The 273,627-nt window shown below is 52.5% G+C and overlaps 15 protein-coding genes, 5 long non-coding RNA genes and 2 other non-coding genes across 84 annotated transcripts; 8 read left to right on the top strand and 14 right to left on the bottom strand.

Moving 5' to 3' along the window:
• Positions 1-9,269: 9,269 nt before the first annotated feature.
• CD27 (CD27 molecule) lies at positions 9,270-16,005 on the top strand. The gene is made up of 6 exons (XM_008259724.4): positions 9,270-9,710; positions 9,884-10,015; positions 14,596-14,775; positions 14,968-15,057; positions 15,236-15,355; positions 15,562-16,005. Exons 1-6 carry the CDS (start codon positions 9,293-9,295, stop codon positions 15,684-15,686), a joined length of 1,065 nt encoding a protein of 354 aa, XP_008257946.3. The 5' UTR covers positions 9,270-9,292; the 3' UTR covers positions 15,687-16,005.
• A 174-nt stretch (positions 16,006-16,179) lies between these two features.
• On the top strand, positions 16,180-24,040 carry TAPBPL (TAP binding protein like). 3 transcript variants are annotated; one of them, XM_008259729.4, is made up of 7 exons: positions 16,180-16,645; positions 17,393-17,614; positions 17,732-18,004; positions 20,476-20,814; positions 21,349-21,651; positions 22,753-22,836; positions 22,967-23,339. In XM_008259729.4, the coding sequence occupies exons 1-7, from the start codon at positions 16,582-16,584 to the stop codon at positions 23,008-23,010; spliced, it is 1,329 nt and encodes a 442-aa protein (XP_008257951.3). In that variant the 5' UTR covers positions 16,180-16,581; the 3' UTR covers positions 23,011-23,339. The 3 variants fall into 3 exon arrangements, with proteins under 3 accessions (XP_008257951.3, XP_017198892.3, XP_008257950.3); XM_017343403.3 differs by lacking the exon at positions 22,967-23,339 and adding an exon at positions 23,806-24,040 and having other exon boundaries at positions 16,272-16,645; XM_008259728.4 differs by having other exon boundaries at positions 16,601-16,780.
• VAMP1 (vesicle associated membrane protein 1) lies at positions 23,975-31,207 on the bottom strand. The gene is made up of 5 exons (XM_008259725.4): positions 31,059-31,207; positions 28,289-28,415; positions 27,942-28,100; positions 26,443-26,494; positions 23,975-26,046 (listed from the first exon to the last, which is right to left on the bottom strand). Coding segments are annotated over exons 1-5 (357 nt in total). The 5' UTR covers positions 31,061-31,207; the 3' UTR covers positions 23,975-26,029.
• Positions 31,208-31,366: 159 nt separating this feature from the next.
• On the top strand, positions 31,367-35,732 carry LOC108177003 (uncharacterized). 2 transcript variants are annotated; one of them, XR_001793718.3, is made up of 3 exons: positions 31,367-31,763; positions 32,003-32,136; positions 33,928-35,732. It is a non-coding gene; the product is annotated as an uncharacterized lncRNA (long non-coding RNA). The 2 variants fall into 2 exon arrangements; XR_011378979.1 differs by lacking the exon at positions 33,928-35,732 and adding an exon at positions 33,538-33,896 and having other exon boundaries at positions 31,386-31,763.
• A 15,246-nt stretch (positions 35,733-50,978) lies between these two features.
• Positions 50,979-52,362, bottom strand: MRPL51 (mitochondrial ribosomal protein L51). Its single transcript, XM_002712868.5, has 3 exons — positions 52,115-52,362; positions 51,931-52,041; positions 50,979-51,302 (listed from the first exon to the last, which is right to left on the bottom strand). The coding sequence occupies exons 1-3, from the start codon at positions 52,182-52,184 to the stop codon at positions 51,106-51,108; spliced, it is 378 nt and encodes a 125-aa protein (XP_002712914.3). The 5' UTR covers positions 52,185-52,362; the 3' UTR covers positions 50,979-51,105.
• Positions 52,363-52,519: 157 nt separating this feature from the next.
• NCAPD2 (non-SMC condensin I complex subunit D2) lies at positions 52,520-80,257 on the top strand. Its single transcript, XM_002712870.5, has 32 exons — positions 52,520-53,239; positions 55,020-55,169; positions 59,883-59,958; positions 60,220-60,278; positions 60,760-60,941; positions 61,232-61,374; positions 62,253-62,380; positions 62,451-62,574; positions 62,756-62,903; positions 66,291-66,488; positions 66,786-66,920; positions 67,016-67,103; positions 67,184-67,364; positions 71,034-71,158; positions 71,502-71,732; positions 72,008-72,182; positions 72,446-72,530; positions 74,465-74,598; positions 74,882-75,014; positions 75,110-75,194; positions 75,276-75,443; positions 75,680-75,852; positions 76,490-76,601; positions 76,683-76,806; positions 76,887-77,042; positions 77,723-77,900; positions 77,985-78,079; positions 78,457-78,537; positions 78,646-78,829; positions 79,387-79,513; positions 79,607-79,750; positions 79,942-80,257. Exons 2-32 carry the CDS (start codon positions 55,043-55,045, stop codon positions 80,025-80,027), a joined length of 4,185 nt encoding a protein of 1,394 aa, XP_002712916.3. The 5' UTR covers positions 52,520-53,239; positions 55,020-55,042; the 3' UTR covers positions 80,028-80,257.
• On the top strand, positions 60,353-60,683 carry LOC127492229 (small nucleolar RNA U85). The gene has a single exon (XR_007921388.2). It is a non-coding gene; the product is annotated as a small nucleolar RNA U85 (small nucleolar RNA).
• Positions 77,328-81,721, bottom strand: LOC138843858 (uncharacterized). The gene is made up of 2 exons (XR_011378978.1): positions 81,594-81,721; positions 77,328-80,227 (listed from the first exon to the last, which is right to left on the bottom strand). It is a non-coding gene; the product is annotated as an uncharacterized lncRNA (long non-coding RNA).
• Positions 81,722-82,738: 1,017 nt separating this feature from the next.
• On the top strand, positions 82,739-86,821 carry GAPDH (glyceraldehyde-3-phosphate dehydrogenase; the record flags this gene model as incomplete). Its single annotated transcript, NM_001082253.1, is given in 10 exon segments — positions 82,739-82,778; positions 83,030-83,069; positions 84,969-85,068; positions 85,151-85,257; positions 85,366-85,456; positions 85,548-85,663; positions 85,762-86,074; positions 86,173-86,256; positions 86,345-86,442; positions 86,556-86,821. Coding segments are annotated over 9 exon segments (1,002 nt in total).
• A 571-nt stretch (positions 86,822-87,392) lies between these two features.
• On the bottom strand, positions 87,393-106,189 carry IFFO1 (intermediate filament family orphan 1). Of its 3 annotated transcripts, XM_051850193.2 has the most exons (10): positions 105,371-106,189; positions 102,156-102,216; positions 101,917-102,012; positions 96,997-97,137; positions 96,733-96,741; positions 96,007-96,188; positions 95,772-95,892; positions 95,429-95,524; positions 88,736-88,866; positions 87,393-88,243 (listed from the first exon to the last, which is right to left on the bottom strand). In XM_051850193.2, exons 1-10 carry the CDS (start codon positions 106,141-106,143, stop codon positions 88,138-88,140), a joined length of 1,716 nt encoding a protein of 571 aa, XP_051706153.1. In that variant the 5' UTR covers positions 106,144-106,189; the 3' UTR covers positions 87,393-88,137. The 3 variants fall into 3 exon arrangements, with proteins under 3 accessions (XP_051706153.1, XP_051706149.1, XP_051706150.1); XM_051850189.2 differs by lacking the exon at positions 96,733-96,741 and having other exon boundaries at positions 96,007-96,164; XM_051850190.2 differs by lacking the exon at positions 96,733-96,741 and having other exon boundaries at positions 95,429-95,521; positions 96,007-96,164; positions 105,371-106,188.
• A 488-nt stretch (positions 106,190-106,677) lies between these two features.
• Positions 106,678-116,712, bottom strand: NOP2 (NOP2 nucleolar protein). 6 transcript variants are annotated; one of them, XM_008259733.3, is made up of 16 exons: positions 116,567-116,712; positions 116,223-116,332; positions 114,750-114,795; positions 114,494-114,582; positions 114,123-114,367; positions 112,592-112,644; positions 112,349-112,500; positions 112,040-112,239; positions 111,830-111,919; positions 111,310-111,397; positions 111,094-111,234; positions 110,433-110,572; positions 110,193-110,282; positions 109,943-110,065; positions 109,610-109,838; positions 106,678-107,449 (listed from the first exon to the last, which is right to left on the bottom strand). In XM_008259733.3, exons 2-16 carry the CDS (start codon positions 116,326-116,328, stop codon positions 106,800-106,802), a joined length of 2,442 nt encoding a protein of 813 aa, XP_008257955.3. In that variant the 5' UTR covers positions 116,329-116,332; positions 116,567-116,712; the 3' UTR covers positions 106,678-106,799. The 6 variants fall into 6 exon arrangements, with proteins under 6 accessions (XP_008257955.3, XP_002712919.3, XP_051706147.2 ...); XM_002712873.4 differs by having other exon boundaries at positions 114,123-114,355; positions 116,567-116,688; XM_051850187.2 differs by having other exon boundaries at positions 116,520-116,637.
• Positions 116,713-117,687: 975 nt separating this feature from the next.
• On the bottom strand, positions 117,688-151,022 carry CHD4 (chromodomain helicase DNA binding protein 4). Of its 17 annotated transcripts, none has more exons than XM_051850176.2 (40): positions 150,737-151,022; positions 149,712-149,892; positions 146,292-146,413; positions 145,894-146,109; positions 145,578-145,696; positions 145,210-145,451; positions 144,854-144,981; positions 144,474-144,609; positions 144,164-144,342; positions 143,725-143,964; positions 142,864-143,067; positions 142,533-142,738; positions 141,423-141,554; positions 141,246-141,342; positions 140,386-140,577; positions 139,749-139,949; positions 139,428-139,565; positions 139,055-139,176; positions 138,779-138,952; positions 138,306-138,447; positions 138,084-138,215; positions 137,855-137,972; positions 133,536-133,660; positions 133,012-133,249; positions 132,700-132,875; positions 128,567-128,747; positions 128,396-128,482; positions 128,221-128,309; positions 127,988-128,121; positions 127,505-127,649; positions 127,227-127,392; positions 126,872-126,969; positions 126,656-126,785; positions 126,145-126,216; positions 125,741-125,878; positions 125,387-125,495; positions 125,144-125,276; positions 119,689-119,887; positions 118,423-118,586; positions 117,688-118,301 (listed from the first exon to the last, which is right to left on the bottom strand). In XM_051850176.2, exons 2-40 carry the CDS (start codon positions 149,809-149,811, stop codon positions 118,284-118,286), a joined length of 5,742 nt encoding a protein of 1,913 aa, XP_051706136.1. In that variant the 5' UTR covers positions 149,812-149,892; positions 150,737-151,022; the 3' UTR covers positions 117,688-118,283. The 17 variants fall into 17 exon arrangements, with proteins under 17 accessions (XP_051706136.1, XP_051706137.1, XP_051706138.1 ...); XM_051850177.2 differs by having other exon boundaries at positions 119,692-119,887; XM_051850178.2 differs by having other exon boundaries at positions 128,567-128,744.
• Positions 127,056-127,191, bottom strand: LOC127492220 (small Cajal body-specific RNA 11). Its single transcript, XR_007921379.1, has one exon. It is a non-coding gene; the product is annotated as a small Cajal body-specific RNA 11 (non-coding RNA).
• A 2,093-nt stretch (positions 151,023-153,115) lies between the features above and the next one.
• On the bottom strand, positions 153,116-157,119 carry LOC138843857 (uncharacterized). Its single transcript, XR_011378977.1, has 2 exons — positions 157,049-157,119; positions 153,116-156,497 (listed from the first exon to the last, which is right to left on the bottom strand). It is a non-coding gene; the product is annotated as an uncharacterized lncRNA (long non-coding RNA).
• Positions 157,120-159,247: 2,128 nt separating this feature from the next.
• Positions 159,248-177,840, bottom strand: LPAR5 (lysophosphatidic acid receptor 5). 4 transcript variants are annotated; one of them, XM_051850173.2, is made up of 2 exons: positions 177,708-177,840; positions 159,248-162,792 (listed from the first exon to the last, which is right to left on the bottom strand). In XM_051850173.2, exon 2 carries the CDS (start codon positions 162,575-162,577, stop codon positions 161,468-161,470), a length of 1,110 nt encoding a protein of 369 aa, XP_051706133.1. In that variant the 5' UTR covers positions 162,578-162,792; positions 177,708-177,840; the 3' UTR covers positions 159,248-161,467. The 4 variants fall into 4 exon arrangements, with proteins under 4 accessions (XP_051706133.1, XP_051706131.1, XP_008257957.1 ...); XM_051850171.2 differs by having other exon boundaries at positions 177,665-177,801; XM_008259735.4 differs by having other exon boundaries at positions 177,535-177,790.
• Positions 177,678-182,463, top strand: LOC127492053 (uncharacterized). The gene is made up of 3 exons (XR_011378975.1): positions 177,678-177,813; positions 179,147-179,196; positions 182,241-182,463. It is a non-coding gene; the product is annotated as an uncharacterized lncRNA (long non-coding RNA).
• Positions 178,641-189,738, bottom strand: ACRBP (acrosin binding protein). Its single transcript, XM_002712881.5, has 10 exons — positions 189,578-189,738; positions 189,073-189,291; positions 188,777-188,871; positions 187,847-187,964; positions 184,407-184,860; positions 183,795-183,927; positions 180,607-180,786; positions 180,352-180,519; positions 179,463-179,546; positions 178,641-179,010 (listed from the first exon to the last, which is right to left on the bottom strand). The coding sequence occupies exons 1-10, from the start codon at positions 189,618-189,620 to the stop codon at positions 178,888-178,890; spliced, it is 1,617 nt and encodes a 538-aa protein (XP_002712927.3). The 5' UTR covers positions 189,621-189,738; the 3' UTR covers positions 178,641-178,887.
• An 813-nt stretch (positions 189,739-190,551) lies between these two features.
• ING4 (inhibitor of growth family member 4) lies at positions 190,552-202,236 on the bottom strand. 4 transcript variants are annotated; one of them, XM_002712887.5, is made up of 8 exons: positions 202,129-202,236; positions 194,718-194,789; positions 192,564-192,730; positions 192,271-192,385; positions 191,996-192,101; positions 191,586-191,733; positions 191,276-191,337; positions 190,552-191,168 (listed from the first exon to the last, which is right to left on the bottom strand). In XM_002712887.5, exons 1-8 carry the CDS (start codon positions 202,163-202,165, stop codon positions 191,129-191,131), a joined length of 747 nt encoding a protein of 248 aa, XP_002712933.1. In that variant the 5' UTR covers positions 202,166-202,236; the 3' UTR covers positions 190,552-191,128. The 4 variants fall into 4 exon arrangements, with proteins under 4 accessions (XP_002712933.1, XP_008257961.1, XP_069905439.1 ...); XM_008259739.4 differs by having other exon boundaries at positions 192,280-192,385; XM_070049338.1 differs by having other exon boundaries at positions 192,280-192,385; positions 202,041-202,190.
• Positions 202,237-202,498: 262 nt separating this feature from the next.
• LOC138843856 (uncharacterized) lies at positions 202,499-203,352 on the bottom strand. The gene is made up of 2 exons (XR_011378976.1): positions 203,261-203,352; positions 202,499-202,613 (listed from the first exon to the last, which is right to left on the bottom strand). It is a non-coding gene; the product is annotated as an uncharacterized lncRNA (long non-coding RNA).
• A 1,035-nt stretch (positions 203,353-204,387) lies between these two features.
• On the bottom strand, positions 204,388-230,453 carry ZNF384 (zinc finger protein 384). Of its 24 annotated transcripts, none has more exons than XM_051850158.2 (12): positions 230,226-230,389; positions 229,023-229,085; positions 217,531-217,601; positions 217,040-217,277; positions 216,762-216,809; positions 216,229-216,562; positions 215,282-215,374; positions 211,338-211,562; positions 210,464-210,646; positions 208,872-208,950; positions 206,273-206,431; positions 204,388-205,725 (listed from the first exon to the last, which is right to left on the bottom strand). In XM_051850158.2, exons 3-12 carry the CDS (start codon positions 217,594-217,596, stop codon positions 205,318-205,320), a joined length of 1,833 nt encoding a protein of 610 aa, XP_051706118.1. In that variant the 5' UTR covers positions 217,597-217,601; positions 229,023-229,085; positions 230,226-230,389; the 3' UTR covers positions 204,388-205,317. The 24 variants fall into 24 exon arrangements, with proteins under 24 accessions (XP_051706118.1, XP_008257964.2, XP_051706120.1 ...); XM_008259742.4 differs by lacking the exon at positions 230,226-230,389 and adding an exon at positions 229,960-230,210; XM_051850160.2 differs by lacking the exon at positions 230,226-230,389 and adding an exon at positions 229,858-229,879.
• A 5,831-nt stretch (positions 230,454-236,284) lies between these two features.
• Positions 236,285-242,411, bottom strand: PIANP (PILR alpha associated neural protein). 4 transcript variants are annotated; one of them, XM_008259750.3, is made up of 6 exons: positions 242,189-242,411; positions 240,313-240,372; positions 239,560-240,071; positions 238,825-238,906; positions 237,857-238,078; positions 236,285-236,616 (listed from the first exon to the last, which is right to left on the bottom strand). In XM_008259750.3, exons 2-6 carry the CDS (start codon positions 240,327-240,329, stop codon positions 236,586-236,588), a joined length of 864 nt encoding a protein of 287 aa, XP_008257972.1. In that variant the 5' UTR covers positions 240,330-240,372; positions 242,189-242,411; the 3' UTR covers positions 236,285-236,585. The 4 variants fall into 4 exon arrangements, with proteins under 4 accessions (XP_008257972.1, XP_002712939.1, XP_008257974.1 ...); XM_002712893.4 differs by having other exon boundaries at positions 236,285-237,542; positions 242,189-242,408; XM_008259752.4 differs by lacking the exon at positions 242,189-242,411 and adding an exon at positions 241,805-241,937.
• A 14,722-nt stretch (positions 242,412-257,133) lies between these two features.
• On the top strand, positions 257,134-263,093 carry COPS7A (COP9 signalosome subunit 7A). Of its 5 annotated transcripts, none has more exons than XM_002712894.5 (8): positions 257,134-257,501; positions 257,958-258,161; positions 259,671-259,746; positions 259,982-260,070; positions 260,900-261,102; positions 261,671-261,776; positions 261,928-262,079; positions 262,245-263,093. In XM_002712894.5, exons 2-8 carry the CDS (start codon positions 258,000-258,002, stop codon positions 262,282-262,284), a joined length of 828 nt encoding a protein of 275 aa, XP_002712940.1. In that variant the 5' UTR covers positions 257,134-257,501; positions 257,958-257,999; the 3' UTR covers positions 262,285-263,093. The 5 variants fall into 5 exon arrangements, with proteins under 5 accessions (XP_002712940.1, XP_008257976.1, XP_008257978.1 ...); XM_008259754.4 differs by having other exon boundaries at positions 257,363-257,599; XM_008259756.4 differs by having other exon boundaries at positions 257,371-257,528.
• Positions 263,094-273,627: the final 10,534 nt, after the last annotated feature.

The raw sequence follows: 273,627 nt of genomic DNA, 5'->3' as shown, positions 1-273,627 counted from the left end.
CCAGGATAAGTACCTGGCTCCTGCCATCGGATCAGGGTGGTGCGCCAGCCGCAGCGCACTGGCCACGGCGGCCATTGGAGGGTGAACCAACGGCAAAAGGAAGACCTTTCTCTCTGTCTCTTTCTCTCACTGTCCACTCTGCCTGTCAAAAAACAAAAACAAATAGGGGCTGGCACTGTGGCGCAGTATGCTAAGCCTCCACCTGCAGTGCTGGCCTCCCATATGGGCACCAGTTCAAGTCCCGGCTGCTCCACTTCTTATCCTGCTCTCTACTATGGCCTGGGAAAGCTGTAGAAGATGGCCCAAGTGCTTGGGTCCCTGCACCCACATGGGAGACTTGGAAGAAGTTCCTGGCTCCTGGCTTCGGATCAGTTCAGCTCTGGCCATTGCAGTCATTTGGGGACTGAGCCAGCGGATGGAAGACCTCTCTCCCTCTCTCTGTCTCTCCCTTTCTCTGTAACTCTACCTCTCAAATAAATAAATAAATCTTCTTAAAAAATAGACAATCTCCCAGGAAAATAAACTACCAAAACTGACTCCAGCAGAAACTGAAAACCTGCATTAAGTCAACAGTGAAACACTTAACAGTTCAAACACACAAGCAACTTCTACCAAGCCTTCAAGGAACAAGATTGTATTTTATACACTCTATACATAAGGAAAGAAAAGGTCAAAGGAAGGCAAATAGACAGTGTAACAGAAACCAAAGAAGAAGCACCTCCTAAGCAGGGAGGGAGCCACATCTGTTCAAGTCCGCTTCCTGGCAAACAGAGAAGGGGTGGTCCTTGCTGGCACACCTTCCTCCAGAGTTGCAAGCCCCTCCCCCTCCAGCCGGAGTGACCACCAGGGCACTTCAAGGTCTGGTGCCTTTTTTCTCTCTTCATTTTGCTCTTTTTCCCTTTTGGAAGCCAAAAATTAAAGACAGGACTTTTTTTTTTTTTTTTTTTTTAAGAAAATGTGCACATCCAGGGAAAGTTAGAAAGTTATATTTGTGCCCAAGGAAAGACTCAGAAAAAAGACCTAAAAAAATCTTCAGTTTATACTTCAGGCCGATGTGTGGCACAAACAACCTACAACAATTCACACACACACACACACACACACACGCACACAGGGGCCAGCATTGTGGCAAAGGGCTAAGCCACCAGCTGTGATGCCTGCATCCCATATTGGAGGGCTGGTTTGAGCCCCAGCTGCTCTGCTTCTGATCTGGCTTCCTGTTAATGTGTCTGGGTAAGCAGTGGAAGACGGCCCAGGTGGGAGACACAGATGGAGTTCCAGGCTCCTGGCCCAGTGCGAGCCATTGCAGCTATTTGAAGAGTGAACCAGCAGTTGGAAGATCTGTCATTCTGCCTTGCAGATAAATAAAACAAATCTTGTAAGCAAATAAATAAGGGCAGACGTTGTAGCATAGGGGGTAAAGCTGCTGCCTGTGGTGCCAGCATCCTATATGGGCGCTGGTTCGAGTGCTGACTGCTCCACTTCCAATCCAGTGCTCTGCTATGGCCTGGGAAAGCAGTGGAAGATGGCTCAGGTCCTTGGGCCCCTGCACCTATGTGGGAGACTGGGAAGAAGCTCCTGGATCCTGGCTTTGGATTGGCGCAGCTCCAGCCATTGCGGCCATCTAGGGAGTGAACCAGCGGATGGAAGATTCTCTCTCTCTCTCTCTTGTCTCTGCCTCCCTGTCACTCTGACTTTCAAATAAACAAATACATATTTTTAAATAAATAAATAAATAAATAAAAACAACAAGCAAAAATAGCAACATTGGTGAAGCAGGAGAATCTGCTTCCCAGAGTTACTGGTAGATTTATATATCCAGTTTTTTGAAACAAGAAATAAAAGGAAATACAAACGAATGCCCACTCCAAGGGAAAAATTAATCAGCAGAAACTGTCCCTGAAAAAGACCTGCTGGCACATGTACTAGACAGAAACCTTAAAATAACTGTATTAAAGATGCTGAAAGAACAAAGGGAGATGTGAAGAAAGTTAAGAAAATTAAAATCCATCAATCGATGCCTGGATAAAGAAAATGTGGTGGCTGGCGCCGCGGCTCACTAGGCTAATCCTCCACCTAGCGGCGCCGGCACACCGGGTTCTAGTCCCAGTCGGGGCGCTGGATTCTGTCCCGGTTGCCCCTCTTCCAGGCCAGCTCTCTGCTGTGGCCCGGGAAGGCAGTGGAGGATGGCCCAGGTGCTTGGGCCCTGCACCCCATGGGAGACCAGGATAAGCACCTGGCTCCTGGCTCCTGGCTCCTGGCTCCTGGCTCCTGGCTCCTGGCTCCTGCCATTGGATCAGCGCACTGCGCCAGCCGCAGCGTGGCGGCCGTGGCGGCCATTGGAGGGTGAACCAATGGCAAAGGAAGACCTTTCTCTCTGTCTCTCTCTCTCATAATCCACTCTGCCTGTCAAAAAAAAAAAATGTGGTATATGTGCCCCGTGGAATACTACTCAGCTGTAAAAAAGAATCAAATCCTGTCTTTTGCAACAAAATGGATGCAACTGGAAACCATTATGCTTAGTGGAATAAGCCAGTCCCAAAAAGCAAATCTCATGTTTTCCTTGATCTGTGATAACTAATATACAGAATACCAAAAATGTAATGTATATGAGCAATATTGACATTTTTGAGGTCTGATTGTTGTTTATTGCCTTTTCTTATACTCTTCTACTTACTACTTGGATACTTTATTTAGTGGAGAGTTAAGCTTGTGGTTATAAAATAAGCTGAAAGAATGTCATTGTAAAAATTAAAAGAAAAAAATGGAAGGAAGAGGGAGGGTGGGAGCAGGGCACGAGGGAGGGCAGGGTGGGAAGTATCATTACGTTCTTAAATCTGTATATATGAAATATGTGACATTTATTCACCTCATATAAATAAAAACTTTTTAAAGAAAATTACATACTCATATGAACAAAATGGAAAATCTATAAAGAGATAGAAAACCTGAAAAGAAACTTTTTTTAAAAGATTTTATTTATTTATTTGACAGGTAGAGTTATAGACAGTGAGAGAGAGACAGAGAGAAAGGTCTTCCTTCCGTTAGTTCACCCCCTAAATGGCCGCAACAGCCGGCGCTGCGCGGATCTGAAGCCAAGAGCCAGGTGCTTCTTCCTGGTCTCCCATGTGGGTGCAGGGACCCAAGCACTTGGGCCATCTTCCACTGCTATTCCAGGCCATAGCAAAGAGCTGGATTGGAAGAGGAGCAGCTGGGACTAGAACCGGTGCCCACAGGGGATGCTAGAGCCGCAGGCAGAGGATTAACCTACTGCTCCATGGCGCCAGCTGCCTGAAAAGAAACTTTAAAATTGAAAAGTACAATAACTGGAATGCAAATTTTACTATAGAGATTCAGAGGCAAATTTCAACTGGCAGAAGAAAGAATCTGAACTTGAAGACAGAACAATGGAAATTATTGACGCTGAGCAACAAAAGTAAAAAAAAAAAAAAAAAAGATTGAAGAAAAGTGAACAGAACCCAAGGAGCTTGTGGTATACTCTCAAGTGGAATAATATATGCATTGTGGAAGTCCCAAAACAAGAGTGAAGAGGGCAGAGAGAACATGTGAAGTGGGGCTAGCACTGTGGTGTATCAGGTTAAGCCTCCGCCTGCAGCACCGTCTTCTCATATGGGCACTGGTTCCAGTCCCAGTTGCTCCACTTCTGGTCAGCTCCCTGCTAATGGTCCTGAAAATCAGTGGAAGATGGTCTAAGTGCTTGGGCCCCATACCTATATGGGAGACTTGGATGAAGCTCGTGGCCCCTGGCTTCGGCCTGATCCAGCCCTGGCTGTTGTGGCTATTTGGGGAGTGAACCAGCGGATAGAGGATCTCTCTTCTTTCCCTGTCACTCTGCCTTTCAAATAAATAGAATAAGCTTTTAAGGAGAAAATAATGGCTAAAAACTTCCCAAATGCAATGAGAGACAGGAATATACACATCTAAGAAATTCAATGAATTCCAAGTAAGATGAACTCAAAGAGGTACCACACCGAGACACATTAGTCAAACCTTTGAAAGCCAAGCCAGAAAGAAGGATATTGAAAGCAGCAAGAGAGAAGTGACTCATTATGCACAAAGGAGTCTTAATAAGATTACCTGCAGATTCCTCCTAAGAAATTTGGGAGCCACAGACAATGTGCCAATATATTCAAAGTGCTAAAAGAAAAAGCTGCCAACCAAGATCCTTTATCCAGCAAAACTTCAAAAGGACAGAAGAAATGAAGACATTTCCAGATAAACCGAATCTGAGGGAGTTCATTGTCATTAGACTTGCCCTGCAAGAAATGTTCAAGGCGGGAGCCAGCCTGTGGCATAGTGGGTTAGGATGCCTGTGACACAGGCATCTCATATGAGTGCTTGGCTTGAGTCTTGGCTGTTCCACTTCCGATCTAGCTTCCTGCAAACGTGCCTGGGAAGGCAGCAGATGATGGCCCAAGCGCTTGGGCCAAGCCTGGCCCATCCCCACTTATTGCAGTCATTTGAAGAGTGAACTAGTGAATGGAATGTCTCTCTCTGTCTCTCCCTGTCTGTCCAACTCTGCCTTTCAAGTCATAAAGAAATAAATCTTAAAAGAAATAACGAACGAACAAACTGCCCAGGGAGTCCTTCAAGCTGAAATGAAAGGATACTTGGTAGTAACTTGAAGCCATGTGGAGAAAGAAAAGATCTTAACCATGGTAAGTACATGAGCAATACTTACAATAAAAGCTAATACTGTGTAATAATGATCCATAATTCCACTTTTTGTTTTCTACATGCTTGAAGGGAGTCTAAAAGGTAGTGGCAGTAGAGCGTCAATTTGTAACTCCATTCTTCGTTTTCACATGGCAGTGATGCATTAGAAGACGTATTTGTTTCTGAGCACACAATAAGTACAGAAGTGGTTTCGTGGCATCAGCAACTGCAAGGGGAGGGGGGTGAGCTGTAAAGGAGCAGAGTTTTGTCTGTAATTGAAGTTTAGCTGGGTTAATTCAAATTAGAGGGGCCGGCACTGTGGTACAGTGGAGTAATCCTCTGCCTGCGGCGCCAGTATCCCATATGGGCACTGGTTCTGGTCCCGGCTGCTCCTCTTCCGATCCAGCTCTCCACTATGGCTTAGGAAACCAGTGAAAGATGGCCCAGGTCCTTGACCCTTGCACCCGCGTGGGAGACCCGGAGGAAGCTTCTGGTTCCAGGCTTCGGATCAGCTCAACTCTGGCCATTGTGGCCATCTGAGGAGTGAACCGGCGGATGGAAGACCTCTCTCTCTATATGTCAAATAAAAAAAATTTAAAAAGTAAGAGGTGGGCATTTGCTTTGAATTATAATTTGCATGCAATAAAACACAGATTTTTTTTAAAAGTTATTTATTTGAAAGGCAGAGTGATAGGGAGAGAGGGAGAGAAAAATCTTTCATTTGCTGGTTCACTCTTTTTTTTTTTTTTCTTTGACAGGCAGAGTGGACAGTGAGAGAGAGAGACATAGAGAAAGGTCTTCCTTTGCCGTTGGTTCACCCTCCAATGGACGGAGCTGCACCAATCCGAAGCCAGGAGCCAGGAGCTTCTTCCAGGTCTCCCATCCAGGTGCAGGGGCCCAAGCACTTGGGCCATCTTATACTGCTTTCCCGGACCATAGCAGAGAGCTGGATTGGAAGAGGAGCAGCTGGGAATAGAACTGCCATCCATATGGGATGCCCACACCGAGGGCAAAGGATTAACCTACTGAGCCACAGCACCAGCTTAGAGACAAATAAAAAGGCAAACACAATGTAACAAAACTTACAGGAGTTAGGCAAAAATAGCACGGAGTGGAAAATTGTACAGCTATAAACACATGAAAAACCAAAAAAGGGGGTGGCATTGTGGCCAACAAGCAGGTTAAGCTGCTACTTGGGACACCCACATCCCATAACAGAGTGTCAGTTCAAGCCCAGCTACTCTGCTTCTGACCCAATTTCCTGCTGACATATCCTGAAAGGGAGCAGATAATGGCCCAAGTGCTTGGGTCAGAGTGCAGGTGTTCTGGCACAGAGGGTTGAGCCACTGCCTGCAATGCCCGCATCCTCTATGAGTGCTGGTTGTAATCCCAGCTGCTCCACTTCTGATCCAGTTCCCTACTAACGTGCCTGGGAAAGCAGTGGAAGATAGCCTATGTACTTGGACCCCTGCCACCCACCAGGGAGACCTGAATGGAGTTCCAGGCTCCCGGCTTTGACCTGGCCCAGCCCTGGTCGTTATGGCCATTTGGGAAGTGAACCAGCAGATGCGCGCTCTCTCTCTTTCTCCCTCTCTCTCTGCAACTCTGCCTTTCAAATAGATAAATCATTAAAAAAAAAAAAAAAAAGTTCCTGGGCCCCTGCCACCCATGTTGGAGACTCTGATGGAATTCCTGGCTCCTGGCTTTGGCCTGGCCCAGCCCCAGCTATTGCAGGCATTTGGGGGAGCAAACAAGCAAATGGAAGTTCTCTCTGTTCTCTGTCTTTCTGCCTTTCAAATAAAAATGAAAATAAATAATAAATAAATAAATAGTCTTCATAACATTGCATTTGTCAGTGATTTATTGGCACTGGCAACAAAAAAATAAATAGATGAATTGGACTTAACAAATATTTTGGGCCATCTGCTATTTTCCCAGGCCATTAGCAGGGAACTGGGTTGGAAGTGGGGCAGCCAGGACATGAACTGGCACCCATATGGGATATAGGCATTGCAGATGGTGGATTTACCCACTATGCCATGGTGCCAGGCCCCATTCACAATTTTTAATATTTATTTTATTTGAAAGGCAGAGTTACAGAGAGAGATGGGAGAGAGGGAGGAGAGAGAGAGAGAGAGAGAGAGAAAGAGAGAGAGAAATCTTTCATCTGTTGGTTCACCGCCTAAATAGTCATAAGAGCCAGGGCTGGGCCAGACAAAAGCCAGGAGCCAGAAGCTACTTCTAGGTCTCCCACATACACTCAGGGGCCCAAGCACTTGGGCCATCTGCTGCTTTCCCAGGCCATTAGCAGGGAGCTGGATCAGAAGAACTGCTAAGACTCAAACTGGCACCCATATGGGATACTGGCTTAACCCACTACCCCACAGCATCAGCCCAATTCACAAATATTTTTAAATTTTGTGCATCAAAAGATGACATAAAGAGAGTGAAAGGACAATCCATGGAATGGGAGAAAACACTTGCAAATCACATATTGGTAAGAGATTCATATCCTACATATGCCTAGAGATTCATATCCATATGCCTACAGAACTCCTAAATTCAGCAACAAAAAACCTGATTCAAAAATGAGCAAAATGTTGAACAGACATTCTTCCAAAGAAGACACACAAAGGGCAAGCGTTGGGGCACAGACTTCGGGGTATCCCGCATCCCACACGGGAGCACTGGCGGGAGTCCTGGCTACTTTGTGCATCCTGCTGATGTCCCCGGGAGACAGACCAAGAAGTTGGTGCCCTGCCACCCACGTGGGAGACCCGGATGGAGTGCTGTCTCCTGGTTTTGGCCGTTGCTGCCTTGAGGCTTACCAGTGGAGATATTTGCCATTCCCTGGGAATGGGGCAGGACTGCTAGTGACAGGAAAGTCCTCAGCCCCCAAAGCTAAGGCTCCCAGTGGTGGGGATTCCGGCCTTTCTAGTCGCACGTACTCATGGCTCCCCACTTGAGCGGACCCCCTGGAGGAGGAGCTGTTGAGGGGGCCGGGGGAGGGCAGGAGGGTGGAAAAAATGAAGAGAAAGGAAACTGAAGAGTGTATGGAGTGAGGGCAGATCTAACAGGTGCGACCACGGGGTGTGACAACTGTAGGAGCAGCGTGCAGATAACCACAAAGCCCCTAAATGAAACCCGCTCTGGAGAAATAAGCCGCCCTGATGTCAGTCGCTGGGGAAGCAGAGGGCCCACATGGCCCCAGCACTGTCTCCGTGACCCCCACCTCAGTCTTAATGGGAGAGCTATGGAAATGAGAGAGTCCCCACACAGGAAGCCACCTTCAATCCCACCTGCCAGAGGCCAGGAGGCTCTCCAGGACCCCAGGGACTGGCCCACGTGGAGGAGGGGAGAAGGGGAGGACAAGAAAGGTACCAGGGTGAGGAGGGAGGGTGCAGGAGCAGAGAAGGAAGGCCTGATGGCCAGCAGGCAGCCGGAAGACTCAAGGAGAGAACATGTGATGTCCTGGAACAGAGCGTGACGGACCAGAGACAGACGCGGGTCCACCATGTCCTTTGTTGCTTGTTTTTTGTTTGTTTGTTTGTTTGTTTTAGATTTACTTATATATTTGAAAGTTGGAGTTAGAGAGAGGGAGATACAAGAGACAAAGAGGGAGATCTCCCCTTTGCTGGTTCACTCACCAAATGGCCACAACAGCCAGGGCTGGGCCAGGCAGAAGCCAGGAGCCAGGAGTTTCTTCCAGGTCTCCCACATGGGTGGCAGATACTCAAGCAGTTGGGTCATCTTCTGCTGCTTTCCCAGGCACTTTAGCAGGAAGCTGGATCAGAAGTGGAGCAGCCAGGACATGAACCAGTGCCCATATGTGATGCTGGTATCGTAGGCAGTGGCTTTACCCAATTTGCCACAGCACCAGCCCCTCACCATGTCCCTTGTTTGTGATTCTAAACAATTTGAAGGCTCACTCTTTTAGTCATAAAATTGGACTTCGTCTGATACAGGGCTACTGCTACTCATTTTTTATCCCGCTCATGTAAATATGCAGTAGTTTGACTACAGAAACATGTCCCCTAGCCCTGTAGGGATGTTTTGTGCTGTAGTTTCTTTACAAATTCGAAAAATTCTAAATTCCAAAATGTATGTGACCCCCCAAGAGTTTCTGATTAAAGTCCGTGAACCTGACAGGGGGCATCTGCTCATGTCGCACACTGGAAAACCTGGGTTCCATCCCCGGGTCTCGCTCCCGACTCCAGTTTCCGGATAATGCAGACCCTGGGAGGCAGTGGTCATGGCAGTGGCGATGGGGAGATCTGGACTGAGTACCTGGTTCCAGCCTCAGCCCAGCTCTAACCCTTGCAGGCACTGGGGGAGTGAACCAGTGGATGAAAGCTCTCCCTGTGTCTGTGTCTCTCTCCTTCTCTCTCAGATAAGCAACTTTGAAATTATTTTTCAAAAGTGTGTGGCCCTGTCCTCAACCCTGGTGCCCCTTCCTTCTTTCCATTGTTTTTCTCTGTGCAGTAGAAGGGGAGAGGGAGGACAGGCAGATCGGTTTGTGATCTGTGAACAAGTGGGTGACAGCTAAGGCATGAGTAACAGAGGTGGGAGACTGTGTACATCTGACATCCTCTTTGGGTAAAAGCAGCAGGCGTGGATGGGTCAAATGCTTCCCCAGTCTCGGAGACAGAAACAAGCAAGCAGAGACCAAGGCGCTGTGGGAGAGCAGCACTCCCCTGCATGCGGAAAAGGGGAAGGGGGTGGAGGTTGCTGCTACAAGAAAAAAAAAACAGCCACAGCAGAGCTTCAACTGCCGCCAAAGGTGGGGGCAACTGGGAGAGGAGTTACAGCCGCTGCCCAGGAGGTGCAAAGGGGCCCCCCGCTCCGGAGAGGCGGGCGGTCAGCACCCTGCGCACAAGGAGCCCCCTGGGCAGGAGCCATGACATGGCCACCTCCCTGCTGGCTGTGCATCCTGGGGGCCCTGGCGGGCCTCTCGGCTACCTCAGCCACCAAGAGCTGTCCAAGGAGGCACTACTGGGCTCAGGGCGAACGGTGCTGCCGGATGTGTGACCCAGGTGAGAGGGGGCCAAGGCAGGGGCCGGAGCGCTAGGAGTGAGGACCAGGTGGAAAGTAGAGAGAGGGGCTCCGGGCAGCCAAGCCAAGCAAGGAGCGGGAGCCCAGGCACTGCCTTGGAGAGGGTGGAGGTGCTGCCTATGCTGGGCCTTGACCTTGGACCCCCGGCTCTCAGGGACATTCTTGGTGAAGGACTGTGATGAGCACGGAGAGGCTGCCCAGTGTGAACCGTGTGTCCCCGGGGTCTCCTTCTCTCCGGACCACCACAGCCGGCACCACTGTGAGAGCTGTCGGCACTGCAACTCTGGTGAGACGGGCGAGGGTGTGTGTGTGTGTGTGTGTGTGTGTGTGTGGTGGGCGGACACAGGGGGAGCATGTGTGTGAGCAGGCCTGGGGGAACTGAGTGTGGATGGGGAGTTGGAGCTTCAGCCCACTTCAAGGCTCGCAGGAAGTGAGCGAGGTTAAGACAAGGGGCACGCTGGGCAGGCCCTGTATCAGTGTGGGAAGATAGCCAGCATTTCAGGGAGAGAGGGAAGAAAAATCTAAGGCACTGGTGAGAATGGGACTATGGACAGGGTCAAGACAGTCATGAGGGGCAGCGGCTCTCAAAGCCCAGATTTCAGACACGCAGCCCCAACCAATGACCTGGCTGTGTCCCCAGAGTGCACAGGTGTAGGCTGCATGTTTGGAACTTGGAATAGCTCTTCTTAAGGAAATAACACAATGAACCAGTAGATAACAACCTTTTTTTTTTTTTTTCAACAAAAAACAATTGGAGAAAATGAGTATTAGGTGGACTGTGTTTTTCTGATTTTTTTTTTAAGATTTATTTATTTAAAAGGCAAAGTGTCATAGAAACACAGAAAGGCAGAGACAGAGAGAAAGATTTTCCATCTGCCTGTTCACTCCCCCAAATGGTCCCAACAGCCAGGTCTGGGCCAGGCTGAAGCCAGGAATCAAGAATTCCACGAGGTTGGCCAGCGCCGCGGCTCACTAGGCTAATCCTCCACCTTGCGGCGCCGGCACACCGGGTTCTAGTCCCGGTAGGGGCGCCGGATTCTGTCCCGGTTGCCCTTCTTCCAGGCCAGCTCTCTGCTATGGCCTGGGAGTGCAGTGGAGGATGGCCCAAGTGCTTGGGCCCTGCACCCCATGGGAGACCAGGAGAAGCACCTGGCTCCTGCCATCGGATCAGCGCGGTGCGCCAGTCGCGGCAGCCATTGGAGGGTGAACCAATGGCAAAGGAAGACCTTTCTCTCTGTCTCTCTCTCTCACTGTCCACTCTGCCTGTCAAAAAGAAAAAAAAAAAAAGAATTCCATGAGGGTCTCCCCCATGGGTGGCAGGGGCCCAAGCACATGGGCCATTCTCTTCCACTGCCTTCCCAGGTGCATTAGCAGGAAGCAGGTGGGGAAGCAGAGCAGGCACCCCATCCAATATGGGACGCAGGCATCACAAGCGGTGGCGTAACCTCCTGCATCACAAGGCTGGCTCCTGATTTATTTTTTAATTCCATCTTTTTTTAAAATCAAGAAGTATAATATTTGCAGCTGTGCTTAGGAATGCATTGTTATTTCTCCAACTTAGCTGGAATTTCAGAGACCATGTGAACCCTAGAATCGCAGGCTTTGGAGTAGGCCCTGGGCACAAATGGCCTCCTGCACGGCCCTCCCCAGGCTACTTAACTGTCACAACAAAACTATTCTGGCCTATGCAATGGGCTCAGTCTCTCTAGGGCCTTTAATGCTGCAGTCTTGGGGGGCAGGGGAATAACCCACCATTACAAATCCATCAAACAGTAACATCTTCAATGCACAAAAATTACCCCTCAATCTACTCCAAATTCGATGCTTTTCTCTTAGCGGCAGCCTCAGCGGGGTTGGAATTTTTGAGTCACAGCCTCCCCCACCCACTCTGCAGGCCCCCACAGAAGGCCTCTTCCCAGTCCTGGGCAAGTCCTCACTCCCCTCACCAAGGGCTAGACCAGCTCAACCCAAAGTACAGGCAGCCTCTGGCTGCAGAAGGACACCCCCCCCCCCCCCCCCGGCCCCGGGGATGCAGCCCGAGGAGTGATCAGGGGGCTGCGTGAGTGTGGCCCTCTCTGGACCTCAGTATTTGCATCTGTAAGGCGAGGAAGTAACTGAAATTTGCCTGGAATTTTGTGCACGGGTTTATATGGTAGATAGAACCTTCAGGTCTCTGAATACTAACCACTTGACAATAATGGAACTTTACCCGTTTGTAGTTTGTAACCCTAGGCCCTGCTTTATTTTTTTTTTAAAGATTTTTATTTATTTTCATTTGAAAGGAAGAGACACAGAGACAGAAACAAAGATCTCCCATCTGCTTATTCACCCCCCCACAAATGCCCATAACAGCCAGGGCTGGGCCATGCTGAAGACAAGAGAGCCTACAACTCAGTCTGAGTCTCCTACATGGGTGGCAGAGACCCAAGTTCCTGAGCCATCATCTGCTGCCTCCAGGGTGTGCACTAGGAATTGGAAGCAGGGCTAGAACACGACCCCAGGCACTCTGACATGGGATGCAGATGTCCCAAGGGTATCCGAGCCAGTGTGCCAAACAGCTGCCCCTCCTGGCCCCTTCTTTGACTTCTCTTTCCCCTTTAGTAGATACCCTTATATTCACCCTGCCCCTACAAGCACCATTCCCTTCTCCCGTCACTGTCCCAGGCTTCTCTCACTCTTCCCTTGTGGATCCTTGTCCAGGCTGGCTCACAATTCCTGCTAAGCCACAGGGAAACCAAATTCTAGTAAGCAACTCAGATCTGGAATGCAGAAACTAGAGGACCAGGGGCGTAACTAGGAGAAGAATGAGTTTGCCTGCTCTCCCCATTCTGACCAAAGGCACAAGCAAAAGGAAACTGCTAGAGCTGCATTCTGGGCCCCTTTCACAGGTCAGGGCCCCAAGGACATGCTGCTCTAACACTCCACCAGGCCTCCATCTGGTGCTGCCACCTCCTCTCCACCCAGTGGCCAGCCCAGCCCAGCCCAGCTCGGGGCACCTAAAGCCCCCTCTCCTAGTGTAATTAACTAGCAGCCACAGCACCTGGCCCTACACTTAGGTTAAACATAGTTTAAAGGCACAGAGTGACTATAATCATGCAACTCTCTAGTAAAGTTTTGGTGTTGTTTTTAAGATTTATTTAGTTGACAGAGTTAGAGGGAAGAAAAGGGAGAGAGAGAGAGCAAGAGAGAGAGATCTTTCATCTGCTGGTTCATTCTCCAGATGGCAACAGTGGCCTGGGATGGGCCAGGCCAAAGCCAGGAGCTTTGTCTGGGTCTTCCATGTGGGTGGCAGGGGCTCAAACACTTGGGCCATCTTTCACTGCTTTCCCAGGCTACAAGCAGGGAGCTGGATTGGAAGTGGAGCAGCCAGGATATGAACCAGTGCACATGGGGGATGCTGGCATCACAGGTGGCTTTACCCACTACACCACAATGCCAGCCCCTCTATAAAGTTATAAACATCAGAGGTCACTGCAGCACTATTCCTAATTGCTAGAAACTGGAAACCACCCAAATTAGTAGTAGAGTGGATGAATACATTGTGGTATGTTCCTGTAATAGAACACTAGTCAGCAATCAGAATGGATCATCTGCAATTACAGACGGTCAACAGCACGGATGGGATTCACAAAGGGTTGAGTCGAAGAAGCCAGATGGACAGGAGAACATACTGCACGATTCCATCTACGTAATGCAAAAACAGGCAGAAGGCATTTGAGGTGCTAGGAGGTCAGCAGGGTGGCTGCTCTTGGGGGCTGGTGCACCGCTGGCCATTTTCTCTCTTGATCTGATACTGGCTATACCTGTGAGTCCAATTTATACCAATCCTTTTTTATTTATTTATTTATTTATTTATTTGAAAGGCAGAACTACAGAGACAGAGGCAAAGACAGAGAGAGAATCTTCTATCTGCTGGTTCACTCCCCAAATGGCTGCAATGGCCATGGCTGGGCCAGGCTGAAGCCAGGAGCTAGGAGCTCCCTTCAGGTCTCCCATATAGGTGCAGGGGCCCAAGCATCCAAGCCATCTCGCACTGCTTTCCCAGGCCACCAGCAGGGAGCTGGATAGGAAGTGGAGCAGCAAGGATCCAGTGCCCATCTGGGATGCTAGCAGCATGGCTGGTGGTTTACCCCACTATGCCACAACGCTGGCCCCACAATTTATACCAATTCTTTTAAAGATTTATTTATTTTATTTATTTGAAAAGCAGTATTACACAGAAAGACAAGGAGAGACAGAGAGTGAGGGAGATCTACCATTCACTGGCTCACTCCCTTAATGGTTGCAACGATCAGAGCTGTGCTGATCTGAAGCCAGGAGCAAGGAGCTTCCTCTGGGTCTCCCATGTGGGTGACATGGGCCCAAGCACTTGGGTCATCTTCCATTGCCTTCCCAGGCACATTAACAGGGAGCTGGATAGGAAGTAGAGCAGCTGGGACTCAAACCGGTGTCCACATGGGATGCTGGCACGGCAGGTAGCAGCTTAACCCACTATGCCACAACGCCAGCACCTGTACTAATTCTTAAGCTTTACACTTATGAACTGTGTACCTCTTAAATGTATATTATACTTCAATCAAGTTATTAAATGATCAGCGAGTACCAGAGAAAATTATATAAACTCTTCCTACTTTGCATAGTTTATTTCTGAACCCAAGAAATTTCGGAAAATTCCAGCTTTCTTCTTTAATAACAATAATGGCAAAGGCATGAGGTGACAGTGAGGGAGAGGCAGGCCTTTGTGTGTGTGTGGGGGGGGGTGTTGCTAGAGGTGGGCTGGGGGCGGGGGGGGGGGCAAGTGAACAGACCTCACTGGTCTCAGAAGGCCCAAGTGTCCTGTGTCCCTTTGTCCCTCCTCTTCCCCAGGTCTTCTCATCCGTAACTGCACCATCACCAGCAATGCCAAGTGCACCTGCCCCAGTGGCTGGCACTGCAGGGACGAAGAGTGTACCGAGTGTGACCCTCCTCCACGCCCCTTGGTGACCGCTCCTCCTTCTCAGGACCCAGGCCCACACCCACAGCCCACCCACTTACCTTATGTCAAAAGTAAGTTCTAGGCAACTCTCTGTCTGGTCATCAGAGGTAGGGATGATACTTCCCATCACAGCACCCTCCTGTGACTAAGCTCCCTGGCTAGCCTGCTTCTGCCTTCCCATCTCATCCAGCACCCTGGCCTCCAAGCCAGCGTCCCCTCCAGAGTGCCCTGCGCTGCTCCTCATTCTGCCTCTGCTTTCCCAGAGTGGCCAGCGGCCAGGACACACAGGCCTGCGCAGACCCCGGCTGACTTGAGACAGCTGCCTGCCCCAGTTCTCCCTACCCACTGGCCACGTGAGTGTCTCCGCCACCCCCAGTCCCACAGCCAGGAAGCTCCTGGAAGCAAGGAGTGGGGAAAGCAGTCTAGAGATTAGGAAGTCCAAGGGAGGCATGAGGGAGAGGAGAGGGAGGCAGGGCAGACAGGAGCGCTGGGCTCTCCCTCTAAGGCCTTGCATGGCCCTGCCTGTCACAGCCCAGAAGACCCTGTGCAGCTCCGACTGCATCCGCATCACTGTGATCTTCTCCGGAATGTTTCTTGTTTTCACCTTGGGTGGAGCCCTGTTCCTCCATCAACAAAGAAAATATGGATCAAGTAAGAGTCCTGTCCCCCAGCCCAGCCCAGCTGCCCTGGAAGCTCCCTGGCTCCAAGGATGGTTCCTCCTCCCTCTGCTCTGGTGGCTGGCACTCCCCACCCCCACACCCGGCAGCCATCCCATCCCCTAAGCTCACCCTCCTTCCCTGGTCCCCTTCTCCCTTCACTCCCTGCTGCCCAAGCCTCCTCTGATTCTCTTTCTGCAGACAAAGGAGAAAGCGCTGCGGTGCCCGCAGAGCCTGGTCCTTACAGCTGCCCCAGGGAGGAGGAAGGCAGCGCCATCCCCATCCAAGAGGCTTACCGGAAGCCCGAACCTACTTCCTACCCCTGAGCCTGCGCTGGGGCCGGGGTGGGGGGACGAGACGGGGGCGGTGGGGTCATCGCTGCAAGAAAGCCCCCACCTCCATCCACCCCACCGGTCAACCAGAGCGCGCAAGACCTGGCAGCCCCAGTGTTGGGACCACCCTGTCATCAGGACCCTTTCCCGTGTCCAGGCTTGACCTTTTTGAGACCGGCAGTGACAAGGACAGGAGCCCTGGGTGCGCCCTGGCCCAGCCTGCTTTGCCCCTGCGCTGCAAAACCCAGTCCTAGCCTGGAAAGCTGCATGTGCTGTATCGCTGACGTGCAAAATAAAGTGAGGGACTGCCGCACTCTGCGCTCCAGCTTTCTCTCTGGAATTCCAGTCCCAGCTAGCAGCCACTCCCGGGGCCTGAGGGAGGAGCCTTCTCCGTGCTGAAGATCTGGCCGTTGCCAGCAGATTGGGGGGCGGGGGCAGGGCAGGTGTGGCGCCAACTGAAAATGACGACTTAAAAAAAAAAAAAAATGACGACTGGTGCTCAGGCTACCGAGGACCCCACTTCTGGTTCCACCCCACGCCCACCTCCGCTCCGTTCCCACGGTTATATCTCCATTTACTTGGGGGTAGCGGGGAGCCAAAGGGCTCGGTGAAGTCAAGCCTTGCAATCACCTGGGGAACTGGGGGAGTAGGCATGGAGAGAAGAAGGGAGAGAGACTGGCGGCTGCTACAAATGGCTTCACTCACTGGCCACGGCAGTCCCAGTGCCACCTCCTCTAATCGAAAGTGAAAGAGGAGTCGGAGGAGAAGCGCCGGGCAGGCTGGCCAGCACCAGGTGTTTGGGGAGCTTCCTCCGCGGAGCCCCGGCCCTGCCCGCGGGTGGGATCGTGGGGAAGGGCAGAGGGCGAGGAGGGGCCTGCGAGCCGTCTCCATGCGCGCGGAGGCGGCGCGCTGTCTGCTGCTCTGCTTGGCTCTGTGCGGCGCAGCGGAAGCCGGTGAGTCGGAGGAAGACGCTAAGCTGAGGGAGCTTGGGTAGCCACCGTCCCAGGGGCCAGAAATGCAAAGGGGCCGGGGATGGCTTCTGATCCCCGATCAAGCCCAAAGGGGAGAGAGGCTCAGTGACTGGCAAAGTAAGGAACCAACCCGAGTGTGGGGAGAGGGGCCGACAGCTCTGCCGGGAGTAGGCTGCGGTAGGGGGGTCGCTCTGTGGAGGTGCTGGGGGAGCCAGGGAGCTGGCCTGGCAGCTGACACCTCCGGGAGCAGAGATCTCTTGGGCGGTGACCCGGCGATGGGGGAGGGCCGGCTACCTGTCATGGCAGCGGCAGCAGTGGACCGGCCAGGACATCTGAGAAGATGGCTGTCAGTGCCCTTGCCCCAGCCAACCACCAGGGACCTCTCCCTCGGCAGTGTTTGCTCAGTTACTTGCTTTACTGAGAACTCTGCAGGCTGAAGAGACAGTCTTTGATTCAGTAGTTGGAAACAGGAATAAAAGCGTCCGCCATTCCGAGCAAGGCAAATCCTAGGACCCCGCCTAATTCACACCAAGAAGTAGTCACCAGGAACAGCAAGCTAGTTTTGGGGACGACAGGAGGGACTGAGGGGGCCCCTGGAAGGCAGCCAACCTTCCTAGGTGACTGCAGGAGTCAGAGGCAGGGGGCGGAAAGCAGGTGCGGGGTAACCTGGGCAGGACAAAGCCCCCCCCACCCCCACCCCCACCCCGGCTGTGGCTGTGTTCCCTGCAGAGCCCGGTGCAGCAGAAGGGCAGTGGCGGGCTGTGGATGTGGTCCTCAGTTGCTTCCTGGCAGTGGAAGACAGGCACCGTGGAGCTTTTGCAGGCACTGCCAACAGGGAGAAGGCCTTGCTCGTGCTGAGGCAGGTGCCGGTGCTGGATGACGGCTCCCTGGAAGGCTTCACCGACTTCACTGTGGCCCAAGATGACCCCCCTGTTATCTTCGAGGCCTCGGGTAAAAGCCTCCCTCCCCCCGGAACAGCCCAGTTCCAACTGCACCCACCCACACCGCTTCCACGGGCTCAGGTGTTCTCAATCCAACTTGACCTCTGTGTGCACCCTTCTCCCCCAGTGGACCAGGTGCAGATTCCCCAGGCCGGGGACTTGCTCCACGCCGACTGCAGTGGCAGGGACCTGACCTGTGAGATCTCCCACTATCACCTCCAGGCCAGACAGGAGGCCAGTGTTGAGAAAGCAGCGTGGTTCATCAGTAACGTGCAGGTGTCTGGAGGGGGACCTAGCGTCTCCATGGTGATGAAGGCTCTCAGAGACGCTGAGAATGGGGCTGCCCTGCACCCCACGCTGAAACTGCCGCTGAGCTCCCAGGGAACTGTGCGGACCACAGGTGAGAAAATGAAAAGCAAGCAGCAAAAAGGAAGTTCTTTTTCTTTCTTTTTTATTTTTAATAATGGCAAGATAGAGGAGGAAAGGAACAGGCCGCCTCCATCCACATCAGTCATTTCAGGGTAAACCCTGGCCCTTGGTCCCTTCACCCTAAAAAACCCCCAAGGCCAGAAGAGCCCTGCTGGACTGCAGGCACAAAAGCTGCCTGTGCATTATCTCCCAGCGCAGACAGTGAGGGGCTACTCTGGTCACGTACATCTAGGGGCACAGGAAACTGATGACATGACACACAGGCTTCTTCAGGGTCCGCCTACTCCAAGGGAGACAACCAGGGCCAGAGCTGATTAGGGCTCCTCCTCTCCTCAGGAAGCCCCAGAACACTCAGAGCTTCCTGGGATCCATCTAAATATATGCCGCCATATCAGAAAAGGGTCCTCACATCCGTCCAGTGTCTGTCACAGTCCTAGAATGGTTAGGGATTTTTCAGCCCTTATAATACAGGTAAAAGGGAGCAAGGGCTTAGCTTAGCAGTTAAGATACCCACACCCCATGGCTGGAGTACTGAGTTCAGTTCTCAGCTCCTGCACCCAATTCTAATTTCCTATCAATGGGCGATGGCTCAAGTTTTTGTTTTCCTGCCGGGTTCCTACCTATGTGGGAAACCTAGCTGTGTTTTTATTGTTGTTGTTGTTTTAAAGATTTATTTATTTATTTGAAAGTCAGGGTTAGAGAGAGGAGAGACAGAGAGAGAGAGGTCTTCCATCCACTGGTTCACTCCCCAATTGGCCACAATGGACGGAGCTGCACCAATCCTAAGCCAGGAGCCAGGAGCTTCTTCCAGGTCTCCCATCCAGGTGCAGGGGCCCAAGGACTTGGGCCATCTTCAACTGCTTTCCCAGTCATAGCAGAGAGCTGGATGGGAAGTGGAGGAGCACCCATATGGGATGCCGGCACTGCAGGCAGCCGCTTTACCCGCTATGCCACAGCGCCGACCCTGGAAACCTAGGTTTTGTTCCCAGTTCCTGCCTCCAGCTCCAGTACCAGCCTAGCCCTGGACGTTGTGGGCATTTGGAGAGTGAACCAACGGCTGGGAGCTCTCTACCCCTCCCCCCAAAAAAACCCTTTTAAGGTAAAGAACAAAATGAACACCTGTAAACCCTTCACTTTGATTCAACTGTTAGCATTTTGCCAAATTATCTCTTCCCTTCCCTGAACTGAGATGAGCTTGCAGATAGCACGGCTTCCCCTGAAATGCTCCATGAACAGCGTGTGTTAGTCTAGAGGCAAGGGCAGCACAATTCCTCCTAAATCACAAATCATGATCCTGCAGAAGCGAACCAAGGTGGGGGCGTGGTCTCCTGACTGCACAAAGCCAGGGGTGCAGTGTATAAAGAACTGAGCCGTGCTAAAGACTTTAAAACTGACATAGCATGACTCTCAGATATCAAGTCCAAACTCAACCTTCTCCAACTGTCCCAGGAACGTTCTTTCCAGTTTCTTTTTCTCCTTTTCTAACTCCAAGATTCAGAGAAGGCTCGTGCACTGCACTCAGCTGCCTTGTCCCTTGTCTTTGATCTGAAACTGCCTTTCCCGGACAGTTTGGAAGAGTCCTGGCCAGCTGTCTTGCACGGTCGCCCCCACTTGGATTTGTCTGATTGCTCTGCCCATGACCAACAGTTTGGCTCAGTGCTGCTCCCGGGTGCATGTGGACTCAGACCCACTTAGTCTGCACAGCAGCCGGACTCCAGCAGCTGAGCAAGGCAGCGCCAGGTGCCCGCTAAAGGGCACGGAGCCAGCGAGTGGAACAGCCAGGGTCCCAACGCGCTCTCTCTGCTCCTCCAGTTCTTCCCTGGAGGAAGTAACCCACCATTTTGCATGTGTGGTTTTCTAGTGACAGATCCATATCTCTCATCAGACTGTCCAAGGTGTAAGCGACTCTAAAACAGTTAAGAGTGCCATGTGTGCCATGCGGCCTGTCCAGAGGGCTACTTCACTTTCCTTTCTGAAGATGTATTTATTTACTTGAAAGGCAGAGCAGCAGAGAGAGAGGGAGAAATAGAGATAGGTCTTCCATCTGCTGGTTCACTCTCCAGATGGCCTCAAACCCAGGCTGAAGTCAGGAGCCTGGTACTCCATCTGGGTCTCCTCACACAGGTGGCAGGGGCCTAAGCACTTGGGCCACCTTCCACTGCTTTCCTAGGTGCATTAGCAGGGAGCTGGATTGGAAGCAGAGCAGCTGGGACTCGACTTGGAGCTCACATGTGATGCTGGCGTCACAGGCAGCAGCTTAACCCACTCTTACACAACGCTGGCCCCCAGAGGCCTATTTCTTTGGGGTTTCTTTTGAGAAATTAGTTCAACCAGACACATTGTCCAGGGAGGAAGAAGAGGCAGGTATAAGCCCACAGCTCAGAGACTAAGTAACTTGAGAAAGCAGCAGCCCACCCATTACCCCTCTCTTTCTCTCTGCAGTGGAGTTCCAGGCGACAACAAGGACCCAATCCTTGAATGCCTTGCTGGGGTCCTCGGTCTCCCTGCACTGCAGCTTTTCCATGGCAGCAGGCTTGGACCTCATCAGCGTAGAGTGGCGGCAACAGCATAAGGGCAGTGGCCAGCAGGTGTACATCTGGACCACAGGAAAGGGGCAGGCCAAGCGAGATGGTGCTACCCTGGAGCCGGAGCAGCTACACGTGGCCAGGAATGCCTCCCTCACCCTTCCCGGGCTCACTGTAAAGGATGAGGGGGTCCACATTTGCCAGATCACCACCTCACTGTACCAAGTTCAACAAAACATCCAGCTTAACATCCAAGGTGAGGCCAGGGCTCAGTCATCCTGGGGAGATGGGCAGGGAGATCCCTACAGGGAATGTTTCCCAGGCTGGGATCTAAACAGACTGCACTCCTACAACCCAAATGCCATCACCTGAGACACACAGACGGTGGCATCAGATAAGGTGCCCGGCTCATAATCTTGCTGCCTTGCCCTAACTGGCCCTCTCCAGTCACCCCGGGCACCCTAAGGAGGACCAGTAGCAAACCCAGGACAGGTGATGGGAGTGGTTCTGACCAGGAGTATCTTGTCACTGATACTCTTTAATAAAAACTGCTGCTCCATTGTGGTAAGAAGCCAACACTCGGCTCTACCGTTTACTGTTCCTGAAAATGTACCCCACTGACAACCTGCATCCAGGTGGACTCTCCCCTCCCCACCCCCCGGCCCACTGCTGAGGAGGGAACTTCAGTCTCTACTCCCCCCTCTCGCTCTCAGTGGATACAGAGGACTTTCAGCCCCCCTGCGTCCCCAGTCAGGCCCCTCTGGAATCTGATTCCTCCTTCTTTCTCCAGCTTCCCCCAAAGTACGACTGAGCTTGGCCAACACAGCCGTGCCACCCACCCTCATCTGCAGCATTGCTGGCTATTACCCTCTGAATGTGGCAGTGACGTGGACCCGAGAGGAGCCAGCCGGAGCCGCAGTCCAAGTCTCCGGTGCCTCCTTCTCCAGCCTTAGGCAGAGCCCGGCTGGCACCTATACCATCTCCTCCTCCCTCACAGCAGACCCCGGCCCTGCAGGCGCCACTTATACCTGCCAGGTCACCCACATCTCCCTGGAGGAGCCCCTCGTGGCCAGCACCTGGGTGGCCCCAGCAGGTACCGGAAATGTCCCCCTTTCCCCTCCTCCGTACTTGGGCGGGCTGGGGGCGTCCCTAGCCCTCGCGTGCCCTGGCCTTGTTCTGCTGCTCGCACACTTCGGTCAGCCCCAGTTTCTTCACGCTCCTGCCTCTGCTCTCGGCTTTCTCTTTCCCAGGGCTGCAGCTGCCACAGCTTCCCCCACCCTGCAGCCTCCAGGGTACCCGGGAACAGGCTTAGGGCTGGGGGTCAAGGTTGAGTGATGCCTGTTCCTGCTCTCTGGAGGCTCCGTCCAGCAGGAGAGACAGGCAGGCAGGGAAGATGGCCAGGAGGAGCCATTGGAGTTGATATTTTAGCTTCAGGGGGAAGGGAACATTCTAGGTGGGAAGAACAGCACACGTAAGGCCAACTTACAAAACAGCCTGAAGAGAAGCTGGGAGCCGCAAACAGTTCAGCACTGCCGCGGTCAAAGGGAAACAGGGGAAGGGGAAGTGGCTCTGGAGCTTCGGGGTAATGACGTTTACCGAGCATGTACCCGGATCAGGCACTGCCCTGAGCACTTACGTGTCTGACCTCACGCACTGCAACTCCCACCTGACAGGACTGAGCGGGCCCTGGCAGAAGACGTGCAATCTGCCCCAGGTCACCTACCGAGAGGGGGGAAAAGGCAAATGTGACAGGCAGGCGACCTGCTGCGCTCACAGGCTCGCCTGTCTCCGAGCAGGAACCGCATCCTGAAAGCCACAGAACGCTGCCGAGACCTTCATACGGGAAGGGATGGGAAAGAATCTGTGCCCCGACCGCAAACGCCTGGGAGCCCCGGGCATTCCCTGGCTGCTCGCTAGACTGTGCGCGTCCCTCAAACGGGGGTTTTGTCCTGGCCTCTGTCACTGCCCAGTGGCTTACAAAATCTCAGTAACTAATCTAACCTAAATCTCTCCTGCAAAGCAGTTTTTAGAAGTGCATGCTGAGGTGGGCAGAGGTGGAAGCGGCTGTGTGAAGTAACACACGCACGCCTGGCAACCCTGGACCAGGACCAGGGCCAGGGCCAGGGCCAGGGCCGCTGTGGCTCTTCCTGCTGCGGGGAGCTGGGGGCGATGCTCACGCTGCTCTCGCCTACAGGGGAGACAACGGCCTCTGGATTCGTCTTTGCCAGCAGCCTCTTCCTTCTCGCACTGTTGTTCCTGGGGTTTCAGAGATGGCAGGGTAAGAGCCCGGATGCCCTCGGCCCTGGTCCCCCACCCATCTCGCCCGCACACCGACCCACACTACTCAGTCCCCACCCAGGCCCCGGATGGAGCCCAGGAGACCGATCTTGTTCCCTGTTTCCTCCTAGCCACCTCAGCAAGAGCTGCCAAGGCCCCGAGGCATTCTGAGTAGCATCCGCCTGTGTCAGGAAGAAGAAAGGACTCTCGGCCAAGCTGCAGAGCTGAGACTGGTGGGCAGGCAGCGCCAGGCTCCGTGCAGGCCTCTGCCTTCCCGCACTGTGTGCGCTGGGCTGATGCACCAAGGGAGAGAATGGGAAGAGGGGAGGGGACTACAGGAAGGCTGCAGGTCTGGATGGAGGCTAACGCCAAGGCGCTGGCTCTAAGGGGAGTGACAGGAAGGAATCTGGACAGCAGCAAGTGAGGGAGAAGGAGCCAAGGTCGGGCATCACCCTCAGCCTCTCCACTCGTCCCAATAAAAGCCTGTGCATCCCCGGAGGCAAAGCTGGGCCACTTCCTTGTCTTCCTACACCAGGTCACAGCCGAGCCCCATCCCCAGTCCTGGCTGCTCCAGCTGGCCCAGTGCTCAAGGCGTGACACAGAGGCCCTCACAGGCACCACTTGGGCTCCACCTCAGCGGCTCTGTGGGTGCCGCTCCTTCACAGAGCTGCAGAAACAGCAAGATTCCCATCAGCTGCTCGCTCACTCCGCCTCGGGGGCGGAATCCTCCTTCCATTCATTCCTAAAACACGCCCGGTCCATACAGGAACTCAGCACCAGACAGCTCTACGGGCAGATGATGGGGGCAAGGGGTGTTCGCTGGTGGCCTCTTCGGGGCCCATCCCCTGTGACAGGACAGGCAGTCCCGGGACCCAGAAAGGAGGTGGGTGGAGGGGCCCAAGAACCCCTGCGGTTGTTTGCCAGCGTGGGCCCACTCAGCTTCCTGTCATCACTTCCTCTCCTGACCGAGCACCTGCGAGAGCTGGGCTGCTTCAGGTACAAACAGTGGAGACCACTTCCCGTGCGACCCAGATCTCTCATCCCCGTGAAGACTGCAGGGCAAACACACACCGGCCCTGCTGGTCTAATGTAACACCAGAGTACTAGAAAGAAATGACACTCCCCAGACAACCAGCGAGTCAGTTTAACGGTAGGAATCTGTATTTTTTGCCTTTGCTGAGAATACATGAAATCGGTAAATGCCACATGCCTTTGGTGGAAGTACAACTGTATTACTCTATACAAGTATGAGGTTAGGGTTAGGAAAAAAGACAGAGAGGCGATGACAGACACACGGTGGACACCCCACATCATCTCATGGCAAACTGGAGAAGGGGATGTGGGAAGCTCAGCTTCACTTGACGGCCAAGTCCCGGGTTCAGTTGCATATTTGCTCATGCACATGGGCGGTGGGGAGGACAGGGGACAGCAAAGACACAGAAGAGGGTCTGGGAGGGGTGAGAAAGAAAGTAGAAGGGCTAACAGCCCTCCAAAAACCAAGACAGCTACAGCTGGTAAGCCTCACAGGGACAGAAACCCGGGAAAGGTGTCCCATGAGAGGGCGGGGGGGGGGCGGGCAAGAGGGCAGATTTGCTCCAGGCGTGGGGCAGAGCGTGGATAGTGGTGGTTCTTCTCCAGCGGTGACCCCTGCCTGAGGCAAGGAGGAGCCCAGAGGAGAGCGGAGGCCTTCGAGGGGCCCGCTGGGAGGGTACACTGACCGCTGTCTTCCAGCTCTTCAGTCCCGCCCTGGGGCAGGACGAAGGGACCGTGGGAAGTCGGGGCAGAAGGAAAGGAAGGATGGTTTTGCACCGTGAAATGCTGCAGCGTGGAACGTGGGCCTCCAGGCTGGGCCCGGCACAGCCCCAGCCTCCCCCTGCGCGTGGATGGGAGGACGGAGGGAAAGCGGGCCATGGGGACCCCACTTGTGTTCCCAGCTGGCACTCCTCCCCCACCTGGGTTTCCTGAAGCTTAGCCCCTCTTCCCATGGTGACCGACTGGCTCGCACCCTCGGGATCCGCTCTCTGTACACACAAACCAATCGTGGAGGAAAAGAAAGGGGGACAAATTCCGGGTGGGAATGGGTGCTTCCGAAGGGGGACAGAGAAGCACCCCACGACAGGACAGCCACACGCAAGCACACCTGCCCAACTGCTCTGTGTCCTCGAGGCCAGCCAGGCCCCAGGAGGGACCTTTTGCCCGCCCCTCCCTTGAGCAAGGACACTGGGGTGGTGTGGAGGAGAGGCTTCAGGGGGTCCTGGGAGCCCCCCTTCTAACAGCCTCACACTTCTTCATGCACCTGACCTTCCTTAGGGAGAGGCAACAAGCTCGCTGTTTTCAGCGCAGGCCCCTGAATCACTGCTTCTCTGTATCTAACAGGCTTTCCCATTCTCTTTGCCACTAATTAAAATTAATTAAGAGTCTCCAGCTTCAATTAGATGAAATCATTTGGTGGTGCCATAAACAGTATAGAATGCCGCAGAAAATGGGAAGAAGAGAGAGCTCCTTCCAGTTAGCGGCAATGGGACTGCTCCGGGATGGAAGTCGGAGTCCCGGTATTTTCATGATCACGAAGTGTTCCTCAGGCCAACAGAGAACAAAGCAAAAGGCTGTAAGATCCCCAGAGATTTAGAAACTCCTGAACTCACAGATCAGGACTAACTGCAAAACCCAGGGTATTGCATGAGACTACGGCAGACTCTAGATCAATCGCCAGCACCCCCTTCAGGCCTGGGACAGCAGAAAAGCTGCAGGTGACCAGGGCAGCGGCAGAGCAAGCTGCCGTCTTTCTAACTCTCCAGGGCCTCCTCCAGCGGCCTGGCCTGTCTGGGAGACGCTACAGGCACCAATGACCTCCCCTCCCCTGCCTCTTGGCAACTGCCTGCGCACTTCTCCTCAGCCTTCCTAGGGCCTTCCAACCCTTCTTTGGCTCTCGGGGAACTGGAGTACACAGAAAGGGGGCAGGGAGGAGGCACCAGCTGTTGCCTTTCAGGTGGTGACGTCAAGACTGCGCCACGAGCAGCATTTCCAGTGTGCAGGGACACGGAGCAAATGGACGCAGCACAGAGGAGTGGGTGGTGGAGAAGCCTGGGCCGGGATGGAGGGAGGCAGATGGGGGCGTTGTTGAAGAGAGCAGACAGAGGGAGAAGGACGTGAGTCTGGGTGACAATGGAGGACAGGGCAGGGGTGGCACATTCTCAAGTAAAAAAGTAGACTGCACACAGGAATCAGGAAGTCCCAGACGGAAGAGAGAGAGAGACAGGAGAAAACAAGAGGGCAAGTTACATCAAGTCACCACACATTCAGGTCTTTCAGGTGCAGGTGCCCCATGCCCGTACTGACCCTCTGACCCCAGCCAGCCCCACTTCCTCAGAACAGGAGGGACCTCCTCCCTGCCAAACCTTGCAAGAAGCAGGCCTGTCCATCGAGGAAGCCCCTTGGCTCCGCCCTTCTGCCCTCCCGAACCAGGCGATGATCCCCCAGCAGCGGTCTCCATACCTCAGTCAGAGCAGCCCCACTCCCCAGGCAGGCAGGCAGGCAGGCAGGGCTGGGAGGAGACTCCGGGACCTTCCCACCTCTTCACCCCACGAGCAACCTCAGCGATACTTACTTACAATAACTACCACGATGATGGCACAGATAGCTCCCAGCATGATCATCATCTGAGGAGACAGGGGGGAAAACTGAGCCCCTGGACTTGAGGAAAAGAACCAGGGCCAGAGACACTGCAGCAGAACCTCCTCCGCTCTTTTTAAGTTTCTACTGATTTATTTAAGAGGTAGAGTTACGGAGAGGGAGAGACAAAGACAAAGCTCTTCCTCCACTGGTTCACTCCCCAAATGGCCACAATGGCCGGAGCTGTGCCGATCCGAAGCCAGGAGCCTCTTCCGGGTCTCCCACGTGGGTACAGGGGCCCGAAGACTTGGGCCACTGCTTTCCCAGGCCACAGCAGAGAGCTGGATCGGAAGAGTAGCAGCCAGGACTAGAATCGGTGCCCATATGGGATGCCAACACTGCAGGTGGAGGCTTAGCCTACTCTGCCACAGCACTGGCCAAACCTCCTCCATTCTTGGGACAGCAGAAGCAGCTACCCACCACCCAGGAGGCTGCAAGGCCTCTCAGGCAGGCCCAAACCCTCTGCTTCCCAGAGAATCACGATCCCAGCACCACATCTGCAGCTCAAAAAACCATTTTTTAGGGGCTGGTATTGTGGTATAGTGGGTAAAGCTATCACCTGAGATACCGGCATCCTATAAGGGTGCTATTTCACATCCCAGCTGCTCCACTTCCAATCCAGCTCCCTGCTAATAGCCTGAAAAAAGCAGTGGAAGACGGCTTAAATGTCTAGGCCCCTGCTACCCACGAAGGAGATCTGGATGAAGCTTCTGGCTTCAGCATGACCCAACCCTGGCCACTGCAGTCATTTGGGGAGTGAACAGAGGATGGAAGATCTCTCTATGTTTCTCTGTGTGTGTGTGTAACTCTGCCTTTCAAATAAATAAATCTTCAAAAAATTTTTTGACATTAGTTGTACATACTAATAGAATACAGTGTGATCATTTGATATGTTTACAATATATAATGATCAAATCAGGATAGTGTTTCCTTCTCTTTAAACATGTATCATTTCTTTGTGTTAAGAACTCCTCTATTTCTTTATAGAATATGCTGTTGTGAACTATAGTCACCCTACAGTGCTATAGAACGCTAGAACTCACTCCTCCTAGCTTTTCATAAACTGTAGCTGGCTCCTTTTTGCTCAGTTCCTATTGCCTGGGGGCTTTGAATGGAGTTCCAGAGGTACAGACTTCAGATCTTTAGTCAATGGGTTCATATGAGGTTCATTTGACTCCTTTGAGGAAAAGCCCCTAGCCATTCCTGCGCCCCCTCCCGGGTGTTTCTCCCATTACCCGGGTAGAACTCTCTAGCGCGCCCTGGTGGCCGAGCTGGGGTAATGCAGCTCGAGTGGGCAGCGGCTGGGATTTCCTCCCAAGAGTGCAGGGCAGCGATCCTGAGCCATCAGAGGGCAGAAATCCGGAAGCTGAGAGTTTTCTTGCCTGTGACAAGTGGAGCCCAGGAAAAGAAGGGGGAGAAGACAAAAAAATTCACCTTGCAGTTTTTCCACCAATACTTCCTCTTTAGCTTGGCAGCACTGCTCTCAAACTGGGATGCACCTGCCTGCAAGGCGTCGGCTCGGTCATCCAGCTCGGAGAGCTTCTGGTCCCTCTCCAGGACCTTGTCCACGTTCACACGCATGATGTCCACCACCTGGGGGAGGCGCACAAACAAGGCTGCTAAACGCCCCACTAGAGACGCGGAAAAGAACGATGTCACCAGTCTGGCCCTGAGCAACTCTGAGGGGCGCTTCGCCTCCCAGAGCCTCTAGCTACCAGCAATACTCTTTAAAAAAAAAATGCTTCTGTGCTTTGGAAACCGAGAAACAGCTGTCCACCCACCTCCTCCACTTGCGCCTGCGTTTGCTGTAGTCGTCTGTTACTGGTCATGTTGGGAGGAGGGCCAGGGGGACCCCCACCTGGGGCAGCCCCTTCTGTCCCTTCGGCGGGTGGCTGGGCTGGAGCCGACCTGTGGAGAGAAGAGGGCAAAGTCGTATTCACCCCATGCCGCCAGGCAGCTGTGACTGGGGTGTGTGCAAAGGCAAGGGCTGCTAGCTCCCTGGCAATCCAAGCTGGGAGACCGGCACAGGGGCAAGAAGCAAACGATGAACATCCTGTCGCAATACCTACATGGGGCTTGGGGACACCTAGGGTGGCATCAAGAGATCTCACTTGGGGCTATCCTGTGACCCAAACCCAAACCTCTCCTCTGGCACAAGAGCTATGAGAAAAAGGTATCGGCCTCGGACTAAATGACATCTCCCTGGCAGTCAGAAGTCTTTCAAGTGATGGGACCTGGAAAACCCAGTCTAGAACAGCAGAAATTCACAGAAAACACTAAATCATCAGACAAGCCTATGGACTGAACTCCAGAGCTTGAATACAGAAGGGAAGAGTGAGCCGGCAGACTTGGCTTACGGGGATCCAGCTATTGGTTGCTTCACACACAGTTAGCACAGCAGGGCTGCCATAAGAACAACTTGGAGAACCACCAAAGGCAAAGTCTGTGTAGGAGGAGTGAGTCAGGACTGTTTGCTTGCTTTGTTTTTGGCAGAGATGATGGGGGTTTCACTTAGAATCTGGGGCCCAAAGTAATTGCATTAGTTATGGAAACTGTTCCAAGAGGTAAGACAGGAAGCAAAAAATGCTAGAAATAGTCCTCAGTGTACAGGCATCGTGGACATTCTGTCCTCTCTTTTTCTAGTTTTGGCAGAGTCTCAGAAGACTCACCTAGTTCCTGATGTCCCAAAGAGAAATCTTGTTTACACTGACAGCCACATGGAGACTGTTCTTTTTCAGCACCACTCAGGCCAAGGGACCCCTTAAGCTTCAAAGACAATGATCTAGTGTAGGCTCTTCAAGTGAAACTCCCCTCCACGGCCCAAACTCAACTCCTAAAGATTTCCCAGAAACTAACCTAAGGCGTGATTTTTTTCCCTGCCAAGGAGGAACCCACGGGCAGCAGGGGAGACCTCTCAAAGTTGATAGAGAACAGAAATTACAAAAAGAACCCTTCAAGCCAAAGCAGAACCTCACAAAACACACAAGAGTACTCCAAAAACTTTGTGAAAATCAGAGCTAAAAGTTTATTTTGGTGCGGGGGGGTGGGGGAACCCATGCATACTTTTGCCATAATTTGCATTATTTCCATGAACTTGCTAAAGTACCCTTATATTTTGTAGTCCAAGAGTAAATTCGCAAGGGATTAAATCACACAGCCATCAAAAAGCAAATTCCTGGGGTAATCACAAAGTATCAGCAAAGTATCTCTAGACTGAAGTTTCTCTCCTTCACTAAGCGAATTCTTCCAGTCTAATAACATGAACAACAACCCTCAGAGAGGCTACACTACACATCAGGCCTGACTCATCCCCCATTTAAAGAATCACATTTTCTTCCAAGGCACAAGGAAGCAAAGACACAGAGCCGGTGTGCCAGAGGCTCTTGTTCGCCTACTGAGCTGGCTAAGCAATCTAGTTCTGAACTGAAGGCAGGGAATTCAATGAGTAGGGAGCAGCCGATCCTGGAAGCAATCCAGGATGGTGGCACCAATGACAAGATTAAGGTCAGAGACCTCGTGATGCCCCGCTAACCACCACTCTCTCTCCATCTCCTCCCATCCATCCCACATGGATGCTATCTGGAACCATCAGCCGAGAAGGCTCCCCCTCTCCAAGTGAAAACCACCGGAATCCTAAGGTTTGCCCAAGATACACAGAATAGCAACTCTGCTAAAGCCACAAAAATCAAAGAGAAAAGGTGAGATGGTTAGACAAGCATTTGGGTAGCTCATTTCACTTGCGACTCGTGGGGAGTTGGAAAAACAGCAGGGAAATATCCAGGGATTAAGCAGTAATGAGAAAGAAAATTTCCTCTTAGACACAGGGTGGTCCTGCCGGGGAAGTGCTTCATTTGCGTGGTTCTCCCTCAGGACTCTGGGAGAGGGGTGAGGCTGAAGATGGTTGGAGACTAGACTGTGTGTGTTGGGAGGAAGGGGGCCATGCTCAGCCCCTCCCTGTTTCTCCCGAATACTTGACTAGCACTCTACGACAGGAAAACACCTCCTAAACGGATGGCCTTGGAACAGACGTTGCGTGGGCTCACACGCCACTGCCCCTTGAGTCCCCGGGCTGCCCACTTGGAGTTTCTGGAGTTTGTTGCTCACTGCTACCACGGCGGCACACATCACACACCTTGGGTGAGATTCATACGCAAAACCCAGAGATGGCAGAGCAACCCAAGGTACCCACGGGCAAGTGCACCTGACCACAGCAAAGAGCCTTGGAGGTCCCAACGTGGCTGTCTCCAGCCCCCGTATCGCCCTCTCCCCGGGCTACCCTAGGCGGAGGCTCCATGAAGACGAGAGGAGAGGGTGCAACGAATATGGGACCCCTGCGCCCCTGCCGCGCCGACGCGGTGCTAGCTGCGCCTGGTGCGGGCGTGGGGTGCTGCCCCCCTCCCCGGGGATGGCCCGGTCTGGGGGCGGCGCGCGGTGGTGGTTCCCCGCGTCGCCGCAGCTGCTGCAATGCGCCATTTTCCGTCCCGCAGAGTCCGGCGCTGGGGGCGAGAGTCAGCAAGGAGGCGTCGAGCCCCCACATGGGAGACAACTCACATTTTTCTGACGGAGGGAGGTTGGGTCCGTCCCCTCTGCCGAGGCTGCGACGAGACACGGGGCGGTGGGACGCTGCGGCCGGAGCGGACGGAACCACCGAGCTCCGCCTGCCGCTGACCACCCGGAGCTCTAGCCGCGGTGGAACTTACTGCAGCTGCCGCGCCAGCCGCATCTTTATTAGCGCCGGCCACGCCCCCGGGCTACATGGACAACCCAGTGGCCCAATCCACGCCCAGGAAAGTCGTTGGACCCAGGAGCGAAGGCGGGACTAAGTCCTAGCCTGCCCCGCCCCTGTAAGTTTGCCAATCACAGCTCTCCTCTCATCTCGGCTCGGAAAGGATGCGGCGGCGGTGAGGCTCGTACCTGTCCAGCTAAGCGACGGGGCGAGGTGGAAATGCTGGCCCTGCCGGTCCGCGACAGTTTGAAGGAGGCCTGTTTGGGGCCTCTCAACCAGTGGCCGAGCGGCTCCTGCAGTCTCTGGAGTACTAGCAGAGGCGGTGTTTTGGCGGGAGGAGTGGGCTTCAAAAAGCATTGTCCTTTATTTCAGTGTGTTCATGAACGATCTGAAGCCCGTGCATATGTGCCTACGCTGTGGCCCAGACCTGGCCGCTGCTCCACCCCGCCTCTGAGAAGTTGCTCTGACGGTTTCAGGATCCACAGGATCCCTCGTGTTTCAAGAATGCTCTCCCTTCCACGTCGCCAGAGGTAAAACACCTTTACTTTATGTCCAAGAAAAAACGATGCAATGAAACATTTGCAGTGCTTTCTGACCGTGCAGAATCTCTAGTTTACATTTATTGGAAGTGTAGAGATTTTCCTCACATTTCACGCTCCCGCATAGACAAAACGGAAAATAGAAAATAATTATATTAAAGCAGTATCCCTAAAACTTCACATTCAGAGACTGATTCTTAGTGATTTTTTTTTTTTTTACTCATTTTTAGGTGCCCGTGAACTTCCACACAAAGCGCATGCCTCAAAAGCTGTGGTGATACAGCCTTCCCCAAGTCTTCTTCCTTTTCTGGAATTTTCTTCCAAGCCTGAAACCCATTTTGCAAGTTTTGATTTAAATGAGCAGGTATGACAAATAATGTGTGACTGCTGACTAATAGCTACAGTGAAACATCCCAACCTAGGAGATATTAAAATGAAAAAAAAAAGTGCCTCCTAGAATCAATAAGATATATTATCTGCTTAAAGTATAGCCCTCCCCCATATCCATCGTTTAAGGAACTACCAGAGTGATCTATCCATATGCCATAACTCTGCTTAAAACCTTTGAAACAGGGACAGGTGTTTGGCAGAACTCGCATTCCATACCAGAATCCCCGGGTTCAAGTCCCTGGATTTCCTTCCGATCCAGCTTTCTGCTAATGTGCATGCTGGGAGACAGCAGGGTGATGACTCAAGGACTTGGGTCCCTGACACCCATGTGGAAGACCCAAATGCAGTTCCTGGTGCCTAGTTCCATTTGGCCCAGCCCTGGCTGTTGAACACATTTGTGGAGTGAACCGGCAGATAGACAGTCTCTCTGTGTCTGCCTGTATCTGTTTCTCTCTGTGTCTGTCTCACTGCCTTGCAAATAAGTAATTTTTTTAAAAAACCCTCAAAGGAATGTTCTTAGAAACAATGTACTGATCCCCTCCTCCTTCTGAAACTACATCAAAATGACAATTTGTGAAAACCGAAAACAATTTATAAGCCATTAAAGACAATGTGAAAATGAGCAAGAGCGAGCCTTGTGGCTCAGCAGGTTAAGCCACACTTTACAACCCCGCCATCCCATATTAGAGTGCCAGTTTGAGTCCCGGCTGTTCCACTTTTGATCCAGCTCCCTGCTTTGTGCAGGGAGATCATGGCTCAACAGCCAGGGCTGGGTCCAGTTGAAGCCAGGATCCTGGAACTCCCTCTGGATCTCCCATATGGGTGGCAGGGGCCCAAACACTTAAGCCATCTTCTTACTGTCTCCCATGACACCTTAGCAGGAAGCTGCATCAGAGGCAGAGTAGCTGACGCTGGCACCCAGGCACTTATATGAGATGTAGACATCCCAAGACAGAGCTTAACCCACTGCACTACAATGCCTACCTGTACCTCTTAATTTTTTATCTTTGAATAATTATACATTTACAGGAGGTATCAAAAAAAAAAAAAAAAAAACACAAGAGGGTTCCCTTGCAGCCCTTCACCCTCTCCCAGTGGTAACACCTTGTATAACTCCAGTATGCATTAAAACAAGAAAATTGACATTGATGCAATCCAGAGTTTATTTCTTATTTTGCAAGCTTTACAAACATTTGTGTATACGTTTGCATAATTTTATGCTATTTTTATCACACTTGTAGATTTGTGCAACCACTACTACAGGATGTAGAATTATTATGTTACCACAAGGCTCCCTTGTGCTGTTGTGTTATAGCTACCTCACCCCATCCCTAACCCTTGACTACACTAATTCGTCTTTTGTTGTTGTTCTAAGATTTACTTATTTATGGAGCTGGCACTGTAGCATAGCGGGTAAAGCTGCTGCCTGCAGTGCTGGCATCCCATGTGGGTGCCAGTTCGAGTCCTGGCTGCTACACTTCTGATCCAGCTCTCTGCTATGGCCTGGGAAAGCAGTGGAAGATGGCCCAAGTCCTTGGGCCCCCACTGCCACAAGGGAAGACCCGGAGGAAGCTCCTGGCTCCTGGCTTTGGATCGGTGCAGCTCTGGCTGTTGCGGCCAATTGGGGAATGAACCAGCAGATGGAAGACTTCTCTCTCTCTGCCTCTCCTTTCTCTGTGTAACTCTGCCTTTCAAATAAATAAACAAATCTTAAAAAAAAAAAAAAAAAAAAAAGCCAGAAGCTTCTTCTGTGTCTCCCATGCAGGTGCAGAGGTCCAAGCACTTAGGCCATCTTCCACTGCTTTCCCTGGTCATTAGCAGAGAGCTGGATTGGAAGAGGAGCAGCTAGCACTCGAACCCATGCCCATGTGGGATGCCAGCATTGCAGGCAGAGGCCTAGCCTGCTACGCCACAGCACCAGCCCCTAGCTATATATCTTCTTTGATGAAATGTCTGTTTATGTCTTTTGCTCATTTTCTGATTGTATTGCTTACATTATTTTACTATCAAATTTTGAGAGCTCTTTACATATTCTATATATAAATGAATTTTGACCAGTATGTAATTTCTCTTGGTCTGGCATTTGTCTTTTAATCTTCTTAATGTGGTCTTTTGTAGAGTGAAGGTTTTAATTTTGATAAGGTCCAATTTAATTTGATTACAAAGTTTAGTTCAGGAACCTTTCCTCTCCCTCTGTGGATGTCCAATTGCTCCAGGACCATTTGTTGAAAAGGCAGTCCTCCATGGAACTGGTTTTTTTTTTTTTTACTTTGTCAACAATCAGCTGGACATGTTGGTGTGGGTCTTCTCCATTTCTGTGTTTTCTCTTCAGTTCAATGTGTTTATCCTTCTCCCAGTACCACGCTGTCTTGGGTATTGTGGTGAAATAATAAGCCTTAACATCAGATAGAGTTTATTCCTCCCACTTTATTCTTTTTCAAAATCTTTCTAGGCCCTTTGCCTAAAAGGGCATTTTAAAATATGTATGATGAGCTGATAAGAAAGTAAGACGATCTAAGACCAAAAACTAAGTGAAAACTGGAACTCAGAGAGGTGGCTCCAGAGCCTCACACGCTGCTGCTAAGGTGTCGCAAAGTGCAGGTCTTACCCAAAATTAGAAATCCAGTAGAAGGCGCTTGGCATAAAGCCGAAACCCCAAAGAACTAAAGAATTGCATCCTCATGTAGGAGTAGACTGACAGACCCGCTGTGCTGTGGTGGATTAAGCTGCCACTTACGATGATGTGGCTTCCCATATCAGAGTGCCAGTTCAAGTCCCTGCTGCTCCACTTCTGATCCAGCTCCCTGCTAATGTACTTGGGAAAGCAGCAGAGGATGGTCCAGATACTTGGGCCCCTGCCACCTATGGAAGACACCAGGATGGAGTTCCTGGCCCCAGCTGTTGCAGTGATTTGAGGAGTGAACCAGAAGATAGAACATCTCTTTATCTCTCTCACTCTGTGTATGTGTGTCACCCTGCCTTTTGAATAAATAAATCCACTCATGGTGGATTAAAAATATGCTAGCACTTAAACTGCCCTGTGAGACTGTTCAGATAATTGTCTGGAACCTCGTGCCAACTGGAGCTATTTTATTTTTCTCTTTTAAATATTTTCAGATATTTATAACCATTATATATGGTTTTCCTACATGAATTCCTTATTGATCCTAAAAACAAAACAGGGAGAATTTAAGTGGTTTTGAGTGGACGGTACCTCCGAGTACCTGGCAGAAGAACTGCAAATCCTCTCTGGATGAACTCATCTTCAATGTAGGCCTTGGGGAATTTCCACAGATACAGTTCCAAGAAAAGCAAATTGTGGTCGAAAATTGAAAACAAGTAAGAAACAAGGTACCAAGAATAAAAACCAGTCACAGTAGAGACAGGAAAAAAGAAAGAAAATTAGAAAATACTTCAATGTCTGACTAATAGAGAACCTCAAAGCAGAAAACAGGATATGTGACACAGAGTGTGTGTGTGTGTGAGTATAAAAGAAACACAAGAATATTTTCCTGAATTGAATAAGCCTTTCCAGATTAAATAGTGTATATTTGTCCAGCACAGTAAAAATAATAATAAAAAAACAAGACCCATCTTTGCGAAATATCAGAATGCTACAGGAGATCCTAAAATCTTTCGAAAAGAGAATAAAAATGGAACAGAAATCATAATGTGTCTCAATACAAGATTGGGAGACAGTGGACAATGGTCTGATTCCTTTAAAATTCCATGAAAAACACATTATTAACCTAGAATTCTATTATAGCCAAATTATCAGCAGAAGATGATAGAATAAAGACATATGTCAGAATGTAGTGAGTTGGGGCTGGCGCTGTGGTGCAGTAGGTTAATCCTCCGCCTGCAGCACCGGCATCCCATACGGACGCCGATTCTAGTCCCAGCCCCTCCTCTTCCATTCCAGCTCTCTGCTATGCCCTGGGAAAGCAGTAAAAGATGGCCCAAGTGCTTGGGCCCCTGCACCCATGTGGGAGACTGGGAAGAAGCACCCGGCTCCTGGCTTCAGATTGGCACAGCTCCGGCCATTGCAGCCACAGCTCCGGCCATTGCAGCCATCTGGGGAATGAACCAACAGAAGGAAGACCTTTCTCTCTGTCTCTTCCTCTCACTGTCTGTAACTCTACCTCTCAAATAAATAAATAAATAAATCTTTTAAAAAAAAAGTGTGACCTCCCTTCATAAGTGAGCCACTGCAGCGTGAACTCTGGGAAATAGGAAAGAGAAAGGCAGTAAATCTAGGAGGGGGGATGCCAAGTGCACACACAACTGGTGAAAGAAAATACTTGGAATGGAGAAAACCTATCCTGACTGACTCCTGAGATGGAAAACCCTGCAAGGCAGTCTCCAGGGAAAGAAAATGATAAAGTGCTTGACATGTTGAAGCATTTGAAAAATATATGAACATGTACTTTACAGATCTGATGGGGCCTATGGAAAAATTAGAAGTAGATACATAAAAAAAAAAAAAAAGAAAATGAGGCAACTAGTAAATTAAGGAAAGCAAAAAGTTTGGATATGAAATAGAAGTTACTTCACATCTATGTCATCTTTTTTTTAGTGTTTACTTGTTTTTTGTCTACTTAAAGTCAGAGTGACAGATACCTAGACTTTCCATCCGTTGGTTCATTACCCAAATTCCCACAACAGCCAGGAACCCAGGTCTCCCACATGGGTGGCAGGGACCCAAGTACTTAGGTTATCGCCTATTACCTCCCAGGATGCATCAGCAGGAAGCAAGCTTGGAAGTGGAGTAGCCAAGACTCGAACCTGCAATCTAACATGGAATGCAGGCATCCCGAGTACATCACAATGACTGTCCCTGTCAACTGGTTTTCAACAAGGGTGACAAGACCATCCAATGGGGAAAGGATAGTCTTCAACAGAAGTGGGGCTAACTGAATGCATGTTAAGGAATGAATTTTTTTCACACACATACAAGCATTAACTTAAATGTTAAGAGCTACCACTATAAAACTTTTTTAAAAGAATTGATTTCTTTATTTGAAAGGCAGAGTTACAGACAGAGAGGGAAAGACAGAGAAAGATCTTCCATCTGCTGGTTCATTCCCCAAGTGGCTGCAATCCCTGGAGCTGGGCCCATCTGAAGCCAGGAGCCAGGAGCTTCTTCTGGGTCTCCTTCATGAGTACAGGAGCCCAAAGACTTGAGCCATCTTCTGCTGCTTTCCCAGACACATTTGCAGGGAGCTGGATCGGAAATGGAGCAGCCAGGATTTCATCCAGTGCTCATATGGGATGCCAGTGCCAAAGGCGACAACTTTACCTGCTATAACCATAGTGCTGGCCCCTATAAAATTTTTTTTCAAATATAGGTGTATATCTTTGCGACCTTGGATTAGGCAATGGTTTCTTAGATATGACAATAAAAACATAAGCAACAACAACAACAACAACAAAATAGAACTTCATCAAAATTAAAACTTTTGGGCCGGTGCCGCGATTCACTTGGCTAATCCTCCACCTGCGGCGCTGGCACCCCAGGTTCTAGTCCCGATTGGGGCACCAAATTCTGTCCCGGTTGCTCCTCTTCCAGTCCAGCTCTCTGCTGTGGCCAGGGAGTGCAGTGGAGGATGGCCCAAGTGCTTGGGCCCTGCACCCGCATGGGAGACCAGGAGGAGGCACCTGGCTCCTGCCTTCGGATTGGTGCAGTGCGCTGGCCGTGGTGGCCATTTCGGGGGTGAACCAATGGAAGACCTTTCTTTCTGTCTCTCTCACTGTCTAACTCTGCCTGTCGGGGGAAAAACAAACAAACAACAACAACAAAACAAAACAAAAAACAAAAAACCACACTTTTGTGCTTCCAGGCTGGTGCTGTGGCACAGCAAGTTAAGCCCCCACCTACCTGCAATGTCAGCATCCCAGAAAAGCTCAGGCTGCTCCACTTCGGATCCAGTTCCCTGTTAAGGTGCCTGGGGAAAACAGCAGAATATGGTCCTTGTGCTTGGGTCCCTGCCACCCACCTGGGAGATCCAGAAGAAGCACCTGGCTCCTCACTTCTGCCTTGCCCAGCGCTGGCCATTGAGGCCATCTGAGGAGAGAACCAGAGCTGGATGATCTCGCTCTCTCTCTTTCTCCCTCTGTATCTCCTTTCGCTATACTCTGACTTTCAAAATAAATAAATAAATCTTTAAAGATAAATAAACTTTGGGGCCGGCGCTGTGGCTCACTTGGTTAATCCTCCGCCTGCGGCGCTGGCATCCTATATGGGCGCCGGGTTCTAGTCCCGGTTGCTCCTCTTCCAGGCCAGCTCTCTGCTGTGGCCTGGAAGGGCAGTGGAGGATGGCCCAAGTGCTTGGGGCCGGGAGGAAGCACCTGGCTCCTGGCTTCGGATTGGTGCAGTGCCGGCCGTGGCAGCTATTTGGGGGTGAACCAACAGAAGGAAGACCTTTTTGTCTCTCTCTCTCTCTCTCTCTCTATCTAACTCTGTCAAATAAATAATTTAAAAAATAAATAAAAATAAATAAACTTCTGTGTTTTGAGGGACATGATCAAGAAAATGAAAGAAAAAAACAAAAACAAAAAACACAGCCTACAGGAGTGGGAGTTGTGGCACAGTGGACTGAGTCTCTGGAACATCTGCATCCCAGAGCAGAGGTTGAGTCCCAGCTACTCTGTGTTTCCAAACCAGCTTGTGGCTAGTGTGCTTGGAGGCGGCGGGTGATAGCTCAAATACTTGCGTTCCTGCTGCCCATGTGGAAGATCTGGATGGAGTTCCTGGCTCCTGGCTTTGACCTGGCCCAACCCCAGCTGTTGCCGGCATTTGGGGAGTGAATCAGTGGATAGAAGATCTCTCTATGTCTATTCATCTCTGTCACCCTGCCTTTCAAATAAATAAATACATTTTTAAAAACACGTACATAATGGGAAAACTATGGACAAGTCAGATATCTGATAAGGTACGTGTGTCTGAAATATATAAGGAGCTCTTATGACCCGGTGCTGTGGTGCAGCAAGTTAAGCTGCTGTCTGCGGGGCTAGCATCCCATGTGGGCACCAGTTTGAATTCTGGCTGCTTCATTTCCAATTCAGCGCTCTGCTAATATGCCTGGGAAAGCAGCAGAAGATGGCCCAAGTCTTTGGGCCCCTGCACCATGTGGGAGATCCAGAAGAAACTCCTGGCTCCTGGCTCCTGGCTCCTGGTTTCAGATCTGCCCACCTCTGGCCATTGCAACCATTTGGGGAGTGAACCCGTGGATGGGAGATCTCTCAAGCTCTCTACTGCTTGAGATAATCATATTCCATATTGGAACGCTTGGGTTCAACCCTGCTCTGCTTTTTTTTTCTTTTAAAGATTTATTCATTTATTTGAAATCCAGGATTATAGGGAGAGGTGGGGTGGGGGGGAAATCTTTCATCCTCTGGTTCACTCCCCAAATGGCTGCAATAGCCAGAGGTGGGCCGATCCAAAGCCAGGAGCTAGGAGCTTCTTCTGGGTCTCCCATGTGGGTGCAGGGGCCCAAGCACTTGGGCCAATCTCCACTGCTTTCCCAGGTGTATCAGCAGAGAACTAGATCAGAAGTGGAGCAGCCGGGACTTGAACCATCGCCCATATGGGATGCCAGCACTGGCCCCAACTAGCTTCACTTCTAATTCCACCTTCTTGCTAACATACACCCTGAGAGGCAGCTGATGATGGCTCAAGTACTTGAATTCCTGCCACCCACATGGGAGACCTGAATTGAATTCTGACTTGATTTGACCTCCTCCTGGCCCAGCTCCAGCTGTTGAAGTCATTTGAGGAGTGAATCAGAGGATGGAAGATTTCTCTTTGGCTGTCTCTGTCCCTTTTTCTGTCAAATGAAATGACAATAAATAGTTTTTTAAAAGATAATGTGAATTTTCCATGAACTTTTAAAAAAAAGATTTATTTATTTGAAAGGCAGAGTTAAACAGAGAGAGGAGAGGCAAAGGCAGAGAGAGGTCTTCCATCTGCTGGTTCACTCTCCAATTGGCCGCAACGACTGTAGCTGCGCAATCTGAAGCCAGGAGCCAGGAGCCAGGAGCTTCCTCTTGGTCTTCCATGCGGATACAGGGGCCCAAGGGTTTCGGCCATCTTCTACTGCTTTTCCTAGGTCACAGCAGAGAGCTGGATAGGAAGTGGAGCAGCCTGGTCTTGAACTAGCACCCATATGGGATGCCGGCACTGCAGGCAGCAGCTTTACCTGCTGTGCCACAGCGCTGGCCCCAAATTTTCCATGAAAGTTTTGAAGACTTCATGTATATACCCAAGAGAAATAAAAACATATGTACACATAAAACCTTGTACAATAATACTCATAGCAGTGTTATTTGAAAAAGCCAAAAAATGAAAACAACTCAAATGTCCGTCAACTACTAAATGGTTAAATTCAATATGGTATAACCATACAATGGAATATTATTTGACAATAAAAAGGAATGAAGCGCTAATGGAATGCCACAGTATAGGTGAACCCTGAAAGTGCTGTGCTAAGTGAAAGAAGCTAGAACAGGTGCTGATGCTATGCTGCGGCAAGATAAGCTTCGACTTGGAACACCTGTATCCCATACTGGAGGGCTGGTTTGATTCCCAGCTGCTCTGCTGCCTTTCCAACTCCCTGCCAATATGCTTGGGAAAGCAGTGGAAGATAGCCCAAGTATTTGGGCCCCTGCTACCCATGTGTGGTACCAGAATAAGCTTCTGGCTCCAGCTTTGGTCTGGCCCAGTCCTGGTTGTTGTGGTTGTTTGGAGAGTGAACCAGTGGATGGAAGATCTCTCCCTCTCTCTCTCTATCACGGCACTTCAAATAAATAAATCAAAAAAAGAAGCCAGAGGCTGGCGCTTTGGCGCAACAGGTTAATGCCCTGGCTTGAAACATTGGCATATCATATGGTCACCAGTTCAAGACCCGGTTGCTCCACTTCTAATCCAGCTCTCTACAATGGCCTGGGAAAGCAGTAGAAGATGGCCCAAGTCCTTGGGCCCCTGCACCCTCGTTGGGGACTCGGAAGAAGCTCCTGGCTCCTGGCTTCGGATCAGTGCAGTTCCAGCCATTGCAGCCAATTTGGGAATGAACCATCAGATGGAAGACTTTCTCTCTCTCTCTCTCTCTCTCTCTCTCTGTCTCTCCTTCTCTTCACTCTATGTAACTCTGACTTTCAAATAAATAAGTAAATTAAAAAAAAAGAAGCCAGTCACAAGGATCACATATTGCAATTCCATTTATAAATTATATCCAGAATAGGCAAGCATCTATAGAGACACAAAATGGACTAGTATTGCCTAGAACTAATTGCCTAGAATCTTGTAAATGGTTTTTAGTGTATTTACGAAATTGTGCAGTCAACCCACTGATTCCAGAAAATTTTCTTTTCAGAAAGATAATTCCAGAACACTTAAAGATTTTTATTTTTTGCCCAAAAAGGTTGTATTTATTTATGGTGTGTAAGTGATATTTTGAAATATGTATACATTGAGGTATGACTAAATTGAGCTAATTACTATATACAAGTATATATTTTAAATTTTAAAAAATTTTTATTTGAGAGGCAGAGTTGTGAGAGAGAGAATCTTCCATCTGCTGGTTCACTCCCTAAATGGCTTCAAAGATCAGGGCTGGGCCAGGCCGAAGTAAGGAGCCCAGGGACTTGGGTCATCCCCCGCTGCTTTGCCAGGCGAATTAGCAGGGAGCAGGATCGGAAGTGGAGCAGCCAGGTCTTGAACCAGAGCCCGTATGAGATGCTGGCATTGCAAACAATGATTTAACCTGCTATGCCACAATGCCGACCTCAAAAATTATATTATTACCTTCACATGCTTTTCATTTTCTTGTTTGTGGTGAGAATCCTTAAATTCAACTCAGCTATTTTTTCAAGTGTATAATACATCCTAACTAACTGTAGTCACCATGTTGTACAAAAAATTGCTCTACGGACTCCCCTTAACCGAAACTTTGTATTCTTTAACCAGCTTCTCCCAACACCTCCTGTCCCAGAACTTTTTCTTTACTCTAAAAAGAAACCCCATACGTGTTAGAAGCCACTCTCTGCAATGGAGGATGGCCCAAGTGGGAAACGTGTATTGAGTTTCCAGCTCCTGCCATTGTGGGCATTTGGAGGAGTGAACCAATGGATATGAACTGTTTCTGAGTGTCTGCCTTTCAAATAAAAAAATTTAATCTTTTTTGTTAAAGCTTTATTTATTTGGGAGGTAGAGTTACAAACAGAGAGAGGGAGAGACAGAGAGAGAGGTCTTCCATCCACTGATTCCTTCGCCAAATGGCAACAAAGGTCAGAGCTGTGCCAATTTGAAGCCAGAAGCCAGGAGTTTCTTCCAGGTCTCCCATGTGGATGCAGGGGCCCAAGCACTTGGGCCATCTTCCACTGATTTCCCAGGCCATAAGTAGAGAGCTGGATCAGAAGAGGAGCAGCCAAGACACGAACCAGTGCCCATATGGGATGCTGGTGCCACAGGTGGAGGCCTAGCCTACTACACCACAGCTGGCCTGTTTTTTTAATCTTAAAGAAAGAGGGCAGGTATTATGGCACAGCAGGTTAAGCCCATGCTTGGGATACCTGCATCCCATATTGGAGTGTGGATTCAAGTCTGACACCTCTGCTTCTGATCCAGCTTCCTGTTAATGCAACCTGGAAGGCAGCAGATTATGGCTCATGTATGTGGGTGGGAGACCTGGATGGAATTCTAGGCTCCTGGATTTGGCCTGCTTTAGCCCTGGCTGTTGCTGACATTTGGGAAGTGAACCAACAGATGGAAGAGTTGCCTTTCAAATAAATAAAAAATAAATAAGCAATTAAAAAAGACAACTCAGTGAACACCTCCTCTGGGAAGTCTCCAACCTGCTTCTGCTCTTCCAGGATGGGATAAGGGTTCCTCCTCTCTACTCTTATGCATGAAATAACCCATTATCACTGTGGTTTTTTTTGTCTCTATCTCCTGACCTGGGTGGAATTCTTTACATGCAGGAGCTGTAACTTTTTAATCCTTATATCCCTAGTACCTAGCGTACTATCTAGTAACTAATGGCCTTCAAATGAATGACTTCTACAGATATTTAGAAGGAGCCTGTAAAAAGCCAGTATACAAAGAGATCAGTTATTAGACTACTGCAGTAATCAAATATGCACAAGATAGTCCCCGCCTTTAATGGTGACAAGGCCTAGATAATGCAGAAGACTGACACAGACACATTAAACCAAGCAAATACCTGTCTTTAAAAATATTATTAATGAGGATGGCACTGTGGCATAGCAGGTGAAGCTGCCGCCTGCAGTGATGGCATCCCATATGGGCTCCGGTTCGAGTCCTGGCTGCTCCACTTCTGATCCAGCTCTCTGCTATGGCCTGGGAAAGCAGTGAGAGATGGGCCAAGTCCTTGGGCTCCTGCACCTGTGTGGGAGACCCAGAAGAAGCACCTGGCTTCTCGCTTTGGATTGGCACAGCTCTGGCCACTGTGGCCAATTGGGGAGTGAACCAGCGGAGGGAAGACCTCTCTCTCTCTCTCCCTCTCTCTCTCTCGCTTTCTCTCTCTGCCTCTCCTCTCTCTGTAACTCTGCCTTTCAAATAAATAAATAAATGTTTAAAAATATTATTAATTCGGAGGCTCAGATAAATCAAGGAAGAGGAACCTGAAAACACTTCAGTCTCTCTCCTTTCCCCATCTTCTAAAACAGTGGTACTCAACCCTAGCTCAATTAGGATCTCTTGGGGCAGCTTTCAAAAATGTGGCTGTCTGGGACCCTAACTCAGAGATTGATTTCATTTTTTATTTGACAGGCAGAGAGACAGAGACAGACAGGGAACGCCCATCCTGGGTTCACTGCCCCAATGCCAGAGACAGTTGTGTTTGAACCAGGCAGAAGCTGTAAGTGAAGAACACAATCCAGGTCCTCCTGTGAGGCACAGGGACCCAGTTACTTGATTGATTTTGTCTGGTTGCGTTGGCAGGCATTTGGATGGATCCTAGGGTTTTTGTTTTGTTTTTTTCTTCTGAAGCAAGCTCTGAGAATTCTAAGTCAGGATTGAGCAGCTGTTGTATATAGGAAAATTTCATTCTGGCTGTCATTCATTACTCCTAGTTATTTGGCACTAGATTTGCTATTCAATCTTATGTCCAATTGGAGAACGCCTACCTGCTGTGACTTTTGAACCATTAATTCCTAATTCCTACCTTTGTTCACATGTCTTTGTACCCTTGACATGGCTGACCCATCCCCCTCCTCATTCTCCTTACCCATCTGAATTAGTTTTTGTTTTTTTTTTTTTTTTTTTTTTTTTTTTTTTTGTTGTTGTTTTTTTTACAGGCAGAGTTAGACAGTGAGAGATAGAGAGACAGAGAGAAAGGTCTTCCTTTTCCGTTGGTTCACCTCCCAAATGGCCGCTGTGGCTGGCATGCTGTGCTGATCCGAAGCCAGGAACCAGGTACTGAAATGTTTTCAGGTCCCTCTACCTTGATTTATCTGAGCCTCTGAATTAATAATATATTTTTAAAGATTTATTTATTTATTTATTTATTTGAAAGGCAGAGTTACAGAGAGAGGAGAGGCAGAGACAGAGAGAGAGACAGAGACAGAGAGAGAGACAGAGAGAGACAGAGGTCTTCCATCCGCTGGTTCACTCCCCAATTGGCCGCAATGGCCAGAGCTGTGCCAATCCGAAGCCAGGAGCCAGGTGTTTCTTCTGGGTCTCCCACACAGGTACAGGGGCCAAGCACTTGGGCCATCCTCCACTGCACTTCCAGGCCACAGCAGAGAGCTGGACTGGAAGAGGAGCAACCAGGACAGAATCTGGCGCCCCGACCGGAACTAGAACCCAGGATGCTGGCGCCGCAGGCGGAGGATTAGCCAAGTGAGCTGTGGTGCCGGCCTGAATTAGCCCTTCTTGAAATCTCCTCCCCACGTTAATATCCATACTTAACACTCATTTTCCATTTTTTTTTTTTTTTAAGAAAGATTTACTTAATTGAAGGGCAGAGTTGAGATAATCTTCCATCTGCTGGTTCACTCCCTAGATGTCCGCAGTAGCTGGGGCAGGGCCAGGCCAAAGCTGGAAGCCTGTAACTTCATCTGAGTCTCCCATATGGGTGCAGGAACCCAAATATTTGGGCCATCTTCTGCTGCTTTCCCAGGCACATTAGCAGGGAGCTAGATTGGAAGTGGAACTAGAACCAGTGCTCATATGGGATGCCAATGTTGCAGGTGGTGACCTAATCCACCGCACTACAATTCCAGTCCCAATTTCTCATTTCTCTACCAGATGAAATTTTATAAGGCCTGGTTCTAATACTATCTCTTTGACAAAATAACTTTTCTGACTGCCTCCCCGCCCCCACCAAAAAAAAAAATACAACCTCTCATAGAAGACTTTTTTTTTTTTTTTAGAGATTTTTTTTTTTTTTTTTTGACAGGCAGAGTGGACAGTGAGAGAGAGAGACAGAGAGAGAAAGGTCTTCCTTTGCCGTTGGTTCACCCTCCAATGGCCGCCGCTGCAGCCGGCGCACCACGCTGATCCGATGGCAGGAGCCAGGATCCAGGTGCTTTTTCCTGGTCTCCCATGGGGTGCAGGGCCCAAGCACCTGGGCCATCCTCCACTGCACTCCCTGGCCATAGCAGAGAGCTGGCCTGGAAGAGGGGCAACCGGGACAGAATCCGGCGCCCCGACCGGGACTAGAACCCGGTGTGCCGGCGCCACAAGGCAGAGGATTAGCCTATTGAGCCACGGCGCCGGCCAGAAGACTTTTTTTTTTTAAGATTTATTTATTTATTTGAAAGTCAGGGTTACTGAGTTAGAGGAGAGGCAGAGGCAGAGAGAAAGAAATCTTCCATCCTCTGGTTCACTCCCCAAATGGCCCCAATGGCCAGAACTGGGCCAGGCTGCAACCAGAAGCCAGGAGCTTCATCTGGGTCTTCCATGTGGGTGCAGGGGCCCAAGGACTTGAATTATCTTCTGTTGCTTTCCCAGGCACCTTAGCAAGGAGCTGGATTGGAATTGGAGCAGCCAGGTCTCAAACTGACACCCATATAGCATGCTGGTGCTGCAGGCAGTAGCTTTTAACTGCTATGCCACAATGCCAGCCCCTCTCATAGAACTCTATAATTTTCCTATGCAGCTATATTCAAATGTATGTTTTGTTTACCTATACTTTTTAAAAAAAAAGAATTTATTTATTTATTTGAAAGGCAGAGTTAGAGAGAGGCAGAGGCAGAAAAGGAGAGGACTTCCATCTGTTGGTTCACTCCCCAAATGGCCACAATAGCCAGGGCTGGGCCAGTCTGAAGCCAGGAGCCAGGAGCTTCTTCTGGATCTCCCATACAGATGTAGGGACCCAAGGCCTTGGGCTACCTTCCACTGCTTTCCCAGGTCATAGCAGAGAGCTGGATCAGAAGTGGAGCAGCTGGGACTCAAACTGGTGCCCATATGGGATGCTGGCACTGCAGGTGGAGGCTTTACCCACTATGCCACAGCACCGGCCCCACCTTTACATTTCTTAAGTAGAATGAAGGCTACTTGGAGGCAAGAACAAACCCTACCTTGGTGATTTATGTTCCTCCAAATATCCTTGTACAATGCTTTTTTTTTTTAATATTTTTTAATTTAATTTATGTTATTTTATTTATTTGACAGGTAGAGTTATAGACAGTGAGAGAGAGAAACAGAGAGAAAGGTCTTCCTCCCATTGGTTCACTCCGCAAATGGCCGCTATGGCCAGTGCTGCACAGATCCGAAGCCAAGAGCCAGGTGCTTCCTCCTGGTCTCCCACACGGGTGCAGGGACCCAAGCACTTGGGGCATCCTCCACTGCCTTCTTGGGCCACAGCAGAGAGCGGGACTGGAAGAGGAGCAGCCGGGACTAGAACCAGCGCCCATATGGGATGCTGGTGCCGCAGGCAGAGGATCAACCAAGGGAGCCATGGCACTGGCCCCTGTACAATGCTTATTAAAGGAAAATGTTTTATCCTATTTCCTACCAGAAATAAGATTGTTTTGTCCTTGAAAACAAGAGCTTTGGTATCTTAACAGCATATTTTATACATGGTGTCGAATAACTTTGTTCTTCACTTAGGTTCTACTAAAACATGTAGACATATTCTTCAGAGCACCTTCACTTCAGTCTGAAATATTTCTCTAGTTTAGTAGCACCAAGTCATGTCAAGTATCACAGCCACCTGCACATCACACCGACTTTCTTTTTTTTTTTTTTTTTTTGACAGGCAGAGTGGACAGTGAGAGAGAGAGACAGAGAGAAAGGTCTTCCTTTGCCGTTGGTTCACCCTCCAATGGCCGCCGCGGCCGGCGTGCTGCGGCCGGCGCACCGCGCCGATCAGATGGCAGGAGCCAGGTGCTTCTCCTGGTCTCCCATGGGGTGCAGGGCCCACGCACTTGGGCCATCCTCCACTGCACTCCCTGGCCACAGCAGAGGGCTGGCCTGGAAGAGGGGCAACCGGGACAGAATCCGGCGCCCCGACCGGGACTAGAACCCGGTGTGCCGGCGCCGCAAGGCGGAGGATTAGCCTAGTGAGCCGCGGCGCCGGCCCACACCGACTTTCTCTTCTCTACATAGCTCCTCTCCAGCCACCCCGTGAAAACTCACTCATACACAGCAGGATCATAATAGGCTTTCATTTACCTCTATACCCACCAATCCACTTGTCGTTTAGCAAGTACTTACTAACCAAACCTTTTACTGAGCCTACCAGATGATAAAATCCCAACAAACCATCAGACATTGCCATGGTAGACTGCAAATAGAAGTCTGCCAGGGGCCGGCGCCGCGGCTCACTAGGCTAATCCTCCGCCTTGCAGCGCCGGCACACCGGGTTCTAGTCCCGGTCGGGGCGCCGGATTCTGTCCCGGTTGCCCCCCTTCCAGGCCAGCTCTCTGCTGTGGCCAGGGAGTGCAGTGGAGGATGGCCCAGGTGCTTGGGCCCTGCACCCCATGGGAGACCAGGATAAGTACCTGGCTCCTGCCATCGGATCAGCGCGGTGCGCCGGCCGCAGCGCGCCGACCGCAGCGGCCATTGGAGGGTGAACCAATGGCAAAGGAAGACCTTTCTCTCTGTCTCTCTCTCTCACTGTCCACTCTGCCTGTAAAAAAAAAAAAAAAAAAGTCTGCCAGCACTGTCTCACATCCCTCTTATTGCGTGCTGTTTCTTTAATAAAAAATAAAAATAAATAGGGGCTGGCACTGTGGCATAGTGGGTAAAGCCGCTGCCTGCAGTGCTGGGGTGCCAGTTGGAGTCCTGGCTGATCCACTTTCGATCCAGCTCTCTGCTATGGACTGGGAAAGCAGTAGAAGATGACCAACGTCCTTGGGCCCCTGCATCCATGTGGGAGACTCAGAAGCTCCTGGCTCCTAGCTTCAGCCTGGCTCAGCCTTGGCCATTGTGGCCATTTGGGGAGGGAACCAGTGGATGGAAGATCTCTGTTTCTCCTCTGTAACTCTGCCTATCAAATAAATACACAAAATCTTTTTAAAAAATTACCCAAAATACATAGATACTCAAGAGTCAGCTCAGCCTACTGATCACCATCTTCAGAGGTTGGGACGAGGACCCAGAAATGTTACACTAGGGGGCCGATCTCATGGCACAACAGTTTGAGCTGCTACAAGTGATGCTGATAAATGATGAGCACAGTTCAAGTCCTGGCTGCTCCACTTCCGATCCAGCTCCCCACTGTCTGGAAAAGCAACAGCACGTGGTCCAAGTCCTTGGGCCTCTGCCACCTACATGGGAGACCCAGATGAGTTCCAGAATTCTGGCTTTGGTTTGACCCAGCCCCAAACATTGCAGCCATTTGGGGAGTGAACCAGCAGATAAAAGCTCGCTGTCAAGTCTGCTTTTCAAATAAGTAAATAAATCTTTTTTGTTGTTGTTGATTTATTTACTTATTTGAAAGTCGGAGTTAAAGAGAGGAAGAAACAGAGATCTTCCATCTTGGGTTCACACCCCAAATGGTCACAACCATCAGAGCTGTGCTAGGCCAAAGTTAGAAGCCAGGAGCTTCATTCAGTTTTCCTATGCGGGTACAGGGGCCCAAGGACTTGGGCTGTCTTCTGCTGCTTTCCTAGCCACATTAGCAGGGAGTTGGATCAGGAGCAAAGCAGTCAGGACTTGAACCAGTGTCCATACGGGATGCTGGCACTGCAGACAGTGGCTTAACCCTGGCGCCACAGCGCCAGCCCCAAAATAAATCTTTTTTAAAAATGTTGGGGCTGTGGCAGTGTGTTAAGCCTACGCCTGCAGCGCTGGCGTCCCACACGGGCGCCGTCTCAAGTAATGGCTGCTTCTCTTCTGATCCAGCTTTCTGCTATGGCCTGGGAAAGCAGTAGATCACCCAACAGGTGCTGTAGTGCAGTGGGTTAATCCTCCACCTGTGGCGCTAGCATCCCATATGAGCGTCAGTTTGAGTCCCGGCTGCTCCACTTCCAATCAAGCTCTCTGCTGTGGCCTGAGAAAGCAGTGGAAGATGGCCCAAGTCCTTAGGCCCCTGCACTCGCATGGGAGACCTGGAAGAAGCTCCTGGCTTCTGGCTTTGGATTGGCGCAGCTCTGGCTCTTGTGGCCATTTGGGGAGTGAACCAGTGGATGGAAGACCTCTCTCTCTCCCTCTCTCAAATAAATAAAATCTTTAAAAAAAAAAAGTTGTTAGATTTATTTTATTTGAAAGTCAGAGTTACACAGAGAGAGGAGAGGCAGAGAGAGAGAGTTCCTCCATCTGCTGGTTCACTCCCCAATTGGCCACAATGACCGGAGTTGCACCGATCTGAAACCCGGAGCCAGGAGCTTCCCCTGGGTCTCCCACGCAGCAGGTGCAGGGGCCCAAGGACTTGGCCCATCTTCTACTGCTTATCAGGCCATAGCAGAGAGTCAGATCGGAAGTGGAGCAGCTGGGTCTCAAACCAGCACCCATATGGGATGCTGGCGCTCCAGGCCAGGGCGTTAACCCACTGTGCCACAACACCAGCCCCGAACAAAAAAAATGTTAAGCTTTCTAGATGATTCTGATGACCAGTCAAGCTTAGGAAATGCCATCTATTTCATTTATACAGTAATTACTGCATGTTAAGTGGAAAGGTTATCTTACACCTCCCACCTCAATAGTTCCTAGACAGAGAAAATACCCAATATTTCTTGATGAAACTATAAATAAAATTCCATTTTTCTATTATATTTCATCCCAGTGGTGAAACTTTAGAAGTACTTTCAATATGATAGCATTATGGGGCAATTAAAAATTGCCACTTTGGGCCGGCGCCGCGGCTCACTACGCTAATCCTCCGCCTAGCGGCGCCGGCACACCGGGTTCTAGTCCCGGTCGGGGCGCCGGATTCTGTCCCGGTTGCCCCCCTTCCAGGCCAGCTCTCTGCTGTGGCCAGGGAGTGCAGTGGAGGATGGCCCAGGTGCTTGGGCCCTGCACCCCATGGGAGACCAGGAAAAGCACCTGGCTCCTGCCATCGGATCAGCGCAGTGCGCCGGCCGCAGCGCGCCGACCGCGGCAGCCATTGGAGGGTGAACCAACGGCAAAGGAAGACCTTTCTCTCTGTCTCTCTCTCTCACTGTCCACTCTGCCTGTCAAAAAAAAAAAAAAAAAAAAAAAAAAATTGCCACTTTGATACACAAAAGGCCAAATGTCAAAAACTGCCACCAATGAAGTATTCTCACCAGTTTTTTCCTTAAGAGGCCACTGATACAGCTAGATTTGAAGGGGCAAGCGGTGAAGTCTAAATCTAACACCCTAAGATTGGAGACAAATCAAACTTGAAGTCTACGTGAATGAGTAGAAGCAGCATCCACAAGAAATCAGTGTTTGAATATCAAATTCCAAAGATATCCCATTTTATTACAGAGCACACACAAAGCCCTTTATAGGGAAAAGTACTGTTCTTCTCCAAGATGACTTAAGTGCCTCTTCTGCAGTTTCCAGCTTTCTCTCCTACCGGTACTTCCCATGTCGGTTAAAGTGTTTGTAGAGATAACGGATGCGTTTGTTAAGATTGTGCAAGTCATCAATGAACATTCGATTTCCAACCATTCTTTTCTTTCGGATACAACGCTGCAATTCATTTCCCTTCCAGCCTCGAAGCCATCTGGGGCCCCTGATCAGTTCTTTTGGGTGCTTTTCAAAGTTTCCTGGGCAATGTGAAAGAATATATGAATTAGTTTCAAGACAAGAGAACCCCGCCCAGACCAGCTAAGCCTTCAACCCACAGTTGTATCTTCCTGAGCAGTGCCTACAAGGGTCCTTCAAAAAGTTGATGGAAAAATGAAATTAAATATACTTTCATGCAAAAAAAAAAACATTGAAATACACAGGGGGTCTTTAAAAACATAATAGAAAATTCATATTATTTAAAAAGTATGCATGGATTTCAACATTTTCCACACTCAAACTTATCCTTTAATTCTGTTTGTCAATTAATGTTTCGAAGCCCCCAAGATGCATTACAGTATGGTATTAAGAGCCAGACTGCTTAGAGTTCAAATTCTAATACTACTATTAACTAGTTTTGGAGAAATTACTTAATCTCCTAGCTCCTCGGTTTCTTCACCTGTAAAGTGAAAAGGTCGTTATAAAGATAAAGGTTAAATGAGTTAATACACACAAGGCATTCAGAAAGGTGGTGAACACCCATGAAAACAGGCACATAAACGTTTGCTCTTACTACTGGGCCCCGTACCATTCCCTACACATTAAAGTAGCAGTTGTTACAGCCTAGTCAACCATTCTGAAATGCGGTGCCACGGAGCCAAGTCTTACCGAGGATCCCGATGTTGTCATACACTCCGAACATGGCCCTCTTCTCGTTCCAACGATCCACTATTTTCGGGGGCGGGAGCGTGAGCCTCACACGGGACAATTCAGGCACACCTAGGGATGGAAAGAGAGAATGAATCTAAGCCGACTACTAAGAAGCCGTTCTGGAGGCATCTCAGCCACTTACCCAGAGAGAAGCTTCTACAGGCCAGGGGCACCCAGCCCCACAGCGTCCTCCAAGAGAGGGCCCCTGCCATTGCTCTGGTCCCTCGCCCTTAGCGACACACCAAACGAGCCCAAAAACGAGAACCAGGCGACTGCTACCGGCAAAGGTCTCACGAAGACACTCGGATGGGGGCAGCCATTTTGGACCTTACCCAGAGAGCTCTGCGAGCAGGGCCCGCCTCTGTCCCGCCTTCCCCAGCCAGAGGCCCCGCCCCTCCAGTTCCGGACAGCGGCGATCTTAACAATTCGCGCCTCCCTTGTACTTCCGGTCTGCTCCCCGGAAGTTTCGATGCGCCAAGCAGCTGAGGGAAGTACCGAGTCGCTCTCTAGGGCATCCCAAAACTGGCATTTCAAAATTCACTTTCCTGCTCTGTTGGAGGTTCCTCAACTATGAGGGAGATGAAGGATCAGAACCCGGGATCCGGAACTTGACAGTGTCAAACCAAGCCTGTGCCTCACCACAGTCTTGCGCTGCAGCTGTTTTCATTAACGCCATTTTACAGGGGGGAAAAATTGAGTTTCAGAGAGTAAGTGACTCTGGATGTCACAGCGGAGATGGCGGAACGTGGATTACGGCCCCAGCCTGGACTTGCCTCCAGTCCAGGGAGTGACTGACAGTGTCACTGTTGCAGGGGCAGCACCATTGCCCAGCAAAGGGACGCGACCACTGTGGCAGGCGCTGCTAGGGCCTCCACAGCAAAAGGGGCAACGCAGGACCCGGTCGCGGCGAGCGCGAAGGTGGTGAGGTGGCGGCCCGGCTGCGGCGGTGAGCAGGAGCTGGACTCTAGGTCCCGCCCCCGAGGGCGGGGCCGCCGGGCAGCCCCTGCGCTGTGATTGGCTGGCCCTTCCAGGGAGCATCGCGATTGGGCGCCTTGCAGCCGTTGAGTTTTGAACTCCGTTTTTGTGGCTTTGCCCGCGCGGTGCTTGACTCAGAGGCGGGTGTTTGTCGCAGCCCGCCGAGGATTGCCTGATCGCGCTGCCAACTTGAACACTGCCTCGCTGATTGGCGCGCATCGTGCACTCGTGTTTTTTCCTGCCATTTCAGCCCGACTGCGGGAGCCCAAGGATCGGCGAGTGAAGTCCTCAGGTGATGCGTGGTGTACAGGGAGCGGGGAGCAAAAGCCTGGGAAACTCGGGTGCTGTGTTCAGCAGTAGACAGTAGGCAGGGGGATCTAGTACGCACATCCGTGGGGTGCGATTTGAGAGAAACAGACACAGATCCGCGACGAAATGTGTGCAATTTGGGCAAATAGCTATGTCCTTTTTTTTTAAGATTTTTTTTTTAAATTTATTTATTCGAGAGGCAGAGTTACAGAAAGAGAGAGGGAAAGACAGAAAGGTCTTCCATCTAATGGTTCACTCCCCGAATGGCTGCAACAGCTGGAGCTGAGCTGATCCGAAGCCAGGAACTCAGGGCTTCCTCTGAGTCTCCCACGTGGGTGCAGGGGCCCAAGCACTTGGGCCATCTTCCACTGCATTCCCAGAACAGAAGCAGAGAGCAGAGAGCCGGATCGGAAGAGGAGCAGCCAGCATTTGAACGGGTGCCCCTATGGGATGCCGGTGCCTTGGTGCCTCGGCGCCAGCCCCTAGCTATGCCTTTCTCAACCTCAATATCCTCATTTGTAACCTGGGTTGTATAATTATCGTGTGCATGGGATTAAGATTAAGAGAATTGGATCAAATATGCACATTCAAATAGTTTAACAGAACCTGGTGCAGAGTGAACAGATAGTAAATGTTAATGCTCTCTCCTTCTGAAGCTAGGAAACCCACTAGTCCGTGCTTGGCCACTGTTCTGGCCCCAGGTGAGACAATCTTTCTATCCTTAAGGAATCTGGCACATAAAAGTGGAGATAATACTAACTGTACATGTTGACATACCACTTTACAGTTCTTTAAACTCTTTCATAACCCATTTTGATTCTGGAAGCAACTTTGTGAAATAATCAGAAATTAGGAAACCTGTTTTGGGGCAGGCAGTGTGGTGCAATAGGCTAATCCTCCACCTGCGGTGCTGGCATCCCATATGGGCACAGGTTCTAGTCCGTGCTGCCCCTCTTCATATCCAGCTCTCTGCTATGGCCTGGGAAAGCAGTAGAAGATGGCCCAAGTCCTTGGGCCCCTGCACCCACATGGGAGACCCGGAGGAAGCTCCTGGCTTTGGATCAGCTCAGCTCTGGCTGTTGCAGCCATCTGGGGAGTGAACCAGTGGATGGAAGACCTTTATCTCTGTCTCTCCCTTTCACAGTCCGTACCCTACCTCAAATAAATAAATCTTTAAAAAAAAAAAAAAAAGGAAACCTGTTTTACGGATGAGGCCCAAGTTAAGTAACATGATCAAGTGCAGTTACAATTAGAATTAAATTCTTGTCCAGGGTTGACCTCACATCCTCTTAAGATAATGTTATCAGGGGCCGGCGCCGCGGCTCACTAGGCTAATCCTCCGCCTAGCGGCGCCGGCACACCAGGTTCTAGTCCCGGTCGGGGCGCCGGATTCTGTCCCGGTTGCCCCCCTTCCAGGCTAGCTCTCTGCTGTGGCCAGGGAGTGCAGTGGAGGATGGCCCAGGTGCTTGGGCCCTGCACCCCATGGGAGACCAGGAAAAGCACCTGGCTCCTGGCTCCTGCCATCTGATCGGCGCGGTGCGCCGGCAGCGGCGGCCATTGGAGGGTGAACCAACGGCAAAGGAAGACCTTTCTCTCTGTCTCTCTCTCTCACTGTCCACTCTGCCTGTCAAAAAAAAGATAATGTTATCAGTTTGTTGTGAGGCTAAAAGCCATTATTTATTGGAGGTGGGAAAATAATAGAATCAGATAAAAAGGCAAACCTTAGATACAGGCCCTGATCCCTTAACCTGTTTGGTTTTCAGCTCTGTGAGCCGGTGAGTGAAGGATGTCTCCCCAGCTGTTTGAGTTCCATCTGCCCTTATCCCCAGAGGAGCTGTTGAAAAGTGGAGGGGTGAATCAGTATGTTGTGCAAGAGGTACTGTCCGTCAGACACCTTCCGCTGCAGCTCAGAGGTAAGACTCCACACCTGCTGTTGGGCCTCCCACTTCAGAACAGCATCCCATGTACTGTAGTTACCATTCCTGGTGCAGTAGACCCTGGAGCTTCCTGATGGCAAGGCACCTGGCTTTCCTAGTCTCTGCCGTTTTCTCCCTAGCATTGCTTGGAGTGCATGACCCAAAGAGTGCCTAAGCCCATTAACTGCCTTCTCTGGATTATTCAGTAAACAGTCTTGTACATGGTGACTCTTTGGGAGAAAATTATTTTAGATCTTACCTTTTTATATACTAAAATAAACCCTGGTGGGTTTTAAAAGGTACAAGAAAAGAGAGCTTTCTCATGTCTGAAACCTGGCCTGAACTGTTTTATGTGAATGGTTTTTAGAGTCTGGATACCTTGTTTCCAAGATGTGCAATAATGGAAAATACATATGCCTAAAACTGCAACACAATAGAAAAATGCTGGGAGGAATGCAAAAGATATGCAAAAGACATTTTAGGTGATTTTGTCATTGTGTGTCTATGGTAGTGTTTACTCACACAGACCTCAATGGTGTAGCCTACCACACACCTAGGCTATATGGTGGGGGGATGGGGAGGGCATGGTACATAGCCTATTGATCCTAGGGCCACCACGCATAAAACAATACAAGATTAAATCAAGTCCAAGAGAAAATGACTAAATCAAGAGACTTGATAATGCTGGCCTAATGTGTTACTATTACTATTACTAATGTGCATACTATTTATAGTAGATTTTTTAATAAGTAGGAATATAACCTAAAATAAGTATACAAAATACTTATGTATAGAAAATACATAAACCAGTAACATAATTGTTTATTATCAAGTACTATATACTACATCTAATTGTATGTGCTATACTTTTTTTTTTAAGCTTTTAATTATTGGCCAGCACCGTGTCTCAATAGGCTAATCCTCCGCCTGCAGCGCCGGCACCCTGGGTTCTAGTCCCGGTCGGGGCGCTGGATTCTGTCCTGGTTGCTCCTCTTCCAGTCCAGCTCTCTGCTGTGGCCCTGGAGTGCAGTGGAGGATGGCCCAAGTCCTTGGGCCCTGCAGCCGCATGGGAGACCAGGAGAAGCACCTGGCTCCTGGCTTTGGATCAGTACGGTGCCCCGGCAACAGCGGCCATTGGGGGTTGAACCAACGAAAAAAAGGAGGACCTTTCTCTCTGTCTCTCTCTCACTGTTCACTCTGCCTGTCCAAAAAAAAAAAAGATTTTAATTATTTATTTGAGAGGTAGAGTTACAGACAGTGAAAGAGAGAGAGAGACAGAGAGAAACGTCTTCCTTCCGTTGGTTCACTCCCCAAATGTCCACAATAGCCAGAGCTGCACCAATCCGAAGCCAGGAGCCAGGTGCTTCTTCCTGGTCTCCCATGTGGGTGCAATATGGGGTGTATGTGTCATACACACTGTCTTAACAATTGCCTGCCTATATGTGCTATACTTTTTTCTTTCAAAGATTTTATTTATTTGAGAGGTAGAGTTACAGACAGAGAGGGAGAGACAGAGAGAAAGGTCTTCCATTCACTGGTTCATTCCCCAGATGGCTGCAACAGCCGGAGCTGGGCTAATCCAAAGTCAGGGGCTTCTTCCAGGTCTCCCACATGGGTGCAGAGGCCCAAGCACCTGGGCCATCTTCTGCTTTCCCAGGCCATAACAGAGAACTGGGTGGGAAGAGGCAGCTGGGACACAAACTGGCACCCATATGGGATGCTGGCTCCTGGAGGCAGAGGCTTAATTAGCCCACTATCACAGTGCCAGCCCCCAAATGCCGTACTTTTAGATGACTGACAGAAAGTAAGTTTGTTTACCAGCATTACCACAAACACAGGAGTGATGGCTTGCATTATGATATTACTACAGCTACATCATTAGACATATGGGCCAGCATTGACCAAAATGTCATTTATTGTTAGGTGGTGTGTGACTGTATGTACCCATATGTTATCCACAAATCTATAAATAACCTAAATGAATTGCACATTACTAACAAGACCCCACGATGCCACTGTACTTGTTGGAGATAATCTTGTATTAGGTTGATTTGGAGAGGTTACACAGAGTAAAAACTGTGGCCCCAGACTGCCCAGATTTAAGGCCAGGCTCTAGTGCTCTGACCTTGAACAAGTTACCACTCTGTGCCCCAGTTTTCCCATCTGTAGAGATAGGAATAGTAAGCTACTTTACTGTCTCCTATGATAAAGGGGCTGGTTAGTGTGCAGCTTGAGTGTGACTCCAGCCCGTCTCCTCTTGACCTTTATGTCATGGTTCCCAGAGAAAGCTGCTTGATCTGTTGTCTGAAAGTGGAAAAGGAGATTTTCTATTTTTGTGCTTTTTCTTCTTTTGTTTAAAATACTACCAGAAGTTCCTGACAGCCTTAGCCAGAATTGAATCATGTGCCTATGTTGCTAATTATGGGTAAGGGAAATGGAATTACGGATGGGTTACATTGATCAGGCATTACCTTGGAATCTCGCTTGGCCTGAACATGTCACCATTTGATAAACAAGGAAGAAGATAGAGTGTGGAGGTTGACTGATGGGTGGCCAAACAATAACATCCCTATTATGTAGATATGTGTATCACCAATAGTGGGTGCTGCACACTATAGCAAGTTATTCCTCAGTTATTACAATGCATTATTTTTTAAAAGATTTATTTATTTTTTACTTGAGAGTTAGAATTACACATAGGGAGGAAAGGCAGAGAGAGAGAGGTCTTCCATCTGATGGTTTACTCCCCAGTTGGCCACAACAACCAGAACTGTGCCATTCCGGAGCAAGGAGCTTCTTCTGGGTCTCCCACGTGAACACAGAGGCCCAAGGACCCGGGCCATCTTCCACTGCTATCCCAGGCCATAGCAGAGAGCTGGATTCGAAGAGGAGCAGCCAGGACTAGAACCGGTGCCCACGTGGGATGCCAGCACTTCAGGCCAGGGCGTTGACCCACTGTGCCACAGCACCGGCCCCACAATGCATTATTTTTCAAGTGGATGGTCATTATAATCCTTTTTAGAACAACTACATTGTTTTGGTTTTGCTGTTTAGAATCCTCAATACAATTTCTGCTATAAATATACAAGATCAAATGATTTAAGGTATTCACCAACTATTTACTGATCATGTTTTGGGCCAAGCAGTCTTCTAAACACTGGCAATACAACAGTAAACAAAACACAAAATGACAGAGTTCTTTCTCTCAAGGCTCTCAGCAGGAAATAAATGTGAGGTGTGTTGGATGGTTGTAAAGACCAAGGAGACAAATAAAGCAAGATAAAGAGTGTGCCAGTGTAGAGACTGTCGTTTTATGTTGTATGAACACAGAACGGTTGCTCATAAGTGACCTTTTTTCTTAAAGATTTATTTATTTGGGCCGGTGCCGCGGCTCAATAGGCTAATCCTCCGCCTGCGGCGCCGGCGCATCGGGTTCTAGTCCCGGTCGGGGCGCCAGATTCTGTCCCGGTTGCTCCTCTTCCAGTCCAGCTCTCTGCTGTGGCCAGGGAGTGCAGTGGAGGATGGCCCAAGTCCTTGGGCCCTGCATCCCATGGGAGACCAGGAGAAGCACCTGGCTCCTGGCTTCAGATCAGCGCAGTGCACCAGCTGCAGCGCGCCGGCCATTGTGGGGTGAACCAATGGCAAAGGAAGACCTTTCTCTCTGTCTCTCTCTCTCACTGTCCACAAAAATTTTTATTTATTTATTTGAAAGAGTCACAAAAAGAGAGGAAAAGACAGATATTCTGTTCACTGGTTCACTTTCCAAATGATCCCAAAGGCTGGAGCTGGTCTAGGCTAAAGCCAGGCACCTGGGACTACCTGAGTTTCCCATGTGGATGACAGGCTCAAGCATTTGGGCCATCTTTTGCTGCTTTCCCAGGCACGCTAGCAAGGAGCTGAATCAGAAATAGAGCAGCGGGGACTCTAACCTGTGCTCATGTGGTATGATGGCATCACAGGCAGCAGCTTATTTATTTGAAAGGCAGAGTTACAGAGAGGCAGAGAGAGAGATCTTCCATCCGCTGGTTCACTCCCCAAATGGCCACAATGGCTGGAACTGGGCCAATCTGAAACCAGGAGCCAGGAGCTTCTTCTGGGTCTCCCATGCAGGTGCAAGGGCCCAAGGACTTGGGCCATCCTCCACTGCTTTTCCCAGGCCATAGCAGAGAGCTGGATTGGAAATGGAGCTGCCAGATCTCAAACCAGTGCCCATATGGGATGCTGGCACTCTAGGCGGTGGTTTTACCCGCCATACCACAGCACTGGCCCCAAAGTTAATGTTTTGATTTGGAATAAATATTTGCACTACAGTTATATAGGATTTAACAATATTTAGGTGAAAGGTACAGGAACTGTACTGTTACACCACTTTTTCGTAATTTCAAAATAAAAAGTTAATTTAAAAAGTTCTCAGTTTGCTATAACTTGGACAAGTCACATAAGAACTATGAAGACGTAGTTTCTTTTCCCATGAGATAGGCATGAGTGTCTGCTGGATCTAGCTTAGATGTGTAGTGAAACTCAACTGGGGTTTTAATTGTAAAACATATATATCATTATAATTATTGCAGGTTTCAAGGAAAAGTTTTCCATCTGTCTTTTGTGATTCTAGCCATTAAAGCAATAAACCTGGTTTTCTGCCATGAATAGAATTTACCAAAAAGGTCTCTTTTCCCTTCCAAATTGACCAGTTTCTTTGATCCTTTGTAGCATTTCAGGCTGCCTTCCGAGCTCAGGGGCCCCTGGCTATCCTGCAGCACTTTGATACCATCTACAGCATTTTACAGTAAGTGAAACACCCAGCGGCACATGGTGGCTATTGCCCTGACCTCGCATGCTAGTCCTGAAACTCCAGATTCTAAGTGCACGGATAAATGGTCATAGGTGCACATCTCTACTGATCAGCATTTGCCCAATTTGCTGCTGTATGTATTCCGTTGAGCAGTTTCCCATGTTTGTCAAATGTAGGATTCCTCAGGTTCGATCTGAACTACTACAATGGCTCTGCAGGTTCCTGTCTCACCCTCGCACTTTGTTTCCCTTGTAGTCACTTTCGAAGTATAGACGCTGGCCTCAAGGAAGATACTCTGGAATTCCTGATGAAAGGTGTTTATGGGTCAGAGAGTAGGGGGCGGAAGGTTCCTGTGGTTTGTGTGTTTATTATTTCTTCCATTTTGTCAGCCACATGATGATATCAAGGCTGTTGTGATTCAGTTGGTCTGGCTAAGCCCTGGGACCTTTGACATCTTAAGGTCTGTAATCTTGGTGGGCGATACAGAGTAGTGTGCGTTCGCTGTAAGGGCAGACCAACACAAACTACTGTTTCCTACTTTTGAGCTGCCTCTCTTGAATAGAGGTCAATCTTCCAGTTGCCAGGGAGAATTGGGTAACTGGAGTGAGAGAGCAGGAACAGAGCACGTTCGGGTTGTCAGGAGTCAGAGGTCCCAAAGGACTTAGCTTATAGCATGGCCACTGAGAGATGAAACACAGATCTTTGGTAATCTGATGGCTGCAAGTGCTGGATTTCGTGAAGTTGGAATACATGAAGAAAGCGAATGAAACCGACTCCCGGATTCTCCCCTCACAGTGGTGTCGCGCCACTCCCAGGAGCTTCCAGCCATCTTGGATGATGCAACCTTGAGTATATCAGATAGAAATGCCCATCTAAATGCGCTGAAGATGAACTGCTATGTTCTCATACGCCTCCTGGAATCTTTCGAGACCATGGCCAGCCAGACAAACCACATGGACCTGGACCTTGGTGGGAAGGTAATTTGGAGTCCTGGCTCACTTCCTATGAGGTCTAGGGGGATAGGGGAATTGAGAGTAAAGAAGAGAATCCAATGATTCTGAAAATACTTTTGCCCTCTTAGGATTTAGGAAAAGGTACTCAAAAGTATCCTCACATTTCCTTCCCTGATAAGTAGTACCTGTGATCCTTCTCCTATGTTACCTTCTACCTTATCTTGATACTGGATAGTTTGGGCACTCAGACCAGCAGAGTTTGGCCCTCTGTTTCTTTATTTTTTTTCCTAAGTGTGTATTTATGCTCCTTTTAGGGTAAGAAAGCCCGGACCAAGGCAACGCATGGTTTTGATTGGGAGGAAGAGAGACAACCAATTCTTCAGCTTTTAACGCAGCTACTCCAATTAGATATTCGTCACCTGTGGAACCACTCAATCATTGAAGAGGAGTTTGTCAGGTAGGAGTTAGGAGGGCTACAGCTAAGCCAGAGCCATGAGGGCTCTGCTGCCAGAAATGCCTCTCAAATACTTCACTGTACGCCTCGGTTCTGCCTGTAATACATGCTAGTACAATCGCAGCATGGGACTATTGGAAAGTAGATAACAGAGTGTTAGAGACAAATGTGAATCTCTCATCTCTCATGCCCATTTATTCATGAGATGGTATTTACAGAGAATCTCCTCGGTGTGTGCCTGCCATTGTTATTGGCTCTGTAAACAGATGTTCTTGTCCCCCGACCCTGGAGTTTATAGTACACAATAGAAGACAAATTTTAAAACAAGTAAGAAATATATATATGTATGTTTTATGGTTTATTGCTATGAAACAAAGAAGAGCGAGATGGGTAATTTGATGGCAGAGTGTTGTGATTTTATTATTTTTTTAAAAGATTTATTTATTTGTGGGACTGATATGGTGTAGCCAGTAAAGCCTCCAGCTGTTGCACCTACATCCCATACGGGTGCCAGTTCATGCCCCGGCTGCTCCATCTCCAATCTGCTGCTTTCCCAGGCCATTAGCAGGGAGCTGCATCAGAAGCAGAGTGGCTGGGACTTAGCCTGGCTGGATAGGAAGTAAAGCAGCCAGGACATGAACGAGTGCTCATAGGGGACGCCAGCATTGCAGGTGGCAGCTTTACCTACTGTTCTACAGTGCTGGTGATCTTGAAGGCAGGAACGTACCCAGCTGGGATCAGCAAAGCAACTTGATACAGAAGGCGCTTGGAGGGTGAAAATGAGCAGACTCCAACTTTGGGGGCTTTAGTCATTGAACAGAGGCCCTGATAGGAATGAATCCAGACAGCTGATCTGCTTGTCTATTTTCTGCATTTCTCAGTTTGGTTACTGGCTGTTGCTATCGCCTTCTGGAGAACCCCACCATCAATCACCAGAAGAACCGGCCCACACGGGAAGCCATAACACACCTGCTTGGTGTGGCCCTGACACGTTATAACCACATGCTCAGTAAGTTATCCCTCCACCTGCTCTACCTTTTGCATTTTGCCCACCATTTCTCATGCGCGTACATCCACAGGTGCCACTGTGAAGATCATTCAGATGCTGCAGCACTTTGAACACCTGGCACCTGTGCTGGTGGCGGCTGTGAGTCTATGGGCGACAGATTATGGAATGAAGAGCATAGTGGGAGAGATTGTAAGGTGATTCTTCCTTTCTCAAGTTCCTAATTCCCATTTTCCTCAAGGAGGGATAAAGAAAGATAGGAATTACATTCCTGCAGCAGTAGATTCCATCAGACATTAGACACGATTCTTACCTTCCCTTACTGGGAGCTGAATCTCTGAGCTGCCTTGCTGCAGCTGTGTTTCCTTCGTTTCGTAGAGAGATTGGACAGAAATGTCCCCAGGAGCTGAGCCGGGATCCTTCAGGGGCAAAGGGCTTTGCAGCCTTCCTGACAGAACTTGCAGAACGTGTCCCAGCTATCCTGATGTCCAGCATGTGCATTCTGCTCGATCATCTGGACGGAGAGGTAGGTAGACTGCTTGGAAGTGCTGAGGTTCTCTTGGACACATTAAGTCCGTTATTGAAAGGCTATTTCCTTTTTATATTATTTTAACTTTTTAATTTTATTTGGAAGGCAGAGAGAGTTTAATCTCCCATCTATTAGTTCACTCCCCAAATGCCCACAATAGCCAGGCTTGAGCTGGGGGCCAAGAACTTCATGTGGGCCTCATGGTTCCCATGAGTGACAAGGACCCAAGTACGTGGCCCATCACCTGCTACTTTCCAGGGTGTGCACTAGCAGGAATCTAGAATTGGGGGCTGTGCCAGGACTTGAACCCAGACACTCTGATATGGGATGCAGGTATTCCAAGCAGTGCCTCAACCTCTGTGTCAGATACCTGCCCCAGCTATTTCTTAACAGGATGAGAAAACTTTCATAGGAAGCAACGTTGTTCAGGCTTATCACTAGGGCAGTGAAACAGTTCCAGTTTATTGAACAAGGGATCCTTTATTAATCTTATTTCAGTGTTGTGCTGGGTTTATCCAGGTCTAGCGGGTGAAATAACAGTTCCACAGCTTCAGTCTGTTGAAAGTGACTCGGCTTTGATTCTGAGTGCCCTCCTTCCCTCTTCCTACCATCTGGTTTGCCCTGCTTTTGCCAAACCTGGTCCTTTCTCCAATCAACCCTTGTCATCTCTCATTCTCTCATCCCTGAATGCTGACCTGTCTGCTTCCCTAACTGATGCTGGGCACTCCTAGGCGAATGTCAAGGAGAAAAGACAATCCCCCGTTTATCTAATTCACTTTAACTTTGTAGTCCATGTTCTCTATCTCTTGGCTTGGCAAGAACCCTCTACTCCATTCTCCACCAGATGTTGTCAGGGACTTGACTTGCTTGATGCTCTGGAGCTGTTTTCTGCTGGTTTTTTTTTTTTTTTTTTTTAAGCTTTACTTATTATTTATTTAGAAGGTAGTGCAACAGAGAGAGAAAGAGAAGTCTTACATCTGCTGGTTCATTTCCCCAAATGACCACAACAGCTAGGTCTGGGCCAGGCCAAAGCCAGGAACCAGGAGCTCCATCCAGGTCTCCGATATGGATGGCAGGGGCCCAAGGACTTGGGCCATCATCTTTTACATTCCCAGTCACATTAGCAGGGAGCTGGATCAGAAGCAGAGCAGGGGCCGGCACTGTGGCGTAGCAGATAAAGCCCCGCCACCTGTGAGCTGGCATCCCACATGGGCGCCGGTTCGAGTCCGGGCTGCTCCACTTCTGATCCAGCTCTCTGCTATGGCCTGGGAAAGCAATAGAAGATGGTCCAAGTCCTTGGGCCCCTGCACCTGTGTGGGAGACCTGGAGAAGGCTCCTGGCTCCTGGCTTCTGGCTTCAGATCAGTGCAGCTCTGGTCATTGCAGCCAACAGGGGAATGAACCAGCGGATGGAGGACTTTCTCTCTCTCTCTCTCTCTCTCTCTCTGCCTCTCCTCCTCTCTCTGTGTAACTCAGACTTTCAAATAAATAATAAATCTTTAAAAAAAAAAAAAAAAGAAGAAGAAGAAGCAGCAGCAGAATGGCTGGACTTGACCTGGCACTCCCATATGTGATACCAGCATTGCAGCCAGTGGCTTAACCTGCCACACCACAATGCTGGCTCTTGATTTCTGCTTTTCTTTGTCTCAGTTTCCATCAGTAAAGTGTAGGAGGAAAGAGGATATTATCGCTTCTCGGCCTTTTGGCTAAAATCAAGTGTGGAAAGAGGATATTTATAAGTAAGAATTAAAGACGGCCAGGTTGTGACACAGCAACGGAAGCTATTGGCTGCGATGCTGGCATTCATATCGGAGCACCAATTCTAGTCCTGACTGCTCCACTTCCAATCCAGCTCCTTGCTGATGTGCCTGGGAAGGCAGCGGAAGATGGCCCAAATACTCGGACCCCTGTCTCCCTATAGGAGACAAAAGATGGAGGACTTGACTTCAGCCTGGCCCCAGCCCTGACCATTGTAGCCATTTGGGAAGTGAACCAGCAGATAGAAGATCTCTTTCTTTCCCTCTCACTCTCTCACTTTCTCTAACTCTGCCTTTCAAGTAAAATAAATAATAAATCTTTAAAAAACAAAAAAAAGAATTTAAGGCTTTAAGACCTCAGGTGGGGGCAAGCAGGCATTTGGCTTAGCAGTTAAGACACTGCCTGAAACGCCCACTTCCCACATTGGTGTACCTTGTTTGAGTCCTCACTCTGTCCTGAGTTCACCTTCTTACTGATGATCACCCTGGCAAGGCAGCAGGTGATGGCTCAAGTATTTTGGTCCCTGCTACCCACACGGGAGACCTGGATTGAGTTTCTAGCTCCTGGCTTTAGCCTAGCCCAGCCTCAGCTGTTGTGGGTATTTAGGGATTAAATCAGCAGATGACAGATCTGTTTGGAGAGGGAGAGACACAGAGAGAGGTCTTCCTTCCATTAGTTCACTCCCCAGATGGTGGCAACAGCCGGAGCTGTGCCGATCCAAAGCCAGAAGCCAGGAGCTTCTTTCAGGTCTCCCATGCGTGTGCAGGGGCCCAAGGACTTAGGCTATCTTCTACTGCTTTCCAAGGCCATAGCAGAGAGCTGGATTGGAAAAGGGGTAGCCAGGATTAGAACCAGCGCCCATATGGGATGCTGGCACCACATGCGGAGGATTAACCCACTGAGCCACGGCGCCGGCCCTGCTCTCTGCCTTTCAAAAAATTAAATAAATTTATAAAAGGACCTCATTGAAATATAGTAGTAAATGCTTCTCAAATGCATCTTGGTGGATGAATGCTATTTCATGTTCAGTTACCACCATGCTTACCTAGGTGAGCCTTTTGGGAACTTGGTTTGAGCTCTTGTTTTGTCCCTGTGTTCTCCTCTGAGCTGACAAGTCTCTGGGATTCAGCTGTGATCTTGGGCATGATTACCTAGGCCGTTGACCAAAAAAGTCATAGCTGAGCACAAGCAAGCTTAACCTTGACTAAAGGTGGCACCATAGCATTATGGGTAAAGCTCCTGCCTGCGGCACCAGCATCCAATACAGGTGCTGGTTCAATTCCCAGCTGCTCCACTTCTGATCCAGCTCCCTGCCAATGGCCTGGGAAAGCAGTGGAAGACATTCCAAGTGCTTGGACCCCTGTACCCATATGGGAGACCCAGAAGAAGGGCCTGGCTCGTGGCTTTGGACCAGCTCAACTCCAGCCTTTGTGATCATTTGGAAAGTGAACCAGCAGATGGAAGATCTCACTGTCTGTCTGTCTCTCTCTGTTAACTCTGCCCTTCAAATAAATAAGTAAATCTTAAAAAAAAAAAAAGGCCTTGCCTCTTCTTTGTGTCTGGATGGGCGCAAGAGTTTCAGGAAATGAGTACAGAGGTTCATACCTACTTGATTTCTCACCCCTAGAATTACGTGATGCGCAATGCTGTGCTAGCAGCCATGGCAGAGATGGTACTGCAGGTCCTGAATGGCGATCAGCTGGAGGAAGCAGCCCGAGAAACCAGAGACCAGTTCTTGGATACCTTGCAAGCCCACGGCCATGACGTCAACTCCTTTGTGCGGAGCCGGGTTTTGCAGTTGTTCACCCGTATCGTTCAGCAGAAGGTGAGCATGCTTCTGTGTGAGATATACAGCCAAAGATAACGTCTCCCCAAAGGAAGAGCCTAGAGTTCATTTACTACCAGCAGTAAGTCTTCCTCTACTAAGAATAAGGATGCCTGGCTCCATTTAAGGACTGTAATGTGTCTTACCCACCACAGAGAGAATTCTGCACCTATTTTACGTCCCACATAAAGCTTCTTTACAATGAACAAGTAGTTGGTTCAGGGTACACTCCCAGGTCACCTTGGACAGCGTGGATGCTGAGATGGAAACTGATCCTATTCTGCCTTCCTCCTGTAGGCTCTGCCCCTGACCCGGTTCCAGGCTGTGGTGGCCTTAGCAGTGGGACGTCTGGCAGACAAGTCAGTGCTGGTGTGCAAAAATGCCATCCAGCTGCTGGCCAGTTTTCTGGCCAATAATCCCTTTTCCTGCAAGGTAAGTAGACTTGGTCTCTCTAAAAGAGAAAGAATTTAACTAGAAGGATGAAACTGGGTCACTTAGTGACTCTGATGTTCATTTTACCTTGACAGCTTAGTGATACTGACCTTGCTGGACCACTGCAGAAGGAGACCCAGAAATTACAAGAGATGAGAGCCCAGAGGCAAGCTGCAGCTGCCTGTGAGTATTACCGACTAGCAGTCCTCACCCCCACAGCCGGCAGCTCCGGTGAGAGGGACTTACGTGAGACTGTCATGCAGCTGCAGAACTCGACCCCGCGGAGGAGTGGGAAGCCATGCTGCCGGAGCTGAAGTCCACGCTGCAGCAGCTTCTGCAGCCTCCCCAGGAGGAAGAGGAGATTCCTGAGCAAATCGCTAGTACTGAGACTGCTGAAGACGTGGAGAGACGCATCCGTCAGCTGCTTGCCAAAGCCAGCTACAAGTATGTGGAAGAATCAGTATTCTGTGTTTAGGCGTAGAGGTAGCCTTTGAGAATCTTACACAAGATTTCTTTAACATGAACTGTACTTAAGGTATACTGCAATCGGGTGTTAGTAGGTGTTTGTATATAGTGATGGTCTGATCAAGGCATTGGCATGCTTTGCTACTTCCATAAAGGTTTTAAAAGACTACTCAGACAACTAAATATATTTTATTGTAATTAAACATCAGTCCCCTTCATTTGAAGAAGTCCTGTAGATAGAATTCTATTTGTGTAATCTTGAGTAACTTGCTTAACTTTCTGTATCTTACTTTTGCTATCTATAAAAGTAAAGACATCCATTAACTCATCTCTAATGACTTCCTAATTTTGAACTCTGGGCCAACAAATATCGAACTTGCTTAATATAACTACCTTGGTCTTCAAATCAGCCTTGTATGAGCCCTGGTCTTAGAGAAAGGATCCCTCCCAGAGTTCGTGTGCCTGGAACTTCAAAGCAGTTTAGCGAGCCCTTAGTGAGAGCTGTCCTTAACCCTTAGCCACAGTTGCTTCCCTGATTCTTACCAAATTAGGCTGTTGTAGGGGGAGGCTGGTTTACCTTCTGGCTCTACTATCTCTCCAGTGTCTCCGAATTTTGCCAGAGTATGAGCACTGTAGTTTTAGAACTGCTGCTTTCTTCTTCCTCCAAGCATTCTAGTCTTTTCTCCTATCAACTGGCAGATTTCTTCTCATGTTAAAAATGTTCAGGACCTACATTGTGGCACAGTGGGTTAGGCTGCCATCTGCAGTGCAGGCATCCCATGTGGCCACCTGTTGGTGTCCCGGCTGCTCTACTTCCAGTCCAGCTCCCTGCTAATGCACCTGGGAAAGCAGTGGAAGATGGCCCAAGTGCCGGGGCCCCTGTCACCCATGTGGGAGACTGGGATGAAGCTCCTGGCCTGTTGTAGTCACCTGGGTAGTGAGCCAACAGATGGAAGATCTCTTTCTCTCTCTGTCTCCCCCTCTGTTTCTCTTTGTTAACTCTTTCAAAATAAATAAATAAAAAGAGATTGCACCCCCTCCTTCAGAAATGCTTACCAATAGATGCTGGGATAAGATCTTAATGACTAAAATTTGTGGTCTAACAGCCAGCAGCTTTTCTTCTGCTTGTTGTATAATTTGCTTTAAGTTTGTGTAACTTTGGGCAGCTGATGTTATCAGATTGTCTTGCCCATTTTGCAGACAAGGAAACAGATTGGGTTAGTTGGCTCGCCTGTCACACGCACAGCTAGTAAATAGTAGAACTTGACCTAAGGCTTTAGATTATGAAAGCAGAGTTGTTTTGCTTCCAGCTACTATGTTTTAAACATATTACAACAAAACTTTTTTTTTTTTTTTTTTTTTTTTCTGAAAGACAGCTCTCATCTGCTGGTTCACTCCCCAAATGGCCACAACAGCCCTGGCTTGTCCAATCAGAGCCAGGAGCCAAGAAATCAATCCAGGTCTCCCACATGGGTGGCACAGATCCACCTCTACGGAGTCATTTCTGCTGCCTCCCAGAATATGCATCAGCACCAGCAGGAAGCTAGAATTCAGGAGGCGCTCCAGGGCAGAATGTCAGCACTATGCCAAATACCTGCCCCAAGAGCAACATTTATTGAGAATTATCCTAAAGGTAGCACACAGATAGCCAATCAAACCTATGTTCTTTTTCCCCTTTCTGCACAAGTAATAGAATTCTCTATCCATCGTCCTGGCACCTTGCTTTTTTCAATTAAATTTTTTTAAGATTTTTTTTTTTTTTTTTTTTTTTGAAAGGCAGAGTTGTGGAGAAAGGGGGAGAGAGAGAGAGAGAGAGAGAGAGATTGATTGATTGATTCCATCTACTGGTTCACTCTCCAGATGACTGCAACAGCCAGGACTGGATCATTCCAAAACCAGGAACCTGAAACTCCATCTAGGTCTCCCACATGGGTGCAGGGGCCATCTTCTGTTGCTTTTCCCAGGCTATTAGTAGGGAGCTGGATCGGAAGAGGAGCAACCAGGACTCAAACTGGCTCCCATATAGGATGCCAGCTTTGCAGGTAGCAGCTTAACCTGCTGTGCCACAGTGCGACCCCTCAATCATGTATATATACACAGATAGCTTCCTTGGTTTTTTTATGGCTACATAGAATCCCATTGTGTGAATTTACAGTCATTAGGCAACTATTAAATTTTATTTTTTTCTTAATTTCTTTTTAAGATTTATTCATTTATTTGAAAGAGTTACAGAGGGGCCGGTGCTGTGGTGCACTAGGTTAATCCTCCGCCTGCGGTGCCAGCATCCCATATGGGCGCTGGTTCTAGTCCCAGTTGCTTCTCTTCCAGTCCAGCTCTCTGCTGTGGCTTGGGAAAGCAGTGGAGGATGGCCCAGATGCTTGGGCCCCTGCACCTGCATGGGAAACCAGGAAGAAGCACCTGGCTCCTGGCTTTGGATTGGCGCAGCTCTGTCCGTTGCGGCCATTTGCAGAGTGAACCAACTGAAGGAAGACCTTTCTCTCTGTTTCTCTCTCACTGTCTGTAATTCTACCTGTCCAAAAAAAAAAAAAAAAAAAAAAAAGCCTTGAAAAGAGAGAGAGGAGAGACAGAGATCTTCCATCCACTGGTTGACTTCCCAAATGGTTGCAATGGCCAAGATTGGGCCAGAATGAAGCCAGGAGCCAGGAGCTTCCTCTGGGTCTCCCACATGGGTACAAGGGCCCAGGCACTTGGGCCATCTTCCACTGCTTCCCAGGCACATTAGCAGGGAGCTGGATAAAAAGCGGAGCAGCCAGGACTCGAACTCGTGCCAATGTAGGAAGTTGGTACTACAAAAGGCATCCTAACCCACTATACCACAACACTGGCCCTTTTTCTTAACTTTCAGTTAGCCAAGTTTTTAAATGGGTAATTTTATGGTTTTAAAACTAGGGGCCAGCACTGTGGCATAGTGGGTAAAGCTGCTGCCTGTATCACTGGCATCCTATATGGGCGCCGGTTCAAGTCCCGGCTACTCTACTTCCACCTGGGGAGTAAACCAGCAGATGAAAGACCTCTCTCTCTCTCTCTGCCTCTGCCTCTGTAACTCTGCCTTTCAAATAAATAAATAAATCTTAAAAAAAAACTTGTAAAAGCTGGAGCTGGTGTCTAGCCAGGCAGTTGAGACTCTTGCATCCCGCATCAAAGTTCCCAGGTTTAGTTCCTGCCTCCAGCTCCTGCCTCCAACTTCATGCCAGACATTGAAGGCCTCGATCAAGTGTTTTCGTTTATTTGTTTGTTTCAATTTGAGAAAGAGAAAGAATACTCCCATCCACTGGTTCACTCACCCAGTGGCCTGCGTCTGCCAGGGTTGGGCTGATCGGGAGCCAGGCACCCAATCCAGGTCTCCACATGCAGTGACAGTACTTGGGCCATCACCTGCCTCTCAGGATCTGCACTGACAGGAAGTGGAGTCAACCCAGGCACTCTGACATGGGACAAGGGCATCTTCAGGGAGTGTGTGGGTCCCGCCCCTTCGTGTGTCCTGCTCAGCTGTGTAAGCGTGAGGAGTGTTCCTTTTCTTTGGGCATAGGTCCGGGGACTTGATGGAATCATGAGAGGCTCCCTTGCAGAAGGCTGCAGTGACCCTGTGGTGGGGGCCAAGTTGGTGACAGGCTGGCATCCTTTCAGACAGGCCATCATTCTCACCCGCGAAGCCACAGGCCACTTCCCCGAGTCCAAGCCCTTCAGTCATGTAGACCCAGAGGATTCGGAGGAGACCAGGTTCCTGAATGTCTTAGCGACCATCTTCAAAGGTAATCCCTTCTTCAAACAACATCTGTACTCGTGTTTATGGAGCATTTACTTTATACGCCGGACGCTGGCCAGGCTGACAGAACCTGGTCGGAAAGAGGCCAGGAGGCAGTTGGCAGTGCTTTTGCTCTGAATGGAAGCAGCCCCGGGACCTAAGACTGATAATCACAGGGTAGCTCTCCAGACTCCAGAGGTCCTTGGAGGGTCTTTTTTGAGAAATATTTTAGAGTAGGTTCTAATTTTGTACCTTCACATTGTGGAAGAAAATATTGAGGGATCTTGATAGCTATTGGATTCCCCCATTACCCTTGAACAAAAACCACGCTGTCCTTGTGTAACTCCCAGGCCCAGCAGTTGCCACGCAGAAGAATCCCCAGGCAGAGAACACAGGCCCGGAGCAGCCTGTCAGTACGGACAAGACCAGCGCGTCAGAGCTGGAGGAGGCCCGGGGCAGCGATGACCTGGTGAAGCAGGAGATGCTGGTGCAGTACCTGCAGGATGCCTACAACTTCTCTCGCAAAATTACAGAGGCCATCGGCATCATTAGCAAGATGATGTATGAAAACACAACCACAGGTATGCTGGAGCCACTTTCTATGGGGACTGGGTCCTGGGGTTGGAGCCCTGGTCTTGTCCACATTTTAATGATGATCTGACTGCTTATTTAGAAAGCGAGGACACTTCTGTTTGCTTTGTAAAGCCCCTTGTTGATTATATATTGTAACACACAGAGTTCTTCACAATGAGGTGTTGCAGGAAGCCAGCCTTCTCAGGCAAATGACATATTCTTTCTTTAGGTATTAGGAGCGTTTTGCCAAGTAGATGGGTGACATTTGTGTCTGTCCTCTCAGTGGTACAGGAGGTGATTGAATTTTTTGTGATGGTGTTCCAATTTGGGGTACCCCAGGCCCTGTTTGGGGTGCGCCGCATGCTGCCTCTCATCTGGTCTAAGGAGCCTGGTGTCCGGGAAGCTGTGCTTAACGCCTACCGCCAGCTCTACCTCAACACCAAAGGGGACTCGGCCAGGTGCGTGGAGGACTTTCACCTCTGCTGACTGCGCGAGCCCAGCTTCTCATAGGCCCTTCTAGTCTCTAAGGGAACGGGGAGGGCATTCCTGCAGAGGAGGTGCCAGTCCACAGGCGGGTCCACACTGGGGTCAGACTGGGCAGCGTGTCCAGTGACGCCCAGCCTGAGCAGTGATTTGATGCGATGGTGGGAGAGCCCCGACAACCTGTTGGCCAGCCTCAGCCAGTCCATCTTTACGCCCGCATCTCTTCTGTTCCCCTCAGAGCCAAGGCCCAGGCTTTGATTCAGAACCTCTCCTTGCTGCTAGTGGATGCCTCAGTTGGGACCATGCAGTGTCTCGAGGAAATCGTAAGTCTTCTCACGGTTTATGCAGCAGGTGTTAGTGAGGAGCGCCTGGTCAGCCCTGCAGGGGCTGAAGCTGCTCGTTTCCATAGCCCAGCCTTAAAGGAGACGGCGTCCAGCGGGCGACAGGAAACAGAGCACATTCTTACAGCAGTGCAGCAGGTGGACAAGTGCCAGAATTGGGTAGCACAAGTGATGAGTGACGATGATAATTAGACAACAGCAACACCGCTTGCCTGGCATGTAGATGCCAGGCACTGTTGTGGTTTTCTAAAGTAGATTTTAGAATGTTTATTTTTGTGAAAGGCAGAGAGACAGTGGACAAAGCCCAGCTGGTGTCTTCAGCATCGCACCAGACAGACAGCCCAGGCACTGTTGTGAGCACTTGGCTCATATTAACTTGCTTAACTCTCCCAACTACCCCATGAGGTCCTGCTGGCTGAAGTGTGACCCCAGAGTCAGGCAGAACTCGACAACCTTCAGCTTCTGTGCTGTCCTCAGGAGTGCAGAGCGGGAGGGAGAAGGCTGGGGGTGGCGTGGCCACGGGAAGTCTCCTGCAGGTGGAAGGACCTCTGTGGGGGAAGACAGGAGGAAGAACGCTGCAAACAGAACCTAAGCAAGAGCCCTTACTTACTGTAAGCTCAAGGAAAACGCTTTGTTTGCGGCTCAAAATTCTTAGGCAGAAGAGACGATAAAGTTCAGAATGTGAGTTGGAGCTGAACTGTGAGGTCCCTGGATCCCCTCAGGAGTCCAGGATTTCGACTTTGTTAGCCCGCGGTCCCAGCACTTTCACAAGGCCAACTTGCTCTGGAGCGTTTGTGCTGTGGGGACGGAAGTGGAGGAGGTGCTGGCTCGCACAGTGTCCTTGGAGGAGCACTACCACCTGCCACCTTTCCTCCTCAATGGGGTGAGGCAGGAGCCTGGGAGGGAGCTCATGGGCTGGCTCCTAGTCAGGAGCCCCTACGACAGGGCAAGGGGAGCTATTTCAGATCCGTGAGCAGCGGGCGTGTGGCGGGGAGAAACGTGTCTGCAATAGCATCCCGGCTGCTCCGAGAAGCTGAGGACAGGGCAGGAAGGGGGCTGCCGTAGCCGTGCGGTGGCAGGGGCAGGAGGGATCGCTGCAGAGTTGGACTTAAAAGAAGACAGATCCTCAGCGCGGTGCGCCGGCCGCAGCGCGCCGGCCGCGGCGGCCATTGGAGGGTGAACCAACAGCAAAGGAAGACCTTTCTCTCTGTCTCTCTCTCTCACTGTCCACTCTGCCTGTCAAAAAAAAAAAAAAAAAAAAAAAAAGAAGACAGATCCTAAAGGCAAAATAGGAATAAGTATCTGATTCCTGAAAAATGAGGTGACTGGGGTAGGCATTGTTTGCAGCAGGTTAGGCTGTGCCTCAGATACCTGCGTCCCATGTTGGAACGCCAGGAGTGCGATCCTGCCTCCACTTCCAGTCCAGCTTTCTGCTAATGTGCACCCTGGAAGCAGCAGTGTTTGGCCCGCTCCAGCCCTAGCTGTTGCAGGCATCTGGGGATTGAACCAGTAGACTTAAAAAAAAAATCAGGTGACTGAGATTGTAAGCATATGTAACTAGCAGAGTGTTGGTACTGTTGGTAACATGTAAAGGCAAAAAAGGATGTTGGCTTCATTTTAGACAGTTTGAGCTTGTAGTAACAGCAGAAAAACCTAGAAATCTCTAGAATGTAGTCAGGACCCACCTGGAATGCATAACAGTCAGTTTTGATGTGTCACTTGAATAAACAGTTTTCAAAGTACAAGAGTAAAAATGTAGAGACCGGAAGTACCTCCTCCTCAGGCCTCCTTGCTCTCCCCTTATCCTAAGTATTGCTTGCCCCCACTTCAGGTCATTAGCGGCATCCTCAGAGACATGGAGCGAGAAAAGGGAATTGTGAGGTTTTGGCCTGAATCTTTTCTCTTTTCTCTTCCAGCTTCGTGAGTTCGTGCAGAAGGACGAGCTGAAGCCAGCGGTGATCCAGCTGCTATGGGAGCGGGCCACCGAGAAGGTCCCCTGCTCGTCCCTGGAGCGCTGCTGCTCTGTCATGCTGCTCGGCATGCTGGCACGGTGAGGCCCAGCCCGCAGGCAGTCGGGCAGACCTGGAGGAGGCTTCTGAGGAAGCTCTCTGCCTGCAGTGACGGCAGGCAGGCTGGCGAGCCCTGCTCCCTGAACGGGAAAGCAAACAAGGAGGGGGCGGCCCCCTGCCTGCTGGGAACAGTGGCATTCAGTAGAGCAAAAGGGACCCCAGGGCTGCCCTGTGTTGGGGGCTGGCATGTACTTCCATCAGCCTTGTGTCCCCCACATAGCCCTGTCCAGGGCTGCCTTTAACTCTGTGGTTTCCTTCCCCCAGAGGAAAGCCAGAAATTGTGGGAAGCAATTTGGACACGCTGGTGAGCCTCGGGCTGGAGGAGAAGGCCCCGCAGGACTACAGGCTGGCCCAGCAGGTGTGCCATGCCATTGCCAACATCTCTGACAGGAGGAAGGTAAGCAGGGGTGGCGGTGTCCAGGGGGAGCAGAGCCGAGGTCTCCCACTGGCCCTCTGCACGCAGCCACTTTGTATCTCTCTTGCTTCCCTCAGCCTTCTCTGGGCAAGCGTCAGCCTCCCTTCCGGCTGCCTCAGGAACACAGGTTATTTGAGCGACTGCAGGACTTGGTCACGAAAGGTGGGCCAGCAAGAAGGGTGCTGGGCAGAACTGGGCCCCTTGTCTGCAGCGCACTGAACAGCTTTCCCCTCCTCTCTGCAGGCTTTGTGCACCCAGACCCACTCTGGATCCCATTCAAAGAGGTGGCCGTGGCCCTCATTTACCAACTGGCTGAGGGCCCCGAGGTGATCTGTGCCCGGATCTTGCAGGGCTGTGCGAAGCAGGCCCTGGAGAAGCTGGAGGAGAAGAGCCCATCCCAGGAGGGCCAGAGTAAGTGAGCAGAGGCACGGAGGGCCCAGCAGGGGGCAGCCAGCTTCTGCTGTTCTTGCGGGGCCAGAAGCCACTGCCACCAGAGCCCACACTGGCAGAAGCTGGGCCAGTCCCCTCCACCCCCAGCCCCACGCCCACACCCACCCCCCCACCTCTTCTTCACGGGTTTGAGCAAGCAGACAATCAGTAAAGACCAGGTTCAGGCTTGAGGGGACTTGGTTATGTCTTTGCTCCAGAGGAGGCCGTCCCAATGCTCCCCACTTTCCTGTTGATGAATCTGCTGTCCCTGGCGGGGGACGTGGCTCTGCAGCAGCTGGTGCACTTGGAACAGGCAGTGAGCGGAGAGCTCTGTCGGCGGCGAGTTCTCCGGGAAGAACAGGAGCACAAGACCAAGGAGCCAAAGGAGAAGGTGAGCGAAGCGTGGGCAGCTGGGCTTACTCCCGAGGCATGCATTTCCCCGTGGCTTCTCGCGGCTCAGGACAGGACAGGACAGGACAGGACGTTTCCTGCGGGGGAGCTGTGCGTCCCTCCAGTGGAGGGATGCTCGGTCTCTGTTGCTACTGTCCCGGGAAAGTCAGTGTGCACAAAGCGGGAACAGTCTCAGGGTGTTAGAGACCCCCGTGTAAGGGGGTCTGACGGCAGCAGCGTTTGTTGGAACATGCTCACACCCGGCCCCCTTCCCTGCCCGTGCTGCCGGCCTGGCACCTGATGGAACCACTCGTCCTCCCTCAGAGCCAGCTGTCTTGCAGACAGGTATGACAGAGCCTTGGGACCTTGAGCCCTTGCCTGGCATGGTCCTTCTGTTGGCCATTTGCAGCACATTCTTTTGTGAGGCTGAATTAAGAGAAGTAGAAACACGGTGGCAACCTGAAAACAAATATAGGGGACCTAGCTCTTTGCCTGTTTGATTCGAGTCCTTTCTCTTCACACAAGTCTGAATGGTTTGGCAGAACTCGCCTCAGCTCAGATGTGCTCACGCAAAGTGGAGTATCAGGCTGAACGCAAAAATGTTGTTTGTGACCCCCCTGTTTGTGACCCGCTTTCAGAACACGGGCTCTGAGACCGCCATGGAGGAGGAGCTGGGACTGGCCGGGGCTACCGCCGACGACACGGAGGCAGAGCTCGTCCGCAGCATCTGCGAGATGGAACTCTTGGACGGTGAGGGAGTAGCCGGGTGGGCACAGCCCCCGCCCACCAGGGAGGTAACCTGCCCTGAACCTCGAGCTGTGCTCCCGACAGGCAAACAAGTGCTGGCTGCCTTCGTCCCGCTGCTGCTCAAAGTCTGCAACAACCCTGGCCTCTACAGCAACCCAGACCTCGCTGCGGCTGCTTCGCTCGCTCTCGGCAAGTTCTGCATGATCAGGTAGATCGTGGGCCGGCCCCGCCTTCTCAAGGGGGACCGAGAGGACAGGGCTTCCCTGATGGCCCTCTCCTCGCCCCTAGTGCCACTTTCTGTGACACCCAGCTGCGTCTTCTGTTCACCATGCTGGAGAAGTCCTCCCTCCCCACGGTGCGGTCTAATCTCATGGTTGCTACCGGGGACCTGGCCATCCGCTTCCCCAACCTGGTGGACCCCTGGACCCCGCACCTCTATGCTCGGTAAGGATCCCTGACGCCGCCCCAGCGGCCTCCGAGCTCTGGCAGTCTGGAGCTGGCGTGGGAATCGCTAAGACTCTCCCCCTAGACTAGCATTACCTTGAACATCTGCTTGCTACTTGACCCTAAAGGGATTTTTTTTAATTTATTTTTTATTTAGTAAATATAAATTTCCAAAGTATAGTTAATGGATTACAATGGCTTCCCCCCCATAATTTCCCTCCCACTCACACCCCTCCCATCTCCTGCTCCCTCTCCCATTCCATTCACATCAAGATTCATTTTCAATTATATACAGAAGATCGATTTAGTATATATTACGTAAAGATTTCATCAGTTTGCACCCACACAGAAACACAAAGTGTAAAATACTGTTTCAGTACTAGTTATAGCATTACTTCACATTGGACAACACATTAAGGACAGATCCCACATGAGAAGTAAGTACACAGTGACTCCTGTTGTTGACTTAACAATTTGACACTCTTGTTTATGGCGTCAGTAATCTCCCTAGCCTAAAGGGATTATTAAAGCTCCTGTCTGGCTTTCAACTCTAGGCAGCTTTCTAAGTGCTTCTAGAATGGCGTGCTGTGAGGTAACAGATGCCTGCCAGGGCCTCCCCTACCAGTATTACAGGGTAACCCAGAGGGCTGGGCTCCAGTGACTTGAGCTTTCATTCCTAGTCTCCGGGACCCAGCTCCCCAAGTGCGCAAGACAGCAGGGCTGGTGATGACCCACCTGATCCTAAAGGACATGGTGAAGGTGAAGGGGCAGGTGAGCGAGATGGCTGTGCTGCTCATCGACCCCGAGCCTCAGATCGCCGCCCTGGCCAAGAACTTCTTCAATGAGCTTTCACATAAGGTACGCGGCCGCGAGGCGGCCTGGGCTCACTGCACGGGGAGTATGTGGGTCACTGCACCTCTTCAGCGCGACTCTCCCTCACAGGGCAACGCTGTCTACAACCTGCTCCCGGACATCATCAGCCGCCTGTCAGACCCCGAGGCTGGGGTGGAGGAGGAGCCTTTCCGCACCATCATGAAGTAGGTTCCCGGCTGGGCACCTTCCTCACGTAGAGCACGGCCCGCTGCCTGCTCTGTAGCTGCGGCAGCTGCACAGCCTTCAGCACTCGCTTGACCTCTCTGTGCCCTCTGGGGATCAGGGCGTTCTGGAGAATGCACTAAGACAGTTGCTCAGGTGGAGGGAGGTGGCTGGCGGACTTCCTGTGCACCTGCATTTCCGCAGGGGTGGGCGCGCCCGTCTGATACAGGGTGAGGGTGAGAGGAGCAGTGAGGCGGGCCGGGGTCACAGCCCAGTCGCTGCCCTAGAGGGGCAAGGGTGTGAGCGGGAAAGTGGTGCTGGGCGGGGCCCAGGGTTGGTCTTGGCTGGCATCGCACACCCTCCCCTCCCCTTCCCGCAGGCAGCTGCTCTCCTACATCACCAAGGACAAGCAGACCGAGAGCTTGGTGGAGAAGCTGTGCCAGCGCTTCCGCACCGCCCGGTACACAGAGGCGCCCTGTGGCATCCCCGGGGCCGCAAGGGGCAGCAGGGGAGGGCAGAGTCGTCACCCCTGGTCTCACTCTCCCCACACGGCCCTTCCCACGTGCAGAACCGAGCGGCAGCACCGGGACCTGGCCTACTGCGTGGCACAGCTGCCCCTCACGGAGCGAGGCCTCCGCAAGATGCTGGACAGCTTTGACTGCTTTGGAGACAAACTGTCAGATGAGTCGGTCTTCAGCGCCTTCTTGTCGGTCGTGGGCAAGCTGCGGCGCGGGGCCAAGCCCGAGAGCAAGGTGCGCGGGCCGGGCGCCACTGTCCCAGTGCTGCTTCGCGGGGTCCGCTCCCCCAGCCGCGGCGGAGGCTCTGTGGTGCCCGACTGCTGCACCTGTCAGTTCCCAGAGCGGCCTCACGCCCCATCGTCCTGTCTCGGGTTCCTGCTTCTTTTCTCTTAAAGACAGCTTTTGTTTTTGAAAGCAGTTTTGTATTGAAAGCAAAATTGAGCCAGAGTATAGAAATGCCGTGTACCCGTGCCCAGCTCCCCGCCTCACCGCCCCGTTACGGCTAGAACCTGTGTGGGTACGCAGCCCCCAGGCCATCATTGCACCGCGGCGCACTCCACGTGACACGTGCCCTCACGACCGCGTCACAGAGGACCGAGCCTGCCTGTCCTCCCTGTCCCAGCGTGTCCAGGGCTCTGCTTTTCACAGCGGGATCCCGTTGGGGTCCTGCAGTGTGCGGGTAGCCCTCGGAGGACCTTTCCCACTCAGTATTGGGCAGTGAAGTTCCTACCATGTCTCTCATGGCCCCGTAACTGTCTCCAGGCCTGCTCCTAATCTCCTTTTCCCTCCAGGCCATGATAGATGAATTTGAGCAGAAGCTTCGGGCCTGTCACACCAGAGGCTTGGATGGAGTAGAGGAGCTTGAGATGGGCCAAGGGGGTAGCCAGAGAGCCCCGTCAGCCAAGAAGCCGGCCCCAGGTATGGTGGGCAGCCCGGGTGCCACCGCTGGGACCGCCCCTCAGGACGCGGTGCCCGGTCCCCTGTCTGAACCCGGCTCCTTGCCCCTTCCAGCCCCCAGGCACCAGGCAGCCTCAGACAGTGACTTCGCCACGCCCATGGCCCGCCGGCCCACCCGTCGCCAGCCACACACCCAGCAGCGAGCTTTCAAAAAGAAACCCAAAATCGTCTTCTCCAGCGACGAGTCCAGCGAGGACGGTAGGGCGCTCTGTGTGGCCCTGGGGGCGGCTGGTCCTGCGCCCGCTGAGTGCAGATCCACCGGACCGCCAGCCTCCCCCGGCGGTGGGGCTTGAGTTCCGTAGCATGGTCCGAAGCTTCCATCTGTTCTCGGACTTATTTTTTCATGTCTGTGACTCAGCGTTTTCTTCCTCCTCTGATTCTCCCTCTAGAGCTGTCAGCAGAGATGACGGAAGAAGAGACACCCAAGAAGACAACCCCCCTCCGCCGAGCCAGCACCCGCAGGCGCAGGTCCTAGGGCGTCGCCTGCCTGTCCCCTCCCTGCTGTGCAGGGATCTTAGGAGATGGCCGGACCTCAGCCCACGCCCCTGGAAAGTACTCTCCTGCCTCCTTGTGTTTTTAACGCTGAAGCAGCCTTCAGGGCACAAACGTTTCTCTTCAACTCGCCTTGCTGGCCTCAGTCCCGCTGCCTGCACTACTTGTTGACTCCCCGTTTCCCTGTGAATAAATGTGGTTTTTATACTTTTAGATGCTTTTCCTCGACTTGTCTTTGGTTCTTTTCCACATCAGACTGAAGCAGCAGATAGAGGCCCACAGTGCAGAGAAGCCGAGGCCCAGGGCCTATCTCGCTCTCAGACGAGTTTCGTGCTCCCTCAGGCCTCACCTCTCCCTTCCCAGCATCCTCACCGCTGCACACGTGACAGGATGGCCGTCACGGAGACCTGGTGTCCAGGCCTCCTCAGATCAGAGCTTCCCAAGCTGCAGTCTGCCCGGTCCCGCGGGCGAAGGCCAGGGATGTTGCTAAACATCCTACCTTGCGCAGCGAGGGGACAGCCCTCCCAACAATTATTTGGCCCCAAATGTCAATAGTGCTGAGGTTGAGAAACCCTGTTCTAGACCAAGGGTTGGCGTCCCCTGTCTGCCCTACCCACCCACCCACCTTGTGATCCTGCTCCCCTCGCTGAAGCCTGGCCAGGCCCATGGAAGAACAGCTCTGGGAGACAGAGTCTGTCCCCCAAGGACTCCTCGCCCCCATTAAGGGACTGCAGCAGGTGCAGCGCAGCCCATGCAGGCTGCTGCCGCTGTGCTGCCCTCAAGCCTGTGCACCCTTCAGGTTCCCCAAATCTCTGCTGAGTCACCTGTGCCGGGAGGCAGTGAGCAGCAGTCGTGACCATCCTAGTGTCTCTGCTGTCATGACAACAGCACACCATGTCAGTCACGCTCCCGCTGTTGCTGGCAGAGTACAGTAAGGAAAAGCCGCAAGCAGAGGCCAAGAGGCACATGGTAGCTCGGAATCCCGAAGGCCTTGGCGGGAAAGGGTTAATGCTCCCGGGGAGCCACGGCTGGACAGGGAGGCTGAGTGGCTGAGTCCTGGAAGGCCTCTGCTCCCCCCACTGCACTGCAGCGCTGCCACCCCTCACCATCAGCACGCTGCATTGCATTCGCATTGCGGCACCTCCCAGCCCTCTCGCCCGCCTCCTGCTGCTCTCCAACAGCCTGGGCACCGGCCCTGCAGACAGCTGCCAGACGTGGACACAGCCTTGGCTCTAGGGCCCAAGGAGGGAGGGCACTCCCAGAAAGGCCAGGCCGTGGGGCCGAGTGGGGTGCAGGACTTCGTGCTCTCTTCCTTTTAAGCAAAGGTTATCACCAGGCCGCAGGCTAAACTTAGCCGCAAGCTTTTAGGCTAGAAGGGCAGGGGGCGGGTGTCAGGTTCCGCTGGGCTAGCAAAGAGGCCCCAGGATCTCCCCTTCCCCTGCACCTGCTGAAGGCAATGTCCACTCCACCCCACCCACCCCTGCTAACCCAGCGCTCAGCCCTTCCTCCATCCTCAGCCCACCAGCCTGGCCCCGCCCAGGCTCTTCACCTGGCTAGAGGGGAACGGATCCCCTCCTCTGCCTCGCAGACGGGGATATTCCCACTTCGTGCTGAGATCTCTGCTCCACCTTCCCTCCTCTGCTGGACTCGCCCTGCCCCCAACATCCCCTGCACACAGCCACCCTGGCTCCTGGGCCTGGCGGCACGTCCCTGGATGGGGAGGGACTTCCGCTCTCACGTCCCGCTCTCCGCCCTGGGCTGGAGGGGCTGAGAGGGGCACATTCTCCCAGCCCGGGCGGCGCAGCCCTCAGGTTCCAAGAGCAACTTTACCCAGCCCCCACCCTCAGTGATGCCGTCCTCCCCCGGGGCCCCCGGCCCCGGCCTGGCGGGGCCCAGCGGGTGCACACAGGGCCTGGTTTGTCTGCTCCAATTATCAGATGTCCAGGCTGCCCAGGCTTGCAGGACATCGTGACCTTCCGTGCAGAAACCGCCCCCACCCCCCCGCAAGCCTCCTTCCTCTCCAGGCCCCCGCTGCCCAGTGCCCAGGCCAGGCCCCTCGCCCAGTGAGGCCGGCAGCCAGGAGGTGGGGAAGGGGGAGTGGGGGCTGGGACGGGCCCGCGGGAGCCCCAGGCCCCTCCGGGGCCAGTTCCTCAGCTGTGTCACTACCAAAAAACCTGGAGAAGTTCCTCAGCTTGCCCGCCTCCCAGCCTTTGAAAGAATAGGGGAAGGGGGTGGCGCGTGCTGTCCCCAGGCGACCGGGCTCAGGCTCCGACTCCCCATGCCAGCCGCTCCCGGGTCGTCCGTGCGGCCCCTTGGCGCGGCCTGGGCTCCTGGACGTCTCTGGTTCCCACCAGGATCCCCATCCCCGAGTCTATAGTGGCTTGCGTGCCCATAGTCCCGTCCCGGGAACCTTTAGCCATCACTGCCCCCGCGGGCCACCTCGGTCCCCTCCCCCTCTCAGGCCTGGGCCCACATGCCTGGTGCGTGCACTGGGGAACAAGGCGGGCCCGCAAAAAGAAAAACGAGGAGGCCCGGCTACTCGCGGGTTTACGGGCGCACGTAGCTCAGGCCTCCTCGCCCTTGGGCTGGGACTGGGCGAGCAGCACGGGAGGCGGGGCGCACGTCACCCACGCCCCGCCGCCCCCAGTCCCTATAAATTGAGGCTGCGGGTTCCTCCGGTGCTCTCTGCTCCGCCCCGTTCGACAGGCAGCCGCTTCTTCTCGTGCAGTGCTAGGTGACCAAGGCAGAGGCCGTGGGGGCTTGGGGGCCGGCGGGAGGAGGGGGCGTGCTGGCCGGGGCTTGGGCAGCCCCGAGGCGGTGCTGGGCCCCCAGAGCGGAGCCGCCGGGCGGGGTCCCGCATTGCAGGGGCGAGCAGAGTACGTGCCGTGCCCTGGGGTGGGAATGGAGGCCGGGGGGAGGGGCGCCGAGGGCTCTGGCCGCTGGGCTTTGCCGACTGCCCTGATGCTCACTCTGCTGTCCCCACAGCGCGTCCCCGAGACACGATGGTGAAGGTCGGAGTGAACGGGTGAGTGAGCAGGGGCTGGGCCCGGGCGGGACTGGGGTCTCCGCAGTGGCGTGGGGAGGCGGGGTGGGGTGGCCGTACCCCGCAAGGAGAGCTCAAGGTCAGCGCCCGGACGCCTCCGAGGGCCTCGTGTCCCTCACCCCTCAGCCGTGGCGCCTCCTGTGACTCCGCCCCTGCGGAGCCGAGCGTCCCCATCCCTCGCTGTGGCTCCATCCCCCTAATCCCCTGGCCCCGCGCCCCTTTCTCTGCTTTCGCGCCCTGCAGGGTCACGTGCCCGCGGGCGCCCCTCCCCCACGGGCTCCGCGGCGCGGGGGTGCGCGGGGCCTGCTGCGTGCACAGCCCGCTGCGAGGCTGGGTGTGCGGGCGCTCGGCCGCCATGTTGCAACCGGGAAGGAAATGAATGAAGCACCGTTAGGAAAGCTGCGTTCTCGCTTCCTCCCCGCCCTGGCGGTGCGATGACTAACCCTCCCGCCCCTGCCCTGGCAGGGCGGGGCGCCCTCGTCCGGGACGCCGCGCTGCGGCCGGGACGCTGGACCTCAGAATCCTAGCCCTGGTCCAGCCCGACGCCCCCCCCGCCGCCGCCATGATGCTCTTTCTAGATCATTCATCCTCAGCTGAATCCGAGTGGGTGTGTGGAGGGCCCGCCGTGCGCCCTCGCCCCAGCAGCAGTGGTAGCTGTGGCTCAGCGCCAGGTTTGGGGGAGCTGAGTCATGGGTGATGAGAAAAGAAATTTTCCACGGCAAAATGGCTCCTGCAGCAGCCACACCTGGCCCTCCTGTGCGCTCACCTCACAGCTGTCTGCAGCCCAGCCCAGCCTAGCGCTGACCCCGCCCCAAGGGCCAGCCTGTAAAGGTCACCGGGGGGATTGGGTGTCCGAGGGCCCAGGAAGCCTGCCCTGCTCCGCCGTCTGCCTTCCAGAAACCAGATCCTGGCTCCACCCCACTCGGGTTAAATTTAGCTGCCTGACCTTTGCTGCGGCGGGGGGCCTCCCTCCAGCCCCCCAGTAACTGCCCCCCCTCGGGTTTCTGGATGGGGAGCTCAGGTAGATTAGCAGGAGAGGGCTGTGGCATTAGGGCCATCTCCCCAGCTCTCTGGAGGAGGGGCCTGCAGAGGGGGTGGGCTTAGCCTGGCCTGCGCCTCTCTGACCTTTACTCCTGCCCTTTGAGCTTGGTGATGCTGAGTGTACAGCTCTTCCCAGGAGCCAGCATAGATAGCGCAGAGGGGTGATGGCTGCCATGTGCCAAGCTCATGCCCAGCCAATGGGTGGCAGTGGCTCCTGGAAAGACTTGGGTGGGGACCAGGGTAAGGTTGGGGCAAGTCTTCGAGCCTGATCTTAACCTCTTGGATGGAAAAGGAGATTCCATTTCACCGAGTGAAGCCAGGCCAGCCTGGCAGGGTGTCTTAAAGGCAACAAGATTAGGCCCCTTGGGGCTCTGGGGCTGGGGAAATCTTAGACAAGCAGCCCTCTGTACCCAGGGGTTCTGCATCCATGGGTTTAGCCAACTGTGGATGGAAAATATTCCTGAGGTTATGAAATTCCAGAACATTCTAAAAAAATCAGTTTACCTCCCACTGAGTCCGGCAGCAAATCCACGCAGATGAAATGACGTGGAAGCATCCGTAGGTAGCATCCGTCACCCAGATGTGGTTCGAAGTCTGCAGGGGGGCGTGCGGAGGAGATGCCTGCCGCTGGCTGCCACAGCACTTTCTACAGGAGGAAGCCGAGTATTTGGGTTTTGTGTCCAGGGGAAGGGCCTGGAGCCACATCCCCTTCAGATAGCGAGGGAACCGGGCTCTGCTCCCTGGAAGGGTTCGGTGGCCTAAGGACTGCATGCATGCATGCGTGCGTGCGTGCCTGCGAGGACACTCTGCTCATTCTTCCTTGCCTCTTGTCTCCCTCAGATTTGGCCGCATTGGGCGCCTGGTCACCAGGGCTGCTTTTAACTCTGGCAAAGTGGATGTTGTCGCCATCAATGATCCATTCATTGACCTCCACTACATGGTGAGTGCTGCCCCCTGGCGCTGGTAGGAGGAACAGCCTGGCTGAAGGCAGCCCCCTTGAGGGCCCTCGCTTGCTCCCCCAGGTCTACATGTTCCAGTATGATTCCACCCACGGCAAGTTCCACGGCACGGTCAAGGCTGAGAACGGGAAGCTGGTCATCAACGGGAAGGCCATCACCATCTTCCAGGAGTGAGTGCGCAAGACGGACCAGCTTTGGGGCGGTGACTAGGACTGGGGGCCGCCTTGGACATGGGGCACGTCACATCTCTGAGCTCTGTCCTTCCTCCCCCCCCCCAGGCGAGATCCCGCCAACATCAAGTGGGGTGATGCTGGTGCCCAGTACGTGGTGGAATCCACTGGCGTCTTCACCACCATGGAGAAGGCCGGGGTGAGTGGGCTGGGGACGGGGGCCCTGACCCTGGGATGTGGGGGAGGAGGCAGGCAGCTGAGCGAGCTTACAACCAACTCCTCTGCTGCAGGCTCATTTGAAGGGCGGAGCCAAAAGGGTCATCATCTCAGCCCCCTCCGCCGATGCCCCCATGTTTGTGATGGGCGTGAACCACGAGAAGTATGACAACTCTCTCAAGATTGTCAGGTGAGGCTGGCGGGAGGCGGGCGGAGGTGAGAGGCTGAACCCCCGGAGGGGGGGACTGGCCTTGCCCTGACTTACACCCTCCCTCTCTCATGTTGCAGCAACGCATCCTGCACCACCAACTGCTTAGCCCCCCTGGCCAAGGTCATCCACGACCACTTCGGCATTGTGGAGGGGCTCATGACCACGGTGCACGCCATCACTGCCACCCAGAAGACCGTGGACGGGCCCTCTGGGAAGCTGTGGCGTGACGGCCGCGGGGCCGCCCAGAACATCATCCCTGCCTCCACTGGCGCTGCCAAGGCCGTGGGCAAGGTCATCCCCGAGCTGAACGGGAAACTCACTGGCATGGCCTTCCGTGTGCCCACCCCCAACGTGTCGGTCGTGGACCTGACCTGCCGCCTGGAGAAAGCTGTATGTCTGGGTCGGGTGCTGGTGGTGGGCTGGTAGGCCGGCTGCTACAGCGGTGCTCACGCGGAGCTTGGCTGTCTGACCTGTTCTTACCTTCCTAGGCTAAGTATGACGACATCAAGAAGGTGGTGAAGCAGGCATCCGAGGGCCCCCTGAAGGGCATCCTGGGCTACACCGAGGACCAGGTACTGATAGGACGGAGGACAGGGCCTGGGGCCGGTGTGGCCCCGCTCATGAGGGCGGGGTTCCCACACTTAGCCCTCTCCTCCCCAGGTCGTCTCCTGCGACTTCAACAGTGACACCCACTCCTCTACCTTCGATGCTGGGGCTGGCATTGCCCTCAATGACCACTTTGTGAAGCTCATTTCCTGGTATGTGGCTGGGGCAGGGGACAGGACAAGGCTTAAGAAGTCAGTTGGGTTCTGGTGTCCCCCGGTGGCCTTCTCAGAAAATAACCCTTAACAATTCCCTGATCACCTTCTAGGTATGACAACGAATTTGGCTACAGCAACAGGGTGGTGGACCTCATGGTCCACATGGCCTCCAAGGAGTAAGAGCCCTCAAACCACCGGCCCCAGCGAGAGCACCAGAGGAGGACGAGAGGCCCTCAGCCGCTGGGGAGTCCCTGCCCCCACTCAGTCCCCACCACGCTGAGAATCTGCCCCTCTTCACAGTTTCCATCCCAGACCCCCTGGAGGAGGGGAGGGGCTTAGGGAGCCCTACCTTGTCATGAAACCATCAATAAAGTCTTCTGCACCCAGACAACTCTCTTGTTCTGTCCCAGGGCAAAGGGGAGGGTGCTGGGTGGACAGGGCTGAAGGCTGGTTTCAGGTACCCAAGAGGGATCTGGCACACCCACGGGACCGGCCCTAGGCAGCCCCCCTCTGAGGCTCTGTGTGCTGCAAGAACTGCAGCGGGTCACTTGTGCTTGGCTGAACATGGGAAGTCACGGCTGTGACCTTGGCCTCTGATGCGCAGCACACGTGGCAGTGTGCAGGCCGAGCTGTGACTTCACCTGGGCTGCTCAGGTCTTTGGAGATTTGATGAGGCAGATGGCACAGGCCCCTAGCACTTGCCCAATGCACTAAGCACTGTAGAACCTGAAGGAAGGCTGGTGGCCACCCCTGGTAGGTCAGAGGGAGGTGGCAGGGACACCATCTTCAGGTGAGGTGTGGGTTTAGCTGGCAGGAGCCACTTGCAGGCTCTTACTCTGAGCAAGTTCCTGTAACCTGTGCCTTGTACCTTTACAAAAGGACGAAGCAGCACGCAGCGCGGTGGGGGCTGTAGTGAACAGAAAGTGCTTGAAACTGTGACACAGTGCTCAATAAATACTGCCAGCTTCATTATTATTAACGACTCCATTCAGCTCCGCACAGCCACCTGCACTGAGTGAGTCCTCTGTACTGTCTCCAGGAAAGTCAGCCTGTCAGTCTTGGGGTAGGCCACGCCCCCCGGAGGCGGCTCATCCTGGGCGGAGACCCTGAGCGCTCACGCACACACGTGCACAGCCGGAAGCCGTGCCTGGGAGAAGCTTCACTGCCTCCTGGATGCTGCTGTACCCAGTCCCCCGCATGGCAGGGAGGGCGTCCCTTTAGTGCTCGGCGCCAACACGAGGGGAGGGGCCGACACCCACAGCTGACAACGCGGGCCGGAACGGGCCAGAGCACCAAGGCAGGCCTAGGTGTGGCCCACGCCGTGATGGAACCCCAAGCTGAATCCACTTCATACCAGTGCCCGGGCCAGAGCGAGCTGGCTGGAACCCCAGGCGTGGAGGCCAGGGCCCACGTTCACATGCCTCACACAGCGGACACAGGAAGGGGCTGTGCTTGCTCCAGCAGATCAGCGATGGGCGAGTAGCAGACACCCACGTGGGAGGGCAGTGGGCCCAACCGTGGGGGGAGGGGTTGGCTGGGGAGGGCCGGGCCCAGCCTTGCTCCAAACAGTCCAGTAGCCCGGGAAGGCCCAGGCAGGATCACTCCGTCCCCAGGGGCCAGGGACACATCCCTCTGTGCGCCCCCACCCTCTGCCTCGGTGGGCTGCAGGAGTGCCGAGAGGGAGGGCGGCCCCTATCTCATGGAGCTGTCGGATGAGACGTCGCGATCCGAGTCCTCAGTCTCGCTTGGCGGTGGCGGCGGGTCGCTAAGCGGGACCGCAGTGAAAGCAGGAGACTTTCTAGAAAAAAACACCCACCGTCACCAGGGGAAGGCCCAGGTCCCCAGGGGCAGGCGACCCTCGTCCCCGGGCTCATCCTCTGGCAGCTGAGTGACACTCTGGCAAGGGCAGGCAGCAGGTGGGGTGAAGGAGGGGAGGGTGGGAGCAGAGTTCTCCCCCACGCCACCCTGTCTGTATCCTGGGGGCAGGGCCCAAGTGCAGCCCCTGGGGCCGGGCCTGGTTTGCATTTTCCTGACTTTTTGCTTTTCTAAATCTGCTTTGTTAGTAACTGTAACTTCCACGGGGTCAAACGCATGAATCGAGGTTCCAACTTTTAGATAAAAACCAGCCCTCACATCCCCTCTGCTCCTTGCTAGTTTGTCAGATGCTCCCACCAGGGCAAGCATAGAGCTGGTGGGGGGGGGGGGGAGTGCCTGGGCACCCTCACATCAAGTGCCACCACCACTGCTGGCCATGGGGCTACCCACCCCCCCACTCCAGGGAGGCCCTTACCGGTCCCCCGACTGCGTGATGAGCCGGCGGCAGGTCTCCATCTGCACGTCCAGGCCCCGCTTCATGCTGCACATCTCCATGTACTCGTGCAGGTGTCGGTTCATGTCGTTCTTGGCCGTGGCTAGCTCCAGCTGCGACAGAGCGGGGCAGGGCCACAGGGGTTAGCAGGCCCAGGGCCGGCAGTGCCCGGCTCCCCGTGCCAGAAGGCTGGCACGCCAGGAGCAGCAGCTGGGCCACAGCCAAGGCACCCAATACATTCTCCTCTCAACCGGTCTCCCTCTCAACCGGTCTCCCAGAGTCTGCCTACAGGGCAAAGCTAAGGTGTCTGTGTGAGCTGCATTCCTCAAGAACCTGATAAGGGGAAGAGGAGGAAGACAGGAGGGAGCCGCCACCACTCTCCACTGCCCCAGGCCACCTCTGGGAGCCAACAGGACTCCCTGCACGCAGGAGGCAACCTGAGCGTGCAGCGCATGGGGCTCGCTCCTCACCATATTCTCTTCCTTACTTATCGTCCAGACGCTAAGAGGACCACCGCCATGCTGAACATCCGGCTGATTAGGAGATGTATCCCGGGTGGCAGCTGTGGCGAAACAGGCAAGCCGCCACCTGGGACACCTGCATCCTCCCTAAGTCGGAGTATGAGCTCCAAATCCTGGCTACTGTGCTTCCGACGCAGCTCCCTGCTAACACGCCTGGGAAAGCGTAGTACCTGGGCCCCTGCCACAGGCGCGGGAGAGCCGGGTGGAACTCCTGGTTCCTCCTGTGGCCTGGCCCAGCCCCAGCTGTCACAAGCGTCTGGGGAATGAACCAGGGGATGGAAGATCTTGTCACTCTGCCATTAAAATAAATAAATCTTTTGAAACAAAAATAAGATGTATCTCAACTTCAGAAATGTTCTATGTAGAAAATGTGGGGCTAGGGGGCTGCTGTTGTGGTGTAGCAGGAAAAGCTGCTACCCGCGGCTCCCGCATCCCATCTGTGCACTGGTTCAAGTCCCGGCAGCTCCACTTCCGATCCAGCTCCCTGCTAATATGCCTGGGAAAGTAGAGAAAGATGGCCCAAATGCTTGGGTCCCTGCACCCATACGGGAGACCCAGAGGCAGCTCCTGGCTCCTGGCTTTGGCCTGGCCCAGCCACGGTCATTGCAGCCATGTGAGGGAGTGAACCAGGGGATGGAAGGTCTCTTTGTCTCTCCCTCTCTCTCTCTAACTCTGACTTTAAATCTTTAAAAAAGAAAGAAAACGTGGGGCTCATCGGGATAGGCAGGCTCCCTCCCAGAGCCTGATTCTGCGGCAGAGGCTCCGGGCAGGGAGGCGGCGGCTGCGGTGGGAAAGCTCTGGGCCGGCAACAATCTGCAGCCTCTGTTTTGGGTACAAAGGACAGGGGCCAGGACTGGAAGAGAAGCAAACCGCCTGGAAGTGATTTGCTCAACGGCTTGAGAGCAAAGAGAAAGGGGAGGAAGCCGCCCGTGAGCAATCGGCAGAGGGCAGAAGAAGCCACCCGAGTAATGTGCGCTGGCCGGCGAGGGTGGGAACGTGGGAAAGGAGCGGACGGGTCCCAGGGCCACACAAAAGGGGCGGCCAGCACGGCGGCATGGGCATGCGGGTGCGGCGGGGGCTCTCCTGGAGTGGCAGGCCACCCTCAGCTGGGACTGCAGCCGCAGGCCTGGGGCCACGAGCAGAGCAGGAGGTGCTGACCGTTCAAGCCAAGGAGAAAACACCGACGCCACCCGCCCGTCCCCCAGCCTCTCCACTTAGGAAGTCAGCGTGGAGGGCGTGCGTTTGGGAACTGGAGGTCCGGGGCACAGGGAAGAAGGAAACAAGCCAAGCACTTGTACCCAAAGGCTAAGCACCGCCACCAGCAGTCTCTACGTATTTCTACGCCCCTTCTCCCACCGCTCCTGAGTTCTGATTTGTGTGGAACACTTGTACATTTCCACGGCTCCGGGGCAATACTTCCACACACGGAAACTGAGCAAAATGATCAGAGCGTCCTCATCCTCTCCTGTGTCTGCGGCCTGAGCTCCAGCTCTTTATCCAGAAGTGCAGTCTCCCCGCTGGGCTGCGGAACCGACTGCGCCTGGGTGCGTGCCCCCCTGCACCCACACACTTAAAGCACAGGCAAGGCAAGGACAAGACCGGAAGTTAGGTGCTGAATCCTTGAATCCTCAACAGCCTCTCCGGAAAATTGCAGCATCTGTGCGAGCAGAGGACTGTGGGTGGGGATGAGAAGGTGGGAGGGAGCAACTGGGCTCCACCATCCACTGACGGGAAAGGCCTATGGCCATGTCAGCAACCCTGAGAGATCAAGGTCACAGAGACCCAGCACCTCGGCTGCGCTGGACGGACCACCACAGGCAACACTGCCGCCGAGGCCACCAAGCCAGCTCCCCTAACACTTCCAGGTTTCATTCTGCAGAGAGGAGCGGAGAGACGCACGACTCAGAACACGGCCCAAAAGGCACACCTCCATCTAGAATGTTCTGTCCTTCCTATCAGGGAGTATGTCAGAGCAGGCACTTCCGGTCCAGGGCAAGAGCCCAGCAGAGACAGCAGCCCCATGTCCCCATGTCATTTCAGTGTGGCACTGGAGGGGGGCCCAGGTCAGCTAAGGGGGCGGGGGACATGGGGAGACACAGGCATAAACACAGGCATGGGGACCAGTCCTAGGAGCACCAATCTGGCTGTGCCTTTAAAACTTAGCGTTTGTCTGTGCAGGCAAAGAAAACCCAGGAGCAGGGCCATCTGGTACGTGTCGGGAGAATGAGGAAGTGGGAAAACAGTTTTGCAACTTCCTTCTCAAAGTGCAGGCGGTGTGAGAGCACTGAGCGCAGGCGAGCAGTGTGGGCTGACGAGAGGCCGGGGAGGCGCACAGTGGTGCCTGCGGTGGCTCCTGGGGAACAACCCAACCCTCCACCCAGGGCAACCTCTGTCCTGGCAGCCCCCGAAGGCCTGCAGGTCAAGCTAAAGCACCAGCTGCACCTGCCCCCTCTCAAGGGCTCCCCCAGGCTCGAGAATAAGAATGGAGACTCCTCCACAACCTCCTAGGCTGAGCTGAGTGCTACAGCCCTGACAGTGCTAACGAATGCTGGCCGCAGCCAGCGCGGTGGCGCAGCAGGTTAAGCTGCTGCCAGGGATGCCGGCATGCCCTAACAGAGCACCAGTTCAAGTTCCACTTCCACTCCAGGGCCCTGCGAATGTGCCTGGGAGAGCAGGGGAAGATGGTCCAGGTACTTTGTCACCCACAGGGGAGACGCTGATGGACTTTTTGACTCCTGGCTTTATGGCCCATCCCTGGCTACTGCAGCCATTTAGGGAGTGAACCAGTAGATCTCTGTCTCTCCCTCTCTCTCTGACACTACGCCTTCCAAATGAGTAAGTCTTTAACAACAACAATGGCCACTAGGGTATACTTATAAGCCAGTCTCAGCCCTACATGAGGACCCTTCTAAAAGTGCAGGAAAAAATGAGATTAAAAGTATATGGGGGGGCCCGGCGCCATGGCTCACTAGGCTAACCCTCCGCCTAGCAGCGCCGGCACACCGGGTTCTAGTCCCGGTCGGGGGGCCAGATTCTGTCCCGGTTGCCCCTCTTCCAAGCCAGCTCTCTGCTGTGGCCAGGGAGTGCAGTGCAGGATGGCCCAAGTACTTGGGCCCTGTACCCCATGGGAGACCAGGATAAGTACCTGGCTCCTGCCATCGGCCGCAGCAGCCATTGGAGGGTGAACCAACGGCAAAAGGAAGACCTTTCTCTCTGTCTCTCTCTCTCACTGTCCACTCTGCCTGTCCAAAAAAAAAAAAAAAAAAAAAAAAAAGTGTATGGTGGTGGGCACTGTGGCGCAGAAGGTTATGCCACCGCTGGGGATGCCCACATGCCATATCAGAACACCTTGCTCTGAGTCCTGGCTCCTCTGCTTCCAATTCTGCTTCCTGTTAATATATCCTGGGAGGTGCCAGCAGCTGCCTCATATACTTGGGACTTGCCACTCTGCGGGAGACCTGGATGTAGCTCTAGGCTCCCGGCTTCAGTTGTGGGCATTTGGGGAGTGCACCAGCTGATGGAAGAGATCCCTCTCTCTCTCTCTCCCTCTCTCTCTCTCTGTCACTCTGCCTTTCAAGTAGATGAAAATAAGTAGACTTCTTAAAATTTACTTATTTACTTGAAAGTCAGAGTTATAGAGAGGGAGAGGAAGAGAGAGATGAGAGAGAGACAGAGAGAGAAGTCTTCCATCTGCTGGTTCACTCCCCAAATGGCTGCCATGGCCAGGGCTGGGCCAGGATGAAGCCAGGAGCCAGGAGCTTCATGCAGGTCTCCCATGTGGGTGCAGGAGCCCAAGGACTTGGGTCATCTTCTGCTTTCCCAGGCGCAACAGCAGGGAGCTGGATCAGAAGTGGAACGGCCAGGACTTGAATCAATGCCCATACAGGATGCCAGCACTGCAGGCAGCAGCTCTACCCACTATACCACAGCACTGGCCCAGTAAACATTTTTTAAAAGATTAAGTCTATGGATTTGATGCCTTCTTCTGGCTTCTGACTCCAGCTTCCTGCTAATGCAGACCCCAGCAGGCAGCGATGGCTCAAGTAATGGGTTTCTGCCATTCCCATGGGAGACTTCATGGAGTTCCCAACTTCCAGTGCCAGCCTTGGCCAGAACCAGCCCACACAGACATTGGGGGACTGAATGAGAGGAGAGGAGAAGGGAGGGGAGGGGAGGGGAGGGGAGGGGAGGGGAGGGGAGGGGAGGGGAGGAGATCTTCCATCCGCTGGTTCACTCCCCAAATGCCCATTGCAGGAGAGGAGAGGAGGGGAGAGGAGGGGAGGGGAGGGGAGGGGAGGGGAGGGGAAGGGAGAGAAAGGGGAGGGAAAGGGGAGGGAAGGGAAAGGGGAGGGAAAGGGGAGGGGAGGGGAGGGAAGGGGAGGGAAGGGGAGGGAGAGAAAGAGAAAAAAAGAAAAAGGAAGGAAGGAAGGAAGGAAGGAAGGAAGGAAGGAAGGAAGGAAGGAAGGAAGGAAGGAAGGAAGGAGATAAGTTTATTTTGGTTCAGAAAATCTGAGGGCTGTGCATTGGCTTAGTGGTCCCGAAGCCAGTCCAGATGCCCACACCCCACCCTGAGTGCCCAGCTTCCTGCTAATACTCATCCTGGAGGCGGCAGCGATGGCTCCAGGTTAACTGGGTTCCTGCCACCCAGCCTGGGTTGAGTTCCGGGTCTTGGCTCTGCCCTCAGCCAGCCCCAGTCGTCACAGACATCTGGGGAGTGAACGAGCAGACATGTGCTCTCTCTCTCTCTCCCCCAACCCCACTGCCTTTCGTATAAGTAAATAAAAATAAGCTTATTTTAGCACAAACAAAATGTGAGGGGGTGGCATCTGGCTTAGCAGTTGCCAGCTAGGACAGATGCGTCCTACACTGGAGTGCCTGGGTTCGAGTCCTGGCTCCGGACCCCAGCTTCCTGCCAATGCAGGCCTGGGGAGGCAGCAGCGATTGCTCAGTATGTGGGTTCCTGCCGCCCACTTGGGAGACCTGGTTTGGGTTTCTAGCTCCCAATTTCATCCTGTCCCAGACCCAGCAATTGTAGACATCTGGGAAGTGAACCAGTAGATGACAGCTCTGTGTGTGTGGAGGGGGGTCCCTCTCTGTCTCTGTTTCTTTGCCTCTTAAATAAAATACGATATATTTTTTAAAAGTTTATTTGAAATGTACTCATAGGGGCCAGCACTGCAGCACAGTAGGTTAAGCCTCCACCTGCGGCACTGGCATCCCATATGGGTGCCAGTTCAAGTCCTGGTTGCTCCTCTTCTGATCCAGCTCTTTGCTAATGGCCTGGGAAAGCAGTAGAAGATGGCCCAAGTGCTTGGACCCCTGCACCTGCATGGGAGACATGGAAGAAGCTCCTGGCTCCTGGCTTCAGATTGGCCCAGCTCCAACCATTGCGGCCATTTGGGGAACAGATAGAAGACCTCTCTGTCTCTTCCTCTCATTGTCTGTAATTCTACCTCTCAAATAAAAAAAATCTTTTCATAGTTTCTTTATAATAGATTTTTCATGAACTTTTTAAAACAATTGTATTTGAAAGGCAGAATGACAGAGAGCAAAATCTTCCATCTGCTGGTTCAGGTTCACTCCCCAAGTGGCCCTAACAGCTGGAGTTGGGCCAGGCTGAAGCTAGAAGCCTGGAATTCCACCCAGGTCTCCCACACGGTGGCAGGGGCCCGAGCACTTTCACCACCTGCCGCTGTGGTGCACTTCCCAGGTGCATTAGCAGGGCGCTAGATCAGAAGTGGAGCGGCCATGACCTGAATCTGTGCTCTGATATGGGATGTGGACCCACTGGGCCCTCGAGAACTTTTTGAAGTTCCTTATACCTATGTTTTCAAAATTTTCTGCACCAAAATAAACTTATCTTTGGATTCCGTTTTCCACGAGCTTTTGGAGGTCTCCCCGTGTGTGTACTACCTCATTTGCTGTTCAAAGGAGCCCTCTGGGGCAGGTGTTACTAAGCTCCCTGTCTTAGACATCATAAACTGGCCACAGAGAGAACAAGGAGCTTGTTCGAGTTAGACCTGTCCGTCTCCGGAGGTCCTGAGAGCCCTCCCGGGGTACCACAGCTGAGACCACCCCCACCCTCAAGAGAAGGAAAGGCCCGGGCCACCGGGGCCCCCGCTCTGGGGCTGAGCCGCCCAGTGTGCACCCTCACCTCTATCTGGTCAATGGTTTCCTGGTATTCTTTCTCCCGGGTTTTGAACAGAGACTCCGTGTCCTTGATCACCTTCTCCAAGCTGTCTTCCTGCTGCTGGTGGGCCACGGGGAGGGGAGGGTGGGGGGGACAGGGCCAAGGTGCAGAGAGAGAGAGAACATCGGGTTAAGGGCAGCTGCAGAGAGTGGAGGAGGAGGAAAAAGAAAGAGGGAAGAAGCAGGGAGAGGCTGATGACTACACGGGGGACAGAGCGGGGAGGCAGGGAGGCAGGGAGGCGGGGAGGCGGGGAGGCAGGGAGGGGGAGGGCGGGCGCTGAGGGGCCCCGGGCCGGGAGGGGCGTTACCTCTCCCTGGGCCTCTGCCGCTGCCATGGCATAGCCTGAGAAATCCTCCCAGAGCAGCAGAGTCTCCTCGGTCTCCTCCCAAGTCAGGCTGTCACAGTCGTCCTCAAAATCACACTCCCTCCTAGAGACAGGGAGCCCACGGGTCAGGGGCTGCGGGGGCGCCGGCCTCGGGCTGCGTGGGCTGGGGGCGCTGGGGCGCTGGGGCGCTGGGGCGCTGGGGCGGCCCGGCACTCACAGCTGGTTGAGCATGCGCTGCATCTCCTCGTTGATGCTGAGGGCCGTGCTCTCCTCCTCGTCCCCAGCGGGCTGGCGGGGCCCGTCACTCTCCGACAGGGAGGGGTCCTCCTCCACAGCGGCCTTGCGCTCCCGCTTCCGCCCCCCCATGGATGGGACCTTAATGGGAGACAAGTGCAGAGACTACAGAGACGAGGCCGGGTGCGTGAGGAGCGAGGGCGGGCGGGGAGGCCGGGGCGAGAAGCGGGGACCAGCGGGGAGGGCAGAGAGAAAAGACACAGTTATGAGGGCAGCAAGAGAAACACGCAGGTCACCGAGAGACAGGCGGACAGACACGGAGCGGGCAGGGCTGCAGGCTGAGCAGGAAGACAAAGGAGAGAGAGAGAGAGAGAGAAAATAGAGCAGTAAGATAAGAGGAGCAATGGCTCGTTAGGGTCACGTCAGATGTGTAGGATGGCCAAGGAGGAATTTGGTTTTCTAGAAGAAAGTCTGTCTGGTGAGAGGAGACTCAATGGCACAGAGCTCTGGGCTGCGAGGAGGATGAGGCTACGGCGTGACAGAGCAGACCTCGCGTCACATCCAGATCTGGAAAGCCGGGGAGGGGGAGACAGAACGGGGGCCGAGAGCCAGGACACGGAGTGCAGAAGAGACCTGCGCTGAGGGCAGACCCGACGGCCAGAGGGCCTGGGACTGGGACACGAACAAGCGTGCGTGAGGTCAGACTAACCAGCTGCCTCTGTGAGGACGGCACGAGAGAAGATGAAGGAAGAGAGGAGAGAAGCAGACAGAGGAGAGAGAGGGAGACGGCGTTAGCTTCCAAACGCTCTCCTGCGGCTGGCGCTGGCCCCCCAGCCTAGTCCCACAGAGGGTCCCAGGGACCAGAATAAGGGCCCCCCAAAGAAGGGGGCAGGGCCCGTGCCCCTCGGGGCCAGTGTGGGGGAGTCTCTCGCCCCGCCCCACCCCCCCCAGCCAGGGGCAGCGGGGTCCTCACCTGGAACATGTGGATCATGTCCTCGCAGTTGCGCTGCTGAGCCACGTCACAGAGCTTGGCGGTGATGTCGATGCGGCGGCAGATGTCCATGTCCACCTTCATGGCCTTCTCCTGGATCTTGGTGTCCAGCTCCGACAGGTTCTGTGCGGGAAATGGGAACAGGACTCCAGACTGGGACTCGTACAGCTGTGGCAAGATCCAAGATCTCCAGCCTTCCCGCACGTCACTGTCAGCTCCACCAGGAAGCCCCCAACTCCCTGGGCAGAATGCATCCCTCTTCCTAGCATCCCCCCCCATGGCACTGCACCTGCTATAGCGGTGCTGTTGTCTGACTGGCTCCCTGGCCAGGAGGGGGCCCTGGAGGATGTGGCCTGGTGCCTGGGACCTACAGGGGCTGCCTGGGGCCAACAGCAGACCCCACCCTCCTGGAACTGAGGGTGAGGCGCGACTACCGGGAACCCTACAAGCAGGTGCCATACGGGAATAGTAATCACGGCAGCTTACACTCAGTACTAAACACAAGAGGACTTCACAGCATTTAAAAGGAAAATTTGTTTTGGTGCAGGAAATTTTTGAAACCCATGCATACCAGGGGTCTTCAAAGAGTTTATGGGGGGACAGGCACCTGGCACACCAGTTAAGTTGCCACTCAGGGATGCCCGCATCCTATATTGTAGTATCTCTGCCTCAGATTCCAGCCTCCTGCTAATGCACACCCTGGAAGGCAGCAGGTGATGGCTCAAGTACCTGGGCCCTGCTGCCCTTGTGGGAGACCAGGGTGGAGTTCTAGGCTCCTGGCTTCTGCCTGGCCCAGCCCTGGCTGTTGCAGACATTTGGGGACTGAACCTGTAGATGGAAGGAAGATCTCTCCCTGTCTCTTCTGTCTCTATACCTTTCAAAGAAAATGAAAATAATAAAAACTAAAACAAGAGATTATGGAAACTATACATGTTTTTAATGGCATCCTCCATCTTTTTTTTTTTTTTTTTTTTAAAGATCTATTCAGGGCCCTTCAGCAGATAAAGCCGCTGGGGCACTGGCACCCATATAAGTGCTGATTCACGTCCCAGCTGCTCTATTTCTGATCCAGCTTCCTGCACCCATGTGGGAGACCCATTCCTGGTCATTGCAGCCATTTGGGAAGTGAAACAGCAGACGGAGGATCTCCCTCCCCCTCTCTTGCTTCCTTCCTCCCTCCTTCCCTCTCTCTTTGTAACCCTGCCTTTCAAATAAATCTTGAAAAAAAAAAAAAAAAAAAAAAGGTTGATCAAGGCCTAGGGCTGGTCCAAGCCAAAGCCAGGAGCCTGAGTCCCACCTGGGGGTCTCATGTGGGTGGCAGAGGCCCCAAGTATTGGGGCCGTCCTCCACTGCCTTCCCATTCACTTCCCAGCAGCCAGGATTCAAACCAGCACTCAGATTTGGGTGTTGGGTTGCAGGCAGCTGCTGAGTTTGCTGGACCACAATGCCAGGCCCCATCTTGGTTTTTGGGTTTCTTAAAAATCTATTTAGAGGGGCCAGCACTGTGGCGTACTGGATGCCACCACTTGCAGTGCCAGCATCCCATTAGGGCAACGGTTCAAATCATGCCTGCTCCACTTCCGATCCAGCTCTCTGCTATGGCCTGGGAAAGCAGCACAGAATGGCACAAGTCCTTGAGCCCCTGCACCCACCTGGGAAACCTGTAAGAAGCTCCTGGCTCCTGGCTTCAGATTAGTGCAGCTCCAGCCCTTGCTGCCAACTGGGGAGTGAACCAGCGGATGGAAGACCTCTCTCTCTCTCTCTCTCTCTCTGTAACTTTAACTCTTTCAAATAACTAAATAAATCTAAAAAAAAAAAAAAAAAAAAAAAAAACCTGTTGTGGCACAGCAGGCTAAGTCATCACCTGTGATGCCAGCATCCCATATGGGCACTGGTTCATGTCCCAACTGTTCTACTTCTGATCCAGCTGCCTGCTAATACACCTGGGAAAGTAGCAAGAGGATGGCCCAAGCCCTTGGGCTCCGCATCCATGAGGGAGATCTGGAAGAAGCTCCTGGCTCCAGGCTTACATCTGGCCCAGACCTGGTTGTTGCAGCCATTTTAGGAATGAACCAGCAGATAGAAGATTTCTCTCTTCTCTGCTCTTCTCTGTCTTTCCCTTTCTCTAACTGGCAGAGTGGACAGTGGACAGTGAGAGAGAGAGACAGAGAGAAAGGTCTTTCTTTTCCATTGGTTCACCCCCCAGTGGCCGCTGTGGCTGGCACGCTGCGCCGATCCGAAGCCAGGAGCCAGGTGCTTCTCCTGGTCTCCCATGGGGTGCAGGGCCCACGCACTTGGGCTATCCTCCACTGCACTCCCGGGCCACAGTAGAGAGCTGGACTGGAAGAGGAGCAACCGGGACAGAATCCGGCGCCCCAGCCGGGACTAGAACCCAGTGTGCTGGCGCCGCAGGTGGAGGATTAGCCTATTGAGCCGCGGCGCCAGCCTCTAACTGGATCTTTCAAATAAATAAAGCTATTTATTTATGGTGGTGTAGTAAGCTAACCCTCTGCCTATGGTGCTGGTGTCTCAGCTGTTACTCTTCCAGTCCAGCTCTCTGCTATGGCCTGGGAAAGTGGTGGAGGATGGCCCAAGTGCTTGGGCCCCTGCACTCACATGAGAGACCCAGAAGAAGCTCCTGGCTCCTGGCTTCAGATTGGCCCAGTTCTGGCTGTTGTAGACATTTGGGGAGTGAACCAGAGGATGGAAGTCCTTTCTCTCCGTCTCTCCCTCTCTCTGTCTATAACTTTACCTCTCAAATAAATAAATCCATTTATATTTACTTGAAAAGCAGACAGACCAAGGGAGAGGCAGACTAAAACCCATTGGTTCACTCCCAAACACCTGCAACAGCTGGAGTTGGGCCAGGCCAAAGCTGAGAGCTAGAAACTCAATCCACAGGGCTGGCACTGGCGTAGTGGGTAAAGCCACCGCCTGCAGTGCCAGCATCCCACATGGGTGCTGGTTCAAGTCCCGGCTGCTCCATTACCAATCCAGCTCTCCGCTATGGCCTGGGAAAACAGTAAAAGATGGCCCAAGTCTTTGGGCCCCTGCACCCATGTGGGAGACCCGGAAGAAGCTCCTGGCTCCTGGCTTCGGATTGGTGCAGCTCTGGTTGTTGCAGCCAATTGTGGAGTGAACTAGTGGATCTCTCTCTCCGCCTCTTAAATAAATAAATAGGAAGATAGGAAGATAGGAAGATAGGAAGGAAGGAAGGAAGGAAGGAAGGAAGGAAGGAAGGAAGGAAGGAAGGAAGGAAGGAAGGAAGGAAGGAAGGAAGGAAGGAAGGGAGTCAATCCAGTTCTTCCATGTGGATGGTAGGGACTCAACTACTTGAGCCATCACCTGCTGCCTCCCAGGGTGCACATCAGCAGGAAGCTGAAATCGGAAGCAAATCTGGGACTGGGACCTATCACACTCCAATACGGCATGTGGATATCCTAAGCAGTGTTCTAACCACCAGGGCACACCTGCCTTTAAATACCTCTTTTAATTTGATTTTCCATGCATTTTAAAAACATTTATTTTATTTATTTGAAAGGTAGAGTTACAGAGAAGGGGGGGAGTCTTCCATCTGCTGATTGACTCCCCAAATGGCCACAATGGCCAGGATGGGCCAGAGTGAAGCCAGGAGCCAGGAGCTCCATCTGGGTCTCCAATGTGGGTACAGGGGCCTAAGCACTTGTACCATCCTCTGCTACTTTCCCAGGCACATTAGCAGGGAACTGGATCAGAAGAGGAGCAGTGGGGACTCCAACTGGTGCCCGTATGGGGTGCTGGCACTGCAGGTAGAGGCTTAACCTGCTATGCCACAGTGCGTGTACCTCCATGATTTTTTTTTTAAGATGTATTTATTTATTTGAAAGGCAGACTTATAGAAAGACAGAGAAAGGTAGAGAAGGAGATATCTTCCATCTTCTGGTTCATCCCCCAAATGGCTACCATGGCCAGGGCCCAGCCAGACAGAAGCCAGAACTCCATGGTCTCCCATGTGGGTGCAGGGGCCCAAGCACTTGGACCATCTTCTGCTGCTTTCTCAGATACATCAGCAGGAAGAGGAGTGGCTGGGACTCGAACTGGTGTTCATATGGGATGCTAGTATTGAAGGCTGTGGTTAACCCACTGTACCCCAATGCCGACCTCTCTGTGAATGATCTGAAGGATGCTTGTGCTCGCCAGGCCCTGCCCTGGATACAGAAAACATTCACGTAATTCTCCCAAGTGCAGGTCTTTTTGCCCCCGGCCAAGGCTGAGGTTCCAGCAGCAGATGAATATTCCCAAGCACTGGATTCGCCCAAGGCCACACTCCAAGCTGCAGCGCCTGGACATGAACCTGGCTGCCGGCTCTGAAGCTGCGCTCTTACTAGGGCTGAACAGCCCCAGTAACATGCAGGCCACACTGCCCATGTGACCCAGCACCAGGCCTTACTCCTTCTTCAGCTCTTGCCTGGCAGCCAGTAAGAGGGAAGGAGTGGAGGGCGGCACTGTGGCCCAGTGGGTTAGTCCCGGCCTGCGGCACTGGCATCCCACATGGGTGCCAGTTGGAGTCCCAGCTGCTCCTCTTCTGATGCAGCTCCCTGCTCATGTGCCTGGGAAAGCACCGGAGGATGGCCCAAGTGCTTGGGTCCCTGCTCCCACATGGGAGACCTAGAGGAGGATCCTGGCTCCTGCCTACCGACTGGCTCAGCTCCGGCCATTGCAGCTATTTGGAGAGTGAACCAGTGGATGGGAGACCTCTCTCTCTGTGTCTCTACCTCTCTGTAACTCTTTCAAGTAAATAAAATAAATAAATAAATCTTTAAAAACAAGAAAGGGCGGGGCTGAGCACAGGCCCACAGCGCAGCGCTCTAGGAAGGGCTGCCCGCCTGGCGCCAGCAGGGTCGGCAGAGGTGCCGCACTCACATTGCTCATGAGCCCCTTGAAGACCACCAGCTCCGCTTTCAGCTGCTCCACTTTCATGGCCAGCTCCTCTTGGCACGCGTCAGCCTCCTGGGCTTCCTATGAGCGGGGAAGACCACGACATCAGTGGCCACGTGGGCAGAAGCTTACGATGACAAGGAGGCACAAGGAGCCGGCACTGGGGCCAAAGGCCCGTGGGGGGACCCCGAGGGGAGCACAGGCAACAGGCCAGCCGCCCTCACCTCCTGGAGCTCGGTCACTCGGTCTTGCAGCTGCATGCGCACCGTGTACTCTTCTTCCCACCTGACACACAAGGCAAGGAGGGGAGAGAACTCAGGCACTGAGGCCTCCCTGGCCTGCAGTTCCCGGGTCAGGCTCAGCCCCCAGGCGGGGGCCAGCAGCAGCTGTTGGCTGCTTACCAGCTGCCTGCCCGGAACTCCGGGCCACGCCCCAGGACTATATTTAAGAGCAGCTGCTGCTGCTCTAGGCCCTGGCACCCCAGCTCCCCCAGCTGTCTGGCCAGCCTCGACACCCACCACCTGCCCACACCAGACTGCCAGGCCCGCCCGGCCCAGTCTCCCACCTTCAGTGGCACAGATCCGGTCTCCCGCCTCCTGCCCGCACCAGAACAGAGCTTGTCTAGCCCGCTGCCCTGTCTCCCGTGGGACCATTTAACCCTGCAAAGCATCTGCAGGACACACACCATATCAACAGGGCTGTCAGGAGCCTGGGAGGGAGGAGATGCTCAGAGTCCTGTTCCCCCCCCCCCAGTTCCCCCCAAGCCCCCTCTACAGGAGCCGCAGAGAGGAGGCAGGGCCGGCCCAGGGGCCTCAACTCCCCAGCAGCCTGAAAGCAGTAGACAGCAGGAGGCGGACGGAGAGAAATGCCCAAACCCAGGGGGAAAGGGAGATGAGAGCGGCTGCAGTCCCCACGACTCAGAACGCAGACACTAAGGGGGCCACACGTGGGCTCAAGGCACTGGCAGCCACGGGGCAGGGCCCAGGGCCCAGTGGGAAGGGGAGGCGGGAACGACACCACTGTCACCCCAGGACCTATTCACCTGTCACGCTCAGACCCCCCTCGCTGCCTCATCAGAACGGGGGCTGCACCGAGACAGAAAGCTGGTTAGCAAGCAGCGAGGAGGACAGCCAAGAAATCAAAACCAAGAGTGCGCTCCCAGAGCCGGGATTCCGTCTCTTCATGCCCCTCCCTCCGTGGCCCTCTCCAGGCCGGCCCTCCTCGTGCCCTCCTGTGCAGCTCACCCGCAGCCGCACTGCAGTGTTCCTAATAATAACTCCTCGGCAGCACCTCACGCCCCTCCCGGGCAGGCAGGGCCTCCACCCTGGGCGCCTTGGCTCCCGCCTCCTTCCCTGCCGGCCGCCACATGTCCCTCTCCTCTGGCTCTGCATTATCTTTTCTGGGTCTTGCTTTCTTTATCTACAACATAAAAGATTGGGATGTGGTACCCTCCTGTCCCTGGAGTCCCCAGGTCCCTTGGAAAAAGCCAGCAAGACTGCCGAGGGGACATTACCCCTCGTACATCAGGGGAGGCACCAAGTACTGCGTGACAGCGAGATGAACACATTCCGTGAGATTCAGGCTAATGAAAGCTCACAGGGTAAAAACTGAATCACCCGCAAGCTCGCTGGGATTCGATCTGCCCGGGAGCCGGACTTTCTTCCCCCAAGTGGGTTTGTTGTAATCTCCACTTAAATACGGTCTCTCAGGGCTCCCCTGACACGGGCAGACTTGGAGCAATTTCCATGCATCCTGCAGCTACCAAACATCTCTCCTCCAAAGAAATTCTATCCTTGAGTTGAAGAGAGAAGGCAGGGGCCGTTCCTGTACGGGAAAAACTGAGGCCTGGGGGGTGGGGTCACCCGAGGCAGAAGGGCTAAAAATGGAAGCCAGGAGGCCTCAGCTCCTTCCCAGTTTAGTACTCAAGCTATGCGAGGCCTTTCAGGCTAAAGACAGGAGCTACAGTGTTGCTATAAGGAGACCAGAATGAGGGCAGGGGATCTGGGGTGGAAGACCAAGTAAGTGCCAGCAGCACGTACCACATGGTTCTAGCTATGGGCCCTCTGCACGGCAACCCGCTGCAGAGCAATGAGCTAATCAGTCCCCTGGGAATAACTGTTTGCTGCCCTGGACAGCTGCACCAAGGACAAATACTCTTTCAGCTTAAAAAAAAAAAAAATGCCCTGAGAAGAGCAGTTGTTCCTGTGGTTGTGGATGTATTCCAGAACCATCATGTTCCACGGCTGACTGCATTAATTAACCCCCCCCCGGGGGGGGGGCAGGGACAGGGTTCCGGGTGGCACCTGATGGATGGTTTTCGGACAACTGAGACTTATAATGTGGCCTATGATTAAGGAAGCCAGCACGAAGCCTGGACTCAGCCCCAGGAAGCCTGCTGATCTGCGACTTGCCCGGGTCTGGCAGATTATAGATCCCCAAAGGGCGCCCCTCCCCCAGACTCAGCAATAACTTCCCAGAATGGTCAGCTAATCAGCAAAACCACCCACTGCTAACTCAGGCACCAACCCAAAACGGGTTGGGTTGGGTTGCATCCCCAAACTGCAGAGGCAGTTCCCCGGCCTGTCCACAAGGGGTCAGAGTAGCTGGCTTGAGGCTGGAGGCCCCCAAAACCAAAGCTGCCTGTCATCCCCTTCCTCCTCCACCTTGCCCGCATCCCTCAGTCTGCAGGGCCTGGCTCTGCTGCTGCTCCCGTGCTATGGGCCTGGTTACCAGCCACCCAGGGACTCCACATGGTGCCGGGCCACCACTCTGGCCCCTCGTGTCACCAGGTTGGCTCGGCCCCAAGCCAAAGTACAGTCATAGGGTGTGTCCATATTCTCAACTTCTTCCTACCCAGTTGCTTGCTCGTTCCATGCTCACTTCCTCCGCCTTTGGTGCTATATTTACACTTGCCCGGATTCCCCAAGGGCCCTATGATACCCACCCCTCGCCCTAGGAAATCCCCTTCACTCCTCTTTTTCTTGCTCTTTTGACTTACGGCAAGCAGCAAGGGTTTCCTACGGAGGCAGAAGGGGGTCCCTGGCTCCCGGGGGGGACATTCCTTTGGAGAACCCTGGGACTGCTGAGCGCATCCCCTCCCTCACCACCCTCTTCTGATCTCCCTAAAGTCAACCTCCCAAATTAAAGCTTTGGTAGTGTGTGGTGCTTACAGCCCCAAACCACAATACCCCGGATGCAGTATCTCTCGTCTCACGAAACCCCACAGTGGATAAACAGTCCTCCCAACACTGCAGCCCTGGTGAGATGGGGAGACATGCCAGAAGCAAGCATGCACTCCCCAGCGGTCTGTCCCTGGGCCCATCTATTTCCACCTCCTCCTTACACAGCATCAACTTCACCCCTGCTCAGGAACCCGCGCCAAGCCAGCCCCTTGCATGGAGCCGCCACGGAGCCCTGTCCCCACCCTCCCGGCCCCTACCTCCGCTTGTACTCGTCTCGCTCCCGCTTCACTTTAGCCAGCACGTTGTAGAGCGCTCGGATCTCGGGGGTGATGGTGTCGATCTGGACGCCCACCCCGTCGGGGTGCACCCACGACAGGCCAGGCCCTTGCACCAGCGTGGGCTCCAGTCCCGGGCCGAGCCGGCGGGCGTGCGAGAAGGACCAGATGGTGCCGGGCATGAAGCGGGCAGACGAGGAGTAGGCGGCCGAGGCGGAGGTGGCGGGCGCCGCGGGGGACGCCGCGGGGCCGGCCGGCGAGCGCGCGGGCGAGCCCAGCACCCGCGCCGCCGGGGAGCAGACGGCGGCCGGCCGCGCGCTCAGGGGTAGCCCCAGCGGCCGGATGGGGCTGACGAAGCCGGTCTGCACGGCCTGGTCGCGGCGAGCCAGGCCCCTCCGGCCCTGCTTACCCTCCTCCAGAGCCTGCTGCAGCTGCTTCTCCAGCAGCCGGTTCCGGCGCTCCAGCTCGTGCACCTTGGCCAGGAAGCAGCGGAAGCGGAGGTTCAGGGTCTTGAGCACGTTGATGTTGGAGCCCAGGTCGTTGCGGAGCGCCATGGCTGCGGGGGGCGCCGGGCCCGGGCCCGGGCCCGGGCCTGGCGGCGAGAAGGCCGCGGGGCCGGCGGGAGCGAGCGGCGCGGCGGGCAAGTCCCCTCCCCCGGAGAAGTGGTCGCCCCCCAGGGGTTCCCCCAGCGGCCCGGCCAGGCCCTGCTGCTCCTGCTGTAGGAGGAAGAGGTTGGGCCCGAATAACGGATTCATGGCTGCGCCTTCTGCTGGGAGACAGAGCCCGGTGCCAGAGCCGGGATGGAGGGCGAGCGAGAAGAGCCAATGAGGAGGCCGGGGAACGCGGCCGGCCAATCAGGCTGCCGGCGGCGGGGCAGAGGTCAGGGAGGCGGGCAGACAGGAAGCCAATGAAAAGCCTTCACAGGACACGGGGCTCTGGACCCTTCCGGGTCTGAGGCCGAGCCGGAGCGCCAGACCCCAGCTCCGCAGCTGCCTGGAACCCAGCCAGGGTGGCCTGAACCGCAGGACCGCCAGTATCCCACGGGTCCCTGTGGCAGGAGGCCCCTTCCCCCACTGCCTGCCTCTCCCCGCCCTTGCTCGCACTCCACGGTTCTTCCCTGGAGGGGCCAAGGACTGACGGGGCCTGAAGCTGACCCGATTTCTCGGGGGGGGGGGGGGGGGCGGGGACCCAGCTGTTCCTTTTTACAGGTTCCCACTCCCGCCCACCCTCCTCTACCCTTCAAACAGCAAAGGCAGTACCCAGTCCCCGGAAGAAACACAGTAGCCAGAGGCTGTGAAATGCATATAATTTCATGAGCGTGCGCAGTGGGGACGCCATCCTCGCAGAGGAAAAAGTTCCAGCCCCGTGCCCACAGCAGCGAGTCAGCCCAGTGTGGTTCGCGGGCATCTGTCTAGGCCAGCAGGGGCTGGCTGTGGCCCCTGGACCGAGATCTCTTCCTCTTTGCAGGTGGGGGCCGGTTGGCAGTGAGGGAAGGTGCGGTGGGAACCGGAGGCCCTTCAGCAGTGCCATTCTGAGTCTGGACGGCAGCCTTCTTCAAAGACTGCTCTTGCAAATGCTGCTTGAGCCTCTTGGCCCCTCTGGCCTTCCCAAGGGGCTGAGCGCCATCCTTGGGCTTGGAGAAGGTGGGCACGGCAGGTGTTTCTGTGTCCGTGCCCTTGGGAGGGGCGTTCTGCTTCAGGGTGGCGCCCTTCTTGGGGGTCTGCCGTTTACGTGCCGGTCGCTTGGGCTGCCCTCTCACCTCTGGCTCCCTGATCCCGTCAGCCTTCTCAGCTGGCTGACGGTTCTCCTTGAGCTTGGGGGAGGCCTGGGCCTTTGTGCCCGAAGGTGCAGCGGCCAGTTCTGCGCCTGCCCTTTTGGCGACGCCGTTGAGCTTCTGGAAAGAGGCCTTCTTGGGATGTTGCCGCTTCTGCGCCTGCTGCTTTGCCTTTGCAGCCCCTGCAGCCTTCGGGGCCGGCTGGCTGCTGCTCTCAGACCTGGGGGTGGCCTGACCCTTCAAGTCAGACAAGCCTAGGCCTGCAGGCGTGGTTGTGGCAGAATCTCCTGTGGTTAAAATCAAACAGATGGTTTGAGAAAACAGGCCACAGCGCTGAAAGATCACGATCACAGTGGAAGAAATAAGTAGAAGTTATGTATGAAAACCGGGAACTGCCGCCTCGCAGCCAAGTACTCCACACAATTAGGACAGTGCCCCAAGAGATTACCTAGATTCACGGAACTTACCATCACCTGGCCTCCTACGCAAGTGCTCTTTAAACCTGGTGTTAAGAAAAGGAATTGGTGCCATACTGTGGCACAGCAGGTTAGGCTGTCACCGGCAACACCAGCATCCCAAGTGAACACCAGTTTGAATGCCAGCTGCTCCACTTCCAATCCCACTCCCTGCTGCTGAGCCTGGGAAGACTGAGGAGGATGGGCCCAAGGGTTTGGGCTGACTGACATCCATGTGGGAGACCCCGGACCAAGCTCCTGCCTTTGGCTTGGCCCAGTCCCTGCCATTGCAGCCATCAGGGAGTTGAACCAGCAGATGGAAGATGTGTCTCATCTTCTAATTTTGCTTTTCAAATAAATTTTTTTTTTTTTTTTTACAGATAGAGTGGACAGTGAGAGAGAGAGACAGAGAGAGAAAGGTCTTCCTTTTGCCATTGGTTCACCCTCCAATGGCCGCCGCTGCAGCCGGCGCACCACGCTGATCCGATGGCAGGAGCCAGGATCCAGGTGCTTTTCCTGGTCTCCCATGGGGTGCAGGGCCCAAGCACCTGGGCCATCCTCCACTGCACTCCCTGGCCATAGCAGAGAGCTGGCCTGGAAGAGGGGCAACCGGGACAGAATCCGGCGCCCCAACCGGGACTAGAACCCAGTGTGCCGGTGCCGCAAGGCAGAAGATTAGCCTAGTGAGCCGCGGCGCCGGCTAATAAATGTTTTTAAAAGGGAGAAGGCTGGCCGGCGCCGCGGCTCACTAGGCTAATCTTCTGCCTTGCGGCACCGGCACACCGGGGTCTAGTCCCGGTCGGGGCGCCAGATTATGGCCACGGCGGCCATTGGAGGGTGAACCAATGGCAAAGGAAGACCTGTCTCTCTCTCACTGTCCACTCTGCCTGTCAAAAATTTTAAAAAAGGGGGAGAAGGTGGGGGAGGGGGAGAGGTAAATCACTGCCCATCTTTGGGTGGAAAGATTTTGAGGAAGCTGCGCCCCCTTGAGGACCGTAGATAGCAAGACACCCTTTTAGCAGGTGACTCCTAGGGGCTCCACAACAAACCGGAAGCACTGTTAAGTCAGACAACTCTTCATAGGGATTTTGATGAAATCCAGAAAAACAAAGGGGCACACCCACAATAACTAGAAACAAACTAGTAAGACACCAATGAAAACTGACATATTAAATATATACTTAAGTTATAGCAAATTTTGCAATTAAGATCCAGCTCTCTGCTATGGCCTGGGAAAGCAGCGAAGGATGACCCAAGTGCTTGGGCCCCTGAACCCATGTGGGAGAGCAGAAGAAGCTCCTGGCTTAGGATCGGCCCAGCTCCAGCAGTTGCAGCCATGTGGGGACTGAACCAGTGGATGGAAGACCTTTCTCCCTGTGTCTGTAACTCTACATCTCAAATAAATAAATAAAAATCTTAAAAATAAAAGGCTTTTTGCTCTGTGTTAACATTCAGATCTGACTTTTGTAAGGAGCATGATGTGAACAGGAAAACATCCACTCAAATGATGCAGTCTGGATTCAGAGCTGCTCTTCCTAGGGTTCTAGCCCAGCATGCAGCGCTCTCGCAAGCCTGTTTCTGAAGCCCCAGCCTGCCCCCCTTGAAAGCAGGGTCAGGCTCCTCAAGATGGCGGACCGCGCCATCAGCAATTAGTGAGATGGGCTTGGAGAGCGGCCGAGAGTTCTGCAGAGCCCTGTGCCAGCCAGTGCTGAGGCCGCTGGACCAGCAGAGGTGAATTACAGTAAGTCAGCACTGGGCCAAGAAGCGAGAGAAACCACAGCCTGCATTTGGATGCACTTAGCGCTGAAAGACTGCAGCTGCCTGGCAGAAGAGGGAACGGTCCCTTCCGAGCAGACCTCGAACCTGCTCAGGTGGGGCCTGGGCCGGAGCTGGGGTGAAGGAGCCTCTCCTAGAGTGCAGAGGATGGATGAGGAAGCTTAGCTGCTGCCCTCGCCTCCAACCCCACCGCAAAGCCTCTCGAAAGGCACTTACCTGGCTGGGGCTGGGGGACAGAGTTGGAAAATTTCTTGAACTTGGCAATAAAGAAGCCATCCATGTTGTGGGTGTGAGGGTAGAAGCGCCGGGTAGAACGCAGACTAGGATGGAAGCGCCTTTCCCGAAAGCGGGTAAAACCCTCCTGGCCAAAGTCTAGGCCTGTGGGCACCAGCCGCACGTTCCTCTTCTTCAGGGCGTAGTCTACCACCCACTCGTTCTCTTCCACCTGGGTATGTGGCGAGGACGAGACAAACGGAAAAAGCAGAGTTGAAGCTGAAGGGAGCTCTCAGGGCAAACGGCCTCCCCCGCTCACCTGCGGCAGTGCCTCACCATGACAGAACAGGTGCAGTAGACGAGGTAGCCGCCTGTCTTGGAGGCGGCGTTGACAGAATCGATAGCACTCAGCAGCAACTCCTTCTGAAGGTGGGCACAGCGTAGGATGTCCTTCTCGTCCTGTCCCAGAGACGGGGCCCCGCACGTCACGATTTCAAAAGGCAGCCTCGGGCGGGCAGGTGGGCCCCTGCCTCCCCGAGTGCTCCTCCACCTCCCGCCAACTGCCAGACCCAGCCACCCAGCTCACCTTGTTTGTCTTCACGGCCGGGTCTTTGGAGATGACCCCAGTGCCACTGCAGGGAGCGTCCAGCAGTACTCGGTCAAAACCCCCCACCACCTGGGGAAAGGGATAGGCCAGTCAGATGTTTTCTGCAACCTGCAATGCGCAGGAATTGCCTATGGGCAAATCTACCTGTTCTGGTATCAGGAAACAGGGAGGTAGCTAGAAGAGCCTCAGCAGAGACACGGGGTGGGGGCGGGGTCCCACCTTGGGGAAATGACGCCCATCGTGGTGGCTGATGATGGTGTTGGTGACTCCCAGCCGGTGCAGGTTGCCCACAACACTCTTGAGCCGCTCGGCGTTGGCATCATTGGCAAGGATCACACCCGTGTTCTTCATCAGTTGGGCTACAGACAGGAGTTCCACGGTGCTGAGCAGTCAGCACCCCCACACCCATCCTCCACCCCAGTCTCAGCCCTTCAGCCTGCTCCCCTCTGCCCACTGTGGAGGCGTGGCCTGACTGCCCCGGCCCTGGCGACCAGCAAGCCTCCCAGTGCGGTTTTCCCATTACGACTAAACATCCCTCTTGCCTCACAGACTCAAAGACTTCCCTGAGTGCTGACAACTCGTACAATGAGGACGAGTGCTTACTAAGGGCTGGGCTTGTCAGTTCGCCATCTTAATGCTCACAACCCAAGTATAACACAACAGCCAACCCGAGCGCAGCTACGCCCACCCCGCGTGTGGATGACGCGAGCCCACCAGAGGCCTGCCCGAGGTCAGACGGGTTGCGAGGGGCACTGGTTGACTCTCCTGTGCTCACCGCCGGGCTGGCTGCCCGTACACTGTGCTCTGGGACTCAGGCACCCGACCCCGCCTCTGGACAGCAGCGAGCCAGAGGCATCCCAGCCCCGCCTGCCCCTCGTACCTATGTAGCTGGTCTTCCCTCCTGGCGCACAACACATGTCGAGGATCCGCTCGTGTTCCTGGGGGGCGAGGGCCATGACAGGTAACATGCTGGAGGCCCCCTGAAGCATGTAGTGCCCTGCCAGGTACTCGGGGGTAGCACCTGTGGAGGGAGACCGTCCTGGGACAAGCTGGGACAAGGATGCGGGCAGAAGGGCGCAGGACAGGGAACACTTACCAATGGGCACTGAAGAATCATACACCACCAGCCCAGTCTTTGACCACTTGCCCAAGGGGTCCAGGTTAACCCCACGATTGATCAGCGCCTAGGGGCAGGAAGGACAGTAAGGAGAACAGGACTCACAAACATGGTCCTGGCGGCAGGTCCAGGGCACCCCTGCTCCCGGAGCACTCACTCCACAGAACTGGGCAGCCTGCCCCCCTCTCACTGTAACTTTCAAATAAATAAATCTTAAAAAACAAACAAACAAAAAAAAACACACATTTGTGTATGTGAATCTTCCGGGCAGGAATCAGTCTCCCCAGCTTCTCACTGACCTTCCTCCAATTCCCCTGGGAGGCACAGGCCTGCACCATCTCAGGAAGCAGAGGTTGGAGGGACAAGCCTCCCGGGATCGTGCCTAACCAAGACTGGCTCTGTCCTGAGACCCAACCTGTCCCACGGGACTGGGGGACCCTTGAACTAGCAGAAATCGGTCCTTCCCTGGAACAAGCAAACCTCAAAATCTCTCCCTCACCTGGGCCAGGTCTCGGCGGCGGGTTTTCAAGGTGTTGGTCCGGAGGGTGACGGGCCGAGGCACCTCATTGGCCTCTAAGAACTCCACCAGCTGGAGAGGCAAGAGAGCAGGGACAGTCAGGGTGGCCAGGTGGGGCTGACGCCCTCCTCACTCGGGGCGAGGCCGGGAGAAAATGACAGCGGCAGAGGCGCTGGCCGAGCAGCCCAGTACCTCAGACAGAGGGAAGAGGTCCATGAGCTTGCTAAGCAGAAAGTCCCCGTACGAGTAGTAAGTGGCCAGGTCCTTCCGAAGCCGGCTCAGGTACTCTGCCCGAGACCGACCTTCCTCCCGCTGGGCCCCAAAATCACGCAGTACGCCCACAATGTCCTGGATGCGCTTGTGAATTCGCTGCAGGTCTGGGGCCTGGGCATGTGGGCCCATTAAGGAACTGCTCCGTTGAGTCCTTGCCTGGGGTAACCCCCTCCCAATCACCCCCATCCCTCCACCCCCCCCCCCCCCCCCCCCGCCCTGGAAGGATATCCTGCTCCATCTGCCCATCAGGGGGCAGCACAAAGGGCTCTTCCTCATCCACATTGATCTGCAGGCTGGAGTCAGCTTCCTGCTCCTTCGTCGGACCTGATGCAGTGGCCATTTCTTCCTCTTCATCAGAATCTTCCTCACTCCACTGGCCCCTAGACGCAGGTCCAGGAACAGTGACTCACAGAGCCACACCGACATCTCCTCCCTCCTCATAACCTCCATCCCGAAGGCTTCCAAACTCACCCTGCAGCTTCCTGGGCCTTCTGCTTCCGAGCCATTTTTTCAATGGGCAGCAACTGAATAGAGAAAGTGGCTTGGGATGCCAGCCTGCCCTCCTGTCATCCCGCCCAGCACTTTTCCCTAAATGCAAACGTAACACTTGCTGGTAGAAGGAAACACCAGGGAACACTGGCACATGGGCCATCACTGTTAGAGCCCGGTGATGGATCAAGAGGGTGCACTACGTGTTCTGTCTGCTTTTGTGTGTTTCCTTTGTCCTTTCAGAAGCATCTGACACACAAACTCATGGAACCAACCACGCCCCTGGGAGCTGTTTTGCCTTATTTCCTTGCAGACTATGTATACTACTCTTTCATATACCTCAAATCGCACGCACCTGCACATTTTGTTTCTTGCTATCTTAAGCTACCAATTAGCTCACAAGCGTTTTCACAGACATTAATGGCCAACGTTATTCAGCATATGCCTGACTATCTCGGAAGTTCTCAGAATCTGGGGCACTGGATCCACGTGATGCCTGTGCACCTGATAACAGTACCTCCAGTTAACGGGGGTGTGGAAAGGAGAACAAAGGGGGATTTTCTCTTTTTAGTCCACACAACCCGCTATGGTTTTAACTTCTCTAACAACACACTCATGCTACCTGTGTAATAAGTAAATGCTTACATTAATTAAATAAACCCTTGCCTACATTTTGAGACATGTTTTCTTAGGGACCAATGCTGTGGCACAGTGGGTTAAGCCATCACCTGCAATCTGCGTGGGCACCCGTAGAGTCCTGGCTGCTTTACTTCCTACCCAGCTCTCTGCTATGGCCTGGGAAAGCAGAGGAAGATGGCCCAGCTGTTTGGGCCCTTGCACCCACGTGGGAGACCCAGATGAAGCTCGTGGCCATCTGGGAAGTGAACCAGTAGATGGTAGATCGATCTCTCTCCCTCTCTGCCTTTACCTCTTTGTAACTCTGCCTTTCAAATAAACAAACACACACATATTTTATGGAAACGTGGAGCAGCTATGTCCCCACCAGTGGGGCAGACGGGCGTCCAACCTCTAGGGGCGCTGTGGCCCAGCACGGTCAGCTGCCCCTTGTGCTGCTGGCAGCCCGTTTCAGAGCACCAGTTTGCATCCCAGCTGCTCCACTTCCAATCCAGCTCCCTGCTAATACACCTGGGAAGGCACTGGAGGATGGCCCAAGGGCTTGGGCCTCTGTACCCACATGGGAAACCCAGACAGAGTCCCAGGCTCCTGGCTTTGGCCTGGACCAGGCCTGGCTATTGCAGCCATTTGGGGAATGAACCAGCAAACAGAAGATCAATCTTTCTGTCTCCCCATCACACTCCCCCATGCTCTTTCAAATAAATCAATCTTTAAAAAAAAGAAAAAATTTGCAAGTGCACTGAGTGAGGAGGGAAAGCGGCAGGGAAACAGAGATGGAACAATCCCCTTCCTCAGTCAGGCGTACGCAGCCACAAGGGTCTACAAAGGAACTGAAAGGCAAGGATCCTTTACGAACACCCAGGGAGGCAACTCTCACCTCTTCATCTTCATCCTCTCCCTCGGAGCCGGAGTCGGCCCCGTAGTCGTCTATGACATCAGCATCACTGTCCTCTGAGTCCCAGAGGCCCCCCTGGTTCTCCACACCATCCTCTTCAGACTCTTCCTCCTCCTCTTCCTCATCGCTGCTGTGGGCTGGAGCTGGCCGCTTCTTGCCCCGAGCAGTGTCAAATGAAGGGGGGGCTCCCTTCTTAGCAGGAGTCTGCACGGCTCCTGCAGAGACCCCTGAGAGTTTGAAAGAACCTAAGACTCAGCCGCCTGCCCCACACCCCTGGGGCCTGCACTCGCTGCCCTTCGGAAATGCTCAGTGAGTTCCCTGGAACCCAGCCCCCACCTCCTGTGTTCACTGACCTTTGGGGAGCTTTCCGGGCAAGGACTTGGCCCCAGGAGGCTTATTTGTCTTGGGAGTTTCAGCAGAGCTCAACCTCCTCTTGGCTGCCCTGGAAAAACACAGCAGTGAGGTAGAAGGGACACACCTCCGGGCTCTGCCACATCCCCCAGGCGGAAACGCAGGAGTCCACGGTCAGCACTCTCCATTGACCCATCCCACCAGGCTTAAGACGAGCAGGACCCATTCAATCTTGGCAAATCTGGACCCCACACTTACCTCTTTCGGGCACGACTGGATAGTCTCTTGGAATTTTCGTCATCAGCTGAAATAAAAGAAGAGGCAGAAGAGATTATAGGAGAAGTGAAAACGAGAATTGGGAGCAGAAATAAAAGTGGGAAGAGAATTAGTATAGCCCTTAAAAACGAAGAGGTTGTTAACTTTTTTTTAGAAAGAATTTACTGTTTGAAAGGTGGAGTTACAGAGATTAAGAGAAAGAGACAATGTGCACGCAATTTTCTATCCACTGGTTCACTCCCCAAATGGCCACAATGGCCAGGGCTGGCCCAGACCAAAGCCAGGAGCTAGGACCTCCATCCAGGTTTCTCCGGTGAGTTACAGGGGCCCAAGCCTTTGGGCCACCTTCCACTGCTTTCTTAGGCACATTAGCAGGGAGCCGGACCGGAAGTGGAGCAGTTGGGTCTTGAAGTGGGATGCGCCGGTACAGCAAGCAGCAGCATCACCCACTGAGCCATAACAGCCCGGAGACTGAAGCTCTCACCACAGCTCCTCACTAGGGACTGAGCCCGGCACAGCTGCACTGCAGGCTGAGACGCTTGCACCCCACACTGGAGAGTCGGGGTTCAAGTCCTTGCTCTGCCCCCATCTAGGCTTCCTGCTAATGACACATCTAGAAGGCAGCAGGTCTCTGTCACCCATGTAGGAGACCTTGATTAAGTTCCTGGCTTCCAGCTTTGGCCTTAGCTGCAGCCACTGCAAGAATTTGGGGTGGGGGGTAAACCAGTAGGCAGAAGCAAGATCTCTCTCTGCTTCTCAAATATCTTTAAAAAGATGTAAGGAGACTGTTCAACAACTAAATCCAAAGTGGGCCTCCCCGCAGGCTTCAAGGAACAGCCTCATCACCAGTCTGACCACATGGATTCTCAAGTTTTCTTCCGCCCTTTCTTTCCCAAGTTCAATGCACTTCACTACTGCTGTTTTTCATGCATTCTCCAAGAAATAAAAGGTTTAAACATCACCCCAGTCATTTCATAACTGCAGGTGAGTCACTTAAAACTCTCAACATCCATCGCCTTCCCGGTGCCTCTCTTCCAGGACTTAGGAGGATGAAGCCCAGAGTTGCGCAGAGCACCTGGGACTTGCTAACAAGTCAATAAATCGCATCTTTCAGCCAATGCCCGACACCCGCTCCCCAGGCAGTCTCCCCCCCCACCTTCCTTTCTCAGCTCCATCCCTCCCACGGGGCAGCTCCGACTGGCCCGCCCCTTCCCCAACTTCCACTTGCTAATAGGTAACCTGCTTTCCAAAACCCAGATTCACGACAACTGTCACAACCCCTCGCTCGGCTACCCGAGTCCCCTCGCGTTCCACGCGCCCACGACAGCCTTTCGCTAGCACTCACCTCCCCGTCACTCACACACAGAGGGATCCACGGACGCTAAAACGGGGAAGCGGTTAACACGCAGAACGGCGAACAGACTAGACTGGGGGTTGGGGGGCCCACGCCCTTACCTGCAGGCAAGAAACGGAGGAGCTCCGTCTCCGCACCCTTCTGCTTTCGGGCCTTTCGGCCCGGCCCGCGCTTCGCCTTCTTTGTAGGGTCCAACTTGCGCCCCATGGTGCTGGAAAGAAGAGAAACGGGGAGGAGGTGGCGCTGCGAATATTGCAACGCGGATACGGGTTTCTATCCCGCTGGGAAACGTACCCCCGGCAGCCCGCTCGAGGCCGGCTAAGCCGCCCTGGCGTCCCGAGGGCCGGGGCCCGCGCTCCTCTCCCCACGCCCCGGTCCCGGTCCCGGTCGGCGGGCACCTGTTGCCTTCCGCCTCCCTCCAGGGCCACCCGCAGCCTCCGCTCACCCGAAAGCGGGCTCAGCGCGAGCACGGCGCTCCACGTGCACCCGGGGAACCCTCGCAGGCCTCGGTGCGCGGAAACGGCCCGCGCAGGCGCACGGGAAGCACCGCCCGCGGCCCCGCCTCTTCCGGTCCCTCCGGGCCCGGCCGCGCCGCCGGCTGAGGGCTGCCGGAGATGGAGGTACAACTGTTCTCGGCGTGCCTGACCGTCCCTCGCGGCCAGCTTCAGTCGGAAACGCTGGTGCGCGAATGCCGTCCCATGCTCTCGACTCCGGCACAACGGGTGCCCCAGGTCCCGCCTCCAGATAGTGAAATTCCCTGCCGCCTCTCCCGCATTCCCAAGCCTGTGGCTAGGAAACCCGCTTCCTGGGTGGCCCGAGCCCTGATCGCCCCGTCAGTCCACCCGACCCAGTGCCCATCCGGAGGGCGAGGGAGGCATCTTGCATCCTCGTCTCACACAGCTCAATCTCTGGGCTGCTATTATGGCTCATTGGGTCAAGCTGCAGCCTGTGCGCCGGCATCCCATGAGTTCCACTGCAAACCAGCACCGAGGTGCTGCTCAAACGTTCGGAACGGCTCCCCGCAAGCGCCTCGCCGGTTTTTGCTCGCCGCCCTACGAGGCGGCTGGTTTTTTTTTTTTTTTTTTTGACAGAGTGGACAGTGAGAGAGAGAGAAAGGTCTTCCTTTGCCGTTGGTTCACCCTCCAATGGCCGCCGCGGCCAGTGCGCTGCGGCCGGCGCACCGCGCTGATCCGATGGCAGGAGCCAGGTACTTATCCTGGTCTCCCATGGGGTGCAGGGCCCAAGCACTTGGGCCATCCTCCACTGCACTCCCGGGCCACAGCAGAGAGCTGGCCTGGAAGAGGGGCAACCGGGACAGAATCAGGCGCCCCGACCGGCAGTCTGAAGCCCGAAGTGGACTTCGGCGCAGCCACAGCGCCACCAGGCGGCGGTGCCGGGGACTGCGCGTCCGGAGGCACCCCGGGACGGTGCTGGGGGCTCCGGTCTCTTCTGGGAGGGGATGGGGGGATGGCTCGAAGCAGCCCTTAAATATCCGATGAGTTTCAGGGGGGCTCCTGCCTTTCACCTTCACCCAGCTGCGCCTACACCCACACTGAACCAGAGGACTAAAATACAAGGAAACTTTTATTTTCAATTTTGATCAAGAAATTTGTTGCGGTTTTTTATGCTTTTGGTTCTTTTTCCTTTTTTTTTTTTTCCACTTTATTTCACTCTAGCCGCACAGTGGCTGGAGCCGCTGGGTTCCTGGTATTAAAAAGATGCCAACAGAGGTAGCTGTGTCTCACCCAGGGGCCCGGCCCACTCTTGAATACCCCAAAAAGGAGAAAACACAAAATAAACCAGCAAAATAAAACCAAAAGGAGGAAGAAATTCAGATCATTTTCTTCAAGCCCGGCAGGAACCCACAACAGTTTGTGTGTAACAGACGTTACAGTGGGGGAAGCCAGGGTCCAGAAGGCCAGCCCGCCAGCTCCCTGCAGATGGCGCCGGCGCTACTGCTGCTGCTGCCCGAATCTCCAGCAGGAAGGGCACCACTGCCCCGCACTCCCTCCCCTCCCCAGTGCACGGGGGCTGTTCCTTTACAACATGGAAGATGGGCAGGAGGAAGGCGAGGGTCTCTCGGGCCCCCGGGGGAGAAGCCGGGACAAGAGGAAGTGAGGAAGGTCACTGCTCAGCGGTGGAGGTGGTGTCAGGCTGGCTCTTCATTGCTGCTGGGCTACCTGGAGGAGACAAGACAGGGGGTCAGAACTTCACAGGCCACAGGGACCCAGCCTGACAGCAAAGTTACAGCTTCAGAACGGGTCTGTGGGAAGCGCTGGCGTGGAGAACCAATGATCCCACCTGCTGTGGCGGAGGCTCCGGTGCCCGGTTGGCCAGGCGGCTGAGAATGTTACGCTCTGACATCTGTAACCTCACAGCCACAGGAGGAATCCGGGCAATGGTCGCTGGGAGTCGAGTCACATCGGCTTTCATGTCACTGAGCAGCTCTTCCAGCTGTTTGAGAACTGCAGAGGGAAAACGGGTTGAGCTGTGCTGGGCAAGAAAGATGCTCTGGGGCCGGTGCTATGATGGGGCAGGTCAAGTCGCCACCCACGACGCTGGCATCCCACATGGGCACCGGTTCAAGTCCCTGCTGCCCCACTTCCGATCCAGCTCCCTGCTAATGCGCCTGGGAAAGCAGCAGAGGCCAGCCCAGCATGGGAGACCTGGATGAATCTCTTGGGTCCTGGCTTCAGCCTTGGCTTTTGCAGCCATTTGGGAGATGGAAGATCTCTGTCTCTCCCTCTAAACTCTGCATTTCAAATAAATAATTTTTTAAAAAAAATGACCTCCCTGGCCGGTGCCACAGCTCACTAGGCTAATCCTCTGCCTGCGGTGCCGGCACACCGGGTTCTAGTGCCGGTTGGGGAGCCGGTTCTGTCCCAGTTGCTCCTCTTCCAGGCCAGCTCTCTGCTGTGGCCCAGGAAGGCAGTGGAGGATGGCCCGAGTGCTTAGGCCCTGCACCTGCATGGGTCCAGGAGAAGCACCTGGCTCCTGGCTTCAGATCAGCACAGTGCTGGCTGCAGAGGCCATTTGGGGGGTGAACCAAGGAAAGGAAGACCTTTCTCTGTCCTTCTAACTCTGCCTGTCAAAAAAAAAAAAAAAAAAAAAAAATCTCCCTTAGTGGACTAGCCCTCACACCCCCTGCTCGCGACTGTCTGCACTTCCTCCACTCGAGAGGAGTTTATTCCTGCTGTTTGCCTTCTGGATCTGTCCCCCACTTCCTTTATGACAGCTGCCTTTTCCTCACTTCACCCTCCACCTCCTCATGCTGTTTTACTTTAAATAGAAGCGAAGTTGGAAAGGGTCTAGAATCTGCAGCGATCTGAAGATGACATCCTAAGGTTCCCAAGTGACACTGGGTGTCTCTGTGCCACTCTGCACCTCAAGAACCTGAATGCACTAAGAGGCCAGCAGTGGCCGTCCTTGACTGCCTCTCAGACCTCAGCTTCCCAAGGAGGATGGCAAAGATCCTCGGTACGACCTGTGCTCCCAAAGGGCTCTGAAAAAGGCTTCCACACGCTCTGGGTCAAGGCTGAATGAGCAGGAGGCAGGGGAGCCACTGGCTACCTTTGTGCAGGACTGCATTGGCTGGCTTGTTTCCTGCCATGGACTCCTTGGACAAGTGCTGATGACTTTCCGCTAAACACTCCACTTCCGCAAAGCGAGTGTTCAGGGCCATGGAAGGGTGAGAAGGGTCCTCTGACATGTTCAGGTAGGCAGCTCGGCGTAGCTGTTCCTCAATCACCAAGGCTTGTTCCAAGAGCTGGACAGGGGATAAAGAGACAGAGTTGGAATGACACTTACTTTGCTCATTGTTAATGGACCCCCCAGCTCACCGCTTCCTGCAGGTAATGAGAACTTAGGAAGAACGTCATGGCTGGCTCCCCAACACCACTCCTCACACCCCAGCAGTTCAACATTGCACTGCCGCCTTCCTCCTGTTTGGAAGGACATGCTTTTAAAACCTTTACCTGTTGGGTTCTCTCTTAGACAAAAAGATTAAAAACACAGAGCTATTAATAATTCATGTTTGTTTTGAGGTTCCATGCACATTTTTTTACATAACTGATATCATACTAAATACATATCCACGTTATATTTTCAGAGTAAGCACCCAACTCCCTTTTACATTAACAACTCTTCAAAAACACACATAATGGTTACATGGTCATCCATCCTATGGATACACCTGTATCATTTAGGGTTTTTTACTTTATAAAAATATTTTTGGTTATCTCCATCTCAATACCATTCCTTCCACCCCCAAAAGGCAAACCTCCTGTAGATTTACTGTGACTTTTGCATGTGCTTTTGAAGATTGGGTGTTGTTTCATATGCACATATCTGATGATGTTTTTATGGGTATAAAATGCTTTTTAATATTTTCCTAATATTTTTAAAGGTCCCTTTGTGGTGTTAAGTGACATGCATTTTGTTGCCTCTGCTAACGTTCTATGATGTCAAGCCACATTTTACCTATCCACTTTCCCAATGTCAAACATTTAAACTGCCTCCAGGCAACCCCTCTCCCCCATCATACTGCAATGATACTCTTCCACCTGTTGCCTGATGGAGCCACGGGCAAGGTTCTTTAAAATATATTCCAGAGGCCAGCACTGTGGTACAGCCCACCATTTAAAATGCTGACACCTGCTCCACTTCGATCTAGCCCCCTGCTAAACAGCCAGGAAGGCAGCTCAAGTGCCTGGGCCCCTGCCACTACGTGGGAGACCTGGATGGAGTTTCTGGCTCCGGGTTTCAGCCTGACTCAGCTCCAATGCTTGTGGCCATTTGAGGAGCAAACCAGCAAATAGAAACTATCTCTCCCCTACCACCCACTACCTTTCAAATAAATAATTTTTCAAAATAAACAGGCAGAATATTGGTTCTTAACTTATGAGAATTATCTTAGAGTCAGTCTATGAGAAGCCAAGAAAAAGTATGGTATGAGAATGGGTTTTTGTTTCTTCCACAAGATCTGACTCTCTCTCTCCTTCTCTTTCTGTAACTCTGTCTTTCAAACAAATAAATCAGTCTTTAAAAAAATAAGGGGAGGCCGGCGCTGTGTTGCAGCAGGTTAACATCCTGGCCTGAAGCGTAGGCATCCCATAAGGGCGCTGGTTCGAGACCCGGCTGCTCCACTTCTGATCCAGCTCTCTGCTGTGGCCTGGGAAAGCAGTAGAAGATGGCTCAAATGCTTGGCCCTCCACACTCGTGTGAGAGACCTGGAAAAAGCTCCTGCTCCTGCTTTGGATTGGCGCAGCTCTGGCCGTTGCAGTCAACTCTCTCTCTGCCTCTCTCTCCCTCTCTGCGTCTCCTCTCTCTGCTTCTCCTCTCTGTGTAACTCTGACTTTCAAATAAATAAATAAATCTTTAGTCCCGGTTGGGGTGCCAGATTCTGTCCCGGTTGCTCCTCTTCCAGTCCAGCTCTCTGCTGTGGCCCAGGAAGGCAGTGGAGGATGGCTCAAGTGCTTGGGCCCTGCACCCGCATGGGAGACCTGGAGGAAGCTCCAGGCTCCTGGCTTCAGATCGGCACAGCTCCAGCCGTTGTGACCAACTGGGGAGTGAACCAGAGGATGGAAGGCCTCTCTCTCTTTCTGCTTCTCCTTCTCTAACTGACTTTAAAATAAATAAATCAATCTTAGAAAAATAAATAAGAAGCTGGCACTGTGATGTAGCGAGTAAAGCCACCGCCTGCAGTGCTGGCATCCCATACATGTGCAGGTTCGAGTCCTGGCTGCTCCACCTTTAATCCACTTCCCTGATAGCTTTGGAAAGCAGTGGAAGATGGACCAAGTCCCTGTACCCCGACACCCACATGGGAGACCTGGATGAAGCTCCTGGCTCCAGGCCTCAGTCTGGCTAAGCCCTGGCCATTGCAGCCATCTGGGGAATAAACCAGCAGATGCAAGACCTCTGTCTCTCCTTCTCTCTCTGTAACTCCGCCTTTCAAATAAATAAGTAAATCTAAGGGAGAAAAGAGATGCAGCTCCACTGGGGCCTAGTCATTCGCCCCAACAGTCTCCTTCACCAGCTGCCTCTTTATGCCCTAACCAGTGAGCATATTTCAGGTTCAGCCTTTGGCCCAAAGCTCTTCTGTTAGAACAGTCTCCCACAGTCTCTCCTCTGCCAGCGCCAGCCAGCACCTCTATGCAGCTGCTTCTCAAGCATGCATCTGGAGCACGGATGACTGGCCCCACTCACAGATGGTGCGGGAGCCAGTGGGAGACTACTGACTTGTAAGAAACACTGAACGATTTGTCTAAAACTGAACTTATCATTCTCTTCAAACCACTCCCTCTCCTCTAAAATGGCCATTTAGGGGCTGGCACTGTGGCATAGAGGGTAAAGCCACTACTTGCAGCACTGGCATCCCATATATGCACCAGTTAGCATCCTGGCTACTCCACTTCTAATCCAGCTCCTTGCTATTGTGGCTGGGAAAGCAGCAAAATATGGCCCAAGTACTTGGCCCTCTGCACCCACATGAGACCTGACAAAGTTCCTGCTCCTGGCTCTGGCCTGGGTCAGCACTGGCTGTTGTGGCCACTTGGGGAGTGAACCAGCGGATGAAGATCTCTCTTTCTGTGCTTCTCTATAACTCTGCCTTTTGAATAAATAAATCTTTTTTAAAAATAATAAAATAAAAATAAATTGATCATTTAACTTTCTGACTCAGGTTCAAAACACCAGTTATTTTTGGAGTCTCACTCCTTTGTACCTCAAATCCACGAAATCAGGAGTTGACAAACTATAGCTTGGGAGCCAAATCTGCCCCACTGTCAGTTTTGTAGGGCTCAAGAGATGACTCTGGGTTGCATATCTTTAAATGGTGGGAAGAAAGATGATTCCATGCCTTGTGAAAATTACATGAGGGCTGGCGTTGTGCAGTGGGTCACGGTGCTGCTTGTAGACATTAGCCGGCCATATGGGAGTTCTGGTTCCTACCTCGGCTGCTCCACTTCTGATCCAGCTCCCTGCTAATGTGCCTGGGAAAGCAGTGGAGGACGGCTCAAGTGCTTGGGTCCTGCCATCATGTGGGAGACCTGGATGGAGTTCTAGGCTCTTGGCTTTGGCCTGGCCCAGCCCCACCTGCTGCAGCCATTTGGGGAGTCAAAACAGCAGTTGAAAGATCTGACTTCCCCTCTTCTCTCTCTGTCACTCTGCCTTTCAAATAAATAAATAAATCTTTATAGAAAAAAAATTACATGAAATTCAAATTTTAGTGTCCATATACAAACTTTTACTGGGACACACTCGTACTGATTTGTCTGTGAAAATCACCCATAGCTAGTCACACAACGAGAGTTGAGTATTTGCAGTTTTAATTGTACATCCCACAAAACCTGGAAATATTTAGTATCTAGGCCTATTAATAGCAAAGTTTGCTAATCCATACAGTAAATCATTCAGTCTTATAAATTCTTCAGTGCTTTGTTTCCTGTAACCTTATCGTTTCATTCATTTCCCTACAACCAGCACAACAGCCCAGGCCCTTAACACCTCGTGAGTTCATCATCTCACGACCGCATTTCCACTTCCCTGGGTCCTACCAAAACTCAGCCCACCAATGGCTCAACCTCCAATGGCTGCCCATTAACTACAGGGCAAAGGCCAAGCTCTCATCTGCTGCCAACAACCTACCTACTGATTCCTAGCCCTTCCCCCTCTCTTTCCAACAACCTACCTCCCACTGTTAACATAAATGTTTTCTACAGCGCAGCTGGGCTATCCACTACTCACGAACACCTAAGCTTCCTGTCTCCACAGCTCTGTCCAAACTCATCCCTTTGCTTCCAACAGCCACCCATTTCTACCTAACAATCTCCAGCCCATTCCTCAAAACCCAATGGCAACACCAAAATCTCCATAAGCCCATTTGTGTACTCCCTCCCTGCTTCTCCAGTCCCTCAGGGGACCTTCTTAGAGCACTGAGCAGTAGCCCCCCTGAAACACAGGAAGGCAATCACTCAACCACACATTTGCTTCCCCTGGAAACCGAGAGCCCCCTGAGAAAAGGCACCTGCCCTATCTGTCTCTGTACCCCTGTACCAATCATTGTTTGGCACATAACCTCTGAGGGGACGCTGGTGTGTATTTTTTATTTCCCCAATTAAACTCACACTCAGCTTAAGAGACATGTGTCTTGTCCTCATGACACTCCATTTCTCTGCACATACAATGCCCTCAATAAACATCCGGATTCCCAAGTGAGGCTCCCTTCAGTGGCCATAGGCCTTGAGGTTCTGAAAATGGAGCTTAGGGCTGGTGGTGTGGTGTGGCGGGTAAGTGCAGTGCCAGCATCCCATATGGGCACTGGTTTGAGTTCCGGTTGCTCCACTTCTTAACCAGCTCCCTGCTAATGCGCCTGGGAAAGCAGTGGAAGATGGCCCAAGTGCTTGAGCCCCTGCACCCACACAGGAGACCAAGAAGAAGCTCCTGGCTTCAGACTGGTCCAGCTCCGGCCATTGTGGCCATTTGGGGAGTGAACCAGTGGATGGAAGATCTCTCTCTTTCTCTCTTTCCCTCTGTAACCCTTTCAAATAAATAAATAAATCTTTAAAAAAAAGGAAGGGAGAAAGATGGAGCTCTACTTTCACATTTCCACTTCACACCTAGTCCTCTGCTTTATCCACACAGTAGGCACTCCTTGACCCAGAAAAAAAGGGCCATAGCCCCCGACAGCCCTACCTCTTCAGAGATGAAATTCAACACCACCTCTGTATCTCTCCCAAACACTGCAGCGTGCAGGGCTCCCATGACAACCCCCTGCACTAGTCTGCATCACTCACGGACACACGGTCATCTACAGCTCTTTTGCAGTTGGCAGTCAAGTCTGTGCATCTCCCACTTGATATTTAAGGTACTTGGGAGCAAAGCCTTTCATGGGATACAGAAAACTATTGCTCAGTAAATACTGTTGAGTGTGGCTGAATGAACCAACTCTCTTCCCTCACCGACCATTCTTCATGTTAAAGTTCTGTCCCTTAAATGCCACACTCCTCCCCATCCTGCTCACCTTGAACCTTCGAGCTAGGAACTTATTCTTGATTTCTAAGAAATTGCCACGATTCATTTCACCCTTGAAAGGCTCATTGAGGATGGCATAGCGTGGGTCATTCTGGATGTCCTGCCACCGGGCATAGCCATGGCTATTAGCAAAGTGCTCAGGAAAAACAAAACAAGGAAACTCAGAGCCTCATACTAAGGGACCTTCAGAACCCTTCACCAAAACCTCAGTGCACACTCAGGCAAAGGATACTTGATGATGCCAGCCAGTAGCCAGTAGTCATGCCGCCGATGCCAGATCTCATAGGTCTTCTTGGTGACAGTGGCTGCCCGCTCCTCATTCTGCCAAAGGGAGTGCAACTCTGAGGAGGAATTTAGGGGAGGTGGGAGAGCAGGAAAAGACGAACACCTGTGAGAAGTCAGCCCTCTGTGTACTGCTGCCCTCCCCCTGGGTACCACCCCAGTAGACTTTGCTTCTGGCTAACAAAGAACCCGGAGGGGGCACGATCAGCCTGGCATCCCTCCCGGAGGACAGGTCCAGTTTCTGACACCAGCCCCCACGGCACCTCTGATCCCTCTGACCCCAGCAGGCTCTGCATTTCCGTACCAGTAAAACCACCATCCGCAATATTGAACATGAAGCGCTGCTTAATATTTTTCTTCTGCTTCTCATCATTCAGTTCCTTAGGGGTCTCTCCATTCTGAAGCATCACTTCCTTTTTCTCTTCTTCTTCCTTCTTCTCTTCTACAGGAGATGCGGAAGGAAACCATCAGCTCCGCACTACAGACTACAAGACACTCAGCCCCCTCCACCCTCCTCCTCACAGGTGTCTCTGCAGACCCAGAAAAGGTACCAGCAGCTCCCTGACAATCAAATGCAGGGACGGAGAGAGAGCCTCTTACTTGGGGATAAAAACAGCCACGTAGCTGTGGAAGGGCAGACAGGGGAAAATAAACTCGCTGCCTCTGGTTTTAGAGTCCTTCTGCCCCACCATCAGTTTGCGCACTCACCTTTGTCCTCCACCACAATAGGGGTCAGATCTATTGCTGCCTTCTCCTCCACCTTCTCCACATCAGCAACCCCTGAAGGAGCAGACACAGAGATCCACATGAATGAGGAGCGCTCCCCTCTGTTCCACACTACTATCCAACCACACCTCAATCTCTGGCATGAAGGTCATGAAACAGGGCCAATGCTATGGCATAGGAGGTTAGTGCTGCGGCACCAGCACGCCCTATCAGTGCCAGTTCAAGTCCCGGCTGCTCCACTTCCCATCCAGCTCCCGCTATGGCCTGGGAAAGCAGTGGAAGATGGCCCAACTCCTTGGGCCCTTGCACATGGGAAAGACCCGGAAGAAGCTCCAGCTCCCGGCTTCGGATCGGCCCAATTCTGGCCCATATGGCCATTTGGGGAGTGAATCATAGGATGAAAGACCTCTCTCTCTCTCTCTCTGTCTCTCTGTAACTCTGCCTTTCAAATAAATAAATAAATCTTAAAAAAAAGAAAAGAAAATGGGGTTACCTTTGGGCTCCATCTCCATAGGCTCCTCTGTTCTCTCCTTCACCTCTGCCTTTTCTACTTTCTCCTCTCCCTCAGGAGGTTCACCAACGACCTTCTCATCCTCTGAGGCAGGGGCAGAGGGCTGTGCACACTTCAAAAGAAACAGAGACAGAAGATGAAGCAGACAGGCTAGCGTCTATCCACCTGTAGCATGGCACCGGCCACCCCGCCTCTCACCTCCATGGGGGCCTCGGGGGCTGCAGGTTTAACCTCCTTTTCACCTTCTGTGCTCTCTTCTTCTTTGACGCTATTTTCCTCTATCTTTATCCCATCCTCTGCAGACCAACAGGAGACAATCAATTAGGAAGGAAGTCATAGATCAGAGAGGTGGCCACGCCTTCCCCCATCTGTCTCATCTTAAATTGTCCTCTCGTGCCTTTAAGAACCAGCCCCATTCTTAGGACGGCCTCCTAAACTGAGAGGGAGAGTACTGTGTGTCCCGCCGGACTCCCCTGTGAGAACTGGGCACAGGCGAGGAGAGGCACAGGCCAGGACAGAGACAGGGACAAAGCGACACGACAGGCAGACTTACCAGCAGGTGGGGCAGGTGCAGGAGTATTGGGTTGTGTGTCCCCAGGAGTAGAGGGTGTAGGAGTCTTTGGGGAGGGCGACCCAGGCTGGGACATTTTCTTGTTTTCCTCTACTTCAGCCAGTTCGGGCATGCTCCAGCGCCCATTAACATGTTCAAATTCCTGAACCTGTGACCACAGGACAAGACACTGAAGACCCAAGTCCAGCCCTAGGCTCCTCTCCTGCTGGCCCCCAGTTTCCCTTGAAACCTTTACTAATGGAGAGAAGTTCGACGCTCACCTTCTTGCGAATCAAGGACATCACACCGATTCTAGTGAGGACATGCTGACGGGACAGGCCTTCTCGGGGCACACCATCGGCAAAGGTCTCAGCCCCATCTGCTCCCGGCTCGCACAAATGCCGCATAAATAGAGAGACATAGGCCCTGTAGCAATGCAGAGAAACGAGTTAAACAGGGAGTGCAGCAACTCCTAGATCAGACCTTTGCCAACCAGTTAGGCCTTGACAGGCAATGACCCGGCTCCCCCTTGAAGTAAAGCCCACCAACACGGGGAGGGGGGCTGGTCTGCAGGCTCTGTATAGCCCCCCAGGTTCTCTTCCAGGAAAGCTACAAAAACCAGGAACTCCCATTACAAACAGCTTCACCTGCCAACGTCAGCAAAGCAAAGAGCCTGTTTCCCTGGACAGCCCAGACCAGTACCATGCAAAGACCCAACAGTAGAAGTCCTTGCTCTAGACTGGTTGTCCTGGCCTTCAACTCACTTGAACTCTTTCTCTGACTTGCCTCGCAGATCTCTCACGAGCCACTGGGTGGTAAAAGCATCCTGAGGTGGCATCCCATAGCGCATAATTGCATTAAGAAAGGCTTTTCGCTGACGAGCATTAAAACCAAGTACCTGGGGGGAAAGGAAATCCAGGTGAATGGGAGCAGGTCTCACTTCATGGAAGACACAATACCAGCACTTGGCACCCCAATAGAATTGTACAGCACTTACTTCAATATTCCCCCCAACTCGGGCCAACAGAGGAGGCAATGGCTTATCTTTATCGTTCCGCAGGCCCTTGCGACTGGGCCTGCGGGGAGCTGCAAGAACAAAGGGGTGTGTGAGTGACACTGGTGGGACAGCACATAAAGCACTACTGAGCCAACTAGCAAAGCACAGCCCTCACCTTCTGAGCGTTCATCAAAGTCTTCATCACCTTCCTCTGAGGCCACCGAGTAATCGGACTGGTTGTCGGACTGGTCGTCCTGCCAATCTGGAGGGAGAGAGGGCAGATGAGCGGGGCCCACTGCTCTAGTGGAACGGCCCATGGGTGGGGGGCGGGGCCGGCCACACACACCTCGGTCCTCCTGGGAGCCATCATTGTAGTTGACCTGTTTACGGATTCTTTTTCCTTTGCCCAGATTTCGGGCTAGATCTTCTTGCTGCTGCTCATAATGGTGCCGCAGCAATTTCTCCCAGTAGTCAGGATCCACACTTTCTTCCTGTTTTATGATTTCCCGTTCTACCTCCTCTTCCTCCTGGGACAGAGGGTGGGCCAGGACTCAGGGGTGCTGAATTCAGCACCACCAGCTACCCCTGGCCCTCACGGTTCCCATTCTGCTAGCTCCTTTTCACAACTGGCCTCTCGAGTACTTGGCATGCCTGCTGGGACCTAAGAACTTAGAACAGATTAAATGGACAGCACACGGCGCCTCATAATTACGTGGAGTAGGAGTCAACACACTGAAGAAGCACACGTGTCACAGCTGTGATCTCAAGAGAGGGAGGAAGGGACAGTGTGCTTTCTTCCAGCCCTTTCCACTGAGACGCATAGAGTTGGGAGGCACAAGAGGAAGGAAAGAAAGGTTAGCAAGGCAGAGCGGGGAGGCTTCTGTAATACTGCAAAAGAGCTTCAGAGAGAAAACTAAAGGGCCACAAGCCCTGCGCTCTTCATAAACTTCACAGAAGTTTACCAACTATCTGCAAAAACAAAACAACAAGATTATATATATCCTCTCATGCTTCTCGGAAAGTCTTATAGAAGTTGTAATTTTCAGACATTTCATGATCGCTGATTAACTCCTAATCTTTTATACTAGAATTAAGCTAGTGCTAATAGCATAATATTAAAAACAAACCAGGTGGTCCATCATTATGCAACTAACTGAAACCCAAAATACAAATTTATCCAAAATCCAAAACTTGATTCTCGAGAAGATTCAGATCTCAGAGCATTTCAGACTTCTGACTTTCCAATCAGGCAGGCTCAGCTGCGAAGTCCACACAAATATTCCAAGATCTGAGAGCTCCAGCATCTGGAACACTTCTGGTCCCGAGCATTTCAGGGAAGTAACACTGTCCTTCCAAACAAGGACATAATATTCAGCGAGAAATAAGGGGGAGGCGGGTCTTTATGTTCTGATTCCTGTTTATCTCCAAGATCCACTAAGTATACAAAAGCAAGGTGAAAACATTACATACCATGAATTACTTTTGTGCTTAAAAGTAAACAAGGTGTTTGTGTGCATACAGATGTGTGCATATGTGTACATATGGTATGAACATGTGCATGTATAATTTGTAGGCACATAAAATATTTTTGGCGAGACAGGTAAGAAGCTGAACATCAGCTTCCCCTCCCCCCAGAGAAGGAAAGTAGGCAGGCAGAGCACAGAGTGAGATACTTTTGTGTCTTCTGAAACTGAGCCATGTGACCACCTTGTATCTGTTGAGATTTAAACCATATGAATTACTACTTATTCAAACAATAAAACTGAAAACTATTTTCAAAGTACACGGCAGCTGTGGTCACTACCCCGACAATAACTTGTACTCTCGTGCAGTCACGAGCAGAGATGACCAAGTGGGCACTCGCTGTCCCAGTCAAGCATGCCCAGGTGCACGCACTGCTGCGGAAAGGCACGCAGGGCGATTCTGATTGAGTGCCGCTGGTCTAGAGAGCTACATCAGGCTTTTCAGCCACAGGCACACATAAACTGAGGTTAGTAGCATCACCTTCAAGAGCAAAGACAACAGTTATAAATGAGAAAAACACAAGAATGTTTCTGGGTCCAAAGGATGAGAAAAGATGTCAGAGATAACCAAATACCTCTTTCTGCCAATTCAAAGAACCCCAAGTTCAATGGTTTAACGGAGACCAGAGGAGAAAGCAAACTTTATTTTTCAATAAATATTTTAAATATTTATTTATTTGAGAGGCAAAGGGAGAGACAGAGGGAGAGAGAAGAGATTAGCCATCTGCTGGTTCACTCACCAGTGCCCACAACCAGACCAGGCTGAAACCAGGAGCCAAGATCTCCATATGGGTCTCCCACACCAGTGGTCAGGACACAAGTACTTGGATCATCTTCTGCTGCCTCCCAGCACATTAAAAGGAGCTGAATCAGAAACAGTGCAGCCAGGACTCAGCTGGCACTCTGCTGTGGGATGGCGGTATTGCAAGGGGCCGCTTATCCTGCTGCACCACAACGGCAGCCCCTCATTCTTCACTGTAATACTCTATCATTTATGGAGGGAAAAGATCACCACCTGTGCATTGTTTCTTGGTTTTTACTAAAAAAGACCAAGAAATGGAAAAGAAGTTTAAAAAAAAAAAAAAGAGAGAGATTCTACTCTTTCAAACAAATAAGGGGAGCGGTAGTGTCTGAGGCACTGGGTAGGGAAGCTTGGGCACCCAGGCACAGTATCACAGCACCTGGTTTGAGTGCTGGCTCCTCCGCTTCACATGCAGCTTCCTGCTAATCCAGTCCCTGGGAGGCAGCAGGTGACAGCTCAACACATCAAGATCTCCCCCAACGGGGGAGATGTGGATTGAGTGATGGGCTCCTGGCTTCAGACAGGTCCAACCCTGACTGTTGCAGACATTTGGGAATGATGAGGGCTCTGTCTGTCTGTCTCTGTCTCTCTGCCTTTCAGATAAACAAACACTGGAGAACACTGCGGCAGAGCAGGTTAACGCATCACCTATGATGCCAGCATCCCATATAGGAGTGCTGGTTTCAATCTCTCTTGCTCTGCTTTCAATCCAGGTTGCCTGTAATGTGCCTAAAAAGGCAGCGGAAGATGGCAGCAGTGCTTGGACCCTGCCACCCATGTGAGAGACCAAGATGAGATTCCTGGCATCTGGCTTTTACTTGGCCCAGATCTGGCTGTTGCAGCCATTTGGGGAATAAATTAGCTAAGGAAGATCTCTGTCTCCCTCTGTCATGCTGGGGACCAGCAGGTTCATCTGCTGCGCGTGACACCAGCATCCTTTATCAGAGCACCACAGCACCAGTTTAAGTCCTGGCTGCTCTGCTTCCAATCCAGCTTCCTGCTAATGAACCTGGAAAAGCAGCAGCAGATGGCCCAAGTATCTGAGCCCCTGCCACCCACGCGGGAGACCCAAGACGGAGTTCCTGGCTCCGGACCCAGCAAATGCAACCATTTGGGGAATGAACCAGTGGACAGAAGCTCTGTCTCTCCCTCTCTTTCAAATAAACAACTCTTTAAAAACTAGCAAATCAAAATAAAATAAAAAACCCACAATAAGATATTACCTAGGTATATATCTTACCTCTTCCTTTTGTTCCAAAGAGACTTGAGGTAGTATTTGAAACACTTTTTTTAAAAAAACAGAGTAATAGAATGCTTAAGAAAAAATGAAATTCTGGGGTTGGCACTGTGGCACAGTAGGTTAAGCCTCTGCCTGAAGTGTCAGCATCCCATATGGGCACCGGTTCTAGTCCTGGCTGCTCCTCTTCTGATCCAGCTCTCTACTTTGCCCTGGGAAAGCAGAGATGGCCCAACTGCTTGGGCCCCTGTACCCAAGTGGGAGACACAGAAGAACCTCCTGGCTCTAGCTCCTGATGGGCCCAACTCCAGCCATTGCTGTCATTTGGGGAGTGAACCAGTGAACGCAAATCGGTCTCTAACTCTGCCTCTCAAATAAATAAAATCTTAAAAAAAAAAAAAAAAATGAGATTCTGGAGAAGAGCCAATGTAACTGTTCTGAGTGTGAAATCTGGCTGTCAATTTCCTGAGAGCCAAGCCACAGATACTGCTGCAGCACACCTGTCCCCACCCCAAGGCACAAATGATGCATTTCCAGGCCCAACCCAGGACGTGGCTGCGCAGCCCCTCGTTCCTGAGTGGTGCCTGACACCAGCGCCCTCAGAAGCGCTGGCAGCACCTCCTGCCACCAACCACAGCACGCGGTGGGCTCTCCCAGCTGGCTCTCCCAGATGCTGAGAACCTCGCTTTTGCACACGGGCTGACACCATGCTCCACCTCACAGACGTTCTTGAGCTACTTCACTTCACTGATACAAAACTTCCTTTAACATAAAGTCTCTGTTTTCAAAGGAAAAGGTATACCAATTCACACGTGAATTTGCATGTAGGTATTTTCCTCATCTCGAGTACCGTCCTGGACTCAGTCCAACTTCCAGACCAGTCACCAAGCCCGGCACTGCCCTGGACTCGTACTCACCCCCATCTCTTCTTCCCGCACCACATACTGGGCCACTTTGAATGAGCTCAGATATTCATTCATGCCCTGCAACTCTGTGTCTTCCGTCTCATCCTGGTTGCGGTCCAGCAGTCGCTCAATGGCCTTATCATCATAGTGGATAACACTGCTATCTTCTCCTTCTTTGTTGTCTCCTCCTGTAAGAATCAGGGCCGTAACCCCCAAGTCAGCTTCAGCAGCTGCCGTGGAAAAAGCAGGTCCCATGGGAGACCCTCGGCATCAGACACTCCCATCCCTTAGAGGCTGAAATTCAAGTTCGTCTGACCAGCTCACCTCCATCTGTGGCTTCGTCCTTAAACAGTTCCTCAGTGCCAAATTTGAGGATATCATCAAGCTCCTGCTTGGACATGGATCCAGTCTTGGAGCCCAGCCCAGGCCGCACCACAAGATGCGTCAGCATCATCTTCTTCTTTGCCACCTGCGTGATGCGCTCCTCCACTGACGCTCGGGTCACAAATCGGTAGATCATCACCTTCTTATTTTGTCCAATGCGGTGCGCGCGGCTGAAAGCCTGGAGATGAGCAGGAAACAAAGCCAGAGACCTATTTTCCTGCTGCCACATTTGCCTTCATGTGAAACTTCCTTTCACACTCCTGCCCCCAGACACTGCCCTCTATTATCATGTTGCCCAAAATAGGGCCATAGCTAACCCAAGTCTCTAGCTCACAGTAGCGTAAATGACATAAAAAGAATCTGGTATTTCTCACTTAAACAACTAATTCCAGCTGTGGAGTCCTCACAAAGAATCCAGCATTTCCAGCAAGTTAATGCATGCCACTGCTGTGGCCTCTGCTCACCTGGATATCATTATGAGGGTTCCAGTCAGAGTCATAGATGATAACTGTGTCTGCAGTGGCCAGGTTGATTCCAAGGCCCCCGGCTCGAGTGGAAAGCAAGAAGCAGAACTGCTGAGCACCCGGTGCTAAAAAAAAGAACAACAACAACAACAAAAGGATGAGAAACGTGTCCAAATTTCAATTAATGAAAGTAGAAGGAAGTCAGAAACACAAAACTTCATTAGTCAAATACCACAGGAACAATGGTTGCAAGCAAGGTCCACCAGTGGACACTGAAATCCATGTGCAAGTTCAAGAAACTGAGTATAAGCATAGTCTCTACCATCTCAAGACACTTATCACTTGCAACGGAAAGAAGAGGAACTTGTTAAACAGCACCTTAACCAACTGTCATCCAATAATGAGACGTAAGAACATGGTGTCCATCCCCCAAACACAGCATCACTTTCGCAGCCCTCTTGCCTTAATCTAATCAAGAGAAGCCATCAGACAAAACCAAATTAGAGATATTCTACAAAACAAGTGACCAGCATTCACAAGCATTACATCAGGTTGTTGCATAAAGGTTAAGGTGCTGCTCTGGGCTGCCCACATCCCTTCTCAGACTGCCTGGGTTCAAGTCTTGGCTCTGCTCCAGCTCCCAGCGTCCTGCTAATGCACACCCTGGAAGTAACCGATGACAGCTCAAGCGGCTGCATCTCTGCCACCCATGTGGAAAACCTGGACCGAGTTCCTGCCTCCTGGCTTTGCCATGGCCCACCCCAGGATGTTACAGGCATCGGAGTCAGAGTCCAGCTTTCTCTTTGCCCCTCAAATAAATCAATCAAATTTTTTAGATTTAGGAGCTCGCATTTGGCCTAGGTTAAGGCACCAGTTGGGACTTCTGCATCACATTCTGTAGTGTCTGCATGCAAGTCCCAGCTCTCCAGCTTTCTCATCATGCACCTGAACTACAGTTCACTCACTTTCTGACAAATAAAAAAATATACTTTTTAATTCACAGAAAAGCATCTAGAGGCTGGTATTGCAGCATAGTGGGTAAAGCCGCAAACTGCGAAACTGGCATCCCCTGCCACCCACCTGACTCTCCCTAACTCTGACTTTCAAATAAATAAATCTTAAAAAAAAAAAGAAGAAGAAGAAAGAACGGCCGGCACTGTGGCACAGCAGGTTAAAGCCCTGGCCTGAAGCACCAGCATCCCAAATGGGTGCCAGTTCTAGTCCCAGCTGCTCCTCTTCCAATCCAACTCTCTGCTATGGCCTGGGAAAGCAGCAGAAGATGGCCCAAGTCCTTGGGCCCCTGCACCCACTTGGGAGACCCGGAAGAAGCTCCTGGCTCCTGGCTTTGGATCAGCACAGCTCCAGCCGTTGCAGCCATCTGGGGAGTGAACCCGCGGATGAAAGACCTCTCTCTCTGTGTCTACCTCTCTCTGTAACTCTTTCAAATAAATAAAATAAATCTTAAAAGAAAAAAAGAATGAATGAATGAATGAATATCTAGCACTGGCATTGGCACTGTGGTGCAATAGTTTAAGCTGCCATCTACAACATCGGCATCCCATATGGGCTCCAGTTTGAGTCTCAGCTATTCCACTTCCAGTCTAGCTCCCTACTAATGTACCTGGGTAAGCAGCACAAGATGGCCCAAATGTTTGGGCCCTTGCTACTCACATGGGAGACTCAGTTGCATTTCCAGGTTCTGCCTTTGACCTGGCCCAGCCCTGGCCACTGTGGCCACTTGGGGAGTAAGCCAGTGGATGGAAGATCAGTATCTTTCTCACTCTCTCACTCTCGCTCTCGCACTCTCACTCTTGCTCTGCCATCCCCCCCTTTTCAAATGGAAGGGAGGGAGAGGTGGAGGGAGGGAGGGAAAGGGAGAACAAAAAAGAAAAAAAGTATCAGAATCCTAAAACAAAGGAGAAAAATCAAGAACATCACAGGAGGAGGCATAATAACTCAATGCAATGTAGGATCTGGGACTGGATGATCCTGGAAAAGAAAAAGAACATTAAGGGAAAAAGTGATAACATGCACTTATTTTAGTTTAAAATGTAATTCCAAAATTAACTTCCTGTGTCCATAATTGTATTTTTGCTATACAAGGAATCTTCAAAAAGTACACAAAAATTTGTTTTATGGAAATAAGCATTTAGCCTAACATTTGTTAAAAAGTCCACATCCCTGAGCCAGTGCTGTAGCTTAGTAGGTTAAGCATCCACTTGTGGCGCCAGCATCCCATACAGGCACCAGTTGGAGCCCCAGCTGCTCTACTTCCAATCCAACTTCCTGCTGATGGCCTGGGAAAACAGTGGAAGATGGCCCAGGTACTTGGGCCCCTGCACCCATGTGGGTAGACCCAGAGGAAGCTCCTGGATCCTGGCTTCAGATCGGCCCATCTCCAGCCATTATGGCCATTTGGGGAATGAACCAGTGGGTAGAAGACCTCCCTCTCTGTCTCTCCCTCTCTCTAACTCTGTTTCTCAAGTAAATAAATTAAAAAGTTTATTTAAAAAAAAAAAAAAAAAGTCCACATCCCCCAGAGTACCTAGGGTCAATAACCACCTTTTTTTTTTTTTTTTTTTTTTTTTTTGACAGGCAGAGTTATACAGTGAGAGAGAGACAGACCAAGAGAACGGTCTTCCTTTTTCTGTTGGTTCATCCCCCAAGCGGCTGCTACGGCCAGCGCGCTGCACCGATCCGGAGCCAGGAGCCAGGTGCTTTCTCCTGGTCTCCCATGCGGGTGCAGGGCCCAAGGACTTGGGCCATCCTCCACTGCACTTCTGGGCCACAGCAGAGAGCTGGACTGGAAGAGGAGCAACCAGGACAGAATCTGGCACCCCAACTAGGACTAGAACCCAGGGTGCCAGCACCATAGGCGGAGGATTAGTCTAGTAAGCTGTGGCGCCGGCCAACCACTTCTGATTCCTGACTCCAGCTTCCTACTAAAGCAGATCCTGGGAGACAGCAGGTGATGGCTAAAGTAATTGGGTTCCTGCTACCCACATGGGAGATCTGGTCCCAATTCCAGGCTTTCACCTTGGCTTACCACTAGATGTCATGGGCATTTGGGAAGTGAACCAAGATAGAATCACTCTCCTGCCTTTCGAATAATATTTTAAATGGGTATTATGAAAAAACTATGCATAGATTTAAATTTTTGTATCAATAAACTTACCTATTAATTTCATTTTCCATAAACTTTTTTTTTTAAAGATTCATTTTAATTTATTTGAAAGACAGAGTCACAGAGAAAGGTAGAGACACAGAGAGGTCTTCCATCCACTAGGTTAGCCCCAAATGGCCACAACAGCCAGAGCTGAGTGGATCCGAAGCCAGGAGCTCATTCTGGATCTCCCACATGGGTGCAGGGGCCCAAGGACTTGAGCCATCCTCTGCTGCTTTCCAAGGCACATTAAGCAGGGAGCTGGACTATAAGTGGAGCAGTCAGGGCTCAAACTGGCGCCCAAATGGGAAGCTGGTGCTACAGGCAGCAGCTTTAACCTACCGTGCCACAGGGCTGGCCCCTTCTTTTGCTTTTTAAAAGAATTATTTATTTGAAAGCCAGAGTGACAGAGAAGAAGACAGAGAGAAAGACCTTCCATCCATAGCTCACGCATTCAAATGCTTGCAACAGCTAGCACTGGGCCAAGGCTGAAGCCAGGAACTCCATGGAGCCTACCACCCCTAAGTAGCAGGAACCCAAGCACCTGGGTCATCATCCGCTGCCTCCCAGGCCCATCAACAGGAAGCTGAAGCAGAAGTGAAGAGTAACCAGGACTGGAATTTGCACTCCAGTACTGGATGTGGGCATCCCAAGCAGTGGTTTAGCCTACTGCACCATAATGCCCACCCCTCCACAAACTCTTTTAAGTAGACACATATAAGTTATTACTAATGGAAGACGGAAGGGTATAACGAACTCTTTGTACTGCTTTTACAACTTTTAAGTACAACATGACTTCAAAATAAAGTTTAAAAAAGTAAGCAGCATCATCTACCTAGACAGGTGAGTCTGCCACTAACTTGTTACTTGAGCTTGAAAAAGTCATGATCCTTCTCAACCTTCAGATACAGTGAGGGACAGATAAAATGCTCTCTTCTTTCTAGCAGAAAGAACAAAGGCTTGACAGGAAAAAAAAAAAAATCTCCCAGGAATAGTCTACCTCATTCCTCCAACTGAGACATTCAACAACTTTACTCATCCACCTCAACTGACAAAGACCCAGAAGTAAGAGTAGGAAGAAACACAGGAGTACAAGTAATCGGTGCACAGACAGAAGGGGATGAGGATGCCTGAAGTCACACCACCCCTCTCTTACCATTGAAGCGGTCAATGGCCTCCTGACGCATGTTCCCAGTGATTCCACCATCAATCCGTTCGTATTTGTAACCTTCATGTTCCAAGAAATCCTCTAACAGGTCCAGCATCTTGGTCATCTGTTAAATGAGCAGTTTATGGAGGAGTCGGACGTCATCCTTCTCCTCGTGTCCCTGACAGCTGTGTGAACAGCGCTGTTGTCCAAGCTCCCGGCCTGGCCCACGTAATACCTGAGAGAAGATGAGGACACGATGTCCGCCCTCCTTGAGGTTCTTAAGCATCTTCTGCAGCAGCAGCAATTTCCCAGATGCTCTGATGAGGGCACTGCCGTCGTACATGCCATTGGGCATCTTAGGGGCTTCCTGCGGACAGAAGCAGAGAAAACCCTGAGAGAAGCCCACCCGGAGGATTTCCAATGCGGGAAGGACCAGGAGGCGGCACCAACAACCTACCATGGCAGCCACAGGGAAGAGGTACGGGTGGTTGCAGCACTTTTTAAGATCCATTACCACATTCAGCAGAGAGACCTGGTTGCCACCACCGCGAGCATTGAGTGCTTCAAAGTTTCGAGTGAGGATGTACTTGTAGTATTTCCTACATGGCGAGACAGACAGGTCAGCTGCGAGGGCATTCAGATGCCTGATCACGCAGTCTCCAGACTGAGATCCTCCAACGTGTCTCACTCTGGGGTTAGAAAACCTAACAAGCACCACGACCCGCACCGTCATTTAAATAAGGGAAGGCATAACTCAGAAAGAACTGTGTGCCCAGGTTCCCTGGCGTCAGGTTGCTTTAGGCCTGGCTTGCTCCTGTCACCGGATGCCAGGAAGCTGAGTGGGGGCAGGAGGAAGAAACACCGCAGACTGGCAGATGCCTAACTGTACTCGCAAAATGGACTCAGTGCCTCCTGTCCCTTCCAACTCACTTCTGCATAGGACTCAGCTCCACACGCACAATCAGTTCTGTCTTGGATGGCATATTCTTGAACACGTCAGCTTTGAGCCGCCGCAACATGTGAGGCCCCAGCATGTCATGAAGTTTTTTAATCTGGTCCTCTTTGGCAATGTCCGCAAACTCCTCCAAGAAACCCTCCAAGTTGCTGCAGAAAGAAAGGAGAGAAACTGTTGGAGAAGGAGAAAGACAGGACACCAGAACCACCAGAGTGAGAAGAATTTCAGTCTGCTGACGGAGACGCACTTACTGGAACCTCTCGGGGGTGAGGAAGTTGAGCAGATGAAACAGCTCTTCCAGGTTGTTCTGCAGCGGAGTTCCCGTCAGCAATAGCTTGTGCTGCAGTGAGTAACCATTCAAGACCCGGAAGAACTGGGGGAGCAGATGGAGAGAGGTGCGATTCAGTGATATCTCTGCAAAATTCCAGGCTGTTCCACTGCCCAACAGTCAGGCCTCCCACTCCGTCATCCTTTGCAAAGGCCTGGCCACCAACGGCTGTCACATGTGAGGAAGGCAGAGGAAGACAAAGGCAGACAGACAGCATTCTCCCTTTTCCTCTTCTGAAAGGGTTCCCTTAATGAGCAGGTGGCGCTAGGAGACACAGACCCTCTCTAACCTCTCACCTTAGACTGATTGTTCTTCAGCCGATGGGCTTCGTCCACAATGAGGCAGGCCCAGTCAATAGAACCCAAAATAGCCATGTCGATGGTGATCAACTCATAGGATGTCAGCAGCACATGGAATTTCACAGATGCCTCTTTCTGTGTGCGAAAGTAACCTGGTCACTACTGGGCAGCTCCAGTGTAACCACAGCCAGGGAACTGGCACGGCTCTCCCCTCCCAGGCTTATCCTCTTGCCTCACCCAAGGACTAGGTCACAAGCAGACAAACTAAGCCCAAAGCAGCAACTCTCCATGGAGGGCAGCCCCCTCCCACTGAGATACCTTCATGCGAGAGGCCTTCTTGCCGCCACGGATGGCATTGTCTTCAAAGGAGAACTCATTCTCCCGGATGATGGCACGGCTGTCCTTGTCACCCACGTAGGTTACCACATACATATCTGGAGCCCACATTTCAAACTCTCGCTCCCAGTTGATGATGGTAGAAAGAGGAGCACTCACTAGGAAGGGGCCTTTGGAGTGACCCTTTGAAGAAGAGAAGCAGAGTCACAACCAAGGGCCTCATCAAGCAGAGCCACAGACTGGTACCTGTGCCGCTCCTACTCTCACCGTATCTGTGAAGCACCCTGCCACTCCTTTCCAAAATGCGAAGGTCCACCTTGATGGAGACCTTGAAACCACACTTCTTCAATGAAGTCTTTCCATACTAATTCCACCTTTGATTCTGCTCACCTCCACACAGATTCATTCCCCTGGGACTGAGGCTCTGCACCCATTGCTAGTTCTAGCCATGGCTCCATTCCCTTGAGTCTCTGCTGTATACATGTCTATCTTGCTATCATTCAAGTGTTTTTCAAGGTCAGAGACTGACTGTTCCTCCTTTCTGACTCTCCTCAGTATGCAAAGAAAGACTATAAACACAAAACACCCTCACACAAATCTAACAGCCCAGCTTTCTCACCTCCTTATAAAGGGAGTAGAGGAAGACAGCCGTCTGCACAGTTTTCCCAAGGCCCATCTCATCAGCCAAGATGGTGTCGGTGCCTTGAGCCCAAGAGAATCGCAGCCAATTCAAGCCCTCCATTTGATAGGGATGCAGGGTTCCCCCCGTGGCGTCCAGGTACTCTGGCTGTCGCTCGTACTTCACTGTTGGCTGAAGGATGAAATTATAGAAGTCAGGAGCTGGCAAGGAATTCCCTTCCTCCCATGACAAAGCAGCTGCTTTCTCTGTATCTTCACTAGATCCTCCCAGGAGAGCCACAAAACGTACTGGCAAGAAAGCGCCTCATTGGTTGCTGCCATTTGGTGTTTGATTTTGGATCTAACACAACTAGACAACTAACCTATTCAGTAGCCCTGATCTTGGCCCTACCCTGATCACTGAGGAAAAACCCCTCATCAGATTCCTTAGCAATACTAGAATTCAACTGCTCAGGATCCACTCAGCAAGTATCACACGTCCCTCCTAGATTTATTCTCTTGTCCTTACCTGTCCTCACACTGTGGCACACAAACAGAAATCAGATGAACTGAGCCATGAAGACCCAGGCTGCAACACAAGTTTCAAAGAAACTCAGTTGTGTGACCCGCTCCCCAGGTAATGCTTCCTCACTCACATAAAATACATCATCTATATTGTTTGTGCTTTTTTTCTGATGATGAAAAGGGAGAGTGATCCTAGTGTTTTCTGATTTCCAGAGATGTAGGGAAGCGGCCCTCAAGAAGCACTCTCGGCTCCATTACTTGCTCTAGCGCCACCGAGAGGTGAGAGCAGGTAACAAACAGCCCATCCAGCACTCTCTGCCCCTTCTGCTGACTCACGTCAACTGTCGGAGTCTCAGGAGGCCGCTCCAACTTCCTCAGCTTCACTTTCTTGAGCTTCTTGCCTGGTCGTCCTTCCTCACCCCTCATCAGCTCCCTAAAGCAGACAGACATCACACAGCTGCCCAGGGTCCTTTCAACAAGAAGCAACTTGACTCCTCTCCCCAAATCACTCACCTGTGATTCCAGTAGCTCTGCTTGAACAGGTCATAGTCCTGTATCTCCACATCCTCACTCTCCCAAGACGCCTGATCATAGGGTAAGTCCCGCCACTTGATCAAGTAGTGGACGTGGCCCTTCTTGTCCACACTGCAAGGTCATGGAGAGAAAGTTCTCAGAGCCAGGAGGCAACCCTCCTCCCCTTCTAAGTCAGACTTGCTCTCAAAACAACAGGGGCTGCCGGCATTGTGGCATAACAGGTTAGGCTGCCACCTGCAACACTGGCATTGGTTCGAGTCGTGGCTGCTCCCTTTCTGATCTACCTCTCTGCTAATGCACCTGGGAAGGCAGCAGAAGACAATCCAAGTCCTTGGACCCCTGTACCCACACAGGAGACCCGGAAGAAGCTCCTGGCTCTTGGCTTCAGCCTGGCCCAGCCCCAGCTGTTATGGCCATTTAGGGAGTTAACCAACAGATGGAAGATCTCTCTCTCTCTCCCTCTCTCTTACTCTAACTCTTTCAAATAAATAAAATAAATCTTTAAAAAAAAGGAAAAAACTGACAACAATGTACATTCCAAACCAGACCTGAAAGTATACCAGAGGCCCAAGCTTTTCAGAACCTCCGGTATACCAGTCTTTGGACCAAAAACTACCTCTAATCTATAATCCACTATGGTTCACTCTATCAGGATTCAGTCGGTTAATAATAAAGTGCCTTCCTAGTGTAGGTTACTGGTGACAAAGATTTCCTTTTGTCTTTTAAAATTTTTATTTGTTTATTTGAAAGACAGACAGCCAGCCATTCCTTGATTCACTCCCCAAACTTTGCCTTCAACAGCCAGAGGTAGGCCAGATGAAAGCTAAGAGCTGGGAACTCAATCTGGGTTTCCTATATGGGTGGCAAGGACCCAACCACTTCAGCCACCATCACCTGCTGCCTTCCAAAGTGTGCACTGACAGGAAGCTGCAATTGGGAGGACAGCCAGGGCTTGAACTCAGGCTCCCCATTATGGGATGCAGGTGTCATAACCACTAGGCCAAATGCCGCTCTCACATCATTTTCTTAATCCCTCTGGCACAAGTCCCATAAATGTCCTGTGCACCTCCAAGGTGCCCATCTTGATACCTGTGGTTGAGGATTCGATGGATCATCATCCACTCAGGTTTTATCCCATAGCGATAGAAGCGTTCCTCCATCTCTGCAAATTTGGGGTCCTTGTTCTTTCGCTTCCGGCTCTTCTCTTCATCACCACCAAAGTCCCCAGAGGGTGGCTCATCCATATCATTCTTCCGCTGATAGTTCCGGAACATCACCTGACAATGTAGCTCCAACTGTGTGCAGAGAGAGAAAAGTCAGCCCCCAAGGAGCTGTGTTCATTCCTTCTCCTAAAAGGCTCTTGTTTTCTCACCACCCTCTTCATTATGGCTTCCGCCTCACCAGCCTATCACAGACATACCTGCAGTTCAGACACCCAGGAGCAGTGCCAGTAAGACATGCCTTGCCACTTCACAAAGAACTGCCGCTCTGGCCGCCCCTCCAAGGGCTTGGGTGAAGGAGTGTTGGGATCAGCATCTGGGGGCCGAGGCACCGGAGTGGGAGATGGTGGCTGGCCCCACTTCCAGATTAGGATCTTCTGCACTTTACCCTTCAGAGCTGGACACTGAGGAAAAAGAGAGATAACTCAACCCCGAATCTCAAACAGGGAGGACACGGGACGGCCCACAGCCTCAATCTCATCACAGGATTACTAAATCTCATTTCAAGTAAGACCTAATCCCAGGGCCCTTCTGGAGAGGGAACGCCAGAATTCCCTCTCCTTTCTGAACTTCACCACCACTCCTACTTGCCTAACAGATCCTGTAGCTGGACTTCAGCAATTACCCAGAAGTCCACACAGAAAAATCAGACCTCAAGCCCAGGGACCCTCCCACAAGCGACCTAAAAGCAGTAAGCAGCCCCATTAAACAATCCAAGCACCCAAGACCCAAGTCAGGCGTCAAGGCAAGGACAGACAGAAGCTCTCAGCTAAAGAAGCAGCTCTGTCCCTCTTGGGCAGCTGACAAAACAACAACTCCTCTGTTCAAAGTTAGTCCTACATTTTCCCAAAACAAAGGTATCCTGAGACCACAGGAGGAAGGAAATACCTGTCTCAGGCTGAAAGTCTCAAATTCTCCAATGACCCCCGACACACACACACACACACACACACACACAAACACACACCTCCGCCTCACAACAGCTACACACAGCAGTGGGAAATCCTTCCGCTAGAATGCTCTTCCCAGCTCGCCCACCCCGGCTGAAGTTGGTCACTCACTGTACAGCGGGGGCAGAGCCACTCTCCATTGGGAATCTCGGGCAGCGGCGGGTTGAGGCAGTGGATGTGGTACGACGAAGGACAGGTGTCGCAGCACAGCAGCTCCCCGCCATCCTTGCACACCCGGCAGAACTCCATGTGGTGGTCATCCTCCTCTTCGGGGTCTCCCCCCACCTCTTCCAGGATCTCTTCGCCTTCCGAATTGTCCTCTTTGGCCTCCCACTGGATGCCCTCCTTCTCCTGTAGTCAAGGACCACAGACTCCCATTATTACCACCCCACCCACCCAGGTCCCAACCCCCGCCCATCACCCTTAGGATGTTTCCCAGAGCTCAGGGCCAGCAGCACAACCATTTCCATCTCCACCCTAGCCCCGAAGGGTTAACCCGCCCACCCCCACCTCCACGGGTGCCCAGGGGCCACAGTGGCCAGACACTCACGCAATGTGGGCAGCTCCACTTGCCCTCGGGAGCCTTCTCCATATCCGGATCCAGGCAGACCATGTGGTAGGCGCGGGGACAGGTATCACACAGGATGATCTCGCCGCCTTGCTGGCACACCTCGCAATAGTCCTGGTGGTCTGTCTCATAACCATCCACAGCAGTCACCTCCTCCTCGCCTGGGCAAGGAAGAGGGAAAGCCCAGTTATTAGAAAAAAACCACCTCCCCCCACCCCATCTCCTAAGGGAGATTCTGCCCCAGTCACTCCCACGTCACCCCTCCACAGACAGATGCAGACAGGAAACACACCTTTCTTTTTCTTTTTAGTGGTTCGGAGTTTCTTGCGGCTCCGGCTGCTGCGGCTGGTGGAACCATCAGAAACAGAATAGCTATTGATACTGGCATCATCGAAGTCAGATTCCACATCTAAGTCATCATCCTCACTCTAGAGAATGAAAAGAATGAGTCAGGTTAGAAATGCCAGCCAAGAGGAAGGAGAGTGGTGGAGAGGGGTGCACTCTTTCACCAGGGCCATCAGCAGCCATTAAGGACTCTTAGACAGGGAGCCCAGCTACATGCCGTTCTGTGGCCAAATCCCCACATTCTACGTGAAGGGCGGGTCCCGACATGAGGCAGCACCTTTCTATTAGACACGGCACCTTGGGCAAAGGGATGGGCTGGGGACTCACCGAAGATCTCTTACGCTTGGAACCAAAGCCTCCCAGCTTAATTTTCAGGGGTGCTACTTTCTTGGGTTTAGGCTTCTTGGCATCAGGTACACGAGGGCTACCCTTGGGCTTCCTCCGAGCATTGGGACCTAAAAATCAGAATGCATCCAAGTAGATATCTCACAGGGGTAAAAGAGTACGGAAAATCAAATCTCTCCCTTAGCTTGCTTCACGTGTCGGGCTTCCCCAATCTCCTTCCTAAACTCAAGACCCAGTGCGCCCTCCCATCTGCTACCTCAGGGCCAACAGGGCAGTCCATGCTCTGTCTGACATCCTAAGTCCACACCAGGCCCCTCTCCCACTGCATCCCATCTCACCTTTGCCCTCCTTGGTCTTGGCTTTGCGGATAGGCACCTCCACAGGGGGAGGTGGTGGTGCCACTTCGGTGGCTGTCACCATGCTCTCCACCACAGCCACTGCAGCCGCTGCCGCCGCTGCCACCGAAGCCCCAGAACTCCCTTTGAAGGGGTTGTTGGTACTGAACTCCCGCCACTTAGCACCCAAAACCATCATCATCTTGGAGACAGCAATCTTGGGGTTTTTGGCTGCAATGAGGGGTCTGGTAGAGGAATGGAAGAAAAAAAAAAAAAAACACAGAAAAGAGAAAATGTTTAAGAGTAAAAAAAGAGAAAGAGAAGAGAGATCATAGAAGAAGTCTCCTCCCACCAAGCCCCTGCTGGTTTACCGGACAAACTGGCTGAAGGCCTTGTAGTTGGTGAGGGTGCGATAATCCTCCTCCGAGAACACATGGTCAATGTCTTCCATGCCCCAATCTTCTAGGAGCTGAGCGGATGATTTAGGCTCCTGCAGAAGAGAGCAAGGTCAAGGTCCTGCCACCCGGTGCCCACACTTGCTAAGGGAATTTGAGTTCAAACTATGGCTCGTGAGACCCGGGTAACAGAGTTAACAGGAAATAAATAGAAAGAGGTGGACAGAGAACGTTCCAGGGGGCTGCAAGGACAGAAGTTAACAGCTAAGAAAAGGTGACAGAGGTCCAGCACCTTGGAATCATCGTCATCGTCATCTTCCTCCTCCTCCTCCTTCCGTTTGGATTTGTTCTTCTTCTCTTTCTTAGGCCCAAGCTTCTTCTTCTTCTTCTTGCCAGGGGTATAGTCGCTGCCCTCACTGTCTGAGCGCAGAGCCACCTCTTCCTCCTCCTCCACAAACTCCGGCCCCTCCCCAGAGCTGTCCCCCAGCTGCCGGCATAAGAGCAAACGCTGGAGCAGGGAAGGGGGAGAGGGAGACAGACACGCACATGCTACACACATGCTGACCTCAGGACAGCCCTGAGGCTCATCGCCAAGACCCAGCCCGCCACTCCAGAGGAGCCAAGGACCCCGAACCTTCCCAGAGCTCCCCCTCTTCCTGCCGTCCCAGTAACATTCAATCACCCACTCACCTCCTTTTTTTGGCGCTTGCTCTTGGGGATTTTAGGGTCCCGAGGTTTCTTAGGCTTTTTCTTCTTCTTGAGCTTTGGAGTCTCTGCTTCTGATAAATCCTCTTCTGGGTCCTCTTCGTTCTCTGCATACATTGGCCAACAGCGATGCGCAGCGAAGAGATCAATAGCAAAAGGTCAGGCCCTAATCCAGAGGCTTCCGACTTCATTCCCCACCTCCTGCCCCAGATTTTCCTGAAGAGAACTGCTATGCTCTCCGCAGAAGGCCGCTGATCCTCAGGACAAAAACACCGAGAGAGCTGGAGATACCCAAAACAGGCCTGGCAGCTCAGAGCAGGCCCACCTCAGGCCGCTGGCCAGAGCCCAGTCCCTCTTCCCCGTTTCTCCAGCAGACCTCAGGTGCTCACCAGTGCAACTGAACCGAGATGCCTACAGCTCACCAAACAAGAGAACTAGGCCCAAGCCTCCTGCAGCTGGCCACCAAGCACTCTATACACCAGGGAGTGAGAATGAAAGGTCTACCCAAAGGCAAACACTACAGAGCGGAGGCTCAGCGCATGCCCAGAACACCATCAGCTTCGGGGTCCCAGACACCACACCTTTCTGGAATCCCTCTGGGATCATCACTGCTCAAAACAACCAGACTCCACGCCCCAGGTTCAGTTGCCAGCCCAACCTCGTGTCCTCTACCACACACAATTTCCTTCCCCCATCTCAGCCCTACTCTTCTTCCCCAGCTCCTCCTGGGTCAGTAGCCTCTTCTCTCTAGGGGCCCAAATCAGCCCAGCTGTCACCATCTCCCCCTCAGCCAATCCTCCTCCCATCTGGCTCCACCTCCTCCCCTGGCTGGAAGCACACACAAAGCCTGGGGTAATACTGAGAGCTCCTGGGCAGGGATAGGTGGGAAGGGGCACAGAGGGGGAGGAGAGGCCAGGAGGCAGCTCCCTTTGTAGCAGACATTCACACCAGCACACCAGCTCCCTCCTCCCCCCTCCCTCCCTCTTCCCAAGCCACCCCCGCTGGGGGGGGGGGGGGCGGGGAGTGGAGAAGGGAGTGGAGAGAAGAAGGGAGTGCCTCACCCACTGAGGAAAGGGAAAATGGCTCCTGACCGCAGAAGCCGGCCCAGGGCACCCAGCTGCCAACATAGGACAGACAGGAAGTGGCAGGGGAGGGGGGCGGGGTTGACAGAGGTAGCCAGGAGAGACTGCCCTCACAGGAGACTTCCCAAATAGCTACCTGGCCCCAGGTCCAAATGCAACCCATCTTTAACACCTACTCTGGGATGACCCAGTTCTTGAGAGGTCACACCTATGTCCTAGGCAAGGAAACCCAAGGACACCAACACACACATGAAGGGTCAAACTCTGGGAGGGACTGGACCACTCCTCCAACCATCATCAGGTTTTCCGTCACCAGGGACAGAGCTGAAGTCTGCAAGCGCTCGGCTTCCTCCTTGACCCCATCCAAAGTCCCAGCAGGAACACCGGAGCCATGTCCAAAGCCCCCAAATTTTAAGAAGGTAGACAGTGATAGGAAACAATGTTTCCTTCAATACCACAAGGAGCTTAGCTCCTGACCCTCCCCCTTCTCCCCCCTAAATGCTTCTGGCTCCGCCCTTCTGGAGTTAACCATATACTAGGGAACATAAGACATTAGGCTGGACAAAGCCCCATCAGCCTCCCCCTCTGACTCAGCCCAGGATCAGGCCAGGTACAAAAAAGCCCCTCACATTCCCATGGGAATAGGACACCAGCCCCAATCATTTTCTTAAGGGCTTCTCTCCAGTAATCCCCAGGTCATCACTCCATCACCACCCACATCTCAGAGACAAGGACAAAGCCACGGAGGCAAGGGGGACATCCTCCCATCCACAGACGACTCCCAGACCTCTCAGACACCACGCTGAAATGGCGAGCGGCAACCCGGCTGAGATACAGAGATTTGGGAAAGGGGCAGGAATGGGGTGTGGCAAGTGGAAAAACTGGGTCATGCTGCAGCTTGGGGCAGAGTTCACCCTGGAAGCCTGCACAACTGCTAGCAATTTGGGGGACAGTCCCAGACCAAGGGCCCAATGGGAGGCCAAGATGCAGAACCAACCGTGGCCAGACAGCACCACTACTCCTCCCAGCACAGAAAAGATAGGCTCTCCTCACCTCGCTGCCACCCACCCCCAGCGCCCAGCCCCCACCCTGGGCAAAGGCAAACCCCGCTCTGCACAGCAATGAACCTCAAGCCTAAGTTTCTGACCCAATACCGGGAAACCCAGTAACAAGACTGACCCCTCTCCTAAATGACCTGCTCGATGTGAAGAATTCCAACTCAGAAAATGCCAGATACGAAAGCATCTCTCCCGGACCACCTCAACTTCCAGCTGCAGCTGAGAGAGAAGGCAGAAGTGGAAAACGATTGATGGGAAATAAAACAGGACCAGTGGGCTCCACAGTCAGAAAAGTAGAAGCAGAGAGGATGAAACATGGCCCTCAAGGGAAAAAAGAGGTCAAGAAAACAAGCAGGTGCATTAGATAGGGGCTCTGAGAGGACGAGGGAGACAGCGCCGAGGTCCATGACATCAGCCCTCATCTGAGGGCAGAGAAGGGCTATTCCAATTGGGCAGGCTGGTTATAACCATACGGGTTTGGCCAGTTCACGGAGCCACCCCAAAACACAGATAGCGCAACCCCTAACACACCCACACAAACATTAGACACTGCCAGCACAAACCCCAGGCTACATCACAGGCAAAAAGCAGCCTCTAGGGAAAAAAGCCAGCCTCATGGCCACTGGGCAGAGAAGAGAGGGGCCCTAACTCCTCCTGCCCCCTCATGGGAGGCTCCTCAGGCTACTAAATCCCCCCCCAAGGCCCCATCACAGCCCCACTCAAAACATTCCAGCAATTTGCCAGAAGCACTGTAGATCCTGCTAGGGAGCGAGATTCAAACTTCACACAGTTGAAACAGCACAGAAAACCGGTAACTGATCAGAAGCTAAAAATAATCAGATAGCAAGCAACCAACACTCCCTCTGTCTTTCCCACAGCAGTGACCACAGGCTCCTCCGACTGCACCCTCCAACGCCTCCACTACCCCCAAAGAGCCCCCCCCCCCCGCAGGGTCCCAGCGACCTGCGGTGCTCCCCAGACCCACGCAAGGGAACGCCTGCCAGTCGGGAGAGCTCCCTCAGCCGGGAACTGCACGGCATTCCTCCAGACAAGCGGGTGCAGCAAGCTCGCATCTGGGCCCGTGGTGCCCGGGAGGCGCATGGCTGCCACCCCCCTCACACAAGAGCTCCTCAAAGGGAACCACTCCCTTCGGATGCCCTTCCACCTCGGGCTCTGCACAGCCAGCCACAACGCCCTGCCTTCGCAGTCACTAGGGAGGGCACAAAGGCCTCCTTCCTGCCCCCGGGCCCCTGGGAAGGTGTTACCTGGGTGGGGTGGGGGCAGGCTGTTGTTCAAAAGTGCATCCATATCCTCCTCCTCACTGCCCGCTGAGCAGGGGGACGGTGAGCCCAGGCCCGACGCCATCCCCTTCCGCTGCTCCCGGCCAGGGAATCGGCCCAGCTGCTCCTGCCTGCGGCCTGGGGCCCTCTACACTGGCCCGAGTCACTGTGCGGGGGAGGGGGGAGAAAGAGAACAGTCAGTGACGCGCACCGGCCCCCTCCCCCACCCCCACCCGTTCTTTCCGCCACCCCCCCAACCCCAGCCACCCCGGCAGGGCACCCGAACCACTCAGGCTGAACTTAGTTCCACACTCCTCGGGGGCAGCCCGGAAGCCGGCGCCCCAACAAGCGCCCCCGCGAAGAGAGGCAGCGACGCCCCCGAGGACAGACTGGTGCAGGCGTGGGGAGGGGAGCAGCCGGCCCGGCCCAAGCAGGGTGTGACGGGGGAGGGGGTCCGAGTGACCGCGGCGCGGGCTGGGGGGGCGGCGAGGCGGCCGGCGGCGAGGCGCTCGGGGACACAAGGTCACTTGGGGGTGGGGGGGCGCCTCCCTGCGCCCTGGGAGGGGCCAGTTCCCAGACAGGGCAGCTCTCCAAGGGCTGTCCTCTGGGACAACTCAGGTTCTGCTCCGGAGCCGCGGGGACCAGGGGGGCGTGGAGGCTCGGGTGCGCCGGGGGGTGGGGGGGTCCGGAGGCAGGGACGTGGGGGGCAGGAGAGCGCCCACCCGGAAGGGGGCCGGGCCACGTGTCCCGGGGGGCAAGTGAGCAAAGGGCGAGGGGGCGGGCGCCGGGCATTGTGGGAGACCCAGCCCGAGCCGGGGGTCGCGGGGAGCGGGGCGGGGGTGGGGGGAAGCCAGGCACCCTGCAGGGAAGGGAAGGGAAGAGTCGGCCCCTCAGGGCAGGGGGCGGTCCGCGGGTCTGAGGAGCCCGAGGAAGGAGCGGCTGAGGGGATGGCTCTCGGGGTTTGTCGGGCTGAGGGGAGCGTCCCTGCGGAAAACCGGCACTCTCCTCACCCTCGAGCCGCCGCAGGTCGTGCTGGGTCCGGCCGGTTGTCACTCCCGCTCCGGCTCCTCCTCGCCGCGGCCGAAGGGGGGAAAATGGCTCCGGCTCCGGCGTCGCCTCTTAAAGGGCCCGAAACACCGGCCGGGAAATCCCACCGCACAGGCCCCGCCCCCCCACGGACAGCCCATAATAACCTCAACCAACTCCAACCCCCCCTCCACTACCGCCACCCTCCTCCCTAGGTCTCCCGGGCAACCCCCGCCCCCTCGTCGCTCAGGCAACCATTGGCCACGCCCCCTCAGAGCGCGCGAGCGCGCGCGCGTCACCCGGGCAACCGCCCACCTCCTGGCCATCCCATAATACACACGGACACCCCACATACACTCACACACACCGATTTCCCCCCCACACTCCTTATACATATATGCGGTGGGGGGGCGGCTGACATAATACTACCGGCCTTTTGCAACTAACCCTCTCCTCTCTCTGACATCCCATAATAACCATCCTTTGCCAACTTCTTCACTCTTGGCTCTAATGCTAACATCCCATAATAATTCATCACCTCTCCCTCCCCAGGGCCATCCCATAATAAGCACCCCTCCCAGTACTTCAGCCTCATATCCCATAATACTCATCCCCACCCCCCCACAGACATCCCATAATAACCACCCTTCATCCACCCCCAGCTTGATATCCCATAATAATCAGAAACTCACCCCCCACACACACATACTACAACGGACACTCGGCCTCCTCCCACACACATCCCATAATAATCAGTCTCCCACTTTCTATACTGACATCCCATAATAACCAACCCCCTAGAGCTGCCCTCAGTCCCAGAAGGCTAGGGTCTAGAATGCTTACAACTCCACGCCCAGCCTTCATGCTCTCCTTCTAGCTCCACTCCCCCCCTGTCAAAAAGATATCCCATAATGATCAGCAGCCCCACTGTCACCCCCCCAGATGAACATCTAACCTTTCCTAACACTGCAAAAACATCCCATAATAATTTTACTCCCCCACCCACACCCTGACATCCCATAATTTCAAGGAACCTGTGGTCAAGCAGACATACCATAATACTCCCAGCACAACCCAGTGTCACATCCCATAATGCTCCATCTCCACTCAGCCAGGCATCCCATAATACTCCTGTGCCTACCTCCCCCACCTGCAGAAGCTGTCAGTCTGTTCTAACACCCAGAGCTGGGAGAGACAGGCTACCCACACTGCCCTGTACCCGCCCCCACTTGCACACACCTTATTCCCTTCCTCGGCCAGAGCAGTATCCTGGCATAAACAGTTTCTTGATGTCTAGATGTCTAAGACCCTATTTTCCCTCATCCGGTCATTTCCAGACACTCAGCAGCTGAGCACCACCAACCTAGGGCTCCACCCCAGTCTCACCAAAATCCAAGTATTTTCCAGATGTTTACTTCCAGCTCATAGTTTTGAGTAAGACTAACCAGATACCATGCTGATCAGATGAAACATTTACATAAAGTTTAATTTGCCCCAGAACACCCCAGTAATCACAAATTGCCATCCAAAGACTACTTCTCAACATTCCAGCCGTCCTGTCTCCACCCCTCTCAGGTCCGGGATCTTTGACCAACACTCTCAGTCCACTCCTATGGGTGGAATACCATCACGTTGTGACCTGAGGGTCCTGCCATATTAACACACCAAGACCCCAGTGAGACCCGTTCTCCCTCCTCTCCCCACTATTCACATCCTTTCAACATTTATTGACAGAGTACCTAGCAAGGCACAGAGCTGGCACCATTAAGAACCCAAAGAAACACAAACTGTGATACAAGTTAGAATGCCCTTGTGTCAAGAGAGAACTACCAACTGCCATTTCCCAATTTCCTGTTCGGAGGATAAAACAAATCCCAACTGGTCTCAGCATAGATCATGTATCAGCAAAGTTCTTGGAGGTCCTTCTAGAAAAGGCTAGAAAGTATTCCAAAAGGACTTACAGATGACTGCTCCAGATAATCTCCTATCTGTTCCCTACATCCTAAGAGACTTCAACTGGAAAGCAATGTTGCTTCTTCCAGCGTTCTTAATACTGAAACCTAGGGTGCCAGTGCTAAAACCTAGGGGGCAGCTGGAAGAAGCTCCTGCCTCCTGGCTTCAGATCAGCCAATCGAGGCCAACTGGGGAGTGAACCAGCAGATGGAAGACCCCCCCACCTCTTCTCTCTCTGTGTAACTCTGATTTTCAAATAAATAAATAAATCTTTATTTTAAAAAAAAAACTCTGAAACGTATACCACATCCTCCCTTCTTAAGGGATTTATCAGCATGCCAGAATTTTACTCTATTCTTGAACACCAAATCTTGCTTATTTATCCTCAATATCTCATATTTTTCAGACACTTTCTTCTTTCTATCTCCTGAAGTCTCATAATACTTTCAATTGCCCCCGTCTTCTTCCTGTTGAGCTCCTTCCTTTTGAGCAAAACCGTGCTTATGGGCTGGAGTTTGTGTTGCCTGCCTGCCATGTCAGAGTCCCTGGGTTCAAGTCCCAGCTCCACCACCAGTACAGTTCCTGTTAATGCACACTCTGGGAGACAGCAAGTGATGGCCCAAGTAGTTGGGTCCCTGCTACCCATCTTGAGTTCTGGGTTCCTGGCTTCAGCCTGACCCAGCCCTGGCTGTTGTGGGCATTTGGGAAGTGAACCAGCAGATAGAAGATCTGTCTCTTTTTGTCTCTTTGCCTTTCAAAAACATTAACAAAAAAAAATTTTTTTAATCTTACTTGTACACTGTTCGCTATCTTCCCCTCCCCATCTGTAGTCAACATTCCAAAATGCCTTCATTCAGTTAGGCTACAAGGTAGCCTTCCAACATAAACAACCCCCCCCCCCAACTGTGCTTTCTCTCCTGTCACCCTGAGAACCCAGCCCTGGAGTTGAAAGAAACCAATCTTAAAACTCTTTGGTCCTCAGTCTATCCATTTTTCCTTCTTCCTGACCTGGGGAGAATCAGGACCTGCATGAAAACTAACGTCCCAACACCACTGCCTGGCTGCCCCTGACCCCTAAGCCAAGAGAAGGAGTCCCTTGGCTCTCCTATGCCTTTTGCCCTGCAGGAGTGGGGAAGATGGAAAAGAACCCTGAACGTGCTCATGGGAAGGGCCCTTCCTGGCCAGAAGCGGGTGACCTGACCCTCACAACCATCTCTGTGCTCAATTTCCCAGAGAACGGGCTTTTCCAGATGGTCCTCACCTCTTCAGGACCCAAAGGACTGGAGAACTGACAAGAAGCGAGTTCAGGGGAGACAAGAACTTGCTTTCAGCATTCCCAGTCCCGTTCCCCCAAGCAGAGCACCAGGGATGCATCTGACAGGTCTCTGCACCAGCTCCTGCCTGACTGTATTCCCCATGGAACTGTCTTCTTAGGACCAGAGTTTGCAGCATCAAAGACCTCAGGTCTCGCCAGAAGTTCCCACTGTCACCTTTGAAGTTCGTGTTTTCTTTTTCCAACATCCACTCCAACTTCCTGGACCACCCTCTTGCTGCCGTCGCTGTGGTGTGTGGCCATTTCCCGTATTCTGCAAGGCTGCCGTAGTGTCCCTCACTAAATTCTCCTGCCATCGATATTGGGCCCCTCCCTTGCGCAGACCCTCCCCCGTGCACAGAGGACTAGAGGTGACATGTATGCCCTGCAATGAGGGAGAGGAGACATACAACGTGGGTGTGTCTCCTCCCAATGAGTTTCTTCTGCCTACATGGAGTTTCCAGACACCCATTATGGCTTTTTCTGTCCACATTTCCCTAGGGGCTCCAGTCTGTCACTGGACCTCAAATTCCCTTGTGTCGATTTCTGCATCTGCCCCAAACCCTTCCTGTCTTCCACATACCACATTACCACAATGACTCCTAAGGAGTTCTAAGTAGGTAGTCCCTGCATCTTGTCTGTGATGTACAATACTGGCACCTTTTGCCCATCACATTCTCTCTGGCCCCCATCCCTAAGGTTCCACCCCTGTATTCCCTTACTTCTCCTCCCCCCCCTTTCCCTGGTCCCCCCACAAGGACAAGGTCAAATCCCTTCCTCTCTGCTTGAGTTCCAGAGAACCAGGATGTATGCCTGCTGCTTTTGTGGTCTTCATACTTCCAGGGCTCCCCTTCCTACTCTAGCCCCATGCTACCCTACCAGATAAGTTTAATAAATAAACACTGACATGATTGGCCCACAGAGACTGAGGGTAGGATAATCTCCTAATTAATGCATCCAGGAGGACGCCTCCCCCCCCCCCAGCCAATTGCCTTAGATTTTTAAAAAAATATTTATTTATTTGAAAGGCAGAGTTACAAAGAGGAAGAGGCAGAGAGAGAGAGGTCTTCCATCCACTGGTTCACCCCACAAAAGGCCACAGCCGTGGGCCGCTGGATCTGAAGCCAGGAGCTAGAAGCCAGGCGCTTCCTCTGGGTCTCCCGTGCAGGTGCAGGGCCCAAGCACTTGGGCCATATTCTCTGGCTTTCCCCAGGCCATAGCAGAGAGCTGGATCAGATGTGGAGCAGCCGGGACTCGAACCAGTGCCCATATGGGATGCTGGCACTACAGGAGGCAGCACCCTGCCTCAGAATTCTGTTTCCATCCCATGGTACAAAAGAACCTTGAATAACAGGTTGTCCATGAAATTTCTGGCATATGCTGTACAATGCCTCTCCTTGCATCCCTGTTCTCTGTGAGCCAGAGAAACCCTGCTCCTAAGAGGTCCGAGGGACCACAGTGTTATGCTCCATTAGAGACGGGGACCAGAAAGACAACACAAGGAAGTCCCAATGACATGACCCTGCACTGGACAGGATGCACAGCCTGTGGGGTCTGGGGACGGGCTGCATGGAAGCAAAGCAACCTGTGCACACCCCCTGCCCGAGTGTTTGTCCTAAGCCTCAAACCCCAGAAGTGAGAGAGGAACAGGAGTCCTTGGGCCCTGTGGTCCCCTTGGTGTACCACCCAGCAAGCACATGGAAGGTCTTGCTTCCAGCAGGCACTGCAGGTCCTGGGCTGGCATCCTGTAAGCTCACCAAGTGGTGAAAAGGACCCAGGTGGCCCAGGGTTCAGATTTGGCTCCCTTGAGCCTGCCCCAGGGGCCCCTTCAAACAGCTGTCACCAAAGAAACCTCTCCAGCCAGTTACTCCTGCCAGGCCTCAGGTCTGGCTCCAGGGCTCACCCCACCCTCCCCAGCGCCTTCCTTCCTTTCCTTCCCCCTCCTCCTCCCCAGAGCTTCACCTACCCTGGACAGCCCCACCCAGCTGTGCAGGGCACATCCCATAATAATCCTCCTCGCTAGCCCCCACCCCCCCCAAAAGAGAGGCGGCCATCCCATAATAGCCACCCACAAGAGACATTCCGCGGTGACCGCCCCCTCCCTGCAGAGCTGCTGGGAGCAGCCATCCCATAATAGCCGGCCGCCTGTTTTACTGGTTACGGCTGTGGAGGGAGCTGGAGAGGAAATGGAGGGGAGGGGGAGGGGAGGTGGCTCTAGGGCCCCCACTTGTGGAAGGGAGGGAGAAGGAGAGGGAGAGTGCAGCAGGGGTTAGAAAGCCAGAGAGGACGTCGTGCAGGTGGGAGGAAGGAGCCCCTGGCCACCCCAGCCCCACCTCGGGGCTTTCGGGACTTTCTCCCCGGTCCCCAGGGGCTGCCTTTGCCCATCGGCACCCGGAGGAGGCTGCTAGTCAGGGAGATGCCAGGATGAGTCGGGGCGCCCAGGGGGTGCGCCCGGAAGGAGATGGCTTTCAGGTGTCCCTCTGAAAGAGAGGCGAGAGGAGGCTGACCTTGGAGAGGCTGGGAAAGGAGTGAGGGGTGAGGGGTGGGGGGCTAGAGAAGAGCTCCTCGGGCCCTCCCCACCCTGCACCACCATCCCATAATAATCCCCCCAGCCCCACTCCCCCTCCCATACGCGACATCCCATAATATCTTCTGGAGAAGCAGTCCCCGCAGTAGGTACAAAGAGCTATCCCATAATAAGCTTCCCCACCCCCACTCGCCACCCCCCCAACCTGGCCCCCCCCTCCGTCACATGCAGCCGGTGCCATCCCCCGCTGCTCCCCCCTCTGGCCACCGAAGGCCTTGCCAGCCCATAATACTCTTGCCTCTGGTCGCAGGAGGCCTCCAGCCCATAATACTCCCTTCCACCACCACCCCCCCTTCCCGCCCCGCACCCCTTCCTCCCGCCTCCAGTTGGAGCCGGGCCTCACCAGCCCATAATATTTCCCAGTCTCCTAAGGCTGTTCCAGCCCATAATACTCTCCCTGTCTCCTAAGGCCTCTCCATCCCATAATACTGCCAGACGCCTGACCTGTGGGCCAAACCCCAGCCCGTTCCACACATCGAGGCTGTGTCAGCGCCGCCGGTCTCCCTCCCCGTCCCTCCTCCCCCAGCCGGCGCGCTCCCTCGCGGGCGCTCTCCCGCCCCGCTGCCCCGGGCCCCTCGCCCGGCCCCACCCCGTGCCTGCCTGGGCCCTTGCTTCCCCTCCAGCCGCCTCCCTTGCCCTTCTCCTCACGACTGGGTTCTTCCGCGAACCCCCTCTTCTTCCAACTGCGCTTCTCCACCTAGCCCTTAGGCCCGTGGGGTGGACCTCAGGCTGGTGGGGCGGGCGGCCCCTGGAGACCGCTTGACCTGGCGCCCTGGCGCCGTGCCCAGCCTGGCTCGGGCCCCAGCCCCCGGCCCTGGTTGCGAGTGGTGGTGGCGGCAGCCCAGCCCCGGGTGAGGCGTCACCTGGAGTCCTGCAGCCTTCCAGCTTGCCTTGGGCATCACAAGCAGACTCTGCCCATGGCATCTCCTCCCATACCCTCCTTGGACAAAGACCACACGTCTTTGGGCCCCTAAAGAGACTTTCAGAGGTGATCTCGTTGACCCAGGACGTGGGGATTAGAAGCCCCATTTCACAGAGGCGAAGAAAGAGGCTCCCGGGAGTTTCAGTAGTGGCTGAAATGGCCCTGCCAAGAAGTGACAGCTGAAATTAGTACTCAAGATGGTCTGACTCCAGTCCTCCCAGCCTTGAGAGCTCCCAGACTTCCTGTGACAAACTCCACCTTCGCTCCCGTCCACTCAGAGTTCCTCTAGAGAGGAGAGCGCGGGGAGAATACACCCATCGCTCTTGGCCCCCAGGGCTCCCCCTGAAAGAATGGAGGAGCAAGGCTCCGTGAGAGATCTGCCCCATTTCTTCCCAGGCACCCAAGTGGCAGGGATTTCCCTCAGGATGGCCAGGACCGAGAAGGAAGCATCTCCGCCCTGCTTCAGGACCCCTCGCCTCTGCCCTCGTTCTCTGAGCCGGTTCCTATTTCCCAAACCGATGATTGTTCCTCTTCCAACACGAGGCATGATGTATCCTGCAAGGAGACAGATGTCCAGGAACTAGAGAACCAGGAGACAGCCTGCTCCCCCATTTTAGCTGATGGGCAGTGGGAGGACTGCCTGGGAGCTCGGGGGGGGTGCTGGAAGGAAGCCTGAGCCCCCCTGCCTGTGTGCCACCCACAGGCTACTTCTCCCTGAGCCCTCTATGGGGTGCAGCCTGCCTGTGTCCCCGGGAAGGGCAGGGCAGGGAAATGGATTAGGAACATGGGAAGAGGGGGCAGAGGTGATACAGCACAGGGACACGGGCAGTCGGGAGAGGTGGCCTTGCCTGAGGGGCAAAGAAGAAACCAGCGGTGGTACAGAATGGAGCCAGGAATGAGGAAGGGAGAAATACCAGGAAAAGCAGGCGGCAAAGAGTGGGAGTGTGGGAGCCACTTCCTCCTGGGGGACCTTAAGACCTCAGATTCTCCAAGGTGGAACAGTGTCCCCAACTCAGAGGGTTTGTGTAGTAATTAAATAAGATCTTGCACCGTACGCATTACGTTGAAGTCTTGCCATACAGGAGCATATTTTAAAATCCTGTTAGCCCTCTGACTCTGGCCCTGCCTCTCAAATGTTTCTTCTTCCCCTCCTTTGGGTTTTCCCGCAGCTCACAGGAGGCAGCTCCAGGACCTGGATTTTCTGCATCTTGCCTCCCTCATACAGCTCGCTCAGGAATTGTGGGGAACCCTGGGAAAGTGATGACTGCGACAGATCTTAACCCTCCCCAGCCTGTTCCCTGTAGGGTTCTGTTCAGTCCTCCTCTGCCTACAACCTCTTCTCGCCTCTCTGTTCTCACAGGGGAACCCTTTGCAAATGAATGTGGGTAACAACCCAGCAGCGCTTTAACGCCAGAGATGTCACACTGGACGCAGCCACTCCCATCAGCGTCTCCCATCCACCATGGCACACTTCTCCCAGCTGGTGCAGGAGCTCCAAGGACAGCCCTTCTCCTTAAAGCCGGCCCACCTCGCTTCCCTACACGCAGCGTCCGTGTGAGCAAAAGCCTACCCAGAACCTTCAGGGGCTGCCCATTGTCCTCTAAATTAAGGGCCAGCGCCTTCCCCTGCGCTTCAGCATCTTCTGTCTTGCATAACTGTTATCACTGTCTTTTCTGTGGTCCCTGCTAGATTGCACACTACTTCACAGCAAGAGATGACTGTCCATTCATGCAACAAATATTTATTGAGCACTTCCTCTGTGCCAGGCACTGTTCTAGGTGTTAGGGGGCAGGGGTCTGGGAGGGGATCTCATTAGAAAACCGAAACACAAACATTCTGCCCCCACGGAGCTCACATTCTACCTAGGGAGATGGGTGGGAGGAGACAGGCGAGAAGCTGTGAAAGGGGAAATAAATAAATAAGTACATTACGTGGTATGTTAGAAGGTGACACATGTGGTGAGTTTGAGTTACTTTGGAATTCACTCGTGTAACCTGCACATAAGAGTACTCGAGTAATTGTGGAAAATTGTGTTCAGTTCAGTTTGGATAGGGCAAAGTGCTGAGAGTTGGGACCACAATGAGATCTGAAACTATTGGTGTTCTCAGGGTAGAAAGAGCACTAGTCTTGACCCCTGAGGATGAAGCAGGATGGAGCAGGTGCGACCCATCAGGCCTCTTTCTAGTGCAGGGCGAGTTAAGGGCCTGGCTCAGGCGTCTAACTTCCACCCAGGTGAGAAAGGACCCAGCTGGGAGGTTACCGTCTGAGGAATCTGGGTCAGTTCCTGGGTTTGGCCACCAGGGGTCATTTTACCCCAGTAAATCTCCAACTGTGGCACTCCCAGAAACACACAGGCGCGCGCGCGCGCGTGTGCACACACACACACACACACACACACACACACACACAAAAGGCTTATTCTGAACTAAAACACACAGAGAGGAGAAGCACACAGCATTGAGAGACAGGAACAGAAATGCATACAGGACCGGTGTGCAGCAACAAGTGCCCTCGCCACCCTCAGAATCTGAAGGTGTCGAAGCAGCAGCTCTACAGCCCCTCCCAGCGCCCCACTTGGGTGAGGAGAAAAGGAAACAGTAGATGGCCCGGTTCCCTTGCCTCCAGCTCGCCAAGAACAGCCCAGCGGTTCCTGTGCTCCCGTCGTGTCTCCCCCTTACTTCCCTGTGAGCTGTCTCCTGGCTGTGGCAGAGAGGCCCCCTCCCTCCCCTCCTAGCTTCACCCCGTCCCAGGGCTCGTAGGTAGTGTTCCACTGGGGGTGCCAGCCCCAGCAGCTCTCAGGAAACCCCAGGCCTTAGGGCCTCTGATTAGCACATACTTTGCTGAGCACTGCCCTCTGCCCGCACAAATGAAGACTGCAAATGTCTGCGATGGCCTGGGAGAAGTTGGACATGAACTCGAACACTAAGGCAAGCGGTTCTCAAAGCATAATCCAGAGACCAACTCTTTGATGAAGCCCCTGAGGTCACCAGATCACGTGTGCCTTCATCCTCACTCCTCACAAGTGGAGCCTCCAGAGGCCTCACGAGGTGCGATGGCACTGTCGCTCTCACAGTTATTGGAACGTGCGTTTGTGTATTTCTGTGTTCCAAGTACCTGTTTCACATCTAATATGGCTAAGTACTCAAAGAACAAAGAATAAGCGAAAGCTATCTGGGATTCTCAGTTTTAAGACGGTGAAAAGGGTCTGAGACTAAAAATTTTGAGTTCTGATGCTTTAGTACAAAAAAATTTCTCCTTACTCTGGACAAAGCAGGTGGAGAAGAAGAGAGAGAAAATTAAGAACCCAGAGTTGAGACGCCCTGAAAGGGTGGTGGTGCCAGAATGGACGACCTAGAAGAGGGAGCAGGGACTAGGATTTGGGGGGGAGCTCTGGCCCAAGTCCCCGTGTAGGGTGTCAGGCCTAAATTGTTACAAGTCCCTAAGAAAGAGGGAACACGATCCTGTCCACGTCGAATAAACAAACCCTGGTGTGTTGCTCAACGCTGAGCACAGGAAGCCTAGGTGGAAAGGAGAGCAGGTGGCCACGCTGGCCCTCGGGTTGGCCCGGAGCAAAGGAAAGAACCTCTCGGGAGCTTGGTGCCAAAGCCCGGAGGCCCTTCAGCTCTCAGACCCTCCAGCCATCCAACTCTGAGGTCCCCATTTTCTGTCCTGCCTGCCAGCTCTTAGCCAGTGCCTGGCTCAAGGTTATGTTTCCCTCCAATGGGAGAAGGGGTCCTCAGCTGTACCCCTGCTGAAAGAAGCCATCCCCAGCAGCACTCTTCCTTTCCTGGGACCCTTGAGCTTCCACACCAACGTGTTTCTGCATTCCAGAGCTGACGTTGGGACCCGGAAGTCCAAGTGCCAGGTCCACGTGCACAGACTGCCAGCCTGCACCCAGGGCTCTGGGGGCCGGGCGGCGTGCATTAAGATGCATTGTCCTTTCAGAGGGCTGAATCCTGGGGACACTGGGTGAGGGGCGCCCCGGGGCCGGACGGCTGGAGAAGCCCCTGACTGGTGGTATCCAGCCTGGTGATGTGGATCTCTGAAGGCCGTTCAGCGAGCGCCCCTCGATCCCCGTTGGTGGCCAAGGTCCTGGCACCGCGCTGAGTGCGCAGGCCGCGCAGGGTGTTGCGAAAACCCTCGGCGCTGAAGTAGTACACCAGCGGGTCCAGCACGCAGTTGGCGCCGGCCAGCAGCACCATCACCATGAGCACCCCGCGCACCTGATCGCGGGCCGCCTGGCTGGCCACCACCAGGTGGCTCCGCAACAGCCCGTAGACGGCCAGCGTGGTGTTGTAGGGCACGAAGCACAGCAGGAAGATGACGAGGTTGGCCAGCAGGAGGCGCACGGTCTTCCGTCGCCGCTGGCTGTGCGTGGAGTCGGGCCGCGCCAGCGTGCAAAAGACCCGGCCCGACGAGCACGCCACGGCCACGAGCGGCAGCCCGAAGCCCAGCGCCTCGGCCAGCAGCACGAGCGGCAGCAGCCTGCCTTTCCACAGCTCGTCGCTGAAGCTCTCGAAGCACAGGCGCACCTCGTGGCCCTGGTAGGTGCAGCGCGAAGGCCTGTGCACGCGGGCGGCGGGCACGGCGAACACCAGGATGAGCACCCACACGCACAAGCACAGCAGGCGCGCCACGCGGGGCCGCCGCAGGTGGCGCAGCCGCAGCGGGTGCACGATGGCGACGTAGCGGTCCACGTTGATGAGCATTAGGAAGATGCAGCTGCCGTACATGTTCATCTGGAAGATAGCGCCCGCCGTCTGGCACAGCAGATCGGGGAAGGGCCAGTAGTGCAGCGCGTAGTAGGAGAGGCGCACGGGCAGCGAGAGGGTGAAGAGCAGGTCGCTGGCGGCCAGGTTGCACATGTATATGCTCACCACCGAGTGCACGCGCAGCGCGCGCAGGAAGACCCAGAGGGCCAGGGCGTTGAGGGGGAACCCGGCTGCCAGGACCAGGCTGTAGACCACCAGGTGCAGGCGGTGAGTGGGCCGGTAGTCAGGGCACGGTGCCGAGCTGTTGGCAGAAGTGTTGGCGGAGGAGTTGGCCAACATCCTGCCCAGGTGGGAAGGGGAGCTAGGCTGGAGGCGTCATGGGGCGCACCAAGGGCCCGGCATCACATTCACCTCCAGCAGGAGGGTCTGCAGGCTGCAGCGAGAGGGTCCCAAAGGCGGCAGGGGCAGGGCATGGAGAGGTGGGCCGTGGCAGCAGGGGCCGGCGACCGCCCCGGCTAGGACGCCTTGGTCACAGCGTCATCAGCAGTGAAGACCTGGAGGAGGAAAGCAAACCAGGAGTCAGAGTTAGGCGGGGACAGGGCCACAGACATAACACACATTTGTCTCACTGACCTGCCTGACGACCTGAATCTTTTTCTTAGGCTCAAGTTTTTCATCGCCTAACCATCTGGCCAAAATAACTTCCCCACAGCACAACTAAATAGCACAAGGTTACATACACGGATTCTAGAGGCTGCCTGGGGTTGTCTCTTTTGTTTTTTAAAATAATGTGAGAGGCAGAGAGAGCAGGGGTCACTTAGCAAATGCCAGGAGCTGAGATTCAACCCAGGTCTCCCTTGTGGGTGGCAGGGACTCAAGTCATTACTGGTGCCTCCCAGGGTCTGCATTAGTGGGAAGCTGGAGTCAGGAGCCGGAGCCAGGAACCAAACCCAGGAGTCCAGGGTAGAACATGGGCATGTTAAGTGCTAGGGTAACCGCCTGCCCCTGCCTGGCTTTAAAGATTTACTTATTTATTAGTTTTTTTTTTAAAGATTTATTTTTTTATTTATTTGAAAGTCAGAATTACAAACACAGAGAGAGAGAGGCCTTCCATCCAATGGTTCACTCCCCAATTGGCTGCAACAGCCAGAGCTGTGCCAATCCAAAGCCAGGAGCCTCCCCTGAGTCTTCCACGCAGGTGCAGAGGCCCAAGGACTTGGGCCATCTTCTACTGTTTTCCCAGGCCATAGCAGAGAGCTGGATAGGAGGTGGAGCAGCCGGGACTTGAACCAGCACCCATATGGGATTCCAGCGCTTCAGGCCAGAGCATTAACCCACTGTGCCACAGCGCCGGCCCCTACTTATTTATTTGTAAAAGAGTTACAGAGAGAGAGAGAGAGGCAGGTGTCGGGGGGTCTTCCATCTGCTGGTTCACTCCCCAAATGGCTGCAATGGCCAGAGCTGGGTTGATCCGAAGCCAGAAGTGAGGAGCTTCTTCCGGGTCTCCACATAGGTGCAGGGGCCCAAACACTTGGTCCATCCTCCACTGCTTTCCCAGGCACATTAGCAAGGAGCTGGGTCAGAAGAGGAGCAGCCGGGACTCAAACCAGCGCCCATATGGGATGCGGGCACCACAGACGGTGGCTTTACCAGCTACACCACAGTAGTGGTCCTGCCTGGGGTTAAATGTTGGCTGTGGAACTGTTGTTGTGGTTAAGCAGGTTAAGCCAACCACTTGCAGTGCTCGTATCGCATATCAGAGTGCCAGTTCCATTCCTGGCTGCTCCACTTCAAATCCAGCCTCTTGCTGATGCACCTGGAAAGGCAGTGGAAGATGGCCCAAGTAGTTGGACCTCTGCCACCCGTGTGAGAGACCGGGGTGGAGTTCCTGGCTTCTAGCTTCTGCTTGACCCAGATGTGGCTGTTGCAGCCATTTGGGGAATAAACCAGCCAACAGAGGGTCAGAGTCTTTCTCTCTCCCCTTCTCTTTCTGTCATTCTGCTTTTCAACTAGATCTTAAAAATAAATAAATAAATGTATGTTGGCTCTCCTGGGGCAGAGGTTGAGATGCAACGGGGTTGAGCCACTGCTTGGGATGCCCGTATCCCAGTGGGATCCTATATCTGGGATCCTATATCACAGTGCCTGGTTTGAGTCCCAGCTACTCTGTTTCTGATCCAATTTCCTGATAATGCACCTGGGAGGCAGATGATGATGGCACAAGTACAGGTTCCTGTCATCCACATGGGAGACCCAGATGGAGTTCCGCACCCCTGGCTTCAGCTTTGCCCGGCCTTAGCTATGGCAGGCACCTGGGGGTGTGAACCAGGAGATGGAAGACCTCTCTCTCTCTCTCTCTCTCTCTCTCTCTTTCACTCTCTCTCTCCCTCCCTCCCTCCCTCCCTCTTTCTGTTGCTCTGCCTTTCGAATAAATAAATCTTAAGAAAAGGAGAAGAAGAAGTACCATGGAGCACTCCCCTGGACCTGGTGCTCGGCTGGCTCCCCGTTATCTAAAGAATAAAGTTCAAACTCCTGAGTACAGTACACAAGCCCAGCCTCACTCATCACATCCACCCTTGCTCCTGGGTGTCCTGGGTTTGTGGTCACAGCAGCCCGGGCCAGCTTGATTGTTTGATCTAACCCCACTTCTTCATCTATAAAATAGGAATATGTAAGAGTGCTTGTCTGGGCTGACTGCACCCCAGCCTCGGGCAGGCCACATCAGAGTGACCTTGACCGTGCAGTCTTGCCAGGCGGGGGAAGCCCTGTGGGTTGACCTTTTCCAGGTGCTTCCCTAGAGGTTGTAACTAGAAAGTTTCCCAGAGAAGGGTTCTGTGTGGAGGGGAGATGATGGCTTGGTAATGAGGGTTTAAAGGGGACCCTAAGGGGCCGGTGCTGTGGCGTAGCAGGTAAAGCTGCTGCCTGCAGTGCTGGCATCCCATATGGGCGCTGGTTCAAGTCCTGGCTTCTCCACTTCCGATCCAGCTCTCTGCTATGGCCTGGGAAAGCAGAAGAAGATGGCCCAAGTCCTTGGGCCCCTGCACCTTATGTGGGAGACCCGGAAGAAGCTCCTGGCTCCTGGCTAAGGATTGTCACAGCTCTGGTCGTTGCAGCTAATTGGAGAGTGAACCAGTGGATGGAAGGCCTCTCTCTCTTTCTGCCTCTCCTCTCTGATTTCCAAATAAATTTTCTTCTTCTTTTTTTTTTTTTTTTTTTTTTTTTTTTTTGGACAGGCAGAGTGGACAGTGAGAGAGAGACAGAGAGAAAGGTCTTCCTTTTGCCGTTGGTTCACCCTCCAATGGCTGCCGCGGCCAGTGCGCTGCAGCTGGTGCACCGCGCTGATCCGAAGCTAGGAGCCAGGTGCTTCTCCTGGTCTCCCATGGGGTGCAGGGCCCAAGCACTTGGGCCATCGTCCACTGCACTCCCGGGCCACAGCAGAGAGCTGGCCTGGAAGAGGGGCAACCGGGAAAGAATCCGGTGCCCTGACTGGGACTAGAACCCGGTGTGCCAGCGCTGCTAGGCGGAGGATTAGCCTAGTGAGCTGTGGCGCCGGCCCCAAATAAATTTTCAATGGGGAACCTAGACCCAGAGAGGGTGGAGGGAGGTGAGGAAGTAGGACCACAAAGGTATTGATGAGGTTCCCAGTGAGAGAGCATGGTAGCCACAGTCCTCATGCAAAAGTTGGCAGATGGGTGAGTGGTTAGCCTAGCGCTTAAGCCACTAGTAACAATGCTTGTGTCCCACCTTGCAGTGCCTGGTTCAATTCCTGCCTCTGGCTCCTGATTCCAGCTTCCTGCTAATGTGGATTCTGAGAGGCAGCAGGTGATAGCTTAAGTACTTGAGCCCCTACCACCCATAGGAGACCTGGGTTGAGTTCCCAGCTCCTGGCTGGCTTTGGCCTGACTCAGCCCCAGTTGCTACAGGCATCTGGGGACTGAACCAGCAGAAGGGAGATTTCTCTCTCTCTCTCTCTCTCTCTCTCTCTCTCTCTCTCCCTCTCCCTCTCTCTTTCTCTGTCAAATGAATCAAAACTTTTTAAGGAGAAAGAGAGAGAGAGAGAGCTATATTGAGCTCCTGGCTCCTAGATTTGCCTTCCCAGCTGTTGCAAGCATTTGGGGGGTCGGGGGTGAACTAGCTGATGGGAGTTCTGTAAGTGTGTCTGTCTACCTCTCAAGTAAATAAATATTTTTTAAGTTGGCAGACAAAGGATATGACTAAGCAGTACAGGAGACAGAGGACAGGACGTGGTTTGAGGAAGACACCTTCCTCAGCCCAGCAAGGCCACAGAAGCTACCCCTCCAGTGCAGCCCGTGATGTTATCTGTTGTTTGTATGTGGGGCACAGTACACACAACGAAAGTACCATTTTTAAAAAGATTTTATAAGAATATATTTGAAGGGCAGAGAGTGAAAGAGACAGAAAAATCATCCATCCTCTGATTCATTTCCCAAATGGCTGCACAGCCAGGGCTGGACTAGGCCAAAGCCAGGAGCCGGGAACTCCATCCAGGTCTCCCACATGAGTGGCAGGCGCCCAAGCACTTGGACCCTCTTCCACTCTCCTCCCAGGCACATTAGCAGGGAGCTGTTATCAGGAGCAGAGCAGCCGGGACTCAAACCTGCACTCCAGTATGGGATGCTACGGTAGCAAGGGACAGCTTTACCTGCTGCATGACAATGCCTGCCCTCCAGTTACCATTCTTAAGTGTAGTAATTCGGTGTCATTAAATACATTCATACTGTTGCATAATCACCATGATAACAGTTTCCAAAAATAGAACTTTTTCATTATCCCAAACAACTGTATACCCTTGAAGCAACACTGCACACCCCACCCCACCCTGTCAGCCCAGCCCAAGTACTTTCTGTCTCTGAGTTTGCCTAGTCCAGATGCCTCATGGGAAGTGTACAATGTTTGTCCTTTTGTGTGGTCCTTATTGTGCTTAGTATAGTGCTTCTAGGGCCCATCCATGTTTGCGGCATGTGACAGAATTTTATTCTTTTCATAGCTGCAAAATGTGTTCAGGGGCAGGCATTTGGTGCAATGCTGGAGACACTGCTTGGGATGCCCACTTCCCACATCAGAGTCTTGGGGCTTGAGTCTGAGCTCCATTCCAATTTCGGCTTCCTGCTATTGCGCACCCTGGGAGGTAGGAGGTGACAGCTCAACTGATTGGTTCCCAGCCACCCAAATGCTGTTGAAAGCATCTGGGGAGTCAGCCAGTGGGTGGGAGATCTCTGTCTGTCTGTCTGCCTTTCAAGTTAAACAAATTAATTGGGGCTGGCATTGTGGCACAGCAGGTTAAGTTGCCACTATGGCCCAGCATCCCATATCAGAGTTCCAGTTTGAGTTCGACTGCTCCAGTTCTGATCCAGCTCCCTGCTAATATGCCCAGGAAAACAGTGGAAGACGGCCGGAGTACTTGGCCCCCGTGCTCACATGGAAGACGTAGGTGGAGTAGCAGGCTCCTGGCTTCTGCTTGGCCCAGCCCCTGCCATGATGACCATTTGGGTAGTGAACCAGCAGGTGGAAGCTCTCTTTTCTGTCTGTCTCTTCCTTTCTGTCTGTCACTCTATATTCCAAGGAAATAAAAATATTTTAAAAATAAAAATTTAAATGATTAATTAATAAAAAAGACAATATTCCATTCATGTATAAACCACATTTTGCCTCTCCATTCATCTGTCAGGGGACATAGGGCTGTTTCCACGTTTTGGCTAATAGAGTCATGCTGCTTGATGATTGTGGCTAGAGGCATCAGGGAGAGAAGCTGTCAGAAGCCCTGAGCCATTACCCAAGACACATGCTGTTCCTTTCTAAAGGCACTCTTGGAATCCTTGCATGTAAACCTGGCTGGCAACAGTTTTCTTGTGGGTTTTTGGTTTGTTCCTCCAACCACCACAACCAGCAGTTTGAGATTTGCAAGAGGTACAATAGGACAATTAAAGGGAAGAAACATCTCCTCCGCGAAACACCAGCGTCAGCAACAAAATACAGTTGGCCCTCTGAATCCACAAGTTCCCCATTCACAGATTCACCCAACTGGGGATCACAGACATTTGGCAAAAAACTGTGCCTGGGCTGAACATGGACAGACTGTCTACCCATCCTTATTCCCTAAACAATACAATCTAACAGCATTTACCTTGTATTAGGTATCCCAAGTAATAAAAAGATGGCTTAAACTATACGGCAGGATGTGGGTGAGTTATATGCAAGCACCAGGCCTCCTTATACAAAAGACTTCAGCGTGCGTGCTGTCTGCGGAGGGCCCTTGGAATCCGTATCCCACGGACACTGAGACATGAAGGTCCCCCGCAATGGGACTTAAAAATCATGCTGAAAAGCAAATAAAAGCAGGCTCCCTGGCCCCAGTCACAGCAAACTCGTCCTGAGTTTGCACATACCTTAGGTTTTCAGGATTCTGCCTTCACGCTCGCTCTTCCACTCCTCTGCATGCCTTTCCTCCCCAGTCATCTCTCTGCAGCCTCTCCTGACCCCCTCCCCAGCCCCTCGGGCAGTGTGCAGCTTCCTCCAAGCTGTTCCTTCGTGTGTGCAGTGATTAGCTGCTCTCAGGCCGCCTTTCCCAGTAGTCTGTGGGCTCCTGGAGGGCGGGGCCGTGGACTGTGGCATTTGCATTCCCCCAGCACCTACCTCAATACACGCTGAGTGAGAAGGAATACACAACTGTCACTGCCCAGTCCCTGTGTCCCAGGGTGCTTTATAGACTTTGTCTCTAATCTTCAAACAGGTGGGTGTTTGTCCTCGTTTTTAGAGGAAAGGAAACAAGCTAAAGAGCTCGCCCCAAGGAGCAGTGAAGTCCAGGGCCAAACCCCGGACCGCCAGGCTCCAAAGTTCGAGCCGTACCCTGCTGTTTGCCACAAGAGTGGGTGGTGAACTGTGTGGACTGAGCTGGACAGAGCACCTGCTCTTTTACAGTTGCCTATAAGAAATCTGTGCCTGCAGTTATTTTACTTCCTTTTTGTTTTCTTTAAGATTTACTTATTGAAGGGGAGAGTGAAAGAGAAAGGGGACAGAGAGAGACCGCACACACACCGCCACTAACCCCTTCAAATGGCCACAACTCCCAGGTCTGGCCCAGGCCAAAACCAGGATCCTAAAACTCCATCCAGGTCTCCCGTATGAGTGGCAGGGGCCCAAGCACTTGGGCCATCTTCTGCTGCTTTCCCAGGCGCATTAGCTGGGAGCTGAATGGGAAGTGGAGCAGCCGGGATCCTTCCCGGCACTGTGATGGGGGGTGCTGGCATTGCACCCCACCTCGTTGCACTTAGCTTACTGTGCCACAATGCCAGCCCCTACTTCCTCTTTTGTGCAACTGAAACAGATACTTTTTTTTTCTTATTTTGTAGATACCCCTTTACAGGTTCAAGAACTTCCTGCTTGCTGAGAGTTGGTTTTATCACAAGGGAGTGCTGAGTTTTGTTGTTTGTTTGAAAGGCAGAGAGAGAGGGACAGAGTTACCATCTGATGGTTGACTCTCAAACGCAAACAGCAGCCTGGACTGGGCCAGGCCGAAGCCAAAATCTAAGCATGGTGTCTAGGTCTCCCACACAGTGGCAGGAACTCTACTACCTGAACCATCACTACAGCCTCCCAGGGTCTGCATTAGCAGAAAGTTGGAGTCAGGAGCCAGAGTCATCGGTAATAAACCCACGAACTCTGATGTGGGATGTGGGCATCTTAATCACTTAGGCCAGACGCCTATGCAAAACACAGACTTTTAAAGATTTATTTATTTATTTACTTGAAAGGCAGAGTTACAGAAATGCAGAGAGAGAGAGAGAGAGAGAGTCTTCCATTGCTGGTTTACTCCCCAGATGGCCACAACAGCCTGGAGCTGCACTGATCCAAAGCCAGGAGGCAGAAGCTTCCTTCGGGTCTCCCATGTGGACTTGGGCCATCTTCTACTGCTTTCCCAGGCCACAGCAGAGAGCTGGATCGGAAGTGGAGCAGCCAGGACTTGAACCGGCGCCCATATGGGATGTCAGCATTGCTTGCAGATCAGTAACACTAACTTATCCTTTTTTTTTTTTTTTTTTTGACAGGCAGAGTGGAGAGTGAGAGAGAGAGAGACAGAGAGAGAGAGAAAGGTCTTCCTTTTGCCGTTGGTTCACCCTCCAATGGCCGCCACGTCCAGCGCGCTGCGGCCGGCGCGCCGCACTGATCCGATGGCAGGAGCCAGGTACTTATCCTGGTCTCCCATGGGGTGAAGGGCCCAAGCACTTGGGCCATCGTCCACTGCACTCCCGGGCCACAGCAGAGAGCTGGCCTGGAAGAGGGGCAACCGGGACAGAATCTGGCGCCCCGACCGGGACTAGAACCCGGAGTGCCGGCGCCGCAAGGCGGGGGATTAGCCTAGTGAGCCACGGCGCCGGCCTTCCATCTTTTCCATGCACACAAATATACCCCGTTATGACTTCCCCTTGAGTTTTTTATTTATTTGGACATGCAGAGTTAGACAGTGAGAGAGAGAGAGAGAGAGAGAGAGAGAGAGAGAGAGAGAAAGAAAGGTCTTCTTTCCGTTGGTTCACCCCACAAATGGCCGCTACGGCCGGCGTGCTGCACCGATCCAAAGCCAGGAGCCAGGTGCTTCCTCCTGGTCTCCAGGACCCCAAGCACTCGGGTCATCCTCCACTGCACTCCTGGGTCACAGCAAAGAGCTGGACTGGAAGAGGAGCAACCGGGACAGAATCCGGCGCCTCAACCGGGACTAGAACCTGGGGTGCCGGCGCCGCAGGTGGGGGATTAGCCAAGTGAGCCGCAGCGCTGGCCTCCCCTTGAGTTCTTAAGCACTCAGTTTGAACCCTTCAGTTGTTTCGTGTGTATTCGCTCCACCTCCCCTACTGGATGAGGAGGTTTTGGAGTGGGGACTGCATCCTGCAGGCCCTCACACTTCAGTCTGCACTAGCAGGTCCCAAATGATACTCAACTGGGTGCCTGGTGGGAAACCTGTGCCCCCACCCCAACACACACAGGTGCGTTAGCCCACCTTGCAATCCTGTTACAACAGCTACTGTGTCCCTGCAGTCACATAACCCATTCTTAGCACATTCCTGACTAGTCAAAGACCTTGTACCTTGAAAGAGCTGTCTAAAAACAGCTTGCACGAAGATTTCAGTAACAATTTACAGTCATCACACTGACAGTCCAACGTTCTTAACAATTACTCGTAGGAGCAGCGGCTGCTTACACTTAGGATGCGCAGAGTGAATGAGTGGACAGAGGGATTCTTGGAAAAGAAGTCTGCCTGTTAAAAAGGTGATTACAAGGGGGAGGTGTGGCCACAGCAGGTGAAGCGCCACTTGGGACGCCCACATCCTACATCAGAGTGCCTGGGATTGAGTCCAGCCTCCTTCTGATCCAGCTTCCCGGTAATGCACCAGGGAAGTAGCAGACAATGGCAGTATGGCCCAAGTCCCTGACACCCATGTGGGAGACCCACGTGGAGTTCCTGGTGCCTGACTTCGGGCTAGCCCAGTCATGGCTGTTGGGGGCATTTGGGGAGTGAACCAGCAGATGAAGATCTCTCTCTCTCTCTCTCTCTTTTTCCCTTTGTCACTCTGCCTTTCAGATAGGTAAGGAAACAGCTAACTCATTTGGAAAATATCACAGGAGGCAGGCGTTCAGTGCAGTGGTTAAGACTCTGCTTGGGATGCCACATCCCACACTGGAGTGCCTGGGATTGAGACCAAACTCAGCTCCCTGCAAATGCATGCCTGGGAGACAGCAGGTCATGGTAGACCTGGTTGGAGTTCCTGGCTCCTGGCCTCAGCCTAGCCTGGGCTCAGCTGTTGCAAGCATTTAGGAAGTGAACCAGCCAATGGGAGATGTCTCTGTGTCTGTCTCTCTGCTTTTCAAATAAAGAAAAAAAGAAAAATTTTTTTTTCTAATATACAAATTGCAGTGTGAAACAAACCAAGCGGGACTAAGTGAGCTGCTGCCAAAAGGTAAAGCCGGGAATCCTTTAGCAATGGACGTGGCAATGCTCTTACTCTGTTCCCAAGGGGAGAAGTCCTTGGGCTGCTTTAGAGTGGAGCTGATTTGTCAGAAATCCCACTTCTTTCTGCTAGGACTGCACAAAATGGCCCAAGCTAAGCACTGAGAGCTGCCAGGCCCCTGCCCTTGGTCCCCACCCTGCTCCTCTGCTTCCCGAGCCCTGGGGCTCCCATCCATGGAGCTGAGTGGGCCCAGTGCCAGGCCAGATGGCAAAGATGGAAAAACTGCCAAAGAGGAGGCAAACAGGAAACGGGGGGGGGGGGGGGGTGAGTTGGTGTGGGGGAGGGGCAGCCCAGACCCTCGCCCCCAGTCCTGCCTTGAGGAAGAGGTCAGGCTGTTAAAGCAGGAATCAAAGCAACAGCAGCTGCCTTAGGAGAGAGCGAACACTAGGGTCTTCAGTTCACCAGGGAGAAGGAGGCATGGGGGCCCTCGTAGGCTCAGTAACGTCACGCACACCGCCACAAAGGCACACAGAGGTGAGTGCACACTGGGAGTTGTGCACACAGCTCGTGAGCGTGGTGCACGCCAAGATGTGCACGCAGCCTGTAGAACACACATCTGTGCAGCATCAGGCCGGAGGAGGAAGAGAAGGAGATGATCTCCTTTTGCACACACAGACCTACAGAGCCAGACAGATGTGCACTAACAGATCAGAACCTCAGGGCACGGAGAGGCCGACAAAGCACCGTCCACACTGAGGCACCAGCACCAGCTCACTCCACATCAGCGCCCCCGACCCGCACCCCGGGGCCTGCAGCCACCCTCCAGCTGCCCGTGTGCACACCCGCGGGCACCAGGTTGCTTACCTCTCCCGGGTCTCCAGGACCTGAACCATTGCCCTCTGAGCTGGGCTGGGCTCTGCTCTTGGCTGAGATAAGCCAGGGGGGCAGGGCTTTTTCTGCCACAGGCAGGAAGTAAGAACAAGGGAGTAAAAGTGGGCAGGAGGCGAGCTCATGATCATTCCCTCACTCATCCACACACCCTGCCCGTGGTAGCCTCCCCCTTGGCAAGAGGCCACAGGGCAGACAGGAGCCAAGGAGAAAGGACGGGGACAGTGGTGGGTCAGGAAGGGGGAGAAAAATTCTTCCTCCTGGTCCCGCCTATGTGCACCTCCTCTCCACGCTTCCCCGCCCCCACGCCCCCCATGTAGGGAGGGAAGGCTTTTTTTTTTTTTTTTTTTTTTTTTTTTTTTGACAGGCAGAGTGGACAGTGAGAGTGAGAGAGACAGAGAGAAAGGTCTTCCTTTGCCATTGGTTCACCCTCCAATGGCCGCCGCAGCCAGCGCGCTGCAGCCGGCGCACCACGCTGATCCAATGGCAGGAGCCAGGTACTTATCCTGGTCTCCCATGGGGTGCAGGGCCCAAGCACTTGGGCCATCCTCCACTGCACTCCCGGGCCACAGCAGAGAGCTGGCCTGGAAGAGGGGCAACCGGGACAGAATCCGACGCCCGGACCGGGACTAGAACCCAGTGTGCCGGCGCCGCAAGGTGGAGGATTAGCCTAGTGAGCCGCGGCTCCGGCCTGGGAAGGCTTTTTAGTCATTCCCATCCTTCTGTCTCCTTGGACCCCAATTCCTGAGGGCAGGAAGTTGAAAAGAAGGATTCTGGGATCTCTCCATCCTCCTTACCCCTGAAGATCAGCTCTGGGAAGCCCTAACCTCACCGTATTTATTATCACTATTGTTATTTTAAATATTTATTTATATGAAAGAGTTAGAGAGAGAGAGAGAGAGAGACAGAAAGAGAGATCTTCCATCTACTGGTTTACCCCGCAGATGGCTGCAATGGCCAAGGTTGGGCCAGGCTGAAGCCGGGAACTTCTTCCATGTCTCGCACGTGGATGCAGGGGCCAATGGACTTGGGACATCCTCTGCTGCTTTCCCAGGCACATTAACAGGGGAGCTGGATTGGAATGGAGCAGTGAGGACACAAACCAGCGCCCATATGGGATGCTGGCGCCTGGGCGGCAGCTTTACCCATTGCACCACAACACTGGACCCTATTACTGATTTTTGAACATTTATATTTATCTATTTCTATTTTATTTTGGAAGACAGAGAGACAGAGGCAGACAGAGATCTTCTATCTGTTGATTCACTCTCCAGATTGCTCCCAACAGCCAGGGCTGGGCCAGGTGGAACCCAGGAGCCAGAACTCCATCTGGGTCTCCCACCTGGATTGGAAGGACTTAGGCACTTGTAGGAAGTACCTACAGTAGTACAGTACAGTAGTACTGTAGTGGGAAGCGGGGTGGAAATCAGAAGAGCCAGGACAAGAACGGGCACTCTGATAGGGGATGCAGGTGTCCTGGGTGTGGCTTAGCTGCTCAGCCCCTGTAACCTCATTGGAGATGCTCATGGTCACTCAAGGTTTCGCCCCAGACACAAGAAATGCCCCTTCAGTGTGAGTTCTGACCCTCTAGCTGAATTAGCTAAGACCTCTCCCTCTGCCTCTGTGTTCAGGCAACGTTGCCCCTGCTGCACCCTTTCCACACAGACTCAGGTTTGTTTTTTGTTTTTTTGTTTTTTTTTTTTAATTTTTATTTGTTTATTTGACAGGTAGAGTTACAGACAGTGAGAGAGAGACAGAGAGAAAGGTTTTCCTTCTGTTGGTTCACTCCCCAAATGGCTGCCATGGCCGGAGCTACGCCGATCTGAAGCCAGGAGCCAGGTGCTTCCTCCTGGTCTCCCATGCAAGTGCAGGAGCCCAAGCACTTGGGCCATCCTCCATTGCCCTCCTGGGTCACAGCAGAGAGCTGGACTGAAAGAGGAGCAAGCGGGACTAGAACCCGGTGCCTATATGAGATGCCAGCACTGCAGGCGGAGGATTAACTAAGTGAGCCATGGTGCCGGCCCCCACAGATTCAGTTATAAAGGACCCAGGGCCGGGTCTGTGGCACAGCCGTGTAAGCTGCCACTTGCAATGCCAGCATCCCATACCAGATCACTGGTTCAAGTCCCAGCTGCCTCACTTCCAATTCAGCTCCTTGCTAATGAACCTGGGAAGGCAGCAGAAGATGGCACAAGTACATGGGCTCCTACCACCCACCTGGGAGACCCAGACGGAGTTCCAGGCTCCTGGCTTCAGTCTGGCCCAGCCCCAGTGATTACAGCCATTCGAGGAGTGAACCAGCGGATGGAAGATCTCTCTCTCCCACCCCCACCCCCATCTCGCCCTCTGTAACTCTGCCTTTAAAATATATAAATCTTGGCCAGTGCCGCGGCTCACTAGGCTAATCCTTCGCCTTGCGGCGCCGGCACTCCGGGTTCTAGTCCCGGTCGGGGCGCCGGATTCTGTCCCGGTTGCCCCTCTTCCAGGCCAGCTCTCTGCTGTGGCCCGGGAGTGCAGTGGAGGATGGCCCAAGTACTTGGACCCTGCACCCCATGGGAGACCAGGATAAGTACCTGGCTCCTGCCATCGGATCAGTGCGGCGCGCCGGCTGCAGCGCACTGGCCGCAGCGGCCATTGGAGGGTGAACCAATGGCAAAGGAAGACCTTTCTCTCTGTCTCTCTCTCTCTCACTGTCCACTCTGCCTGTCAAAAAAAAATATATATATATATAAATCTTTTTTAAAATTATAAAAATCCCCTCTTATCTGCATATTCAGGGGCCTCAAACAGATCCAAATATGCCAAGCCTCCAGCAGAAGCTTAGCTCACCCTAGAGGCTCTGGGATAGTTCCTCCTGCAGCTTCTTGGGGAGCCCGAATGAATCCTGCTCATCAGCTTCCCCATTCAGAGGGGCAGACGCAATGCGGAGGCGCAAGTGACACAGGGTCAGAGGGCCAGGAGGAGGCCTCCCTGTGGCCCGGGGCCACTTTTCTTCCCAGGCAGGGCAGGCCGGCCAGGCCCAGGTACCTGTCTTATTGCCTGCCTCCCTCCTCCCTCCTCCCTGCCCGGGCCTGCCGCCTTTCCTCCAGCCAACATTCCTGCTGCCGCCGCTCCCTCCCCTCCTGCACCTGAGCCTGTCTCTTCCTGCGTTTCCAACATCACCGACAGCCACGTCTTCTCCCTCCCGGGGGACGCTGACCGCATCCCTCTCCACATTTTCCTGGGACAAGCCAAGGAAGCCAGCCTGGTCTCCAGCCTGCTAATTAGCTTTCCCAGGTGTGTGATCGGATGTCACCTTGCCACCTGCCTATTTCCCTCTACCCTGTTTTCAAGAGCTGGAAAAACAGGAAACAAAGTCCCAACCCAGAGAAGCCGCTGAGACAGGCTGGGCTCCCCTCTGACCTGTGGCCCGCGTCGGTCTCACTCTCTCCCTGTGGACCTGGCAGGGCCAGCCTCTTGGGGACAGATCTGCTGGAGGCCTCTGGACACAGTGACCTCACTTTGAACTTCATGTGCACCACTGGCTTCAGCCCTCTCCTTACTGCTGTCTCCTCTTTGGTTTGCATTTTGTTTTCAATGTCCCTGAACTTATAAAAGTTCTCTGTGTGGGTGGGGTGTACCCGGCAACAGGATGGGGAGGGCCGAGGCAGCAGACATGCAGCTGGGCTCTGGTGTGTCTGGGTGGCCGGGAGGGGAGGCTCACACACACTAGTCAGTTTCCCCATCCCCTCAGTCTTTGCCTCCATCTGCCCTGAGAGCTTCAACTTCGAAGTAGCCCTGGAGACAGGGCCTGGGGGAGGCCGCCACCTTCATGGGTATGACACACAGCCCTCTGGCCCCCAGATATTCCTGTGTTCGACTTCTCAAAGATCCTCATCGCCTTCATGCCTCCATGAGCTACACCCTAGCAGTGCATGGGGGACACCAGAGACCATCCGGTGGAGTCCCTGTTGCGGGAGACTCCTCGGGGTGAAGGCGGTGCTTCTAGAAGATCCCGTTTGGATCCACCTTGGATGGCTGGGAAGATGAACAGTGAGAACCCATCTGTGCCACTGAACCCATTAGCTGAGTTTAACCAGATCAGCTCCTGGTTCAGTAGCAGAGGGCCTGGCCCTGGGGGATGCGTGGGGTATGTGTGGGGTGGGCCCTCCTGGGGAAGCCCAGGGTCCAGCATGACAGTGGGGGTGGAGAGAAAGACCCTTGGAGAGGCTCCGGAGTGGGGGGCCTCCAGCTTCAGGAGGGCACCCAGGGTTAGGCGTGCCAGCTGCCTCAGCCCGCGTGGGGAAAGATGCCTGCTCACGGAAGCCCCTTTGGGCCTTTTACTCTATTCAGACAGAGTTCCAAGGGACGCCCCTCATCTCCATCCCCACCAAGTGCCCCATTTCTCCAGGAGAGCTGCTGCCCCTGGTGCCCCCTCTGCGGTTCAGCCCATCCGTGACACCCCCGTACCTGCGCTCCCTGTCGCTCTGCCGCTGCCCCGAGCTGCCTTCCCCTGCCTGCTCCGGCTGGGCTGGGCTGGGCTGGGCTGGGCTGGGCTGGGCTGGTAGGACCTGCTCCTGGGCAGGAGGGGCACGCCTACCTCCTCAGGTCACGGCACATCCCTCCCAGCTCCTTGCACTCACACACTCAGGCCACGGAGGGAGTGAAGAGCAATTATCGATCTCAGAGGACTTCAGGGACTGGCCAGAGAAGAAACTCCCGCAGCTAATGACTTCATCCAGCCGAGTCGTAAGTCTCCCCCAACCCCTCCGCCCCAAGTCATTCACACACTCCCCACAGTTTCCGGGAACTCTTTCTGGCACACCCAGCTGCCAGAGCCAGATGACTAACCCACTAGCCTCTTGCTGTTCTCACCAGTTCCGGGCTAGCTTTCTTCCTCCCTTGGGTATGGCAGGTGGTTTAGCCCATAGTCCTGCTCAGGACTCCCCTGCAGGCCCGGGCTCTGCTGGACACCTCTGCAGAAGCCACTCAGTTCCTCCAGTACAGCAGCTACCAGGCTGGATGGTTCCTCTTTGCTCATGGCCATTTCCCGTGGGCTCAGAGCTCTGGGAGACACAGGGAGCTCAGGTACCACTTTGCCATAGCAAACACTGTTTTAAATGCTATTAATTCCTGTGAGCCACAGAGCAGGGAGAGAGCCTGGTTTCTCAAGATGCTTGGGGAGAGCCCAGGTGACCCAAGGCCAATACCGGATATTGTCATCTCAACATGCGAATTCCTGCACGTGAAAAGCAAGGGTTTCCTAGCGCTGGGCTGCAGCTCTGCCTTGCTCTGTCCTGGTGAAGTGCAAGCTACACTCTCCCTCCCAGGGACTGGGTCAGGCTCTGGCGCTTACGCTGCAGAGGGGGCGTCCTCCACGCACTTCTGAGGTCCTGGGCTGCAGGACTTCTGCAGCGAGGCGCCCACACTCTCTGGTCTGTGTGACCCCTGAGGCCAGCTCCCTTTCTCCTCCCGGCAGCCGGGTGCTTCCCGGAGTCCCATTGCCATGAGGCTCTCAGGGGGATGGGGCAAGGGCGCAGTGCTGAGGGTAGGGATCATAACCCAAACAGGCCACACCAGCTTAAAAGAAATACTTTATGGAAAGATAGCTCTTTGGGGCGGGGGGGGGGGGGTGTAGAGCGCCCCTCACAGGCTTCTCTGGGAACTGCTGCCCCAACCCAAGGAAAATGTGAGTAAGGGTAGGTAGTGAGGTAAGAGACCCTAACAGGCAGCCTGGAAGCAAGCTGACAGATGGGGTCTCAAAGCGATGGAGAACGTGGAGAGGTCGGGCTGGGGTGGGGGGGCCACAGCACAGACTGCAGCTCATCCAAATTGGCCCAGGGTCAAGGTGCTGAACTCCTGGCTCCAGCGAAGCACCACGTCCTCACTCTTACCCGGGGTCAGCACACTGTAGGTCTCGTTCTGCAGGCACCTCATGCGGGACACCTAGGCAGGGGACACCATGTCACTGCCGGGTGGGGTCAGGAGCCCCGCAGGACAAGGTGGAGGGGAGTGCTGGCATGGGCGCAGGGCAGCAGAGGTGGGGTGCTTGTCACCCAGGAGCCCCACCTCCTTTTTTCAGAAACAAGAGGCTGAAGCCCAAAGGGGAAGTGACTTACCCTGGGCTACCTGGTGAGTAAGACTGGGAGACTCAACACCTCCTGTGGGGCCCCTCGCAGGCCCGCCCTTCGCTCCCAACACCACCACCACAGCCCAGTCCCCAGCCCCTCCCACCTGGGAGGGCCTGGCTGAGGCTGCCTCCTTGGAGGGAGGCGCTGGGTGTGTGTGGGGGGGGGGATGCAAGCAGAGCTTCCTGGCTGCTCTGAGTGGCTCACGTTCACATGTGCGCATGCAGGCTGGGGCCGGTGAGAGGAAGAGGGGCCAGGGGCGGGGTTCACCTTCCTGTTCCGGTTTCTCATCAGGCACTGCTGGCTTTTGAAGGAGCAGTAGTTTGGATACTGGATGTAGTCTGTGTCGCAAACCTGCGGCGCAAGCCAGGAACCGAGAGGGGTGAGATTTCAGAAACCACACAAGACAGTAGCCCTGCGGGGAAGCCGCGGTGGCAGAGCCAGGGACGCGGTATGGCCCGTGAGAAGCAGGCCTTGGACACTGGGCAGCTCTCTCCTCCCTGAGGCGGGGGCCTCCGTGCCCTCTCCCCCTACCCCAGTCACAGATTGCTGGGAAGAATCAGGGAGCCTGGGAGAGGAAGAGGCTGCCCTGTTGGTCAGCTTGCGGGGAAAGGGACTGAGGAATGGGCTGGTTCAGGGTCCAGGTGAGGGATTCTTCTGGTGATGGTGAGAGCATGCTGCCCGGGGTGGGGTGGGGGGCGCTGAGACGACCTCTGACACTCCCTCCACGTCTGGGCTCTCAGCTCGGCCACCACGACTTTCCTGAGCAAGCCCCTCCCTTTGCCTTGCCTTGGTTTTGGGGGACCTGGCCCTCTGCAGCTGCAGGTGATCCCACCTCATGCATCACCTGGCCTTTCACTGGCCAAGAGAGGCGAGTGACTTGACCAAAGTCACCTGGCAGGTGACTGGTGGGGCTGGGGGCAGAACACCCCTCTCCTGCCTATGGCTCCTGTGTTTTCTCGTCACCCGGGGCTCCCACTCCTTCGCTCTGTGGAGTGTATGTGTGTGTGCGGTGGTCTCTTGGAGAGCAGCAGGAGGCTGGGCGAGGACTGCTCCTCACAAGCCAGGGGCCCAAGCCCCCTCCCACTTCTGAGAGCAAGTTAACTGGGAGACGTGGTGGTGAGGGGCATGGGGCTGAGCGTGGGGGAAAGGCTCTGACCTTGGTGGGGTAATCGCCGTCCTGGAAGCTGAGGAACTCGGTCTGGAGCCAACCAGAGACTCGACTGTCCTCGCAGCCCTTTGTGGCCAGCCGCGCGCACCAGAAGTCCATGCGCAGCCCGCCGTACAGCTCCAGCCCATAAAAGCGGCCTCTTTCCGTGGCCCCGACCTGTGGTGCAGGAGATGCGAGAGGCGTGCCCTGCAGGCCTGCCCTGCCTGGTCCTGCCTCCCCCGCTGCAGGCCACCTGCCGGGTACCTGGGTGCCCACGGACACGCTCTGTGCTGTGAGCAGGGGGCTGACGAAGGCCGTCTTGTGGGAGTTGTCACACTGCTGCCGCTGCAGGTTGACCTCTGAGTGGCACTGCTCCAATTTCAGGGAGCAGAAGTCGCAGAGCGGACAGGTGGACGTGTGGCGCCGGCCAAGGCTGTCACAGACCTGGGGCGGGAGGCTTTGATGAGGCCAAGGCCGGCTCCTTCCCCAGCCCTCAGCCCCCCGGTGTTTGCATCCCGGCTCTTCCAGCAGCTTCTCTCCCACGAGTTCCTCAAGGACCTCCCCCCCCCACCCCCGCTCCATGATTTCTTGTCATTTTTATTTATTGTTCATTTGTTTGAAAGGGAGAGAGACAGTTAAGGACAGAGACAGAGGCAAACAGACAAAGATTTTCTATCTGCCAGTTCACTCCCCCCAAATGCCATCAACAGCCAGGACTGGGCCAGGCCAAAGCGGAAACCAGCAACCCAATCTGGGTCCCCCATGTGGCTGGCAGGAACCCAGAGACTTGGAACACCACCTCCCAGGGTGCCCACTAGCAGGAAGCTGGAATCAGAAGCAGCACCAGGATCTGAGTCCAGCACTCCCATGTGAACTGTAGGTATCCCTAGTGACATCTTCATTGCTGCACAAAATTCTCACTCCCAACTCTGTTTCTTCACCCACTTCCTGGCAGATGATCTACACCTATGTAAACCTTGCCTATCCATGGATAACACCTAAATCTTTATTGCCAGCTCTGATCTCTTTCTGAAGCTGCGAAACTTCATTGCCAAGTGCCTGACAGGCATCAGCCATGGCCGACACTTCCCCCCTAACTAGCCCATCTGGAAAGAACTCATGCCCCTCCCCACTTCTCTGTCTCTGCTCACTGTAATGCTACCATTTACAAAGAGGTGACCCGGTGCTGGCACTGGCTACAAACACTCATCTCTTTCTTGGTCATCACAAGGACACTGTAGCAATGGGTGCTGACAACATCCCACTCCCTGCTACCTGAGGCTCAGTGAGGCTAAGGAAGTCACTCAAAGTCACCTGTCTAATAGATGGTGGCAGGCGTGGGGGTGGGACATGGACCCACATCCTCAAACTCAAAAACTATGTTGCCCCAAGTGCCTTGGTTTGAAACCTTCATGTTCTAGAGGGATCCCCTACAGAGAAGAGGTGCCCAGGTGCTTGCTGCCCATACTGAGGGTCCTGAGGTCTGTCAGGAAGATCTTCCTAGGTAGCATTGAACCCTGGGGGCAGCTTGTTAAGCTGCCACCCCTTATCAGAGCACCAGTTCGAGTCCTGGCTGCTCCACTTCTAATCCAGCTCCTTGCTAATGCACCTGGGTAAGCAATGGAAGATGGCCCAAGTGCTTGGGCCCCTGCTGCCTATGTGGGAGATCTGGATGGAGTTCCAGGTTCCTGGTTTTGGCCTGGCGCAGCCCCGTTTGTCATGGTCATTTGGGGAGTGAACCAGCAATATAGAATATCACTTTCTCCGTCTCTCTCTTTCTGAATAAATAAATAAATAATTTGGGGCCAGTGCTGTGGCATAGGTTATGCCTCTGTTTGCACTGCTGGCATCCCATATGGGTACTGGTTCAAGTCCCAGCTGCTCCACTTCCAATCCAGGTCTGCTATGGCCTGGGAAGGCAGAAGAAGATGGCCCAAGTCCTTGGGTCCCTGCACCCATGTGGGAGACCCGGAAGAAGCTCCTGGCTCCTGGCTTCGGATTGGCACAGCTCTGGCCATTGTGGCTATCTGGGGAGTGAACCATCAGATAGAAGACCTCTCTTTCTCTCTCTGCCTCTCTGTAATTCTGCCTTTCAAATAAATAAATAAATCTTTAAAAAAATACAAATGCTTAAGACTGCCATTCAGGATTTCCACATTATATCCTTGACTGTCTCTATCTCCTGCTGCTCTGCTTCAGGTGAAATGGACCAAGCACCCAGCAAGCTCTCCCTGTGACCTCTGAACTTCTCAGCTGTTTTAAATACAACCCTTGCCGCCACCTACCACACTCCCCTACAATACCACTGTACCCAGAGTACCCCTGACCCCTCTACCTGAGCGGCCCCTTAATAAGGGCATAAACAGTGTACTCACCCCATCCTAGCCCCTCCCAAAACTTCTGCCCCTGCTGGCCCGTGCCATGTCCTCTGCCAAGAACCTCCTGCCAGGCCTCTTCTTTTGCCTGGTTAACTTCTTTAACCTACAGGTCTCAGCTCCTCTAAGAAGCAGTCTCCCACCCTCAAAACATGGGAAGCTGCCCCCCACTTCACCTGTTATCTTTGATATTTTGTCAAGAGTTTATTTATTTATTTGAAAGGCAGAGAGAGAGAGAGAGAGAGAGAGAGAGAGAGAACGCTTGGAACCACTGTTCACGCCTGGCTGAAGCCAGGAGCCCAGAACTCCATCTGGGTCTCCCGTGTACTTGTCATCCGCTGCTGCCTCTCAGCAGGAAGTCAGAAGCAGAGGAGCTGGGACGTGAACCAGGCTCTCTGATACAGCAGCTTAATCGCTCTGCTCAATGTGTGTGTCTCTGCACTTTGTGCTCATCTCTTTTGCAGAACTGATCCTACCACACTGTCCTGCCTGTTTCGTCTTCTCCGCTTCTAGGTCCCAGGACGACAGAAGGATTGGGCTCACGGTATGTAGTACCAGCATCTCAAATACCTGCTCGAGACTAGTGCCCACTCAATTTGTTGAAGAAACTGGGGAATGCTGACCACGGTAGCCGCCACATTCCATTTTTAAGCTGCATTCTTTGGAATAGACTTGTTGGGTGTTAGGGACACAATGAGACTGCGGTCCCTTGACGGATGCCCTGGGATGGTTTCTGTGAATGCTCTGGGCAAAGGAGAGCCGTGTTTAAGACAAGTTAGGTCCTGGAGGTGCAGACAGGATCAAGAGGTGGCTCAAAGCCTAACAACTCAGGGAGCTAAAGAACGAATCCAGACTGGACTGCTGGATCCCAGACTACGTTTTGGAACTTCCTGCTTTAAGGTTGGCTGGAGAGACCCTTCAAAGAAGGGTGTTCCACTTGGGCAGAATCTCTCTAACCAAGCCTCACGCCTTCTGTTCACCTCCACTCTTATGGCTGGCCTAGAGATCTGCACCAGGCCTGCCAGGCCCCTAGGGTACCCAGTGGCCTGTACCCATCAGATAGCGTGGCAGGCATACCGGCTTCCCGAACCCGAGGACCTCATCCTCGATGTACTTCCAGACCTTGGCTGTGGGGGTTATGATGCAGTTGTTCTCCACAATTGAGTAGCACAGCACCAGCAACGCCTCCGTGTGCGGCAGCTGCAGGAGGCTGCAAGAAGACGGCACTGGCTGCGGGAGGGGCCGGAGGGCTGGGCAGGAGGCCCCCTCCGCTCCTGCTTCCCCTCCCCTGGCCATCTGGTCTTGGTCACACACACTCAGCACGCTTCCTTAGCGTGGGGCCTGTGAGGCCCTCAGATCCGACTGCTTCCTTTGACAGATGAGGAACTGAAAGGAGAAATAGCTTTCTCAAGGCTCCGTGCTAACCAGGGCGAGAGAGAAGACCAGAGCCCAAGCATGGCGGTTCCAGCGCTCATTTTACTACAGCACACAGAGAAACGAACACCCAGGGCCATGACTAAGTCAGCCCTAGGCACTGAACAGGAATGGCTGTGCTTGAGGCACCCCCCCACCCCGCCCCCGCCCCAGCTCTGGGCGAGTCTGGAGGCTGAGGCTGGGGCAAGGGAACCTGGCATCCCCCAAGCCGCAGCAGGACCGGCAGGGCCCAGGAGGAGTCAGAACTTCTTGTACCTCCCGGAGTTCTGGCTCCTCCAGTAGCTGTCTTCATCGTACATTTCATTCATTTCATCCATTTCCTGGGCTGACCGGATGAGCTGCTGGATGTTCTCCATCATCATGGGAGTCGACTCCACTTCCCGCACGTGGGGAGGGAGGGAGGGCGGGTTGGAGGACAAAGCCGTGTCCGGGTCTGTCTGCAGGCTGGACGCGGCCCCCAGGCCCTCCTCGGTGCCCTGCCCCTCTTCCTGCTTCCCTTCCTCCTCTTGTTCCTCCTGTTCTTCCTCCTCCTGCGCTTCCTCCTGCTTGTGTTCTTGTCCTTGCCCCTGCTTGTGCTGCTCCTGCCCTTGGTCCTGCTTGTGATCAGGCGCTTGCTCCTGGCCCCCCAGGGACAAGGAAGACTGCAGCAGCTCCTCCACGTTGTTGCTGAGTCGCTCAGGCCAGGGCTGGAAGGCCTGGCGCTCCGTGGCTACAGCAGGGTTTGGCAGGCACCGAGAAAGAGAAGAGAAAAGAGCCAGTAAGGGGGCAGGTGCGTGGCGAGGTGGTTCAGACGCTGCGTGGAGGCTCACGTCCCACAGCTGAGTCCCTGGGTTTGGGCCCCAGCTGTACCCCTGATCTCAGCTTCTTGCTATTGTGCACTCCAAGAGGCAGTAGGTGATGACTCATGTACCTGGGTCCCGTTCACTCACGTGGGAAAGCCGGGTGGAGTTCCTGGCTCCTGGCTTCAACCTGCCTTAGCCCTGGTTGTTGCAGACATTTGTGGAGTGAACCAGCAATTGGAAAATCTCTATCTCTCCTTTAAATAAAACTAAATAGATAACATGTTTTTATTTTCTTAATTTTATTTTTATTTATTTATGTTTTTGACAGGCAGAGTTAGACAGTGAGAGAGACAGAGAGAAAGGTCTTCCTTCCATTGGTTCAACCCCCAAATGGCCGCTATGGCCACTGCTGCGCCAATCCAAAGCCAGGAGCCAAGTGCTTCCTCCTGGTCTCCCATGGGGTGCAGGGCCCAAGCACTTGGGCCATCCTCCACTGCCCTCCTGGGCCACAGCAGAGAGCTGGACTGGAAGAGGAGCAACCAGGACAGAATCCGGCGCCCAAACCGGGACTAGAACCCGGGGTGCCGGCGCCGCAGGCGGAAGATTAGCCTAGTGAGCCGCGGCACCAGCCTAACATGTTTTTAAAAATTAGAGACAGGTTCTGTGTCCTAGTTCACAGAGGGCTAAACACAGAAAGGCAGAAGCAAACACAGTTCAATTAAAAAAAAAAAAAAGCCAGAAGAGAATGTGCATATAAAAATAAAGGTATATTTCCAGTGTCAGTGTTGGAGTGCAGTAGGTTAAGCCACTCCTTGTGACACCAGCAACCCATCCAGCCTGGAGTCATGGATGCTCCACTTCCCATCCAGCTCCTGCTTTCTTTTTCTTTATCTGAGAGGCAGAACTACAGAGAGAGGAAAGACAGATTTTCCAGCTGTTGGTTCACTCTCCAAATGGCTGCAATGGCTGGAGCTGAGCCAGTCTGAAGCCAGGAGCCAGGAGCTTCTTCCAGGTCTCCCATGCAGTTGTAGGAGCTCAAGCACTTGGGCCATCTTCCACTGCTTTCCCAGGCCACAGCAGAGATCTGGATTAGAAGAGGAGCAGCCAGGATCATACAGGATGCCAGCACTGCAGGTGGAGGCTTAGCCTACTATACCACAGTGCCGGCCCCAGCTCCCTGCTAATGAACCTGGAAAAGCAACAGAAGATGGCTCAAGTGCTTGGGCCTCTGCTGCCCATGTAGGAGACCTGGGACGGAGTTCCTGGCTCCTGGCTCTGGCCTGGCTCAGCTCTGTCTGTTGTGGCCATCTGGGGAGTGAACCAGTGGATGGAAGATCTCTCTCTCTCTTTCTGTCTTTCACAGAAGTAAATTAAATCTTTAAAAACAAGCACTCTTGGGCCGGTGCCGCAGCTCAATAGGCTAATCCTCCACCTGCAGCGCTGGCACACCGGGTTCTAGTCCTGGTTGGGGCGCCAGATTCTGTCCCGGTTGCCCCTCTTCTAGGCCAGCCCTCTGCTGTGGCCAGGGAGTGCAGTGGAGGATGGCCCAAGTGCTTGGGTCCTGTACCCCATGGGAGACCAGGATAAGCACCGGGCTCCTGGCTTCGGATCAGCGCAGTGCACCGGCTGCAGCGCGCCGGCTGCAGCGGCCATTGGAGAGTAAACCAACGACAAAGGAAGACCTTTCTCTCTGTCTCTCTCACTGTCCACTCTGCCTGTCAAAAAAAAAAAAAAAAAAAAAAAAAAAAAAGGAAAAGAAAAAGAAAAAGCACTCTTGGGGCCGGCTCCATGGCGCAGCAGGTTAATTCTCCGCCTGCAGTGGCAGCATCCCATATAGGCGCTGGTTCTAGTCCCGGCTGCTCCACTTCCAATCCAGCTCTCTGCTATGGCCTGGAATAGCAGTAGAAGATGACCCAAGTCCTTGAGTCCCTGCACCTGCATGGGAGACCGGGAAGAAGCTCCTGGCTTCTGGCTTCGGATCGGCGCAGCTCCGGCTGTTGCAGCCAACTGGGGAATGACCATCATATGGAAGACCCCTCTTTCTCTTTCTCTTTCTCTTTCTCTTTCTCTTTCTCTTTCTCTTTCTCTTTCTCTTTCTCTTTCTCTTTCTCTTTCTCTTCTCTCTCTCTCTCTCTCTCTCTCTCTCTCTCTCTCTCTCTGCCTCTCCTCTCTCTGTGTAACTCAAATAAATAATAAATAAATCTTTTTTTTTTTTTTTTTTTTTTTGACAGGCAGAGTGGACAGTGTGAGAGAGAGACAGAGAGAAAGGTCTTCCTTTTTGCCGTTGGTTCACCCTCCAATGGCCGCCGCTGCAGCCGGCGCACCGCGCTGATCCGATGGCAGGAGCCAGGAGCCAGGTGCTTTTCCTGGTCTCCCATGGGGTGCAGGGCCCAAGCACCTGGGCCATCCTCCACTGCACTCCCTGGCCATAGCAGAGAGCTGGCCTGGAAGAGGGGCAACCGGGACAGAATCCGGCACCCTGACCGGGACTAGAACCCGGTGTGCCGGCGCCGCAAGGCGGAGGATTAGCCTATTGAGCCACGGCGCCGGCTCTATAAATAAATCTTAAAAAAAAAACAAAGACTTTCCATGGCAACTGTGGTGCTGTAGGCACGGGTCTTCTTCCCACCTCCCCAGAAGAAGCTGTTCTTCCCCAACTGATGCCTCCAGGGCCACCCCCGGCCCTCTCCCTGCAGAAACACCAGGAATTCTACGTGGCCGGCAACTCATCCTTCGAACAGCAAAGTTGTTAGCTCCGAAAGTCCCAGAGGCTGTCCAGTGCGGGAGTGCCAGGGCAGCAGAAGTCCTGCCACAGGAGGGCTGTCCCTTGAGTGCCCCTTTCCCCACCACCCTCGCCCCAGGGATTGTGGAAGGAGCAAAGGGCGGTCTGCCAGATGCCAGGAGATCTCTCACCTGTGATGTGGGATGCAAGGGAGGAGGCCACGGTGGTGGGTGGGACCTCAGCTGAAGATTCTACTTCCTTGAGACTGCTAGGCGAGAGGATGGACACTGGCTGGGAGCACCGGACTCTCTGCAAGGAGAGAAGGAAAAGTGGGCACACCACGGCCGAGGGAGACCTCTGCTGCAGCCGATCCCTCAGCGCCTTCTCCAGCATGCCCGTCTCTCACGGTTCCTGGGTACACAGGAAGGCGCATGGTCCCGGCTGGACACCCCTAAACTGAGGAGCTGTTCCTCTGGAACAGAAAGCCTGCTTCTCTCTGGACCCCACCTTAGACTCCGCTCTTTTTCTTTAATTATTTTTTAATGATTTATTTATTTGAAAGAGTTACAAAGAAAGGTAGAGACAGAGAGAGAGGTCTTCCATCCGCTGGTTCATTCCCCAGATGGCCACAACGGCCAGAGCTGCACTGATCTGAAGCCAGGAGCCAGGAGCTTCTTCTGGGTCTCCCACATGGGTGCAGAGGCCCTACATTGGGCCATCCTCTACTGCTTTCCAAGGCCATAGCAGAGAGCTAGATCGGAAGAGGAGCAGCCGGGACTAGAACCGGTGCCCATATGGATGCCAGCACTTCAGGCCAGGGCTTTAACTTGCTGCGCCACAGCATTGCCCTGGCCTCCACTCTTGTATTGGACTTCAATCACATCCCTGACCTTTAAGAAGAGAGGGAATGGCTAATCTCTGCCTTTTTCCTCCTTTTCTCATAGTACCAGGATTGTTAAGACTCCTGAACGCCTAAGGTGAGACTGTATTGATGACTCCTCTGGGTGAATGACTGGCATGGAGGCACTGAGGGTGGCCCTACTGGAGCCCTGGAGCCGTGGCGCGGCCTCCAGCTCTGCCTTGGTCCCGGGACACTGATCCAGCCCTTGTGCTGGCCTCACCTTGGCATAGTAGACGTGGTTGGAGCACCGGTACTGAGTGAACTGGCAGAACGACTCAAACCAGGAGGCGTAAGGGAGGTCAGAGCAGACGGCGCCTGAGGAAGGGCAGGGGTGAAGGTGAGCACGCGGACCTCCCAGGGCGGGCGGGGGTGGAGGTCCAGCACCCCCTTGGTGTCTGCAGAGTGGAGAACATGGCTTCCAGGTGCGGGGCCAGCCAGACCCTTCCCCGGACTCGCCGACTCACGAGAGCACAGGGAGTCTGCTTTGACCTGTCTCCCCACGAGTGCGGCCCTCACCGTCAGGCACCAAGCCGTGGTTTTCATACTGGTCCAGCTGGACGAGTGTGGGATTCCGGCAGCCATGGGTTGCTCGGAGACGGCAGGTGGTTTCTGCCTTCCAGGTTGGGGTCAGCAGCGCAAAGAAGCGTTCATATTCGGTGGGAGAAAGAGGGCTGCCTGGGGTGGAGGCTGAGGTCGAGTCCTGGGCTGGAGCAGGTGCCAGAGGCAGCAGCAGTACTGTGGAGGGGCAGGGGAATAGAGGGATGGATGGGCCGGTCCGAACCGGCAACCTGCTTTTGGCCAAGGTCACAGCCAGACTGGCAAGCGGGTCCCCCCGTAACTTAGGAGCTGGAGGTGATCCCCGTGGAACTGGGTGAGATTGGGAGACAGAGGCAAAGGTTAGACCCCCGTGTTAAAAAAGCAGGCCCCAAAGAGACCGCCCCAGGAACCGCAGAGGAGGGGCTCTCGGGAGGGCAGAAGACTGGGCCGCGGGAGGTCTGTTCAGCAGGTGCGCGCCTCTCACCCTTGAGGAGGGAGGGAAGGAAACGAGCAGCTAGCTTCCTCATGGTCCCGAAGCTTCGCCGGAGCTTCTCGACCCAAGCGTCCTCTAACGGGCCACAGTCACAGGGAGCGCCGGGCGCGGGGTCAGAGGCGAAGCACAAAGGAGACGTGCCCGGACGTCATAAAGAGCCGAGGGCTGGGGGCGGGGCCTCGGAAACCGCCGCGGAGCGGCTGTGCAGGTCCTCGCGAGTGACCTCAGCTGATCCATGCGCAGCGGGCGGCATTCGCGGCTCCAGTAGCGTAGGCCTTGCGTGGTTCTCCACGCGTACCCCCATTATTTAATTTGCACTCTAAGCCCAGAAAGTGGGTTCTCTATCATCCGAGCATACCGGGGAGGGCACCCGGGCCCAGGGGAGCAGCGTGCCCAGATGGCGGTCTTGCGACCTGCTTGTGAGCACGGACAAGGTTCTGGGGCGAGCAGACAATGTCCGAAACAGAGGAACTAGAGAGAACACCTTCATGCAAGGAGCGGGCTGATGGGCAAGACCAGAGCAGGGTTCACGGTGGGAGAGCTCGGCAGAAAGCCCAGGGAAGGGGGCCCCCAGAGGCCAGGGAGCAATACAGTCCATCAAGGTATGGTAAGAAAAACCCCTGCCTTTTTGTCTGTTTTGCGATAAGAAATCGAGCTAATAATTAGTATAATCGTACACATATATACCACACACGCCCATCATTCATTAGCCACTGAGTGAAAGATGTTTTATGGAGAAAAGAGGCACAGTTGATAACGTTTTTGGAGACCCCAGTGTGAGGCACTCCCTCCCGCCAGCTTTGTCTCCCTCAGCCGAGAAGCTGTGGATTCTGGTACAGAAACTTCTGGTCTCGGGTCTTGCCCTACTTCTGGCATGCCAGCCTCCTACACCTCTTATCCAACCCGCGGGATACACAAAGAATGCTCCCCCATGGATTAGCGCCTCTACAATAAACACAGCAGGCCAACATGTACAGCTTTTATTTACCCACCCAGATGCCTTTAACACGTAAGCCTTCTCCCACTCACAAGGCGAGGATAAATCCCCTTGGCACGGAGGAAAGGGGAGGCCCCAAAAGTAGGGCCCAAGCCCAGATGATGTGCGGCATACCCCCATGAAGAAAGCAGGAAGAGAAGGGAGAAGCAAGTTCGTCACACCTAGCCCCCGAAAAGGGGTAGGGGAATTAAGAGGGCTGGGGCAACTGCCCCGGTCTTTATATACAAAACAAGGGGAACAAAGTGGACCCTCCCTCGGAAATACAGCACCGACGCCAGCACGGGGGCGAAGGACAGTGGGCAAGACCACTTCCCCCGGAGGGGAGGCCAAACGAGAGCACATCTGTTGGCGGCTGTGGCACCCTCCCCTGCTGGGCTTGGGTGCAGCCCGGGCACCAGGAGTCGGGAGTAGAGTAGGGGAAGAAGGGATGACAGCGTGGTGCCATCCACTTCTCCCTGAACCCCTGGCCCCAGCACAGGCATTCCTCTGCCCACGAGCCCAGGGCAGGGGATGTGAAAGAAACTGTTGGAATCCAAGGCCCTTATCTATTTCTTCTTCCGTTCTTGCGAACAGCGTGGGCAAAACCTACGAAGGAACAGGAGAAAAGAGAGGGCGGGCAAAAGTGAGCGACAGGGAGACCACTCTGGACCACTGGGCTCAGGGCAGCTAGCTCCTGCCACATCCTCTCTTACCATTTTCCCCGAGGCTTGGTGGTCAGCCCCACACAGGCAAAGTGGAACCACTCAATGGAACACTGGAAAAAGAGGAAGAGGGACGCGGTCAGAGGCCAGGGTGAGACAGAGCCCCCCCCACACACTGCCTGGGAGTAGCCCTTTAGTCCATCCCACTGGGGGAGTTCTTGGAGGTCCCATGCCCAGCCAGCCCCAACCACCATCCTCCTGTGCTGAATTACCACTATTCAACCATAGGCACCCCCTCACCGCTTGTGCCCACTCCCTTTACGCCCCTCAGCACCCCCATCTGAAGCAAAATGGTTCTCACATCAGGGTTGTCACAGCCAATCATCTCTCCATAGGAGACCTGGTGACAAAGGCAATAGGTGGGTTCGTTGGGATCCACAGGCATATCCAACACATCAGAGGGGTGGACACTGCCAAAGGTCACTGAGGGCATCCCATACTCAGGACTTCTGCATGCCAAGAGGAAGAGAAAGTGTCATCTGCAGAAAGGGAAGCTACAACCTGAGGCGCTCAGAGGTGGCAGGAGGAGACCCCGGTGGGGCCAAGGGCTCAGAGCTTCTCCTCTCTAACGAGCAGAAGCCTAAACGCTAAGGAAGAGAGTTTCTGGCACAGAAGCCAGAGAAAACGGCAAGCGGCAGTGCTGGGGGCGAGTGGGGCCTGGGGACAGAAGAAGAGTGTGCCATCTGGAGAAGGGCGCCCTGCCTCACTCACGTGCGCACTAGTTTTAGCTTCTTCTGGGCGGCCTTGGGGGTTTCCTCGTCTGAGTTTTTCCCTTTGGAACGAGCGCGGGCAGCTTTCTTCTCCTTCTGAGTCCGACCTTCCGGGGGAGAAGTGGGGGAGCCAGAGGCGGGGAGACAGGAAGATGGGTTAAGTCCTCCTTCTCCCCCCTCTTTCCAAACCTGTGCCCCGCCCTCGGGGGTGAAAAGCTGGCTGCTTCTCCCTTGGACTCCTGGCCCCAGGCCTCGTAGCCCCGCCCCCCTCCTCACTCTTTTTGCCTTTGCTGGAAGAGCTGTCATAGTCACTTGACTCAATCTGTTTCTCCTTCAGATCAGCCTCAAAACGGGCCAGGTCCGTGTCCAGTCGCCGAATGTGTTTGTCCACCTGCGTGGGAAGGAAAGAGAAGAGAACCGTGTAAGGCTGGTTCCAATAAAAAGCTAGGCGAAGGCAGATTCTACGGTTCTCCCAGACCCCAAACAGAGCCCAGTACAGCTGAAGGCGGGGTCTAAGACCCTGAGGACTAGACGGGAGGTAAGGTGGGGGGCCATGAACAGGGCCATACCATCTCATAGGTCTGCATGGCAAGCTGCACCTTGTCGTCACCAAACTCCTTGCACTTGCCATAGGCCTCCTGGATCTGTTTGAGAAGGGCCAATTTTTCCTCGGAGCTCAGGCTGCGGGCGCTACTCATATACTCAGTGGCCAACTTGTCAATTTCAGCCTTCAGGTCTACAACAGAGACAGAGGCCAGGTCACAATGGCCCCTGAGTGGCTGGGTGAAACACACTTCTTCTCTTGTTCCTTGGACCTTTGTCACTGACCAAAACTCTCAGACTAAAGCGGGTGAACGTTCACAGGCCCTGTGCCACGTACTCAAGTAATGCAACACAAGAACAATATGCATTTGACAGGAGCCTTCGAGGTGTGGAAAACACTGCTATTATAGTTGAAACTTAAATTACTGAAACTCATCCAGGGAGCCTTTGCACACATTAATAAGCAGCATACTGGCCGGCGCTGTGGCATAGTAGGCTGAGCCTGCTGCATCGGCATCCCACATAGGCGCCGGTTCATGTCCCAGCTGCTCCACTTCCGATCCAGCTCTCTGCTAATGGCCTGGGAAAGCAGCAGTAGATGACCCAAGTGCTTGGGCCCCTGCACCCGCGTGGGAGACCCAGAAGCAGCTCCTGGCTCCTGATCGGCCCAGCTCCGGTCGTTGGGGTCATTTGGAGAGTGAACCAGCAGATGGAAGACCTCTCTCTGTCTCTCCCTCTCTCTGTCTGTAACTCTACCTCTCAAATAAATAAAACCTTTCAAAAAATATGCAGTATTCTTTTGTGGAAGTCTGAAGATGCTTCTTTGCAGGCGTGCTGCTCCTTAACCATGAATTTTGTCTCCAAAGATGCCTTGTTTCTTGTCTCAAGAACATCCCACAGCAGCTCTGACTGCCAGCGGCACGCCAGGCTGGGGCACCTGCAGCTGCTGGCTTGCCAGGTCTGTGCTCGCTCCCTCCCGAGGCGGCACCAGGCCCTACCCCGTCTGGGCAGCAGTTCTCCTGCTCACCTTGCTGCCCACACACGATTCTGCTTGTCGTCAGCCTTCCCATTGTGCTGTTTCTCTTTGTGTGCCTTTGATACTGCTCTGAACATTCTGATACTGGAAAGCCGCTGGTGTCCCAGCACATCCAGACTGTAGATGTTTACTCCCTCAGAAAAAAAGTCCCAGGAAGAGACAAAGTCTGACTCTAACAGATCACAGGCAGGCTCTGTGAACACACCATGTTTATACCCTACTTCACGCCAGGCCCTTGGACGAAGCTGCAAAAGCAGGCAGTTCCATAATCTCCCAGTGCTCCTTCCGTGCATAAACTCAGAGGCACATCTGTGTTATAAAGCAAGCAAGCTGGTTCTCAAGGCTTGGCAGGCAGTGCTCAGGGGTCTGTGTCCAGGACCATAGATGATGTCTCTTTTCATGAGTAAACTTACCCAGAGTAACTCTGGACACAGCTGCGTGTACCCCAACACCAGCTTGTCACATCCGTGAGTGTGCTTACGCGGGATGGAAGACCTGCACAGCCCTCAGTGGGTGTGAGGACAGCTCCAACAGGGACCTTTGATCTTGAAGAGACCAACCTGACCACTGCAGTAGCCTTTCTCTGGCTCCAAGTGAACGTCTCAATGCAGCCAAATTTGCTCAATGTCCAAGGCCAGAGACAGAATCTAATGCTTCTAGGAGGTTGAAGAATATGGTACAGAGATCTTGACATTAATTTCTGCTTTCCTTTCCTTTCCTTCTTCTTTTTTCTCTTTTTAAGAATTTCTTATAGAGCAAAGCTCCTGTCTCCCAAGACGAGTTGCAATCTAAAGCCACACTGATTTCTGTCACAGTGCATTAATAAGCGGTCATCCCATACACATACTGACATACTGAACATGGAGAGTAGAAATGACTCTAGACTCTCAACTTTGTTAACTTGAATTCTTCTTGAGAAAAGTATAAGCAATGTGACATCTTTGAGTTCTCCAGTACTGCCTACATACTCCATTTGTTATGGAGAAACTCATGGAGGAAGGAGGTTCATCATTATCTTTGCTCAGGAATTACGAGAGTAAAAAAAGAGAGAGCAAAGCCACATTTCTCCAGATCATACCAGATGGCCTGGCGACACCAAGCAGAGAAGCAAACGATGGCACACACTCCCCATACTTGTACGCACCTTCTGTTCTCTGGTCCAGGTCCCTCATGAGCTGAAAGTTTCTCTGTAACTCAAAGGGCAGGTTTTCGATGCCTAGGGAAGAGAAGGAAGCCGAGCATCACTGGGCTGTGCACTGCCCTGAAAGCTCCTTTCCAAGTGCAGTTGGGTTTCTGGGATCCATCTGTGACAGCTTTATTCTTTTTAAAGACTTTATTTATTTGGGGGCCACCACTGTGGTGTGGCAGATAAAACTGCTGCCTGCAGTGCCGACATTCCATATGGGCACTGGTTCAAGTCCTGGCTGTTCCACTTCCTTTCCAGCTCCCTGCTGATGCACCTGGGAAAACAGCAGAGGATGGCCCAAATCCTTGCGCCCCTGCACCCACACGGGAGACCTAGATGAAGCTTCTGGCTTTGGCCTGGTCTAGCCCTGGCCATTGCAGCCATTTGGGGAGTGAACCAGTGGACAGAAGACCTCTCTCTCTGCCTCTGCCTCTTTGTAACTCTTTCAAATAAAACAAATAAATATTTTTTTTTTAAAAATTTATTTATTTGAAAGGCAAAGTGACAGAGGAAGACACACAGAGAGAAAGAGATCTTAGATCTGCTAGTTCACTCCCCAAATGGTCACAATGGCCGGGGCTGGGCCAGGCCAAAGCCAGAAGCCCAGAAGTCCATCGTGGACTCCACATGAGTGGCAGGGCCCCAAGTATTTGGGCATTCTCTGCTGCCTTCCAAGTGTGTTAGCAGGCAGGTGGATCAGAAGTAGAAAAGCCAGGACTCAAACCTGTGCTCCTATATGGGATGCAGGCACCACAGGAAACAGCTTAACCCACTGTGCCACAACACCAGTCCCCACTGTTCCTTTCAAACATGAGGCTGTGTTCACCTCCCTCCCCGTCCCAAGCTCATCTCTTCAAATATCCATGGCTATCCCACCATTTTCCTCTCTGGTGACCTTACTCTACTAATAACTCCTGCCTTTTCCTTATTTTATTTAAGATATATTTATTTGAAAGGCACAGTTAGAGAGAGACAGACAGGTCTTCTATCCGCTGATTCACTCCTCAAATGGCCACAATGGCCAGGGCTGAGCCAGGAGCCTGACTCCACCCATATCACCCAAGTGGGTGGCAGGGGTCCAAGCGCTTTGGCCACAATGCCAATCCTGTCCCTTATTCTCAGTCTCTGCCTCCAAACCCTTTACTTACAACCTCCAACTTTCTTTTCTTTTTAAAGGACTTATTTATTTATTTATTTGAAAGGCAGAGCAACAGAGACAGAGATCTTCCATTTGCTGGTTCACTGAGCCAGGAGCCTAGAAACTCCATCCTGGTCCCCATGATGGGTGGCAGGGGCCCAAGTACTTGAGCCACCTTCCACTGCTTTCCTGGGCACATCAGCAGGGAGCTAGATCAGAAGTGGAACAGCTGGGACTTGAATCAGCATTTCTATATGAAACACTGGTATTGTAAGCAGTGGCTAAAACCCACTGTACCACAATGCTGGCCCCACCCTCAACTTGCAAATGTCTTCCTTGTCTCCTAGGACTACTGCTCCTCACCATACACATACCTCCAAGCTACTGTCCATATAGCAGCCTAAATGTTCTTTCTGAAAATGCAAACTGGGGCTTGGCATCTGGTAGCTGTTAAGATGCCAACTGGGGGGCCGGTGCTATGAAGCAGTAGGTTAATCCTCTGCCTGGGGCGCTGGCATCCCATATCGGTGCTGGTTCTAGTCTTGGCAGCTCCTCTTCCTATCCAACTCTCTGCTATAGCCTGGGAAAGCAGTAGAAGATGGCCCAAGTGGTTGGGCCCCTGCACCCACGTGGGAGACCCAGAGGAAGCTCCTGGCTCCAGATCAGCTCGGCTCTGGCTGTTGCAGCCATCTGGGGAGTGAATCAGCGGACAGAAGACCTCTCTGTCTCTCCCTTTCACTATCTATAACTCTACCTCTCAAATAAGTAAATAAAATCTTTAAAAAAAAAAAAAAAAAAAAAAAAAAAGCCAACCGGGTCACCCGTATGCCGTCTTGGAACACCCAGGCTCAAGTCCCAGCTCTATTCCTGATTCTGGCTTCCTGCTGATGGGAACCCTGAGAGGCAGCAGGTGACGACTCAAGCAGCTGGGGCCCTGCCACCTGCATGAGAGATCCAGATGGAGTTCCTGGCTTCTAGCATTAGCCTGGCCCAGCCCTGGCTGTTGCAGGCATTTGAGGAGTCATTCAGTGGATGGATCGTCTCTCTGCCCTTCAAATAAATAATGACAATTAAAAAAAATTGACAACCTGATCAAGTCATTCTCCTCCTTAAGCCTTCCAGTATCTCCTGATTGTTCTTGGAAGCTCTCTACTTTGAGGTCCTTGCACACCTCCCAGCAGCCTCAGCTCATCCTGGTGTCTCTTCACACTCTCTGCTCTGGCTACACTGGCCATCCCTGAGTTGTGCAAACTCACCAGGGCTGCTCCTGCAACACAGACTTCCACACGCTGTTCTCTCTGCCTGCACACACTGCTGGGTTTTCCTCCCCCCCCCCCCCCCCCCACGTCTCTTGGGCTTCTTTCTGTTCACTGCTCAGAGGTCAGCTCAAATCTGACTTGCCCAGACTCTCATGAGCAAGTGTCCAGATGCATACTATCAAGGTACTGTATCTCAATTAAAAAAAAAAAAAAAGATTTATTTTATTTGAAAGGCAGAGTTAGAGAGAGGCAGAGGCAGAGAGACAGAGAGAGGGGTCTTCCTTCCATTGGTTCACTCCTCAGATGGCCACAATGGACAGAGCTGTGCTGATCCGAAGCCAGGAGCCAAGAGCATCTTCTGGGTCTCCCACACAGGTGCAGGGGCCCAAGGACTTGGGCCATCTTATACTGCTTTCCCAGGCCTAGCAGAGAGCTGGAATGAAGTGGAGCAGCAGGGACACGAGCCAGCACCCATATGAGATGCCTGCACTGCAGGCAGTGGCTTAACCTGCTAAGCCACAGCACTGGCCCCTATACCTCAAAATTTTTTTTTTTTTTTTTTTTGACAGGCAGAGCTAGACATTGAGAGACAGAGAGAAAAGCCTTCCTTCCGTTGATTCACCCCCTAAATGGCCACAACGGCTGGCGTGCTGCGCCGATCCGAAGCCAAGAGCCAGGTGCTTCCTCCTGGTCTCCCATGGGGGTGCAGGGCCCAAGCACTTGGGCCATCCTCCACTGCCTTCCCGGGACACAGCAGAGAGCTAGACTGGAAGAAGAGCAACTGGGACAGAATCCGGCACCCCAACCGGCACTAGAACCCGGGGTGCCGGTGCCGCAGGCGGAGGATTAGCCAAGTGAGCTGCGGCGCCAGCCTACTTCAATTTTTTTAAAACACTTATCCAGCTTTAGTAACTACACAATTAGTTATTTGGTATCTGTCTCCCTAGCTCTCCACAAGAGCAGAGACAAGTCTGTCTCGTTCACCTATTTCCCTAGTGTTTAGAATTATGCCTTGCATACAGAAGGTACTCAATAAATACTTGTAATAATTTATTTTTCCATAAAGGAACATTTTTTTCTCTTCCCATGACTCTACCTCAAACTTTCAAAATGCCTCTACTGCTTTAACGCACCTCAGGCCTGCTATTGCCAAGTCACTTAGTGCTTCAAATCAAAAATGACTTAGCCAATCAAACGATCTCTTATTACTTCTATTCTAAAAAAAAAAAAAAAAAAAAAATCTGTGCAGGGGTAGATGTTTGGCCTAACAATTAAAATGCAATTCTGGACTCACACACCTGTGTGGGAACGCCTGGGGTGGAGTCCAAGCTCTGCTTCCGCTCCCACACTCCTGCTAACGTGCACCCTGGAAGGCAGTGGTGATGCTGCAAGCAGCCGGATCTTTGACACTCGATGGGGGACCCATAGTGAGCTCCTGGCCCTGGTTTTGGCTTTGACTCGCTCCAGCCGTTGCTGGCATTTGGGAAGTGAACCAGCGGAGGGCAGATTGCCTTCTCTACAATTCAAAAATAACCGAAAAATAAATGTCATGCAGCAGCTGGCACCATCTTCCCTCCTTGGAGTAACTTCCTGCCTCTCAGGATTCACATCTGATTATACACCTCCTGGTGATTTCAACACTGACATGTCTTGGTCTGTCCTTTCAATGTGAATGTTTTCTTGAGATTACACTTCAGTCCTCTCATTTTCTCACTTTGTTTTCCTGAAAAATCTTGTTTGCCCTCATAGCTATAATAACCAGTCCTATGCTTACCTCTAAATGGAATTAAACACACTGTTGTTTCTGCTGGATTTCCCATCTTGCTGATGGTACACATCAGCCTCACTTTCCAGCAGGAAGAAGTCACCGGAAATTCTCCCTTCTTGCTCAACCCCTCGTTCAGTCAGCATATTTAACTCCTGGCATATTTAACTTCTACTCTCTGAGATCAGGCCCACATCTCTGACCCAGACTGTTTTCACTAACTGATCCCCACGTTACCAAATTTATCTGGATCCAATTTATCATACGTAGCTTATTTTCCTTTATAAAAATAACACTGAGGGCCAGCATTGTGGCACAGTGCTGCCTGTGATCCAGCATCCCAAATCAGAGCACGAGTTCCAGCCCCAGCTGCTCCACTTCTGATCCAGCTCCCTGCTAATGTGCCTGGGAAAGCAGCAGAAGACGGCCCAGGTGCTTGAGTCACTGACACCCACGTAGGAGACCCAGATGGAGCTTCAGGCTCGTATCTTTGGCCTGGCCCAGCCCTAGCCACTGAAGCCACTTGCTGGAATGAACCAGGAAGATCTCATTCTCTCTCTCTCTGCTTTCAGATAAATAAATAAATAAATCTTAAAACAACAAAAATAATAAAAAACCCACAAAGCATTATTCTCAAAATAATCACTGGAGTTTAAATCCAAACTTCTTAGCTTGGATGAAAAAACCTGGCCCAGGGGCCAGCGATGGCGTAGCAGGTTAAGTTGCTGCCTGCAGTGCTGGCATCACATATGAGCACTGGTTTGAGTCATGGCCCCCCACTTCCCGTCCAGCTCCCTGCTAATGCACTTGGGAAAGCAGCAGAAGATGGCCCAAGTGCTTGGGCTCCTGCACCCATGTGGGAGATTGGAGGTTCCAGGTTCCTGGCTTTAGCTTGCCCAGCCTTGGCTGTTGTGGCCCTTTGGGGAGTGAACCAGTAGATGGAAGATTGCTCTCGCTCACTCTCTCTGTCTCTCCCTCTCTGTAACCCCGCCTCTCAGATAAAAAATAAAATAAATCTTTAGGAAAAAAAAAAAAAAAAAGAGCTTGCCCAATCTAGCTCTAGCCTCCTCCTTTAGTCTCATTTCCCAAGCTCTCTTTTTAGGGTCATGTGACAGTACTTTAACACATTAATGGAAAAACAGAATACAGAAAAATCGGGTTGAGGCTGGCACTGCAGCACAGCAGGTTAAAGCCACGCCTGCAGGACTGGCATCCCGTATGGGCACCAGGTTGTTCCAGCTGCCCCACTTCCGCTCCAGCTCTACACCATGTGGGAGAGCCAGAAGAAGCTCCTGGCTCTGGCCTGGCCCAGCCCCAGTTGTTGCAGCTATTTATTTGGGGGAGTGATGGAAGACCTTTTTCTCTGTCTCTCCCTCTCTGTAACTCCAACTCTCAAATAAATAAATAAATCTTCAAAAAAAGTTCTGGTCCAGAAAAGACTGAATTCAATGCATATATTTTTCAGAATATGCACTTGCCATGAGCCTTCTGAGGATCTCATATACGCCAGGATTTTAAAAAATAATTGGGTCGGGGCAGTGTTTTGGTGCAGCAGGTTAAGCAGCCTTTTGCAATGCCAGCATCCCATATCAGAGGGCCAGTTCAAGTCCCAGCTACTCCACTTCCAATCCAGCTTCCTGCTAATGTGCCTGGGAAGGAAACAGAAGATGGCCCAAGTCCTTGGGTTCCAGCCACCCATGGGGGAGACCTGGATGGAGCTCTTGGATCCTGGCTTCAGCTGGCCCAGCCCTGGCTGTTGCAGGGATTTGGGCAGTGAACCAGAGAGTGGAAGACCTCTTTCTCTCCCTCTCTGTCACCCAGCCTTTCAAGTAAATAAATGTTTCAAATAAAAAACCTGGACCAAAATAAACACCTTTTAATTCTATTCTCCATGAGCTTTGGGATGTCTCCTTGTATATATCAGACTCTGACCTCATCGTCCCATGATCTTGCGACAAGCACATCACACAATACCTTTGCCACAGCATTACCTTTCCTTCCCCATACAGCAAGTAAACAGTTAAATCTTCAAGATTCTGTTCAAATATTGCCTCCTCTGCAAAGCCTCACCTACATCCCGAGGTAATTAGCCCCTTTCTCTCTACTGTTAACCACTGTACTTATATCTGTAATATTTCCTGCCACACTTTTATAAATATATATATATATATATATATATGAGTGTTTGCAACATCTGACTTCTACTAGATCACGTGCTTCTTGAGGGCAGGGCCTGTGTCTTCCTCATTTTAAAAAATATCCTCATGAGGCCAGCGCTGTGGCTCAGCAGGTTAAAGCTCTGATCTGCGTGCCAGCATCCCATATGGGAGCTGGTTCAAGTCCTGGCTGCTCCACTTCCAATCCAGCTCTCTGCTATGGCCTGGGAAAGCAGTAGAAGATGGCCCAAGTCCTTGGGCCCCTGCACCCTACTGGGAGACTTGGAAGAAGCTCCAGATTCCTGGCTTTGGATAGGCCCAGCTCTGGCCATTGTGGCCATTTGGGGAGTGAACCAGTGGATGGAAGCCCTCTCCCTCTCTGCCTCTGCCTTTCAAATAAATAAATTAAAAAAAAAATCCTCACTATGTCTGACCCATAGCAGGAACTCAGTATTTGTCGAATGAATGACTGGTGACACTAAGACAAACGTAAGTGCAGCAGGGGCCAGGCTTTGTGAAGGGGTGGGTTACACTAACGGCATAAACAGCACTAATCTCCATTTGAAGGGAATCAGACCTTTACTCCCTGAAGCGTTCCGGTTCACCATCTGATAGCGGTCACTCAACACCACCCCAGCCTCAAGAGAAACCACTTGGGAAAGAACCAGGAGACTAGAGCAGGTCTTGGCCGTTGCTCCAAAAGGCAGTGGGTGACACCGACTCTGAACCACCCCCGGGGGGAACCAATCTACCCCGAGGCTGGGGACCCTAAAGAACTGGAGCGGCAAAATCTTCCGTGTTTCGTCGACCAGCCATTTAAGACAAATCCTGAGACCCTCCGCGCAAGTCCTCCCTCGCCGACCCTCAACCCAGAGGCCTCGACCCTACTGCCCCGCCCCCTCTTTCTTGACACCGTTCAGTATTGCCTCCCACGGAACCCCTGCACAATTAGGAGCTGCTCACCGCCGGGACTTCGGGACCACAGATCCTCTCAGCCCCAATCCCCACACCACTCTACGACCCCTGACCCCCTCCTCCAGCCTGCTCTTACTGTCCAGATAATGTTCCAAATACATCCCCGCAGCCATCTTGGAGCAAAACAAAGCAACTTCCGATTCGCCCCGGAAGCTATTCTTGGGTCATAGTATTTCCGCCCTTAAAAGAACTTCCGCCCTTAGTAAATTACCTGCCCGGACACATCCGCCCGACGTTGGATGTTTTCCTTTTGCGTGAGTAGCCACGAGCGCCCGAAGTGAGGCGGCTGTGGCCGACTTCCGCCCTTACTGAGACTCCAGTACGCGACCGAGACAGGTATGACGTCACTGGAGGTCGCCATTTTGCATTCTCTTGCAAATTTTTTTTTTTTTTTTTCCCCTCCAAAACGGCGATGTGTGGTAATGGGGATAGAAGCTTCTCTTTAGGATTGGGCCCGTAAAGGTCTCTTTTCTTCAAGAAGGGAGGCCAACTTTTTTCTTTTGCAGAGTCTGAGTCTGGTAAGCAGAGGAGGTCCCGGCTGAAACAGGACTTTTAGGCAAGCTAGGAAGTTGGAAAGCAGTATGAGGCTCTGAGATTTAAACGCTCCGTATTTGTGTTCACACGAACACCATCTCCCCTGGATTATTTCTCAAGTTGATTCATTATTTATAAACTTCCTGCTTTTAAATACAATTAGAAAATAAAGGTAATTTTGCACAGCGTTTATCAGCAGCACAAATGTAGTGCTTCTGACCTTACCCTCGTGTCACTGAGGAAATCTCACGTTTTGCTTCCCTTCTGAGTTCTTATGTGATGTTAACATAATTATGAAGGGGTTGGGGCATGGAACTCTTACCACAATTAGGCCAGTTAAATGCCAGCCATCGCCCTGGTCAGCTATAGTCTAGTGATCTCAATGTTTTCCATCAGGGCTGTACCTCATGGGAGAATCAGAACTCAAAACCCGTAACCAACTAGTGGTGTTATATAGTCACCCCGTCCATCGCAATTACTATCAATGCCATGTGGCAGGTTTCTAATATTTTCAGTCACGTAATATAAGTACGTGGAAGGGCAAGGTGGACCCCCAAGTTGGCCACTGAGCAGTGGTAGGGTACAGGATCTCCCCTCTGAAGTTACAGGTGCCTTGCCCTTAGACAAGTAATCTGTGCACTTTTCACTTTCTATACAGTAGGAACAGTACCTACCTCACAGGGTTGTTGCAGTGTCTGTGTATCCTTAAAAAGGTTCCTGTTCTAATATTGGTGAAGACCATCACGCCCTTTTCTGCCGTGAGTAGAGGCAGTAAATGCTCAGGAAGCGACCAAACACTGGCATATTTGGTCACCAAATATACTTGCTAATTGCTCAGTATTGCAGCAGTAGCCATTATCTTGCCTGCCCAGCAAATCAAGTGGGCATTATTGAATAACCAAGGATCTGTGCCATGCCAAACACTGTTTGCCAAGTAGTCCCAGAGATCCACCAGTTGTCAGGTGTTGGAGTTTGGTCACAACTCTCTGTTTAGTCTTCAATTCTTGAAAGTAAATCTTGGAAATTACCAAATTCCTTCATTAACAGCTCCAAGAGGCACTGGGGCCAACACTGGAGGTGGTGGGGTCCGGACCCAGGTATGAGCTTCCAGACCATGCTCACTCCTCAGAACTCCATTCTGCATTGTTAATCCTGCACCCATGAGGGTTCCCACCACTGGGAGCCTCTGGTTGAAGGTGCACAGGGTGTGTGTGTACACGCTTTGCCAACTGCAATTCCTGGAGCCCATCATAGGTCCTTTGGAGAGGCCATTTCTCTTTTTTTTTGATGGTGAGAACTGAAACCCTATTCTCACATATTTAGGCAATGCAAACCTCATGACAGAATTAGTGTGTAGAAACCCTCATAAACCAAGATCTCACTTAAGAGATAATGAAAGGGCATCCTTTTCTGGCTGGGGAATTACACACATGGAGCCTCGTCACACAAGCACTCACTCTTCATACACCCACTGGCGTAAACCCTCAGCACTGGCCTTGAACATGTCCCCAGAGCTTTGTCCCACTTGCTCACATCAGTAGCTCCACTGCCTCTGATCCTTTTACATGAATTTATTTCTATACAATGTTCTAAAAACACCCCTTAGTTTGTACATAAGTTTCTTTTTTTCTTCATTTTTAAACTGCTTTATAACAACTTGTTTCCTGATTTTTTTAAAATTTTCTCTTTTCTCTGAAATCTGCCATGATTTTTTTTTTAAAAAGTCAAAAGGAAACAAAAATGTCATGGCCAGAAGACAGGGTGGAGGAAAAAAAGACAAAAATAAACAAAACATCAAATATGAAAATTCTCAGAGATAATGCATTTATAAACACAGAAATGGTTACAACAAAGATGGCCGTGATGAGTGGGTATATATATATTTATATATATATTTATATATAAATCCGTGTCCGGCATCTGACCGTGGCACCTGGGGAGCTAAGTCCAGTCCGTGTGTTTGCCCTGTCTCTCCCCTTCTCTGCAACACCCTTTGTTTTGGAGTTTCAGAGAACACAAAATCCCACAGCTCCTTGGGGTTTGGGATAGGTAGACTGAGTGTATAGGGCCTTGGCTGGCTGAGAATGGGGAGAGGCTCCAAGGAAAACCATAACCCACACTTCCAAGCCACCCTTCACGTCTGGCCCCTTGGAGACCACATCTCAGCCCCTGCCCCCTTAGAAAGAAAAGGTCTAATTCCCCCCCCAAATCGTGAAGTGAGATCATGGAAGGAAGAGAATGCCCTCAGGGATTCGGGCACATGAAAAGCCTCTGTTCTTTTGCCGGCAAGGACAGAACAGGAGGCTGGTTGCAGCTAGGGCTCCCTCTTCTCTGTGATCAGGAAGGGCCAGCCTCTAGTCCACATCAGCCCAAATTTTGAGGATGAGGAGGGTGAGGAGAGGGCAAATACCCACAAAGGGCAAGTTCTTTTGAGGTCATAGCAAATCCTTCCCTTGAGCACCAACCCCCAATTTAAAAGCTTTGCTTGGGAGGGGAAGCTGCTGGATTCACCATCAGCTCAGTATTCCTTTGCCAATCAGGAAGGCTGATGTTCCTTTTGAAGAGTAGAGAATAAGGATGATGTCTTATGATGAAAAAGCCGTGCCTGAGGCCCAAGGAGACGTAGCCAAGGCTTGTCAAGAAGAAGAGGACTTCTTCTACCAAGAGGAGTTGGAGAAAGCAGGGACCAGAGCTTCCTCCTCCTCTTCCCAGTGGGCGGCAGCACGGATCTCTAGGAGCTGGCCAGGTGCTCCACCTGGATGGTGCTGGTGGTGACAGTGAGGCAGATGTCCTTATGATGCTCCGCCGTCTTATAGGGGGTCAGGTCAAATGAACACTGGGGTGGAGGGTTAGGGTTGCTGTCCCCACCACCCCCACCCTGGGGGGCTGCCCCAGGAGACTGGAAGTGTGGTGGTTGTGGCTGCTGCTGTTGCTGCTGCTGCTGTTGCTGTTGTTGCTGCTGCTGCGATGCCTGGGAGGCCTGGGCCTGGGCCTGGGCTTGGGCCTGGGCCTGGGCTTGTGCCTGGGCCTGGGCCTGGGCCTGAGCCTGGGCTACTGCTGCTGCCGCCGCTGCCGCCTGCACTTGCTGCTGGAGATCAGGAGGGTTGTGTTTGCGCATGTGTTTCATAAGGTATGTTTCCTGAGAGAGATGGTAAAAACAAGCTGAGGGATGAGAGACACACAGGTTCCTCACACCTAGCATCTGGGCTGCTATGCATTAGGCTGAGTAATATTTACAAACATTCTGGAGCCAGGAGTCAGCAGAACTCAAGCAGCACTTCCAGGGCTCAGCACCAGACACAGGCAGAAGGCGACCTTTAAAAGTCACTATGGACACTGAAAAGGAAACGCTGCCATTTTTCTTAAAGAGTTCTGAATGGGACAAATTTACAACATTTTTCCAGAATCTACTGGGAAAAACCAAGTCTCTTTCTCCCCCAGATTTCAGGTGGTTTTGTTTTGCCTTATATTTAAGTCAAACGAACAAAGATGATTTATCTATCTCTACAGGCTTAGGGGATTAGGCATCTCCTAAATTCAACTGTAAATCTAATTAATTTCTGAATCTTTAACGATTCTGCCAAGTTGGAGCCAGGGAGATGGGGTATTTGCTGCAACCTGAAAGACTGGGGTGGGGTGGCATCTTGCAGGACTGCGGGAGGAAAGAGAAGAAGCTGAGCACTCACTGATGTATACGCCCGGCTACAGATAGTGCAGGTGTACACCTTGGCGTGCTTCACTGTATGCGTAGATAGGTGGACCTCTAGTGAGGCTGCATCTGTGTACGCCCGATGACAGTTGTGGCACTTGAAAGGTTTATCTTTGTTGTGTTGCCGTCTGTGGGACTGAAAAAATTGGGAGAAACCTGTTGAGTGCACTGCACGCTTTCCTCCTGCCTCCTTGATCTTTACAGAAAGCCCTAAGGTGCGTGTCAGGCCTCCGAGCTTCTTGTTCCATCTGAAAGCAGCAGAAACTGTTTCAAAAGGAACTTCAGGAGCTAGAGGCTAAGGGAGAAAACATGTCATGCAGCCCAGACCAGGATGGAGACAGAATGACAGTTTATGCCAGTTCTCCAAGTGAGGCATGGACGACACAAGAGGGCTTTATCTAGGGGGCCACAAAGCCAAAACTCTTCGAAATGACATGAGAGGGGTCCAGTGCTGTGGCTTAGTAGGTAAGCCTCCGCCTGCAGTGCCAGCATCCCTATGGGCACCGGTTCATGTCCTAGCTGCTCCACTTCCGATCCAGCTCTCTGCTATGGCCTGGGAAAGCAGCAGCAGAAGACCCAAGTGCTTAGGCCCCTGCACCTGTGTGGGAGACCCAGAAGAAGCTCCTGGCTCCTGGCTTCGGATCAGCACAGCTCCGGCCGTTGCGACCATTTGGGGAGTGAACCAGCAATAGAAGACCTTTCTGTCTGTCTCTCCCTCTCTCTCTGTAGCTCTACTTCTTCTTCTTCTTCTTTTTTAAATTTATTTGAAAGATAGAGTTACAGAGACGTAGAGACAGAGAGAGGTCTTCCATCTGCTGGTTCACTCCCAAATTGGCCGCAACGGCCGGAGCTGCGCTGATCCGAAGCCAGGAGCCAGGAGCTTCTTCTGGGTCTTCTACGTGGGTGCAGGGACCCAAGGACTTAGGCCATCTTCTACTGCTATCCCAGGCAATAGCAGAGAGCTGGATCGGAAGAGGAGCAGCTGGGACTAGAACTGGTGCCCATATGCGATGCTGGCACTTCAGGCCAGGGCATTAACCCGCTGTGCCACAGCGCCGGCTCCTATAGCTCTACTTCTTAAATACATAAATAAAATCTTTTTAAAAAATACTAAGAGATCATGCTTTTATGACTGTACAGAGATCACATGATGTGTGTGATCTTGCAACAAACTGAATGCATCAGTTAAGAGAATCTATTAATCTTCTGTTAAGCCAGACATTAAAGAGACACAAACTATTAAACAGGGGTCGGTAGTGTGGGACGCAGGCATCCCATATGGGCGCCAGTTTGAGACCCAGCTGCTCCACTTCCAATTCAGCTCCCTGCTAATGTTCCTGGGAAAGCAGAGGAAGATGGCCCAAGTGCTTGGGCCCCTGCACTCACGTGGGAGACTTGGAAGAAGCTCAAGGCTCAGGCTTCAGTCTGGACAAGCCCTGGCCATTGTGGCCATTTGGGGAGTGGATTAGCAGATAGAAGAACTTGCTCTCTCTGTGTGTCTGCCTCTGCCTTTCAAATAGATTTTCAAAAATAAATAAATTACTCTTCCCGGGGCCGGCACTGTGGTGTAGCGGCTAAAACTGCCGCCTGCTGTGCCAGCATCCCATATAGGTGCCAGTTCAAGTCCCAGCTGCTCCACTTCCAATCCAGCTCCCTACTATGGCCTGGGAAAACAGATGAAGATGGCCCAAGTGCTTGGGCCCCTGCACCCGAGTGGGAAACCCAGAAGAAGCTCCTGGCTCCTGATCAGTGCAGCTCCAGCCATTGTGACCAAATGAGGGGTGAACCAGCAGATGGAAGACCTCTCTCTCTCTGCTTCTCCTTCTGTCTCTGTGTAACTCTGACTTTCAAATAAATAAATCATTATAAAAAATTACTCTTCCCATTAAGTTTTTTTTTTGACATTTGGGAATATATCATATAAGTTAACATGCAATGAATTTATAGTTATTTTTTAAACAGATCACTAAGTACCTTTCAAGTTTCTCAGTTTATGACATCTATGTAGACAGATACAAGGGGTGTTCAAGTTCATGGAAAACATGAAAAAATTACGAGAAAATAAAGAATATTTTCTCTAAAAAACAAAGTTTATGTATATTTACTTGAGAAGAAGTGACAGAGATATTTTCCATCTTTCTGGTTCACTCCTCAAATGCCTGCAGCAGCCAAGGGCAGGCAGGCAGGCTGATGCCCCAAGTCTGGAGCTCCATCAAGTCTACCATGTGGTGACACAAGTACCCAAGTACTTCAGCCACCATCCACTGCCTCCCATGATACATGGACGGGAAGTCAGACCAGAAACGGAGGAAAACAGGACTCCAACTGACACTCTGATATGGGATGTGCTTCCCCAGCAGTGCCAAAATGTCTGCCCCTAAACTTATCTCATAATTCTATTTTTCCATGACTTTTTGAAGCACCCTCATAATTACATAAAACAAAAACTCTTTTGGTTCTTCAGTAACTTCTAGAATGTAAAGGAGTGCTAACAAAGAGAACCACTGAACTAGTCCAGTGTCACTCTGAACCCACGTCTCAGACTCAAGGTCTTCTGCGGAGGGTAGAACATTTACCTGTAGGTTGGAGAGCTGTGTGAAGGCTTTCTCACAGCCTGGGTGTGCACATTTGTACGGCCTATCACCGGTGTGGATTCTGCACAGGATGAGAAGAGAGGGAGAGATGTCAGCAATGTCACTTAGGGACTGGCTCCTTACTAAACCTCCATGAGGCCTCCTGAGGAAGCACACCAGATGGGCCTCCAGAGCTGCAGGCTCAGGCCCTCTCTGATCCCCACCAGGCTGTAATGCCCGGCTTCTGGCCACCACCTGCACCACACAGCTCAAGCTAAGCCTTCTCTCGCCGGTGAAGGAAGAACTGCACCTTGGCACCCAAGAGACAGACAGTTCACAAATTAGCATACAAGTCAGCTCCCGTATTAATTGTCCTAAGGAACATTCAGAAACACAAGGCAAACACGACAGCAAGGAAAAAGAAAAACACAACATTGCTTTCTTGGCCCCTCTATAGTCAGAACCTAGCCCTTCAGCCTTGAACATCGCTTGCAGGGTAAGTTCTGGTATCAAAGAAAAGCAGAGTTATGCTAACTGATGAGGGTAGCAGTGATAGTAAAGGAAACTCAAAGAAACTCCTTGAGACTTTTCCCAGTTTCACTCCCTGATGGCAGGAAATACCTAGTTTCATACCAATTTGACCTCTTGCCCCAGTGCTACAGAGCCCTCTGCTAAGGTGACCCAAGGACCCAAGGATGCACTGACTCCTGCTCCTCATGAGGGTTTCAGAGCCTTCTCTGTGACCAGATCCTTTTCTGGACCTCTGGTAGAAAATCTCAAGGACATCACAGGCCAGGTCTTGTCTCTGTGAAGAAAGTCTGACTTCTCGTTGAAAAGCAGGACGTCTGTTCACTTTAAGGTGACATCACTGGGTCTACAAGAAGCTGGGTGTGAAGGCCTACGGCCAGCAGGAAGCTGGGCTGTGGTCGAACTTGACATGTCACGAAGGAAACCATCAGCTCTCCCAGTCGGCAGGATCACTTCCTCCCAGTCAGTCACTGCAGATCCACGGGGTCAACAGTGGCCACGCTTGACGAGGTGAGCTTTTCCATTTTCTGTTTGCCAGCTTTTGGTGAATATTTAGCAGACTTTGTCTTGGTCTCTTCTCCTGGCATCCTTCAGAGCCTTGCCTGTTGCGTTGTCACCAGGCTGGGGCCTGGCGATGTCTGATTTTATCTCCTGTTTACAGCTGATGCCTCAAGGCCTATAGGTATGGTCTTCATTCAAATGTGTCTGCTTTGGCATCAAGTAGAGAATCTTGCAAGGTGTGTGCATGGATAGTTTCAGGGAGGAAAATGCGTGAACAAAAAGTTGTCTTTGTTCCAGGCGTGTTTCATGTTTCTGCCTCCCACTGATCCATCAATCAGGGAATATTACACAGTCGACCATCTCCCCACTGTAGCTCTGGTCCCAGAAAGGCTATTTCTGTTAGCGTCCACTTTGCGTTGCCAGTGTTGTTGCTTGGTCTTCTTTGTTCCAGATGCCAGCCAGGTCTCTCCCCCGCCCCCCGCATGCGGGTTGTTGTGTGTGTCCGGGGCGGGGGTGGGGAGGGCATGCCAGCGGGGCAGGGTCAGTGGCCCGCCACTCTCCCTTACCGTGTGTGCTGCTGGAGGTGGGAGAGCTGGCGGAAGGCCTTCTGGCAGTAGGAACAGTTGTAGGGCTTGGCCCCCGAGTGGATACGGAGGTGCTGGGCCAGGTAGGAGGTGTTGGCGAAGGTCTTGGAGCAGTGCGGGCACTTGTGGGGCTTGATGGTCTCCGTGTGCATCTTGGAGTGGATCCTGCCGGAGAGGAGAGGAGGGAAGGGGGGAGGAGGAAGCAGTTCGACACCACGGGCTCAGCTCTCTGCTGGGTGAAATGATGTTGCTTGACGGATGAGAGCACCCCTCCTCCCTCCTCCCAAACACACTCCGGCCTGGAGAGGCTAATGAAGAGGACACCCAGAGCTAGGTTGTTGCTGATCAGAAGTCGGTGGCTAGAATGGCAGTGAGATGATGAAGAGCTGTAACCCAGGGCTCCTGGTAATCTTAAAGCATCCAGTCTCGTCAACCCTCTGCTTTTTCCTAAGGTTACACACTCACCACAGTTACCCTGCTTCCAAATAGCAATCTGAACAAAGACCAATACCGCCTGGTCCCCATGGACCTGAAGTTGAATGCACACCTTGGCTCTGAACTGAAGCAAATAGTAAAAGCAGGGCCTGCTCTGCAGAAGATTTCCAAACACAGACACAGAGAGAAACCACAAAAATTGTTCCAGACTTTGGGATTGAAGACCACAATTTTCAAGGCCCCCCCCAATTGCTAGGATACAGTTTATTTTTCAGGCAGTAATAGGAGAGATTTGAGGCTCCCAAAGGGAAAGGTGAAAGGGAAAAAAGAATACATGTGGAGACAGGAGTAGGTGCAGGCATCATGGCCTTGGGGTGGGGATCATGGCCAGGTGGTGGGGTAGAACCAAGAGCAGCCTTACCGGGTGTGCTGCTGAAGGTGAGAGAGCTGGCGGAAGGATTTCTCACAGAAGTTACAACTGTAGGGTTTAGCCCCTGAGTGGATACGGATATGCTGGGCCAGGTAGGAGCTGTTGGCGAAGGTCTTGGAACAATGTGGGCACTTGTGGGGCTTGGTCTCGGTGTGTGACTTGGAGTGGATCTGCATCTCCGACTTTGAGTAGAATGTCAGGGAGCACATCCGGCACCTGGGCCAAACGAGGGCAGCGGTTAGAATCGTCCCCACCACCAAGGCGTTGCTGAGCCCTCCCCTCCATTTCCAAGAGAAGCCTTCCTATCTGATCTCTCTCCTACTCCTAACTACATTGCGAGCGAGGCCCTTGAGAGCAGGAGCTCTCTTTTATTTACTTCTATAGCCTGAGCCTCTTACATGGTGCCCTGAACATTATAAACAATGTTTGCTGAATGCCTGGATTCCCTAAAATGTGCAAAAACAAGAATTCAACCAGATGAGGCCAACACGCATGATGGGCTCTGGGAGGATGTGGATTTCACTGAAACAGAGTACCAGCTAACGTCTGTTTCCCTCCTGCCTATAACCTGATTTCAAACTTTCAAAGAACTCCACTCCCCAGTTTCCCCATGTATAAGGCACATCCTTTGGTATTTCTCAAGCCCCCTTGGAGATGAGGAACAACTGACTAGATTCTCTCCTATCTTCAAAGTTTGCTTCTCTCAGTTTCCTTTACTTTCTGTTTGGCAGTAATTCCTAGAGGGGTGGGGGTGGGGAACTGTCAGGATTATTTGAAGTGACTTTTCCCAACCCACGGATGTCTGCTCTCCACCATTCATCTACCACCCTCCTATAGCCCCTTGGTGATCAAGGGGAGAAGTACTCTTCCAAAAAGTTCAGGTATCTGTTGGGAGTGGGTTACATCCCTTAAGTATCTAGGACAAAAGGTTTGTGAAACAACAGTCTTCCATACTTTCCTCTTTCCTAGCACAAGGAGTCAAGGTCAGCACGTGAATGTACTTTCAGTTGTCACCTGAGTTGGTAATCCTTCTTCCTTCTCTGACGCTGTCCAACAATATCAAATAAGGAGGCTTCTGTGTAAATTAAGGCATGACTATTTAGTCTCTGCTGGGTAAAAGCTCTCTATATGGGTGCTGGAACCTTGTCATTTTCATAAACAACCCAGCAGGTCTCAACGTGAGCAAGTAAGACAGGGGCCTGGAAGCCAGGCAGCTACAGGTCTCTTTTCTGTAGGTTCTCCTAACTTATCTTGCAGCAGGGTCTTGGGATGGTGTGGGGTGTTGACTTTTCATCCCAGGAAAATTTTTTTTACAGAATAACCAGATTCAAGATTAAACAGAATACAGAGTTCCTTGGAGAAACTGGTATCACTGTTAGTTGGGGTATGGACCCTGCATTAATGCCTTAACTGAAATTTCAATCATTCACATCAATTTCTACTTCTTTGGTCACCTGTTAACTCTGAAGGAAATCCCTGCTGTTGTATGAGAAGCCTCATCACCACACCAGAGGAGGAGACGTTCTGTTTAGATGCAGCATGGTCCAATGGGAGTCTAGACACCTAGGTTCTACTCACAGTTCAGTTACAGACTTGCTCATTAACCTAGACCTCAATTTTCTGGTCTGTAAAATGGAGAGCTAAATTCTTGCCCCTGAAATACCCAGCAAGCCAGACAGTCAAAGGCTTACCAAGTGTTCTCGAGTAGTAAAAATCCACTAGTGCTAACAGCATCAGCGCTGACAGATAAGCTCATTCTACTAATATTTTACTAAGACTAAGGCTAGAAACTGGACACACTGTCACTTGGAAAGCAACGCTATTAAAGTTGCAAAATAACTTCCCTTGATTGCTAAAATTTCTCAAATGGGTAGAACATGTTCTCAAATAAAATCTCATTAGTTTATGTATGAGGATGTCAACATACAACTGTGCCCTTAACATGAAAGTTAACTAATAAGAAAGGGATCGGCATTGTGGTGCAGCAGATTAAGCCACTACCTGGGACACCAGCATCCCATACGGGTGCCAGTTCAAGTCCCGGCTGTTCCATTTCCAATCAAGCTCCCTGCCAATGCGCCTGGAAAGCAGATGTCCCAAGCACTTAGGCCCCTGCAACCAATGTGGGAGACCAAGATGGAGTTCCAGGCTCTTAGCTTCGGCCTGGCCCAGCCCCAATCATTGCAGCCACCTAGGGAGTGAACCAGTGAATGGAAGCTCGCTTTCTCTGTAAATCTCAAGTTCACTGACAGCAGACTGACGACAGAACAAGCAGTCTCAAAAGGTACTTGGTGTAATGGTGATGGTTAGAATAATGACAATGATAGTAACTGCTGTCTGCTATCTGGTGTTGCCAGGCTCTGGGTTAAGAGCTTTAAATACATTATTTCACTCCTCACAACAACCTGGCGAGTATCATTCCTGTTTGACAGAAGCAAACACAAAGGCACAGAAAGCAAGTGAACTGTCAGAGGGCGACGGACTACGAAGTCATGACACCTCACTGAAGGCATCTGACAAGCACAGGCCGGACAGTCATCTGCCAATGAACGTAACCAGTGAACGACTCCAACTCTTAAATCCCATGAAGCCAAACCACAGGGTCAAAGTCCTTAAATGCAACGTGTTAGGTGGTCAGAAAGACGCTGATTTTGGAGTTGTGGCAGCAGGCAGCTAGCAGGGGACAGAAAAGCCAGCACCCCTTATCACTGTGTGCATTACTCCAGGGAACACCATTCACACCCAGCACAATGAGAACAGTGCCCCTTGGAGGCAAGTAACAGGATGGCCTTGGTCTCAGAGACAACTTTGAATTAACATCCCATTTATCCCCTCCCTAAAGATATTCAAAACAATTTTAAATACTCTGAATTTTTCCTTAAAACATTTCCACATGATAAATGAGGTGACTGATCTTCCCATTTCATAGATGGGAACAGATACAAACATTGTCTTCTCAAAGTAACAGAACTTCTTGCCAGAAGTAACTCAACACCCAGGCAAATGCTAGTGATCACTGGAATGGATGTGGTTGACCTGGCTGACCCACACATGCATCAAAATAGATTCTTTGTGATCAAGAAACATTCCTTTGGAACTCCAGTTCTGAGTTTCTGAAGAAATTCTGTTTACTATGATACAATTAGTCAGCCTTAAACTGCTGTCACCAGGGCATAGGATCTTCCAAGGATTTCCAAAGCACTGAAGGTATGGAAAGTCCTTTAAGACTTCCTTCCAATAGCACATTCACATTTCTTTTCATATCTGGGAAGTCCAGAGATAGCTTTAATGTGGGTCCAGAAACAAAGTCAGCAGAACCAGAGGACCCTGAGGTAAGTACAAGGACTCCAGTGAGTGTCACAAAACCCTCCCACTACTCCTGCAGCCCTGCATTTCATATAGGTGTATCTCCAGGTCACAGTGACCTCACGGGAAGCAGACACATAAAAACCCAGACCTCTACAAAATCACCTTAACAAAGTAGATTTTCATTTTATGAAGTGATATATTTACAAAGGCCTTTAAATGAATCAAACTGTTCAGATACCTTTATTATATGACATGATGTAAACATTTTCCAGGAACACTTTTATTGTATAAAGTGGGGTACACCTGTAATAATAAAGCTGCAATGAACTTTGGGATTATGAGCTGGAATTCTGCAGTGCTCAATACTTTCTGCATAGCATCACTGTCCTCATTTCACTAATAAAGAGGGATTTAAACACTATAGTCATGACTGTTCTCCACAGAGAAACTGGTACAACAAAAATAAAAATCAAGACTACATGCTGACTATTTATCTTGCTTTAGAAGTTCCCAACATTTCAAATCTTATCTGATATATACTCCCAACAAATGGGAGGCATAAACAGAATTCTCCCCATTTCACAGATGAGGAAACTGAGGCCCAGAGAGGGGGGAAAAGGACTTGCCCAGGGTCACACAGCAAGTTCGTGGTGGAGCCAGGAACTGAATCCATGAGCCCAAGGCTCTGTCCATTTCCTGTGCCGCAGTTCCCTTCGCTCCTAAAATGGGAACAACATTGCCCATCTCGGTACACTAAGGACAGACCCATCTCCCAGCCATGCACATCTGCCCCTGTCTGTATCAAAGCTGTGACAGCAGTAATCCCACTCTGTCCTGGGACCAAACCCACAAGGGCCCAAAAGCTCTCAAGGGGATGAAAAGATTTTCAGCTTTCAAAGAGCAGGGAGCTTACTTATGTAATTACAGCACCACATGCAAATATGCATGTAATGCTTTTTTGGTCATGGACAACTTCGAATAAGTGAAGAACTGAAATGACTTCCAAGAATTAGAAGGTAAATAAATAGTCATTTTATAAACATATATTCCAAAAAGGGGGAGGTATCCTATTCCTCCCACCTTTGTATGTAAACCCCTCCCATCACCCCAGCCATGCAGGGTCAGGCAGGCTCAGTGCTCCAATATGGCCCAAGAACCAGTGGACGGCACACAAGTTACATGAGGTGCTTACCAGAAAGATTTCTTGGAAAAATAAGAATGGAGAATGGAGAAAGCAAAACGGAGCCGAAGACAGTCTCAAACCCAGTCTAGAGCCTTATTGCAAAAGAGAAATTTCTACTCTGTCACTCTAAAACAAGTCCATGCTGATGGTCACCAAAACCGGGGCTTACAAATGGAAGGGGTCCAAAGGGCCTGCCCTGTGGGGGACCAGGCACGGGAGGCATGCCAGCAGCTCTGCCTCCCGACCCCATGACAGAACAGCTGACATGCAAGTGGCTCTGCGGCGGAAAGCTCCGGAGTGTGGAGCCTGACTGGGGCCGGACATGAAGATGGCAGGGGAGGTCGAGGCAGTGATCCTCACCTGCGTCTTGCCCCTGGCTCTGAGTCTTACCTGTAGGTCTTGCCGTCCTTCTGATGGTCATCGTCATCCTCAGGGGAGAGGACATAAGGGTCATTCATCTCAGGCAACCCCGACTCCAGCATCCGCTTCTTCTTTCGACCCCGGGGGGGCTTGGGAGCCACACTGCCACCTCCACCTCCGCCTCCACCTCCTTCCTCTGTTAGGGTTGATGCTACCTTCTTGGAGAGATCAGGGACCACCTGCAGGGCTTGTGAGCCAGGGGGAAGAGCTGAGACAATCATGGGAGCCGAAATGGGGAAGGTCTGAGCTGATGAGGCTGTGGTCACAAGAGAGCCTGAGGGGGACGTGATTACCAAACCCGGACCTAGGATTGGGAGAAAAAGGAGATGGTGTCACGTTGTTCAGTTCTGACGCTGTCTTTTTCATTTCCCCCAGAGCATTGTCTAAAAAACCCCTCACCACCACCCCCAGCCCACAGTATGTAGGAAACCCCAAGCCCTGTAGAAAAAGAACGGTCTCCTAACCCCTGTCCCCGCCCCACCCCCAGTAACAGTGAGATTTACCCCTTGATTGACTCCCTTCTCTTCTCCACCTCTGAGAACAGGAGACTCCTTGATTCAGAGAAGGAAAGAATGTCACCTCCTCAAAGGCAGGGACCGCATCTTCTACTTCTTTGTATCCCCCACAATGCCTAGCACAGTGCTAGGCACACAGTAGGCACTTAATAAAAATTTGAGTAATCAAACACATATCCCACTCCCCACGTGCTTGGAGCCCTCCAGCCTGGGGTACTGATCATGGAAGATCAACACCTCAGATTGGAGTTGGCGGAGTCGCTCACCAGCAGTCATGAGTCCTGTAGACGGCACAGGGACCACCGTGATGTTCTGGGTCACGGACGCCTGACTGTGTGGAGTCAGCTGGTCTGACTTGGACTCTGTCTCCATACTGATGCCCGAGGGCAAGGACACCGAGGCAGGCACCGTCAGCAAGGTGGGATAGTGAGGCGGAGCCAGCCCGCAGCCCTTCTCCGGCAACAGCTGATCCTTCATCTTGTTGATGAACATTGTGTTCTCAATCTGAAAGAGCAGAAGGGGTCTTCAGACCGATCGAGTCTGCTTTCATCTGTTCCCTAAGCACTCTTCAGTGTTTGCCCTCCTTACAGATCAAGGAATGGGTAGTTTACGCCTTTCTTTCTAGAAAGAAGTCAGCGAAAGGGGATCCAGTGAACAGCATGTGTTTTAGCTCGCTTGTCACCGCAGCAACAGAACTCACTACTCCGAACTGAAGAAAGTAAATGATGGGGAAGAGCAAAAAGTGAGTACCACTTACCTGTCCTGAGACCGTGGGGATGGAAGGCCAGAAGTATGGGTTAGAATTGAAGTGAGATTCTTCCATTCTACCTGCAGACAGACAGACCATATCACACATTGAATAAATGTGAAACTCAGCCATGGAGAAAGCGTGTTGGGAGCTCCTGGTCTCTTCTTTGGCACAAGACCACCCGGCTAGGAATCAGCAGCCAAGGTCCTTGTGTCCACCTGTCTGTCCTCTTTGTCAGAGCCACTCAGCACTATATCCTAATCCAACAGAGAGAATCTGAGTTAACCCTTATGAAAGACCTTAAACACATCTCATTGGTCCATGCAATGCTTCTCTCACCCTGAAGAAATAGAATTGATATGACTTTCCTTTGTTGACAGGAGAAGCTGGTCCTAAGAGGGGAAGGGATGTACCCACAGTCACAGGCAGCAAATCACTGACTGACTTGAAAACAGCCAGAGTATCTCTCACTGTTCCTCTTTTCCCCTTATCCCTCAAATCCACCTTCCTCGAAACAAAAATGTCCAGATCCAGTCAACACATGTGTGCTTCTGTACAACTTGGTACCACAATTGCTGGGCTGAGCAATGAGACCTGGAAGATGGCCAGTTTAAAAAGCAGTGTTTTGGGGGGCCGGCCCCGTGGCACAGTAGGTTAATCCTCCGCCTGCTGCGCCGGCATCCCATATGAGCGCCAGGTTCTAGTCCCGGTTGCTCCTCTTCCAGTCCAGCTCTCTGCTGTGGCCTGGGATGGCAGTGGAGGATGGCCCAAGTGTTTGGGCCCCTGCACCCACATGGGAGACCAGGAAGAAACTCCTGGCTCTTGGCTTTGGATCTGCGCAGCTCCGGCCATTGCGGCCATTTGGAGAGTGAACCAATGGAAGGAAGACCTTTCTCTCTGTCTCTCTCTCTCTCACTGTCTGTAAACTCTACCTGTCAAATAAATAAATAAAAAATCTTAAACAAACAAACAAACAAAAACAGTGTTTTGGGGGCCAGTGCTATGGTGCAGTGGGTAAAGCCAGCACTTGCAGTGCCAGCATCCCATACGAGTGCCGGTTCGAGTCCCGGCTGCTCCACTTATGATCCAGCTCTCTGCTATGACTTGGGAAAATAGCAGAAGATGGCCCAAGTATCTGGGCCCCTGCACCTGCGTAAGAGACCCAGAAGAAGCTCCTGGCTCCTGGCTTTGGATAGGCCCAGTTCTGGCCATTGCAGCCATTTGGGGAGTGTATCAGTAGATAGAAAACTTCTCTCTTGCTTTCTCTCTACCTCTCATGTAAATACATAAATCTTAAAAAACAAACAAAAAAACATGCTTTGGCACCAGACTTAGCACCCAGATTTCCACCTAAAGGGTTTTGGAATAGGGAATGGTAGGCCAGGACACATACATAGTACTATACTCCTGCTTTCTTTCTTTCTTAATATTTTATTTATTTATTTGAAAGAGTTACAGAGAGTGAGAGGGAGAGACAGGTCTTCCATCTGCTGGTTCACTCCCCAAATGGCTGCAATGGCTGGAGCTGCGCTCATCTGGAGCCAGGAACCAGGAGCTTCTTCTGGGCCTCCCACTTGGGTACAGGGGCCCAAGGACTGAGCCATCTTCTACTGCTTTATCAGGCCACAGCAGGGAGCTGGTTCAGAAGAGGAGCAGCTGGGACTAGAACCAGCGCCCATATGGGAAGCCCACACTACAGGCACAGGATTAGCCTACTGCCCTGGCCCCTCTATTTATTTTTTAATTTTTATTTATTTACTTTCTATTTAAAAGGCAGAGAGAGAGAGAGATCTTCCATCTACTGGTTCACTCCCCAGATGCCTGCAACAGACATGGCTGGGCAGGCAGAAGCCAGAAACTCCATTTGTACCTCTCACATGGCTGACAGGGATCCAAGTACTTGAGCCATCACCTGCTGCCGACCCAGGTAGGCACCAGCAGGAAGCTGGGTCAGAATTAGAAGAGTCAGGAATCGAACCAGGCACTCCACTACGGCATGCAGGCATCCCACACGGTAACTAAACTGCCACCCAAATGCCTGCTTTTGCTTTTTGTTTCTTAAACACTGCTTCCAAGAGTTCAAACTCTTCTAAGTGTGGATGATAATTAAGCTAAATGTTCTGCATGAGGAGTAAGCTGCAGGAAAAGTAATCCCTCAGTCGTGTTGTCAAGCCACATGTGGGTACAGAATCCAGGCATCCCACCACTGGTGTTCACACTGCCATCACTTCTAGCAAGCCTTTACTGGTAGTAAGTGGGTAATGAGCAGCTTCCCAAAATCCTGGACTCGTAGGAAAAGATCCAGCCTGCCTAAGGCAGGTAAGAAGGAGTATGAGATGAGGGGAAAGGGAAAATGAAGAACGGCAGGAAATCAACATGATGCTGCTACTCTGAGCCAAGATCAACCACAGTCTGGGTGGGAGGAAAGAGCCGTGACTAACAACGTGTTAGAATCACCCCTAGGTTAGAGCCTTGGAGAATATGCTGGAGGCAAGCACCAGTCGCACTAAGAGTTAGAGGGAAGAATGCCTCTAGTGGCGAAGGCAATTAGGCAATACCTTCAACGAAGGTGATGCCGAAAGGATAGCGCCCTAAACGTCACTCTACTTCTTGTCTTTCCCCAGAAGGCTCCTCACACTTTTTCCTCTATTAAACGGCCCTCTCAATTTCCCTAAAACCTACAAAAGGGAGAACTGATTTCAGCCTACTTTAAAAACAGTAGCAAGAGGAATGCTCTGATACAAATAACAGCTTTGCAGAATTAAGTTCAATGTTAAGTGACTGAGGATCAACAACAGGGAAGTCCTATTCAGAGTTATAAAATATAGGGGCCGGTGCTGTGGCGCAGCAGGTTAACGCCCTGGCCTGAAGCACTGGCATTCCATATGGGCGCCGGTTCTAGTCCCAGCTGCTCCTCTTCTGAACCAGCTCTCTGCTATGGCCTGGGAAAGCAGTAGAAGATGGCCCAAGTCCTTGGGCCCCTGCACCCGAGTGGGAGACCTGGAAGATGCTCCTGGCTCCTGATCAGCGCAGTTCTAGCTGTTGCAGCCAACTGGGGAGTGAACCATTGGATGGAAGACCTCTCTCTCTCTCTCTCTCTCCCTCTCTCCCTCTGCCTAACTCTGACTTTCAAATAAATAAATCTTAAAAAAAGGGCCAGTGCCACAGCTCAATAGGCTAATCTACTCCGCCTGTGGCACCGGCACCCCAGGTTCTAGTCCCGGTTGGGGAGCCAGATTCTGTCCCGGTTGCTCCTCTTCCAGTCCAGCTCGCTGCTGTGACCTGCGAGGGCAGTGGAGGATGGCCTAAGTGCTTGGGCCCTGCACCTGCATGGGAGACCAGGAGAAGCACCTGGCTCCTAGCTTCGGATCAGCGCGGTGCACTGGCTGCAGCGGCCATTGTGGGGTGAACCAACGGAAAAAGGAAGACCTTTCTCTCTGTCTCTCTCTCACTGTCCACTCTGCCTGTCAAAAAAAAAAAAGAAAAAAAAATATATATAGTCATCCCCCAGTATCCACGGGGCACTGGTCCAAGGCACACCCATGCTGTGGACACCAAAATTTGCAGATTCTCAAGTCCCTTACATAAAATGTTGTGGTATTTACACAAAATCTAGGCACACTCTTCCATATACTTTATTTTTCTTAACTAAATAAATAATAATAATAAATAATAATAATAAATAATAAAATAATAAAATCTATGTATGTATTTATTTGAAAAGCAGAAAGATACATAGTGCAGGGGGGCAGATTTTCCATCTACTAGTTTACTCCCCAAATGCCTTCAACAGCTGGGGCTGGGTCTGGTCAAATCTAAGAGCCAGGAACTCAATGGTGGGGACCCAAGTATCTGAGCCATCATCTGCTGCTTCCCAGGGTACTCATTAACAGGAAGCTGGATTAGAAGTGGAGCCAGCACTTGAACCTGGTGACTGGGATGCAGGTGTCCCAAGTGGTATCTTAATCAAATGACCCCCCTATATAATTTAATTCACCTCTAGATTACATATAATGCCTAATACAATGTAAATGCTATGTAAATTGTTTTTATACTATGTTGTTCAGGGAGTAATTACAAAGAAATAAAGTCTGTAAGCCTACTACATAATATACAACAGCAATTTAAGACTGTTTTAGTTGAGTCTGTTGATCGGAACCCAAGATAACTAGACAGTAAAACTAGACAGTTTTGGACACAGATGCAAACTTAGCCTTTGTAGCCCTAGTTTTGTGGGGATTTTTTTTTTTTTTTGGTCTTTACAGGGTTCAGCCCTGCAAAAAAAAAAAAAAAAAAAAAAAGTTAGAGTCACAGAGAGAGAAGGAAAGACATGCACTGGTTCACTCCACAGATGGCAATGGTCAGGGCTGGGCCAGGCCAAACCCAGGAGCTTCTTCTAGGTCTCCCACATGGGTAGCAGGGGCCCAAGCACTGGCGTTGTCCTCCACTGCTTTCCCAGGCCATTAGCAGGGAGCTGGATCGGAAGTGGAGCAGCAGCCAGGACACGAACTGGTGCCATATGGGATGTCAGTATTGCAGGTGGCAGCTTCACCTGCTAAGCTACAATGCTGTCCCCATAGCCCTACCTTTATTTTTTTTTTTTTTAAGATGTATTTATTCATTTGAAAGTCAGAGTTACACAGAGAGAGGAGAGGCAGAGAGAGAGAGCAGGAGAGAGAGAGAGAGAGAGAGAGAGAGGTCTTCCATCTGCTGGTTCACTCCCCAATTGGCCGCAACAGCCAGAACTTGCCAACCCAAAGCCAGAAGCCAGGGTCTCCCATGTGCGTGCAGGGGCCCAAGGACCTGGGCCATCTTCTACTGCCTTCCCAGGTCATAGCAGAGAGCTGGATCAGAAGTGGAACAGCTGGGTCTCGAACCGGTGCCCATATGGGATGCCAGCACTTCAGGCCAGAGTATTAACCCACTGTGCCACAGTGCTGGCCCCAGCCCTAGCTTTATAAAGGGGTCTCAGGTCCTCCTGAGGCAACAGAATCAAGAAAAGATCAGTCTGAGGAGATCCAATCTTGCCCAGCTTTTTGGGAGGGATGACTTCTACACGTTTCTTCCCTTTGTCCCTAACTAAGGCTCATCATCCAAGAAGCAATATGTAATGAACCAAACAACAGTGTGCTCTACACACGAGAAGTAAAATAGACGAGAAGGTTGATGGATGGTGGAAATGAAGTAGAAAGTTACACTAGAATGTAAAAGGAAGGCCTAGCATATAATTTCTTCCTAAAGAATGTTGGAAATAAATGCATTATGGTTGTGAAAATTTAGGAGGGAAGAACAGAAAATCTGAAAATAAGAACAGTCCCATATAAGATTCTAGTGAACAAACTGCCTTCTTCTATCCCAAAAGACAGCATCCATTCATACTGTCCTACAGGTGGGTCAGCTGAAACAGGCTTTCTGAGGGGTTCTGAGGCTACCCTTGTAAATTTTTTTAAAAGATTTATTTATTTATTTGTAAAGCAGAGTTAGAGAGAGAAAAGGAGAGAAAGAGCTCGTCCATCCCCTGGGTCACTCCCCAAATGGCCACAATGGCCAGGCTGAAGCCAGGAGCTTCTTCTGGGTCTCCCACATGGGTACAGGAGCCCAAGCACTTGGGCCATCTTCTGCTGCTTTCCCAGGCACATTAGCAGGGAACTGGACAGGAAGTGGAGCCGCCAGGACTCAAACCAGTGCCGACATGGATGGTGGCCTTGCAGGTGGCAGCTTAATGCACTGCACCACGATGCCAGCCCACCCTTATAAAGTCTTACAGAGAGGACGTACAAAGTGATGTGGTGGACAACATCACCACTACCATCATCATGAATATTTATTATGTGCTTACTGTCTTCAAGGTAGTGTTCTAAGTACTTTCTAACTTCATCATTTAATCTCCCAAACAGCTCTATATGGTAGACACTATAACCCCATTTTTCAAATGAGAAAATTGAAGGCACAGAGTCAAACAGTAAATAGCAATGCAAAGATCTCAACCCGGATACCAAACAGCACGTTAAGGAAAAGGGTTCACAAGGGACCAAAACAGCTGAAGGACATACTTTCTGACCTTATAGTTTGACCCAGGAATTAAAATTTAGAATATTTCCAGGAACTAACTATACATTCTTCAGGAAGGCCACAATTAAGTATTTTTAAAATTGAAGTCCTGATAACAGCAAAATGACAAGCAGCTCAAGATCATATTCTCTGTCCACATCCTGTGAAACCTCTCTTGGCTCAAGATAAGTGATTTTAAAATGATGGGGTCTGGACAAAAAGGCCATTCACAGGAAAATAAATAAAAGGCTCTCCATTTCCTTGGATACCCAGTCCATCACTCTGCTTTGGTTTGTTTTACTTTTAAATTTTTTGTTTTCTAGTTATTTAAAGGGAAAAGAGACACAAAGAGTAAGGCAGACATACAGAGAGAGATCTTCCATCTGCTGGGTCACTCCCAAATACCCCCCAACAGCCAGGGCTGCTGAAGCCAGGAGCCAGGAGCTTCACCCAGATCTCCCACATACGTGGCACAGACCCAAGTACTGAGCACTCATCTGAGCCTAGCAGGAAGCTGGAATTGGGAGCAGAGCAGGGACTCGAACCTGGGCACTCTGATAGGGAACGCAGGTATCCCAAGCAGTGTCTTAACCACCACACCAAATACCTGTCCCTGCTTTGGTTCTTAACAGAAAAAAGCTAAATGTCAGAACCACAGCTGGTCCTGGGCCAAGATAAGACAATATATGTGCCTTATGGGCTTTTGACAAACAGGTCAGCCCAAAAGCAGAGCACATGGAAAGTACTGCTCAACCAACCATAAGCAATATTTACCTACAAAAGGACATCTGAGAAATGCTGTAGCACTGTGCTACTGGTAAGCTTGACTCAATCTCTGTACTCCTCAAAATGGGCTCAGGTGAAAAGCCAAGAATGAAGGCTATTGTCAGAACACAATGTAAATGGTGCTCCCTGGAGTTGTGCAGCAGTGCGCCCAGGTGCCCAATCACTCAACCACCCACTTACTGTCCATTTTACCACTTACCCTCTCACCCTATCTTTCACACAGGAAAGCTCACCTTCCCAACACACCAGCATTCGTACAACTCAAACCCAAACTCATCTCTATACAGAATGCTGGCTTTGATGATTATGCCAATTCTCAGAAGGGGAAAAAACAAACTGGTTGACTCTACTCTGAGCAGAGGAAGACTTTCATTATAGCCCCAAAAAGCAAGCAAGAAATATATAATAGAAAGAAGAGGCCAGCGCCGCGGCTCACTAGGCTAATCCTCCACCTTGCGGCGCCAGCACACCGGGTTCTAGTCCCGGTCAGGGCGCCGGATTCTGTCCCGGTTGCCCCTCTTCCAAGCCAGCTCTCTGCTGTGGCCAGGGAGTGCAGTGGAGGATGGCCCAAGTACTTGGGTCCTGCACCCCATGGGAGACCAGGAGAAGCACCTGGCTCCTGCCATTGGATTGGCATGGTGCGCCGGCTGCAGTGCGCCGGCTGGGGCAACCATTGGAGGGTGAACCAACGGCAAAGGAAGACCTTTCTTTCGGTCTCTCTCTGTCCACTCTGCCTGTCAAAAAAAAAAAAAAAGAATGCTGACAGATTGAAAATATGGGTTCTAATTTCAACTTCACTATTGCACCAAGTCTCAACTGTGCTGTTAATAAGGAGGGGCATTTACTATAATTAGGTTGGATGATACTCTTCTTTCTAGAGGTTTAAGGAACTACGTATTTTCTCCAGTTTCAAAAGAAATATTGGAAGACCGGGGAGGTGAAGAAGAGAGAATATTAAAGTAACACATGCAAAACACATAGTAGGACTTGAATTCTGGCACCAGAGCTTTGCTCACCTACCCAGTCTTCCACGGTACTACAACCAACCAAGGGTAAAGGTATCATGGCTTCTAGTTGGTTTTGGCAGATATGGTAAAGATCACCACTTATTTGCCACTTGCAACTACTGTTTTTTTACTGCTGCTTTTCAAGTAAAGCATTTTTTTCTCAATTTCCTTAATACAACCAATCTTTAGAAAACTCATGAAATATATGCACCCATTAAATTTGCATGAATCAAGTTCAGTAGCTAGAGAAGAGACCTAGGAATCAAAATGTGGATTCTAATTCTAGGTCCAGCACAATAATTAGCTATCCCTCTATGCTTCTAGGTATTTATCAGCGTGGAGAATGGAGGTGAATGAACTCTTTACAGCCAGTTCATACGGTTTCTTGTGAGGAGATGGACGCAGCAGAAAAAAGAGAAAGAATAAAATGCTCAAAGTGCTCATAAAAAGAGTCAGAGAAATTCTTCCACATGATGAGGGTGATCAGTTACAATTAGTGAAAATTACATGAAGACTACATAATTACAAAGGAACGACCCCCAAAGTAATGGGTCTATAGCCTCTAGCTTAGTAATCATCTATAAGTAGCATCAGTTATAAAAAGATGCAAAAAAACAATCAATTTGAATTCAACTGTAAGATCTTAAGACACTCTACTGAGAGAAATAGTTCCAGAATGAACAACTGTAGAAGGGCTGCAATATTAGCTAAGGACACGAAATGAGGAAACATAGAAAACCATTGGCTTCAGTGCCAGTGCTATGGCATAGCTGGTAAAGCCACCGCCTGCAGTGCCGGCATCCCATATAGGTGCAGGTTCAAGTCCAGCTGATCCACTTCTGATCCAACTCTCTACTATGGCCTGGGAAGGCAGTAGAAGATGGCCCAAGTCCTTGGGCCCCTGCACCTCCATGGAAGACCTGGATGAAGCTCCCGGCTTCTGGATTCGGATCGGCACAGCTCCCGCCATTTCAGCCATCTGGGCAGTGAACCAGCAGATGGAAGACCTCTCTCTCTCTGCTTCTGCTTCTTTATAACCCTGCCTTTTAAATAAATAAATAAATCTTTTAAAAAAATCAATTTTTTTTCTCAATAAGGAGACAAATCTTTCAGGATCCTACTACAGGTCGAGCACCTCTAATACATAAATCCAAAATTTTAAATGCTCCAAAACTCAACACTTTTTGTATGCTAACATCATGCTCAAAATGTTTCAGATTTGCTAGATGAGTAATATCAACAGGTTAACGTCTAGGCAAATATTCCAAAATCTTAAAAACTCTCAAACCAATTATTTCTGACAAGGGATCTTCAACTCAGCCTGTACTATCTGTGAACTCTTCCAAGTGCAAAATAACTCAGAACACGTTTACTTCAATGATACTGGGAAAGACCATCACACAACACACAAACAAATCAACAGATCCATGAGTATCAGGCAGCTCCTACACTGCTACCACTGGACCATCGTACCCTGTACCCTGGTGAAAGGCAGCATCGTGGTTCTTCCCGACCTGCTCTGCTAGCAATAATCTGCCAAATGTAAGGCAAAATACAATGGGCATTTGGCTCACCTGCATACAGTATCAGAGTACCATGGTTCAAGTCCAGGCCCCACTCCCTATTCCAGTTTGCGGCTAATGTAAACCCTAGGAGGTCAGAGGTGATGGCTTAAATAGTTGGGTACCTGCCAACCTATGTGGGAGACCTGGATTGAGCTCCTAGATCCCGGCACTGGCCTGGCCCAGCCCCAGCTACAGGAGGCACTTGGGGAGTGAACCAGCAGATGAGGAATCTCTATCAGATAAAATGAAAAAATAAACAAGGAGGAAAGAGGAAATATGCACCTAGTATTTAATCATAAACTTGCCTCAGAAACCTATGGGGAACAGATTTTATACCAATCCGGAATTGGTTCTTACACACTATCTCCGGGGCATGGGCACTGTGGTGGAGCGGGTTAAGCTGCCACCTGGGATGCCTACATACCCTATCCATGTGCCTGGGATGGAGTGCTATCTCTGCTGCCAATCCACTTTCCTGCTAAAGCACCTAGGAGGCAGCAGAAGATGGCCCAAAGTACTTGGGTTCCAGCCACTCATACAGGAGACCCAGATGGAGTTCCTGGGTCCCGACTTCAGGCTGGCCTAATCCCAGCTGTTGTGGGCATGTGAGGAGTAAACCAGGGGATGGAAGATATTTCTCTGTCACTCTGCCTTGCAAATAAATCTTTTTTTTTAATTTTTAAAGATTTATTTATTTATTTGAAAGTCAGAGTTACAGAAAGAGAAGAGGCAGAGAGAGAGAGAGGTCTTCCATCTGATGGTTCACTCCCCAATTGGCTGCAACAGCTGGAGCTGCACCGATCTGAAGCCAGGAGCCAGGAGCTTCTTCTGGGTCTCCCACTCGGGTGCAGGGGCCCAAGGACTCAGGCCATCTTCTACTGCTTTCCCAGGCCATAGCAGAGAGCTGGATTAGAAGAGGAGCAGTAAGGACTAGAACCGGCACCCATATGGGATGCTGGCACTTCAGGCCAGGGCGTTAACCCACTGTGCCACAGCGCCGGCCCCTGCAAATGAATCTTAAATAAATTCTTTTTTTTTTTTTTTAATTTATTTTTTTGACAGGCAGAGTGGACAGTGAGAGAGAGAGACAGAGAGAAAGGTCTTCCTTTGGCGTTGGTTCACCCTCCAATGGCTGCCGCGGCCGGTGCGCTGCGGCCGGCGCACCGCGCCAATCCGATGGCAGGAGCCAGGTGCTTCTCCTGGTCTCCCATGGGGTGCAGAGCCCAAGCACTTGGGCCATCCTCCACTGCACTCCCTGGCCACAGCAGAGAGCTGGCCTGGAAGAGGGGCAACCGGGACAGAATCCAGCGCCCTGACCGGGACTAGAACCCAGTGTGCCGGCGCCGCAAGGCAGAGGATTAGCCTAGTGAGCCACGGCCAATCTTAAATAAATTCTTTAAAAATTACAAGATATCTCTAGGATTACAGCTTTGAAGCCTTTTAGGTCTGTACATTGTTATTTTCAGGCAACCTAAAACTCTATCACTACTAGGCTTCATAATTTGAATTCTTCTAGACCCATTCCTGGGGTTCAGTCCATACAGTTTTATCTTCTTTACCTGAAACATGCAGTAAAAACCTCACCCTGCCACACCAAATTCAAATAATCCTTTGTCTCGGATTCTCATCATTCAAGAGATGCACTTCAAACACGCCACTGGGATATTAAGAATAGGAACCCCCCTCTGAACTCAGCACTGCTTGTTCTAACTACAGGAACCCCTAAGCTCTGCCATAAGGACTGCATCCGCAGTTAGGGCCCATGTGCTCCAAAGCAGAACGAATTTCTCCTTGGGACACAACACAAAACTCCTCAGTGGTTTCACTTGAACATTTCACCTTGCACTCCCGATGAGTGCTAGTGGGAAAGGAAAGTGACAGGAGTTTAATGCCAACTTCTTAGCCACAACTTCCTGGGACCCCTCAAAAGTTAAGAGGAAAAGGCTAATTTTCCCTCCCACCACAACACCAGTATTACAACTGCCGTTACTTGAAGTCTGTCATACTGTCCAAAAAGAAAAAAAAAATTCATCTTTTCATAACCCCTTCTCCCCCAAAACCAGAAAAGCCATTAGCCCAAAGATTGTCTTACCCTCTCTCTCTCTTCCTCCTCCTGTCGTCTTATTCCTTCTCCTTTCCAGGGCTCCTGAACTTTCTGTAAACAAATTCTCTAGGTTACAGGGGCCAGTCAGGGTGCAGTCGCCAGAGGACTGTGAAGAACCTCAGGAATTCTTTGTCGGCAGTGGGTCTGGAAGGCAGGCACACCCCTGACCACCCGACAATTCAAGAAGGGAAAGATACAGTAGCAGAAGCCTAGTGCCACCCAGTATCTGCATACAAGGGAAATACATTTGATTCCCAGAACTAAGATCAATCCTATCCCCCGGGTTTGGCTTCCACTCCTAGGCTCAGGCACTGGGTCTTCCTTTCCCGGCCACAGGTAACCAGGGGTCAGAGAACAGAACAGTTGGGAGAAGAGGAGAGTCCCCGCCCCCGGGCAGGGGCTTCAGGAGGTAGGCTGAGGACAGGGGGGATGCACGGGCCCTTGTGTCAGGCACAGTGCCAGTTCAGGCCCAGCCACTTCCTCCAGCCTCCCCTCCACACTTCTGCTAGGACTTCGCCCCCTGCCTACCCAAGGCCTTGTGCCAAGAAGTACCTCGCTCAGTCTGCACAGCGGTCTACCTACTGGAGACCCCAACTGTCCCCCCCAGAACCTTCGTTCCCCTGAGAGCGCCCCTGGGAGCCTCCTCCTGATGTCGCCCCCCACTCTTTTCTCAAAGACCCTGCCTTGGGACGACCCTCCTTCCCCTCCAGGGAGCTGAACTCTGCCACCCACCAGACAGGCACCCGCCCCCTAAAACCCCCCCATTCCTCCCCATCGCCCGCTCCTCCACAACCACTTCCGGTTCCGGGACGGACACACATACAGTCACATCGTGTCCCCCCCCCTCCTCGCCCTCCCAAGGAAAAGGGGAGGGGGGAGGAGCAGGGAGCTTGGCGCGCGCCGGCTGCAGCGGCGCGAGACTCACCCGGCGGCGACGGCTGCGGCGGCGCCAGCGCCAGAGCCAGAGCGCGGGAGGGGCGGCGTTTGATGGGAAAGGAGGGAGCCGAGTGGGGTGGGAGGACCAGGAGGGGGCGAGGGAGGGGGGGAAAGCGCGAGGCGGAGCGCGCGGGCACGCACTTGAGGCGCGAGACAGACCCACACACTCACACGCACGGAATGCGCGCGAGACACCCGCAGGGCGGGGGCGCGAGGCAGTGGGTGGCCCCCCTCCCTCCCGCCCCTAACACTCACCCGGAAGTGGTGCTGCAGCTCGTGCTCCCGAGAACCCCAATTCCTCCACGCCCCCCTCCCTCCCTCCCCCCCACAGGCTCAGAGAAGACTGCAGCCGAGAGAAGGCGGGAGCGCCGGAAACGAAAAGGGGGGGAGGGAGGGAAATAGCAGCGTGTGGGGGGGCGGTAAGGGGGAAGGGGGGGAGTGCAAAGGCCGAGTCACTTCCGGGAGCGGCGAGATCACATCCGGCGCTCCTCTAGCTTCGGGATACTCAGGGCGGAAGTGACGACAAGTAGGGGCGGAAATAGCTTCTGCCACAGGACTCCGGAGAGCCCTAAGTGTATGTGACGCCAGAGCGGAAATGAAGGCGGGTTCTTCTCAGGGGTAGAAGCTGAACCTGCAGAAGTGCGGTTCCGGGCTTTCGGAAGGGACTTCAGGGGAAGTGGGAGGGTGGGAACGCGACAGGTTCATGAATTATGCATCAAGGTACGGAGGAAGGTTTGGATTTTTAAAAGACTAGGGTCCCGTTTTCCTTCCCTGAGGGTGGAATAGGCTGTTATGGGAAGTTAGCATTATTTTTTCTTGTATGTTGGAGAATGTCTCGATGCTTTGAATATGTAGGATGAGATAAAAAGGTTCAGTAGTTTTCTGAGGTCCGTGGAAGACCTAAAAAGTGACAGTATCTCCCAGCCATTAAAACCTTGCTGACGGCCGCCTTTACTTTCTGTGCTTGGATCTTGCTGTCCTCATCCACACCTATATCCCTTCACCCTGCTTTACTTTTAGGAATTCCATCCTGGTCTCCCACCTGGGTGGCAGGGATCCAAGTACCTGAGCCATCACCCGCTCCCTCCCAGGTGCACATGAGCTGGAAGCTGGCATTGGAAGCAGAGCCACAACTCCAAACCAGGCACTAGGTGTGGCATGTAGGTGTGTTAGCCACGGTGCCAAAGGCCATGCCTGCTGCCTGCCTGCTGTTCACTGCTCCCACTAAAGTATTGTCTCCATGAGGGCGAGGACTTTGAATTCTTCCCTGTGTACCTTCAGAGCCTAGCACATAGTAAGTGGTCAGTAAACTTTTGTGGTTTTTTTTTTTTTCCCTAAGTGAACTAGTTTATGGTGTACACCTAATGTGAACTCTTTGAGGAAGAAGTTTCCCCGATTACTTTAGCCCATAATGGTCCCTTTATTTCTCTTTATTCCACAGCATTTAGCTTGTACTTTTTATTTCTACTTTATTTGATATATGTGATTCCCCAGCTCCTCAAGGAAGAAACTACTCACATGGTTTTACTGAGCTCATAGTAAATGCTGAATGAATATGTTGTCTGAGTCAGTGAAGTTGCCACACCGACTGATCTGGCTGGAATTCCTCTGTGCTCAGCTCTGTTTTGGCTGAAGCAAAATTGAGATCTCGGCCGGCGCCGCGGCTCACTAGGCTAATCCTCTGCCTAGCGGCGCCGGCACACCGGGTTCTAGTCCCGGTCGGGGCGCCGGATTCTGTCCCGGTTGCCCCTCTTCCAGGCCAGCCCTCTGCTGTGGCCAGGGAGTGCAGTGGAGGATGGCCCAGGTGCTTGGGCCCTGCACCCCATGGGAGACCAGGAAAAGCACCTGGCTCCTGGCTCCTGCCATCGGATCAGCGCGGTGCACCGGCCGCAGCGCGCCGGCCGCGGCGGCCATTGGAGGGTGAACCAACGGCAAAAGGAAGACCTTTCTCTCTGTCTCTCTCTCTCACTGTCCACTCTGCCTGTCAAAAAAAGGGAAAAAAAAAAATTGAGATCTCTCCTCTTAACGGTAATAGCCCTTGCTGAGGAAGAGAAATAAACCCTCACAGAGATAATTATAATGGTCATTTTACAGATACGAGAATAACACTGAAGGTTTAAGGGGATTTTTCCAAGGTCACAGCAAATGACATTTTTTTACTTTTTTTTTAATTTTTATTTTTTATTTTTTATTTTTATTTTTTGACAGGCAGAGTGGACAGTGAGAGAGAGAGAGAGAGAGAGAAAGGTCTTCCTTTGCCGTTGGTTCACCCTCCAATGGCCGCCACGGCCGGCGTGCTGCAGCGGGCGCACCGAGCTGATCCGAAGGCAGGAGCCAGGTGCTTCTCCTGGTCTCCCATGGGGTGCAGGGCCCAAGCACTTGGGCCATCCTCCACTGCACTCCCTGGCCACAGCAGAGAGCTAGCCTGGAAGAGGGGCAACCGGGACAGAATCCAGTGCCCCAACCGGGACTAGAACCTGGTGTGCCGGCACCGCAAGGCGGAGGATTAGCCTGTTGAGCTGCAGCGCTGGCCGCAAATGACATTTTTAAATTAAATGTTTAGTAGGTGATGCACAATCTTACATTGCTGAACAATGGGAGACATTCTGGGAATCACATTTTGTGAACAACAAAGAGTACACAAACTAAGAGGGTTATGTCACTAAGTGTGGTGGAATGAGAAGGCCATGCCAAGATGGCCGCTGGCAACGGAAACTGCCTGGCAGCAGGCTGTGATTGGATGGCTTCGGATACAGCCTGGCAACAGGCTGTGATTGGTTAGGGCATAAACCGCCCCTTGACCGGATTGGCTGCCTTGGCTATTTAAGCTGATATATCAACTGAAATAAATGAGTCTGCAGGCTGCTTGCCTCAAGCCTGTTTTCACTCGGCTCCCGGGGTCTGTGTGGTGACTCCGCGCCTCTTGCCCCCACCACGCTCTTCCTCTCAGAGCAAATGAACAGCAACAACTAAGCATTATAATCCTATGGATCCATCATTGGTATATGAAGTCCATCACTGGCCCAGATGTTCTTTTTTTATTTTTTAAAGATTGATTGATTTGAAAAGCAGATTTACAGAGAGAGAGAGGTCTTACAGCTGCTGGCTCATTCTCCAAACAGCTGGAGCTGGGCCAGGCTGAACCCAAGAGCCAGGAGTTTCTTCTAGGTCTCCCATTTGGGTGCAGGTGCCCAAGCACCTGGGCCATCTTCCACTGCTTTCCCAGGCCATTAGCAGGGAGCTGGATCAGAAGTGGAGCAGCTGGGACTTGAACCCATATGGGATGGTGGCACTGCAGGAGGCTGCTTAACCTGCTCCACCACAGCACCGGCCCCACCCCTGTCTCTTTTTCTTTTCTTATTTTTTAAAGATTTATTTATTTATTTGAAGGAGTTATACAGAGAAGGAGAGGCAGAGAGAGAGAGAGGTCTTCCATCTGTTGGTTCACTCCCCAGATGGCCACAGTGGCTGGAGCTGCACCAGGAGCTTTTTCCAGGTCTCCCACAGAGTGGAGGGGCCCAAGGACTTGGGTCATCTTCTACTGTTTTCCCAGGCCATAGCAGAGAGCTGGATAGGAAGTGCAGCAGCCAGGACTCGAACCGGTGCCCATTTGGGATGCCGGCACTGCAGGCGGTGGCCTTACCCACAGCTACGCCACAGCACCAGCCCCATCCGTCTCTTTAAAAGCATCTGCTCACTTTATCCCATTTTGAGGCTCAACACTAAACCTGTGTGAACTGAGTGGCGACAGTTGACAGAACAAGGGACTTGATGGCCCAGACGTGCCCAGAACTGATTGCTGCACAGGTTGGAGATTGCCGACTTGAGAAACCTTAACTTTGAAGGCTCATAGGGAAAAGGGGGAGCAAAGTGGTAGTAATCGTTCTAAGCCCTGGTTCGCCTCCTCTGCTTACATCAACTGGCCACTTTCCGTGCCACAATGTCTGTCAGCCCTCTGCTGCCCTTGCTATAAGAAATATTTTTTAAAATCTTAGAGGCAGACAGGTCCCAACCATTGGTTTACTCCCCAAATGCCCTCAACATCAGGAACTGAGGCTGGCCAGGAGCCAGAATGCAGTTCAGGTCTTCCATGTGTTGGCAGAAACCCAATAACTGGAGCCCTCACTGCTGCCTCCCAGGGTCCGCGTTAGCAGGAAGCTGGGAGTCAGGAGCTGGAGTCAAGACTAGAACTCAGGCTCTGGGATGCGGAACTCAGGCATCTTAACTGCTGGGCTGAACACCCACTCCAGAAGGGAGTTTTAAGTGCTTTGAACTCCTTAGAAGCTTTAGAGCCAAAAATGTGGGGCGGAGGGGGAGGAGGGTTGTTAATTTTAGCCTAGGGGTCTCCAGCTGGCACACAGTTTCCATCTTGAATCACTTCCACACTCTGAGCTATATCCAGGAGATCCTCCTCCTGGGCGCCTTCCCCATTCCCAGGTTTGGTCAGAGTGACAGTGGTGAGCATTCTGGAAAAATGCTTAAGAGAAGCCTACCTGAGTAATTGGCTTTACAGCCCAAGAGGCAAAGAAAGCATGGTGTTGAGAGACTGCTTCCAAAGGTGCCCGTAATGTGTGGTCCCCGATTAGAGGTGCAGTCTGGCTGCTGCTTTGTTCTTGGTCAGTGACTGCTCTGTGATGCACAGCTTTCCGAGGGCCTCATGGTCTCTGCAGCAACTCCAGGAGAGAGAAAGTGAGGGCTCTTCCCTAGGTCCTGAGCTCTTCATGGTTAGCATGACCTGTGACTTCCTCATGGGACAGTTCGGAAGTCTCGCACCGTCTCCTTTCTCCTTCTTTCTTTGCCATATGACTTCCCATGGATAAGTAGGGCATTTAGGGAGACAGAATGAGTGAGGATTTCCAGTCTTCTTGGTGTATTTTAATTTATTTAAATTTGTAGAAACAGCAGTCTAATCAGGCAGTAATTAATTCCCTCTGCATTAGGGCCTTCATGTGTGCCTTTTGCATATGGATGAGCCTCGAGGTCACAGTGTCCCTCTGAAGGTGACAGCCCAGTGTGCTCTCCGGGCAGTCGAGCGCCTCCCCACTTCTGTGCCAGTGCCATTCCTCTATCCCCTCTCAGCCCCCAAAGACTAGAAGCCTGTGGGATCCCAGCAACAGCACGCCCTGCCCCCTCCCTCCCACCAGTTGCCTCTTCCGGCCCCCTGTTAACTCAGGCTGTCCTCAGCAGCTTGTTTGCCTGGCAGCTCTGCTTTCAACTGGGTCCTCACTGTGGCCCCTGTCTGCTGCTTCCGGCTACAGCTGTCTATTTCTTAGGGAGGCGGATGCCCTAGACACACACTCTGCCCTGCTCCTGAGATACCCGCCCCCTCCTCCTCGCCATCACCATTATGTTCTGCATGGACTCAGCCACGCATCCCTGGGCACGCAGTAAAGCTCCCGGCCCCTCAGGCACACAGCACACACACACAGAGTCCTGGTTCTAGCTCCCAGGCTGGATACCCGGAGGCACACAGTCCAGGGTGCCCCAGACTGCCCTCTGGCCCCCGGCACTGCCTTCTGTCCTCCTTGGGGCTACCCCACTTCCAGGGAACAAGTGAGGCACCGATGGGGGTGGTGAGAAATGGGACCTGGGTGGTTACCATGGCAACAGGGCCTAGCTACAGCTGAGAGGCTGCGCATTGCTGTGCTGGCCTTTACAGAGCTGTTATAAGAGCCAGACCTAGAACTGGGGTCTCAGAGGTGACGGGTCCCAGCTGGGCAGCCTGTTCCCTCCCCCACACCGTGGCCATGATGCTTTCTCGGAGACAGCAGAGAGAGGAAAGCTGATGAGTTAACCACAGGGCTTCTCGGGCTGCCCGGCTTTTGAGGGGCAGCTGTGGGTGGGGGCAGGTCAGGGAACAAGGCTGAAAATAAACCAAGCAAGGCTGCCTCTTCCCTGCAGCTCCCACTCAGCTCCCTCTCTCTCCTTTCACCCTTTATCCTCTGCCTGTGTCCTGAGCCCTCTTCGTCTGTCTCTTGCTTGCTTCCCTGCCTGTCCTACCTGGTTTTCCGTCTTCCCATCTCCTTTGTCATGGGCTCTTGTGACCTTAGCCAGTGAGGAACAAGCGATGCCGGTTTCTCTCTTGCACCAGCCGCTCCTCAGGACTGCTTCCTTCCATCCATTCTCTGCCTTTCCTCCCCCTTCCATTCTGTCCCAAGGTGAGGCCTTTTGTTGATCCCCAGCTCCAGGTCACAGCAGACCAGGTCCCATGGGGTCTGGAGGGGTCCTACCTCCTCTGTTCCGCCCTCCAGGCTGTCCACCCCACTCCCCTTGTCCTCTCTACAGGGGTCACAAGGCAGAGCCAGGGACTCTAGTATCTTGCAAAGGCTTTATTTGAAAATTTTGAAACTTACATCCCACAAGAATTCAAGATTATCACCACAAGAAGAAGAAAGAGATAATACAAAAATATATATCACAGCATAGGAGCCAGGGAAGAAGGGAGGTGGAAAAACTGGTGAGAAGTAGGGAAGAACCTGAGGAGCCGTGAAGGGAGGAGAGTGGAGGAAGGGGGGACAAAGGAGGGGCATGAGGAGGGAGCCCAGGAAGGAGAGGGGTGGATTTGGAGGCAGAGCTCCTGATGGCCTTGAACCAGCTGGCTCCAGTCCCGGCAGCCTAGGTGGAGTTAGGGAGGCCCCAAGGAAGGCTGGGAAGGGGAGAACAGGCTCAGGGGCTCTGAATTCCAGAAAGTCTCACACACACGCACACACACACACACACACACAGGACAGGACAAGAGGGGCCTGGGAGGAAGGGAAGGACACGGGGAGTCCCTTTCTCATGTAGTGCAGCAGGCGGTGCCCCAAACCCATCTCTCAGACAACAGAATTTAGCAGTGGGGCAGGGGAGACACTGAGAGGTCTCACCACCCCATTCCCAGGGGGGAGCCCTGAGGGCCCTTGGAGTGGGACAGAACAGACAGACATGACATGGGGTGGATGGGACTGTGACAGACGAGGGCACGAGGGGCCCCCAGCTCACCTCCCACCCACCTCTGGGTCAGCATGCAGGGACCACAGAAACAATTAGTGGGAGTCCCGCAGGGCCAGGATGAGCATCACGCAACACCACCACACTGGGCCAGGAGATGCACGAGAGAGAGAGGTAAGGTGTGCCTGGGCTCGGGTCACCGAGGGGCCGAGCCGCGCACAGAATGGCGGGGGAGAACGTGGACGTGTGCCACAAGAGGGTAACCATAAGAGGTCCACTGAGCAGACAGGTGTGGATTGGGAGAGGGTGCAGGAGACGGGCCACACAGGAGCACGAGTATACGCAGCGGCCTGCGAGGGTGGAGGTGAGTGTGCAAGGCTTTCATGTGAGTGTGCAAGGGTGGAGATGGGGACCCAAAGCCACAGGTATGCGAAGCCCCCACCTACAGGAGGGCAAGTAGGCTTGCCCCCGGGGCCAATGAGTGTTTCAGGGTGGTGAGCAAGGGCAGAAGGCGGGGGCACCTGTGGCCCCAGTCCCCCACAGTGGCCCCACGTCAGTGGGATGAGGGCTGTGCCGGCCCCTTGGCCTCCTGCTTGGCAGCACCCCAACATTGGGGAGCATCACAGATTCACCAGGGGAATCCTGAGAGGAAGAGGGAAAGGGAACAGTCAGGAACCAAGGGGGAGGCCAGAACCAAAGGGGAAGTCCAAGACAAAGCAAGGGCATTGAGGTTAAGAGGGCAGAGTCGGAGTTTGGGGCAGTGTGAGAACAGGACGCAGATCTTGAGACGATGGGAGAAGGAAGCCTCCCATCCCTGGCTTCAGGAGGGCCTGGGACTGTGGGAAGACCAGACCTGCCCTCCTTGCCACCCACCCAAGTAGGACCCCCACCCCAGTTCTGGATACCTTAAGTCACCTTCCCTCCTCACCCTCCCTTCCCATTGCCCCTGCCCTCACCGGTTCAACTGGAAGGCTGGAGCCCCCTTGGACTGGGGCATCCCAGGCCGGGGTCCCCCTCGGGGTTCCTCGTGGTCAGGGGTGGGGGTAGGCGAGTCCCCGAAGGCCCCCAGCACAGTGACTCCAGCCGGGGACAGGTCTGTCAGTGGCTGCTGGCTCTCCTCCTGCCTCAGGGCACCTTGCTGCCCCGAGGGCCGGCGCCGCTTCTGGCTGCGGTCCCAGCTGGTGCACAGAAGAAAGGAGATTCCCTCACGTGCTCCCGTAGCCCTTGCCCTGCCCCCCCCCCCCCTCCAGCTAAGGACTCCCAGCATCCTCCAGCAAAGAAACTGGCCTCCAGCATTTCCCTACGCCACATCTCCTGGGGGTCTGAGTCCATAAAACTCTTCCCTCATTCCCCAGGGGACTCAGGGATCTGAACCAGCCTCCCAGCCCCATCCGGATTCCCCCACCACCTCTACTGCCCGCCCTCATGCAGATCCAGAAGAGCCATTTCTGTCCTCAGCAGGCTCCTGGCAGCTTGAGTTCTAGTTCAAAGTCAGCTAATGACCTGGACACCTGAGTCTAATAGTCTCTCGGTAAGGTGTGAAGGACTGAGTGACCCACCATCAGATGTGTGCAAAGAAAGCTCCAACTTCCTTCCTCCGTCCCACCCACTGGCAGCCCTAAGAAGGGCTCTGCAGACTTGAGTCAGTTCTCCATGTCTTGGAGGAAGTGGGGAGGCAGGATGACCACCAAAGCCCCTGGTACACACAAATAATTCTCCTTCCCCTGCTACTACTCTTGACCTTTTTTGGGAGAGGGGATGTGCCCTGACTTCTGGCAATCCTCCCCAAGTCTTGCTTCCATCCACCCCTTCCTACCCCAGCCCCAGCCCCAGCCCCATCGCTGCCTTTGCCCCCTCCCTGCCTGCAGCCTTAATTGCCCAACACTTGGTGTCCAGCTGCCAGCACCTCCTCCCCACAGCTTACCAGAACTTGAAGATGATACCGGTGGCAACCAGAACAATGATGATGGAGATGGTGATTGTGACATAGAGCTGGGGGTCCACACCTGATTGAGGCAGGGAGAGAGTCTGAGGGAGCGGGAGGTGGTAGGAGCCAAGAGTGGGAGGTGGGGCTAGGTCTGGGTTCAGGTCTTGCCATGTGATTTCACACTGCCCAGCTCTGCATCTCTAGAACCTCTCTGTCCTTACCGCCAGTTTGCCCCCTGAGGTTTCTGCTCTTTTCTGTCACCTTCCCAAATGCATTTCAACATAGCCATGAGAACAAGCCTCCAAAATCAGAACTGGTCTGTGTACAGAACCTAAGGGTGATGAGACTTAGTCTCTGCCCTGGCCCAAGCCCCAAACTACTGGCCCTGATCTTCCAGTCACCCTGCCAGTCCCCTTCCTCCACTGTGTTTTCAAGGCCCTGCTCCAACGTCAGTTCTTTGAAGTTGTCACGATCTCTAGGCAGGTCTCGCCTCTATTTTCCTGAAAACGAGCTGCCCGTGCCCCAGTCGGAGCATCTGTGAGGTTGCCTCATGCTGGAGTGTTCACACATCTGTCTCTGTTAGGGAACTTGAACTCTGGGAGGGCTCCCACGGCATCTCCATCCTGCCTGACGCATTTGCTGAGGAAGCTAACACAGAGGCCTCTACTCCTGCCCCTGGGGGTCCTCAACCAGCCACCCCCGCCCTCAGCCCTCCCAGCCTCTACTGCTCACCTTCCCCACGGCCCCCGAACAGGAATGGCCGCAGGGTGGCAGGTGCTTCTCCAAGGATGAGCCCATCTCCATCACCCCGCATGGAATCTGAGTTGGGGTGTGGGGTAGCCAGCCCATGAGGGGCTGCAAAACCATAGTCCAGGGGCAGGAATCCAGGATTGGCAGAGTTGGGGTCACCTCCATCCTCTCGAGACACCGTGGGGCCCCACACAATAGCCCAGGGGTACTGGGATGAGGGCGGCCCCTCCTCAAAGCCAGATGGGGTGGCAGGGGGCGCAGTGCCCGGCAGGACTTGCCGACGTGATCTTGGGACCCTAGGGGATCGGCTTGGAGGAGGTGCCCGCTCCCACACACACACGTGGCGTGGGGCCGAGGGGCCTCCCCGGGCACATGGGGGGCGGGCTGGGGCCGGTGGGGTTCGAGGGGAAGAAGAGGAGCCCTGAGCAGGCGGCGGCAGAGGCAGCAACAGCAGAGGCCAGAGAGGGAGGAGATGGGAGAGCAGCAGCACAGGCCTGAAAGAAGGAGAGAGAGTGGGTGGGCTTATGCGGAGGAGGGCATGCTCCTACAGGGCTGCTTCCCTCCAGGGGTCTCAGTGAAAGCAGGTGGGCCTTGGGGAGACTCTGGCCTCTTTTCCTGTCTTGGCTGAGGCCTAACCCTTGGGATGGAAGGCCCTGGGTGGGGGCCTAGGAAGGAGAGGGCCAAGACCCCAGGGGGAAGGTGGGCTCCAGGCTCCCTCTGCTGGGCCAGACTTACCACATCCTGTACTCCATGTCTGAGGTCTTCCTCAGCTGTGACCCAGATTTTCAGCCTTCACTGGGGGAAAAGGGGGCTGTCACATGGTCACATCGCAGCCCTACCCCTGTGCACCTCCCCACTCCTTCACCACCAGCCTAGCCCAGCCTCTCTCCCAGGCCACGCAGCTGCCAGCCAGGAGCCACTGCTCCTCAGCACCCTATTGGGAGAAAAACTCCCCTAGGGGTTCCCTGCCTAGCCCCCAGCCCCGCCTACAACTTCCCAGGTCCCTGTCACCTTCCCACCCAGGGTCTACCCTTGCTTCCCTGGCTTCCTTCCTTTTCACTTCCTCTGCCCACAGCACCCGGGCTTCTCTTGATCTTAATTTAGAGCCAAGAACCTTGTGATTCCTTGAGCACCCACCGCGAGGGAGGGGGAGGGGAGGGGGGGAGGGAAAGTCAAGCTGGGTGAGTGTGCAGGGGCCTGCCTGCCAGCCCTGCCGCTTGCCCTGACACTGACAGGGACGCTAGTCCCTGGTGTCCCTGGCGTTCCTCTTAGGATTGGCCCCAGGAGTCTGCCTCTTCAGGAGAAAGGAAAGACGAGATGGAGGAATGGAAGGAAAGAAGCAGAGGGGGCGGGTTGAAGACACACACAATATAATGTTCGCTTTCAGTGTGCAACCATCCAAATGCATAGGTACCCTTCGAAAGAAGGTGCAGTGGGAAGAGGCCACCCCCTCAGATGTAGTTCTCCTGGGCACAGACAGCCGGGGGAGTCTGCGTGTCGGGGGAGTCTGCGTGTCGGCTCTGAGCAGGTCCTCAGAGCCAGGGATGGCGGACTCCCTGGAGGGAATGAGGAGGGGGCAATTCTGGGTCCCTGGATTTGCACCTGAATGCTCCCAGTGGAGTAAAATAGGCGAGTCTGGGGGAACAGGATGAGGGGGCTGGCAGGGGGGAGGTTGGTTCAGGTGAGAAGGGGAGGGAGAGGTGAAGGGGCAGGGGGCTCAGCGTGCCCGGTGAGGAAAGAGGCAGTCCTGAGAGTGTGGGCTGGCCAGAGGAGAGAGGGCGCAGGGAGATGGGAACTGGCGGAGGCGGAGGCCGAAGGGAGACAGAGCCAGGAAGGGGCCAGGCTGGAAAGGCAGCCAAGTGGAGAGAGTGGAGGCCAGGGGAGAGGTGGGGAGGGGTACAGCAAGCACCACACAGATGACAGAATGAGAAGAGAAAAGGGACCCGCGAAGATGGAGGGGTGGAAATCATCTCCAATTTGCAGGGAGAAGGAGCTGGGGATGGGGGCACGGTGGGGACAGGGAGGCTGCAGGAGGGAGGAAGCACCGCTAGAGCAAACCGGTGACGCGGAGAAGGGCTCCCAGGGACATCTGTGGCCCTCTGGCTCCTGGACTCACTTGCCGCTCCGCCTTGTGCCTCCCCAGCCGCCAGCGTCACCTCCAGCCCCTGGACCCCGCAGTCCCCCGGCTGGCGCGCCACCCCCCAGCCTCTCCCCGCCGCTCACCGACCTGTTGTGCGCAGGAGACGCGCGGGGGGTGGGGCGGGAGCCTCGCGGTGGGGGAACCAGGCCCCATCCCCGACGTGGCCCCCATCCCGCCCATCCCACGGGCCCGCACTCCCCGGGCAGGGCTGGAAAGCGGCGAGAGTGCGGGGAAACGCGGAAAGGGAGGCAGCGGCGAGAGCAGAAGAGGGACCGGAGCAGAGGATGCTGAGCCGAAGGCGGGGATGGCGACTGCCGCACCGAGGAGGGCAGGGTGCAGGCGGGACCGGCAGAGGGAAGGCGCGCTTGCGGCTGCAGGCTCGACCACCGGGGTAGGGCGCGGAGTCGGTGAGAGGGCAGGGCCGAGCTCCCTGCGGGATGGGGTACGGGGGTGGGCGTCCCTGTCACTCACCTGCATATCTGGCGCGGTGGTGAGATGGCTGCGGGCGGCCAGGGCTGCGCGAGGCTGGGGGGTCGCGGCAGCGCGTGGAGCGCGGGGCATGGTCGGGAGGTTTGGCCCGCGGCTGGGAGCGGGAGCTGGTGGGGGGCGGGCGCCTGGGGAGCGGGGCGGCGGCGGCGGGAGATGCTCGGCTCGGCTCGGCTCGGCTCGGCTCGGCTGAGCTCGGCGCGGTCTCCGCCTCTCGCGCTCCCGCCCGTGGGCTGCGCGCGGTTTAACTCTCTCGCCGCCGCACTGCAGGAGTCGCGCCGAGCTCTGTCCTTGGTGGAGGGCTGGAGAAGGCGGCCGGGAGGGCGAGGACCACCTGCCTCGCTAAGTTCTGACCGCGGAAGTCTCTACCGTCTGCGCCGCAACGCCGTGGGCACCCGCGGTCGCCCGATGAGTCTTCCAAGCTCTGCGTCTCCTACTCTGTTGTGCCCTCACCCCCGGTGGAGATCCGTGCCCGAGGTCAAGGCCGGGAGCCGGGGGTAGGGGTGGGGTGTGTGTGTGTGGAGCAGAAGACTCCTCGGCGACAACGGATTGCCCCAACAGCCTGAATCCTTTATTCCCCTCTGACCCTGCTACAGAGCGTTTTCCTCCGAAGCAACCCAAATGGTCTTTAAAACAGGGAGATGGAGTCGCAATTACTCAGCTCAGAAGATCCAGGCCTAGCTCCTAGGCAGCCTTCTACCTCCTTCCTGAACACGTCTATGCCTCAGCCACAGCCGACCTGAGAGGTGGCCTAGGAGACAAACCTAGCCTGCCTCTGCGCCTTTGCACTTGGCGTTCCCGTCAGAAATGCTCTCTCCTGGGCTCGCACAGTGATGCCCTCGGTTTTTCCCAGAGCTCCAGGGGCCTCTCCCCAGTCCCTGCCCACCGAATGACTCCGTGATCCCAGGCTGCACTGCTGGGACCCGGCACTGCCCTGCTTTCCTTCAGCCTCACCGACTTCTTTCCCAGGCTTGACCTCTAAATGTTGGCGCCTCCCAGGGCTCAGTCTTGGCGCTCTTCTCTTTCCACATTCTCTGTCCAGTGATCTCATCCGGTCCCAGGGCTTAAATACTATGTAAATGTCAGTGAGTCCTAAATTTATATCCAGAGCGCCAGACTCATTTATCCAACAGCTACTTGACATCTCCACTTGGATGTCTAATAGCCATGCATAGCAAACGTGACTAAAATGGATGTGTTGCATTCCCCCACTCCCGACCCATTTCTCTCCCTGTCTTCCCCATCCTGGAAAATAACAACTCCTAGCTGTTCTGCCTGGAAACCTGCGAAGCAGCCTCCCTTTTCCCCCTTTCGCTGATTCCCTTGCTGGTATTCACCAGCAAGTCCTACAGGCTTTGCATCCAAAATCCATCTACTTTATTGCCGAAACTCAGACTCACAGCGTCGTCTCACAAGTGGAGTATTGCAATAGCTCCCACGCTGGTCCCTCACTTCCACCCTGCCTTTACAAACCAGCCTTCACAGTATCAGTTATATTTTCTGTGTTTAAATCGAATCATGATGTTCCCATTTAAAATAGTTGAGTGGCAGGGGCAGTGTTGTGGCACAGCGGGTGAAGCCTCAGCTTGCGACACTAGGGAACACAGTGGAGGATGATGGCCCAAGTGCTTGAGTTCCTGCCACCTTTATAGGAATCCCAGATGGAGTTCTGGACTCCTGGCTTCAACATGACCTGGCCCAGGCTGTTGTTGGTATTTGGGAGAAAACCAGCAGATGGAAGATCTCTCTCTCTCTCTCTCCCCCACCCCCAACACTCTGCCCTTCAAATACATAAATGAATCTTTTTTTTTTAAAGAAAAAAGATTTATTTATTTTACTTGAAAGTACAGAGAGAAGGAGAGGCAGAGAGAGAGAGGGAGAGAGGTCTTCCATGCTCTGGTTAACTCCCCAATTGGCCGCAACAGCCGGAGCCTTGCCGATCCGAAGCCAGGAGCCAGGAGCTTCTTCCAGGTCTCCCACATGGTGCAGGGGCCCAAGGACTTGGGCCATCTTCTACTGCTTTCCCAGGTCATAGCAGAGAGCTGGAGCAGAAGTGGAGCAGCCAGGTCTCCAACCAGCACCCATATGGGATGCTGGCACTGCAGGTGGCAGCTTTACCTGCTATGCTACAGTGCCAGACCCAAATAAATCTTTTCTTTAAAAAAAAAAATAGTCAAAGAGCTGGCGCTGTGGTGTAGTAGGCTAAACCTCTGCCTGCAGTTCTGGTATCCCATATGTGCACTGGTTCATGTCCCAGCTGCTCCTCTTCTGCTCCAGCTCTCTGCCATGGGCTGGGAAAGCAGTAGAGGATGACCCAAGCGCTTGGGCCCCTGCACCCATGTGAGAGACCCAGAAGAAGCTCCTGGATCCTGGCTTTGGATTGGCCCAGCTCTGGCCATTGTGGCCATTTGGGGAGTGAAGCAGTGGATGGAAGACCTTTCTCTCTGTCTTTCCCTCTCTCTGTAACTCTATGTCTCAAATAATCTTGAAAAATAAAGAAAAAATAGTCAAGTTTTCATCGTACTTGTAGTGATTTTAACTTCTTGTAAGGAGAAGCCCTCCAATTTGTGTCCTGCTTCATGCACAGGGCTCCCGCCAGACTGGACTTCCTCTTCTAGGACATCAGAGACCATCCTCCCAGCATCCCTCTCCTTTGATCCCCCTCCTGGAATGCTTCGCCACCCCTTGCCTGGCTGACTTCTTCATGTCACTCAAGTGTCTGCTCAGAATCTCCAGCGGCCCCCACTCTATTTCATTACCCAATTTTGTTGCCTTTCCTACTTATCCCTTCTGTTTGTGCAGTGTCTATTGTCTGCGTCCTGTCCCCACATATCCTGGAGTGCCCGGACCTCACTGGCCTACTTCACTACTACATCCCAACTCCTGCCACAGTGCCTTGGGACACAGAAAAGTGACCACTGTTTATTATGTAGTGAACCTCTCCTGGGCCCCCTGCCCGCTCTGAGCTGTTTGCGTTTCTGTCCTCTGCTCTCCACCTCTCCACCTGCCTTTCCTCCCTGGCCTCTGCCCCTCCCAGCACTCCCTTCCCATGTGCTGCGTTAGTACTGCCATTAGCCCTGCACTCCCGCCTCCCGGAAGGAAGCATCCGCAGTGCCGCCCTCCGCTTGCCTCTCCCTGACAGCCCTTCATCTGAGGTCAGAGCAGCAGTGTGAGAGCCGTCCTCCCATCGGCAGGAGAGAGCCGGCACACGCAGGAAGGAATCTGGCCACAGGGCCGTGTGAGGCATGGTGCATAGCTCCTGCCATATTCTGGCCCTGGTGAGCCTTGGTGCATCCTGAGGAGGCGAGACAATGAAGTACAGAGTGATGAACGTGTCTTCAGATGCGTTTCCAGACCTTCCCACGCTCCACAGTCTCCACGTCCTTGCCGGGTCTCCAGCTCTGCTGGGATCTCCACCACTACCTCTGGACTTGCTCAGGGTTCCTGGCATTTGTCAGGGAACATTTCCGTCTGTCCTCAAATGTCCAGTGTCCTTTCTCTGAACTCTCTCTCAGTTCACAATCTTGTTGCTTTTCTGAGAATACACAAGTAAGCTGAGGCACACGTGTCCATCCCACCATCACGTCCCAGCCCCACTGATCCCCCTGTGGGGCACCTCTGCCCCTGCCACCTGCCCAGGGCCATCACTCCAGGGGCTGTCGTCCCCTGCATCTGATACTCACTGCCAGCTGCACACGAGCACGCTGTGGTCCTCCCGTGGAAGCCAGGTCCCCTTATGCCCACCTCCAGCATCTGCCCTTCTCTGCCTCCTTGTACAGCAAAGCTGTCTCAAAGGATGATTTCCAGCCATTGTCTCCTGGACGTCTCTGCCTGTTCCTTCTCCATGATCAACTGGAGTCTAAGTATTTAATTTCTGTGGTTCTTTTCTTTTCTTTCTTTATTTTTTAATAAGATTTTATTTATTTATTTGAGAGGTAGAGTCACAGACAGTGAGAGGAGAGAGGTGAGAGGAGAGAGGAGAGAGAGAAAGTGAGAGAGAGAGAGAAAGGTCTTCCATCCACTGGTTCACTCCCCAGATGGCCACAGTGGCTGGAGCCGGGCTAATCCAAAGCCAGGAGCTTCTTCCAGTCTCCCACGCAGGTACAGGGGCCATCTTCTACTGCTTTCCCAAGCCATAGCAGAGAGCTGGATTGGAAATGGAGCAGCCGGGACTTGAACCAGCACCCATATGGGATGCCGGCACTGCAGGCAGAGGATTAACCTGTACCACAGCGCTGGCCCCAGTTCTTTTCTTTTTTAGCAATTTATTTATTTGAAAGGCAGGGTGACAAAGAGAGGGAGAGAGATATACCATTTGCTAGTTCACTCCCCAGATGACCGCAATGTCTGAGGGTGGGCCAGGCTGAAGCCAGGAACCAGGAGCTTCTTCCAGGTCTCCCACGTGGGTGCAGGGGCCCACACATTTGGGCCATCTTCTGTTGTCTTTCCAGGCACAAAGCAGGGAACTGGATTGGAAGTGGAGCAGTCAGGTCTCCAACCGGTGGCCACACGGGATGTTGGTGTTGCAGGTGGCACTTAAAGTCTCTCTCTCTCTTTCTTAAATAGAACTGTTTTATGAAAGTGACAAAATTTTATTTATTTGAAAGGAAGGGAGGGAGAGAGAGAGAGGAAGAGAGAGGTCCTCTATTTGCTTGTTCATTCTTCAAATGCCCTCAACAGCCAGGGAGGACTAGGCCAGGCTGAAGTCAGGAGCCCCACATGGCAGCAGGGTTCCAAGTAAGTACTTGGGCCATCATCTGCTGCCTCCCAGGTTGCACACCAGCAGGAAGCTGGAGTTGGAAGCAGAGAGAGGACATAAACCCAGCACTTATATATGGGATGCAAGTGTGCTGAGCAGATCTCAATCACTGTGCCAAAGCTCACCCCTCTGTTTTCTTTGTCAATTCCTCCTCCTTCTTTTTTTTAAGATTTTATTTTTAAAATGTTTTAAGTCAGAGTTACACAGAGAAGAAAGGCAGAGAGAGAGAGAGAAAGGTCTTCCATCTGCTGGTTCACTCCCAACTGGCCACAACGGCCGGAACTGCGCCTACCCAGAGCCAGGAGCTTCTTCTGGATCTCTCACTTGGGTTCAGGGGCACAAGGACTTGGGCCATCTTCGACTGCTTTCCCAGGCCATAGCAGAGAGCTGGATTGGAAGTGGAGTAGCCAGGTCTTGAACCGACGCCTTTATGGGATGCCAGCGCTCTAGGCAAGGGTGTTAACCCGCTGTGCCACAGCGCTGGCCCCAAAAGAGAGGCCTTCTGTTTGCTGGTTCACTCCCCAAAAGGCCACAACAGCCAGTACTCAGCCAGGGTGAAGCTAGGAGCTAGGAACCCCCCATTTGGGTCTCCCATGTGGGTGGCAGGGACCCAAGCACATGAGCCATCATCTTCTGCCTCCCAGGTTCATGTAGTAAGAAGCTGGGCTGGAGTGTGGAGTAGTGGGGACTCAAACCAGACACTCCGGGCCAGTGCCAGGGTTCTCTAGGCTAATCCTCTGCCTGCGGTGCCGGCACCCTGGGTTCTACTTCCAGTTGCTCCTCTTCCAGTCCAGCTCTTTGCTGTGGCCTGGGAGGGCACCAGAGGATGGCCCAAGTGCTTGGGTCCCTGCACCCACATGGGAGACTGGGAGGAAGCACCTGGCTCCTGGCTTCGGATCGGCACAGCACTGCAGCAGTAGTGGCCATTAGGGGAGTGAACCAACGGAAGGAAGACTTTTCTCTCTGTCTCTCTCACTGTCTAACTCTGCCTGTAAAAAAGAAAAAGAAAAAAAAAAAAAGCCAGATACTCCGATGTGGAATGCAGGCTTTCTAAGCACCAGCTTAACCTGCTGCACCACAGTGCTTGCCCCCCAGCCTCATTTACTAACTAGTCCTTCACTCTGCCTTATTTGTTTTGCTATCTCTGTTACATATCAAAGTCCTGTTATATATGATGATATATTTGTTCCATTGGCCAACTTTTGTAAACTTGCACTAATAACACATTCTGTAAAAATCTGTAACTGTAAAATAAATCTTGGTATCTCTCTTAGTAAAGATCACTTTGCTGATAATATACTCTCCTTCAGTAGTATCTTGTCATTTCTCAACCCTTTCTCTATTTGAAAATCAGTTTGCAAAGTTCTGCAGGATTTGTACTGGAATTGCATTGAATCTAAAGTCCAATTTGAGGCAAATTGATATCTTTAAAACTTTTAAAACTAAAAATTGATATCTTTAAAATCTTAAAACTTTAGGTCTTCTTTAACATCTTTCAATGGATATGTATAATTTTCTGCATACAGATGATACATGTCTTCTGTTTTAATTATTCACATGAATTTTTTCTGCTCTGGTATTTTTTTTCTTTCATTTCATTTGAAAGGCAGAGAGACAGAGAGATATCTTCCTCGGGCTCATTCCCCAGATGCCTGCAGTGAGGGGGCTGGACCAGGCCAAAGTCAGAAGGCAGGGACTCCATCATGTCTTTCACATGGGTGGCAGAGACCCAAGTACTTGAGTTTTCATTAGTTGCTGCCTCCCGGGTGTACATTAGCAGGAAGCTGGGATCAGAAATGAAACAGGGGGGCTGGGGCTGTGGCACAATAGGTTAATCCTTCACCTGCAGCGCTGGCGTCCCATATGGGTGCCGGGTTCTAGTCCCGGTTGCTCCTCTTCCAATCCAGCTCTCTGCTGTGGCCTGGGAAGGCAGTAGAAGATGGCCCAAGTGCTTGGGCCCCTGCACCCACATGGGAGACCAGGAAGAAGTTCCTGGCTCCTGGCTTCGGAATGGCACAGTTCCAGCCATTGTGGCCATTTGGGGAATGAACCAGTGGAAGGAAGACCTTTCTCTGTGTATCTCTCTCAGTGCCTGTAACTCTACCTCTCAAATAAATAAATCAATCAATAAAATCTTAAAAAAAAAAAAGAAATGAAACTGGGGCTCAAACCCAGGCACTCCTATATGGAATGGGGCGTCTGAATGGCATGTTTACCACCACACTAAATACCTACCCCATAAATGGTTCTCGTTCTTTTTAAAGATTTGATTTTATTTATGTTTAAAGAGTTATAGAGAAGGAGAGACAGAGAGAAGTCTTCTAAATGTTGTTTCACTCCCCAAATGGCTTAGTCAGCGCTGGGCCAGGAGCTTCCTCCAGGTCTCTCACTTGGGTTACAGGGTCCCTACCACTTGGGCGATCTTATGCTACTTTTTCAGGCCATTAGCAGAGCACTGGACTGGAAGTGGAGCAGCTGGGACATGAACCAGCTTCCACATGGGATGCTGGCATCGCAGGCGGAGGCTGTACCCACTACGCCACAATGCCAGTCCCATAAATAGTACTTTTTGAAGATTACATTTTCCAAGTGCTTTTTGCTGGCACACAGAAATACAATTGCTTTGAGAGGCAAGCACATCCCCACACAACATCATTCATTTTGTGTGTGCTTCCAGGTGTGGGGGCATCTGACAAATGTTATCAATTCACCTAGGCTAATTGTGTGTTTCAGAACAAAGGACAATAAATAAATACACACCCACATAAAAAAGAAGAAATGCAATTAATTTGCATTATTTATTATAGAGCCAATAACTTTGACAAGCTCTCTATTCTGTGTGATAATTTTTCTATAGACTTTATGAAGCTCTACAAACCAGTCATGGAATCTGCAAGTGGCAGTGGTTTGCTTTCTTCTTTTCTTCTTCTTCTTTTTTTTTAAGATTTATTTATTTGAAAGGCAGGGTTGCAGAGAGATTGAGGGGGAGAGAGAGAGAGAGAGAGAGAGAGAGAGAGAGAGAGAGAGTCTTCCATCCACTGGTTCATTTCCCAAATGGCTGAAATAACCAAGGCTGTGCCAGGCTGAAGCCAGGAGCCAGGAGCTTCTTCCATTCCCATGTGGGTACAGGGGCCCAAGCACTTGGGCCATCCTCTACTGCTTTCCCAGGTGCGTTAGCAGAGAACTGGATCAGAAGTGGAGCAGGGGAGACTCGAACAGCCCATTTGGGATGCTGGTGCTGCAGTCTGGAATTTTAACCAGCTGTACTACAGTGCCCGCTACACACACACACACACACACACACACCTTTTTTTAAGATTTACTTATTTATTTGAAAGGCAGAGTTACAGAGAGAAAGAGGGAGAGACAGAAAGAGAGAGATCTTCTATCTGCTGGTTCATTCCCCAAATGGCCACAAAGGCCAGGGCTGTGCTAGGCTGAAGCCAGGAGCCAGGAGCTTCATCTGGGTCTCCCACGTGGGTGACAGGGTCCCAACACCTGGGCCATCCTCTGCTGCTTTTCCCAGGCCATTAGCAGGGAGCTGAATCATAAGTGGAGCAACCAGAACTCAAACTGGCACCCATATGGGATGCTGGCACTGCAGAGGGTGGCTTTACCTGCTGTGCCGCAGCACTGACCCCTAAGTTCTTTTTATTTTATTTTATTTTATTTTATTTTATTTTATTTTATTTGTAATAACTGTTATGGGGGCAGGATTTTGGCCTAGTGGTGGAGATGCTCCCGCCCCACATCAGATTGCCTGCTTTGCTACCCAGCTGCAGCTCCCGATTCCAGCTTCCTGCTGATGCAGACCTCAGGAGACAGCAGCAATGGCTCAAATGATTATGTTCCCATCACCCACATGGAAGATCTACATTGAGTTCTGAGCTTCTGGCTTGGGTCCCTGCCCAGTCCTGGCCATTATGAGCAGCCTGAGAGGGAACCAATAGACAGGAGCTCTCTGTCTCTCTGCCTCTTAAATAAACAAATATAAATTTAAAAATTATAAAAGGGGGCTGAGTTGTGACACTGCAGATTGCTACATTGCTGGTTATGTCTGCATCCCACCTCAGTGTGCCTAGGAGTGAGTCCCAACTTCAAATCCAGCTTCAAATCCAGCTTCCTGACCGCTGGCTTTGGCCTGGCTCAGCCCTCTCTGTTGTTGAGGTGAACCTAGGATGGAAGATCTCTCTCTCTCTCTCTCTGTCTCCCTCAATCTCAATCAGAGAGAAAGGTCTTCCTTCCATTGGTTCACCCCCCAAGTGGCCACTACAGCCGACGTGTTGTGGCCAGTGTGCTGTGCCGATCTGAAGCCAGGAGCCAGGTGCTTCCTCCTGGTCTCCTATGTGGGTGCAGGGCCCTAGGACTTGGGCCATCCTCCACTACCTTCCCGGGCCATAGCAGAGAGCTGGCCTGGAAGAGGAGCAACCGGGACAGAATCCGGCACCCCAACTGGGACTAGAACCTGGGGCGCTGGTGCTGCAGGCGGAGGATTAGCCTAGTGAGCCACGGCGCCAGCCCTCTCTCTCTCCCTTTCTAAGCATATTACTTTGCCTTTTCAATAAATAAAATAAATTAAAAATTTTTTTGAAAGCTTAACTACTACATTCTAAGGAAGACACCTCTTATCACTAATTTGCTAAGAGTTTTATCATATATGGGTGTTGAAATTTACACTTTATAAAATGCCTTTTATTATGAAATAAAGCACACATAATGAGAAGTGCAGCAAAATGTAAAGCATAATGAGTATTTACAGGGAAAACACACATAAAGGGAATATAAGCACCGTCCAGGCCTTGCCTGTCCTCCAAAGGGACCCACGTGTCTCTGTCCACTGACATGCCATTCTCACCTCGCCAGAGACAAGCCGAAGACTGATTTTAGGACAGTAACTTCCTTCCTTCTTTTTCATAATTTTTTTTTTTTTGGACAGGCAGAGTTAGACAGTGAGAGACAGAGAGAAAGGCCCTCCTTCCGTTGGTTAACCCCCCAAATGGCCGCTATGGCTGGCATGCTGTGCTGATCCAAAGCCAGGAGCCAGGTGCTTCCTCCTGGTCTCCCATGCAGGTGCAGGGGCCCAAGCACTTGGGCCATCCTTCACTGCCTTCCCGGGCCACAGCAGAGAGCCGGCCTGGAAGAGGAGCAACCGGGACAGAATCCAGCGCCCCAACCGGGACTAGAACCTGGGATGCCAGAGCCGCAGGTGGAGGATTAGCCTAGTGAGTCGCAGTGCCAAAAGATTTATTTATTTTATTTATTTATTTGTGTTAATGTTGTCATTATTTCATTTGAAAGAGGGAAAGAGGAGAGAGGGAGACAGGAAGAGAGAGAGAGGGAAAGAGAGAGAGGAAGAAGTAGAGGGGGAAAGAGGGAGAAAGCTATTTTATTTATTTGAAAGGCAGAGTTACAGAGAGAGAGAGAGAGAGAGCGAAATCTTGCATCCTCTGGTTCACACCCCAAATGGCCACAACGGCTGGAGCTGAGCTAAGCCAAAGCTAGGAGCCAGGACCCTCTTCCAGTTCTCCCACATGGGTGCAAGGGACCAAGAACCTGGGCCATTCTCTGCCACTTTCCCAGGCCATAGCAGAGCTGGATCAGAAGAGGAGCAGCCAGGACTTGAACTGGCGCCCATATGGGATGCCTGTGTCTAAAGCAGCAGCTTAACCCTCTGCACCACAATGTTGGCCCTATTTTTGTTTTTCTTATTGATAGAGACACATCTGGACATATCCTTTGTCACTTATATGCGTTCCATACTGTGCTTTGTCTTTTGAATAGAGGTCACCAAATTTGTCAATCTTTTCCTTTATAGTCAGTGTATTTGAATTCTAAGAAATATTTCCCCATTCTAAATTCCTGATGTTATGGATTGAATTGCACTTAGCTCCCAAATTCATGGAGGTGTTTAAACCTTGAAGTCTATGTTGCTGGTTGACACATTAAAGGTAGAGACTGATCTGTGATGGCCTCTGGAGGTCAGTACGTCACTGGGGCTGGCCCTGTGCAGATCATTCGTGCTGGTGGGTTACTTCTCTGAGCCAGCCTGGTTTCTTGTGTCTGCTTTGCTACCTGCTCATCTCTTGATTGTTCTTCTGCACCTGCTCCACCACGGCCAGCCTCCACCACATGCCAGACTAATGAGGCGACCTGATCTTGAGCTGGGAATCTCCAAAAATGTAAGCCCAAATAAACCTTCCGCTACACAAGAAGTTCTCCTGTATTTTATTTCAATTAACAAAGAGCTGATAATACACGTGAATATATTCTTCCATATTATGTTACAATGCCTTTTAAGCTGCCTTTTACATTTAGTCTATCATGTAGTGGGAATCATTTTTGCATGTGGCTTAACTTGGGGGTTCAGTTTAAATTTGTTTCTTGTCGATACCTAATTGTCACAGTGTCATTGAAATGTGCTTTTTCTCCTGCTCAAAAGTGCAAACTCTGTCATAAGCCATGTACTATGCACATGCATATATGTTTCTGAACTATGTATTATGTTCCAAGGGTTAGTTTATCTTTGCGTTGTACCATACATCTTAATTATTATGGCTTTGTAATTGTGTCCTGGAATCTGATAAAACAACTCTTTCCTCCTTGTTTATCTTCAAGAGGCTATTCATAGTCTTTTACAGGAATCTATTTATTGGTTCCACACACTCACAAACACCTTGCTTATATTTAAAAAAATGCCTAATATTAGATAGGTGGATTGCTGGCCTGGGTAACTGAGAGGAAAGTTTGGGACAAAAGCCTGGATTTGAGAATGGGTGGGCAGAACGCCTCACGCCGTCGTCCGCTGCTCCCCAGGATGCACCAGCAGAAAGCTGAGTCACAGGTGGAGCAGCTGGCACTCTGGTGTGCAGTGCAGGTGTTCCACACAGCAGCTCAACCCACTGTACCACACCCGTGCCCGCCTTGTTCAGCTCTGACAACAGTTATACTGAACCTATAAATCACTCCGTGGAAAAGTGACTCCCTCATGATACAGTCTTCTAATCTAAAGGCATGATATCTTTCTCTTTTTTTAATATTTATTTTATTTATTTGAAAGACAGAGTTACAGAGAGAGGTAGAGACACAGAGAGAGGTCTTCCATCCGCTGGTTCACTCCTCAGATGGCCGCAACGGCCAGAGCTGCACCGATCCGATGCCCGGAGCCAGGAGCTTCCTCCAGATCTCCCACACGGGTGCAGGGGCCCAAGGACTTGGGCCATCTTCTACTGCTTTCCCAGGCCATAGAAGAGAGCTGGATCAGAAGAGGAGCAGCCAGGACTAGAACCGGCGCCCATATGGGATGCTGACACTTCAGGCCAGATGTTTAACCCACTGGGCCACAGTGCTGGCCCCCACATGATATCTTTCCATTTGTTAGGTCTCCTTCTGTGTCTCACAATAAATTATAATTTGCTTCAGATATATCTTACACATGTTCTACCATAAACATATATCAGTATTTGGTATTTTTAATGCTATTAAATACTTTTTTTTTAAACAGGCAGAGTTAGACAGTGAGAAAGAGAAAGAGAGAGACAGAGAGAAAGGTCTTCACCCCCCCCCCCAAGTGGCCGCTACGGCCAGCGCGTTGCAGCCAGCGCACTGCACTGATCTGAAACCAGGAGCCAGGTGCTTCCTCCTGGTCTCCCATGCAGGTGCAGGACCCAAGGACCTGGGCCATCCTCCACTGCACTCCTGGGCCACAGCAGAGAGCTGGACTGGAAGAGGAGCAACCGGGACAGAACCTGGCACCCCAACCGGGACTAGAACTGGAGCTGAGCTGAGCTATTCCAAAGCCAGGAGCTGCTTCTGGGTCTCCCACGGAGGTGCAGGGGTCCAAGGACTTAGACCATCTTCAGTGGAAGGCCATAGCAGAGAGCTGGATCAGAAGTGGAGTAGTCGGATTCAATCCAGCACCCATTTGGGATGCCAGCGCTGCAGGTGGAGGTTTTACCCGCTATGCCACAGCACCAGCCCCCCTCTCTCCCTTTCAAATAAATATCTTTTTAAAAAGAGTTAAATAAATAAACACTGGCACACAATAAAACAAATATTGGTCCTACTCCCATTCTTTCCTCTTAATTTTTCTTTCTTTTTAAATATTTATTTGACAGGTACAGTGAGACAGAGACATCTTCCATCTACCGTTGAAAGGCCGTAACGGCCGGCGCTGCAGCTCACTAGGCTAATCCTCCGCCTTGTGGCGCCGGCACACCGGGTTTTAGTCCCGGTCGGGGTGCCAGATTCTGTCCCGGTTGCCCCTCTTCCAGGCCAGCTCTCTGCTGTGGCCAGGGAGTGCAGTGGAGGATGGCCCAGGTGCTTGGGCCCTGCACCCCATGGGAGACCAGGAGAAGCACCTGGCTCCTGCCATCAGATCAGTGTGGTGTGCCGGCCACAGCGCGCTGGCCGCGGCAGCCATTGTAGGGTGAACCAATGGCAAAGGAAGACCTTTCTCTCTGTCTCTCTGTCTCTCTCTCTCTCTCTCTCACTATCCACTCTGCCTGTAAAAAAAAAAAAAAAAAAAAAAAAAAAAAGCCAGGCTGAAGCCAGGAGCCAAGAACTGCATCTGGGTCTCCATGTGGGTGGAAGGAGCTCAAGTACTGGGCTGTCATTAGCTGCTTCCCGGGCACATTAGCAGGGAGCTGGGTGGGAAGTGAGAGAGCAGCGGGCACTCCAGCCAGTGCTCTGGTATGGGATAGGAAGTCCCAAGAGTTGCTTAACTTGCTGCACCACAGTGTGTGCCTGCTTAGATTTTTCTTTTTCCTACCCTCTTTTAAAATGATAAGCTTGGGGGCCAGCCAGTGCTGTGGCATAGCAGGTAAAGCCACCACCTCCAGTGCTTGCATCCCATATGGACACCGGTTCTAGTCCCGGCTGCTCCACTTCTGATCCAGCTCTCGCTATGGCCTGGGAAAGCAGTAGAAGATGGCCCAAGTCCTTGGGCCCTTGTACCCATGTGGGAAACCCGGAAGAAGCTCCTGGCTCCTGGCTTTGGATTGCTGCAGCTCCGGACATTGCGGCCAATTGGGGAGTGAACCAGCTGTAGTATTTTGTTATGCCTTTGACTCCTTCTCACTTCCGTTTTCTCTCTTCCACTCACTTCTCCTCCCCTCCCCCTCCTTCCTGCTCTCTCTCCCTTCTGTGTTTATGCTTCGCATTTTTCTACCACAAACCAAGGGATAATGACCATAAGCTCTTTATTTTTTTAAAAAAGGTTTATTTATGTATTTGAAAGGGAGAGTTACAGAAAGGCAGAGGCAGAGAAAGAGGGGAAAGTCTTCCATCCTCTGGTTCACTCGCCCAGTGACCACAACGGCCTGAGCAGGGCCAATCTGAGCCATCTGAGCCAGGAGCCAGGAGCCTCTTCTGGGTCTCCCGCGTGGGTGGTTGCACTTGGGCCATTGCCTACTGCTTTCCCAGGCCATAGCAGAGAGCTGGATCAGAAGTGGAGCAGCCGGCGTTGGAACCGGAGCGCATATGGGATGCTGGCACTGCAGGCGGCGGCTTTGCCCACCACACCACAGCAGCAGCCCCATAAGCTCTAGTATTTAAACCCTTCAGCCCTAGCGGCCCACCAGTCCTAGGATTTTGTCTGGTTTTGCACTTTCTCATCTTTCCCCTTCTTGTGCGTTACTTAACTCGGCTGGTCCTCAGTTTTTCCATCTGCAAAGTGGAGATAACTACTAGATTGTTGTGAGAATCGAATGAATTAGGTAAAGCTCATAGTTCAGTGCTTAATATAACAAGCAGCCTCTAAATTTTTTAAAGTGTCAGAGGTGACGTGGAGAGATGATTTTGAATTCAAAAAGACCTAAATTCCAAGTTAATCTGATTTTTACGAGCCTCAACTTACTTATGTAAAAATAGGAAAGATGACATTCGGCTCTCTTCCACCTAGGGTTTTCTCCCTCTCGCCTCTTGAATTAAGTCAGTGAGCCAGAAACATCACTGAGTACATGACGTCATCACGGTAGGGGAGTCCAGGAGTCAAACGGGGTGCAGAACAGCTGTCCGCACGCACAAGTGATAAAGATGCCTGCTATCTCTCCTGCTCCTCCAACAGGTGAGCGGTTGGCCTCCCCACGTGCTCTCGGCCGCAGAGCTTCTACGATTGCCTACTGTTTCCTCCTCCACCTCCCTGTCTCCTGCCATCACCGTTTTCCTCTCGCCCCGGCCACGCGGCGCTGCCCGGATGCCCAGACCGCCAACCACAGCCAGGGACCAGGGGTCCCCTCGGTATTCAGTCCCTAGCAGTCTTCCACTCATAAAGTTTTATTGAAACAGAGCAGAAAAAAAGGCTCCCGTCATTCTTTCCCCGGCAACCAATCCAAAGAGCAGGCTCTCGGCGGCCGGCGGGGCGGGGCGGGGCGCGTCTCCTCCGACACCTGCGTCGCCGGAGCGGAAGTACGGCCGGAAGCCGGCCATCGAGTTCAGTGGCCAGAGCGGCCCTGCAGGGAGGTGGCAGGAAAGGCTTGGAACAGCTGCCGGAGGTGACGGAACGACGGCCCCGCCCGGTGCGCTGGAAGACGAAGCTTCCAGGTAGTGGCCCGCAGAGTCTGGCCCAGGGTACGACGGGACAGTCGGCGGGAGCCCATGGTCCCTGGGCGGCCTCTTTAAGGGAGGAGGTGGAGCCACGTGTAAGGATCGTGGGGGTGAGGTCACGTGGTTGGGGGCACGTGTGGGAGCGAGTGGAGAACCGAGGGGTGCGTTGTCGTTGGGGTGCATGACCTGTGACCCCAGCCGTCGCCGCGCTGCATCCTGTGCCTTGGGGTTCACGTGGTGTGCCTTGGGAGTTAGTCCCAGGGGCAGGGGGAGAGGGTGGGCGTGGCAGCCCTGTGAGGCGGCTGCCTTTAGGGTCCACGTTCCCCACTGCTCCTGCTCCGATTCCTCCCTGCAGAAATGGCTTGTTGCTTCTACGGTCCGGCCCCTTGCCCTCGCCTTTGCCATCCCGCCAGTGCTCAGGGACCTGCAGTTTCACGTCCTCTTTCCTTGCAGCTCCAGACATCCTGAGCCCAGGTCCCCCAGCTCAGTACAGCCATGAGTGCGGAGGTGAAGGTGACAGGGCAGAACCAGGAGCAGTTTTTGCTGCTGGCCAAGTCGGCTAAGGGGGCAGCGCTGGCCACACTCATCCACCAGGTGTTGGAGGCCCCTGGTGTCTACGTATTTGGGGAACTGCTGGATATGCCTAATGTTAGAGAGGTGGGTTGCTGGCCTGGGTAGCCCCTCAGGGAAGCATGGGGCATAAGTCTGGCTTTGAGAATGGACTCATTTCGCAACCCCACGAAACCATTTTGTTGAACAAGAACACAGTGATGATTAACTGGCGCGTTGCAAAAGTAAATAATAAGCAAATAAACGTCTTAGTTTGTCTGTCGTTGTAACAGAAAATGCAGTATTTACATTTGTAAGCAAAAGAGCATGTCATTGCAAATAGGAAGGTTGGGTTCCAGTCTGTCCCCCCCAGTGTAATACCTCCTGACAATCGGGGCGTCTCGTTGAGGGCCTCGGTTTCCTCTTTTAAAGATGGAGATGATACTTTTCTCGACGGTCACTGTAGGAATCCAGTAAGATCATGGGAAAGTGTTAGGTCTGATGCAGATGGAATGAACAGGTTAAATTAGCAGACAGTACTCTCCCTGGGCAGCCTGTGCTAATGCACCTGAGAAAGGAAAGAAAGGAGGTGTCTTTTCCCCCCAGAGACACATGGCAGACTGTTGGAACACAGCAGAGACTTTCACACAGAAGTGGCAAGGTTCAAAGTCCAGGGCGGATGAGTCACCAAGATGTGTGATCCCCACCCATGCCCTGAGACGCTGTGACAGCAATGTGTAGGTAAACTGTTAGCCAGTTTGTGAGGGCTTGTGATTGAGTCAGTGGATATGGCTTTTTGAGGTCACTGTGATATGGAAAAAATTGGGGCTTTTTTCCCCTTACTTTCATCTGCAGTGGGTCCAAAAAAGTATCCGTTAAGGGGAACACAGAGAAGCACTGAGTGCCCGTGTGGCCCTCTGCTGGTGTTCAGTACCAAACAGGAGTCTTAGGAACCAGTGGAAGAGATGAGATGATGGATAGTGCCATATAAATCATTGGTTCAGCAAGCATGTACTGAAGGGCTGACCACACGCAGAGGTCTGTTTTCTCTTAGAGGGATACCAGACTTGGTCTGGAATCCTATTGAAAGAGATTCTAATTTCAGACCCTTCTGCAGGGATTGATGGCTTAAATGCCCAAATGAGTGATCAGATAGAAGAGGAGGTATGGGTAGGCTGGACTGGGTGATGGAAGACCACCTCCCACCGATGCAGGGCTGCGACAGAGACCACAGCTCAGATGCCTGTTGGGTGTGCAGCTGTCAACAAGGGACTCTGGTGAACGGAGGGGTCGGAGACGACTGCAGAGGGATGCTCAGATTCAGGAAGGGCAGACACGCCCACAGCCAGACAGTACAGCTGGCCGCTTCTGGTGGCTGTGTCTTACAGTTGGAACACTGAATGTTTTCAACCTTGAGTTTACTGGAGGGTGTGTATGCATTGGGAAATAGTCCAAGCAAAGGTGGAAATGAGCCCTACCTGTGAGGAGAGTGATCAGAGAGCCCCTCTTGGTGAGCTGGGGGGAGGGGCGACATTTTCCAGGAAAGGTGGGGCTGGAAAGAGTGAGGGTGTCGAGGGAAGCCCTTGCCATCACCACGTCTCTTGCCTCACCTTGCAGCTCGCCGAAAGTGACTTTGCTTCCACGTTCCGGCTGCTCACCGTGTTTGCTTATGGGACGTACGCTGACTACTTAGGTAACCAGGGGGGCTGGAGCTGTGCAGTGATGGGAGTGGAAGAAGGGCGGTTTTTGGAGGCACTTTAAGAGAAAATTCCTGGGATACCCCACATAGGTCCCCTGGGTGCACAGTTTCAGGGTCAAGACCTGAATCAGATTGAAAAACTCAGAACAAAACAAAAAACAAGGGTGAAGGAAGTGTAGGCTTCCCACAAAACTGCAGTCGATTTCCTCCACTTTGTCCTCTTCCCCAGCTGAAGCCCGGAACCTGCCCCCACTCACAGAGGCTCAGAAGAATAAGCTTCGACACCTCTCCGTGGTCACGCTGGCTGCTAAAGTCAAGGTGAGTGGCAGTCTCCCAGGTCTAGGCATCCTTCTCTGTGTCTGGGAGGTGACACTAGGATGTCCCAGGACCAGACTTGCCTCGTCCTGCCCCCCTCAGGGTCTGTCTGGAGTCCATCACCGAGCCATTTAGGCTGAGCCTTCTCTTAGTTTTCTCTTTGTAAGTTTTCAGTCACCTTAAGTTCTAAGTAAATATCTTTTGTATGCTGCTGAAAGTGGCAACGAGGGTGCCATGCATGTGTTGTACAATTACTTCCGTTCCCACGGCCTCAGCTGGAATAGGCTCTCTTCTGACAAGGTGCCAGGCTTCTGTTTGGTGGAGTAAGACATGCATATAACGCAGAAGGATCTCTGTATTCCTGCTGGCCTCAGTTTCCTGCCACACCCCCCAAGCTGAGGTTTCCCAGTTGTTATTTGACTGTCTTGTTACTGTCCTGACTTGATTTAAACCGAGCTCTGCATTGTGCAATGCCTGTGCAGAGGTCAGACTTCTCCCCTGCCGCATATTCCCACCGTGCCAGGGTGATCTTGATGCAGGGCTGCCTGAGCTCCTGAGCTGTGGCCAGAGGAATGACCCCAGACAGGTGTCGCTTGCTTGCTCGCTCTGGTCTGGAGAAATAGGGTGGTAAGGGAGCTTAAGTCTTGTGTTTTATTTAAGATTGGCCTTCTCATGCTGTTTTCTTGAGGTGGGAATACATTTACTTATTCTGCCCTAGAGGAAGTGGTATAGGAACAGAGCGGAGGGCAGATGAGCCAGGGCGGAGGGAAGATGATTTCTGGAAACCCCTTCCTGCTGCGGCTCCTCACAAATCCTGGCCTCCCGGGCCCAGTGCATCCCATACGCAGTGTTGCTGGAGGCGCTGGCCCTGCGGAACGTGCGGCAGCTGGAGGACCTGGTGATCGAGGCCGTGTACGCGGATGTGCTCCGCGGCTCCCTGGACCAGCGCAATCAGCGGCTGGAGGTGGACTACAGCATCGGGCGAGACATCCAGCGCCAGGACCTCAGCGCCATCGCCCGAACCCTGCAGGAGTGGTGAGAGCCGAGGGCGGCACTGTCCCTCCCCTCCTCACCCCAAGAAAGGGAGAGGTACTTCAGGGCAGGAGAGAGCAGGGGCTGGGCTGGGCTGCGACCCAGGAGGCTGAAGCAAAGTGAGCCATCCCTCCAAAGGCATCTGAGGCAGGGATGGAGGCGGCCCAGGGAGGCAGGAGGCAGTATCCTTGGTAAAGTGCATGGGGAGGGAGCGGGGATGCTACCCACGTCAGTCACCTGTCTAGGCTGGATTCAACTCATTGGTTTGTGACCGCCGTTGGCCACAGGCCTCTGCTTTGCTCCTGTCTAACCTCACTGTCCGTCCTCATTCATCCCCCACCCCTTTGGTTTTCCGCTTCTCCTCCGACTTGCCCAGCACTTGCGGCACTTCCCTGCCACTCTCCTGTCCCACCTGAGGGTCTGTCTCACTGGGGGGACTGCTGTAGGTGGTTGCCAAGGCCCAGCTCGGACAGGGGTTAGATGCTGGGAGCTACGGGTCTTTTGGAGTCTGTCTGTCATGAGTGTGCTCGCAGCCCTCTGTGCTGACGCGTCTCCTCGTCCCACCCTGCAGGTGTGTGGGCTGTGAGGTTGTGCTGTCAGGCATTGAGGAGCAAGTGAGCCGGGCCAACCAGCACAAGGAGCAGCAGCTGGGCCTGAAGCAGCAGATTGAGAGTGAGGTGAGCAGGGCTCACCCACACTGCCCCAGCCTGGGCCACTTGTCCTGTGCAGAGGCGTTTGGACCATGGCTGTAGCAGACAGGTCAGATGGGCAGAGTCTATCATGTTCCGGAAACTTCTTTGCTCCCCCCTATGGCTTTCATCCTGGTAGGTTGCCAACCTTAAGAAAACCATTAAAGTTACCACTGCGGCAGCGGCTGCAGCCACATCTCAGGACCCTGAGCAACACCTGACTGAGCTGAGAGAACCTGCCGCAGGCACCAACCAGCGCCAGCCCAGCAAGAAGGCCTCAAAGGGCAAAGGGTGAGCCGGGCAGCGGAGCTCTTGCCCTGGGGCACTCCACTCAGCTCGGGGCCCCAGCTGCTCTTACATCCTCTCCTTTCATCCTTTGCATGGGGATAGGGAGTTGGGGGAGGCTTTGGGGGTAGGGAGTCCCTGCACCCATTCTCTTTCTCTTCCCCTTGCCAGGCTCCGAGGGAGTGCCAAGATTTGGTCCAAGTCGAACTGAAGGGACTGTCATTTCTTCCTTGGGACTGTGGGTCCCAGCTGCCTGCCTGCCCTTAGGAGTTCTCAGAGAGCTTTCCTGTGCCCCTGGCCAGCTGATAATCCTCAGTTCATGACCTTTCACCCCCACCCCCACCCCCAAGCAGATCACACCTTCTCTGGGGAGGAGGCAAGTACAGGTCACATTTTTATTGGTACTTTTGTTTTATGTGACTTTCTAATGTGTTGCATTGCCCCCTTCCCCATCGTGCTCTGTTTCTTTAAGAGCTCGACATCTATCCTGTTCCTTACATCTGTCGCCAGGTAAGGGGCTAGCTCTGACGGGGCTTGCTCTGTCTCCAGCATAACCCACAGGTGTTCCTTCTCCTGCCATGTTGCTGCATGCCTGTCCCCCCCATCACTCCCTACCCCCACCTATGGGTGGCATCTCAAGGGCCATGGGCCCTTACCTTTATGCCCACCCTGAGAGTTTGGGAGCCGGCTTGCCATTCTGAATGACTGGACACTTTCATCCTAGAATTCTCTCACACTACGGTTGTCTCCTCTCCTCCTTCTTCCCCTTGGATCCTGGGAGTGCTGCAGCTTCAGTAACCCCAGAGCCCAAGGAGGGCAGCTGTTATTAGGATGCTGAGAGATGGTTCTGTGGGCCCTGACCATCTTGGGAAGCCTGGTGGCAGTCCTGCAAGGCTTTATGTCCCCTGTTGTGACTTTGGTGGGGAAGGGAGGGCATATAGATTGTATTTAAAAAGGTGTATATGCATATATCTATATATAACATGACACAGAAATAAATCTATGAGAAGTCTATCTACACACATGTCCTGCACTGGGTATCTTCTGTGTTTGATATTTGTGGATGGGAAGAAGACTCATTCCCAGTCTACTCTAAAAAAGGGCTGGAAAATGATGAGAACCAGATTCTAAATCCCGAGTCCTGGTGCCCTGTGGCTTTGGACAGACTGCTTCATACATGAGCGCTCCTTCCTGAGCACCCACGTGTGCCGGTCATGCTCCCTGCCTCCTGCATCATAAGAGAATCCTCAGGGGAAGATTGATGACGAACTTGGATTTCACATCACAGTCACAGCCATCGTATCTGGCAGGAGCACGCAGTTGGGCTCCTGCCCTTCTTCCAAGTTAGGACTTCGCAGGAAGTCTGCTAGCCTGGCCCAGAGTGCTGCCGTGAACGCCTCGGAACCGGGAGGCTGTGGCGGAGGCGGCAGGGAGCCCTCTCTGCAGAGCTGGTGCTGGTTGTCTAGGTGGAGGCTGAAGAGAGACCACTCCACACCGGCCCTGCAGCTGTCAGTCGTGGAGCCAGCCAGTAGGAGTGGGGTCTTGAGGTTTTGATTAAAAGTAGACTGGGTGAGCTTAGTGGGTTTTTTCTTGTGTTTTATGTTTATTGTCACCTACTTGACAAGCAGAGCTAGAGAGGGAGCTTGATCTCCATTTGTTAGTCTGCTCCCCAGATGCCCTCAATAGCCATGACAGCGCCACGACAAAGCCAGGAGCCCAGAACTCCATCCAGGTCTCCCACAGGGGTGCTAGGGACCCACGTACTGGGCCATCGTCGGCTGCCTCTCAGGTGCCTCAACAGGAGGCTGTTTTGGAAGCACAGAGTAGCCAGGACTGGATTCAAGCACTCTGATTATGGGATGTGAGCATCCCGTGCAGCCGTTCAATACAACTCCCACCCCAGACTTCCTGTCCTGTGAGGGGAATGAAGACCTAACGGGACCTGTGCAGTGAGCCTCATTTCAGCACACTTGGCTTCTCAACTTTGCCCTAGACAAGCTGTTTTGAATCGGGTTTGAACCTGTTTTGCATTGGTTCTCAGCGTCTGCCTCTGAAATCAACCCCGTCTTCCTCTCCCACTCAAGTGTAGGAATTGTGAGTTCCTGGTACTTTCAACCTGCGCCTATCGTCCCCTTTTCCTGTGAGCTGCCCCCAGCTGAAGGCCCCGTAACTCTCTAGACCCCTGGTTCCAGACTCCAGTGCATGGCTCTGAAGGCCTCACTAGAGGCTGGCCTCTGACTGTTTGGCTTTATACCCAGAGAGGGAGAGGAGTCGTTCTCATTGCCAGGGCCATGCAAATGCAATTTGATTTACAAAGAACAAGCTCTTGGCTATCAAGAATGGAGGAGAGTCAGCAGGTTATTTGGAAAGTAGTGAAGGCACAGTTTTTGACCAGGAAATTTGGTTCAAGATTTAGGGATTCGAGGGCTGGCATTGTAGCATGGCACTTTAAGCCTCTGCTGGCAAAACCAGCATCCCATATCTGCGCTCCGTTTGAAGTCCCAGCTACTGTTTTCCATCCAGCTCTCTGCTAATGTGCCTGTGAGAACAGTGGGAGACAGCCCAAGTTTTTGGGCCCCTGCCACCCAAGTGGGAAAACCAGATGGAATTCCAGGCTTCTGGCTTTGGGGAATGAACCAGTGGATGGAAGATCCCTTTGTTCCTACTCTCTGTCATTCTGCTTTTCAAATAAATAAATTTTTTTAAGTTGCCTACCCAAGTGGGTGTTGTGGTGCAGTGGGTTAAGTCTCCGCTCAGAACAAACACAAACCATATGAAGAGTGCCTGGGCCCGTGTCCTGCCCCTGCTCCTGATCCACCTTCTGTTAAAGTTCACCTTGAGAGGTAGCAGGTCCTGGCCACCCACTTAGGAAACCTGAGGGATGTTCCTGGCCACTGGAACCAGTTCTAGCCCATTATTTGGGGAGTAAACGAGCAGATGAAAGTTCATTTCTCTTTGTCTATCACAGACAGTATTTCTGTGGGCCACTAGCATCAAAATCATTGGGGTTAGTTGTCTGGTGCAGTGGTTGGGACACCCACGTGTCCTGTCGGAGTGCCTGGGTTCAAGTCCTGGCTCCACTTCCACTGCTGATGTGCACCTTGGGAAGCAGCAAGTGATGGCCCAAGTGCTCAAGTCCCCACCACCCTCACAGGAGTCCTGGATTGACTTCTGGGCTCCTGGCTTTGGCCTGGCCCAGCCCTTGATTGTTGCAGGCATTTGGGGAGTGAACCAACACATAGAAGATCTCATCTCTGTCTTTCATATAGAAATAAAAATTCAAAATCATTAGAGTTTTGGAAAATGTGTCAATCTTGTCATTTGACCTGCCCGCACCCTAGTTCCCAGCAGATTAGATTGTCCAGGATGTGAACCGGAAATGCACTGTCACGGATCTCAGTCACTTAGCTCTGAGCTGGGACACCCCTTGTATGTAAGCACCCTGGCCCAGATTGGTGCTTACTTGGGTCAGCTGACAAGGCTTCTGCAGGGCCTGGAGGCTGGGGAAGGGGCCCCGGTCACCATAAGGAAGAGGAGAGTGAGCAAAGGCAAAATGGTACAGGGCAAGAAAGCACTTGTCCTGTCCTCTGAGGTCCTGCGTGCTGAGTGCTCGGAAGTAGTGGGGGACACGAAAGCATTCCGTTGGGAGTGTCTGCGTCTTGCTTGAGGTTGGAAAAACCTCTGAAGACATGATCTTGAAACAGCCTAGAAGCCCAAGTAGGAGTTTGCCTGGGGATAAGGGTGAGCTGAAGGCCTGGAGGAGCAGACTGCATCCCGCGTCTGCCTGCCTCTCCCCTAACAGGATGGGCATAATTTGGGGGATGGGACCAGCTGTCAAGTCCTGTATATATGGGTCACTTGTCATCCAACCAAATGGTATAATGTATGTTGACTGAAAGTCTGAAATGTAAACCATAATGATTGCGTTACACTATTTAGGCATTCATTTTTATTTTTATTTTTTTGACAGGCAGAGTGGATAGTGAGAGAGAGAGAGACAGAGAAAAAGGTCTTCCTTTTCCATTGGTTCACCCCCAAATGGCCGCTGTGGCTGGCACGCTGCGGCCAGTGCACCACGCTGATCTGAAGCCAGGAGCCAGGTGCCTCTCCTGGTCTCCCATGCGGGTGCAGGACCCAAGGACTTGGGCCATCCTCTACTGCACTCCCAGGCCATAGCAGAGAGCTGGCCTGGAAGAGGAGTGACTGGGACAAAACCTGGTGCCCCAGCCGGGACTAGAACTTGGGGTGCCAGCGCCGCAGGCAGAGGATTAGCCTATTGAGCCGCGGCGCCAGCCTAGGCATTCAGTTTTCAGTGACATTTGTCTGTTGTTTCTGCAATTGTTAATAAAAGTTAATATTTATTGGGTGGTTAACTGTGGTCAGGCCATATTCTAAGTGCTTTAGATGTATAAATTTATTTAATGCTTCTGAGATTGGTACCACTATTATCCTCTTCTAAAAATGACAAGGTAGGGGCAGGCGCTATGGTGTAGCAGGTTAAAACACCACCCTACAGCACTGGCATCCCATATGGGGACCAGTCCGAATCTCAGCTGTTCCACTTCCAGGTGCTAGTGCACCTGGGAAAGCAGCAGAGCATGGCCCAAGTATTTGGGCCCTTGCACCCACATGGGAGACACAGAAAAAACTCCTGGCTTTGGCCTGGCCTAGTTCTGACCATTGCTGCCATTCGGGGAGTGAACCAGCTGATGGAGGACTTCCCTCTCCCTCTCTCTGTAGCTCTGCCTTTAAAATAAATATAATCAATCTTTAAAGGGGGAGGGGGGGCGGCACTGTGGCGCAGCAGTTTAAAGCAGCCTGAATCGCTGGCATCCCATATGGGCATTGGTTCAAGTCTCGGCTGCTCCTTTTCTGATCCAGTTCTCTGCTATGGCCTGGGATAGCAGAAGATGGCCCAAGCCCAATTCCCACGTGGGAGACCTAGAAGAAGCTCCTGGCTCCTGGCTTTGGATCGGCGCAGCTCTGGCCATTGAAGCCATCTGGGGAGTGAACCAATGGAAGAAAGACCTCTCTCTCTGTCTCTACCTCTCTCTGTAACTCTGTCTTTAAAAAAAAAAAAAGAAAGAATGACTCTTCTTGCCTGGAAGCAGAGAGCAAGGGTCAGTGTGGTCTCAGCTGAAGTTAGCTACCACAGATTAAAGCTGTTAAAATTACCCCCACCCCCAAAAAAGATCCCTACATTCTATGCTGGAGTACATAAAATTCTGAACCCAGTGAAAACAGCAATAAGGAATCAATGTGAAATAGAGATATTCTCAGGTGGGGGAAAAGTAAAAGAAATTGTCACCAGCAAACCTGCTGTAAAATGCTAAAGGAGGGGCAGTTTTTTGACATAGCAGTTAAGACACCAGTGGGACGCCTGTATCCCCATCAGAGTGCCCAGGTTCAAATACAGCTTCTGCCGATGTACACCCTGGGAGGTAGCAGGTCCTGGCAAGCAGCTGTGTACTTCCTCCGCACGTCAGAGACCTGGACTGAGTCGCCAGTGTCTGGCATCAGGCTGGCTCAGCCCATCACTGCAGACATTTAGGGAGTGAACCAGTGACTGGGAGAGATCTGCTTGCCTGTCTCTTTCAAAATGAATAAATCACAATTTTTAATGCTGGAACAGTCTTTGTCACAGGGTTAGGGCACCATTCGGATACCTAGGCATCATCTCAGAGTGCCTCACTGGAGTCCCGGATCTACTTCTGATTCCAGCTTCCTGCTCAGGCACACCCAGGGAGGTAGTGGTGATGACTCAAGTACTCGGGTCCTCACCACCGACCTGGATTGATTTTAAGGCTCATGGCTTTAGTCTGGTCCAGGCTACACTGTTAGGGCATTTGAGGAGTAAGCCAGCAGATGGAAGATCGCTCCCTCTAGTGCATGCTCTCTCTAATAAACTGAAAAATTTTAAAAAGGTATAGTCAACTCAAATTTAAAATATAATTAATACTAAAGAATTCCTACAGACATAAGGGAAATGACACCAGAGGAAATTTCAGACGTCACCAATGAAGGAACAGGGATAGGCATTGTGGCACAGTGGGTTAAGCCACCACTTAGGACACCCGCATCCTATATTGGAGGGCTGGTTTGAATCTCAGCTACTCTGCTTCCAATACAGCTTCCTGCTAACGCATCTGGGGAGGCAGCAGGTGATGGCTCAAGTGCTTGAGCCCCTGACATCCACGTGGGAGACCTGAATGGAGTTCTGGGCTCCTGACTTTGGCCTGGTCCAGCCCCAGTTGTTGCAAGCATTTGGGCAGTGAACCAGCTGATGGAAGATTCTCTCTCTCTTCCCCTCTCCATGTCCGTATATGTCTGTCTCAGTCTTTCAAGTAGATGAAATTAAACATTTAAAAAAAAGCGGGGGTGGTGGTGGTGGTGGCTGACGCTGTGGTGCAGTGGGTTAAAATCCCAGCCTGCAGTGCTGGCATCCCATATGGGCACCAGTTCTAGTTCCAGTTACTCCACTTCTGATCCAGCTCTGACGTGGCCTGGGAAAGCAGCAGAGGATGGCCCAAGTCCTGGGGCCCCTGTACCTGTATGGGAGACCCGGAAGAAGCTCCTGGCTCCTGGCTCTGGATTGGCTCAGCTCCAGCAGTTGCAGCCATTTGGGGTTGGGGAGTGAACCAGTGGATGGAAGACCCCCTTTTCTGTCTCTACCTCTCTCAGTAACTGTCTTCCTAATAAATAAAATAAATCTTTAAAACAATGTTTCTTACAGTTGAAAATAAAAATTATAAATTTGATGTTTGTTTCCTTAAGAGGAAATTCTCTTGTTATAATGTTTCAATGTACTTATAACTTTGTCTACAACTAAGAATTCTAAGCTTTCAGTAAGCGAAGTTTCAGTATTTGTTATTTGTATGACAATAATGTATAAGGAGAAAAAGTAAAGGGGCCAACATGGCAACAAAATATCCGTGTTTCACTTGAAGAGGGAAAACAAATTCTAAGTCTACTGTGGCAAGTACACATTTTGTAATCTTTAGAATAGGGCTTAGGAAACCATACGCCTCGGGCCAAATCCAGCCCACTGTCTGTTTATGTAAATATAATCTTGCTGGAAGGTAGGTAGGTCTTGTTCAGTTACATATTATACATGGTTGCTTTTCATGAGGAGTGTTGCTGCAGAGCCCAGCATGGTTATTATCTGGCCCTGTATGGAGAAAACTTGCCAGTCAAGAACACGACACAGGGATTTAGTGAAAAACAATTCATAGCAAAAGTGGACTCAATAACATCAACTAACCCAAAGCAAGGCTGGAAAGTGCAGAGGAATTATAGAGGGAGCAGAGAAAATAATTTTAAAATGACAAATCCAAGCATTAATAATAATGTTAAATGTAAAGAGACTTAGGCAGGCAGTGTGGTGCAGTGGGTTGAGCCCCCTCTTGGGACACCCGCATCCCCTACTGGGGTATCTGGGTTTGAGTCCCTTCTACTCTGCCTCCAATCCAGCTAGCAGGTGATGAGTCAAGTGCTTGGGATCATCCACCTATACGGGAGACCTGGACGGCTCATGGCTTCACCCGGTCCTAGCCTTGACTGTTGCAGGCATTTGGGGGTGAATGAGCAGAGAGAGAATCTATTGGGTCAGTGTTGTGGCATACTGGGTTAAGCCACTGCTTGCGATGCTACCATTCCATATGGGTGTGGGTTCAATTCCTGGCTTCTCCACTTCCCACCCAGCTCCCTACTGGATGCACCTGGGAAACAGCAAAAGGAGTGGCCCAAGTACTTGGGTTGCTGCACCCACAGAGAAGACCTGGATTAAGCTCTTGGCTCCTGTCTTTGGCCTGGACCAGCCCTGGCTGTTGTGGCCATTTGGGGAGTGAACCAGCAGATGGAAGATCTCTCTGTCTCTCCTCTAACTCTGCCTTTCAAATAAATGAGTCTTAAAAACAAACAAACAAACAAACAAAAAAAAACAAAAAACAAAAAAAAACCTTTCTCTGCCTTTCAAGTAGATAAAAATAAACATTTAAATGTAAATGGACCAAATATACATTTAAAATACAGGAATTATTAAGGTAATTTAAAAAAAAATTCAAGGCCAGCACTGCAGCTCAATAGGCTAATTCTCCACCTAGTGGTGCCGGCACACTGGGTTCTAGTCCCGGTTGGGGCGCCGGATTCTTTCCTGGTTGCCCCTCTTCCTGGCCAGCTCTCTGCTGTGGCCCGGGAGTGCAGTGGAGGATGGCCCAAGTGCTTGGGCCCTGCACCCCATGGGAGACCAGGAGAAGCACCTGGCTCCTGCCTTCGGATCAGCGCGGTGCGCCAGCCGTGGCAGCCATTGGAGGGTGAACCAACGGCAAAAAGGAAGACCTTTCTGTCTCTCTCTCTCACTATCCACCCTGCCTGTCAAAAAAAAATTTTTTTTTTTTAAATCCAAGAGGCCTGTGTTGTGGTGTAATGGGTTAAACTACCAGTTGCAACACAGGCATCCCATAAAGACACCAGTTGGAGTTTCAACTGCTCCACTTCCAATTCAGCTCCCTGCTAATGCACCTGGGAAAGCAGCAGCAGATGACCCAACTCCTTGGGTCCCTGCACCTATGTGGGAGACCTAGAAGAAACTCCTGGCTCCTGGCTTTGGCCTGGCACAGCTCTAGTTGTTGCAGCCATCTGGGGCATGAACCAGTGGATAGAAGACTCTTTTCCTCTCTCCTTCTCTCTCCTCTCCCTCTCTATAACTCTGCCTTTTGAATAAATATTTTTTTAAAAAAGATCCAACACGTGCTATCTTCAAAAAGCCCTCTTTAAGGGGTAAGCAATTTGATGCACACCAGGGCAGCAGTTAATACACACTAGGAATGCCTGCATCCCTTACTGGAGTTCCTGGGTCCAAGTCCCAGGTCTACTTCCCATTCCAGCTTTCTGCCAATGCATCCTGGGAGGCAGCAGACAATGGCTCAAGTAGTTGGGTCCCTGCCATTCATGTGGTAGGCCCGCACTGAGTTCCTGGTTCTTGGGTTTGGCCCAAATGTGAAATGTGGAGTAGCCAGGACTCAAATTAGGCACTCTGACATGGGATGCTGGCATCCTAAGTGTCAGCTTAACTCACTGAAACACCATGCGTGTTCCAGAGCGAAGAAAATTATCAGTGATAAAAAGGGACATGACACAATGATAAAAGGTTGTTTTTTCTTTTTAAAAATATTTATTTATTTAAAAGGCAGAGTTACAGAGAGGCAGAGGCAGAGGCAGAGAGACAGAGAGAGAGAGAGAGAGAGAGAGAATTTCCCATCTGCTGGTTCACTCCCTAAAAGGCCACAATGGCTGGAGCTGGGCCGATCCAAAGCCAGGAGCCAAGAGCTTCTTCTAGATCTCCCACATGGTTGCAGGGGCCCAAGGACTTGGACCATCTTCCACTGCTTTCCCAGGCACATTATAGAGACCTGGATTGGAAGTGTTTCAGCTGGGACTGGAATCAGAGCCCATATGGGATGCCAGCACTGCAGGCGGCTGCTTTACCCGCTGTGCCCAGCGACATCCCCACCCTGCCTTTTCTTTTTTTAAGATTTATTTATTTTACTTGAAAGGCAAAGTTAGAGAGAGAGAGGAAGAGAGAGATCCATCCACTGGTTCACTCCCCAGATGGCCGCAACAGCTAGGACTGGGCCAGACTGAAGCCAAGAGCCAGGATCTTTCTCTGGGTCTCCCACATGTGTGCAGCAGCCCAAGCACTTGGGCCATTTTTCACTGCTTTCTCAGGCCATTAGCAGGGAGCTGGACTGGAAGTGGAGCAGCAGGGATTCGAACCGGCATCCCTGAGATGCTGGCAGCATCGCAGGCAGTGGCTTTACCTGCTGCTGGCACCCCACCAGTGGCCTTCCAAGAATACAGCTTTGTTTCCTTTCACCAAAGCATTCCCTGTTCCAAATCACCTTGACCTTTCCCTGCCATCCCTTTTTCAGAGACCCAACCCCACCCCTGCAGTCATTTTTTTTTTTTTTTTTTTGACAGGCAGAGTGGACAGTGAGAGAGAGAGAGAGAGAGAGAGAGAGAGAAAGGTCTTCCTTTGCCGTTGGTTCACCCTCCAATGGCCGCCGCGGCCGGCGCGCTGCGGCCGGCGCACCGCGCTGATCCGATGGCAGGAGCCAGGAGCCAGGTGCTTTTCCTGGTCTCCCATGGGGTGCAGGGCCCAAGCACCTGGGCCATCCTCCACTGCACTCCCTGGCCACAGCAGAGGGCTGGCCTGGAAGAGGGGCAACCGGGACAGAATCCGGCGCCCCGACCGGGACTAGAACCCGGTGTGCCGGCGCCGCTAGGCGGAGGATTAGCCTAGTGAGCCGCGGCGCCGGCCCCCTGCAGTCATTTCCCAGGCCCCTTCCCCCAACCCCCCAGCTTCAAGTGGCCCAGTGTGCTTGCCCCAGGCCCCTCAGAGACTGGGTTGGCCATGTCTTGAGGATGATGATGGTCTGGAATTGCAAATTCTGCAGGTGGCAGAGGGAGAGGAAGGGATGCATGTGGGAGAAACCAGGAGCCCCTCACTCTTCCCATCCAAAAGGCAAGGACCTCAGGGCAGAGAAGAATCCCAAAGCAGGGCAGGCGATGTGGTGCAGCAAGTTACGCTGCTGCCTGGGATGCCTGCATCACTTATCAGAGTGCCTAGGATCACACCCTGCCTCCACTTCCCATCTATCTTCCTGTTAACATACCTGGGAGGCAGCAGATGATGGCCCAAGTACTTGAGTTCCTGTCATCCAACATGGAGGCTCAGATGAAGTTCCAAGCTCCTGGCTTCTGCCTGGCCTACCCAAAGCTGTTGCAGACATTTGGGGGAATGAACCAGCAGATGGAAGTTTTATCTCCTCCTCTATCACTTCCTTTTTAATTAAGTAAATCTCCTTTTTTGAAAGGCAGAGTTACAGAGTGAGAAAGGAAGAAAGATCTTCCATCTGCTGGTTCACTCTCCAAATGGCCACAACAACTGGGGCTGGGTCAGGTCAAACCAGGAGCCTGGAGCTTCATCCATGTCTCCCACATGAGTGCAGGGAACCAAGCACTTGGGCCATCTTCTACTGCTTCCCAGGCCATAGCAGAGAACTAGATCGGAAGTGGAGCGGCTGGGACTTGAACTGGCGCCCATTATGGCCCAAGTACTTAGATCACCTTCTGCTGCTTTCCTAGGCACATTAGCAGGGAGCTGGATCAGAAGTGGAGCAACCAGGACTTGAACTGGCATCCAGAGGATGCTAATGTCATAGGCTGTGGCTTAACCCAGTGCACAACGCTGGCATGAAGTAAATAAGTCTTAAAAAGAATCTCAAAGGACAGAGGAATCTCAAAGGGAAGGAACCCTCAATGTGGATCCAGCTCACCTCAACTCAGGAATAGTCCAGGGAGTTTGAGCCTAGAGACCTGGTTTAAGAGCAGACCCTGGGGCTGGGTAGGCTCAGACCCATCGCCGGCCCTCCATGGTGGAGAGGGCTACTCTGCACCCCCACCCCACCCCTGCCTGCTAGCCCTCTGCATCCCCAGGTCCCTTGTGTCGCCCTTACAGTCAGCTGTGCTGGCTCCACGGTTCCCACCTGCTGAG

The sequence above is a fragment of the Oryctolagus cuniculus genome, chromosome 9 (genome assembly GCF_964237555.1).
Source record: "Oryctolagus cuniculus chromosome 9, mOryCun1.1, whole genome shotgun sequence".
NCBI classification, from domain to species: domain Eukaryota; kingdom Metazoa; phylum Chordata; class Mammalia; order Lagomorpha; family Leporidae; genus Oryctolagus; species Oryctolagus cuniculus.
Note: the sequence above shows the minus strand (reverse complement) of the source record. Positions and strands in the feature narration are given on the sequence as shown.

Bases quoted from the DNA above. Each gene is read 5' to 3' on its own strand.
- PIANP (XM_008259750.3), bottom strand. The intron at 238,907-239,559 runs GTGAGCAGTAGA...TGCCTCAATCAG, and splicing joins GTTCGGGGGCCGTGGGGAAG to GTGTGGACCCCCAGCTCTAT. The intron at 236,617-237,856 runs GTGAGGGCAGGG...TCCCCTTCCCAG, and splicing joins CCAGCCTTCCAGTTGAACCG to CCTTCCTTGGGGCCTCCCTA.
- MRPL51 (XM_002712868.5), bottom strand. From the start codon at position 52,184: ATGGCAGGGGCCCTCTCTTGGAGGACGCTGTGGGGCTGGGTGCCCCTG. The intron at 52,042-52,114 runs GTAAGTGGCTGA...TTCCATCCCTAG, and splicing joins CTGTAGAAGCTTCTCTCTGG to GTGTGCCTGAATTGTCCCGT. The intron at 51,303-51,930 runs GTAAGACTTGGC...CACATTGCCCAG, and splicing joins TGACAACATCGGGATCCTCG to GAAACTTTGAAAAGCACCCA.
- NOP2 (XM_008259733.3), bottom strand. From the start codon at position 116,328: ATGGGGCGCAAGTTGGACCCTACAAAGAAGGCGAAGCGCGGGCCGGGC. The intron at 111,398-111,829 runs GTGAGGGAGAGA...TCCTGCCCCTAG, and splicing joins GCCGCCGAGACCTGGCCCAG to GCGCTGATCAATCGTGGGGT. The intron at 109,839-109,942 runs GTGAGGCACTGC...CCACATACCCAG, and splicing joins ACTGCACCTGTTCTGTCATG to GTGGAAGAGAACGAGTGGGT.
- NCAPD2 (XM_002712870.5), top strand. From the start codon at position 55,043: ATGTCTCCCCAGCTGTTTGAGTTCCATCTGCCCTTATCCCCAGAGGAG. The intron at 62,904-66,290 runs GTAGGTAGACTG...TCTCACCCCTAG, and splicing joins TCGATCATCTGGACGGAGAG to AATTACGTGATGCGCAATGC. The intron at 78,538-78,645 runs GTACACAGAGGC...TCCCACGTGCAG, and splicing joins CAGCGCTTCCGCACCGCCCG to AACCGAGCGGCAGCACCGGG.
- ACRBP (XM_002712881.5), bottom strand. From the start codon at position 189,620: ATGAGGAAGCTAGCTGCTCGTTTCCTTCCCTCCCTCCTCAAGG. The intron at 189,292-189,577 runs GTGAGAGGCGCG...GCCCCTCCACAG, and splicing joins CCTTCCCTCCCTCCTCAAGG to TACTGCTGCTGCCTCTGGCA. The intron at 180,787-183,794 runs GTATGCCTGCCA...CTCCCGCCCCAG, and splicing joins TCCTCGGGTTCGGGAAGCCG to GTCTGTGACAGCCTTGGCCG.
- VAMP1 (XM_008259725.4), bottom strand. The intron at 28,101-28,288 runs GTGGGTGGACAG...CGCCTCCCCCAG, and splicing joins CGCAGGCGCAAGTGGAGGAG to GTGGTGGACATCATGCGTGT. The intron at 26,495-27,941 runs GTGAATTTTTTT...CTGTCTCCTCAG, and splicing joins ATTGGTGGAAAAACTGCAAG to ATGATGATCATGCTGGGAGC.
- TAPBPL (XM_017343403.3), top strand. From the start codon at position 16,582: ATGCGCGCGGAGGCGGCGCGCTGTCTGCTGCTCTGCTTGGCTCTGTGC. The intron at 18,005-20,475 runs GTGAGAAAATGA...TTCTCTCTGCAG, and splicing joins GGGAACTGTGCGGACCACAG to TGGAGTTCCAGGCGACAACA. The intron at 22,837-23,805 runs GTAAGAGCCCGG...CTCCTGACCGAG, and splicing joins GGGGTTTCAGAGATGGCAGG to CACCTGCGAGAGCTGGGCTG.
- LPAR5 (XM_051850173.2), bottom strand. From the start codon at position 162,577: ATGTTGGCCAACTCCTCCGCCAACACTTCTGCCAACAGCTCGGCACCG.
- CHD4 (XM_051850174.2), bottom strand. From the start codon at position 149,811: ATGGCGTCGGGCCTGGGCTCACCGTCCCCCTGCTCAGCGGGCAGTGAG. The intron at 142,739-142,863 runs GTATGTCTGTGA...CTCTGCACACAG, and splicing joins CCTGGGTGTCTGAACTGCAG to TTGGAGCTACATTGTCAGGT. The intron at 128,310-128,395 runs GTGAGGGCTGTG...TTGTTCTTGCAG, and splicing joins CTTTGATGAACGCTCAGAAG to CTCCCCGCAGGCCCAGTCGC.
- ING4 (XM_002712887.5), bottom strand. From the start codon at position 202,165: ATGGCTGCGGGGATGTATTTGGAACATTATCTGGACA. The intron at 192,386-192,563 runs GTATGGCCCTGT...CTTCCCACGCAG, and splicing joins CCATGCAGACCTATGAGATG to GTGGACAAACACATTCGGCG. The intron at 191,338-191,585 runs GTGAGAACCATT...CTCTTTTTCCAG, and splicing joins TTGGCTGTGACAACCCTGAT to TGTTCCATTGAGTGGTTCCA.
- ZNF384 (XM_051850158.2), bottom strand. From the start codon at position 217,596: ATGGAAGAATCTCACTTCAATTCTAACCCATACTTCTGGCCTTCCATC. The intron at 216,810-217,039 runs GTGAGCGACTCC...CTCTGAATCAAG, and splicing joins TACAGGACTCATGACTGCTG to GAGTCTCCTGTTCTCAGAGG. The intron at 215,375-216,228 runs GTAAGACTCAGA...TTCCCATTTTAG, and splicing joins AAGGACGGCAAGACCTACAG to GAGCGAAGGGAACTGCGGCA.
- CD27 (XM_008259724.4), top strand. From the start codon at position 9,293: ATGGGTCAAATGCTTCCCCAGTCTCGGAGACAGAAACAAGCAAGCAGA. The intron at 14,776-14,967 runs GTAAGTTCTAGG...CTGCTTTCCCAG, and splicing joins CCACTTACCTTATGTCAAAA to AGTGGCCAGCGGCCAGGACA. The intron at 15,356-15,561 runs GTAAGAGTCCTG...CTCTTTCTGCAG, and splicing joins ACAAAGAAAATATGGATCAA to ACAAAGGAGAAAGCGCTGCG.
- COPS7A (XM_002712894.5), top strand. From the start codon at position 258,000: ATGAGTGCGGAGGTGAAGGTGACAGGGCAGAACCAGGAGCAGTTTTTG. The intron at 261,103-261,670 runs GTGAGAGCCGAG...CCCACCCTGCAG, and splicing joins GCCCGAACCCTGCAGGAGTG to GTGTGTGGGCTGTGAGGTTG. The intron at 261,777-261,927 runs GTGAGCAGGGCT...TCATCCTGGTAG, and splicing joins AGCAGCAGATTGAGAGTGAG to GTTGCCAACCTTAAGAAAAC.
- IFFO1 (XM_051850193.2), bottom strand. From the start codon at position 106,143: ATGAATCCGTTATTCGGGCCCAACCTCTTCCTCCTACAGCAGGAGCAG. The intron at 88,867-95,428 runs GTGAGGGTGCAC...GCTCTGTCGCAG, and splicing joins AAACCATTGACCAGATAGAG to CTGGAGCTAGCCACGGCCAA. The intron at 88,244-88,735 runs GTAAGGGCCTCC...GTTTTTTTCTAG, and splicing joins ATCACGCAGTCGGGGGACCG to AAAGTCTCCTGCTTTCACTG.